At 33.2% G+C, this 288,358-nt stretch overlaps 17 protein-coding genes and 2 pseudogenes across 20 annotated transcripts; 7 read left to right on the top strand and 12 right to left on the bottom strand.

Moving 5' to 3' along the window:
• The first annotated feature begins 3,650 nt into the window (after positions 1–3,650).
• LOC123721008 lies at positions 3,651–6,713 on the top strand. Its single transcript, XM_045677996.1, has one exon. It carries the CDS (start codon positions 3,651–3,653, stop codon positions 6,711–6,713), a length of 3,063 nt encoding a protein of 1,020 aa, XP_045533952.1.
• A 45,375-nt stretch (positions 6,714–52,088) lies between these two features.
• On the bottom strand, positions 52,089–53,026 carry LOC106720292 (bombyxin A-3-like). Its single transcript, XM_014514886.2, has 3 exons — positions 53,004–53,026; positions 52,453–52,645; positions 52,089–52,346 (listed from the first exon to the last, which is right to left on the bottom strand). The coding sequence occupies exons 2-3, from the start codon at positions 52,643–52,645 to the stop codon at positions 52,177–52,179; spliced, it is 363 nt and encodes a 120-aa protein (XP_014370372.2). The 5' UTR covers positions 53,004–53,026; the 3' UTR covers positions 52,089–52,176.
• Positions 53,027–56,375: 3,349 nt separating this feature from the next.
• On the top strand, positions 56,376–58,201 carry LOC123721009. The gene is made up of 2 exons (XM_045677997.1): positions 56,376–57,716; positions 58,112–58,201. The coding sequence occupies exons 1-2, from the start codon at positions 56,376–56,378 to the stop codon at positions 58,199–58,201; spliced, it is 1,431 nt and encodes a 476-aa protein (XP_045533953.1).
• A 195-nt stretch (positions 58,202–58,396) lies between these two features.
• Positions 58,397–71,001, top strand: LOC106720118 (polyprenol reductase). Its single transcript, XM_045677949.1, has 4 exons — positions 58,397–58,465; positions 69,556–69,744; positions 70,108–70,409; positions 70,877–71,001. Exons 2-4 carry the CDS (start codon positions 69,564–69,566, stop codon positions 70,967–70,969), a joined length of 576 nt encoding a protein of 191 aa, XP_045533905.1. The 5' UTR covers positions 58,397–58,465; positions 69,556–69,563; the 3' UTR covers positions 70,970–71,001.
• Positions 58,405–61,443, top strand: LOC106720211 (polyprenol reductase). The gene is made up of 4 exons (XM_014514802.2): positions 58,405–58,967; positions 59,199–59,387; positions 60,425–60,732; positions 61,309–61,443. The coding sequence occupies exons 1-4, from the start codon at positions 58,640–58,642 to the stop codon at positions 61,399–61,401; spliced, it is 918 nt and encodes a 305-aa protein (XP_014370288.2). The 5' UTR covers positions 58,405–58,639; the 3' UTR covers positions 61,402–61,443.
• A 413-nt stretch (positions 71,002–71,414) lies between the features above and the next one.
• LOC106720220 (tumor suppressor candidate 3) lies at positions 71,415–74,279 on the bottom strand. The gene is made up of 6 exons (XM_014514812.2): positions 74,116–74,279; positions 73,762–74,043; positions 73,484–73,624; positions 72,962–73,250; positions 72,249–72,441; positions 71,415–71,443 (listed from the first exon to the last, which is right to left on the bottom strand). Exons 1-6 carry the CDS (start codon positions 74,191–74,193, stop codon positions 71,428–71,430), a joined length of 999 nt encoding a protein of 332 aa, XP_014370298.2. The 5' UTR covers positions 74,194–74,279; the 3' UTR covers positions 71,415–71,427.
• Positions 74,280–75,750: 1,471 nt separating this feature from the next.
• On the bottom strand, positions 75,751–79,825 carry LOC106720396 (V-type proton ATPase 16 kDa proteolipid subunit). The gene is made up of 3 exons (XM_014515083.2): positions 79,569–79,825; positions 77,402–77,591; positions 75,751–76,750 (listed from the first exon to the last, which is right to left on the bottom strand). The coding sequence occupies exons 1-3, from the start codon at positions 79,651–79,653 to the stop codon at positions 76,543–76,545; spliced, it is 483 nt and encodes a 160-aa protein (XP_014370569.1). The 5' UTR covers positions 79,654–79,825; the 3' UTR covers positions 75,751–76,542.
• Positions 79,826–80,416: 591 nt separating this feature from the next.
• Positions 80,417–94,254, top strand: LOC106720119 (periodic tryptophan protein 2 homolog). Of its 2 annotated transcripts, none has more exons than XM_045678151.1 (17): positions 80,417–80,540; positions 80,718–80,830; positions 81,037–81,131; positions 81,675–81,803; positions 82,360–82,790; positions 83,411–83,585; positions 83,970–84,137; positions 84,595–84,847; positions 85,269–85,416; positions 85,870–86,061; positions 86,384–86,529; positions 87,017–87,164; positions 87,670–87,813; positions 87,921–88,030; positions 88,596–88,744; positions 89,527–89,728; positions 94,090–94,254. In XM_045678151.1, exons 1-17 carry the CDS (start codon positions 80,523–80,525, stop codon positions 94,220–94,222), a joined length of 2,754 nt encoding a protein of 917 aa, XP_045534107.1. In that variant the 5' UTR covers positions 80,417–80,522; the 3' UTR covers positions 94,223–94,254. The 2 variants fall into 2 exon arrangements, with proteins under 2 accessions (XP_045534107.1, XP_045534108.1); XM_045678152.1 differs by having other exon boundaries at positions 83,414–83,585.
• Positions 94,255–96,197: 1,943 nt separating this feature from the next.
• On the bottom strand, positions 96,198–111,484 carry LOC106720120 (sensory neuron membrane protein 2). The gene is made up of 10 exons (XM_045678113.1): positions 111,215–111,484; positions 106,625–106,782; positions 105,504–105,648; positions 103,824–103,992; positions 102,726–102,817; positions 100,959–101,176; positions 100,234–100,359; positions 98,420–98,606; positions 97,547–97,672; positions 96,198–96,511 (listed from the first exon to the last, which is right to left on the bottom strand). Exons 1-10 carry the CDS (start codon positions 111,326–111,328, stop codon positions 96,287–96,289), a joined length of 1,560 nt encoding a protein of 519 aa, XP_045534069.1. The 5' UTR covers positions 111,329–111,484; the 3' UTR covers positions 96,198–96,286.
• Positions 111,485–119,086: 7,602 nt separating this feature from the next.
• Positions 119,087–123,711, bottom strand: LOC106720121 (annotated as a pseudogene).
• A 2,672-nt stretch (positions 123,712–126,383) lies between these two features.
• Positions 126,384–128,651, bottom strand: LOC106720123 (trypsin 3A1-like). The gene is made up of 5 exons (XM_014514705.2): positions 128,600–128,651; positions 128,013–128,238; positions 127,103–127,352; positions 126,780–126,932; positions 126,384–126,536 (listed from the first exon to the last, which is right to left on the bottom strand). Exons 1-5 carry the CDS (start codon positions 128,649–128,651, stop codon positions 126,384–126,386), a joined length of 834 nt encoding a protein of 277 aa, XP_014370191.2.
• A 667-nt stretch (positions 128,652–129,318) lies between these two features.
• On the bottom strand, positions 129,319–134,204 carry LOC106720391 (transmembrane protease serine 9-like). The gene is made up of 10 exons (XM_045677998.1): positions 133,920–134,204; positions 133,498–133,711; positions 133,090–133,339; positions 132,666–132,818; positions 132,135–132,284; positions 131,718–131,790; positions 131,129–131,339; positions 130,546–130,795; positions 130,308–130,457; positions 129,319–129,483 (listed from the first exon to the last, which is right to left on the bottom strand). Exons 1-10 carry the CDS (start codon positions 133,981–133,983, stop codon positions 129,331–129,333), a joined length of 1,668 nt encoding a protein of 555 aa, XP_045533954.1. The 5' UTR covers positions 133,984–134,204; the 3' UTR covers positions 129,319–129,330.
• A 4,522-nt stretch (positions 134,205–138,726) lies between these two features.
• Positions 138,727–155,471, bottom strand: LOC106720390 (proton-coupled amino acid transporter-like protein pathetic). Of its 3 annotated transcripts, none has more exons than XM_014515072.2 (10): positions 155,390–155,471; positions 149,660–149,803; positions 146,778–146,861; positions 142,308–142,458; positions 141,157–141,278; positions 140,934–141,018; positions 140,622–140,863; positions 140,032–140,244; positions 139,611–139,780; positions 138,727–138,966 (listed from the first exon to the last, which is right to left on the bottom strand). In XM_014515072.2, the coding sequence occupies exons 2-10, from the start codon at positions 149,716–149,718 to the stop codon at positions 138,728–138,730; spliced, it is 1,365 nt and encodes a 454-aa protein (XP_014370558.2). In that variant the 5' UTR covers positions 149,719–149,803; positions 155,390–155,471; the 3' UTR covers position 138,727. The 3 variants fall into 3 exon arrangements, with proteins under 3 accessions (XP_014370558.2, XP_045533920.1, XP_014370559.2); XM_045677964.1 differs by lacking the exon at positions 155,390–155,471 and adding an exon at positions 151,004–151,140; XM_014515073.2 differs by lacking the exons at positions 149,660–149,803; positions 155,390–155,471 and adding an exon at positions 147,442–147,491.
• A 5,823-nt stretch (positions 155,472–161,294) lies between these two features.
• On the bottom strand, positions 161,295–185,342 carry LOC106720208 (proton-coupled amino acid transporter-like protein pathetic). Its single transcript, XM_045677956.1, has 11 exons — positions 185,201–185,342; positions 175,646–175,649; positions 168,185–168,250; positions 167,981–168,097; positions 165,114–165,264; positions 164,460–164,581; positions 163,735–163,819; positions 163,216–163,460; positions 162,331–162,543; positions 162,023–162,192; positions 161,295–161,642 (listed from the first exon to the last, which is right to left on the bottom strand). Exons 3-11 carry the CDS (start codon positions 168,235–168,237, stop codon positions 161,326–161,328), a joined length of 1,473 nt encoding a protein of 490 aa, XP_045533912.1. The 5' UTR covers positions 168,238–168,250; positions 175,646–175,649; positions 185,201–185,342; the 3' UTR covers positions 161,295–161,325.
• Positions 185,343–202,272: 16,930 nt separating this feature from the next.
• Positions 202,273–230,377, bottom strand: LOC106720235 (glycine receptor subunit alpha-1). Its single transcript, XM_045677923.1, has 11 exons — positions 230,219–230,377; positions 217,703–217,809; positions 211,258–211,334; positions 209,425–209,524; positions 208,563–208,717; positions 205,524–205,679; positions 205,079–205,219; positions 204,467–204,696; positions 203,848–203,988; positions 203,230–203,415; positions 202,273–202,583 (listed from the first exon to the last, which is right to left on the bottom strand). The coding sequence occupies exons 2-11, from the start codon at positions 217,744–217,746 to the stop codon at positions 202,434–202,436; spliced, it is 1,380 nt and encodes a 459-aa protein (XP_045533879.1). The 5' UTR covers positions 217,747–217,809; positions 230,219–230,377; the 3' UTR covers positions 202,273–202,433.
• On the top strand, positions 226,926–240,868 carry LOC106720251 (RNA-directed DNA polymerase from mobile element jockey). The gene is made up of 5 exons (XM_045677999.1): positions 226,926–228,422; positions 228,597–228,792; positions 238,567–238,774; positions 239,590–239,699; positions 240,339–240,868. The coding sequence occupies exons 1-5, from the start codon at positions 226,926–226,928 to the stop codon at positions 240,491–240,493; spliced, it is 2,166 nt and encodes a 721-aa protein (XP_045533955.1). The 3' UTR covers positions 240,494–240,868.
• Positions 240,869–242,446: 1,578 nt separating this feature from the next.
• Positions 242,447–255,640, bottom strand: LOC106720222 (elongation of very long chain fatty acids protein 4). Its single transcript, XM_045677950.1, has 7 exons — positions 255,504–255,640; positions 249,315–249,428; positions 248,352–248,620; positions 246,499–246,670; positions 245,583–245,710; positions 243,831–243,980; positions 242,447–242,539 (listed from the first exon to the last, which is right to left on the bottom strand). The coding sequence occupies exons 2-7, from the start codon at positions 249,394–249,396 to the stop codon at positions 242,462–242,464; spliced, it is 879 nt and encodes a 292-aa protein (XP_045533906.1). The 5' UTR covers positions 249,397–249,428; positions 255,504–255,640; the 3' UTR covers positions 242,447–242,461.
• A 12,440-nt stretch (positions 255,641–268,080) lies between these two features.
• LOC106720207 (proton-coupled amino acid transporter-like protein pathetic) lies at positions 268,081–286,745 on the bottom strand. Its single transcript, XM_014514795.2, has 10 exons — positions 286,654–286,745; positions 274,820–274,877; positions 272,795–272,911; positions 272,419–272,569; positions 271,775–271,896; positions 271,548–271,632; positions 270,475–270,719; positions 269,940–270,152; positions 269,113–269,282; positions 268,081–268,468 (listed from the first exon to the last, which is right to left on the bottom strand). Exons 2-10 carry the CDS (start codon positions 274,867–274,869, stop codon positions 268,194–268,196), a joined length of 1,428 nt encoding a protein of 475 aa, XP_014370281.2. The 5' UTR covers positions 274,870–274,877; positions 286,654–286,745; the 3' UTR covers positions 268,081–268,193.
• Positions 285,254–285,653, top strand: LOC123721000 (annotated as a pseudogene).
• Positions 286,746–288,358: the final 1,613 nt, after the last annotated feature.

The following is a 288,358-nucleotide window of genomic DNA, read 5'->3' on the forward strand; positions in this document are numbered from 1 at the left end:
CGCGGTAAATTAGTTTAAAAGGACAAGCGTACAACGCAAGATGTTACACCGTTCGTGACGCGGACGAGAACTCATTTAGTTCCATTCTTTTAAATATTTAATTGCTTTGCAGAACCAATTCGGATTTTAGGATTATTTTTACGTGAATTTTTGTCGTCTTTCCATCGCTTCATATGAATAAATACTGAATAGCGCAATACATGTCAGTTACAACGTTTTGTTTTGAATTCTGACATTTCGATTACAGTACAGCTTAAAAAAAAATACTTTATATTTGTTTTTTTATGTACTAAAGAGCGTACGCCTTAAAGGCCCACAACGCATTAGAAGTTCCCCTGAGATTGCGAATGTCCAAGGAAGCCACCTTAACATTACGCGACCCGCTGCTTGTTGTTCATATAAAATAGACAAATATATGTTGATTGTCTTTGGTTATAATGTAGAATAATATCGTATCTATTAGGAACCGTTTTATAGTAGCACTTGAGATATTTAGTTAAGGCCAACTCTTGTAAATTCACTTTAAGAGTGAGTCACGGCAAATAACCCGAGGGACATACGCGATGCGAACAAACGACAAACTCCTTGTTGAAACTTGTATAGTAGGAAATTTTTTTAAGGAGTTTGTAGGTGGAGTGCTTCCGCATTACAATACGGTACGGTAAGAACATTGGTTTCTGAGACCAACATCTCTTATCACCTATAAAACATACTGTCTTTCCTATCAACAATATTTTTAATAAAACACAGATATCAATATGTTTTAAACGGGGATTTGGTCTCATAAACCCTCGATTAGTTATTTATATTTATATAGCAAGATAAAGGTTTATTTATAAAATCTTTGTACATGACTGGCCAGAGCCAGTCAAAGAGGTTTTTTATTTTATATTCGTAAAATGTCATGATTTTCACTTCTTCTTCTTGCTAGGTCTAGTTTTTTATGTGTGTTACTGTTTTCTGAATTATACATGTTTGTCGTACAATCTTTTATTATTTAAAACCACGATTCAGTTCACTCGATAACATATTGGTCCTTTCGCCGCGCATTCGTTAAATAATAGAAGATGGTTTACGAAACTCGGTATAAATCCGTAAAAAGAAGTGACAACCAGTCGAGGACCGCTCAGGATCTCGTACAAGATACGAATATTGGTGCCCTGGAGTCGCGGGCTTTGCCGCTGCCGCCGTTCGGGGACAACCCGTCTGCGTCCGCCTCCAGCAACGATCCGCCAGCGCAGGCCGGGGAAGTGCCAGAAGTGGTGTTTGGTAAAGGTATCGTTCCGACCCCGCCTGCACCCAATGCGGTCGCATCCGATATAGAGTCTTACGAGAGACGCACGCTTAGGTCATCAGGTTCACGTACTTCAACAGTAAGAGCACAGCAGCTTGCCGCTGAGGCGGAGCACGCTCGACGTATTGCAGAATTAGCAAAAAAGGAGCTCAATTTACAGCGGAAAGCCGCAGATCTCGAACTACGAGCAAAACTCGCTGACATTGAGGCGCAAGGCAGCGCGCGAGCTAGCTCCCGTAGTAGTAAAGGATCGGATAGTGTTAGTAGTCAATGTAGAGTAGAGAAATGGTTACACAGTTTGCACAGTGACGATGGCCCATCTGCAGTAAAGCCCACACGTGGGTGTCCAGGCTCTTCAGCCCCGTTGGACACTGCGCCCCATAAATTGTCTTCAGCACATGACCGTTTTCCATATAAGACTTCTCACGACAAACACTTATTAAATTCTAATTTTCAGATGGAGAATAATGACGAAAGTCGTTTAGTAAGGGCCCTAGAAGCCATTGTAAACAAACCGCGAAGTTCAAACATTCAGCTGCCAATCTTCGATGGTAAATCGCCTACGGATTGGCTAGCGTTTAAACGATCTTTTTTAGATACCTTACAATCTTACTCAGCGGCCGAAAACATCGCTCGTCTAAATTCATCTCTCCGCGGTGCTGCGCGTGAGTCCGTCTATAGACTACTAGTAGCGGCCCACAACCCCATGGAGGTAATTAATGCACTAGAAATGAAATACGGACAAGCTGAAGTGATCGTGTTACAAGAGATCAACTCTGTACGCGCTTTACCTAGAGTAAATGCGGAAGGTAAGGATTAAGCTGACTTTGTTTGTAAAATAAGAAACTGTCTTGAGATTGTTCGTTTATTAGATCAAAGTGACTAGCTCTGTTCACCTGAACTGTTTGGTGCAATTATGTCTAAATTATCTCCACTTATTAGAACACGATGGTACGACTATGCAGATAATCGTGTGAACAACCGTAGTCGGTTGGAGGTTCTCGTAGAATTTTTAACTAGAGAGGTTCAATTACAAGCAAAGTACGGCGCACATATTTTATCTTCACAGGGTTTCTCTCAAAGCTATCGTAGTTCGCATGATAACAAAGGCAGAGTCCAAGTAAACGTTGTCGCTGAACATCCTGAGAAAAAAAATGTAAATAAATCGGTAAACATTTGCATATTTTGTAGTGAGTCGTACAATGTAAATAAATGTGACAAATTTTTATCATTGTCAATATCTGACAGATGGCAATGGGTAAAGAAAAATAAAGTGTGTCACAGATGTTTAGAAAATAGGTTGCATAGGTTTAAATTCTGTAAAGTAAAATCTCTTTGTAATATTGAAGGATGTACTTACAAACATCACCACTTATTACATAGTTCTAATACGGAACAGAACGTTATTGCTCATACTGACATGGACTCTGACCATTCCGACTCTGATGTAGATAAGGCCTCGCGAGCGGAAAAAACTGAAAATACGAGTCGCGAGTTTTGCAATATAGAGTCTGCTGCTCATACCGCTACTACACATTCACCGAATCGAACTCTAAAATCTTTATGTCACCCTGTACTGAAAGTAGTTGCAGTCACTGTGTCCGGTCCGCTCGGTTATGTAAATACATACGCGTTGTTAGATGATGGTTGCACTGCGACTTTCTTAGATTCTACAATTTCACGCTCAATCGGAGCCGTGGGTCCATCCAAACAAGTACGTATTGACTGCGTTGGTGGTTTGAAGCGTGAATGTAATGTAAATTATGTAAATATTAGAATTAAAGGAAAATATTGTGAGAAGTCATATAATTTACGCGGCGTACGCTCGGTCGAAAATTTATGTGTGAGCCGTCGCCCGTACATTGATAGAGAAGAAATAAATAAATTTCCTTATCTCGCCGACATTTCCGAATTCCTTTGTTATGATGATGTGCAGCCAATGATAATTATAGGGGTTGATAATTGGGAGCTTATGATATCTACTTCTACTCGCTTTAGGAAGTCTTCCGAGCCCGTAGCCGTACAAACGGCGTTGGGATGGGTATTATATGGTTTTATGTCAAGTAGAACTAAGCGAGTTGATTTCGTTAACCATGTTAGCATGAATGAAAATCACGAAAGTAATTGTCTATTAGATACGGAAATTAAAGAATATTTTAAGTTAGACTCTATAGGTATTTCAAAAAAGGATTTTCGGGGTAATTCGGACACCCATGCGCTCAAAATTTTGGAAAATACTACACACCGCCTCCCTAATGGGCAGTTTGAGTCAGGTTTATTATGGCGGCCCGATATTACGCACGTTCCAAACAATTTTAAACTGGCACTTTCGCGTTTTTTATCGCTCGAAAAGAAAATGCAAGCAGACAAAAATTACGCGAAACTTTACAAACAGAATATTCATGCACTTTTCGAAAAGGGCTATGCAGAAATATGTCTGAGTCCTCCAGTAGGTATCACATGGTATTTACCACACTTTGGGGTAGTCAATGCAAATAAACCGGGAAAACTGCGTATAGTGCATGACGCAGCTGCAAAATTTCAAGGGATCAGTTTAAACTCTTTACTATTGCCGGGTCCTGATCTATTACAACCACTTCTCGCAATTCTTATGCGCTTTCGGGAAGATCCTATTGCCCTCACAGCAGACATAAGGGAGATGTTTCCACAGGTGTTAATTAGAGAACAAGATCGCGACTCTCAAAGATTCATTTGGCGTGACGACCCAAGTGAACCTTTGGGACTATACCGAATGTCTGCTATGATTTTTGGAGCTTGTTCAAGCCCGTGTACAGCTTTGTACGTAAAAAATTTGAACGCAAAAGAACATGAGCGTGAGTTTCCCGATGCATCTCATGCTACTGTTTACGACGTCTACATGGATGATTACATCGCTTCTGTAGATAATGTATATAAAGCAGCAAATTTAGCGTCTGACATTGTAAATTTAAATAAAAAGGCTAACTTTTTGATGAGGGATTGGATTTCAAATGATCCACAAGCACTTAGCCACTTGCCTTCTGAATTACGTTCGAAAAAGTTAGAGGCTGTCAATTTAGGTGAGAGCTCCGTAAACGTGTCTACTAGAGTTCTGGGCTTAAAATGGCAGCCTGACCGGGACATAATTAGTTTTAACTATTTGGAAGATTTTACAGTATCAAATGTACTTACAAAACGTAACGCTCTGTCTCATTTGATGCGCATATATGATCCTTTGGGTTTGTTAGGGCCACTAGTCTCAAGGGGGCGTATATTGTTTCAGACTATTTGGCGTAAGGGTATAGATTGGGATGATCAACTCTCTCAGACTGATCAGAAATTATGGCGGGAACTTTTTGAAGATTTACTAGCTACTTCACAGCTTCAACTTCCTAGATATTACAGTCTGAGCGGGTTGGTTCAAGAGCGCGAGCTTCATATTTTTTCTGACGCCAGTGAACTGGCATACGCGGCGGTATGCTATTGGCGCATTATCTTTTCCGATGGTCGTGTGAAGCTCTCTCTCATATGTAGCAAAAGTAGAGTAGCACCACTCAAACCCATCTCCATCCCTCGCTTGGAATTACAGGGTGCATTATTAGCAGCACGTTTAGCATCATTTGTTGAAAATTCCCACAAGTACAAGCCGGTCAAAAGAGTGTTTTGGTGTGACTCTCTAAACGTCCTTGCATGGTTGCGTAGTGACGCGCGTTCGTATAAGCCGTTTGTAGCACATAGAATTGGCGAAATTCTTGAACTCAGTCAGGTAAAAGAATGGCGATGGGTTCCATCATTACACAATCCTGCAGATGACGCAACTCGTTCAAAACGTCTTGCACTTTATCAAAATTCACGTTGGGTAGTTGGACCTAGGTTTTTGATTAAATCGATAGAAGAGTGGCCATCATTTCCATCCGTAGATATGGCCGAAAAGAGTAACTTAGAATTAAAATCATCCATTCCGTGCAATCTCATTTCGTTAGAACTCACTTCCATGCCACTTAGTATCGATCCTAACAGACTCAGTTCTTACCTAAGATTAATACGAGCAACGGCTAGAGCACATAAATTTGTAAAACTATTGAAGGATAAATCTGTTCAGAAAGACCTCACTGCCGAAGACCTACGTCTTGCGGAAATTCATGTGCTACGACATAGTCAGCTTGAGTCATTCCCCGAAGAAATAAATTGTTTGAAGAACCACCGTCCCTTACCACGCAAAAGTAGACTTTTCCATCTGTCACCTGCTTTCGACGAACACAACCTCCTGCGCATAAATGGTAGAATAAATAGAGCTCCAGATATTGGCGAAGATATAAAATGCCCTATAATTTTACATCATAAGCACCCAACTACGAAGCTCTTGCTCAATTTTTACCACAGGAAGGCGGCGCATGGAAACCATGAAATGGTGGTCAATGAAGTCCGCCAGCGGTACTGGGTGATAAATCTTCGTAGCGCTGTGCGTTCAGTAGCTTTTCATTGTCCATTGTGTCGAATAAAACGTGCCAAGCCCCTAAACCCGCCGATGGGAGATTTGCCAGCCGTACGTTTGAGTCATCATAGAAGACCCTTCACGTTTGTGGGTTTGGATTATTTCGGTCCTGTTACAGTGACTATAGGCAGAAGAACTGAGAAACGCTATGTTGCGCTATACACCTGCTTAGTCATTCGGGCTATTCACTTGGAAATCGTTCATAATTTATCCGCAGATTCCGCATTAATGAGTTTACGACGATTTTGTGCCCGTCGCGGCACACCGAGCGAAATATGGTCGGACAACGGAACAGCCTTCGTTGGAGCAAGTAGAATGTTAAGAGAACTATATGGGGCGGCGATTACCACTTTTGCCGCCAATGAAAACATCGTCTGGAAGTTTCTTCCTCCCTCCGCACCTTTTATGGGGGGCGTATGGGAAAGACTTGTCCGATCAGTCAAGACCGCATTAAGAGTAACCTTGCACAGTCGTTCACCATCAGAAGAGGTATTTTGCACACTTTTACTTGAAGCTGAAGGCTTGATAAATTCTCGACCACTTACACATGTACCACCTGATGCAGACAGTCAGGAAGCGTTGACGCCTTTTCATTTTATATTGGGAGCTTCTTCAGGTCGGCCTATCCCTGTCGCCGTTACTGACAGAGACTTAGTGAGCAGAGCCAGTTGGCGAAAAGCAGTAAGACTTCTGGATTTCTTTTGGTCTAGATGGGTCCGCGAATATTTACCGACTCTTAACCCAAGACGTGGTGGAGGAACGGATACAACTGTAAAAGAGGGTGACATAGTTTTGGTCGTAGATGACCAGCTACCACGTGGAACATGGCCAAGAGGAAGAGTGTGTAAAGTTTACTTTGGACGAGATGGAAAAATCAGAGTAGCCGACGTGATGACTGGAGCTGGAATGCTCAAGCGTCCATCTAAGAAGCTAGTGCTTCTTTGAAGAAGGGACTATGTACATGACTGGCCAGAGCCAGTCAAAGAGGTTTTTTATTTTATATTCGTAAAATGTCATGATTTTCACTTCTTCTTCTTGCTAGTTCTAGTTTTTTATGTGTGTTACTGTTTTCTGAATTATACATGTTTGTCGTACAATCTTTTATTATTTAAAACCACGATTCAGTTCACTCGATAACAATCTTCATGAGTAATTTTCTCATTATAAAATCACGTTAATTGACGAAAAATTTGTGAATGAAGAAATTAGGAATACGTACTCGTTTAAACTCGAGACAAATAAAACAAGTATTTTGTATAAGAAACTCTTCTGTGACAATATCAATATGCTGCTCAATAAATATATGTATAATAATACGACAATAATTTCTTCAAAATTTCCATTTCGTACTCAATTTTTAAGAAAACTTAGAAGCAGTTTTATTTCAAAGAAAACTAAAGTCCAGTCGTATGCAGTCACAAACAGCAGACGTCCCGCGAGGCGTACGTGCTGTGAACAAATACAAACTGATAGTTAACTTTTCTAATAGACAACTCTAAATCATAAGCTTATGGAGATATTCCTACTTGTTTTATTGTTGGTTTCTGAGATCAAAATACCTTTATAAAACATATCGTCATCCCTCTCATTGTCTTTGACAAAAGAGAGATAACAATATGTTAAATATAATAAACTAGCTTTTACCCGCGACTCCGTCCGCACGGAATAAAAAAAATGCACACAAGATAAAAAAGTTCCTATGTCCGTCTCCTAGTTCTAAGCAACCTCTCAGCTATCAATTTTCAGCTAAATCAGTTCGACCGATCTTGAGTTATAAATAGTGTAACTAACACGACTTTCTTTTATATATATATATAGATGTAACTTACTATTGACTGTAAAATTACTTAGCCTTCCCGTTATACCTTTAAAAAACAATCGTGAGAAATCTATGATTTAAACCTTCATTAGGAAAGGAATATGTTATAATGCGTGCGAAATTTACGTGTTTTTAACTTTAATATTTCATCATCATTTTCCTGACCTTGTCCCACTTACGTAGGTTCGGTGCGCCACGTTTCCGTCCTCCAAATCAATCTGCCTGCCGTCATTTCTATAGTCACCAACTTTAACTTTAACCATTAACTATTAAATTGATATTAAAAAAACATATTTTTTCAGTGAAAGAAAACAAACGCTCTGAGTCAACTTGCTGAGTTGCTTCTGATTATTTGCAACAATAATATAATTACCCATTAATAGAAAAGAGAGTAAAGTTTTATGAAACTTAAGATTAGATAAATAAAAAGGAAGGCAGAAGATATGAAAAGGGAAAAATGTAAATACTATTAGATTAATCATATATATCGAAGAAAGATCTATACGGTAACGTTTAAGATCATATTAAATAATTTTCTCTTTCGAGCTTTTCATGAAGTGGGAATACTCCAAACTCCTTTTCTAATTATCATAGTTCCTCCTGCTTTTCAAACGTCTAGCTATTCGTTTAAACAACCTATATCTAATTTAAACAAGAAACCTTTGCTTCCCAAGCACCATTTCATCAGTCATGAACATTTTAATGTAAAACAAAAATAAAATTCATTCAAATGTGGAATTTATTTGGGAGATTATGCGAGCAGATGAACAGTTTATTTTTTAAGGTCGAATAATACTTTTAAAGTAGTTGCTCAGTGAGCTCACATTTGCAATGCTTGTAGGAAACATAAGCACATAAACGGATGCTTTATAAGTTAACTTAAGTGCACTCGACTGATTGCGACGCGCATACAAAGTGGAATTGAGTTGAACCATAAAAATATTTTCATCCTTAAATTCGTATTTAAAAAAAAGTTTTATTATCATTGTTCTGATTTATTAAATCTGTTTAAAAAATAGTAAAGGTGATAAAGTAATATTTTTATTAGTCATAAATTTCCACTTTAATTAAATTTATGAAAAAAAATAGTTTACAACCTATAAATCAACAAACCGCCTGTTATTTGAAAGACATGAAATACTGCAAATTCTGATGGTTTAAATTGATGACGTCATTGACAGTCGGGAACATTTTTCATTAAAAAGCTGTCACGCGTCTTTCAAAATTGCATTCAATAGCTGTATTGGGAAGCTATCGGAGCTAAAACCAACACATTGATTGACAAATAGCTAAGCCACTTATGTTGCTGAAAGAATTATTGATTTGATTTATGAGGATCCCAAATATTATTATAAATGTTCAATCAATCACTTTTAATTTACCAGACAATACAGAGGGTCTAGCACGTATATTTGTGACAATCGCCATCGTATTGTAATCGATAGAATTTTATAATGTTCACCAAAAATGTCATACTAATTCTGACATAATTGGCGATGACGACACGAAGGCGATTGTAACTAAAAATAATTCTAGGCCTTTTGATATTAATAATAATAATTTTTATTGTTAAGTCACCATTATTTGATGGTAATATAGTAATTTAATTACGATTTTATTGCAATATATACGTAAGTTATTAAACAAATTCATAACGAAGAGTAAAATTTTAAATTTCCTAAGTTTAGTTAAGGTGTGCTCTAGTCTGCAAGGTGGGTTCTTTGTTATATCTCCAGATAAAGCACGGCCTCACTTCGTTCAAGAGGCGGCCGCCACTCCACGTCACCTGAGATCCCAGAATATTTAATTATTAACAACCTCCGGACATCTAGTACTTAGTCAGCGTTAAATTAAACAATACATGTATTAAATATTTTCTCAGACTAGAAATATGTTTTAATTTTAACATTATCCACAAGACAACACATTTCATATTATATCCCGAGTTCACAAATGAAATAATAATGTTTTCCAATACAAGATGGAATTCAATTGTAATCAATTTTGAAAAGTTAAAATAATTTCAAAGTACAATTTTACAAATAACCCAAAATGGCCGTTAAATACTTTAGAAACTTTGCAGGGTAAATTTTGACATCAGTTAACAAAGAATATTAACGAAAGCGCTATAGAAATACTTCAAACACTTTGTATACAATTTACCTTGAGGCAATTCCGAATAAGGTTGTTTGAATTCTTAGGGCCAACGACCTAATTCCTTTACCGTTCAACTCATTTTCTTGTTTTTATTTTATAACAACCTCCTTTGATGGTTTGTAACTAAACAATACTAAATGCGTGGATTACGAAGTTATAGAGTAGGGTTAATACAATTCTGGATTTCAAAATCTTACGTCATTTTAGTCATACTACGTATGTCAGCTTTTTTTTTATATTTCCTCTATAAATAACATTAATCATGGATGTTTGAATCTAGCTTAGAATAGTCGATTCAAAGCATTTTAGACGTAAGGAAATAGATGTTTGAAATGCTCATCTTAATACGTGCAAGAGATAAATCTAGAAGGAAAACCACAGTTGTGAGACCTAATTATAAGTTTAACGTAACTATATTTCTAATTACTTTATTCAGTGGTTTATTTTATTTAAATTAGTATGAAGAAGTCATAAATTTGTTACGAATTAAACAAATTCGTCCTTCACTGACTTAAAAATACAACCATGGCAACTAACTATTGACAAACCTAAAAAACTATTTAAAATTATAAAACCTCTTTCACAATATAAAAAGTAAAATGTCAAAGAACAATAATGATCAAAGAATAACACACAAACTCGTCACTAATTAATACCTAACGATACTTATTTTACGAATAATATTTATATTTATTTCATTGTAGTTTTCTCTCCGTGATATTAAGACCTGTATCTACGTTCCATTACGCAGATTATAATTACACTGGTTGTATTAAGCGCCGAAGTTGAATGTGTTCATTGAAGGCCAATCTATCCGATTACATCAGCGGCCGAGCATAGACGTGCGCAAGACGTGTGAGATGTAACACTAATCCATTGCAGTCTAATCACATGCTGACATTAATTTGAAATGCCTTAATTGTACCACAAAACAGTTTTATTCAATTTCAACAAGTAAATAATGGATCTAGTATTTAAAGACCGGCAATTCATCAGATCACTTAGGACCTACACGTTTGTCCCCTTTTCCTAAAAAATGTTAGCTTCTCATATATTTGGATCTTACGTGTAAAAACTAAACTTCAATTTTAATTTTCAGGAAGGAAGATTTGTTGACTGATTGAAAAATCATTAATGTTGTATATGTTAAGTTTTCATACTTAACTCACATTTAGGGACTTAGTGACCACTTTATAACTATGAGTACAGCAGTAAATCTCTACATAAAATCGCTATATTAGATTAATCAGTACTTAAATCACTAAACTTGTAACGTATTAAGAATAAATAATACAAAGTGACGTACTCGTAGTATAGTGAGTACATATTACTCAAGTAATTACATATGTACTAAATAATCAATGTAACTAATATCGAACTTCGAATTATAGATATTGACTTTGATATTGACCATACCGAGGTCAATTACTACTAATTAATGGTCCAATGTTATTATTTCCTCTTGTAATGATCCTTCAGGACACCGAAATTATTATCTCTATGTAATACGATAATGACGTCGTAATGATGTAGGTATGTATTACATAGCGTTATCTCCATGTTTATACGCATAATTATTATGAGTAAGGATTAGGTAAATAATAGATGTTTTGTATCAAAGTTACTGTAGTACATTAATTCACATAAAGTATTTGTAATTTAAGTTTTTTTTTCAATTGAAAAAAGATTGATTGATACAATTTTGAGTCACACCTTCCCTGAGAATGATATTGCTAATCCTATCAATAATAGTAACGCCTATCATACTTCTAAAACAAATTCTAATGCATTAATTTTATTCGCATCCTGCCAGAGCCTTCTTTGACTTCGATACGTAACGTGGTACTCGGCATTGTGTACAAGGCGCGCCTTCACGGACATGTTTCGTGTAGTATAAACCCACGCTTAAAATAAGCATAGTTAAAAATAAATATGTTTTGTAATGCTGTTTAAACAAATCGGTTTAGCAATGTTCTTCTGTTTTATTAATAAAATAACTAAATTTTGTACACCACACAGAATCTATCAAGATATGTAGGATCACGTTTAAATGTGTACCACCTCTGTATTTTAATGTAGCGAGTTTTCACCACGGCGCGGCGCCGCCTGGCAGTTGTTAGGATGCCAGTCACGGCACGCGCGCCGCCAAGCTTCAGGTTTAGCATAAAGTTTACTTGCTGCATTCGTACAAAACCTTCACGGCTTCGACTAAGCTACAATCATAAAATTTATTCAAATTATATTGCATGTATCTTATATTTGTGTAATAATAAAAATAAAAGAATGGTATATCTAAATATGGCACGTATGTAAATGAATCAATTTCTACTGGTGTAACAAAGATAAGTTGAGGGTAAAAGAGCGAGGGGACGATCGCCTATCCGTTGGTCTGACCAAGTCCAGACAATATTGGGGCTCAACATTCCGACCGCCATGAGACAAGCGGACAGAGCGGTGTGGAAGCAGCTTGTCGACATATCAGTGAAGGCACTTCAAGATGAGCACGACCTTCAGTAATAAAGAGCACGAAGAAGAAGAAGGAGAAGAATAAAGATATAAAATTCAAAAAGAATTTCAGAGTATGGTCGGAACAACATTATGTTTTTTGTAAATATGTTTTAGCAGTGGAAATAGAATTAATACTGGCTTTTAAATAGCTCAAAGCAAAACATTAAACGTTGGTAATCAAAATTACATGTGACCATATTTGAAATACTTACACTAACAATAATAGTAATTTGAACGTACTCACTAAAGTATGTTGAAACGTTAGTTGAAGTGATGAAAACAGTTGAAGACATTGATTATGTTGGATTGGTAATGCACCTGACTTCTACATTAATGTAGTAGTAGAATTTCTTACCCTTTTAGAACATAGAAGAATACCAACATAACGTAAAATAAAGCATGAAAACATTGTGCAACGTCCTATAAACACTCGATGGGTAAAGTTGTATTAATATAATACTTAATTAAATTAGATAATTAAGTATCTTAAAGGATGTTTGAACTGCACGCGCTTTGATGAAACGATTTGTGTTGCGGATCTTGACTTAATCGAAATTAAAATAACTTAGAGCATAGACATAACATTAAGTACATTTTTATAGTATGGCGATACTGTTTTTTTTTCCATAATAACGTTACTAAATGTTTTTTTTATTTCATTATTGATTTAAATTGCCGTCAACATCACACAAGTATGTGACATTCTGTTATCTCGCATTTTGGTTTCAATAATAAATATTTCCACGTAATAAATACACCAAAATATTTACCAGAATTTTAACTGCAATGATTAATATCGTATTTTAGTTGACAAATTTAAATAAAACAAGTCGATTATAAATATAGTATTCCCTTGTGTAAATTATTGCCGTTCTTATGTAAAATATACTTGATGTGAAATATACATTAACATATAAGTTAAATACTGCTGATATAAATAGACGTTTGTATTTTTAAGTAAACATTTTATTATGAAGCATGTATACAAACTTTAGATTATCATTGTGATATATCTTTTGCAGTAGAAAGTCAGAGAAATTGAATGTAAACGGTCACAGCGACGGCGGCAAACATCGCGCCAACGATACTGTGTGCATTGTTAAACGATTCCTCTGCACTGCAACCCTCAGGGATTTATATGATCAACAATGTAACGAGATAAACTATACATATTTATTTACGTTTTATCTTTAGTTATTTTTGGAATAAATAAAACTGATTAAAACTTAAAGGAAAAGGACACTGACTTATAATTTGTAACTTATAATAATACCAACAAGAGTTAGTAGTGAATTTCAATATTAACATTAAAAAAATTCTTTATTTCTACTTATTTTTACAGACTAGCTGTCGCCCGCAACTCCGACCGCGCGGAATTAAAATTAAAAATGTAACATTTTCTACATCTGCGCCAAATTTCATCAAGATCCGTTGAGCCGTTCTGGAGATACTTTGAAACAAATATCCATTCATCCATCTAAACTTTCGCATTTTTAATATTAGTAAGATTTATCATCTTAACATTACTTTACGGATCACAGTTCTTATCCTAAATTAATGTTAACATATTAGCGCATGAAGTATCATAAAAAATAAAATTAAAATAAATGCTTATCGTAACAAACTGAAACGTGTAAACTTATTTCTACAATTTCAAAGCTTTCATTTCAATGAGATTAACCCTAGTCTAATTAACAAAAGGTATTTTCTAGTTGGTCGTAACAATTGAAGCTTACAAAGCCGATCGAGTTAATTACTCCTGTTTGTCATTCAAAGCATTCCCTTCATACAGCCTTTGCTTTCAGATCGGATCTGTTACTTGAATCTATTTGTAAGCAAAGTTTGCAACGCTCGTTTTCAATTAATTTATCTAATACCGAATAAGGTGTCAATATAATAATATTAAATAATCTAGTTATTTAGTCAAAATCGATCCAGTCATTTCGAATATTATAGGGAACAACCTCAGACTTGGGGACATACAGACAGACAAAAATTTTAAAAAGAGATTTTAGTTTTAAGCAATCCAAATATACATCATGTTCTCGAAATTTATTTTTTTATATTTCAAACTCTCTAGTTTTATTAAATGTATGCATTTTTAATAACGCTGCAGTGTGACAACCCTGTGACCTAACTCGCGCCTAAATATCGCCGAATCACGAGATATCTTAGATCACCGAAGCCGCTAGTTTTCAATTAAGTTGGCAATAAGTTGTAATATCAAGTGCTGTTTAGGCAAACCTCGACGTTGAAGTTAATTTTGCTTATCAAACTTAAAGTTCAACTTATACTGACTTAATATCTAAGAAGGTTTCTTATATTAATTTTTTAATTCTGACAAATCAAACTATATTGGTTTTGTTATAAACTCATCAAAATGTAGAACTTTTAATTCCGTTCCTAACTATTTTTTTTTATCTGATAAGTGTGCTTTACAGGAGCCTTATTTTAGTCCTCTTTCCCTTCCCATTCTCGCCTTATGAGAAAAGGGTGGAAAGGAGGAGGGGATTTAATGGAGGGAACGCATAGTAAGGGAAATATTCTTTTTTTGTCCTTCATCGATTAAAAGTAGGCAAGGCATCTGCAATTGCGGATGTCTATGGGCAGCGGTCACTTCAGGTAGCAGCTTATTCATTTGCCACCTTATAATATATTTAAAAAAACGATTGCAGTTTTATCGTTAAAAAATTTGAAATAAAAAATATAATGTATACATCTTTTTACTTCCGAATTTCTTATTCAAAAGTTGTATAATTCAGTAGCAATTCGACGAACAGGATTAAGCTGGTCCGTCTTCATTTGAAGCGGAATCGATTCCGCATCTTGAAGTAGTCCATTTGCATTAAAGATTTAAGATCTAACAATCTGCGAGCTCAAAGCACTAAAACTTCCGCATAGATTTGCTCCTTCCTGATTTAACACGTACCCATAGTAAATTGCAGATCTGCACGTTGCAATATGCTTAGGGTTAAGAGACATTTTGCATCCAAAATTCAGGTTTTAATCTGAATAACTTATCCATATAAACGTAACTATATCCATTGACAGATGTTAAATATTTTTATCTGTGGTGAACAATTTTTTTAGATGCATTGTTTTACCTTTTTGTTAGTGTTACGTCCCCATGTGTTATCACAGAGAGAGATCATTCAACAATGCGCGCAGTATCACGAGGCCGCTTTGCCATCCCTCTGTTTGTTTTCAATTACATATGCGGCTTTGTTGTACACCTGTACACTGCCTGTTTGTTCTCTATTAACATTAATTTATAATTCTCTCTGTCTGGTTGTTTATATACCAAATTAAATACTTCAACGGTCTTTTGTTAACGAATAGATTAATTAACTTTGTCAAAAGAACTAACTGTTGGTTATGTAACTGTAAATTGAATCTTGTATGAGGTGAATATAACAATATGACAATATTGTCCAATCATCCAACACTAGTCCGTAGGGTGGCCCATAAAAATAAAATTTTTGTTTTTTTCGATTCTCGTGTGAAAATATGTGAGTTTACTATGTTTTAAGAACCTCCACCAAAGGACAGGTTAAAAAAAAATCTTAAAAGGTCGCTCAGAATTTTTAAAAATTCCAAAATTGCCGAAAATCAGATTTTTTTTTGTTTTAATTTTTTTTCTCGTCATGTCATCTTTTTAAGTGTAAAATAATATAAGGATTATGAAAATTTTACGTCAAAATTTTATTTTCTAAAGGTCGCTCCGAATTTTTATAAATTTCCAAGGTAAATACTTTATATCTATTTAAAAGAGAAATTTATAAAAATTCGGAGCGACCTTTAGAAAATAAAATTTTGACGTCAAATTTTCAGAATCCTTATATTATTTTACACTTAAAAAGATGACATGACGAGAAAAAAAAATTAAAACAAAAAAAAATCTGATTTTCGGCAATTTTGGAATTTTTCAAAAATTCTGAGCGACCTTTTAAGATTTTTTTTTTAACCTGTCCTTTGGTGGAGGTTCTTAAAACATAGTAAACTCACATATTTTCACACGAGAATCGAAAAAAACAAAAAAAATATTTTTTTGGGCCACCCTACTAGTCCGATAACCTAGTACGGACGGCAATAAGTAGCTGGATTAGATAGGCGAAGGACCGCATACTGTGAAAGGTGTTAAGGAAAGCCTATGACCAGCGATATAATAACACAGACTGAATATATTTACGACATATATTTATAACCTACGCTTTCACATGAAGGAGAAGGTTGTTTTATAATAATTTCGCCTCTTAAGTGAGGTGACAGCATTCTTCCTAACTTCTTTATTCTTAACACGGCTTACAAACAAGTGAAGTTCAATTAAAGACAAAAGCATACTGCGAGGTGCGAGGGCGACAGACACGTCTGCACAAAGACCTACGTGATTGAACACAAACAGTCGACAACCCGACTAGCGGTGTGCGGCGCGGGGACAAAGCCGAGCTGCGTGCATTGTTTAACGCAACGCATTGTTACATTGTCTTATAGCGGAGCCTAGAATTTGTCACTTTACTGTTTCTAACTTTCATTTGTTTTAAACAAATGAAGAAACCGAATTGTGAGTTAATAAACAAGTAATGTAAAACAAGGTGGTTGTTCAATGTCAGTTCTATTCTTTTTGTGTTTTCTAACTCATTAATATAAAATACATACTCCCAAAATGTGTTTAAAAGATATTCCGTACAATTTAACTATAAAGTGGATATTTTACAAAAATGTGTTAATAAAAAATTAATAATATTCGATTAAACACATCAAAATAGTTTACGCGTAATTCCCTGCATCAAATCAGAGTATATTTTTAACTTTTTTTATATTTTTATATTTTTATATTTTTTTAACTTTTTTTTTTGTTATAGTAACGAGTAACGAAATGTTTGGAAAAAAATTCAGCTTACATCAAATACTCCACAATCCAAAAGACTCTTAGTAGTGGAGCATCTGATAACGTTACACCGTATGCATTATTTAATAAGGAACAATTTTCATTTTCAGATAAAACAACGCTGAGCTTGTGAAGTGTGGACACAATAAAAATATGACAAGGACTTAATTAATAGCGTTCGTTACGTTACTCTGTTGTAAAAAGCTCGTAAAAAGCACGTAGTTTAAGTTTATGATCGGATTAAACGTGGACTTTATTATTTGGACTCGCTACTGACGTCACCAGGTTGCCAAGTTACGAGATTTTTTTTTATAATTGAGTTAATACAACTCGTTTTTAAAACTTTCATTTTCATTTACTCTTTAACTGTCATGAGTCCTGTTTTAACAGAATAATAAAAATGCTAAGATGTTGCTCTTGAAATAGAATATTTGGCCTCAGCTCTTATGTTTCATTTAATGAAATTATTTGTATCTGGCATAGTTGAATTTAAAAGCAGGCTAACTTTTTCGACTCTCAAATGTAATCTGTGAATGTACTATACTCATAATATGTGTGAAAATTCTAGTCCTGTTTATAATGTCAACTTATATAAAAAATCTTTTGGGTATTTGCATTTTGCATGCGTTAAACATTATTGAGTGCGTTTATAACTGTACCAAATTACGTTTAGATTCATTCACACGTACGTGTATAATCAAGTTCAAATTATACGTCTAACAAAAAATTTCACAAGATTAATTGCAGTAAAACAAGCTTGATATCAAAAAATATACAAGCATACATATAAGTGACCTCCAGTACTAAAACAGCATCGTTAATTTTCAATGATACAAAACGCAGACAAAAGAGAGACCAATTTGTTCCACTTCATAGTTAGGGGTTGTGATACAAATACACCCCTGATGGCTTGCATACGTTATGAATAGCGGTGCTTATTTTACTCTCTGATATTACCACATGTTAATTAATAACCGTCGCACGTAAAAAACTGTACTATTAAGGAACATATAATGCCATGTAGATAATGTATGGATAATGTAGATAAGGTCAATTTAATATTAAAACTTTGAAGAATTTTCTTACGGTGCAGGAAAACATCTTAATGTATCCTATACCTATACATGTCTACGAAGAAATGTGTCAAGATATGTGTAAAGTCAACCAACTCGCATTGGGAAATTGGTTCACTATAACCTAATCAGTTCCGAACCTAATAGGTTCCGAGCTCCTCAGTGTGGACGTACAGTAAGATGATGATGATGAAATTTTTCTCGTGTTCTATATCTAAATTATTGTTAAAGGATGATTTAAGCATGCGTTGATTATATTTTAATTACCATAATGCAAAGTAAATTAGAAGAGAGAGATAGGTAGCGATGGTCGAGCGACAGCGCGAAAGTGACGGCAACAAACTAATTTGATTTCGTCGCTTACGCGTGTATATAATATTGAATTCAATTATAATCTACGTAGTGGAAATTGATAAGAAAGAATTTATATTTGAAATAATAACATCTCCGAAGCTAATAAATTCCAGATTTATTATTTTCTCCCAAATATGTTCAAATGTTTTAATACTCATTATCGTATAATAAAATTTCTTAATCTGTGTTGTAACCACATAACATAAAACGTGTTATGATAGACTGGGACTAACAGTCGCTCGTTTTGTGCCTAATAACACTGCTGCTTCAACGTCCCGCTCCACCGTCACGTCCCACCGCCGTGCAAGAAGTGTTAAAGTATCTAAAGGTCTTATGTAACAATGTTTCATTAAAACCAATCAACTAATGTATCAACTAGATTAAGTTTGGAGCATTTCTATCGAGATATCTCATATTTCATGGCGGCTTTCGAATAGTTTAGATTACTTACTTTATTAATATCGCGTCTGGAAATCAGGAATTTTCCATTAAATAAAGTAAAAGGAAAGGTTGCTTTTCTAGACGTAAGTAATAACTGAGAAATAGTATCGGATTAAAATCGTATTTTCCTACATATTTTCGTCATCCGAAGAAGTGAAATGGTTATATTCACTTAAGAACCATTTAAAGGTATTACTCCTTAATGTTATCCTCTTTGTGGTAAAATGAGATGAACCTGTATATAATAGATATGAAGCACAAATTTAGTTATATAAGCGTTCTGGAAAATATCGTACAATTCAGTTACTAAATCTAACGCTATAGACCGCTATATGTAGCTCTAATTTTTTTGTTGTTTTTTTGCGAATAAAAATAATTAAACAATCTTATTCTTACGCATATAAAAACATCTAATATTTATACAAAACATTCACAATATAAGGCGCACGATGAAAGCAATTCTAAACTTAAATTGCTTGCTTCCTTCAGTGGACTACAAGATTAAAATAGTACATCTTGAGGGAAAAAGAACAGGTATAAACTACGCTCTTAGTTTTCATTTGAGATCAAAATAAGATTTTATTCTTAAAGTTAATTTCTGAAAATGCACAATAAAATACATTTAATAAATTGAATTATGTAATGTTTTGAGTGTCAATATACATTTTAACTAGCAACGTAAATGTCAAATTAAATACAAGATTGTTCCTTAAAAATATGCGTTACATTTTAATAAAAACTAATTCAATAAAAATAATAATAACAACTTTATTCAAGGCGATTTGTATTAACAACAAAAGATTGTAGACAGGCTGGTCGTCATGTCTAAAGGTCTTATAGTAGAGTATATATCAAAGATCCAAAGAATTGATTCAGAATAACTATGGAAGGCTCGTGTTCCTGTCGATATTCACTAATCCAACACGCCGAGTTGTAGGGAACAGTGATGTATGACATCATAGCGTCCGCCGATCGCCTCATTTGTCAGCATACATGTGCACCGCTGTGGAACTGCGCGATCAATTTGCGGAATATCGACGAGAGATGGCGTTATTCATCTCATCTGCCGCACCGAGCCGTCAAATTGAGACACTTCATTCGTACTAGCCAGTATATTGGTTTGATATATGAAGATTTTACCACGCCCAGTTCCACATGATTCTGTTAGTTCATTTTCACATGTTTAGGCGTAGTTTTGTTGAACGATTTAAGTGCGTATTAGGTAAATTATTCATTGTGCAGAAAAGATACTTTGTTTCGCTGTTATATTTAACACTTCAACAGATCAGAATTACTTTGCCTAGATAAGAATTAAAAGTAAAGAAGTAAGTCAAATGTTTATTTAATATTATAGATTGATAGACTTTAAAAAAAACTGTGTTCAAGTAAAAGCTATTTATCACGTAAAGGTATTCCAATCTTCACTCCTTTAACTATGGTAGCCTTTTAACACAATTGAGATTAAAGGTGCGACAGGCAGTAAACACGACCTCTGCCGGACGAAACTTTATGCATTCCAACTGGACCTCAACTTTATTTGACCTCGTAAATTAGGTATGTGTCGTCGTAAATTATTTAGCTAACGTTTTCTTGCTAAATACAATTATTCTGCTTCAGAACATAAATTTTCCGGAAGTAAGAGTATTTGAAGATGAAAATATAAGAAATTTTTGATTTACAATGTAGAGATTAGTTTGTGCGGATTATAAATTGGCGGCTTTACTCAATTAAATGTTTATTACAGAACTTAATTTGGTAACTTATTTACCAAACAGTGTTTGGAGAAATTTAATATAAAGTGTTTTATATTAAATTTGTGCTTAATTTTTCCACACAAACATTTACGGAGTTCTTCTTACGTTGATATTTGGTCGAAATCATCTGAATAAAAGTTGCATTTCACAACCACTATTGAAGCCACTGTTTTATGTAGATTATCATAATAATATAATTCACATTAAGTATGGAGTCTAGACACGATAAAATTATTGTAAGTGATATCGTATTTTATTGCGTTTTCATTGCGCTTATCTTGTGATAAAATACTGTAAACATAACAAACTTTTGAAAGGTAAAGAAATATGCTTTTTTATACTTTTGGTGTCCTAAATGTTTATGATGTACATAAAAAATTTAATGATCTTCAAAACAGGGTTTGGTATGTCCCTTTTTGTAAATTTTGTACCATTTTTCACAAACATACACTCATTTTTTATTGCTTTTCCCAACTTGGAATAAAGGACAAAAACATGCAAATATCGCCACTTCCACTCCAGTTGCTTCCAGTGTCGGTGTTTGCTTGCATTTGACTGCACTGCAATGTTACTCTGCACGCTATTTGAAACAATATATTTGTCAAAAAAAAAACAGGTCGGAAATCTAGAAACAACTTATAAATGAAAAATGTATTTAAAATTTCGTAAAGTAAAATTATTTCGTTTGCAACCTTCTATAGAAAGTCAACTAGGCAATTCAAAATTAAGTCATCCTCTAACACGATTCGGACCTTAAATAGGTCCGCTACACTACAGCAAATACGTAATAAATACTATAATATGAAAAATATAATTAACTTAAAAAGAAAACGTCTTAAACAAATAGAAAACCATCTTAACCACTTCAAAAAGTATACAAGGTGTCAGTGTTCACGGCATATCCGACGCGCGTTTAACAATTCAAACGGCGTGCACCGGAGCCGCTTTGTTTCCAACGTCGAATGTTTGTTTCTTGTTAGCGCTACTGTATGCCTACGCGACGCAACACCGTAGTGCTACGCTGTAGTGCTACGCCGTAGGCTTAACACCTTTAGTACTGACAGATATATTAAATTTTAAATTGTTGCTTTTATCCTGTCTCATTTTCGACAATCCGAATATATTAAAATGTTTATAACCTCTGTCTTTTATATAATCTTACTAATATTATAAATGCGACTGTTAGGATGTAAAGATGAATAGAAGTTTGTTAGAAGGTATCTCCAGAACGGTTCCACAAATCTTTATTATTGGCACAGATGTAGAACATAGTCTGGAAGAACACAAACTTAAAGTTGTTTTAATTTTAGTCAGATGGAGTCGCGGGCGACAGTTAGTGTTAGTACAAAATAAAGCGAGGAGAATGTTGTTGTTTAAACGTTTAAATACTTAAAATAAACCAGAAAACAACATAGTTTATATTTCTATAAATAAAACACTGTTCCCGAAAACCAATAGTTCTAACTTTGTTTTCAGCTGGTGTATTGTTTTATCAGCTTTAGAATTGTGTCCACTTGTCAATCAATGGACTGATCATCTATTTTCGTTTGCAACCGAACTCTCACACTTACAGATAAAATCGCTATTTACATTCAAACACAATCCAATAGAACTAACGTAAATTGAAATAATAATAAAATTATTGGAACGAAGTTCCTTATCGCGCGTTGTGAAAGGGGGCTAGACGGAAAAAATTCTTACGAAAAGTTGTCACGACACTTTTTGCTATAGAGGAATGAGCGCTACTTCACCATGGCAACGACGTGACAATATATAACGAAAATTCATAGAAATAATATGTACTTCTTGTGAAGACTTAAGTTTTTTATTCATAAAATAAACTTTGGTTCCTTTACTAATTAATAGAAAGGAACTTCGTTCCATCCGGGTGTCCCTTGACACCTCTCAAGTTTTTTTTAGTTACCTATCAAGAATACTGTTACTATAAACTTAATATTCAACTTGAATACTCAACAATCTGAACCTAATTTCATACTACTTTACAGAGCGAAATAGGATAACAAGCTTACCACAAAATGTACCCAATAAGTAATACATCCCATGGCTAAGAGGATGACGTTTGTTGGCTTCGATCGTGGCAAAGAATCTACGTTTGATTTATCTTCGTCATATGACCTATTTTCCTCGTCGATAATTTAGCATTCAAACAGTTTTTGAGTTTAGTCGTTACATACAAAAGTATGGATCTTTCCTCTATTAGAGTAATGAGTAGAGTAAAACGTGAAATTGTGTAGATAAATCTACATAATTTTTTTACTAACTGTCGCTCGCGACTCCGTCCGCACGGAATTAAAAAAAAACTTAATTTGTAGCCTATGTATTCTGTGCATTTGAAGTAATAATTTATATTCAGATGAAATTCGAAATGGAGTAACATCGTCAGTCGATTTGCAACAAGTCCGCCCCAAGCGATATCGGTCTCGCTGCTCGAAACTCGGCTCCGCTCATTGTCTACGCATATGTCACTCCTAATGGGTCATTATTTTTGAAACACAGTAAATATTATAATCTAACGCCGCTGGTACTAGTGCAATACTTTGACTTTAAAGTATACTGTACTCACTATACTGGACTATAATTATTTATTAACGCAACATAACCATCTGCAAGAGAGGTATGGTCACTATATTTGTCAGGAATCCAAGTGTGTGACATCCATCGTAACATCTGTTTATATGAACAAAGTCAATAAAGCAACCGTATCCCTTGGTTATTCTGGAATACCCAATTATTTTGTATACACCGGAAATGAGGACGACAACAATATTGATGAAATGGACATTCAAATAACATGTTCAAATTCTTATCTTGATGTTATTTCAAGTTTATATTCTTTCTGTTCTTAAAACTTATTAATATTTATCAAGTGACAACGAAATTTGAAACATAATTTGAGAATTTTAAAATATTTTACCCAAAGAATTTCTGTCAAGAAATATTATCGAACAATAACTAGAGTGTAACGAAGCAATTTGCAAAGGCTCGTCACCGATAAATATTCAAACAACATTGTTCAAAACTGCCCCGAGGTAAATCAATTAAAAACCATTTGAATTTCTATAGAGCTTCGTTAATATTCATTGTTAATTGCTGGGACAGAATTAAGACTTAAAAGCTTTACTGTAATTGTGAATATATTAATAGTCTTACCCGAAATTATATTCGATCCTTGAGATCGATTGAAAAAAATATTTTAATAACTTTGTAAGGCATGAAATAAGAAAATAACCTAGTGGATTTAAAAAGTTACTTAATACTTTGAACTAATAATTCTGGTTGGTTTTTTTTTTCAAATACGTTTGGTATTTTATTAAATGTAACGAAGTTAACTTGCTTGTAAGTGTAATGGCCACATCGTATAATGTGAGTCGGTGAGTCGGCTGACATGTTATCTCGACTTGCCTCACTCTCGTTACCGCGGAAGCGATGCAGCCAACTTCTAAGCTGAGATAAGTTAAATTGGAAAAGGGATCATTTTTACTTCATGTTCGCCGACTTTAATAGTGTTGTGGTAAGCACACTAAAGTATTCTACGTCGAAAAAAACTACAGCGACCATTACTTTATTTTTAACTAGAAATATTTTATAAAGTTAATCAATTTTTATATAAAATGTATAAAGAACTATCTTTTTTGTGACTATGTTATTTAATGAGTGGAATAAAACAATGACCATTATCAAAATATTACTGCAGCTTTTAAAATTCTGAAAAGAAAAAAATAGTGTCAAATAAAACAAGAAAACTTCCGACCCTTAGTACACTGGAGTACGAGAGCCTATTTCATTTTGTATTGACAGAAGCAACCAATAAGGATAAGTTTGTAATTACATTAATCACGATTTGTATTCAGCAAGTGTGTTCGAAGCCTTAAGGGATCTTCGTAAGCCTGTTTTAATGCTAAGGTGACGAAATCACTATTCTTTATTCAGAGCATCGCCTGTTCCGTATTATTTGTCTCTTGATACGAAATCAACTAGTTCCTTTACTGTTTCAAACATGCTAGCTACGTTCATGACAGGCATGGCATATTAATAAAGTAAATTACAATATGGTTGTGTTATTATATCTGTAAAAGAGTCAGCCTCTTCTCGTTAATGATAAAGAAAAAAAAACAAAAATGTTTACTAGTGGAAGGTTTATAAATTACATAGAAATAAATCTTTCTTCTCTTTAACTTAAGACTTGAAAAAAAATCTTATCCCGTACTTTCCTAGTAATTTTAACCTGATTTACATACAGCGTACATTTTACGCACATGTTTCATTTTGTAAACGTTTCACTAACAATATAAGTTTAAAAAGTGAGCTCTGTTGATGTACTGTTATACTAAGAAGGACAAATTCTCCTTTAATCAATTCTTCTTCTTCTTTTTCCTCTCCACTAATGGAGGTTGGTCGTCAGCTTAGAGAATTTCTTCCTATCTTGCGCCAAGCGAAACAGGTCTTTAACGCTAGCAGTGTTGGTCAACTCCCTGATATTCCTCAGTCAAGACTTCTTCCTACGTAAATAAAAAATATAATTATTTAATCAATTAAGCTTACTAATATGATTATTTTTTATATAAATGATTTTTTGAAGGTATCTCCGGAACGGCTCATCAAATCTTAATGAAATTTGGCACAGATGTAGAACATAGTCTGGAAGAACACATAGGTTACCTATTTAATTTTTTTTTGCGGGCGACAGCTATTAATGAGTGTAACATGCGTTCTGATTTAATATTATAATACTAATCCAGACATAATATTTATTACGTTCACCGTCAACATGCGTCGATATACCGCGGTTACGGTGACCAGAGCGCTGTATTCGTTTAATTAAATTTGGTTATTTAATGCATGCGCCAATAAATTGCATAACACATCAAATGTAATGAATTATAGAGACATCAATATTGCAGTAAATTAATAATATATAACTTATTGACGAAATAGCTGACATTTACCCATTACTTTGAACATTATTGTGTTAACAAAGGTGTGAATTAACTCTGTGCCTTTGTTAAATTCCTAGTGAGTACCTTAGACTCTAAGAGATCCACTAGAAATATAACGTTAGATGTTAGTAGATCGATTGGGATCTTAGTACAATATATTTATAGAAGGCTATGATCATTTAACGATAGTTGAATAACTTGTTTAACAAGAATAAAAGAAGAAATCAACATCGTTCGGCGTTGTCTTGAGGGCTATTGATACCCATTTTATTTTGAATGAAATTTAAGGCATAAAATCTCCTTGGTAAACCTCAGGTAATTAGAGAGGGATCTTTTAAAGTACACCCTCGCAGCGCACTCCAGTTAAATCTTGAGATAAGCACGACCCCTTTTGGGTCGAGGGTCTGGCAACAGCTTTTGTAGGTGCTTCACCAACGATTTGGCACCTTTTCAGTTAGCCAACAGATACGCCAAATAAACCGTTATTTCGTAAAGAACTTATTAATTGAATAGCAGAATCCTCCTTATAAGTGTTTGCTTCGGCGATTAACATTTCAATAGTTCTTAGTCTCATTAGATCTCCAAGCATTTAAATGACATAATAGGCAGTCTTATGTATAATTATTTATATATCCAAATACATTTATTTTTGTTTTATACTTGTATTTTGTTTAGGTCAGAATTTATAAAAGTATGTTTAACGCACAATTTCTTTGACGATGAATGTTACTCGTATTATAAAAGTTACAGGTAAAAATTACGTTCTAAAGTTCGATGTTCTCAACTCCGTTTCGCGGTTTAGTATGCAGCGTTGAAATCACATCGCGCAATACTGGATGCACCGAAAACCGCAACTTCCGAAGCTTAGCATAAAGTTGACTACCAACATCACTCGATACGGCGAGCTTTTGGCACGCTTGCAAAAATTATATATACAGAACTCGTTAAACATTTCGTTGGTCCCTTTTTGTATAAAGCAAATAAAAATCACGTTTTTTTTATATGTTAGATGTAACAAATTAAAAAGTATATTAATTGGGTAGATCGAAAACCTAAAAAATTATCACTTATTAGTTTTTTTTTTAGGTAATTTCTTTAGATCTTTAATTTCGTTTTTTTTTAAAACACCAAAAATGACAGTAATTTATTGAGATTTTCTGAATTCTGTTAAGTTAAATATCAACATTTTGGAATACGAAATAAGTTTAATTTTTGAAACAGTGGGCGTAGCACGACTATTTATGACAATCGTATCGTCATCGTCAATTATTTCAAAATTAGTAAGTGATTTTTGGTATACTTTACTCACGATACACATCGTATCGATGTCGATACGATGGCGATTGTCACAAATATTCATGCTAGGCCCACAGATGACCAACCGACATGCAATCAATAAGAGTATAAGTTTTAACAGGTTTGATAAAACTGCGTGCTCTTTGAAGTCGTAGGAAAAAGTTTTAGAGCACAAAAATAAAACAAAAAAGGTCTAATTAAAAAAACACATGATAAAGTGTTACAGAAAGATATGTTACATATTACAGAACTTTTACTAAAAAAAAAAAGAAATGGGAAGCATTTTCCTTCCACCTTCCTTCTGTCTTACCTTCAGCAACATGAATGAGGCGTTTCCAGACGTCAGCTTTGTCGCCTGAGACAACTAACAGCGAAAGTGTTGTAAACACTAATAAATTCATTTTAACTTTGGTCGTTTAAAATCGTGTTAGTTAGTAGCTATTATTTATTTTTATTGATTTATTAAAAAAAAAATTGTGCTTTGTAATGAAAAAACCTCTAATCTGTGTCTAATTCAAATTAATATTCTTGTTCTTTTTTTCAATAATTGTATAATGAGAATCAGAAATCTTAATCCATCAACAGACGTACTTAATCTCTCCCATCTCCTCAATATTACCAACATAAAAACAGTCGTTCTGTACAGTTCGGTAAAAGCGGCGCTGTTCAAAGTCACACGTGTAATCGAAAACAAATTCTCGTAGCGTCTGCAAACAGCGCTCGCTGTGCCTTGTGTACATTGTTAAACGATTCCGCACTACTGCAGGAAATTCTGCTGAGTATTACATATTTACCTTCATTTTAATTATGCTCATTAATACGGAATGTAGGGAGATTTTAATGCTCTGTAATTAGTTGAATATGTATATAAAAAGTGTGCAGATATGATTTAGTATCAAACTATTGTCTTTCTCATTTTCACAACTGTTAAGATTTATTAAATATTTTCTAACGGGATTCAAAATAACACATAATAATGGATTGATCGTTATCACGTCCTTAAATTTATAATATGTGTGTTGTGGTAATTATTAATTTACTCTCGTTTAACAAAACTCCTGGTTAGTTGGCACAAGATGTATGCCATTGTATCTTTGTATAGTTGTTATGTGGTGAAAGACATCCAACATTTTGTTATTGTGTGTATTCGAAACAAACGTTTTAGGCATAATAAATGTTTTTGGGTGTAATGTTAGTATCTAACCAACACTATCCTGGCTTATCCGTCGATGGACGAGGCCACGATGGTGTTTTAGGCCAACATTTCAGCCCAGCCAGCGCCACTATGTCAACGTCAAAAACATCACGAGGACCTCTTTGTACTGTAGCTGTCATGTCATTTTTTTTCTCTTTTGTTATTTTTTATATCTAAGCAGGTTTGACTATAATAACTTAAAAGTTGTAAATTTATTTAAAGTTATATCTCCAGTTAGACACAGCAAGATTGCTGCATAAAATATCACTAGCAACAGTGTCTAAAAGAAGCTTACTTTTTATAAGAGAAGGGGGCAAGTGAGCGGGAAGAACACCGACGTGATCAACGACCCCCATGGACAGCAGCAGAGTAATTACAGATACGTTGCTAGTCTTTAAGGAGATGGCATGCTCGCTTCATGAAGGACCCTAAGTCGTATTGGTTTGTAAATACTCCTTAGGATAGACAATTCCACAACACGCCTGTACGAGATACAAAGTTACGAAAACCGCACTGTCCTGGAAATTAGATAGATTAGTCATTGGTCTGTCATTAATGGGCAATGACAAATTGCTCATGTCAAACTCTCAAACAGATTGAATCGACAGAAGATGATGCTATTGATTGATTTAAATTTTATTAATGACAATTTTGTGCTCCAAGTTTACTAAATATTAATATTTAATACTAAATAGCAATTAAGTCTCAAATTTGAGGCTTTCTTCGTCGCGAGCAACAGATAAATATATAAATCCTAATAATATAATATGATTGAATAGTTACGCGGCTGAAAAGAAAAAAATAACAATTTTATTGAAATAATGTTTTAATTATAACAAAAACATATTTTTTACTTCTGTTTTTTTTACCTAAATGTATCATAACTTGTTTTGTTCTAGTGTTTCGGCGGTGGAATCTCAATTTATAATGATTATAAGACGTATCATTTTCCTAATTATTAACCAAAGTAACTCGCTAGAGACTCATTATTTAATTTTATTGATACTAACTATAGGAGTATTCATTGAAAAACAATAGCTTAAAATCGTATTCATTTTCAAATAATATGTGATATACTATAATAAATACAGATAGTAATTTTGAAAATTGTATTTGTTTAAAGCAACAGAAAACAAAATTAACATTAAAAAAACGAGTATTACAAACTCTAGGGAAAGTTCAGTTGTCGCTATAGAAATCTTTCATTAGTTAAACCTTTGAGAATATTGTTTCAAATAATTTCGACCACAGAACCAAGTTTAATTGTTATCAGATAATTGTTTAGGTGTAATCGAGGGGATTTGAATATAGTAATTAACGCTATAAACTCTAATTTATTTATTTAATTCATACTTTCGTTAATAGAGGGCGTATTTGTTTGTTATTTCTATTTACTGATTTAATAAGTTGCAAATTTAAAAGACTGAATAAACAAAAAAAAAATTAAATTTATTTTAGTAAAATTTAAAATGTGTTGTAGATAAAAAATAACAATATATTAACGATTATTAAATTATTTTACACTAACAACACATCCATGGGAATTAACTTAGAATTATATGAATTACTGCGAAATATTGGCTAAAAAATAAATATTAATTTCACTTTTATATTAATAAATAAAAAAATTACTATGCATCATAATTTTTAAACCGAGCGATCGACGCCCAGTTGGCCATCCCAGGTATCGCTGGATGGATGAGGTAGATAAAAATCTTCGGGAGCTACAAGTCAAGGACTGGGTCGGTACGGCGCGGGATCGGAGAAAGTAGAGACTTTTGTTGTCGGAGGCCAAGGCACTGTCTGTCATTGTCAAGGCACTTCTTGTCATTGCATCACCCTAGTTAGTTAGTTATAATTTTTAAATTACAAAAGTACATAATATTCATAATAATATAAATACGAAATCGTTTAAATAATAATATTCACATCCATTTTAAATAATAATCCAACACTAAAACCACGGTTGTTAGAAATGAAACAGAAAATTAATTATTTCATTGTAACTAGAATATGATTAAATAGGTAATTACAAAGTTGGAAATAAATGTGTGCGCTTTGTTGCTTATACCGGTCACACACGTTAGGTTTTAGTTAGGTGCCTCACATGCATAAACCTACAGGTAAAACTATACTGCAATGATTGCCATAGCAGTTAAAGCCTAGACTCGGCGGAGATGTACTATAATGGGAAATAAGATCATTTATAAATTAATTAAAAGCTGTAGCAGCTGAATGGAACTGGAAAGCTTTGGAATTCTCTACTGTACGATTATATGTACTATGAAGCTCAGTAATGTTTGCAAGATTAAAACCTTCATGCAAAGTGTAACGTGTGTGGCCAGCATTATGTCAGAACCTGTGGGAATCGTGTTACAAACGTTACCCGCAGCTAACTAAAGACGTCTCATATCTGCGGCTTTCTCCGTCGCGTGCAACAGATAAATATCTTATATAAATCGTTTGAGCTTGTAAGCTTGGAATACGGCAACATATAGTTCTTAGGGTATTAATCATATCGGAGTTAAGTAAAAGTAAGCTAATCACGTGACACTTTTGATTGTTACTATTGCTTTAATAATGTAAAAGAAAGAAACAAACCGATTTCAACAAAAGCGTTAGTATAAAAATAAAATTGTCAGTTATCTAATTTTCCGGATAACTGGTTACATAAAATATAAGCTAAAGATTTTTTTTACATCTCAACTAGTTACTGCTTCTAATGGGCCGGCTCGACCGGTGAAATGCCACGACCATGCAGAAGATAGGCGTAAAGTGAATAAGGTAGGAATAGGAAGGGAAGTGGATTAAGTAGAAGAGGGAATGCACAGGAAAAGGAAATACAGGTAGGCAACGCATCTGCAAATGCTTATGGGCAACAGTTACTTTGCTATTTTTATCATCTAATTCACGTGGCCACTTATTCATCTGCCACCTTTTGCTATAAAAATATCTGTTTTATTTAATTAATAAACAATTTCAGATAAAGCGTAACATCGAGCTCGTTGGAAGAGGAACAGAGAAAATATGAGAAGAACTAAATTAATTACTTTTTATGCGACGCTCGTAAAAAGCGCGCCAAACAAGTTTATGAACAAATTAAAAACAGAACACTGTTAATATTTGCGTCTACGCTTTATAACACTATTATTATTTGCATTATTTATCATCATTAGATTTCTCTGCATTATTAAGTGTTCATTATTATTATGCAAATTACTATTAATTCATACTGCGTGTAGAATGGTAAAGATACAAACAAAAAGAAAAATACAAACAAGATAATTTTCACACTAAATTATTGTCATGAAGCGATATTTTTTCCATACATTTCTATAAATTTATTAACTTAAAAAAAGATTATCAAGTAGGATTTTGAGTGTAAAATTAAATTTATAACCCTAAAATGAAGTGTACTTACCCTTTAACTCTTTCATAGTAAGCCATAAGCATTAAATTCCATAAGGCGTTGTTAACCATGACAATAAGCATAAAAAGCAAGTCACGTACAAAATCTTCGTTCATTCCTTTAAATAATTTTCAACTATCAAAGTTGGAGCTGCCGTTTGCGCTCGGTCGCGGCACGTACGACCCTACAGTTTGTTGTTTGGACTTTACTTACAAGTAAATTACCGGAGTTTTCGTTTAGATAAGGTTGCAACGTGAGCTAAAGCAATGGACGAAATGTTGACCTTTTAATAAATAAATAAGAACCAATAATAAATTATAGAAAAAAGCAAAACTAGTCGCCTAAAAACTATTTCTTTTTATGTCTTTTCCTTAACACTTTGTCAATAAATCTTTGTATAATTTTATTTTATCTTAGGTAATTTAATTAACTTAATCGCATGTTTAGTTACCAATTACAAATGTTAGATATTATAACCTGATAATATTTTTGTCAGTTCATTAATGTTTTATGAAGTTAAATGATGTTTTAACAACAAAAGCCGAGCTCATCAATTACAAACTCGGGGGAGGTTTCAGTGTCAACCTTGTCATAACTACAGGACCTTTGATTAATTCATTGCCATAGGGAAATAAAACTGTCTCAAACACTTTTGACCACAAATCCAACTTAACGAGGAACACTAAATAACAAACACAAAAAGAATATTAAATTATTCAAACTTCGTGAGACATTATCATTAACTAATATAGTTGGTGCCGACACAAGACAAATGTACGTGAGTGTTCAGCCGTTTTCTATATTAGTTAACAAAAAGAAAACTTTCAGAATCTATTTAAAGTATAAAAATATGTCAAAAATTAATGAGACTGAGAGACAATTAATCAAAACAAAACATCAGTTTTTTATCAATTTCCGTACTTAGATATCGTAATTTATTCTACACAAAATCTTACAAAATACAACAGTTTAAGTAACAAATTACAGGTCAGTCAATAAAACAAAAAACAGCATCAAAAAATGATGTTAGCTGTCCCACAAATGTAATAAAAAGCGTCGCAAACCGCATGCAAATGGCGCACAAACAGGCTGCGAGCCGACACGTGTGCCTGACACTAACTGCTGCCATGTACCCGTGGGAGTATGCAACCTGTCACTCATGTTATTTTCTAGTTGTAGCAAGATTCTATTACCAAGATATTTGAAACGAACTATAGTCTATTTTGTTAAAACGAATAAAAGTTGTGATACGTTAATACAAGTATAGGAACAGTGGAATTCTACTCTGCTTCCAGGCTGAAGTGGAAAGATTTCCATATAAACAAAATCTTATTAGTTCGGTCAAGTCGCGTAATGATATCCTTCATCTACATTTTTACAATTTACCTATTTATTATTACCACAATTATGTTTGACGCTCTAAATTTTATGACTACTTCACATAGACAAATCACTATTCAGAAATAATTATTTATCAAATATTGAGATTTAATTCACACTGAGCTATGAATAATCTTACTAATATTATAAATGCGAATATTTTGATGGATGGATGTATGTTTGTTTGGAGGTATCTCCAGAACGGTTTAACGGATCTCGATGAAATTTGATATAGATGTAAATCATAGTCTGGAAGAACACATAAATTAATTATAATGTGTTTTTTTACTTCTACGCGGACGGAGTCGCGGGCGACAGCTAGTCCGATATAATTCGATCGTTAATAGTTAGTTGCTGAATCGACAAATGAGTACGAGAATTAAAAGCTTTAGAGAGTGCAATTGTTTCAAGCGATGGCTGCAATATACTCATTGTCGAAATAGTTGGGTATTAACCGTCACTTGAAACACTATTCGAAGTATTATGTGCTTTAACGAGTTGATTTATGTAAAATAAAATCGTTCTATAAACTTTACAAAATTAGATAAATCTAGCCATTTTTATTGGGTTACATTACATTATCAATTTTCAAAATATATTAGTCATAAAAAGGGGGTTAAAATTCATATCAAATAACTCAATACGTAAAGAAAAAAAATTGAAATCTGAGCAAACAGCTTTATTGCGATCTACATTTTTCTAATAAATATTATCTTTCAACTTAGGCAATATTGTTAACAATAAAGTATTCGTAAAATCTCATAAGTAAAAAGTTTCAGGCTTCGCTAATCTCATATCTATAATATGAATAAAAAATTCTTCAGTAATACTTAAGTTATCATATTTCAGATAGTTTTATCTTGGTTAAGTAACGATATGAGATATATATTCAGTGTTAGAAGTGGAGTCTAGACATCGTAAAGATTATTTTATATCATCTTTATTTTATTTTAATATAATTTTATAAAATTCTACAATTTAATATCACCTACGATCAATTTTTAATTAAATATTATTATGAGAAACTTTTTTTAAACGTTATTTTATAACAAGTATTTTAATTTAGTTACAAACGTTTCGTCAAGGCTTGTCACGAAAAGTCTTCTTACATTATAACTAGGAAAGACAAGGTAAAGCCTTAACAATTCAGAAGACATTCACAAAACACCTTTGTGTCTCAACGACGAATGTTTATTTGTAATTAGACACTGACTCCTACACGTTACACAACAAAGTAGACACTTGGAAGCACAACGTATTCTTATTTCAAACACGACATTCAAAATATTCGTATTTTTGAAGCACAATATTTTAGTTTCTCCTTGTTACTAGTCTCGTTCTACGTACGTAGTACTTAAGCTTTTCGTAGCACTCCTCGTAGTGTACCGTAGCACGGTATAGCAGTATTATCAAGCGCCACGAATCGCATGATCAAATCCGCTATTGGAATATTGTCGTGAACCATATCTTAATATAAATTTTCAGCTTACTAACTTAGTTTACTTAGCAACTATTACATGGCTAAAGAAATAATAGTAATTTGCTAATATTTTTAGCATAAACATCTTTATAACAAATTATTAATGTTAAGCAACAGTTACATGGTTTTATTTAAGCTACAAAGTTAGCGGGAGTTTCATCAAGGAAATGGATCTAACTAACGGCGCCTGTTTCCGTAGTTAAAAGGCGATTATTGCGAGTAATCGATGGTTATAGGAAATACAAGTTCCCAGTATTGGCAATTAGATGTACATTAGTACAATTGCCTATTTGATATTAAGTGGGAATGCAATTAAGTTTTCATGTTTAATTTAAAATTTAATGAAATCAACAGCAGTAACATTTTTTTTTTGGATGAGAATATAAAAGATTAAAAAAATATATACTAAAAGGTAGCGAACGACGATTAGCGGCCTACTGATTTCGCTAAAATAACTAGAAGTTAATTGGTTACAGATTTATACTGTACATAAAGAGATATATACATAAGGATATCTCCTTTGTCAAATACATTTCCCTTCCATAGTTTCTGTATAAGAAAAGGATGTGATGGGGAAGAGGAGTAAAATTTGACCTTCGGCACAAGTTATATGATACAAAATTTTCGAATAAGTAAACTAAAAATATTTTTTACAACATAACAATACCTAAGCGTTGTTGTGGTACAATCAGATTATTCAAACTGTTGAGTGTTCTTAACAAACTCGAAAACAATGTTAAAATCAACATTTGCTTTACCAAAGTTCGCTCGCTTGGTCCGTAAACTTTTTTATGTCGAGAATTTCACTAGTTTTACAAACACCAACTTAAGTGGGATAAAAAATATTTCTTCTTTTAAATTTTTGCCATTTCTTTATTATATTAAAATAATTAACAATTTACACTAATTATATAATTCTTTCATAAAGTTAAATGTACAAAAAAAGCAATGTTTTATATTTAAACAATCATGAATAGCACTTGATATTTATTCTTATGTTAAAAATTGTCGCTTTTCATTTTCAAAACAAACAAACACTATGAAAATGCCTAAATTAAATTCCATAAATTTATATGAGACAAAACAATTGAAGTGTATTACATACACAAAAGGTAGTGTATTGACAAAATTAAATAAATATAATATTTGAAAAGGCGAGAACAAGGAGAGAGATATTTTACGCTTGCACTCAACGGCGCTTTGTGTTCTTGTCGCAATCAGTTGAGTGCACTTAAGTTAACTTATAAAGCGTGCTTATGTTACGGTCCAGCCTCCGCGCGCGACCACTGAACACTTAAAAGGTATTATTACAACTGAAACCACCTTACCATTTCTATTATTTTAGTATCTTTTTAAAATACATAGTAAGTCAAAACATTCTAATTACAGTTATTGTTAAGTGGTGGTAACTTAGTACAGATTTAGTTAAAGAAATCTACAATAAAGGGGTCCTTTGGTGGTCAATTAACTCTGAGTATGGAACTAAGAAATTTCATTACAATAACAGGTAACTATATTTTTCATTTAATATTCTCTATTGTGAATAGTTGTCTAGTATAATATATGAGAGCGTCGGTGGCTCAGGGGTTAAGCACTTGACTTGCAATCTGCAGGTCCTGGGTTCGAATCCCGCCATGTACCAATGTGTTTTTCGATTTTCGATTTACATATGTACATTTATCCGACGTTCTTACGGTGAAGGAAAACATCCTGATGCAACCTGCACATATCTGAGAAGAAATTCAAAGATATGTGTGAAGTCAACCAACCCGCACTGGGCCAGCGTGGTTGACTATGGCCTAGTCACCCCTAACTTGGGGTAGGCTCCGTGCCCCTCGGTGGGGACGTATAGTGAGCTGATGATGATGATGATAATATATCAATGTACTCGAATTGATGACGAAAACAAGCTTTATTCTGTTACTGTAAAGTAGGAGCGCAGCCGCTACACCTGTTCTGAAATATTGTAATGGTTTGTAACATATTAGGGCATAAACACATGTGGCCATTATGAATTTATCTTTCATTTTAAATTATTTTTTGTTGAAGTAAGCAATCAAATGAGCTTAAATGACAGATTTTTTTCTTACGCATCGCTCTTTTTCAGATAATATTTATTAACAGAAATTAACTCCTAAAATATTCTTTCGTATCACAAATATTTCACTTAATGAACTCGAAAGGCTTAACTAGCGCGACCTATCAGATTTTTTTTTGTTATGAAAAATGTAATGTAAAGAAATTTAGTGAGATGTGTGTATACAGCCTTAGGTATATCTTGAGCCTTTCGCCGGTCTGCAATACAAATGGTACATTCGTCGGCCGCTAGCGGACAGTGATACATTCTTGAATAAGCTGCATTGTTTTGTTTACTATTATTATATGAATTGTATATTATCGTGAAGTTATAATAATACTACTTGGAAAATATATTTGGCTAAAATGTACTAATCGCTGTAATGTATAATTTTAGCGAGTATTTTTTGTACACATTTTCACAACATGATGATCACTTCGGTGTTCGCGCCGCTCATTTGCCCCTTCTCATATAAAAAAAAAACACAGAGTTTTTACTAATTTAATTGGTCAGGAGTATATAGCATAATGTTATATATAGAGTATATAGCAAAAAGTTATACAAACGATTTACTATCAAAGTATATTCTTGTTCGTGGAACGTAGCATTGAGATCACGTGTAGCGTTCATTATTTTTCATTACTTTTTTCTTTGAACTTTGCTTATTGCAGTAAGTGTTGAAATAGAGAGAATATTGGAACAGTACATACCCTTATAAATGATCTTACCTCCCACAAATATAACATATTAAATAACATATTACTGTCTCTGTTTTCTGTAAAGAATATGAGAGGGAAGACTATAAGTTTTTGTTTTTCACTAGCTACTAGCGTTAATAAGTATTGCATCATACATCAATGACGTTTTTCAAACGATAATTTTATATTCACCGTCCGTTCCTATAAGAAGAAAAGCTTTCCTTTCCTTTCCTACAAAGTCGTTTAAAACAATTTCCTACTATGCAAGTAGAACAAAGAGTTTGTCGTATGTTCGCATCACGTATGTCCCTCGGGTTATTTACCGTGACTCACTCTTAAAGTGAATTTACAAGAGTTTGCCTTAACTAAATATCGCGTGTCGAACTGTTTAACAAAATGGCGGAACGAATAGATCGGTCTATTTCAAGTAGATAAAGGGTTACCATTTTATTTTTGTTCTGTGTATCTTGTGATTTCAAAGTGACTTTAAATATTCTCACAGTATTTATAAAGAGGCAAGATTAGATTGTTTCTTTGCATAGAAAGGGCACCGAAAAAACTTTGATTTGAAAAAAAATTCACCGTTAAGATGCTACACTATCCCTGACATAGGCTACATATAGAAGTTGCGGACAACTGCAAGTTAAATATAAAATTCATTAAAAAATTATGCACCTCAAAAAAACGAACCAGGGAGAAAAAGACCATAGTAGTATGAAATATAACTCTAGTAAAGTAGATAACATAGAAAGAGTTCTGAAGTTTTTTTTTAAATCCCTATAAAGAAAGTTCTAGATAAAAGTACTTAAAGAGTTCTGAATTATTGCTACAGTGTCAGTGATAAAATTTCTAAAGAAATGAATTTGAAAAGTTTATACTATTAATTATTACTATCGAAGTTTTAATTATTCAAAAGAACAAACGTTAATAAGGAATTTGTGAGTTAAATAAAATTAAGAAAACTTATGACCAGAGCTATCTTATTCGAATAGTTTTTAATGTAATATTGCAACGGTTCAGGTATTTCGAATGGAAATGATAAAAAAAGTTGATGATAATAACTATATTGCAGATTTATTTAAATTTTAAAACCCTTAAGTTTTATAGTTGACATAAAACCATTACAATATGCGTATATAATATATTAATATAAGGCGTCCGCCTTTATACTCGTAACAATTTTTTTAGAAGTCGTCGACCGAAACTATCACTTTTTTTTTTAGGTTTTTAATTCGTTACCTCTGACGTATTTAACTAAAAAAGTCAAGCTAGAAAGGTTTGTAAATAGCTGTTGGTTAAGTGGACTGCGCGATCGTGAAAAAGCCTTAACAAAGCTTAAATAAACGTCAAGTAGTACTGATAAAGCACGTATTTCAGGTTGATCGTTTGCATACTTTTGCTTTCATTGGGGGAATTTAGCGAAGGGTTAATACCGACCATCGCAGAGTTAACGTTCTGTTTTGTTTGTTTAACAAACTAAACCAAGGGTTTTCATTGTATAGACACTTGTATTAAAACATATTGTGATTCTCCCACTATCTTTCAAAAAGCAAAGACAACAAAAAGCAAAGACAACAAAAAGTTTTTATTAAGTGTTAAGGAAGTGAAATTTAATCATTTAAATACCATTAAAACGGTATTAAATGTTAGAATCCTGTATTCTGTTACTTTAAAAATGTAATATTTAATAAGTAGATATAATATAAGAATTTTTTAGGAGGGTAAATAACAAATAAGCGATAGGCACACCGAAGTGATCGTTGTTACTGCAACATTTTTTCTGTTTAAGGTAACACTTTCTAAAATTTCAACGTGTGTTAATAATATAGTTAATACACGTAGTATCTTAAGTAATTAAGTTACTTGATACCTCACTTAACAAGTTAATTACGTACGTGGTATAATATAATATGGGTTCAAAGGCATCATTTCACATTTTCTAATTAGAGCGCGCTTTGTTTTTGCCTCCGGCAAACCTACAAAGCTAAATTGCTACGCAGAGTGACATAGTGGTATAATTCCGTCTTATGTATTTCATTTTAATTTAGAAATATTGTATTAAGGATACTTGGAAAAACACTCTTACTAATATTATAAATGCGAATGTTTAGATAGATGGATGGATGGATGTTTGCTTGAAGGTAACTCCAGAACGGCTGCATGGATCTGGATGAAATTTGGTATAGAGGTTGAGCATAGTCTGGAAGAACACATTGGCTACTTATAAAGTTTTTTTTTATTCTGCACAGACGGAATCGCGGGCGACAGCTAGTAAAATATGAAAAAGTTTCATTTAATCTTCAATTACAGAAGCTAACCGCGCTTTAAGATTATAACGAAATTGGAATTTGGATTTAGACAAAGAATAAGCCTCTTCGTAAACAAGGTAACGTAAATCTTCGAAAGTAATCGTATCTCGTAGCTCAACGTACAACGTACAACGTTGAATTGTCAATGCGAGTCGGTCAGTACAGGCATAGCAACTATACGGCTAACACGAATTTACAAAACGTCAACCGCATAGATTTGCACGGCCATCTTGAAAATCGCAGCGACTTTTCGCACCACTTAACAAACACAAAACGAGCGACTCCTTCAGTGACAAGAAAATAAAATGTCGGCAACGTATGTCTCGTATCTCAATGACACTGTATTGCTTAAGACGCTTAGCGACGAAATTTGTTGGGTTTCCATAAGCTTGGGTACGAAGGGCCTAAAAGAGGGAACATTTTACGTTTTGTTACTCTATCAATTGTCCAGAAACTATTATTTATATGCTCTCTGAACTGCGACTTACATTCCAATAGGCTTCCATTGCTGAAATAAATGCAGTAGCAATATCCACAATGGCAACACAGGGTTACAAAACTCATACTACGTATAAAATAACTACCGTATTTAAATAAAAGGGTAATGTTTTATTTTATTAAGCTTTTAATGTTAATTGTTACGACTATTATTTAAGAATAAAATGATCTTCGCAATTAGCATCGTGATAATTGTTACCGGGAACTATTCTCGGTGTAAATTGGCTCTTAGCAAATCGATTAGAGTAACAAGAATACCTACTTTAAATCGATTGTGAAGTTAAACAAAAGCTGTGATTAGTTCCTTCATCTATTTCTATACTAAATACTAAAATAATAAAGTACTATTTTGTTACCTCGGCAATATTTTCATATAATACTTTTTATTTCAGGAAGATTAATTTGATATTACCTGGAGTATTTTAAAGAAAATAAATACAACTGAACTATCTTATATATCTTAAATCTTCTGTCTATTGTATTAAATAATAAAATATATAATAAAATATGTAAAATATAAAATATTGGCAATAGAAATTGTATTTACTTCAATTCATGGTGAGGTCGTTTATAAAAGTCTTGACCAAGCTTACGTTAATTTTCATTCAGTATTTATTTTGGTTTCTAACAACCATTGGTTATCAAAACCATGTTTATATCTTCAGTACTAAATATAACTTGTAGTAAAATATTCATTCCATCTGCGAATCAGAAATCTAGACAGAAACAATATAATACAGGCAACACAAGGCATAACCGCGATACCAACGCCACCTGTGATGAATGAAGTCATCTCGCGCGCCGATCACCTCATTTGTCAACCCGCGCCGCTGCAGAACTGCGATCAATTTGTACACAATGTGCCAAGGTAGACACTAGTATAGGCACGATATAGTTCACATTTTCGACACATACAAGAGCTGTTCATATTCCTAGGCAAACATTTTCACTGTATTCTTCACCGTAGAAATATTGGAAGGGAAATAAATATGTTCAGTGAAACGCAAAATTTCTATTGTCCAAATTTCGAATTTCGAAAAAGTAGGATTGATTAGATTTTCCTTAAAAAAAACACAAAATTATTCCTGGCCACAAATACTAGACTGAATTATGGTTTAATAATGTAATATTGTGTCCCAGATACTTGCAACGGTGGTACTAAAATTACTCAACTAACGAGGCGATTATACCTCAGGGTGCATAGGATTCTGTATCACAATATCATACCGTAATATTTTAAGGTACGGTATATTTTATCTACCTACGACCCATTATCTTGTCTTTTGTTTAAAATATCAAAGACATTTGACATGTAAAATACACGAGTACCGACATTTTTTATGTCAAAAGCAAATTTAACAAAACACGATGTTTGAGCGATGCACCTTTGTTTGCTGTAAACGTCGAATGTTTGTTTCTTGTTAACGCGTTTCTCACGTCACCAGGGACAATAAGTTTCCGCTTGTATACAAAAGCTTATTAACTGTTTGGTACGATATTTCTATTACTACATGTCTTTATTTAATATTTTGTTCATCTACATATATAAAAATGAATTGCTGTTCGTTAGTCTCACTAAAACTCGAGAACGGCTGAACGGATTTATCTCATCTTAGTCTTGAAATGTTCGTGGAGGTCTAGGGAAGGTTTAAAAGGCGAGAAAAAATTCATACCGCTATAAAAAAAATTTTAACTGCGCGCGGACGGAGTCGCGGGCGACAGCTAGTTCGAAATAAATATTTGACTTAAAATTACGTGAACTTTTTCTTATTCCGATAAAAAAACGCTTCATAAAACAGAACCAATCAAGATCAAATCGGTTTTCTATTGCCCTTATCCAGTGCACTTCTACATTCTTAATCAGGTCATGGATCCATGGGTATACTGTACCTAATTCATATTATTATTTCACAGTTATTACGCGTTACACTTCTGAATCCATAAATCTCTTCGTTTTACTGTATTTGTCTTGTACGGTAATAAATCTTTACAGTCATTAATTAAACGATTTTGTTGTCTAAAAAGAAAGCGTACTTCTAAAGAAACAACTTAAACCATCTGGGTCCCGTAGACTGTTATTAATTACCGGTCGCATGACAAAAAATAATAATAATGTCCTCGTAGCTAAGTTTGCCAGTATTGAAAACTTCTTGCCGGCGCAGATAAGGTGGATTTAGAAGAGCTTCCTCGATTAAATTATGATTAACTAGCTGTCGCCCGAGACTCCGTCCGCGCGCAATTAAACAAAACTTAATAAGTATCCTATGTGTTCTTCCAGGCTATGTTCTACATCTGCACCAGATTTCATCAAGATCCGTTCAACCGTAGATACCTTCAAACAAACATTCATCTAAACATTCGCATTTATAATATTAGTTAGATTTTAATGAACTATTTTTTGTACAACTAAAATAGGAACATATTTTAACTTGAAATATAAGAATTAACTTTAATCTATAAATTATTGTGGGATTAAATAAAAAAATAGAATATCGTAATACCTTATAAAATTATACCACCGCCATAACATAAATATCTATATACCTAACATTCTGTCAATGATTTCTACTTAGAAACAAATGCGAAATATGTTTACCCTAAATATTACATTTGAGACTGGTCACATCTTGAATATCGCTTCTGATGCTATTTCATTTTCGTCTACAAAACTATACAGTAAATATATTTAACGTTGCTTTTAGTATCTCCCGGCTCCGTATGGGATACTAGTTTCTAACTTGGTGTAATCAATTTACTGTTCCGCGAATCGTGACGTAGTTTATCTCACAGAGTTATATTTAAAAGAAGGCACTTTAACTCAAAATAACGTACTATATATGTAATACAAGAAAATAAAGTTAAAAATATCAGAAATCTATGTAAAAAGTTTTTTCTTTATATTGCAAACGAGTAAGTGGCCAACTAAATTTTTCTGTATGGACGTGGTATCACATCGCCTAATTTTTGTCCTCTTGTGTGGAAGTGGATTTGGCGGAAGAGGGGACGCATAGGAAGGAGAAATATAATCTTTCTGTGCGTTAATTAAAGGTAGGCAACGCATCTGCATATGCGGATGTCTATGGGCAACGGTCGCCTCGCTATTGCGGCGAATCCAGGTGGCCGTTTGCTCGTTTGCCACCTTATAATATAAAAAAAAACATCGATCGTGCACCCAACAAATATTGTTGTTACGGGCTCTGGCATCGTCAAATAAAAAGTTAGATTAATTAAATTTTTAATGATGTATGAATAATTTTAAATTAAACATAAAACATAAACAGATGACAATCGAAAAGCTACGACCAAAACAAATAAAGTTATTACTTACATTAAACAATTTTTTTTAGAAAAAAGCATGCGTAATTATTTTTTATTAATACTGTTACTGTTTAATAAAGTTTATCCAACTTCTTTAACTAAGCTGCGTAGTCTAAAATAGTTACAAAATCTATTTAGCCTACTATAAATTCTATAAAAAAAAGTAGAAATCAGTTGCAGTAATGGAAATAATTGTGTATGTACCGCATTAGTATTTTAAAACAATCCGCTAGATAAAGCTGTAACTATGTTAAAGCTAACATTTGTTTTAACAAAGTTTGTGAACTTCCGCGCCAACTTACGGTCGGAGCAGCGTTTGTGTAGGACGAACTTAACTCGCCGCAAACTTATATTTGCTCTCGTTAATTCTTTTATAGGCAACAATTTACTTTGTAGATCTTATTTTTACAAGACATTAAAAATAGCATAAGATGCTGAAAGAAAAAAAAGAGAGCCTTTAGAATAAATAATAATTTTATTATTTAATTTTTTTTATTTTTACTCATGTACAATAGGGTGATTCAAAAAAAAATTTTAATTTTTTTTTTTAACCGATACCCTCTCAAATGTTTCTATTTGATATAAAAAAAATTTCACCAAACCCGAGCCCTATAGCTCAACTCTAAGGGGTCGCTACTGTTTTTTTATTTTCCCATTTAATTAACATGGGAAAAATCGTTTTTTGTTTTAAATTGAATTTACACATAATTAACGCAATTTTTTATAAAAAACGATTTTATATTCTTAAAGTAGAGTCTTCGAGCTTTCCAAAACTCTATTACAAAGTACAATTATCTTTACATAAAGACTAATTACAGCTATTTAAAAATCACTAAAACACGAAATTTGAAAAATGCTTGGAATTATTTTTTTTTTGCACAATCCTCAAAATTTTTACTTAAACTATTAGTAAGCATTGAATTTTTATATATTACAAATTTCGAAAATGGTTTTTAGTACGTAGTGTAGGTGGCAGCACTCATGATATCTAGATCATACGGTATAGTTGTCAAATCGTCATTGTCAGTGACACATATCTTCAAAAACTCGTTGTATATTCTTTATATCTTCCAGTACTTTCAATTGTTATCAGTAAAATGGCTACAAAAAATTTATTTGCTTGGTTTTTCATGTAAAAAATTAAGTCAACGAAAATTACCGAGTATAAGAAAAGTGTTGCAATCATTTTTCTACAAACACACAGATCCTAACCTTACAATTCGACAGTGTTTTAATCAAGTGATTCGTGATGTTTTAAAAGTTTGGAAACCTACTGGTATCCCAGTGTGTCAAACATCTAACGCTGTTTCTAAAATCATGAAAATTTATGGAGAGTGGGAACTTTTGAAGAAAAATAGAAAACAGAAAACACAGAATCAAAAAATAAAAGAGCATACATTTACAAATCGGCTTAAAAATTTGTTTGATATATCCAATCGTAAAGATAATTGTACTTTGTAATAGAGTTTTGGAAAGCTCGAAGACTCTACTTTAAGAATATAAAATCGTTTTTATAAAAAATTGCGTTAATTATGTGTAAATTCAATTTAAAACAAAAAACGATTTTTCCCATGTTAATTAAATGGGAAAATAAAAAAACAGTAGCGACCCCTTAGAGTTGAGCTATAGGGCTCGGGTTTGGTGAGAATTTTTTTTATATCAAATAGAAACATTTGAGAGGGTATCGGTTAAAAAAAAAATTAAAATTTTTTTTTGAATCACCCTAATGTACAATAATTATCTGCGGTAGATTAAAGATTTAGTAGTGTGTGTTCTTGACAACTAGTGGTGTAGTGAGTGATTTAACGCTGTCTTTAAGCCAGTATGGGCAGAAGCCCATACTGCCTTAAAGACCGTTGAATGACCGACCGCTGTCAGAAGACAGTCGTCGGGTTCAATACAGAAACGACAAATATATCCCTTTAAATTAAAAAATAGCCAGTACAAATTAAGAAGCATTTATTGTGCTGTGAACTTAAAAATAAAATAAATAATAAATAAATAAGTTAGTCACAATTGTAATCTTCATATTACGATTTGATTCATTTTTTTCATGGTACAGGGCGATGGTGATTCTGACGTTCCTCGCTTCGTTTAAAGTGGTTTACCAAGTGAACTTGATTTCATAAAACTTTAACGCAGCAAGCCTTTGCCAACTTGTACCAGTAAAATAAACAATGTGCGAACCAACAGCATCTTAATTAATGTTTTTAACAAATCTTAACTCGTCAGAAGACTTTAAAGAATACAAAAGTGGGTGCATATCCTTACTGAACCGTAACTACTATTTTCTGGTAAAATTCAATTTTAATTTTACATTTTACATTTACATTTTACACATTGTTTGTATTCAAAACACAAACAAACAGAAAGTTACAAAAAAATCTTTTCTTAACAGTATTTTAATGGGCCTAGTCACCCCTAAATTGGTGTAGGCTCCGAGCCCCTCGGTGGGGACGTATATTGAGCTGATGATGATGATGATGATGATGATTTTAATGGTTGTTTTTGGCCATTTTTTAGTTTGAGTCGTAGAAGACCGTTTTAAAGTTTTACATATACTCGTAAGTCATTTGAAACAAGGCGAGAATTTATTTTCTAAACATTACTGCTTCCATCTACGTTTAGAATTCTATTGAATACACAGAATTTAAAAATCATGTGAGTGAAAAATTATTTCACAATATTCGAGGTTGAAAATCTCAGATTTAACTTTTGTAATAAATTCATATGGTGTCTAAACTTTCTTTTGTCTTAAATCTAAAAAATACCCATATCACATTATAGCAATTACAATTAAAAATATTGTAATTTAATACTTAAAACTGTTAAAAATAAATTTCCAAATGCATATTTTACATCGTCGTTTAAGAGCGTCGGTGGCTCAGGGGTTTCAGCACTTGACTTGCAATCTGCAGGTCCTGGGTTCGAATCCCGCCATGTACCAATGTGTTTTTCGATTTTCGATTAACATATGTACATTTATCCGACGTTCTTACGGTGAAGGAAAACATCGTGATGCAACCTGCACATATCTGAGAAGAAATTCAATGATATGTGTGAAGTCAACCAACCCGCACTTGGCCAGCGTGGTTGACTATGGCCTAGTCACCCCTAACTTGGGGTAGGCTCCGAGCCCCTCGGTGGGGACATATAGTGAGCTGATGATGATGATGATATTTTACATTATTAATACCTTATCAATACTGAAATTAAGTAAATCCCTAAGGAAAGTGTACTCGTTCTACATGAAACCAGATAACGTTAACAATGAAAATCCTGAGGGTAAATTACTCGTATTTTGACAATTGAATAACAACATTTCAGCATTTCATGAATAATATGAAAATATACTGACCACGTTTAATGATGAAGTTTGTAAAGTTAGAGTTAATTATTAAAATTTAAATTATGGAACAAATCGCATGTGTAAACTAGATTACAAACAAATCAGATCATTTCTCTGGCATTTTCCCACTTACTTGGGGTCGGCGCACAAGGTTTTATAAACCTTAACGTTTGGTTTATATTTTTTTACGACCGACCACCAGCCTATCACTAAACCAACTAGCGAGGAATTTAAATTAAACATCTGTTTTACAAATAAATTAAATCAAACAAATCACAACTATATTAACACATTTTCAAATAGTCTCATGTAAAAATAATATCTTAGTATAATATACAATGTCTTCAATTCATATATTATGTAAATTTTAGTATTCTTACATTACCATATTATATTATGTAAATATTATATAGCGCGTTGTAAACATCAAGATTCGATTAAGGAAACAGAACTATTTAATATTAAACTTCAAAATCTTGTATGTAATTTAATTACTACATGATTCTGATAATTCATTACTCTCAAACAATGTTCAACATGTTTAACATAAAGATATTAATTCCATATAATTGAAATAATTATTGAAAATGAAGTAGTCTTACCCCATTAAAAGCCCAGTAAAAGATCAGTTTAATAAAACTTAGTTGGTTTCGTTATTGATCATCATAAATATGAACAAAAGCGACATACAATAATCAATAATCTATATCTATATATATAAAAGAAAGTTGTGTTAGTTACACCATTTATAACTCAAGAACGGCTAAATCGATTTGACTGAAAATTGGTGGGCAGGTAGCTTAGAACCAGGAAACGGACATAGGATAATTTTTACCCCGTTTTCTATTTTTTTACTCCGCGCGGACGGAGTCGCGGGGAAAAGCTAGTCTATATATATAAAAGAAAGTTGTGTTAGTTACACCATTTATAACTCAAGAACGGCTAAATCGATTTGACTGAAAATTGGTGGGCAGGTAGCTTAGAACCAGGAAACGGACATAGGATAATTTTTACCCCGTTTTCTATTTTTTTACTCCGCGCGGACGGAGTCGCGGGGAAAAGCTAGTTATTAATAAAAGGAAATTCAATTATTTACTGGACGCTACAAACAACAAAACAAACAGAAAAGTTGATGTTGAGAGAACTAAAATTATTGTTTAGTTTTTCAAACTTTCATCATTTATTCTTTTTCTCCCGTTATTTTTTCTATTAGTAATTTTTATTTTTTATTAAGTTATTCAATGTCAAAGCGGTTACTACCTACAAAATCTCGATTTAAATTCTATCTATACTCTAATATAGGTGACTAGGTCATAGTCAGACACACTGCCCCAGTGCGGGTTAGTTTTCACACATATCTTTGAATTGCAGATATGTCGCAGGCTGCATTATGTTTTCTTTCAACATCGGATAAATGTACTTATGTAAATCGATTGCCACATGGCGGGATTCGAACCCATCACCTGCAAATTACAAGTCAAGTGTTTAAACCCCTGAGCCACCTTCGCAGGTCTTTAGCGTAACATTAATCCTGATAACTCTAAGAGCTTACCAAAAATGTTTGAGAGAACATCAAAGCAGTTCCCTCAACTGTCAGCTGTGTCTTGTTACAGGACGTCACCTGGGAACGCCCCTTTCGTGTTTGCTCCTAAATGTTTCCAAAGCAATGAAAGACCGTTTCTATTATACTCACAGTTAAGTGAATGTCGTTTTCAAACTAATGGAATTTTCGGACGGCGTACAATTAAATTTAAAAGGTACAGTAAACAAACACCCAATAGTTTTAATTCAATAAGTTTGGAATGTTGTTTTATTTAGTTTGAATATTAAAGTATTTCGTAAATAATACAGTATTTAATTGATTAATTTTTTATTTCTAAATATTACATAATGCAAAACATAACTCTATTAGCGTTCTATAATATAGTTAGGTTAACATTTGCATAGACAAAAGTAGACTTTACATGAGAATTTTCTTAAGAAATTTATACGAGAAATAAACTTTACATAACATTACATTATCCAATAATTTTTAATCTGTTTTTTAATTAATATAAATGGCATTTTAGTTATATTTGTACGGATCGGAAGTATTTTAATTAGTTATTGGCTGTCAAAAACTCTTATTTACTTTTTCAATGGACTTATAAATATTGCGGCAAAGGCCAGGTAATTGTACATACCTTCACAGTATGAGTCTTTCGACTCACGGTTGAATCGCCGACCCCACTCGACTCGAGAGTTGACCGACGACATTTCCTTATATCTGTACCGAAAACATCTTCTAAAAATTTATTTTCATATTAACGTTTATCGCTGTATTTCTTTACAAATTAGGAGTAGTTAAATTTAAGAAAAACAAAATATTAATATTAATACAAAAATATCGTCTAGAAAATGTTATTACTAAAACTAGAAAGGAACGATAACATTGTACTAGTATCATTTTGATTGAATAGTGCCGAAATTGTGGAAATTTTAAATTCTTGCCCCTCTGCGTTACGAGAGAGATAACCTAAAAGTAGCACGTCTGTTGACTCAGGAGCCGTAGTCCTGACAACTGAGAATTGACACCTTGGTTGCACCGTGTTAAGACGGCCCTGAACGCGTGCTTACCAAATACCAAACATGATTTTGGGACAAGTAAAACAGCCTGTTATTAATAGGCATTCAAAGCAAGACTACAGGGTTGCCCGTACAAAGCCGAACACACATTAAAAGTGTCCGCACGAGTAGCGTTACCACAGCCGCGACGACCCTATTAAAACTTTCTCGTAACGACCCTGTCATAATATAATGACATGTTATTCCGATTTCAGTATTGAATATGTCTTTGTCGCGTTATACGAGTTCCTATGCCTAAATTCCTAATATTAAATTTTACGCTTGTCCGTAAAAATTATATACGTATATAATGTTATTTATTTCAATCGAGATAAGAAGAAATAGCCATCTAATTAACTAGCTGTCGCCCGCGACTCCGTCCGCGCGTCCAGACTATGTTCTAGAAGTACATCTGTGCAAAATTTTGTCAAGATCCGTTGAGCCGTTTCGGAGATACCTTCATACAAACATCCATCCATCCATCCATCTAAACATTCACATTTATAATATTAGTATGATTATTATTTTACTGAACAATACTAAAGAATAACATAAGTACAGATATCGTGTTAAGGCTTAATTTCATCATCACTATCTAATGTGACAAGGGGTGACAGCTATCATTATGTACCTAGTAACAATGTATATATGTATTCATCTTTGTTACTCAGAAAAACTTAGTTTTATTGTTGGCATTGCGTAAAATTTTCAATTGCAAATGTCATAATTCAAATGATCAAATGACAACGAAGTCATACGCCATTGGCTGAAAATTAGCGTTACCATGGCAACCATTCATCTTTGCTACTATTGGCTTGCAATTTTTGTCTGTTTCTCGCATAACATTTTTTTTTCCATTTACTGAGGCCTTAAGGGGCTTTTGATGACAATAATAATTATTCAAAAGTATGCCGTGATCGCTAACGAAGTGTGTGTTTGCGCTTTATTACACTAGTTAAAAAATCTCTTCAAAAAGATTTTAAGTACACTTGATAAGTTAAAAGAGTTAATAAAATGTCTAAATATACGACTTCAAGTTACATGTAAGCGAATAAGTTGAAACGAATGTTGGAAAGAGCAATGAGTGAAACTTTACAAGCAGCTCAGTACGTCGTGACGCGAATGCAAGCATTCAATGCTAGACCGCACTCAAAACTTGAATGCACTAATAACTAAAAACCTTCTTGAAATACTATTTGAAAAGATTTAAATAGTAACGAGTAAGCTGAAATAAACTTAGTAAAGATTTTACAATTTAGTTGAGGGTTAAATATTTATGTTCAAAAGTTTACGTAATTTTTTTTAAACTAAATATTAATTTGATAAATAAACCTTATATAAATCAATTTCAAATTTAATCTTTATTTATATAAATATATGTTTAAATACAAATAATGCATAATAATACTAAATCAAAGTTTACAAAGAAATTCCTAAATTAAACAAAAGGCTTACAATCACATTGCTTTTTATGTAATCAAGTAAAATAAGCGATACAAATACCTATGGATTTTTCGAATTCAATTTATTAAGCGACTCTAAGCCAAGTTTCGACCTCTTTGAATTATTTATTAAAAAAAAAAACCCGTGAGCGCAGCGCTCCAAAAGCTCGTTTGTAGTAACGCGACGCTGAGCGCTAACTTTATGCAAAATCCGTGCCCCCTGGTTACGACGAGCGTCTACAGTGCATCGTAACTTGAATGCCAACAACTGACACCGCCTACCTAACTCAACTATCGCACCTATTTGAATTTAAATTTACCAATTTATTTATTAGGATAAGTTCCATTGCTCGATCGGTATCGAAGTGATTACTTAAACTGATGCATGAAGAGCAATGGATGTAAAAATTTTATTTCGTGGAAAAAACCGTTAGCTATTGTGGTAGAGGATCGCTACTTATTACGAATTCCTTCAGCGTAATTGACGTAAACAAGGAGAATATTCTTACGTGTTGATGCTTTAATTAACGTCAAAGCACTGATGTTAACAAAGACTTTGCGGGATTTAGAGTAAATTGTTGTAGCCTGGCTTTCCGTGAACTGAACTCTCGGGAGCTTCATATTTTATTCTAGTTACTTGGCAACGTTGAGAGAATATTTCTAATTTATGTGAAGTCTCTGTTGATGCAAGTCTCTCTTATTTTTTTTTTCTTTTTTAATGTTAGATAAATACCAAATAAACAAGTTAATAAACAAAGGTAAAAATTAACAACCCTTACAGCCTAAAATACAGGAGTGATCAAATAATGATAAGTGGAAATTTTTGCCTATGCCTCCTTGTGCACTTTACTAAAAAAGGTGGTGATCCCATTTATTATTACAATTTAGGTTCGGTTTTTTTTTATTAGAAATCGGTTTTATGTTTTTATAAATAATTTGTTATTCTACTGTTAGATAATTCTTCTAATTTCAAGTAAAACTGAAAAGAATCGATCAGTGGTTGCTTCCTAATTATTTCAAAATATACGGATATGATTACAATGCGTCGTTATATAATTTAGCGGCGAATTTAAGTCATGTATGTTCTATAATCTTATTTTCAACCAAATGGGTTATCAACAACATAACATTGTTTGTTTTGTATATGGTTAATATTAAAAATAAACAGAAGAATTGTTTTAAAATTATGTATTTAATGAAGAATGTAATGAAAACTATAACTAGTATATCTTAGAAGGATCTTTTCCATTGATTTAATAGTGTTAGAATGTACAATTAATATTAACTTATTACAATAATATGAATAGCTGGTTACATTGTTTAAGCAAATGATGTTATATTATATGAAAAATTTATATGAACAATGATGCGCAAGAGTCATAAAATGATTAGTGTACAGATTTAGCAGTAGCTGAGTAGTTCGTTGATACTGCAGGGTTTGTCGCAGCACTCGGTGACAATGCCCGAGGTGCGCTTGCCGCGTCCCGCAAGTGACAGACTCCGTGCCCGGCCGACCCACGGCAGACCCATCTGGACTTCTTGATCTTTGTAATACGGAGGCAGAATTTGTCCTGGAATACATCATAGATTAGTGTCTACTAGGAACTTTTTGGCACTCTATGTATACTGACGTCAATTTTCATCAAACCATAAAAGCGTTGTTCCCTCCCAACTCACCATACATAGTTCCGACATCAGATCGTTTCTCGAAACCGTCTTCATCAAAGCAAAGGAATGCCATAGCTCTGGCCAAGGATCTGCCGCAGTAGACTTGTGGGCTGATGTTCTGCAGCGACGAACCGCCGCCGATGTGCGCGTAGCACACAGCGACGATCAGGCAAGTGATGAATGTAAAAATTATGAATTTCATCTGGAATTTAGAATACAGTAAAACATCTTAGTTTAGAACCTATAGGACGCGTCGAATCGACCTTAATCTGATGGTGATTTAGAGAAAGCGTTGTGATAAAATTTGTACAAAATGGTTTGAGTCCTGGGATCCTACTCTTACATGGGACTGATGCCATTTAAAGTTCAGGATTGCTGCCAACTGCTGTATAATGCAGCTTATAGTAAATTAAACAAGCTTCCAGGAATGGTCTGGAAAAGCTAAGGTCCTGAACCCAATGATGATTTACAATTTACTTAGAAAGTAATTCGTAAATGATTACAGAATTTATGTAACAGTATTAGCAATGTAATAAAATAATTTATAATTCATAACTCACCTTTGTGTTGGTAGCTGCTCGTCGACTCACCTGATGTGAATGTGATGAAAGGGGTTGAAATTCTTCATTATATACTGTTCCACACGAGCACTTATAAATATTAAAATCCGTCTCAAGTGAGGGTGTTGGTAATTGTTAAATGAGGCATGCGACGTGCCCCCGTATTTTCTTAAGAAGTGAGTTCATTATTTTAATCTATGACTCTTCGTTAGAATTATTTATTTAATATGAAGAAGATAATCTCTTTGTTGAAATTTCAACCACGAAATCAAACTTATACATTAACGAAGGGAAAAGATGTGCTGGATTCCAATGAAAAAGTTGTTACTGCGAAACATAGACGCAATTCAAGTCAGTCAAAAATTGTTTCGCTTCACAACGAACTGTCACGTATTACCAAGACAAACAGACAAACCAACCTTCAGCGTTACAGAAACTATAAGTTGAAGATAAATAAGAAATACGGCATATAGTAAAGTACTTAAAAAATTTAAACACTCGTTGCACCAGCTATAGAAACTTTTCCACTAATCAAATAAATGTTGGCATAAATATGACCAGAATATTGTTATGAAGTAAAAGAAATTTTTGAAGAAGAATAGTACCAGTGGTGAAGCAGTTATTTTATATCTTCTTTTTATTCCTGTCCCATTTCATCCGCTATGCCGCTATACAATCAGTCGTTTCAAAAGTTCAAAAAATTAATTTACTTATTGCATTTGCCTAAAGGTAACAATAGTAACATAACATCATGTAAAAAGTTTACTTTCTAGCTATTAGCACTCACAATCGTTTTATTGTCATAGAGAAAATTTAGAGAAAGCACTAAGGGAGCAAGGTGATAGGTAAATTTACTTTAACGAGATGGGAATCAGATATGATATTTTTTGCTCGCTTAAGGGTACCAAAGACATTTGTTTTATGCTAAACAGTCTTTCATATTTATTCTCAAAAGCATCAACGTCGCAAACTTAATCTGGGCCACACTTAAGCCGTCAAATAAGATGAAGCGAGGCGTTACATTCGACTTGACACTTCATTTGTGACCTCATTCCGCCCCAACGAACGCTTAGGGGAGATTAAACCATGGAAACATTAATCAATAGAAATTTATTCAAAACGTCTTCATCCTGCAACATTTTTATTAGATTTTTTTATACTTATGGTAAAGCTGTTTGTTTTATATTATAATCCCAAATTGCCTAGTTAAGTAAGCATAAAAAACGATGCCTACAGAAACAAAAGTAAATAACAAAATGCTTGATATATTTTTTTTCGGTAACAGTTTTTGTGCTAAAACATAGAAGGTAACTAGTGTGAAAAAACTGGCAACAATGCTACGCATTATGTAAAGTACCACTACTGCCTGTTTTCTCCGTTCTAAATATCAATAATATTCACAATAGCCTCATTTCTATGATTTCTATGATAAACATAAACAGGGAAAAAATATCTGTATAGCAAAGGATTATTACAATTGCCGGTTTCAAAACAATGAAAAAGTTATTGAAAAATCCTCAACCTTACTTTGGGTAGGTTGAGTTTAACACCTTTTTACACCAAAAGTAAACATATTTGATAATTTTTGAGTTAATTTTTAATTAATAATTATCTTGAAATAGACAATCGATAACAATCATACAATTTATTGTTGGTATCGTAAAAATAAAAAAGTTTTAAACGCTTTTCGATTAAATTTACAGCGACATCTAGAGGAACATTAAATAATTACTTCCAGAATGTTCAAGTTGCCACAGCATGTCCAGCTTTGTATATTTTTTTTGATGAATATAAAAAAAATCTTTGCTATAACTATATTTTATAAATAATCAAAATATTTTTTCTTCTTGGCTTTCACACGCAAGTTTATTTAGCCACTGACTAGATCAAAATATTTGGATATGGTAAAATTTTCATTACAGTGTGACGTTTTCGGAAAATGTTGTTAGCAAAAATGACTTTGCCGAAATACATGGTAAAATTGCTGGTTTAATTAAAAGACATAACTCGTAAGTAAAGCATTTAACTTTTAAATCTAAACAGATGTAATAAAAGCGTAAACACACACTTTGCAAAGCAGAATCTTAACAATTGTGGCATATTTTTAAATAATTCTTTTGGTAGTTAAAACCTCGTTACTTAAGATACCCTTTTAGCTATATATTTATCGGCATTAAATTTAGGAGATGAGTACATTGAAAAAAAAATGTTATGCGAGAAGACACAAAAATTGCAAGCCAATAGCATAAATGATGGATAGTTCCCATGGTAACGGTAATTCTCAGCCAATGACCTTCGTTGTCCTTTGAGCATTTGAATTTTGACATTTGCAATTTAACATTTTACGGAAAATAATAAAAAAAAAGTTTTTCTGTTTCACAAAAATTTAATTTTAAATAAAATAAATTAATATTTTTTACTTGTCTTTTAAGGTAAAATTTCACAAAATATCGACACATAGCTAGACTGAGACGACTGAGAATAAAATTCCGTGTTGGTTCCGTAGTACATTGTGAGGCAACATGATGCAACTCAAGTTCAATGTCATGTTTTAGTGTTTTAGTCTATTAATTTCACGAATTATCGTTGTTTACCAGTGTTGCCAATTTAGCATATTTTATACAAAATTTTGCAGATTTTTGGTCAGTTTAGCATATTTTTCGTCGTTTAGCATATAGTATATTTTTTAGCATATCAACTTAGATAACTCGAAATGAAAAAGAGTGAACTTATAGAACCGCGCTTTTAGGGTAGCCGGTCACAATACGATGTAAAAGAAGTCTGTTGTTATAAATACTGAAGCGTCAGATTAAGGCAGGGTGAGTTTATTTCATTCAGTAATGACTGCATTTCAACGCTTATCCCGCTCGAAAAAATGATTGTTATCCTAAAAGCGTGGCTCTATTTGGAGCGTTACATTTGTGGCAAGTATATCCGAATGGGTGCAAGGTCCTCCCCTTATGTTTAACTGAATCAATCCAAAAGTCCCCGATAATACAATTCGTTTACTTTTTTCAAATTTCGATTTCATATCTATAATAATAATGTCAATCGGACTACAAGAAGGCTTATGATTCGGTGCCCCATGGATGGTTAAGTAAAGTGCTGGAAGTATATAAAATACATCCTACACTTCGCACTTTCCTTAACTCATGCATGGGACAGTGGACCACAAGCTTTTCCAATCCAGGGCAGGGAAACCTTTCTACTTCCTCTAGCCGGATTGGAATCCGGCGTGGCATCTTTCAAGGTGATAGTCTGAGTCCATTGTGGTTTTGCTTGGCTCTGAACCCTTTAAGCACACTGCTAAAGAGTTCAGAGCTAGGTTACCGTCTACGTAGAGGGGGCGAGATCATATCACACCTTTTGTACATGGATGACCTCAAGTTGTACGCATCGAAGAAGTCTGACTTAATGACTTTGCTTAAAATTACCGACGATTTTAGCAGAGCCATTGGTATGACGTTTGGAGTGGACAAATGTGCGGTCATAAATGTACAAAAGGGGAAGGTTGTAGCTTCTGAGAATCTACAGCTTACTCAGGATGTGTCTCTCGTTTCCCTCTCGGAGAATGAAAGCTACAAATATCTCGGTATGTCGGAAGCATTAGGTATTCATGACAAAGGTATGAAACAACTGGTGAAAGAACGGTTCTTTTGCCGCCTGAAAAAAGTTCTAAAAAGTCTTTTATCGGGTGGGAACAAGTGCCGTGCTTTTAACAGCTGGGTCATGCCAGTCTTAGCCTACTCTTTTGGCATACTGAGATGGTCGCAGACAGAACTGGATGCCTTGGATAGAAAAGTTCGTCGATTGCTTACAGCATACCGGATGCATCATCCACGTTCGTCTGTAATGAGGTTATACATCCCGCGGAAACATGGGGGTCGTGGCTATTTAAATGCCAAGACCCTGCATAACCGCGAGGTGCACAATCTTAGGGAATATTTCCTTAAGGTGAACGTGGGAATGTATCAGGATGTTGTAGCAATGGACAAAGGAGTCACGCCGCTTTCCTTGGCTACCACGAATTGGCGAAGGTTACCGGTACTAAGTGTCTCGGACCGCATTAGTGTATGGAAGAGCAAGGAGTTACACGGTAGGTTCCATCGCGCCTTAACAGGGCCTGATGTGGACCAATTATCCTCCGTGGCTTGGCTGCGCTTCAGCAACCTCTTTGGGGAAACTGAAGGTTTTGTCTTTGCAATCATGGACGAAGTCATCGTAACGAACAACTACCGAAAACATATTCTAAAGGATGGTACGATTGACATTTGTCGGGCATGTCGTCGTCCCGGTGAGTCTATTAGACATATCGTTTCCGGTTGTTCTCGACTTGCGGACGGTGCATACTTGCATAGACACAACCAAGTGGCCAAGATTATCCATCAGCAACTTGCCCTTAAATATGCTCTTGTGGATACTGAGGTACCTTATTACCAATACCAACCTTCTCCTGTTCTGGAAAATAGCTATATCACGCTCTACTGGGATCGATCTATTATTACAGATAGGACTATTACTGCCAATAGACCCGATATAGTAATAATAGACCGGTCTGAGGGTTGTGTAATGTTAGTCGATGTCACTATTCCACATGACGAGAATCTCGTGAAAGCTGAAAAAGAAAAATTACTAAAATACTTAGACTTGTCTCACGAGATTACCGCCATGTGGCGTATGAAATCGACTACCATTGTTCCGATAGTCGTATCGGTGAATGGACTGATAGCGAAGAGCTTCGACCAACATCTTAAGAAGCTCTCGCTAAACAGTTGGATTAAGGGCCTGATACAAAAGGCAGTTATTTTAGAAACCGCACGCATAGTTAGGAGGTTCCTGTCTCTGTAGCCCTCACCACTGGTTGTTTGAGTAATGGGATTCCGCAGCCGGTGGTATACTATTTTTTATATAATATATTTTGTTAATTTTTTTTTATTATAAAATGTATTATATAAATAATAAGATAATAAATGAATAAGAATTATAAAAATGTCAATCGAATGTCGTAAAAAATAAGCATGTAAAATGATTAACTTAAGTACGAAAACTCACGGCTCTGCGTGTATATGTAGTAATTCACCTTAATAATTGTTGTCTCGATTGTACAGAACTTCAAAGATTGTTTGAATTTTCACAGGGGGAATATTTGGACATCTATTACCCCTGGGGGTTTTACTTGGACTACTCGGACGGACTAACCCGGGTAGTCCTACGTATAATCAGTCTGTATCTATATATTTTGTAAAAATTATGATATAAAATTGACATTTGCCTATTTAGCATTTTATTTTAGCACTTTAAAAAAACTAACATATTTTAACAGCTCATTTAGCAAATTTTGAAGTACCGGAGGTGGCAACAGTGTTGTTTACTTTGTCGTTGTCATTGTCAGTTGTCAAAGTACTTGATCTGATGTTTTATACGAGAAAATGGACCTTATATACACGCGTGAATGGACTAAAGTAGGTTTGATTATATTAGAAACTAGTGCTTTTTGAAGAAAAGTGGGACAAACGTTCTTGTCCTAGTATTCACTATGAATTATATGCCGTTATGTCCCTTACTTACTTTCAAACAACATTTGCCGTTGGAATATTGTCGCGAACTAACCCAGTGCTGATAGCTTATGTTCCGCAATGTTAAACATATTAGATTTAATTTTCCTAGGATTGGCCCTTATGGTAACTTTTACAGGATTTCTAATTAATAATTTTGAAAAACATGTACCAGTTTTTATTATTAAAGGGTACAGATACGGCAGTTTTGCGTATCGAGGCTCTGGGGCGAATTATCTACAAATGATAGAGATACCGAAAGCATATTACCGGCACTTTTATTCATTTTCCTCAATTTTCTGTGTCACTACACTGATTTATACAATTTTAGTGTATTTTTTTAATTTAAATGTTAGTTCCTCAATTGTTTTTATGCTGAGGATACTTCTGGAGCAAGATGAACCTGGTGGTAAGTTAGTTTCTATATGATTTTTTATTCAAAAATTATTATTTTTAAGTAATCTTGACTTGGGAGGTTTTTCAAGGCAAACATATAAAATTAAAAACTGGGCTTAGATATTTTCTTTCTTAACAATAGCTAACTGTGCAATCATGTCAGTGTTCAGAGTCAGTGATGTCAATGATTAGTTGTGATTAGAACATACTGCTGTTTATTTAAATGTGAGTAAATATATTTCAGTGTGTGCTACCGCAGCAGTGATAGCTCTGAGCTTACTATCAGTGCAGTGTGCCAGACGTTGCTATGAGACATACTGCCTGCAGGTGTTTGCCAAGTCTAGTAAGATGAACCTCAGCCACTATTTAGTTGGCATTGGTCATTACTTTGCATGTATTGTTGCTGCTGTGGGCCAGGCGCCACTATTTTGTGGTAAGTATTACTATCACACAGACTGTTGTACTCAGAGAGTATAAGTGGTCTCCCTTATTATAGATTTAATATAAAAAATCTACTTTAAGAGTCCTATGACTTTCCAATTAATAATTCTAACTGTGCTAGTTAGTCATTTATTGGTTACTTATATACTGGCATAGTGTAAGTTTCTCATACTAAACTTACACTTAGGAACTCCAGAGAAACTTGGGTTCGGGATTGCGAGAAACTTTTAAAGCGAGAAAAAATCATGGTTTCTTGGACTCTCACTTATTCAGGTTCGACTGTATTCTTTAGCCATATAACAGTAATACCAATGTTTGCTATCGCCCGCGATTGCGTCTGCACGGAATTAAAAAAAAAACTTAGTAAGTAGTCTATATGTTCTTCCAATCTATATTATACATCTGTGCCAAATTTTATCAAGATCTGTTGAACTGTTCCAGAGATACCTTCAAACAAACATCCATTCATCCATCTAAACCAATAACGCCCCCTTGGGGGCGTTTGAAACCTAGAACGGGGCATTAAGGGACCCAAAAAAAATGGGGGTGTTGAAATTAATTAAAGAAATGAAATTGTGGTTTTTAAGTTTTAGGGGTGAATAAAAAATGTAGGGCGCTGAAAAATAATTGATTTTCAAAGGGGGCGGTGAAAGAAATAAGTTTGATAATCACTGATCTAAACATTCACATTTATAATACTAGTAAGATTACAGTACATTTATAGAATTTAAATGAATCTTATTGTCAACAAATGCAATGTCTGCATACAAATGATATGTTAACTTGTACATTTAACATTTCAACCTTGAGGCTTACAATGACTTTACAAGTAGCGATTAATTTTTTTTTTTTTAATCAGTTAGATAAAGATAAATTAGAAAGTTTTTTCCATAAGGCAAATAAGGGAAAAGACCAGTTATTATAAATGAAAAGTATCCTATAAAATGTTCTAGCATATTTTGCAAAACTTAATTACAATTATTATTAACAATATTTTGATTATTCAAAAACCAATATTTTCAATTTCAGGTCATCAAAACAGAGAAAAGATAATTTGGACGGATAGTCGAACAACTCTTCTCTCAGTCCCCTGTATTCTTACCTTCCTCTGGGCTTGTTATGAACAGTACCAGACTAATATAATCTTTGCGAATCTACGTAGAGACAAGAAGACGGGCAAAGTTGTAACGGAAGATCACAAGATACCAAATGGAAGATTGTTTGAGCGAGTCTCCAGTCCGCACAGAATGTGTGAAATTATTTTGTACACTGTACTATTCATTTTAATACCTACAAAGACATTCTTCTGCATTTATTTATGGGTATTAAGTAATCAGGTAAGTTAAATTTATATATTTTTAAGTAATAAGTAAATTAGAAAATAATATTTTACATTTCATTCAATGAACGATCTTTACAAATTAAAGTTGTCAACTTACTCGCAGCTTACTGTTTATGGGTTACTATATTTTTTTACTCTACATTGTTAGAGATAAAATCAACACTGTGCCGGTGTATCGGCGCAGCACTAGACATGTCAAATATCAACACTTACGTCCCCTCACTACAGCTATCTGACACTTGGTTTGGTAACTTTTTGGCGCGCAATTCGCTCGAAATGATCTTATCTATCTTAAATATAAAAGAAAGTCGTGTTAGTTACACTATTTATAACTCAAGAACGGCTGAATTGATTTGACTGAAAATTGATGGGGAGGTAGCTTAGAACCAGGAAACGGACATAGGATAATTTTTAACCCGTTTTCTTTTTTTTTTTATTCTGCGCGGACGGAGTCGCGGGAAAAAGCTAGTCTAATAATGTTTAAAAACATATAGTATTAGAAATGTATACAAAAGGAGTGTTTTTTTTCTTTCTTACCATGATTAAAATATGTTTTTTTAAATGTTTTCAGATTCAGACAGCAATTCAGGCACATGAATGGTACAAAAAGTCATTCAAAGACTATCCAGCGAACAGAGCTGCAATATTTCCAGCTTTATTATAATTTAAGGAATTTTTATTTTTTAATTTAAAATTACTAATTTTGTAATTTCCATATTTTACAAAGAGGCTATTTATACAAATATTTATTAAGATTAGTAATGTAGAACATATTTATCCAATTAAAATTTTTTTTTTAAATAAAAACGATTAAAACCTTTTTCATTTCTTTGATAAAGATCTCTGTTTTTGGAGATTTTAAAACTATAACTAACAATATCCAAAACACAATTGATTATTTATAACTGAGTATAAAAAATTATATTATCTACCACAGATAAGCGAATGCAACATCCAGAAAACTTTTGCTCTCCCGGATTTCTCTTAACTATCACGGGAAAGTGTTCTGTTACGAAAAATAACTATGAACGTCCTTAATTCAAACTAGCTTTTTAGTGACAATATTTTGATATAATGTTTAGAAAAGTAATGAATGTAGATGGCTACATAAGCGGATGAAGACTGAAATAAGTGGAAAAGACGATATGCGACGGTAGAAAGGGGGGTAAATTAAGATATGACTGATAGAGATGTATGGAGGAGTAGTACATATAGGGACAAGGACCTTTCCAATACAAATGAATTTAGGCTAAGCGCCATCACCTCAAGCCCGGTGGAACTGTAAATAACTCTTTAAGGCAAACAGGGACTCGGTCACAATGAAAAAAAAAAACCATAGAGGACGAGTTCTTCGATACACGCATCTTCATAACGTTCCCCTATTCTCCACAACACTCGCCGACTGCGATTCTTACCAGGTATTGATATCTGAGTCTCAAAAAAAAAAATTGTAAGAAGGGCAGGTTGGTGATGCCGGTGAGTTTGGTGGTATGTTTATATAAAAAACACAAAATAAATAGTGACTGTACCTATCTTATCCGCGTTATCGATACACTGTAAATTGTTTTAGACTCGAAATATGTAATTTGGAAATGTTTTTTATATTAACATCTTACTAATATTATAAATGCGAATGTTTATATGGATGGATGTTTGTTGAAGGTATCTCCGGAACGGATCTAAATGTAGAGCATAGTCTAGTCTAGAAGAACACGTAGGCTACTAATATTTTTTTCCAATACCTTGAGGACAGAGTCGCGTGTGAGAGCTCGGTAATACTAAAATATGAAGCGCCTGCAAAAACTAAATCACAAAATATAAACGTAAGTCACTCGCTGGGTTATTCAATACGTAAATAGAAAAAATCTGTTGGATCGAGATCTCAGAGCCGGAGGACCCTACTTACATTAGTTAGTATACATATGTATTCTTCTTTTCAAATAATAGGTCTTTACCCATGAAATTGCCGTTCTGCAGTACTGGCCATTTCAAATCAAAATAATTTTTGTTTGGCTAAAAATTCTAATTTCAGATTAACTTTATTTAAAAAAAATGGAAATTCTTTTTCGAAAAGTAGTCATTTGTTTATTGATCGCTTTCATCATGGATACGTTAAAAATCGAGTAATTATAGAATATGAGTACCATCGTGGCAACAACGCGCCACAAGAGGCAAGCAACATCAATGAGGTTTACGGAGCTAACACTACACAAAACAACGCACCAACTGTTAATGGTTTGTTCGCTTCCGTTCTGGAATTTTGGACCTGAAAAATGAACCTCGCGGTCGTCCGAAGACTGGTCGACAATGACGAGTTATAGGCGATTGTGGAAGCTGATGATACACAATCTACGGCTGAATTAGCAGCAGCTTTCGACGATAGTATCAAAACAATATTGGTCCATTTGCGTTAAATTGGCAAGGTAAAAAAGCTTGACTAATCGGTGCCCCGCGAACTCAATGATCGCCAGCGCTAAATGCCTGACGAGACGTGCCTTGCATTGCTCAACAGATACGCAAATGAAGGAATTTGAAACCGCATTATTACCTGCGATGAAAAATGGATTCTATTTGATAACCGCAAGTGCTCAGCAAGTTGGTTGGATCCTGGTTCAGCACCTAAACAATTCCCTAAACGATAACTTACCCCTAGAAAAGTGATAATCACTGCTTGATGATCTAGCGCCGGTGTGATTCATCACAGCTTCTTACCAAACGGGGTGAGCATTACTGCAGATGTGTACTGTGAAGAACTGAACACATTAATGGAGAAGCTAGCCCATCTCCAACCAGCGTTGGTCCATAGCTCGTCTCCGCTGCTCCTGCACGACAACGCGCGACCTCATACTTCACAGCAGACGGTCCTTTAAGAAGGACATCAATAAACTGCCAATGCGTTGGCAAAGATGCGTTGATTGCGTGGGTGATTACTTCGATTAATACAAATAAAAAAATGCATGAAAAAAACACTTTAAATTTTTTCATAAAAAACGGCAATTTCATATGTAAAAGACCTAGTATTTTTGCATAATTCCCCCTTCCCAGACACAAGCATCAAATGAAAGGGCTTTACGAGCAGATTAGTGTACACTATAAAAATCAAAAATGGCGATGACATATTTTTGTATGTATAACCACCCCATTATGTGTACCAATTGAATGTATTTGAGTAGTAGACAACGTGGTAAAAACCGAATTCAAAACATTAACTAAAAACTTAGAAATATATTGCTAAAATCATTGATTTGATTGTCTTAAAAATATTTTTTAATATTACTAGTTTAAAATTAATTGTCATAACTTATGAAATAAAATTGTTAATTTATTATTCTCAAACAGCGACTAGACGTAATTTAACATTAATCATAATTAAGTTTGCCAAAAAAACCCCACCTGGCTTAAGCTTCAGCCATCCACGAGGTCGATGATCTCAGTGGGGTCAACGTACTCATTTTAATAACACCTTCGTACCGTCTGAACTTTCGGCAGAATGGTTCAGTAACGGTTCTTTGTTGATTTCGAACGCGATGTTATCTCACGATTATATCCTGGCGATGTCTGTGAGTCTATGAGCGTCGGTGGCTCAGGGGTTAAGCACTTGACTTGCAACCTGCAGGTCTTTCGTTCAAATCCCGCCATTTACCAATGTATTTTTCCATTTTTCATATGTACATTATAATTTCCTTAGTTAAATAATATTTTAGATAAAAATTTCAATATTAGAAACCTGAAAGCATATCATTTAAGAAAAATTACTAAGGAATGGTTGGAGGAGATGTTCAATGTAATGTCATTACACCAACATGCACTTATAGATATATAGATACCTACAGACATACACACCCGCACACACACACACACAATACTCGTCGTACTCCTAGAGAAACTCGGTAAACAAATCGAAGACCTGTGATCAACAGATGGCAGCAGGAGTGGGATCACTCAACAAAGGGCCGCTGGACTTACAAACTAATTGGACAATTCGAAAAATGGATAAACCGCAAGCATGGGGAAACGAACTTCTGCCTCACCCAAATGCTGACGGGCCATGCTACCGTGCGTACCTACACCGATTCGGGCACGATATTCTCCCGGAATGCCCACACGGGTGCGGCGTACAAGAGAATGCAGAGCAGTTCTCTGTCTGCCCTGAACTCCTGAACAATATCGGACCTACTACGGTCGCAAATTTGGTGGATAGCATGCTTGAAACTGAAGAAGCATGGAATAAATTTATCGAATACGCCGCTTCAATACTAAAGAAAGTTCGTCGGGCCGAGCAAATACGGCGAAGAACCAATGCAGTGGACTCAAGGAGCTAAAAAGCGCAGAGAGCTAGAAGGGAAAGCATGACTGCTGAGACCACCCCTCCGAAGTAATACCGGAAGGTAGTCCCGGAGGGGTACCAAAAAGTTCATAGAGAGGGTTGTTTTAGTGGGGAACGGGACTCAGGTTAGGTGAACACCAATAAGCCTGAGTCCGACACACCAGGCATGTAGCTCCCATGTCTGACGGTGCCCTAAGGCATTTTTTCCCTCCATAAAAATAAAAAACACCAGCCACACTCAGTAAAACACTTATGCGTACACACACACTTACCCACCCACGCAGCTAAAACATCATAAATACGAGAAAGGAAAATAGAACTTTTTGCTTTTATATTCTAAATTATTGTTTTTAATTTTATTTATTTAATTATATATTATTAATCCATTGTTTTCACTAAGAACGATGTAATTTCACATAAGGAAGACCTTTGCCCCTTAAATACAGTTTCCGCTAGTTAAGGAGCCAAGGCAACATTGAATATTGTAAACTTAGTGTGCAATAATAAAGATTTTCATTTTCAGTTCATTTATCTGCCGTTCTTACGGTGAAGGAAAACATCGTGATGCAACTTGCACATATCTGAGAAGAAATTCAAAGATATGTGTGAAATCAACCAACCCGCAGTAGGCCAGCGTGGTTGACCCACAGCCTAGTCACCCCTAACTTGGGGAGGCTCCGAGCCCCTCGGTGGGGACGTATAGTGAGCTGATTATATACACGTCGGCCTAGGCTTGCCTAGTGGAGGCCTACGCGATTGTAGGCAAATTAATACAAGTCTTGTACTACTTACTGTCTATACGTTTAGCAAATCAATGCAAGTTGTCGAAGACAAATGATTAATTTCTACCGGCGCTCGGACAAACGTGTAGGCACCACTGACTAAGCGCTCACGAGTCACGAGCGCTTTTGATTTGTGCAGAAAACCGACACCGCCGCTCCGAAATGAGACAAGTGGTCGCGAGCGCCTGCAAATCTTGACAAGCTACGCCAAAAATGATCTCTATATACGTGTGCTTGAGCGCGCAAACTTTGGCGCGAACAACGCCGACGACGAGTTATGCAAATGTACTGTCTAGACGACTCTACTAGGAATAGGAATCGAATGGCGGGATTCAAACCTTCGGCCGCTAGATCAGTAGTACTTTTTTTATAAGCGAAGGGGGCAAACGAGCAGCGGGAACACCAAGGTGTTCATCGACGCCCATGGACATCTGCAATACCAGAGGAACCTATCACATTATTTGTACCAACATAAAGGACTATTTACATGATGAAAATTTCTTGCCTGTTGCATAAAATTAAATTGAACTATTAATTGTCTTGTATGGTTTGACCCATACGTAACATTTTTAATATGTTAAGGCCCATTTAGACCAGGGATCCCCAAACTATTGTGGACAAGTGACCCCTTTTCCAAAATGAACTGTTAACTCAGACCCCCATGGCCAAATTACCTACTTTTAAGATCAACCCACTTATTCATAATGGTCCGCTAACTTAAAACAGCTGCTACAGACAGAGTGTTATTTTTCATTCTGACTTAGGTGAATAGAAGAAGACAGAATGAGAATTAGCAATGCTTTAACTTAGCAGACTATTATTAATAGGGGTCGATTTTTAGACCTCATCGACCCCCAAAATCAGTTTTCGTTTATGTCGACCCCTAGGAAACCGATATCGACCACATTGAGAATCCCTGATTTAGACGATACCTTTTTTATATATAACAAAACATTAATTGAATGCCTTCAAGATATGTAAGATTTATACACGGGGATATATGTCTTGCCTTCAAGGTATGTAAATTGAAAATGGAATGAATTTGATGAATACAAGTTTTGATTAGAAATATTTGTAAATGTCTTTTGTTTACATCAATTCAAGTAGCAATTATTGCTCATAAGTTTTGACTTTTCTAAACACAGACTTGTATGTAGGGTATAATCTCTTCACGGGTTGCGTTGACGAATATTCCATTCGTGTGTTGAACGTTTTAGAAACTATTGTCTATGGTATTTATTTAAAAACAATAACTGTGAAATGAAGTGTTGCTGATTGATTGATTACATTATTAATCTTACATTTTGAAATTGCGCAAAGATAAAAGTCATGAGTCTATCTTATACATATAAAAATTTCGTGTAACGATGTATGTTCGCGATAAACTCAGAAATTACTGAACCAATTCTTATCAAATTTTGTAAGCATTTGTAGTTTGGTCCAACTTGGGAGAAAATGTAGTTTTAATCTAAATTATTAATCTCAATATTTGTTATTGCAAATTAAATATTTATTATACGACTTTAGAATGTACTTATCGGTTAGTTCTATAAAATCCTAATAGACGGGGGTTTGGCATCGAAGTTGAACAGATATCCGGTAGATAGATCAGTAGGTCTGTGAATCGACTACTATATATCTTTTAAACCCGCGCAGACGGAGTCGTGGGCGACAGCTAGTGAAATTAGAAGAATTGTGATGCACATACTACTGCACTAGCAACGTGTTGTTTAGACCATACAAGACAATCATTACATCAATTTAATTGTATGCAACAAACTTGAATCGTGTAAATGGGCCTTAAAATGCAATAAAACCGTACAGTTTTTTGCGATCCTGCACATTCGTCCGCGCAGTTTTTACAAAACAACATCTTTGTATCGCCCGAATTAAAAAAATGTTTAATATTTTAGACATATTACTATTAAATTTAACGATAAGTCTGGTTATTGTAGGCAGTCTTATCACTAACTACGAGGAACATGTGCCAGTATTTTTAATAAAATTATTTCGATACGGTAGTTTCGCCTATAAGGGGAAAGATGAAAAATTATTTAAAACGATCGAAATACCCAAGTCGTATTTCAGACATTTTTACGTGTTCTCGGCTGTTTTTAGTGCTGTGACATTGATTTATATGGTTTCAATATATTTTCTAAGTTTTCCAGCAAATTCATTTGTACAAATCTTTATGACGCGAATTTTTAAAGAAGAGGAACCTAAAGGTACGTAAATTATAAACAATACAAATAATTTCATGTTTATTATATAGGAATTATTAACTTACTTACGTGACAAAAAGGCGGTTCTTCGTGGGATCCAATCTCGGAGTGTTTCTTACTACCAACCTACGGCGCGCTGAACTTGTACGGTCACCACATTACGTAGAGAAATGAGAAGTGTAATTCTACACATCAATTCATTGCACTGAACTTAATGTAAACAAATATATCTCTCTAAACTCTAAAAAAATAGTTCCCATTGGTAATTTACACTTCGTCATCCCGTCTCACTAGTATTGGATTTTAAAACATTTATCGTTTGCCAAAATTCCTAACGGAAGAACTATTAGTTTGATGACGTTCTAATCTAGACAGTACGCACATTCGATTAACACTTGTTACATTATTCACAATTGTTGTACGTTGAAAAATTTATTCCTAAATTATTTAAAACCTGTGTAGAATGTCGATTACTAAAAAAAAAAATGTAATCTTTAGTAGCCGATTTTACATCAATCAATTTTGGTATTGAATTAATTCAAGTGATTTACAAATTACATTCACTTTAATCGTAACAACGAGCTTCCATTGACCGGTTTGAACGACCGGTGTTTTCTTTCCTCCATGCAAGGATCACGTTTGCAACCGGGGATGTGTTATATACATAATTTCGCTTATGTATGTATCTGCTTATGTTTAATGCAATATATGTAGTTGGGTGAATGCTAAAAGGTTGCGGCATTTTATAATAACGTAAACTTAACGTTGAATACGTATGTACATATAACTTAACATTATCGTACATGTAGAGACCTTTATTTTTTTACCAAATTACCATATAAGGCAGTAAATTTTGCTTTCTCTTTTTGCTCAAAAGGTTTCAATTTTAAATCTGAGTATGATTGTTGGTTCATTCAAGCAACCACGTTATTTTGGCGCTTTTTAAACCCTTAGCAATAATCTGTTCCATTCCATACGGAGATTGTGCTAGAAAATGGTTTTAATTTGAACCCACGACCGCTATATTTTTTTTATATTACAAGGTGGCAAACGAGCAAGCGGCCACATGATTTAGCCGAAATGGCGAAGCGACCGCTGCCCATAGACATTCGCAATTGCAGATGCGTTGCCCACCCCCAATCGACGAAAGAGGAGACGCGCAATAAGAGAATATTTAACCTTCCTATGCATCTCCTCCTCCATCAAATCCACCTCCCATTCCCATCCTTTCCTTATAAGAAAAGGGTGGGAAGGGAAAGAGGACTAAAATTAGGCCTCCGGCACCACACCCGTCAGACGAAACGCGGAATTACTTCCACTTCACGCCTGTTTTCTGATTGATAATCCATATTTAACCTAATGGCTATTGCCGCTTATTAAATAAAAGAAGCACATTTAAACATGTTTTTTAATTTATATTTTAAAGTCGTGCCAGGATCTTGTAATACGGTCTTTAAAGCTTATCTTTTTACTGATTTAATTTCCAGTATCAGCAATGGCGGCATTGTTAACACTTAGCCTGCTGACGTTACATTGCTGGAGACGTTTCTACGAGTCTCACAAGCTGCAAGTGTTTGCGCGCACCAGCAAGATCAACCTCTTTTACTACGGTACCGCCTACGTTCATTACGCTGCCCTTATACTGATCACAGTTGGACAAGCGCCATTGTTCTGTGGTAAGTGCACAGACGCTGTTAGAAATTGAGCGAGTACTAGTATTAAAAATTTATAGAAATGTAACTTTTGCCCGCGACTCCGTCCGCGCGGAATAAAAAAATAAATTAAAAAGTACTTAATCCTTACTGACTATGTTCTATATCTGTGCCATATTTCATCAAGATCCATTTAGCCGTTCCGGAGATACCTTCTAACAAACATTAATCCATCCATTCAAACTTTCACATTTATAATACAATTAGTAAGATAACAGCGTGTTTTCTGGACTAAACCTTGATCTATGTTCCTAAAGCCAGGTTTATAGTTTACCAACCCACTAAAAAATTTACAGGCAAAAATGTTATGTTGGTACTGCATTTCAGGAAAACAAAAGGGGGAGATCCAATGGACGGACAACTGGACGAAATTAGTTTACATTCCTTGCATATTTCTATTCTTACTGGCTTCGTATGGACAGTACAGTAGTAACGTGGTGCTGGCCAACTTGCGCAGAGACAAAACTGGCGCGGTAGTGACTGAGGCGCACAAGATACCTCGCAGCAGAATGTTCGACAGCGTCTCCAGTCCGCACAGATTATGCGAGATTGTCCTGTACATTGTATTTGCAACATTGACACCAACAAGGACGATGCTCATCATGTGTTTATGGGTTTTTTGTAATCAGGTCAGTGCAAAACATGTCTTTATTACAGGCTTTTGTTAAGCTATATTTGTAATCTTGCAAATATACATGTGTAAATCGCGTGATTATGCCACATTATGATGGCATAGTGCTGATCTGATGATGGAGCTGCAAAGTGCCCATAGGAACTTCGCCATGAAACGACACAACCACATCGAGTTTGTGTTCGTTTGAATGGTCTTGACGAATAATTATTTTAAGTTCTTTTAATTAGCGAGAACATAACGAAAACGTATTTTTATAAGTTTTTTCCTTTTAATTATCTCTTGTGATTATTCTCAGAACGCACATTTATGGATACGAAGTATATGTATAACCATGAATTTTAAATGTCGTAACACTGGCATACGAACAGAATCTCTTTATCTCCAAAGAGAATAAGAGGGTAAACAATATTGTCGTAATACAGGTTATCAGAGTGATGTTTTAAGATACGACTCTTGTTTCAGATTCAGTCCGCGGTGCACGCCCATGAATGGTACAAGAGAACATTTAAAGATTATCCAAAAAACAGAACAGCAATATTCCCTTATATATTGTAAAATTACTTTGCGGTATTCGTTTAATTTTTTTACTCCTTTTGTTTTGCATAAATGTTTAATTTATTTTTATCTTTTTAATTTTTGCTTTTTATCGAAATATTTTTTGTTAATCTGTGGGTATGTTACTGAGGAATTTTTTGTCTGCAAATATTGTAGATTTTTAATATATGTACTTATACAATAATGTAAGACGAAGGTTCAGTTTGATAATTTAAATATAATTATTTTTTAACAAAGAGCGCTTACTTGTTTTTTTTTTCTCTACTTATCTGGTGATTTTTATTTATGATAAGACATGTATAAATTTTACAAAAGACACATTGACATATTGAATTAAAAAATTGAAAAACATATCAGAAAACAATAAAAAATATCAATATATTTATTTAAACTTATATTTATGTCAAAACACGTTAGTGAAATTGCACACTTTATAAATAAAATATTTCATTCTTCATTCATTTAAATAAGAAACTGAAACAAAAGAAATGTAACAAATATTAGTAAAAATGTTAATTAAAAAAAAACTGCTTTAGCAACTCACCGTGGATTTCTGAGACCCAAATCTCTATATGAAACATATCCATGTCATAATCTTTGACTAAACAGTCATCTATATATATAAAAGAAAGTCGTGTTAGTTACACTATTTATAACTCAAGAACGGCTGAATCGATTTGACTGAAAATTTTTGGGCAGGTAGCATAGAACCAGGAAACGGACATAGGATAATTTTTACCCCGTTTTCTATTTTTTTTTATTCCGCGCGGACGGAGTCGCGGGTAAAAGCTAGTAACAATCAGAAAGCCACGGTCAATCACTTAATAAAGTTGAAGTTTAAAACGCAAATTTTGCAATATCAAAAACATCAATATGACGCATCAGACAAGAGGCAGACAAAATCTACATCCTATGGGCCTATCATGAATTTTTGTGACAATCGTCTTCGTATCGTCATTGTCGATAATGTCAAAATTAGTATGATATTTTTGGTTTAGGACACTGCATACATTTTAATACAAAATTTTGTCGATAACTATATGATGCCGATTGTCAAAAATATTCGTACTAGGCCCACTGTTCTTCTTTCTAATGATACTTTGAAATTTACACAGAAATTAATATTTAAAAATAAAACAGGGGTTAAATCGGAAAATATCGGCTTACGATAGTCTACGTAGTCATGAATTGCCAATTATAAGTTAAAAAAAATTTATATTCATTGAAGAAATAAAAATAACTATTTAAAGTTAAATAAAAATCACTAAGAAATTCTTACCTATAAGGATAGCCTTGCGTCTTTGCTCTGAACACTGACAAAAGCAAAGAGAAGAACACACAAACCAATATAAGTCCCACAACTGATTGGAATCGTCGCTTCTTCCCGTCAACTTGGGATCGAACTAAATCAGGGTTCTTCACACCTCCAGCAGCTTCTATCATGGCAATCATCCCCACAACTACTGCGCAATCTGTGTTTGTTGAATTAAGGTCACAATAATCATATCACTGTGGTGGCTCTAAAGTGACTTGTAAACTGCAGATCCTGGGTTCGAATCCTGCCATGTACCATTTTTTTTTCGATTTACATATGTACATTCATCTAACATTCTTACTATAAAGGAAAACATTATGCAACATGCACATGTCTGCAAAGAAATTCAAAAATATATGTGATGTCACTCCTGACTTAGGGTAGACTCTGAGCCACTCAATGGGAACGTATAGTGAGCTGTAATAATGAGTCACTGAACGGAGATCAGCTAGTAAGCTCTGTTGTAACCATGGCAACGGTTATTGGTTATAGTCAGACCACTAAGGGCCGGCTAAAACCAGTTTTTATTCAGTTAACAAGGTTAAATTTGTCTTGTAATTCAGTAAATGAGTTTTTAATATGTTGCTTTGCTTCGGAAATAGATTCTAATATAATAACAACAATAATACTTCTTATACTTTAGTTGTTACTAATAAATAAAACATTAAAAAGGATACTCAAAGCAGCAACAATGTAACTCTCCAAAACAAATTGTCCATGGGAGCCACCATTAATATAAACCGGACCATTCTTTGAGCGATGGTAGAATGGTGGTCCTCTGATCTGGTTCCACATCTGGCCGGAGACCATTGTGAAGCAGAACATCAAAGCAGCTCCAGCCCACATCTGCTTGTTGTAGAGGAACTCCAGATTGTTCCTGCGGAGGTACAGGAATCCCGCTACGAGAGTAAATAGCATTGCTAATGCCACTGCACCTGAGTAATTTGGTGGTCTGAACACCCTGATCTGTAACAGGAAAATATTTTATTAAAGATTAAAAAATATTTTTTTGCATACTCCTGTTTTTTGTAACCCCACTTTTCATGGTAGAGAAGAATTGGTACTTTAATGTTAAAACATACTTATTCAACGGTTTTAATTAAGTTATTATTTAAAAATTCTTTTGTTTGTCGTTATTATAAAGAGTTTAGTTTATTTTTTAATTTGAGCCTGTTAATATTGTTGGAAAAAATACCTACTTGTACATCAGTCCTATCTTGTATCCATTTAGCAATAGCCTCAGCATGTATTCCAGCTCTCTCAAAGTCCATAGAGTCAGCGGGTTTTGGTTTGCCCTTTGCTGGGAAATGCATGATTACAGGTGCTGTATTCAAACGTAGCTGGAAACAAAGATCGTTAATTTGTATTTGTAATGGGCCGTAATAAACTTTGTCAAATTACTTCTGCAATTACTGTTCTAAAATAGAAATTGGTTAGAAGACCTTTGTTACCTTTACAATGTTTCAGTCATGCTTACCATTTGAAAGATATCTGATCCCTCGTCGAAGTCAACCATACCAAAGAATAGTTTGTTATTATACATTTGTGAGAATCGGAATGAGTTAGCCACGACTAAAAATTCATCATAAACATGTTGACAAATAGCACAACGTCTTGATGGAGCCATAGCAGTGAACATCACAATAAAAGAATAATCCCTGGGTGGAGCCTTCACATAATCCTTGAATCGGTTGTAATTTAAAGATATTATCGACTTCTTTGCTGTTAAATCAGTCAACTGTTGTACTTTCTCTTCAAGCTGAAAAAAAACAATAATCAGGAAATGTGAAGGAACAATCGCCGGGCGGTTACAATTTCACTCTTTACTTACTCCTTTTGGACGGGTTTGTGCATCAGTTTTATAAAATGTTAAGACTATTGTAAAAATCAAGTAATATTTAAATCTCATTTTAAGTTTTATTCGAGAATTTTATAAAACTACAAACGAAAAAGCAAAACCAATGACCAAGTGCCAACACTGTATTGAAATTTATAAAAAAACTGTCAATGTCAATCAATTAAATGTCAACGTTAACACGTTTTTTAATAGACACACTTTACAGACCAACCAAACCCGACCAACCAATGTCTCCGTACATTGAGTTCTCCACAGATAAATGCATAAAACGTACTTTTATTTTCATTTCAGAAGTGCTCTCAAACGAGATGAAAAAACAGACAAAAAAAATTATGTAGTACGGCCGCAATTTGAAAAAACTGAGAGCAACTCGGCTAGTATTCTTAAATATTTTTCATCAATACTTGTGTTATTGTTATAGTATAAGTGTAATAATTTTGTTAAAACTTTTCAATGCTATTCAAACCCAATTTCCCCCTCTTATACAAATTGTTTTTTTGATGTAACTAACGTAAAAAAGTCGATCCTTGCACACTGTCTACCCGTTTCCACTGCCAAAAATAAGATACTTGTTATTTCGTCGTTAAGCTGCATATTCATCCAATTTTATTAGGCGGATGGCGGGGCACACCCGTGTATGTGCTGTTTCTCAAAAAGGGGTGGTCCCACCTATACTTAATCAACCACGTGCTGCCGTAACAGTGGGCTTCCACGGCAGAAGCACAATGATAATGTTTGAAGTTGTTGAATGCTTTAGAATGAAATGTAAACCAGTTTGTGGTAATGAAATTTGAGTTAAGACTTCTCTATGTAACGAGTGTGCTTCATTTACCAATAACTGATTGTACTTAGTTACCTGCTGTTCCATTGAAGTAACTTGCATTATTACAAACTAGCTTTTACCCGCGACTTCTTCCGCGCGGAATAAAAAAAAAAATAGAAAACGGGGTAAAAATTATCCTATGTCCGTTTCCTGATTCTAAGCTACCTGCCCACCAATTTTCAGTCAAATCGATTCAGCCGTTCTCGAGTTATAGTGTAACTAACACGACTTTCTTTTATATATATAGATTAAAGTGTAGTTTTGTTAAGGGAAATTAAAGAGAGATGGTTGTTTTCTTACAAGTGTACTCAATACTATTTATTTATTGCAATGGTTTTTTACGACTGGTCAAGTATTACGTTTTATTCAATTAATTTTATAGACGTTGAATTTATTCAATGAATGTTTTGTTCAGTTTATCAAGGTCAGCCCAGGCATCTTGTTCAATTAAAAAAATAATTCAATAAAAGTGTGAGAAGAAAGACTTGATAACTTAGAATAATTTTTAAAATATTTTATTAACACAATTCATTCAATAACACCAAAGATTATAACATTCTCTAACATGAAACCTAAATTACAATTTCACCTATTTACTTACCAATTTATAATCATTCAAACATTTCGACTATGAGGTATACATAATAAAAATACTTTGAATATTTCATATAGTAAGTCATCAGAAAGTCTACTATTATAGTATATAAATAGTTTTTAATACATAACGACAGCAGTATGTCATGAAGCTTATATAAAATGTTGAGGAAAATAAAACACAAAACAAGTAGAAACAAAATAATCTGGAATGTACAAATCATGTTTATTAACTGATTCCTGGCAATACATCATTTGTGACCGGCTTTAATACTTAGGTCGCAGTAGTCACTTAGCAACAGCAATATGGATAGTAAGAGTACAATAACAGTATACAATACACCCACTATAACACTGAAAGCCGCAGCGCGATACTTAAGCCAGGTCCAACCTAACATTCTCAGTTGCAGATAGCGGTACATGGTACCCCGGGGCTTCAACGGTTCATAAATTATTTAAGATAACTTGTTTGGACTTAATTTTCTACTCTAACTGTACATTAGTTTCGCCTTATCGCTAAAATAATCTAAAATTGATATATATCGTCAGACGTAATTTGATTCGTTTGGGGATGGGGGGGACAAAACGCGCAAAACATACAAGTCGGAGCGAGGGTGGTTCCGTGAAATTATTTCACAACAAATTAAACTTGACAGATAAATAACTTAATAATAAATTACTCCGTCATCGCACGGTAGCGTTTAAAACTCATGATTGGAACTTGAAGCGATATAGTAAAAATTTTATATAGAAAAATTATTTATACAGATCGCGGTCTCGAGGCGAGACTTCGCCGCAGCATCATGGCGATGCCTCGCCGGAGAAGTGCGAGGAGGAGGCGAAGTTAATCAGGTTATACTATACAGGATGGGGTTGCCGTGGAGCTCTACACCCCGCTACCGGCGACGACGTCCCTGTGCGCGCGTCGAGAACATTCTCCATGCGTAGAACTCCACGGCACGAGGGAAGTGGTGCGTACAGATTTACTGCTTCGTGTACAAGTAGATGGCGACGATGAGACCGTATAGACCCAACACTTCAGCGAAAATGAGGATAAGGATCATTCCGACGAATAGCCTAGGCTGTTGCGCTGTACCGCGGACGCCGGCATCACCCACGATGCCTATGGCGAACCCGGCGGCCAGACCGGAGAAGCCGACAGCGAGACCGGCTCCAAGGTGGATGAAACCTCTGCAATTACAACATTCACATTTTATTTATATTAAACAAATAAAAATATATTAGAAAAGATAGGATAGGATTAAAATCAAATTTCATTTTAAAACTATAAATCAAATGGTAGCAAATATTTTACATAAGTAGGCACGGAATTACTAACTATTGTAATCTGTAGTTCATAAGTTAAAGATCATTTCACAACATATATTAATTTAGAATTTTTTTAAAATAACTATAGTGACTAATAAGATAATCGCCATTGTTTTCTTATTCAAGATTTTGTGAAATAAATTAGAAATGGCATTAGAGTGCTATCCTGTAGTGGAAGTTTTTCAGAAAAATGTTTGTAAAAAAAATATATTCTGTAATATGGTCTGGCAACTTATTTTTAACAATACAATAAAACAAAAACTTATACAGAAGAAAAAATTACATTGCGGCACTGATTGTTCAAAAAGTTAAAATGCGATAATTTCCTCTAACCTTGGTTTATGTCATTATAACAATTGTTTGACCAAGGCCTCTATCAGGAAATATGATCAACCATGAAATATTATAGCTTCTGAAGGTTTACTTAAAATCAAAATGAAAGTAATAAATCTGTAAGGCAGAAAACTGGCTAAGAAGCTACGTTACCTAAACTTGCAATGTTCGCATAGTTACCTGAAGAGGCTGTAGGTAGGTGGGGCTTCCAGGGAGCCGGCAATCAGCACAGCTACGACCAGACCGTAGATGGCTATAATACCCGCCATGACAACGGGGATGATGGACTTCATGATCAGCTCGGGCCGCATCACCGACATGGCGGCGATACCGGTACCCGACTTTGCGGTACCATATGCAGCTCCCAGCGCTGGAAATTAAATCAAAATAGTGTTAGAATTACTTAACAAGAGGATGTTGTTTTAAGAATTCTAAATTGTAATCTTATAGATGGTTCTGGCATAAAGATAGTAGATGAAGAACTTTGCAAGATATTTTAAATAGTTTTTCTTCTACTATTAATACTAATATGTACTTCTTTTAATTCTTAACGTTGTGTAATATTATGAATAAAACTTATCACACTTTGATAATCAAAGGACAGTTTTGAACATATCTAAACAAATCTGAACAAATAAATGGATTATTGATATATCTGTGTTGTTTGTAGACATGTTCAGTTATATAATAATTAAGTGTATGAAATAATGTACTAACAAGTTAACTTCTTTTTCATACATATCCACCCATCTAATAAGATCTCTTAAGAGTTGTGAGTCTTTTCATCAGATGAGCCAATATTTGGTTTTTATTTAGTGGTGGTAAAAATAGTACATACATTATTAATGTTATCTGAACTATTCTAATACAAGTTGATGTTTGACTATTCACATACATGAAATTTGTTATATAAACATGGATATTGTTCTATTAAATATTAACAGAGCCATTAGACATTTCCTAAACTATTCAATTGTGTGAGAACATTAACATACAAAACAATAAGTGTAAGAATGGGATTTAAATTATGTAATTCCAGTGTAAATTTTGTAAAGTACTTTTTAAAACCACAGACAACTCCCACTTGTCATATGTTTTAAGGTTTTATTGGAACATATGTGAATAAGTTTTTATTAGAATGTATTTTATTATCATAATGCTGTTACATTGAATACCATCATGTGATTTATAAAATAAGGTTTCAACATTTGTGAAATTTATTAGCTTATTGATCTTAAGTTATGGAGTAGTAGTTGCCACTGTTATACAAGTTAATAAATTAATTGAAGAAATGTATCTGCTTCCATCCAGAAATATGCAGTCAGTGATAAAGCTACCCAGTATAAACTGATCTGTGTGAATATTTCTTATTGGACCCTAATTATGTTAAATTGTGAGTAATATTCTTTTATAATTAATAAAATTATGTAATAAAGCCCACTAAGACATTTTCGTAAAATAATCAATGTGTAATCAAAAGATTATTTAGTAAAATTTAAAGAAATCACATGATTTTTCAACTGCTCATTGAGTGACAATTATAATTAACTTTTAACTTAACCATAGACATTTAGGTTAAGTTACAAGAGCAGCTGACTGGTCACATGATGAAGTTATCATGTGATTTAAGTTATTGATTTTCTCCACAAGTAGCGCGCCGCTAGTGCTCAAAACGTAGACAGAAAATAGGTCACAATTTTTATATAGGTCAAATCCACAGTACAATGTAGATAGCTAGAATAAACCTAACATTTCATAAACTATTACCACGCCCATGTCAACATTGCTCTAATTTTCTTGGTTGTCTAACGATTTTAACTTTACTTTCATTGAATACGCGCTCGATCGGTCACGGGTAGACATTCAATGCTAAAACGTATATCTAATGATTTTCAACCAATTAGTTAACGTTATAAGGGCGAAAATACTCCAGCCGGCAGCTAACCGTACTTAAATTGTTTTCCGAGTGGTGTGAAATTCCACTTCAACAAAGGTTTTTTTCCCTTATAACCAATGCTACCAACATATTTATCAGTCACATGATCAATGATTCACATTTTATGATAAAAGTAACGCCCTCAAATACTACATTTTAAACCTGGAATGCCATGAAACATCAATACTTTACGCAAACTAATTAACTACGTATAGTCTAGACAGACACAAGGTGAAGCTGTTACTATAATTAGTACTCTTAAAATAACCAGTTTCCCATTTATTAATAATGGTTACTTGAATAAACAATGAAATAAGCAATCAATAGATGAAGCATGTCTATAGTGCCAAAATTTTATGATCAATAACGATCCTAGACAGCCATTACAAGTAAGATATATTTCGTGCTTACCGCTAAAGATAATAGCGGACGCCGCCCCCATAACTCCAAAGAAGGGTCCATAGATGGGACTTTCAGCGGTAGGTCCAGAAGACATCTTGAATGTGTTGTGTGGGAGTATTTACAGGTCCCAAAATCTGTGATGACTATCTGCACACACTCACTCCACGGAACTATTTCAGCACAGACAAATATGGCCTAAGCTTTGCAGACTCGATAGAATGGGTCATATGACGATTGATGTTCAAGGCAGTGCTCGATATGCCCCAAGATCTGATTGGCTTTGTTACGTGACTTCCGAAATACGCAACCAATCACGAGCTAGAGATTTCGCAGCGACGTGACGTCCAACATTGATGTGGATCGCTGGCCAGCAAATTTATTTTGCGCATGTGCAGATTGATCGTTTAAAGACTTTTTAAACAAATTTAATGCTGGAGAAAAAGAAAAATTTGAGAATGACTTTTAAAAAAAATATAATTCATTTAATTAGTTGATAAAATATGGCTCTTATAAATTAAAAATCTTTAACCTTGTATAAAAAATTATAAAGATATTTTTTTGAGAAATCAATAAAGTTGCCACAGTTCTTTAAACTTGATGCAAAAACGTACAATTTGAGTTTACGCTTGAAATTTATCTTTTGATAGTTTTTAATATTCACCGTTGATTAAAAGTTATCAAAAAATAAAAATCGTTCAATAATACTGAAGTTTTGTTCAAACTCAAAATACTTTGAACCACAAATAATAATTAAATGTTACCATTTTCAGTCGATCATAATGTGAATCTATAAGGCAAAATGTCAACATCGACCAGCTATTGTCAACTACTGTCAAACTGTCGACTGACACTGTCAATGTCAAGTATCATGTGGATTTCACGTTGTTTTTGTTTCCCAGACATATTAAATTTCGTCGCTGTTTAAATTATAAATGATAAGTTAATATTCTATTGACTGCAAGTATGAAGTATAATTACAAGGCAAGTTACTTGTAATTTACTAGCATTTCCATTTCTCCAATTATTCTAATGAAATTTTATATTAGGTTAAAAGTTGGTGTTTTGCTTTTGAATCAATTTGTTGTATTTTCGCTTCATTGTGTGTATAGTTATGAACAACTATAATTATTGTATTGTAATAAAATAACTATTTTTCAGTTTCAAAATTTACTAGGTACAGTATATAGAAAAGGCGATGTTGTATTTAGTCATGACGGGAATAGTGTAATTAGTCCTGTGGGGAACAGGATTACAGTTTACAATTTAAAACAGTAAGTAAAATAGATGTTGATAGTTGGGATCTGTGTTTTTGGTCTTCATCATTAGTATGTTGTTATAATATGTTCCAATGTATGATGTTAAACGCAACTATTTTTTTATATGTACGTAAAAATCACAACACCCTACGTGAGTTTGCTTTTACCTTACACTTAAAAAAAAAGAATCTTATCTATAAACAACTTGGAATATATTTCAGGAACAAAAATATCACATTGCCTGTGGAAAGCCATTATAATTATACAGCTATAGATGTCTCACCAAATGGATCTGTTCTCTTGGCTATTAATGAAAGTAAGTATATTTATTATTATTATTATTCAATAGTAATAAGACTGCTAAGTCACAGACAAAGATGTTGAGCATAGAGGGAAATGTGAAACCACCACATGGGATTCTTGCTAGCTAGACGGAAGCAATACCAAACATTGGCAGGGGGAGATTTAGGTGGTTTAAGGTTCTTAGGTCCCAAGTCAAAAATCCTCTGTGACAATTTTACAATATAAGTCAAACATTATGAGCTTTACTATAAAAAAACTTAGACGGTGTTTCAAATTCATTTTAACTTTAGCATATGTCAACACTTCTATACCATTATTCTAGCATCCAGTGCGGAATCTTGAAAAATCATGGTTATTGAAACATTATTATGCGTAATGCGATTGTTACCAATAAATAAAGAAGTAATTATAACAAAAGTATTGTGGTTATACATATTTAAGGTGAAACATTAATATATTGACATTAATAATACCAATCAGTGGTTAAAACACGTGTTCAACTAAATAATGTCTAACAATAATTTTAGATGAATACATTATGTTTTATACATTTCAGAGGGTGAAGCACATATGATAAGTCTGGTAACATGCTCAGTAATACATAAATATAAATTCAAACAGCAAGTAAATGCTGTTAAATTTAGTCCAGATGGAAAATATTTTGCAGCTTGCTGTGGTGATACAGGTAACATTACTATTTTTGTTTTCGTAATTGTTTAGGCTGAACGCACTTGATTGGTTTTAATTGTTTATTAGGGAAGGTACAAAGTTGCAAACACAAATTATTCGCATATGCATCGGCAGTCGGTCGAGATTTTGAATGTGATTTTTTTGCTCCCACACGCCGCTCCGCACCGCTTGTAGGGTTGCCCGCATCTCGGACGCGAATAGTAATATAACAAATAGTTATCTTAATTAAATAATAACTAAATTTGGTATTTTTTTGAATAGTTCCCGTCATATCATCTTTACATGTCCCTTCAAGAATACTTTTTATAAAAATTCTATAATTATTATAAACTATGTTTTACTAGCTGTCGCCTTCGACTTCGTCTGCGCGGAATTAAAATGAAACTTAATTTGTAGCCTATGTGTTCTTCAGGACTGTTCTACTTCAATTACAAATTTCAACGAGATATAAGTCATTCTGGAGATACCTTGTAACAAACATCCATCTAAACATTCGTATTTATAATTATTAGTAATATGATCTCAATTGAAATCAATGAATTAAATTTCAGTATTCATAATGACAGCCCCGACCAGTTACTCAGGTGAATTCCGTTCGTTTATCATGAAGAGGGTCTATCAAAAAGCATATGATGATGTAACGTGCTTAGACTGGTCAACCTGTTCCAAACTATTAGCAGTTGGCTCCAAAGATACAACAACTAAAATCTACACCGTTGACTACTTGGATAATATTAACATGTTTTCGATGGGTGGACATACAGATAAAATTGTTGGTGTATTTTTTGAGAGAAAGAGCTTGGATCTGATAACTGTGAGTAGGAACGGACAGGTTTGTCTATGGGAGGCTAGTATAGACCCGGATGACTTGATTGTTTCTGAAGTACAAATATCGCATAGAAAACGAAGGAAATTGCAAAAAGCGGAGGACAGTGAAGATGATATTGATGAAAAGAATGTCATTGAAAAGGACAAAGATTATGTAAGTTTAATTTATATTAAGGAATTTAAAAAGCATTTTATATACTTTTTCTATATTTTAATATAAGTTGGCAAGCGAGCAAGTCATCTGAATTTACCGAAATAGCAAAGCGACCGCTGCCCATATGCATCTTTAACTGCAGATGCATTGCCTACCTTTAATCGACAGAGGGGACACAGAAAGATAATATTTCTCTGTCAAATTCACTTCCCCTATAATTTCCTTATAAAAAAAGGGTTAGAAGGGAAAGAGGACTAAATTGGGCCTCCGGTACACACACTCATAAGGCGAAACGCAAAATTACTTGCACTTGACACCTGTATTCTGTGTGGTTGTGGTATTGCACTGGTTGAGCCGGCCAATGTGTGCAACAGATATTGTTGTTGCTGGCTTCTACCACTGTTAATTATAAGATAAGAAGATGTCACCTGTGAATTAAAAAAATATGTTATACACTTATATGTGCTTCCAGACTATGTTTTACAGCTGTTCCAAATTTCATTAAGATCCATTGAGCCATTCTGGAGGTACCTTCAAACATCCATCCATCCATCTAAATATTCGCATTCGTAATATAGCCGAAGATAAATAGATAAAAAAGTAGTATTTATATCTTGTAGCAGAGTGACGATGATAAGACCAATATAAAAGAAGAAATCAAAGTGAAGGAAGAAAAGAGGTTGTTTTTTACGAAACTAGGACGGCATTATATTGGAGATGCTATACGAAGTGCCAATTATAAAGTGAAGCTGACGGCTGCGCAGTATCACAAAGCTACTAAAATGTTAATCACAGGTGAAAATTTCTTTTTATTCAACTACCCTATCTCATGAAATGAAATCTTGTATATAAGTCATTGCAAATAATAGAATAATTTTATATCAATTTACATCACTAGTTCAATCCGTACTCAATCAGTGCAAGTTGGTTGACTTCACATAGAATTTCTTCGCAGATAATATTTGTAGGTTACAATACGATGTTTTCCTTCACTGTTAGGACGTTGGATAATTAAACATGTTAATCGAAAAACTCAGTATGTGACGGGATTTGAACCCAGGAACTGCAGATTACAAGTCAAGTGCTTAACCCCTGAGCCACTGACCTCCGATAACCATGAATGAAGTGTTAATAGGATGTGGGGTATAAACTAGGCTTATAGGTTACATGTGGTGTTAGGTTTCTCAAATGGTGTGTTCTTCCTGCACGAGTTGCCGGATGTGAACTTGGTGCACACACTAAGTGTGTCGGAGCACCGCATCAGCAGTGTGGCGGTGTCGCCGCAGGGGGATTGGGTCGCCTTCGGTTGCCCACATATTGGACAGCTGCTCGTCTGGGAGTGGCAGAGTTAGTACCACAACACATTTTTTATTTTTAACCGACTTCAAAAAGGTGGAGTTTCTAAATTCTTCTATATGTCTCTTTTTGTTACTTGAATGTCTTAGTAAATTACGAAGATCTATTGAATAAAAGACTTGTCTTAGCCTCTTAGTCTTAGCTCTTGAAGAAATCTTTTGAAGTTATTTATAAATTGTTTAGCCAACATTGCAGTATACCTTTTAAAAATAAAATCTTGATATTTACTTCTATGTAAGTGGAGGGCCTCCTCTAAATTGGTGGTTAATTTCCCCCCCCCCCCCATCACAGCGTTAGATTAACGTTAAATAAATAAAGTTGTCGTGGTCTTAAATTTGTAACAATTAATTTCAAGTTTCACCTTTATTTTAAAGGAACGAAAGAGGAAATAAACGTTATTTTAGCTCAGAATAAATTAATGTTTTTTTATTACTATGATATATTTCAGGTGAGCAATATGTGATGAAGCAACAAGGTCACTCTCAGGATATGACTTGTGTGGCATACTCACCGGACGGTCAGTACATAGTGACAGGGGGGTACGACGGCAAGGTGAAGCTGTGGAACACCTCCTCCGGCTTCTGCTTCGTCACCTTCAGCGAGCACTCCTCCACCGTCACCAGTATTGTCTTCAGTGCCAATAAGAAGTTCTTCGTGTCCTCATCACTTGATGGTACTGTTAGGTGTTATGATTTGACGAGGTTAGTTTTTACATGACCTTAGATAGGAATACCAAACTTTAATCTTTTTTTTCAAGATTTTGATTAGAAAAAAGACGAAAATTTTCTTTTGGTTCCTCTTTATTTAAATACGGATAATTACAGTTTTTATTTAATGTTCTTGGTGCATGTATCTAAAATGTATTGAGAATGATAAGTTAATTAGCTTTGCCCCGCGACCCCATTCGCGTGAAATTAAAAAAAAATTATAAACAGTCTATATTTTCTTTTCGATGTTCTATGTCTGTAGAAAATTTTATCAAGATTCGTTGTGCCGTTCCGGAGATACCTTCAAACATCCATCCATCCATCCATCCATCTAAAAATTCCCGTTTATAATATTAGAGTAAGAGTAAGAGAGTATTTAGCAGTGATTTGATGATTTTGTGTGAACATTGTCCAGATATCGCAACTTCCGTACTCTGACATCGCCGAGCTTGGTACAGTTTGGGTGTGCTGCGCTGGATGCCAGCGGTGAGCTGTGTGCTGCAGGAGGACAGGATGTCTTCGAGATATTCCTCTGGTCCGTCAAGTTCGGCAAACTGCTCGATGTGAGTGGCATACCTCTGTCTCTGATTACTTATCATTGTGTCAAGTCAATTTCTGAATATTTAAAAACTATTAAACTTAAAAACTCCATGTAATAATTTTATAAAAAGGTAGTTTTATTTACTGAAATGGCATCACTACTCGACCCCGCCACTCTTTTGTGACAACTTCCGGCGAATGGATTGAGAGTGGTGGGGTTGAAACAGTGTTTTGAATATCGAGTCAGGAGCTCGGCCAATCGTTGGACAACCGTCGAAGTGATAAGTTGTCTGGTGGCAACTGTGTTAGTTGACCGATAAAAGTGTTAAAATTGGAATAAAAGTATTTAAGTGCAGTGGATTGGAGTTTTTCTTTACATCCAATTGCGTCACACTGCTTTTCTTCAATCTCTTAATCCTAAATCCAATGTATAAGTTTTTTTAGTCTACCCTCACCACATGAGTATTGTGTTGCAGGTGTTAGGTGGTCACGAGGCGCCGGTGGTGAGCCTGGCCTTCAGCCCCACATTATCCAGTTCCCGTCTGGCCTCAGCCAGCTGGGACAAGACAGTGCGTCTCTGGAACTGTATAGAAACCAGTAGTGATTGTGAAGTTATACAGTTTACGTCTGATGCACTACAAGTTGCATATAGACCGGATGGTGAAGAGGTATAGTTATGAAGTTTATTTCGCATTATATCATGTCACTCACTTTATGTCCCTCACTGAGGGGATCTAACTCAGCCTACCCTAATTTAGGAGTGACTAGGTCATAGTCAACCACGCAGACCATGTATGGGTTGGTAACTTTTTAGTACATGTTGAGATTTGAACCCAAGAATTACAGATTACAAGTCAAGTGCTTAACACCTGAGCTATTGACGCACTTTAAATGATGACTAATTTAGATTTTGGTTTAAGGGATTCGGTCTATGGATGATTTTTTTTCCCAATGTAATTTGTATCTTATTACGTTAATGTTACGGTTCAGATTGCAGTGTCGACGTTGGATGGTAACATAACGTTTTTTAACGCGACTAGCTGTGAGCAGAGCGGTTACATCGAGGGTCGTAATGATCTCGGCTCAGGCCGAGCTGATACTGACCTCGTCACCGCCAAACAACAACTTAAATCTAAGTAAGTTTCCTTCTGAAATTTTTCTAGTGCTGAAAATATTTACAATAGATTTTCATAAACCTTGTTAAATATGAAATGAAAAAAAAATTAATGAGATTTTATGATTATTCAAAACTGTCTATCCGACTCTGTCCGCTCGGGATGAAAAAAAACATAATAATTAGCCTATGTGTTCTTCCACAGACTATGTTCTACATTTGTGCCAAATTTCATCAAGATCTGTTGTGCCGTTGCGTAAATACCTTAAAAAATACATCCATACATCCATCTATCCATACATCCATACATCCATCCATACATCCATACATCCATCTTAATATTCGCATTTATAATATTAGTAAGATTACATACATATTAAATTATTTCTACGGCAAAACTCTAAAACCATTGGTTTTAAAGTTATTTGATAAAAAAGTACAATCTAAGTACAATGTAATGTGTGATTTGGGGGTGGATAAAAACTAAGTCCTTTTGTAACTTTGTCCAGGGCATTTACAACAATCTGTTACTCAGCGGATGGCAACAGTGTGCTCGGTGGTGGCAACTCCAAGCATGTCTGTCTCTACAGCATCAAAGAGGCTGTGCTCATCAAGAAGTTTGTCATCACACAGAACAGATCTCTCGACGCCATAAGTGTAAAATACAATATTATTAATATTATTTTTACAATAATGAAATTAGACAATAATTGTCTTAAAACCGTTTCAAGATGATGAATATTGAATTTTGAAAACCTACAATACTGACAAATATACTTATATTATTAATAAATCCAAAATGGCCGCCGCTATAAAATGGCGGATAATTTGTACCCTTCCAACTTGATTTTTTTTATTATTATAAGGTGGCAAACGAACAAGCGGCTACATGAATTCGCCGAAATGGCGAAGCGACCTCCCATAGACATTCACAATTGCAGATGCGTTGCTTACCCTTACTCGACAGAGGAGGAGACGCACAAAAAGAGAATATTTAACCTTCCTATGCATCTCCTCCATCAAATCCACCTCCCCTTTCCATCCTTTCCTTATAAGAAAAGGGTGGGAAGGAAAAGACGTCTAAAATTAGGTATCAAATGGGTTAATGTCTAAAAGTACATAATTAATTGAAGTTTTTTTTATATAATTATTTTGTTACTAGGACGTTGTGAATCGTCGATTGCTGTCAGAGTTCGGCAACATGGCGCTGGTGGAGCAGCGTGGTGAGCTGGAGGGAGGGGATGTCAGCTTGCGTCTTCCTGGTGTACAGGCTGGTGACATGGCCGAGAGGAACATCAAGCCTGAGGTAATGTATCTGTCTCCACTGCTCAAAACATGTATAACAACATTAAGTCTAATACAAACTGATTACTACTCGTTTATTTATTATAGAGTATTAACTTTGTTACGTAGGTGCGTGTACAATGTGTACGGTTCTCACCTACGGGGGAGAGTTTCGCTGTGGCGGCGACAGAGGGCCTGCTCATCTACAGTCAGAATGCAGGATTGGATGGCACATTCAGGTCATACATCTATCATACATACATATATGTCAGAATTCAATTGAAATTACAAATTTTATTTTTATAATATAGTTATTCTATGTGTTTTTTCTAAACTATGTTTTACATCTGTGATAAGTTTCAGCGAGATCTATTTAGCTGGAGATACTTAATAACAAACATTCATCCATCCATCCATCCAAATCCAAATATTCATCCATCTATTCATCAAAATATTCATCCATCTATTCATATAACCAAACATTCGAATTTATAATATTAGTAAGAATTCACTGGATCGTAATGTCATTTATTATATTTATGGTCTATAGACCTAGATATTTATTTTGGAAAAGTTTAGTGTTTAAATTCATGTCACAAACATGTCTGTTTTCAATCTGTCTTTGATTAAATCCTTGTAATGGAAAATTTATTACATAGGTTTATTATAATTTCTCATTTATATTGAATTCAATTTAGAAGAAGAAGAAAAGCAACCAAACTTTCTTCTAATCTATTCTTCTTTATTGCTCACATCTTACCAAGCAATTGACCAATTAATTCTAAGATAGTATACCTGTAATAGACCGTTTCGTCTGGAGACTGGCTCTACTCCTGCAGCGGTGAAGAATCTTCTAGAAGAAGGTAGTTGGGGCCGCGCGCTGCTCGGAGCTCTGCAGCTCAACGAGCACCATCTTATCCAGCAGTGTGTAGAAGCTATACCACCAGCTGACAGTGAGTTGATCAAATTACAAAAAACCTCATCTATTTAACCCATCTTTTATTCCAGACTAGTTGTCGCCCGCGACTCCGTCTGCGCGGAATTAAAAAAAAAACGTAATATGTAGTCTATATGTTCTTCCAGACTATTTTTTATGTCTGTACCAAACTTCATTAAGATCCATTAAGCCTTTCTGGAGATACTTTCAAACAAACATCATTATCCATCCATTTATCCATCCATCTATCTATATTTTTAAATTTTTTTGTACCATAAGAACCTTCTCCTGACAATAACAAACACAACAAAAAAAAGTGAAATCGGTCCAGCCGTTCACGCGTGATTCATTTTTAAATATATAAATTAGCTGTCGCCCGCGACTCCGTCCGCGCGCAGTTAAAACAAAAAAATAGATGTTGGCCGGTTCTCAGACCTACTGAATATGCTCACATAATTCCATGAGAATCGGTCAAGCCGTTTTGGAGGAGTACGGGAACGAAAACTGTGACACGACAATTTTATATATTAGATAATTTTTTACAATTGTGCCAAATTTCATGAGGTCCGTTAAGGCGTTTTGGAGATACGTAATAACAAACATCCATCCATCCTCCATCCAAACATTCTCATTTATAATATTAATACTGAAATAAAATAAAATTAGAAGTAATGAAATGCCTAAGTTCATTTTCTTTGAAAATATTACGCTTTAATTATATTATTTTCTAACTTAATTGTACTTTTTTGGATGTTCTTAATTAATTCCTAGTATTTTACCTGATTGTATCTTCCCCAGTTGAGTTGACAGTGCGAGATTTAGAAAAGGAATACTGTGACCGGCTGACCAGCTCGGTGGCTCGTCTGCTGGAAGACAGCAGACACTTGGAGCACCTGCTGGTGTGGGCGCGAGCTCTCCTCAGCAAGGGTCGTCTGCCGCAGAACGTACTGCTGGCGTTAGAGAAGGTCCTCACTGTTAAATACTCACAGTTGAGTAAGATGTAAGTTATTTATAGGAACTTTTTTACTGACCATTTATTTATTTATTTTATTTTATTTATTTAGGATTGTCAATAAAATAAATTAGAAACAGTTATACATAATGTAAAATATAAATTACATCATTAACATTTAAAGAAAGCAGAATCAAGGTAGTGACAATCATGTCTAATTTTAGGCCTAAGTAGTCCTCTTTTCCTTCCCATCCTTTTCGTGGATTCGTTGGAGGAGGAGATGCATAGGAAGGATAAATATTCTCTTTTTGTGCGTCTCCTTCGTAGATTGAAGGTAGGCAATGTATCTGCAATTGCGAATGTCTATGGGCAACAGTCGCTTCGCCATTTCGACGAATTCATATGGTCGCTTGCTAGTTTGACACTTTGTTATATAAAAAAAATCAAAGAATTCATTCAATAACATATAATACGGTTTTAATGAAATAGTTGCATTAAGTTTTTAAAAAAAAAGATGATACTGAATCAGAAAAAAATGTTTATTTCCGATAACTTCTTAATGGTTTCATTTAATTCTCATGAAATGTTTGAAGATGGTAGAATTATATTTTTTTTAGAAGGCACTTGTGATAAGACTGGATTTTTCATGGTACATTGATAAATGGAAAATTCCAATTCAAAACATTAACTAAAAACTTTAAAATAAATCCCTAAAAATAGTTATTGACTTAAAAAATAATTTTTCAAAATTACTTGTTTATTTATTTATCAACAAAATCTTACTTATATTTTAAATGCGAATGTTTAGATGGATGGATGTATGTTTGAAGGTATCTCCAGAACTGCTCAACGGATCTCGATGAAATTTGGCATAGTTGTAGAAAATAGTCTGGAAGAACATATAGGCTACTTAAGTTTTTTAAATTCCGCGCGGACGGAGTCGCGGGCGAAAGATAGTACATAATAATCGACGTCTTTAAATATTCTTAGTATTTAAATTGTTCTCCGGTTATTTATGCTCAGCGGTTTTATTTCATTTCATAATAAACCGTATTATTATTAATTTTGAATAAATCAACATAAAGAAATTACTTGACATTAATAAAACTTTGTGAATAATATTAGGTCCTTACATATGAAATTGGCGTTTTTCGTACTGGCCACTTTAATCACGAATTCTCCTCTTTGGTAAGGAATTCCAAATTCAAATTTGTACAGCTATAGACTCATGTATTTGTGGTTCGATGACCGTCATTCATTCGTTTTTTTTCTTCTGTTTTTTTCTGTTTGCGTCACTCATTTTACAAAATGGAAAACTTAAAATATCGCATTATTTACGAGTACGAGTTCCGCCGTGGCACTAGTGCTGCGGAAACGACTCGAAGGGTGAATGATGTGTATGGCGGTCGTGTTGCAAAAGAAAACACAGTTCGTTTTTGGTTCCAACGTTTTCGTTCTGGAAATTTCGATCTGCAGAACAAGCCCCGTGGACGGCCTGAGACTCAAGTTGATAATGAAGAGTTGAAGGCTATTGTGGAAGCGGATCCATCGCAAACCACGTCCGAGTTAGCTGCAGGCTGCGATGTTAGTGATAAAACTGTTCTAATTCACTTGAAGCAAATTGGGAAGATTAAAAAGCTTGAAATGTGGGTACCTCACGAATTGACTGAAGCAAACCGGCAAACGCGCGTCGACTGTTGCGTTACATTACTAAACCGGCACAATAATGAAGGTATTTTAAACCGAATCATTACCTGTGATGAAAAATGGGTTCTTTACGATAATCGGAAGCGCTCAGCGCAATGGTTGGATCCTGTCCAGCCAGCCAAATCCTGCCCCAAGCGAAAATTAACCCCCAAAAATTTACTTGTAAGCGTTTGGTGGACTAGTGCCGGTATTGTTCATTACAGTTTTCTCAAATCTGGCCAGACTATTAAGGCTGATGTCTATTGTCAGCAATTGCAAACCATGATGGAAAAGCTAGCGGCTAAACAACCTAGGCTGGTCAATCGCTCCACGCCACTGCTGCTTCACGACAACGCTAGACCACACACTGCGCAAAAGACGGCTACTAAATTAGAAGAGCTTCAATTGGAAAGTCTAAGACATCCTCCTTACTCCCCGGACCTTGCTCCAACAGTTTACCATTTTTTTCGAAATTTGGATAACTTCTTGCAAGGGAAAAAATTCAACTCCGATGGGGCAGTCCAAATTGCCTTCAAAGATTTTATTGATTCCCGTCCGACTGGTTTTTTTAGTCAAGGGATCAATGAACTACCTATGAGATGGCAAAAGTGCATAGAAAATAATGGTTCATACTTTGATTAATTAAATATATTATATTAAAAAATATTCGACTTTTTGGTCCTCCCATACAAAACGCCAATTTCATATGTAAGGACCTAATATAACAAGATATAAAACAATTTAAAAGTTTTCCCCCAAATGAAGTCAATCGTTTGACAAAGTTACGTAACACATCAGCTGCTTTGTGAAGGCCGCGTCACGTCATGTTGACACTTGTCACGACAATCTCTGACTGTGTTTCCCGTTGGGTCGATCGGCCCAATAGGATTTTTTACAGTCCAAAGGGTCCATCTTGAACAGTATCTAGTCGGCAAACCATGCCGGTGTTTTATATAAACACATTCCCAAAAGATTCATGACATACTCGGAGTTATTTAATGTAGTACTTTATTGTACTAAATGACTGCTTGAGGAATTATTTAAGAAAGATTAGTTAAGATCTTGTGTCACTGTCTATATGTACGAGATAAACTTAAATACCAACGCTACATACCAGATTGATACGTTGCGATTGAGCAATTATTTTCACGTAAACAATCCAATTTATATATGCTTTGTAACTCGTGACGAGGAAGCCTTATTATTTGAATTTCAAAATTACGGAAGTCAAAGTTACGAGTTTACTAATTATATTTTGAGTAGTCGAAATTTCATTTAACAATTCACGCAGAATACTGTTTCAAATTGATGTTTTAAAAGATAAATATATTTTAGTTAACCCCCCCTCCCCCTATTTTAATAACACTCAGAGTTCTATAATGGTTCTTGGACTTATATTAATTTCACTAACTCTTTCGGTAGTGACCGATTTAAGACTGTAGTGATTGAAAATGACACTATATCCAAGTAAGGTTTATTCATACACTAGCTGTCGCACGTGACTCTGTTCGCGCGGCATTAAAATAATCGTAAAAAGTAGCCTATGTGTTCTTCCCGACTATGTTCTACATCTGTGCCAAATATCATCAAGATCCGTTCAGTCGTTCCGGAGATACCTTCAAACAAACATACATCTAAACATTCGCATCTTCTTTATCTATATATATAAAAGAAAGTCGTGTTAGTTACACTATTTATAACTCAAGAACGGCTGAATCGATTTGACTGAAAATTGGTGGACAGGTAGCTTAGAACCAGGAAACGGACATAGGATAATTTTTACCCCGTTTCCTTTTTTTTTTTTAATTCCGCGGGAACGAAGTCGCGGGCAAAAGCTAGTTTATAATGTTAGTAAGTTATATCCTTCATTTCAATTGAAACTCTAAATTATGTTAACGTATATACGTCAAATTTCGTATTTTTTTTTAATTTGTATATAAATAAAGTAACAGTTAGTTTTTATATATACGTGTTTTAGCATATCGTTTGTCTACGGCTAAGGGTTTCGATTACAATCCGGTATAAGATAATTTTGTTTGGTTTAAACCATTGGAAATCTCCTAAACACGTTCAGATACATTACATAAAGCAGACATCCATCACCCGCCGACGTGTGATAAGGTCAAGTGTGTGATAATATGATAAACACGATAACATTGTCAAATGGTACGAATAACTGAACGTGTAACATATACTATATTCAGTACTAAACGCCTCAATTTTATATTATGTCCAAATTATTATTATTGGTTTATATTATATCAGTACGGTCAGGCTCAGGGGTTAAGCACTTGACTTGCAATCTGCAGGTCCTGGGTTCGAATTCCGCCATGTACAAATGTGTTTTTCGATTTACATATGTACATTTATCCGAGGTTCTTACGATGAAGGAAAACATCGTAATGCTGCACATATATGTGTGAAGTCAACCAACCCGCATTGGGCCAGAGTGGTTGACTATGTCCTAGTCACACCTAACTTAGGGTAGGCTCCGAGCCCCTCAGTGGGGACGTATAATGAGCTGATGATGATGATGATACCGCCAGTTAGTGTTTACATTATGCCAGTTGTATTCCAGCGCTGATTTTGAGCGTTACTGTCCTACTGTACTGGCATAGTCATTACTCACAGTGCCAATGTATACAAAACTCAAAATCAAAGCATGATCTTCAGAAGTATAGATACATTGTATATCACTAATTAAGTATATTTCTAATATTCAGATGTGATTTCAACAAATACACAATACGCTGTATAAAGTCGGTAGCAGAGATCGCGCCCAAACAAGAAGATGTCGAGATGATGGACACCGACAATGAATCCAGTGGTCGTGGAACTTTCTCTGACACAGACTAAATACATTTGATAATAAAATGTTTTCATACTTATAATATTAGTTTTTATTTCAATACCATTCCTTTGTCTGTGATTTAAGTGCGTGTGGAATAAAAAAAAATAGTAGGTATAGGCGTTATTCTAGAAAGTAATCTGCCAAATATCATCAAGATTCGTTTAGCCGTTTTGGAGATACTAAAACAAACATCCATACATCTAAATGTAATATTTTGAAGTATGATGAAATGTAATTTTTTATCACTTTACGTCTTTAACTTTTAGTTTTTTAAAAGTCAGAGTGAGGGTTTGAATGACTTACCGTTGGTTTCTGAGACCAAAATCTTTGTATAAAACATATCGTTATCGCTGTCATTACCTTTAACAAAAAAAAAATGGGACCCATCTGCAAGCACTTCCTTTCGATTAAAATATTTTTATCAAAATCGGACCACCAGGGGCGGAGATTCGCGGTAACACACATTAAAAAAAAATACAGTCGAATTGATAACCTACTTCTTCTTGAAGTCGGCTAAAAAGAAAAGTAAGGTCTCAGAAACCCACGGTTATAATATGTTCAGTACCACTACGACTTTCATGTTCGATTGTATGGCATTGAACGTGTTAAAAAAACTTGTGAGCCGTCATGGGACGCCTGGCAGATGTGAAACATCGTGTGTGTACAAGTAATGTGCATAAAATATTAAATATTATAATTAAATAAATAATAATAATAATGATAATGACAATGGCAATGGCAATGGCAATGACAATGGCAATGGCAATGATAATGATAGTAATGATAGTAATTATAATAATTATAATAATAATATTAAGAAAAATGTTTAAATCAGAAAATTAATAAATATGTGGAATAATAATAATAATAGTAATATTAAATATTCAATATTATTAAATTAAACACATAAAATATATATATGTATACCTCAGTATAGCTTGGCGACCCGTCGCCACGGCAAGCGTCGCCAACCCAACGATTCGGTTTACAAGTGATCCTATAGATGTTTCACATCAAAAGTATTTATCATTACTCCAAAGTCGTAAAAATATAAGTATTTGAATTCTTTTTTCACAATTTCGATCTTTTGTATATTTAGATCAGTCATTATACAATTGAAATTGTTTTGTTTAATAATCTAAAACGAATGGATCAAAGTAAACATAATCTGTGGAAAACAAAGAGCCTTTGTGCACTTAACATGAGAGAATGCGGGTCAAAGATAATCATAGTAGTTGTACAGTATTTGACATGTAAAGGTTTACATGTCAAAAAACCAAGGAAATCAAACGAATTTCTAATTGTTTACTAAATAACATTTATTCAGACAGTATTTAATTCAATACAAAGAACCTTAAATCATCGTGCAGAAATAAAACAAGCATTTATAAAAAACAGATTTTATTAACAAAAATAACTAAATCACAAAAATAATGCAAAGACAAAAACAGTACGTTGATCTCTACCCTGATCCATTCTAACTATATATAAAATAAATAAATTGTGTCGGTCGTGTTATCCGAGTTTGATAGTGATATCAACCATCATAAGAGTTGGCTTCCACTACCAAGTTTCATATTAATTTTATATCGAAATAATATTTTTATTTCATTTCCTCACAGAGATAACACAATGAAAACAATTCCGAAGTGATACTCCACAGTAATAAATATTGGTACTTGATATTGTTCTAGAAGTTTTGTTTTGCAGTTTCTACTTAGTTTTATAACATTTTGTTCAATTTAACAAATACTTAAATATTTATAGTTACGTAAACTTCACTTGAACTTGAACATTGTACCACAAAAACAAGAATTTCAAAGAGTTTCTTCCAGACTAACATTTCTTCCTAAACTAACAATTATAATAATTGTACTTTGAGATTTTGAAACGAGAGTTTTTATTTTAATTGCATTTTTACTTAAAGGGAAATAGTGATTCAGTCAATTGGAATTAAAGTTTTCTAATAATTTTAACAAACAAATTAATTAACACAGCTTTCCACTTACTCTTCAAAGTATAAATGTCAATTAAAACAATGTTTTGTGTCTTCTAGGCTTTATTAAATATCAGTGTTTGTTGATTGCTGTAGGCTTTGAGGGTCGTGTGATGAAGTTAATACTATTGTTCCTGCGACAGGCTGGGATAGCGCCGGAGCGAGCTACCGCGATGCCGGAGATGACAGCTGCTGCAAAAGCTATCACCAGTAATGCCCATCTCATCGTCTCCACGTACCCCAGTAACGTATGCGAGTGTCTCAGCTCCTCTTGAATGGATTCAGTTATTTCCGCGCCCTACAAATGAAAGGATAAATTAAAACAATCAGTTTGTAGATATTTACTAGCTGTCGCCCGCGACTCCGTCCACGCGCTTTAAAAAAAATATGGGGTATGAAAAATAGATAGTAGCCGATCCTCAGACCTATTGAATATGAATATAAAATTTCATAACAATCGGTCAAGCTGTTTCGGAGGAGTACGGTAACTAACATAACATTGTGACACGAGAATTTTATATATTATATAAGACTAGCTGTCGCCCGCGACTCCGTCCGCGCGAAGTTAAAAAAAACTAAATGGGGGGGGGGGGTTATGAATACGAGAATCTTATATATAATCTCGTGTCATGGGGTTCGAACTTGAACTCTTCCGAAACGGCTTGACCGATTCTCATGAAATTATGTGAGCATATTTTTCATAACCCCCTCCCCCATTTCGGAGTCGCGGGTGACAGCTAGTTTTATATATAAGATAAACTGATCAGACGTTTTGAAGAAAAGATTGAGTTATATTTGTGTTTTAAAGATGTACAGAAAATATCAGTGTTAAAAGCTAATATCATGAATCTCTGGACGTTGATTTTATTTAGTAAAGTTAAATTGAGTTTAATTAATTATTATTGGCAAGTTACTCTATGTCGTGTCTATTCGATTTAAATTGCAATACGAGTTTGGATGTTCACAAACGTATCTATTTCTATTCAGAGGCGCAAAATGAGATGAATGTGGCGTGATTACACGTTTGATTTAATGGTTTCCATTGAATTTAAATGAAATCCATACACTGGGTACAGCTGTCGGCTAATATGAATTGATTCGCCCATTTTACATAATAATTAAAACGGAGTTTACTTTTTGTGTGCAAAATGTAATGAATAATTGCTATTATTAAAATGCAAGCTGCGGCAATATTGACCTTTTGAAACAAAAATTCTCTGGCTAACGCAAAATAGGAGAATAACTTCAATAATTTTATCAATATAGAATTAATATAGAGTTGAGTTTTCCGAATTCCGAAATCATTAAATCGAATTGTTTGAAGTATATTCACCTCATCGAACCAGAGCAGTGGGAATATTCCGGTGCGCACTTTGGCCAGCTGTGGGAGATTGGGCATGTTGCGTAACTCTATGTTGAACTGGATCCGCTGCGCTCCTTTCATCACCACACCTGTCACCTGTCATCACCATCATCATCATCATCATTAATCCTCGATAAATACATAATATAAAGAATATTCCTGCAAACTAGCCATTATTATATTCCGCTTTTAATATCAATTTAAAATGTAGTCTTCAATATCTAATCTAATCTAATCTAGAATAGTTAAATCTACTTCTTACTGGTTTCCCAGAAAAGTAATGACTCTATTAATAAACTGTATAAAAATCTGTAATGAACGAAGCACGTATTTCGTGAAACTGTTTTTCGTTCAAGTTACGTCAGAACATATGTTGTATGTTTAAATATAAAGTTTATTTATTTCACGTTATCTAATTTATCACATTTTAGCAAACTAATATAAAGGACATAGAAATGTCGTATAAAGATTTTGTTACCATGCAAAGTTACTTAGTCAATTATTTGTATCACAAAGGAAAATGATATGAAATCATTATTTGTAACAAAAGAGGGTAAAATTGTCGCTCGGGTTATCCTTTGTGAAGATTCAAGAATTGTTTCTGGGACAAAGTTACAATACTTTGATAAAGTGTTCAAACAGCATTTCAGTCTGTAATTCAATATTTTTCTATCATTTAAATGATTAAAAGACTAGACATTTAAATGATTAAAAGACTAACTAATCACAATCGTATTTAACACAAACGAATAAAAATCACAATCAAATATTTGCAATCAAAACAAAAGAAAAATATTATTTTGTAAGAACATAGTCCTGGTAAATTATGACGTAATTACTAACCGGGTCTAAGTATATAAAGCTCTTGTGCTTCTCCTTGTCCGGGAACAGGCCGTAGTAGATATACTCCCGGACTTCTTCCGAGGCCAGGTAGAAGTGCGGTAGCGAGAGCAGGGCCGGCGCGCCCTGGCACGGCATCAGGTTCAGCACGCCCATCAGCAGGCAACCGTCGTGGCTGGCACTCCAGTTCCTTTGGATAAACATGGCATAGGTCCTTAAAGGGAGTGTTCTCTTTCTTCAAAGTCTGTATTCAGTAACGGCCTTATATCTACTAATACTTCGGTTGAGATTTCAACGCCGCACTTATTTTTTACCGTACCTTTAGAGTGGTGGTCCTACCAATATTATCTAAAAATATAGTAAAACCTATTGGATAGGTAACCTATTGGATTTTTTACGTTACAATATACTTGTAATTATATATATTTCGTATATAAAATTTTATACTTTTTGTTTTACGTACATTTTATGACCAGTTAAAAGTTTCTCTTTTATGATTGTAACGCAATTTGGAAACGAAAGCTTAAATTGCTTTTTCGTCCTTCTTTAAATTGTTTTAAGTAAGTCGTCATTTACAATGTAAAATTTTTTAAGTTACTGAATTCTAATTACGGAGTCTATGAGATACATTAATAATTTTTAAAGTTTTTTTTTGTTGGACATAGATTTAATATTTTTAGCATTTTCTAGATAAACATTTGTCATAGGCTTAAATGAAGAATAGTTAAATGCTAAACCTACACGAACATCAGTTTTATTCTGTATAATAATATAAAACTAGAAAACATAAAGTTTAACGCACCATTTATTTAAATATTGCCAATTTCTATTCTATCTATCTGGTGCGCGCCGACACGACCTTATTCATTTTACTTAATGGCGAAGCAGAGTACGCGGAATAAGTTTATGTCACAATTTTTAATATACTTTTGTTATATTTGTCGGGATCTGAATGAATTGCTCGTGAATTTAAATTTTTGCTACCCGCGCATTATGTAATTTATCAACTGGCTCGAGTTCCGACTAAATGCAGCGAATCTGTAATTATCGTAGTTCTCAATGTTCAGAATAGGCACTTCTATTGTTTGCATTGTTCGTCAAATACGTTGTTAAAAAACCTCTTTTAAGTAATGAAATTAGTAATTTATTTTATTATAACCTCAATTTTATTAAGCTGTTAGCAAAAAAATAAAAATTAAGTCTCCGTGCAACACAGTGGATCAATTTTAAAAAGTTACATTATATCTCAATTTATCTAGAACAGGAATATCTCTAAACTAAACAAGGAAAGACGTCTCTCCGTCTTTTTGACTGATAAACGAGTTAATTAATTTTACAAATTATTGTCATTCGGTGCCATTTTGATGGAGCTTCAAGTCTAAGGATATTATAAAACAATACATTTATCACTGTCTTTGAGTGGATTTTGTCTTTGAATCTTAGATGTCATCATATTAATTACTTTAGTAGGTAAGGTGTTGCCATTTAATCACTAACTGTTATTCAACAAAGTTGTATTTTCTTAAATACTTTATAATTATTAAGCAATAAAATACAATACAATTGTATATTTAAATATTTGTATTTTTATCATTGTATATTTTTCCTGGAAGTTATTAATTTAAACATTTCAGATTCAAATCGAAACATTGTAAATTCATCTGTTACATGCCACAGGTCAAATTATATTTCTTCCCACCATTTTCTAAAAAGGAAAGTATTGGATCCTTCCAAGTAAATTTGTCGGGAGATGGATTGTAGGGAAAATATCTTTTTTTAATCATACTCTCTAATTGTACTAAAAATATAAAACTTACTTTCTACAGAAGCATTTGTTAGAAGGATTAACACTCTTTGAGGCGAGTGCTTTTTCAGTTAACTCGTAATAGTACGCGCTCATGTTGAATATCGACCGTTTGTCGATCAGGTCCACGGCCAAAGATCTGCGGAATGGTATAAATTACACTAGTATTTAGATCATTCATTTAACAGTAGTTGCTAGCAATGAATTACTTAATATTATTTGGAGACATCTTTTTGAACATTTATTTGAGTTGCTTTCTTTCAAGGTAAGGTAAGGTAAAAAAGGTAAAAAAAAGGTTTTTAAACATATTGATATCATGGGAAATATAATGCATAATTTACACCACAAATATTAAGAGAATTAACATAGTTAAAGTTATGGGCTATAAATTCGATATGTGATAGTTTTGGCGCGCTGTTACACTATTTTATGTATCGTTTGATGACGTCACTTGGCAGAAAATACTTTGGCAACAACCATCCACCCCTATGTTCCATAATCTGTTCGCCAATAACAGTAACAATAATAATGCAGGCATAAAATAGCGCAATAACTTTTTTAATCCCTTTTCTGCTCATTGACTACAACTTCTTCGAGTACCATTTCCATTATCAAACATAAATAACGCTTAAAGGAATTGTGGTTTTAACATAGGACATGTTAAAGCAAAAATATTTATATGAGTGTTGCGCCTGTTGAATTTTTAACAAATTTTCTTAAATAGTAAATTTTGCATACCTACAAATATCAGGATCGTAAGTGTATAGTTTTTGAGGTACGTTGTCTTCGTCGATGGGTGGAAAGATCGATGAGTCGGATCCATTGATCATGCCGCAGTAGGGGTCGCCCCATTCTTTCATCGTGCGCCTGTCCTTGTACGAAACAATGTGACCCAACTCGTAAACGTTCTCAGTACCACGGACCATATCGAATGGCCCCAGTTGGGTATTGTTCCACTGAAAGTGACAAGAAGTATAAGATTTATAAATGTTTATTTTAATGAAAAATCACAGGAGATTATTTGACACTAACTAATGTTTTTTGTAACCATTTCAATTATGCTCGAAACTTGAACTACGACAAAATTTGAGAAATTCCATTCAGACTCTTCTGGCAAAATTAAATTCAGGCGTTTGCCTATAAACTTGACATAGAATAAAAAAAAAATTGATTTAAGAAAGTCTCTGAATTTAATAAAAAGAATTTAAGAAAAGGGTATTGTTGCAGTTTTCTAGTTTTACGATAGCTTGAAGATGTTTCAATTACTTATTGCATTGAAGTGAAAATGGAAAATGAAGCGAATAGTTCAAAGATGGTAGTTGCGCAGAACGTAATTTCTTGCAACTGAATCGAGCAAAGAATATTTCAACACTGTTTCTTCTCGATACATTTATTTTATTATTTAAGATAAAAGTTTAGAAAAGACTGGAAAATACTAGCTACAGCATACAGAATTTTAAAATATTATAGAAATGAATTTTTGGAATCAAATCGCACGAATTTCCTTTCCAAAAACACAAGAAAAGAAAAAATTTGTAGGAAAAATAATTAAAATTCAGTAAGTATTTATTTAATAGCGTCGGTGGCTCAGGAGTTAAGCACTTGACTTGCAATCCGCAGATCCACGGTTCGAATCCCACCATGTACCAATCTGTTTTTCGATTTACATATGTATGCAACGTTCTTACGATGAAGGAAAACATAGTGATGTAACCTGCACATATCTGAGAAGAAATTCAAAGATATGTGTGAAGTCAACCCGCACTGAGCTGTGGTTGACTATGACCTAGTCACCCCTAACTTAGGGTAGGCTCTGAGCCCCTCAGTGGGGACATATAGTGAGCTGATTATGAAGTATTTATTAACAAGATAGAAGGCTATAAAAAGAATCGCGAGCCAATTAATAACCTTTATAGTCTTATTTTTGCGTATATTTATCGAATTGAGAATAATTTACGATTTTAAATATAACTGGTTAAGAGTAAAGTGTTTCGTTCATTGACCCTATGGAATCTGCATCGCGAGAATAACAGGTTCGTGTTGACAATAACCCACTTTTTGTCAAGGCTCCACGACTACTCGAGTACTACGTACCTAACAGAATATCCATTCGTAGTAAAATATCTATCCGTTTTGAAAAAAAGCAACGGTTTTTCTATGAATTGTTTTTTTTATGATTCGAGTCGTTTTCTAAAGATAACCGTTACTTTTTACTTCGACTGACTGAGATTGGTAATGGTTTTTGGAACGTATGCGAATATGTTTTATGTCAATTGCGTTGTAACCTCTTGTAACTTAAAGGCTGGAATTGATGCTGACGGGTGAAGTGTAATTCAATTTGTATATTTCCTTTGAGTGTCTGGGGCACAGTCAATCGGTTTTTTTTATTGTTAGTAAATCTTAAAAAAATAAAATTAGCTGTTATTTTCCATGTGCATATTAAGATGTGTGGTTCTGAAAATAATGCACATATGTGTTTCAAGTCTTAGTAATATATTGTCTTACATGTTCGAACATCGAGAAATAATATCCCTTGCCGTCGTCCGCGAGTTTCATTGTAGATGGCCTCTTGGCGCGTAATGTTCCACAGACCAGACCTGGAAGAATTTATATACTTGATTCATAATATATCATAGTAACCTACATTTATTTGGCACGTTGTGAAAAAGAAAATTCTTATGCCCGACGTGCCAACTCAAGCATCGGGTACTATAACGTATGTCTTCACCAAAATTTATTATGATAATCGGTCACTATACGAGCCCTATTTATACGACTTCGCGAAACGCGGCTGAATCAGTTAAGTTATTAAATAATTTAACGCAGGTTTATTTAACTAGTACAGTCGCTGTATATACATATATGTGTGTGTGTCGTTTCCCCATTCCTAAGGGTCGCGATCTCTCTTATTGACCATATCTTATAGTTGGTTTCTACACTCTGTGTGGTTCTCAGCGATATGAATTGCATTATGCATAATTGTATACTTCAGTCGCTAGAGGGTGTTTTTTTTATAGTTTTGTGAAATATTTTCTATGCAAAAATAAATTTAAGTAATCTGTATTGTCTTTGTCAAAACAAGTATCATGAATAAAGTAAAAGATTTTAATCTGACGATCTACAAATATTTATAATAATATCAACCTGGCTGATGCGTGAGACTCCAAAGCAGAACTCGTCTCAAGGTTAGTGAGATATTTTTTGTGTGGAATATTATAAGTGCATGTATAAAGTAGCATCATGCATATAATAATAATTTTTATCGATACAGCTTCTAGATTGAAAACTTTTAATTCTAGGTTAAAGCACTTTATACTCTGGATTAATGTAAGAGAAAGATTGAAGTTGGTAGTTTTTTATTTAAAGTATGCAACACCATCTAATTCAAACCATATATGATCATTATTTTATGCAATGGACTTGATTGCCCGAATTCTTTGCCTTCTCCAGTCGTCAACAATTTTAACGATATACGAATTCTTAAAGAGTGTTACCAGTTATGAATATGTTTTGTAACACGTTCAATGCCTTTACAATTTACACGTACTAAAATAAACTCGCACGTGCTTTTACAACGAATTATTTCTATGTATCTATACTCACTTAAAGCGGAATTATCTGCGTCGCAGTTGAGGTAGATACCATCGAACAATAAGTCCTTTACTTTTACTCGCATGAACGGGTCCGTTAGATTACCGAAGAATATTTCTAAAGCTTTGTTGACAGAGCCCAATATAGCTGGCATCATACCATTCACTGTCAATATTACACCCTGAAAAAAAAAAAAATTGACTGATAATTTTTTTTTAACAAACAATCAATGACCATTATCCAATACTTCAACACTTAAAGACGACTACTGCTGTAACAAATAGTTCATCTTCATATCATGCTGTAAAGACTGTTAATATTTTAAGAATTGTCGTTTCTCTGCTAACATGTTTCTTGTAATTTTATACTTTAAAGTCTCAACTTCATAAGAAGGCAAAAGTATTATATTCTAGGCAAATAAAAAGTAGGCTGACCTAATAAATCTACAAAGGTGACCAAGAGTCTTTTGCACTATCACTGTTAAATATAATAAAAAACGTATTTAAAAAAGCAGAATATATAGTATGTATATTAATAAACAAAGCATTTATTCTTAGTTCCCACTTAGGTCACCTTTAGGTCAGGAATGAAGGTTAGATCTAAGATCAGTAAAATTACGGATAATAAATTTCCACGTATACAGAAAAATTGAATTCTTTGGATAAAATAAATTAATATTAAACATAGATTCAGTATGTGATAGGTCGTAAATCGAATATAGGTTGTAAAAAGAATACCTTGGAGACAAGTAATAAAATATAAAAATTCAACGTAATAACCACACGAAACATAAACTACACGTTTTTATATAATACTAGCTTTTACCCGCGACTCCGTCCGCGCGGAATAAAAAAATAGAAAACGGGGTAATAATTATCCTATGTCCGTTTCCTGGTTCTAAGCTACCTGCCCACCAATTTTCAGTCAAATCGATTCAGCCATTCTTGAGTTATAAATAGTGTAACTAACACGACTTTCTTTTATATATATAGACTAGCTGTTGACCGCGACTTCGTAAGAACTAGTAACAAATAAAAGTGAAAGAATTTTTCAAGTCGGTTCAGTAGTTTCGGAGCCTATTCAATTTTTTTTATGAGAGATAAAAACAAACAAATAATACAATCTTTTTTCTTTATAATATTTGTCTACGCAATTACCTAAAGTATTCTAAATTTCCATCTGCACACAATACAATTTATTAACTAAACACAATTTGACAATGTCGTACTTTTTGCAAGACTAACTTTAAAAAAAGTCTTTACAATTCAATATACATTTGTTTTTGTTTGTCGTGAAAACGAAATCAACAGTTAATCTATCGTAAATAGATACTAGCTTATACTGACTAGCATTATTTTTAATTAAATAAAAGTCAAAATTCTTTCAAAACAAGCACTTCTAATCTGGTATGAATAACAAAATGAGAGAACTAAAAATTTTGAATCTTGCGTGTTGAAATGTACTATGTACTGTAGAAATCTGACGAAAAAGTCTTAATCAGATAGATATAACAATATTCAAACATTACAGCGGCTCAAAGTTTGTTGCGATCGCATTTCTATTTAGTTGGGATATGGGTGGACGAAAGAGTAAATACGGTTGTGTCCTTCCGTCGCACGTCTCGTGTGTTTAGCGCAGCGTCTCGGAGCGAAATTGCGAGCCGTCATAATATTTGTAGTGCACTATACTTACCATATAAGTAAGGTTGATAACAGTGAGCTCGTCATGTTCGCTCAGCGTGCCAGAAGCCTGCGCGTCGAATACGAAGGATTTCTTTAGCGTGTACTTGATTGTATCGTTCTCGCCGTAGCCCAGTACTGTCTTCTCTCGGTATTCCCTAAAATATTATTAGAATTTTTATTATCATGTCGTGATCACAACATAACATACACAATAACAAAAAAAAAACATCATATCCCTGTCCTTCACTCTATGTGACGTCAGAATAAAAGATTTTTGGGTTCCGAATTGATCTATGGTTCGTCATTTCAGTATTCCCTCTCTTTTAAGCATGTCACCTTGTACACAATCATTTCTTTTTTTTTCTTCAAAAAAGTAAGAATCTCTCCACATTCGTATTCAATATTAAGATCTGAAAATATTGCTTTTTTGTCTAGTTATGCGAAATTCGAACTTTGACACTTTCAGCATGCTTCAAACGTTTTCTACGCTTACTATCCTAATAAAATAACACCATTATGACCGTTTTCATATCCGTATATCAAAATTAATTTAAAAACAAACTTTATTAAAGTAACTTTTTATATAACTAAGCGACAATAACATTCGTGTAATTTAATATTATGTACTCGTTAAGTAATTGACCATATTTATAATTGATTTTAGATTTTAGAACGCGATATGGAAAATTACGAGTGCTTCGTAATTGGTACCAATTGTTTGATACGCATCGGTTTAAAAAAAACAGCAGCTATTTTAGAATCTATTATGAATTGACGTTAATGCCATTATTGAATTTTCCTGGCTTTGTATTGTTAGGAACGATAACGCTTATTTTCCGTTTTTTTATAATTATTACAGTATAAGGTAAAAGGTTAACTAGATATCTGATATTTAACGTCAATGTCAACAGACATGTACATATAAACATTAATATTTTTGGAGCTTTCTCTATGGAAAGATAAATAACATATTAAGTTACTTAATTTAGTACTTGTAACGCCATCTATCGAATCTACAGATATACTAATTGTTTTTACTAAGCCTCAGCAGATGGTATTGTAAGGGATTTACGTATTATTATTAACTTATTAAAATTTTCATGAGAAATTATATTATTTGTATAAACTTACTTATATACATAAGGTCCGATTTCTTGTAAGCGAGGTTTTTCTCCTTCGATAACCTCTTCTGGATTGCTAATGTTAAAAACATACACCTTAAATGTGAGAGGCATCGGCAGCTTTCGCCATTTCTCGAACATCTTCGAGGAATTTTCGATTTGGACATTCTGAAAAATCACAATATTGTATATTTTTAAAAATGTAATCTCGAAAGACAATAGAAACGAAAGGACGAAACTGTTAGTTCCTTATATTATGCATTCAGGGTATTACTTAAGGTTATTAGTTTAAGGTCAAGTTGTAAAGCGGCGATATTTATCAAGTTACGGTAACTTGATTAACCGTAGGATCAGAATCACCGTTTCAAACATAGAGTTGTTTTTGTTATGTTAAAGTGAATGACAGAAAGGATGATATGTTTTATAGAGAGATTTAGTTCTCATAAACCCACAGTATTACATATATTTTTCATTAATTTAATAAACTAGAAATAACAAGGAATTAAAAAAATACATTATTCCTTGATTTCTTCCTAAAGAGCTAAAAAAGAATAACAAAGAAAAGAAGGAAATCAAAATTAAAAGTTAGAATTAATTAATATAATATTCTAGAAGTGTATAAATTGAAAACACTAGTACGGCAGCAAAAAATGCTTTTTATTCCGTTGTTACATCCTTATTCTGACACTATATACTTGTACATATTTACACTACAATTCCATAAAACTGTAATAATTACTACATTCCGTTTTTATCACACTTTCCGCGCCATTCTTCTACTGTTACACCTATATTTTACTGATACAAAAGGCAAAGCTCATGGTGGCCAGTATGCCACCTCTTTGGCAGAATTCTTAATTCTGCATTAAACATGAAGATTGTCACCTAGGTTGTATGAAAAGTCCATTCGCTGGTGTTTTTGTTCTCAAATAAAAGTATTTAAACATTTATCTTTGTGGGACTAAATCAAGGTAAGTATGTTTCGACTTGTACATAAATGTCGGGTTCCAAAGTATTAATTTTTTTACGTATATCTAAGTCGTCTGGGCACCTTAACAAATACAGGTTAGAGATTCAATATAATGCTAAAAAAATAGTTGTAAGAACTATTCAACATGTTTTTGTAACACAAATGATCTCATAAGTCTTTACTAATATTATTAAGATGAAAGATTTTAATGTTTGTTTGTATGCATTGAATAGGCTCCGAAACGACAGAACAGATTTGAAAAATTCTTTGACTGTTGGGAAGCCAAACTGTCCCCGTGTGACAAAGACTATTTTTGTTACTATTTTTTTTAATTTCACATGGACGATGTCGCGGGTAACTGTCAATCTTACTAATATTAGAAACGCGAATGTTTAGATGGATGGATGGATGGATGTTTGTTTGAAGGTATCTCCAGAACGGCCCAACGGATCTTCATGAAATTTGGCTACATCGATGCCAATATAGTCTGGAAGAACACATAGACTACTTATTAGTTTTTTTGTTCTGCGCGGACGGAGTCGCGTGCGATAGCGTGTATTATACATATCAGTAAGGTGTAAAAAAACTGGTTAATTAATGAATTAATACAAGTCACTATTAAACTAGCTTTTGACGAGTTATTATTATCTTAATCCATATAAAAAAAATCAATGTTTGTATATTTGTCCATGCGTTACCAACATAAGCTGGGTTCAGTCCACATTTGAAACTATCAAACATAATATTTTCATTGTATTTCTGTTAATTCAAACATTATGAGAGGAATAATAATATGTTTTTGTACTAGTTTTTGAGCAGTGAAAACACACTATAAGTAAACAAAAGTGTTCTAATCTTATCTTACGCAAGAAGTAATTCTTATTGCATTGCGGATTTAATATTAATATTTACTTATTTACAAACGAATAACTTTACCGTATTCATTTATAATAATACATTTTATTATCACTTTACATCTATTATTAAGATAAATGGTATCTGTTGAAAGAAAACTAGCTGTTTGTGCTGGTGTCACACACGCTGATAGAGAATATTTTCCTTTCCTATGAGCCCTCCCCTCCAACAAACCTTTAATTTCCTTATAAGAAAAGGATGGGAAGGGAAAGAGGACTAAAGTTAGATCTCGGGAACGCGCACTCATTAGACGAAATGCGGAATTACTTCCACTTCACGTTTGTCTTCTGTGTGGTCGTGGTATTTCACCGGACGAGCCGAACCATTCGTGAAACGGATGTTGTTGGTGCTGGTGTCTACCATTGTTAAATACTAGTATTAGATATTACAATCAGAATACAAAATTTTAATAACTAAAGTTACCCTTTGCTTATCTAACATATTTCCAATTAATATTTTTAATTCGTTTGCTGATCTAACTTGAAAAACCTGATCATTTAAAAACATTTGGCACAACTTAGAATATAAAACCGCCAAATAATAATCCATCTTGTAGATTGATTTTTGGGTTCGGTTGATAGCGATGTGTTTATTTATGACTTGATCTTATATAAAAAAAGACAAACGCACGGAAAAGATTCAATGCACCTATATTCTATTGAGATTTATATTACCCAAATGACTTGCTGGTTTTAAATAGCTTAATTAAATTTTCCTTTCGATTCCTTATAGGTTTTTTAGCGCATGTGAACGATGCTTAAGGTCTATCTAGCGTTGTGGAGTAACACAACCTCGACCTGAATCTTATGTTGCTGGACTAACCTAGACTGGATTTAATATTATATTATAATAATACAATGATTGTACCTACTTCATGTCATAAGGTAGTGATTATAAATTAAAATAAACATTGTAACTTACTCAAAAACATATGTATGTTACAAAAGACTCTTGTACCTATGATCGAATAAATTTTCAAATAACTTGTAATAAAAACTAATTTTACTAACTACTAAATGTTTGTGGTGCAGGAGGCCTAATTTTAGATCCTTTAATCTTCGTTTAACTATTTCGTATAACAGATTTATACCAAAAATATTAGGCTCTTCGTATACAAGGCAACATAAATTTTCCAAACCCAGCGATTTTAATCGCTCGACACGTCGCTCACATTTTGTTCTTTCGTCGCCGAAGTCGTTCGCTGGCAACCAGTGGGTCTAGCATGAATATTTGTGTCAAACGCCTTTATATCATCATCATCAGTTCAGTAAAAATTAGTATATGATTTTTGGTGTACATTACGCCCGATACACAAACGATGTGATGGCGATTGTCAAAATATTCGTGCTACGCCTACTGTTTGTCAAAATCCTCGCGAAAAAGTCGCCGTAGTTTTCAAAATGGCGACACAAATCTATACAGTTGACATGTAGTCGCTATGCCTCTACTGACCAAATAGACAACTCTCGTCAACGATTCAACGTGATACTCGCGATGCAAGAATACGATGCTAGTTTCGAAGATTTACTTGTGTAAGAGAGGCCTTACTATGCTTTATTTGGATATTGGATAAACCATCTTTCCATTAGTAAAACATTGTTACACTCGTTCCGTTATTTTTAAAAACAATAAAATAAAATTATACTGATTTTATTTTATATGCGTGGGAAATTATAATTATTCTTTATATTTTAAATGAATTACATAAGATTTGAATCTTCACATAATTTAAAAATGTACACAAAGTCGCATAAAAAAGATACTTTATTACGAACTTGCAGGATAACGATGAAAGATAACATTACGAAGTGACGTGAGATGTTTAAAAATTGCACTTACTACATTGTTTAAAGGAATAAAAAAACTGTAACATTGGGTACAGATAAATCTATGAGCTCACGGTGAGACGATTTATACTTGCTTTGTGCCACTGTCAACCTATAAAACATGAATACTGATTATTCAAATTAATTAGTTGTCCGATAAGTTTCAGAACATTCGATTATATAAAAGAGACTTAAATTAGACTTAATCTTTTATTATAAATGCGAAAGTTCAGATGGATGGATGTTTTCTAGAAGGTATCTACAGAACGGCTCAACGGATCTGGATAAAATTTGGTACAGATGTAGAACATAGTCTAGAAGAACATATAGTCTACTGATTAAGTTTTTTTTTTAATGTCGCGCGGACGGTGTCGCGAGCGACAGCTATTAAATATATATAGATACATTGTAATATTATAGTAACATAAATTAGTTAAATAAATATCATATACATAAATTGTGAATACAAAAATATGTACTTTTTTATGATGTTAACTAAGTTGTTTATGTCTATGTATGTCTATTAATTTGATATTTGATTCAGAGATAATGATAACTAAAGAAAATAGTGAAGTTTTTTCCGGCCAGTGCCAAATCACGCGATTTTTTTTTATATCAATAGGTGGCAAACCAACAAACGGCCACCCGGATTCTCCGAAATAGGGAGGCAAACATTGCCCATAAACATCCGCAATTGCAGATGCGTTGCCTACCTTCAAGGTTTGGAGAAGGAGACGCACAGAAAGAGGATATTTCACCTTCCTATGCGTCCCCATTCCGCCAAATTACTATCATTATCCAATTTACTTTAATTAGCCTTAAATTAATTTACATTTTTGAACTAGTAAGCAATTAAAAAAAATTATAGTTAGATAAATGAATAAAATACCTTTTGAACTTGCCGCTTAACAATTTTCGGGAAACCCCAAGAAGCTAACACGATCGCAACAATTAGAGCACAGATAGAAATAAAAAAAAATAACTTTGAATGTTTTCCCAACATTATCACTTATTTAGAACACCTAAAAACTTACTAAACTTCACACATATAGTTTCTAGTTTAAGTGCAAGTTGAAGAAATTCAAAATTAATTTAATTTAATAAAACATTTTTAAATTTCGAATTATCGGAACGCGTACCGCTTCAGAGGACCGTCTTCTTCGACACTTCAACGTTATAAACAATAACGGACCGGAATATACGCTTGCTGTTTTCATTGTCATTTTTTTTTCGATAAAAGCAAGTACTTAGCTGACGTAACGCTTGGAAGCTTACTTAGCTTAATAATCAAAGCTTAACTTGAAACTATCTTTTATTTGGAAAAGCATTAAAATAATTTTGGTAATTACACGTAAGCGAGTAAAATTATTTTTAATGGAAAAAATAAAATCTTTTTAAAGCTATATTTTACATTTTTTTTTAAATTAAGCTCAATATTTTTATTAACTACTATAAAATACTAGCTGTCGCTCTCGACTCTGTCCGCACGGTATTAAGATAACACACATAAAAAAAAAACAGTCGAATTGATAACCTCCTTCTTTTTGAAGTCGGCTAATAAGTAGCCTCTATCTTCGTCCACACTATGTTCTACATATGTGCTAAATTTCAGAGATCCGTTGAACCATTCTGCGGATACCTTCTAACAATTATCCATCAATATAGGTACATCTAAATTTTCGCATTTATAATAATAGTAGGATCCTTAGTAGGACCTTTTACATTAAATTGCCCTTCTATTTGAACGTTTCGTTTTTTGCAGTTTTTAATTATTTTTTTCTTAAAATACATGTTAAATTTACTAACACTGCAACAATTTTAAACATTTCAAAATTAACCCCAAATGTCAATGATAATTTCAATTATCATTCAACTGAGTAAAAGCAAATCTTCTACAATGAAATAGTCGAATGACGTAGCATTTTGTCACTGAAGTTACGCATATAATTAGAACTTAATTAAGTGTTTCCGTGACTGACTTAGCCTTGCTACAATGAGGATATCTGTTAACTAGTATTCTCATACTGACGCAGATCTTAATGATTAGAGCTGCGATATGAAATACGAAAAAAAATATTTTACATTTCTTTCATGAAAGGTTAAATTTATCTTTTACACTTCAGAATACGTATTTATGTATGCACTAGTTTACGCCCGCGATTCCGTCTGCGCGGAACTAGAAATAATGGTAATAAGTAGCTTATATGTTCTTCCAGACTATGATCTACAAAATGGTGCCAAATTTCATCGAGATCCGTTGAGTCGATTCATCTATCAATCCATACATCCATCCATCCATAATAGTATTTTATCCAAGGGTGTCACAGTATTTTCTTTCGAATTGAGTGCTTGATTAATTAACTAAAGTTTCGAGTTACTTACTCATTCGATAAAAAAAACATTTTGCGTCAACATTCTATCTTCCTAATATTATAAATGCGAAAGTTAAGGTGGAAGGATGTTTGTTTGAAGGTATCTCCGGAACGGCTTAATGGATTTTGATTAAATTTGGCACAGATGTTGAGAATAGTCTGGAAGAACACATAAGCTAATTCTGTTTTTTTTAATCACGCGAGAACAGAGTCGCGGGCGCTAGCTATTTTATATTATACTAGCTGTCGCCCGCGACTCCGCCCGCGCGCATTTAAAAAATGGGGGGGGGGGGGTTATGAAAAATAGATGTTGGCCGATTCTCAGACCTACTGAATATGCTCACAAAATTTCATGAGAATCGGTCAAGCCGTTTCGGAGGAGTACGGGAACGAAAACTGTGACACGAGAATTTTATAATATATTAGATAGTACTTCTTCCATATATATTTGTATATTATAAGTGGGTCATTCATAACTAACGTAAAATAAATATTGTACAAATATGATGTGATTACTTGATAACATGTAATTGCAGCGGATAAGGTAATGTGACTGCAATTATTGCAGATAAATCTCGCATGATATGAACCAGTAAACAAGTTTGATGGATTTTAGAATGCAAGTTTAATGTTACGGAAAACTATTAATTTTTTTTAACATCATAGTGTTAATATTTTATACCTTTTAAAAAACACGCTAAACGGACTGATAGTCAATAAGTGTGAAATACAAGTCATTTCTGCCAAAGTAATGTGAACTAAGTATCGAATAAGTATAAACCCGATGTGTTGTGTTCATGACTCGGTGAAAAAATTAAGATAGCTACTAAAGGTGGGTATAGACTAGAGCATGTACTTGTAACAAAACAACGAGCCGCTCTATGATATGTTGTTGTGTATCACCCTTTCACGAACCAGACGTGCTTTGGAAACTATGCTTTTACCTGTATCATATCATTCGTTAAATCGTTACATTACATAGAAATGCTTGAGAAAATGCTCTAGTGTATATTCACCTTAAGACAATCTCGATTGTATCTTGTAGAATTCTAGATAACCAGGTACTATCGCAACGCGGAGTTCCACCAAAGAACTTGGCGCACGCCAGTGGCACTAGAGGATGGCCACCTAAGAGGTTTTAGTGGGTAAAACCCCACATAACCTTGCTACCTCCCAGGAGCAGGGTATCTTTTTTAAGATCCATTTACTAAGTATTTCTTAATTAAATAATTTATTTATCATAATTTAATTTAAAAATAAGTCATAGTTAGATCTACATTTTTTGTCGCAAACATACTTCATATAATTAGAACATGTATTTAACATTTTTAAATGGTTCTAATTAAAATAAAACGCACGCAAATGTAAACGGTCGTACTCAACTGTGACATAGACCGAAAGGCGGTCGCGCGTCCAAAATTGTACAGTTATATACCAGTTCTTTGTTGCTTTAAAACGCAAAAAAAAACTCTCGAATATCTCCGACAAGAGCATCTTTCGCTACATATTTCAACAATAATTGGTAATGTTAAATAGTATTATATGAAACGACTAATATGAAAAAAGAAAAGGTTTGTTCACAAAAAGGATTGTACAGTTTAGATTTGGTGATATAGTTTAACAAAGGATACTTATTTCTAATACTAGTTGTCGCCCGCTAATCCGTCCGTGTGGATTTAATAAAAAATTTAATAAATAGCCTATGTGTTTTTGCAGATTATGTTCTACATCTATCCCAAATTTTATCAAGGTCCGTTTAGTCGTTCCGGAAATACTTTCTAACAAACATGCATCAATCCATCCATCTAAACTTTCGCATTTCAAATATTAGTAAGATTACAATTGCCTATAACCCTCACACTAGGCTGAGTTTTTTATTTATTTAATGACAGTGACATTATAGTAATTGTTTGGTAAAATATTCAAACTATAACCTCTAAATACATGGATAGTAATACCAAGGTTAGTTGATATCTAATAATATTATTGTGTACAGGAATTATGAATATATTTAGATTTAGCAATCATTTGTTATTTTTTAGCATGGAACCAAAAACAATATGGTTAAAAGATAGTAATTATATTATAGGAGTTTTTATAATTCGGTATTTCAGGTTTTTTTTCAATAAGAGAAGGTGCAAACGAGCGGCTGAAACACCGAGTTAATCATTGACGCTGATGGGAATCCGCAACACCAGAGGAACCATCATCACCTCACTATACGTCTCCACCGAGGGACTCGGAGCCTACCCTAAGTTAGGGATGACCTGAATGCGTTATCGGCGTTCTTTCAGGTGTTTTGGCAATGGAAAAAATATTATCTGAGCATGCATATAATATGTACTGAATTTTTAAATAAATAAATATATATATATAAAAATTATATATTATTATTAAATAATCAATTATATAAATTATATGAATACAAAATTATCACTTCATAAATACAAATGCGGTTATTTAATTTAATTACAACAGAAACGTGAGACTTCGCAAATGATTGCTTACAAAGTACAATTTTGTAAATAAAAAATAAGAAAATCTATATATATAAAAGAAAGTCGTGTTAGTTACACTATTTATAACTCGAGATCGGTCGAACTGATGGGCTTGGTGGGCAGGTAGCTTAGAACCAGGAAACGGACATAGGATAATTTTTACCCCGTTTTCTATTTTTTATTCCGCGCGGACGGAGTCGCGGGTAAAAGCTAGTTAATAATAAATATGCAAAATGTATGTATTTATGTATTTACATTTCTTATTATAATTCTTCTTATAACGATATATATGACTTAGTTTGAATATAATTCTGTTTCGCACAGCAGCGTTGTGGAATGATCTGTTCTAGGCGGTATTTCCAAACCGCTACAGGGTCCTTCAAAAAGCGAGCGTATCATTTTCTCAAAGGCCGGCAACGCATCTGCGGTTCCTCTCGTATTTCAGATGTCCATGGGCGTCGTTGAACACCTCGGCGTTGCCGCTGCTCGATTGCCTCTTTATCTTATAAAAAAAATATCAATGACAATATAATTAATGAGATTCATTTGAGAGAATACCAAATTATTTGAACAAGTATTTAATTTGAACGAGTGATTAGCGCTTAAGTAAAGTAAGCGGTTTAGTGCTGACCTTATTTTTTAAAATATTATTATAACAAATTATAAAAAAAAATATATATAGAACAATTTTATGTAAAGCAGTTTTATGTGGAAGTAAGGTCCTTAGAGAAGATTTAGTATCGAGAAATATACAGGTCGTAAACAAGAGGTCACACCGAGTGGTTTGCGGTCGATAGCTTGAAAGCTATTAAGGAACATATATTTTCTGCAAACGAGACATTTGTTTTCTATTTCTGTATTATGTTTATTCCATTTAATTACTAAGGGAATAATAGTTTCATTCTAATTACATAGAATCGCATAACATCGCATATTAAGTTTATACAAGGTTTATAGAAAGTTTACAAAGTAAAGTAACTACTTTAGTAATAATATCAATAGAAACATTGCTTCTATTCAGAAGCGTGATAAAAATCAACATTTCCGTTACAACCTATTGTATATGAATATATATAAACATTGTGATATGAATTTTATAATGACAGTTATTTTCAAAAGTGACACTGCACAATAACTTGTTTACTAACAGTACCAACATAAATATCTCTACCGATACAGTGAAATATTAATCAATAACGTTCTTCAAAGATATTAATTTTACAATATTTCCTGCCATAATAATTCCACTTTAATATAAAAACCTTCAGCACAATAATTAATATTCAAATTACAAGATGCTCTAGCTACGAGAATAACTACCTAACAACGCATATATAAGACGTGGAAATTCCTACTTTTATCTGTGTACTTTTTTAAAAACATGACTGCCTTTTTTGCATCGTAACTGTCTTGTGAAAAATTGAATTCACGTTCGTAGTTTTCACGAAGATTATTTTTCATACGTACGTGAACAAGGTCGATCGGTGACAAGACACATTACATAAAGCAAGTGCTCAGTACATTATGTTAATATCACTTCCTGCACTCGCAGTGGGCCGTGACAAATGATCATGCAAAATAAAAATACATACAATAATACATAAGAAATTACAATAAAGAAAATTAAGGAAATGAATACCTATTTAATACTTTATTACTTTGCGAATATGATTTGTCGAATTTTATTTACAAGTCATTTTGAATAATAATTGAGGTACCTAATATATACCTACTTGTTTTCAATAGTAAATAATAGGTACCGTTGATTAATAGTTACGTTTATTACTTACTAGCTATCGCCCGCGACTCCGTCCGAGCGGAATAGAAAAAAACATAATAAGTAGCCTATGTGTTCTCCCAGACTTTGTGATCTTCGCCAAATTTCATTGAAATCCTTTGAGCCGTTCTGGAGATACCTTCAAACAAACATCCATCCATCCATCAAAACATTAATATAATAATAATATAATATAATATTAGTAAGATGAAAAATTCTATTTGATGTCTTAAATGATCTTGTAATCTTAAGGTTAAAGTTGGTTACAATATTTTTTCTTTACCTTTTGTTCATTCTTAAGTATCTTGCTTTCGCTTTTATTGAAAAAAAAAACCAATGAAATCATTTGGATACGTGAAATAAATAAAGAAATCGATTTTAAAACTCATAATTTAACCGAACCAAACTATTGTAATATAGAGCGTTAAGTTTTAAAAAAAAACATATTTAAATTGCGTTAGTAAATGGTACTTTAAATTGGATAATTAATTAATATTTCATTTCTTTTTATCTACCAATATCAATCCAATATCTACAAATACTCGTGTAAACTGAGTAGTTTTGAAAAGCTTAACAAAGTTTAATTTTAATTTATTATGTTGTACAAAAACTTGTTTATATTATTATTTTCTCTGTATTTAGTACTTTAATTACTTAATTGGCGTCTAATTAATTTTAATGATTTATTTTAAAACAAAAAATTCAAATTAGATTTTCCACAAAAGGCACTAATTTTCTGATAGATTAGTACTTTTAAATAATCACAACTGGTTAATTAAATTGTTTTGTATTAATAATAATAATTTATATACATTAACATGATTTACTGGGAGTTCAATCATCAACCTGCCCTTATCCCTATGGAGGGGCGGCACAGTATGTACTACTCCTCCATACATCTCTATCAGCCGTCATATCTGAATTTACCCCCTTCTTACGCATATCCTCTTTCACACAATCCATCCATACTTTCTTTGGTCTTCCTCTACCTTTATAGCCATCCACATTCAATCTCATTACTTTTTTGTTTATATGATTATCATCCCTCCGCATAACATGTCCAAATCACGCTATTACTGGGAGTTCAATAATATGCAGATTTTTCAATATACTACCGTTAGTGTTGTCTGCTGTCAAGTCAGTATGTACATAGAATTCAATTTCCTTTTATTGAGGATCAAGTACATAAAATAACAAATAAATGCAGTAACAGTCGACGCTAGTACTAAGGACTCTCGTACGGTCTAACCATTAAATAGTTTTGCTAAGAGCGCACTTCACGTTCGGCCAACTTCAGACCTCTTGAAATGATTTAACTGGAGATGCCGCTGCTGGAAGAGAATTTCTGCGAATAATTGTACAAACGCTTTACATTGAACAAGTTTGTGAAATCCATTATTTTTAGTTATTACATTTAGAAGATTATTTTCTAAAGTAACGAATAATTTTTCTATTTTGTTTTCTGGATAGAGAAGTAATAATTACATTTGTTTGCAAGTTATTCCGTGCTTTAGATAATTTAGTTTAGGTAAGGCTGCTTCTTGATGATTTTACTATATTTAATTTGTGGTCAGTAAAGGTTCTGCGTTGGCGTTGCCTATTTACTACCGCATTCATGGTATTTAAGGGGTCACTGAGGGAGTTGCTTAGCTTGAATATGAGAAATCTATATGAGCAACTGTATCGACTCTGACTGGGAATTAGTTTGTGTTAATTAATTAAGGTTTATGTAAAAATAAAAATTAAAAAAGGTGAAGTTTTGAGCTCATTATCATCAGCTCACTATAAGTTCGCGTGGAGGGGCTCGGAGCCTATCCTAAGTTAGGGGTGACTAGGCCATAGTTTACAATGCTGGTCCAATGCAGGTTTATTGACTTCACATGTATCTTTGAATTTCTTCTCAGATATGTGCAGGTTGCATCACGTTTTCCTTCATTGCAAGAACGTCGCATAAATGTACCGATGTAAATCGAAAATCAAAAACTCATTGGTATTGGCGGGATTCGAACCTAGGATTTGTATATTACAAGTCAAGTGCTTAACCCCTGAGCTATCGAAATAATAAAGTTATAAAAAAAACAATTATTTATTTTATTAGTAGTTAACATCGTTATTTATAATCCCGTGTGCGTCTTGATAAAGTCCTTTATGTTCGGTGCAGCGAGGTTCGCAAACACGCTGGGAGAGAGCCGTTGCCCGCAGCCCCGCCCGAACGATACCACGCCGCGCGCCACCCCGTCGATAACTCCCACCCCTCCTGAATCACCCTGATCAAGGAAATATATTTTATGCGAATAAAGATGAATAATAAGAAATATTGAGCGTGAGCATTAAATATATTTTCTAAATCTTTTATTATTTATTCCTTTATTGTAGTAATATCTTAACAACTACATTTTTACCTTGACATTTTTGTATCAAATATCAACGTTCTACGAGTATTTCTTAACAAAATAGTTATCTATGAACAATGACAAAAGAGCTTTTGAATTTATTTACGTTACAATTTTCACATGGAAGTCCGCCAGATAACTTGGGACGACAAGCTAACGCTTGAAAGTTTCGTGTTTGCTAGATTTGCTCTTACTTTTTTCCACCTTTTATTTTATAATTATATTCAAAAACATGGCTAAGTATAAAATATTTATTTTTTATAACCAGAATAAAATATTATATTATATTTAAAATTGTTTACCTGACATGTGCTCTTCCCACCAAAGAAGAAGTTTCCCGCGCAGAGCATATTCTCTGTAATCCTTAACGAATTGTATGCTGACTGACATCGAGATCTACTAACTAGATTTAAATCTACTGCCATCAATCTGTCAGGTAATGTTGAAGCGCCTTGCTGAAATTTATAGCAAAGTAACATAAGTAAAACGCTTACATACGATCGAAATCAGTGGATCAAGATTTATTTTTCCTAAAATTTGGGTCTGAATTTAACCCATCTAATAGCAATCGCTTGTATATATACATACCCTAGTACGACCCCAACCACTAACAGTCATAGGTGTTCCAGCCCTTAACATTGATCCTTTTGCAGGCAAAGCTATTGGTTGTGTGCAGGAATTGAACTTGATGTCTTCTGAAGTCCTCATCACCGCAATGTCCTTGTCAAATGGAGGTCTATTGTAGCCGGGGTACGGGATAACTTCAGCTATTGGAATGACTACCGTTCTTTCGAAATGTACTTCCAGAACGAAGTAAAACAGTTGATGGGACAACGCTGAAATAATACATGTAGTAATTTTGTAATTTAATTAAAGAGCAATAAGAGATCCAACAAATAAAAAAATAGGTAACTCTCTCTTTTTTTTAAATATTGTATTTTATGAAAATGAAGTTTCATCGATTCGCTTCCGGGTTTTCAAGACAACACATGAAGAATAGGATATTGGCGAAGGATGGGTTATTTTACTAGCGTAAAGATAATTTCTTTAACTTCGTTTATCATCTGTATGTTTATTTTCCCTTCCACCAAGAGTTTATCTAATTCACAGGAACTGAAACTGTCTGTTCAACTATTTCATACGTACTTTTGAGCGCAGTGCGCAGCTGTCAGTATAAATCGATTACTAATGATGAATCCACCGCAGAAGTAAGAGTTGTTGACGACGTAGCTGACCTGATGGGGAAATTCCTCACATGCGGCTAAGTGACCTCCCACGATCCTCTCTAATGTTTTGTTACTCTGTGGAACGGCTTCGTAGCGTAGTGTTACTCTTTCCGATTGAATGATCTCTGATTAAAAGGTAAATGGTGTTACCCTGTGAAGCATTACGGCGGCGAATTCTCATATGAATAAATTATCCGAGGCTTTATGGATTAAATTATAAAGACCGATATTGGAGCTGAATATGAATAAAGACAATACACAAACACAATAGTTACCCTCCTACGTGCAGTAATGTGATGATTACATTAGATTTCAAATGAGAGATGATTTCAAATTTTGTGATAAAATTGGCCCTATTTTATATTGCAACTTTTGTGTAAAAATCTCAAAACTAAGCAGATATAAAAAAATACTTACTACTTCCCAATAAAGACTTACAGCAAGTTACAAAAATGATAACAGTAAGTAACATTATCACAGCGAGACAGACTAACTTAACCTCATTGAATACAAAAATGAGATCAAGTATAAACGGAGAGATGTATTTAGTGCGAACCGATCATTTAAATAACCCACATGTTTAAAATAACACTCTAACTTACCTATGTAGCTATTTTCTATTGTCATGCAAAACAGGTTTACTGAAGATTTAATTTTAATTGATTACGACACGGAATTATGGGGAAGAAAATTAAAAACTATTCTCATGTAAACGTCAATCTGTTTTATTAGCCGACTTCAAAAAGAAGGAGGTTATCAATTCGACTGAATTTTTTTTTCTATATATGATTTTTAAATTTTTTGATACTTTGACTTCCAGCTTGATTAACTTATCGAGAAAATGGTATTAATGTGCTATAGTTATCTTCATTATGTCCTCTTTTAAAAGTCTTAAAACAACTTTTATATAATTTTTCTCCCAGCTGTCATTGAAGTAAAGGTTAGAATTATTTTATAAAATAAAAACTAGTTCAAATACTGTTTATTTAATAACACATTAAGTGTATTTGCCGTATCTTAATCTATAGACCAGTATATTGCGTGATGAAGTCCCTCATCGTGGGAGCGGAGATGTCTGTGAACACGGCTGGCGACAGAGGCTGGCCGCAGCCGCGGCCGAACGACACGATAGCCCGGGCCACACCGTCGATCGCTCCCACACCTCCAGAATCGCCCTGAAGTACAATATTTTATAGGCATTGATATATTGTTTGTGTTTGTCCTATCTTCTTTTATTTTTTCTTCAAGATAGTAGAACAAGGGTTATACTTCGGTTTCGCAACTTAGCTTGAGGGTCACTCCATTCAACCAAAACCCCCATTATGTGTCTGACGAATTTGGAAGCGATCTCAGCAAGCCGAGCTGATAACACGTTCAAAAATCTCTAACTAAAAAGAAAAGGATACAAGCTAGAGCAAACAAAGTTTAAGAGATATATAATTCACCTGACAAGTACTCTCCCCTCCCAGGAAAAAGTTACCAGCACATAACATGTTCCTTGTTATATCCACTTCCAGGAAGTACGTAGCTTGACAGAGTCTGCGGTCTACAACTGTTAAGTTGACTGCCATCAGTCGCAAAGGGATCGTAGTAGCGTCTTGCTGGAACAGGTGAAAGATCTTATCATCTATTGGTACTTGCCAATGACACCATTTGTGAAAACCACCGCGACACTTTGAACTTAGACATTATAACCCCTATCAAGGATAGGCTTAAGTTTTTCAGTGGGTAAGTGTACGAGCTGAAGAGGACAATTTGAATCTCATCATTTATTTCTCGCATCTATTTAAACTTTACCTCGGTGCGTCCCCATCCGCTCACAAGTAATGTATTTCCGGCTCTCGCAATCAATCCTTTGGGTGGTAGCGCAATCGGTTGTATACAGGAATCGAACTGAATAGCTTCTGCTGTCTTCATTACAGCTATATCTTTATCCAATGGTGGGTTATCATATTCAGGGTTTGGAATCACTTCTATAATAGGTATGATAGTACCATTGGTACGAAAAGTGCTTCCAGCCCGTAATACTACGGTTGATGGGTCGACGCTAAAAGATTAGAAGAAAGTTATTTATACAACTAAGAAGTCATTATAAAACGATCCAAAAAGTTAAAAATTCAGGTGGATACTGACTAAACATAAGGAGTGAGCAAAATATGAGAATGTGAGATCCAATGCTAATAAATGTTCTAAATACTTTTGATACCAAGAAAAAAATTGTGCAATTAACAGTGAATTAATTTAAATTCATTAATCGATAAGAATATTTTGTGAGTTATCAATAAAAATTAATGCCGAACAACGAACGATATTGACTTCGTTTAAACTTTTAAGGATTTTATCCAATTGGTCTACGTAGGTTTTTTAATATAATGCCTTAGGATAATATTAGATCTCTTGTATGTATAGCTGTGTGAATTCAGAATTTATACCGTAGTTAATCCTACCTTAGAATTCTTAAATGGTTAAAAGAATTGTAAAACACAATATTATTTAGCCACGATTTTAGTAGAATGATGCAGTTACACTTGACTGTTGTCAAAGACTAAAAATTGCGAAAAACAATGATTTGATTTTTTTATATATATTCGGGTATCTAAGTACATAAAATAGTACTACTGTGTTTTCTTTTAATCACTGACGATATGTGTATCAATTTAATTATGTTCGGTTGACCGTACGAAGGTTTGGGACCTTTTAGGCCAACGTTAACAATAAACTATATCAAGGTAATAATTGGCTTACTTTTGCGCACAATGTGCGGCTGTTAGGATGAATCGTTCACTGACGATGAATCCACCACAGAAATACGAATTGTTCACAATATAGCTAACTTGGTGGGGGAACTCTGTGCACGTGGAATTGAAACCCCCCACTATTCTAGCCTGGGGTCTATTAAGTTCGCTGTCGACTGGATCGCTGGCTGCAGGCGCGTTATTGACTGGCACTGTCTCTGATACGATGATTTCTAAATAATAAGATTGGGTCAAAAAATTACATCACTACAAATTATGTTTTGGAGGTTATTCTAAAACAATAAAATTGGGGCAAAAGGTAGCCCGCTCAGTGTATGAAGAAATGGATTAAACCATCCCTGCGATGGTTTTCAGCTGGCTTCATTTCACTCTGAAGTGAATATAGGTAGGGGTAGTTACCCCTACCTATATTGCTTAGTTGCTGCTTAGTTACTGCTTTACTATGCTTAGTTAAGCATGCTATATACACAGTCTTACCAATTGTTGCCATTTAAAAAATACCAGTGAATAAAAAAATTGTGAGTATTTAAAATATATAAAATATGAAAAACATAATAATCTGCTAACACGCTGTATTTACGATGCTCATAACGAAAAACCATATTTTTATTTTTGTCCGTCTATCTCTGTTTGTCCGGAAGTCCGCGTTTGTTCCGGGTAATCTCCGAAGGCTCAGGACCAATTTTGACGGAACTTTAATTAGAAGGTAATTGAAATGTACGGCAGTAACTTAGTCTTTTTTTTATTTTGCGCTGACAAATTCGCGAGCCAAAGTTAATATTAAAAAAAGAGGACAACAAACTTTCAATAAGTTAATGCTTAATGTTGGGGTTAATTTGTGGACAATATTAAGTAAGGTTATCGTTATCAATGTTAATGTTTGTTATTTATATCCAATTAGAGGTATTTTGGTGCTAATTAAAAGCGAAGATAATGTTACCCTGTTTACATTAATTAAAAAACTGGTTCAAACATCTTTACTTTTTCTCTTTTCTTCCTCTTTTTTAATAGATTTCCCTATTCGAGACTAATTTTGTTCTTATTTTTTAATTCATACAATTGACTTGCACATCGACTATGTTTATAATCAATATTATAAGTAAGAAGTAAGATTAATTAATTTAAACTTTCGTGAGCCATAATAACTAATTAATTAATAACGGCTTAACTCACGTGTGATCGTCCAGTGACGGCATCTTCAGGGCGAGTGATTATTTTGAAGTGAATAAACACGCCCTGAAGATAGACCCCCGACGGGTCCGAAACTAGTCGGTGCCGTCATCGGACATTAATCGGTTAACAATTAATTTTAATTTTAATTAATTGATTAATTAATTTTACTACATGTTATAATTGAATCTTTTTGTTTATATCTTGTACAAATCTTGTAACTTAAGTTAGACCCCCTTCTCGTTGACATTATTTTTTAAATTTGGTACACGCCTTTAGTCATAATAACAGTGCTATTTTTTAGATTCTGTGTCTATAATTTACCAAGATAACTGTGACTTCAAAATGATAGGATTTAAAGAATAGAAAAACGTAGTAAAATCTAATTCCAATTGTTAAAAATAAAAATTAACTTAAAATTTATTTTAATATTACTGTTTTTAAATTAATGTTCTTGTGAACTCACTTGCTTGGAGAGATGACAAACATTTAAGAGCCCAAATAAAAATCCAACACCACATGTTGAATAAAAAATCAATCGACAAACTGAATCGATGTAAAGTTAAAGGAACAACCGCATTATTAAACTTGCTATTTATATCTGTGAAATGAAACAAAACTTAATTGCTGGCATCTTATCATTAAAATTTTAATACTTTTGACAAAGATTAAAATACAGACATACAGGGTGTCCGGGAATATCATCATTAACAGTGGTAGATCCTGCAACACAATATTTGTTGGGTGCACGAATAGGCCGGGTCGATAGAGATAGACGTGAAGTGGAAGCAATTCCGTGTTACCTCTGATAAGTGTGCGTACCGGAGGCCTAACTATAGTCCACGTTCCCTTCCCACTATTTTCTTATAAGGGAAGGAAGGGAAGGGGAAGTGGATTTGACGGGAGGAGATGAACGAACAGAAAGAGCATATATCCTCTTCCAATGCGTTCCCTCCTCTATCGATTAAAGGTCACTGCAAATGCGGATGTCTATGGGCAGCGGTCACTTCGTTATTTTGGCGTATTCAGGTGACCGTTTGCTCGTTTGCCACCTTATGATAAAAAAAAATGCCAGACATACGAACTTAACCTGATTGTCAGCAAAAATGCGATCAAGTACATAAACAGATGGATGTATGTAGCGCGAACTGATCATTTAAATAACCCACATGTTTAAAATAGCCCTTTAAAATAAACCAATGTCGGTATTTGTCATTGTCGTACAAACAATTTGCCTCCAAGTGAACTTCAATTACGATAAACTAGTTTTTGCCCTCGTCTTCGTCTGCGCAGAATTAAAAAAAAGGGGTAAAGAAATTATAATTTGTTACTGCTAACTATGTTCTATATCTGTGTTATATTTAAAAACATGTATTGAACCGTTGCGGAGTTATCAAGTCAATATGTGAATCATACCTATTCCATGGGAACCGTACACATTTCTGTACTCTTTAGTAACCTATGTGTTCTTCTAGACTGTGTTCTATATATATACCAAATGTTATCTAGATCCAAGCAATCCTTCTGGAGATATCTTTTTATAATATCAGTAAGATGTCTCACGCACATTTCTCACATTGAATAACTATTATACACGTACTAAATAGAATAAGTACGATTTTATTTCAATTCTTCAAGAATGTATTTGGTATTTTGGTGCTTAGAATTCAAGTCCGATTAACTTATATAAATTATTGAATAATTCTTTTTAAACCCTACATAACACCTAACATAAAATTCTATTCTTGTTTCTCTGTCCCGTTAAAGTAAAGGTATGGATTCCTTAGGTTTAAAATAAGAAAGATATTCGTTTACTTTTTATTAACTTTAGTACATCATTACATTGTATTTTATACAGCATTGCATCTAAAGTCCTGTATGTTTTGTGATGAAGTCCCTCATTTTGGGAGCGGAGATGTCTGTAAAGACGCTGGGCGAGAAAGGCTGGCCGCAGCCGCGGCCGAAAGACACGATAGCCCGGGCCACACCATCGATTGCACCCACACCTCCAGAATCACCCTGAAATAAAAGATTTTATAATCGTTCCCTTTAACTGACTTCCAAAAGGATGAATTTATTACTTTTCATCGAGCTTAGTGGCAAAAAGACGACATATTATAGTAGTTTTTTAATGGCCTTTCCATTCATTGCCACAAAGATTCCTTTTCAATTCAGCAGTAAACGAAAGTTATCTTCATTATATCTAATGAAGTCAAAGTAAAGAAAATATGTGCAATGATCTTAAAAAGTAATTTAAACTACCTGACAAGTACTCTCCCCTCCCAGGAAAAAGTTACCGGCGCACAACATGTTCTCGGTTATTTCCATTTGGAAGTACGCAGCTTGGCAGAGTCTGTGATCCACTACTCTTAAGTTGACTGCCATCAGTCGCTCGGGAATCGTGGAAGCGCCTTGCTAGAAGAGTACAAAATTATCTTATTGTCCATTGGGTTTTGCTAATGTATCAATCTACCATTAGTGATAACCACTATCTACCAGTATTCGACGTTCTTACGGTGACGGAAAACATCGTGATGCACATATCTGCGAAGAAATTGAAACATGAAATTGAAGAAAAACTCTACCTTTGTGCGTCCCCATCCGCTCACGACTAATGTAGTCCCGGCTTCTGCAGTCAATCCCTTGGGCGGTAGCTTTATCGGTTGAGTGCAGGAATCAAATTTTATAGTTTCTGCTGTCTTCATAACAGCTATATCTTTATCAAATGCTGGGTTATTGTATTCGGGGTAAGGGATTACTTCAATAATAGATAAGATGGTCCCGTTTGTACGAAAAGTGCTTCCTGATCGTAATACTACGGTTGATGGGTCCACGCTAAAATATTTAAGAGTAGATAAGGGATACCATAATATAGTTATGCATTTATTTTCTAGTAATAATTTTTTCGGATGGATTTCTGCACAAATTATATGGAAACGAAATGTTATGAGAGAGGGCAAATAATTATTTTACAAGTAAATAGGTTTTCATGATATGGAAGAAATTATGGTTGTAGGTAAATTTCAAACTACAATGAAAACAGTGAATCAGTTAAATTTACTACTCGAACAGCATTTTGTGTGAGTTATATAAATCTAAAGCCAAATAACGATCGAATCCAAATTGATTTTGCTCTAACACCAGGGGATTTGATCCAATTTGTCTACGAATATTAAAACAATAAAGAAGATTCGACCCTTTCTATTGGGATGGTATTAGATCTTGTGAATAGCTCTGTAAACTGAGAATAACAATATCCTTAACTTAATTAGAATACTTAAATAATAAACTCGCATATAATGTCCTTAAACAAGTGCCAAAGATTATGAAAATAAAATTATGATTTGGTTATTATTTGCTTTAGTGACTATTGGAATGTTAAATATTACTAATCTACTCCTTTAATCTATGACGATAATATGTGCGTAAAATTTTTATAATGTTTTATTCAAACGTCAAGACTGGTAGATTCGCATTTATTGGTTGTCAACTTACTTTTGAGCACAGTGTGCAGCTGTAAGGATGAATCTTTCACTGACTATAAACCCCCCACAGAAATAGGAGTTGTTCACAATGAAGCTCACTTGGTGAGGGAATTCCTCGCAAGTGGCGTTGCGACCCCCCACTATCCTGCCTTGCGATTTGTTAGGCTCGTTGTCCTGGACTGGGTAACTGGATATTGGCGCGCTACTCACTGGCACTCTCTCTGATACGATGATCTCTGAATGAAGTAGACTTGAAGTGAGTCTTTTGCTTGAAAATTACGACCAGGCTGAATGTTTTTATGTAGCTGTGAGTTCCCACTGCAGAAACATTTGTACAAAAACATATTTGACGAGAATAAAAGGGAATATCACAGTAAGATGATGATATTGAAGCGATCTAACTAGAAACATTTTAGTAGGTACTTCTAACATGGCACTTAAATTAAAAAAATATAGGAAATGTCACTCTTTTTTCATGGAATAAAATACTGGTCCAAACTCTCTCACTTCTGTTCGCTTACTATTTTTGAATAGAACGCTCTATTCGTGACAGATTTTGCAAAAATGAAAAACAATATGCTCTTGCGAATCACTCACTTGATTCCACTGATGACAAACATGTTAGAGCACAAATGAAAATCCAAAACATGTTGATTAACAAATCAGACTGGATCGATGCAAAGTTTGACAAACAATTGCGATATTTATGGTAAATGCAGCTTTTTATATACCAGTAAAATAAAAGCAAATATAATTGCTGCCCCCATCATTAAAATTTTAATACTTTTGTCAAAGATTAAAACACAGACATATACTTAGGAACTAACGATTACGTAGATGACATTTATTTCTTTTTATTTTATTAATCCAAGAATGATTTTTGTTTACACATTTACCACTTATACCTGAAAATCCTATGTTGTTTATTTTTTAATATATAAGAACATTTCTTAAACATGCGGTTTTATCTGTGATACATTGTAAAAGTTGATAGTTTTAATATCACTAAGTAAATAATTAAAAAAAAAACTATTATTAAAAATTACAGACCACTTATCTTTATAACACTCAACAAAAGTTGGCATCAGAGAGACTTCTCTATTTTTAATGAGACGTACAGACATTATGTATCTTTTCTGTCTACCTGGATTCCACAGGTGACGAACTTTTTTTATTATGTTTCCACTATCCATAAGAAACCGTTTTGTCAACCTTTCATTTTTCTTGAAAAAAACTAAAATCACAAATCTTTTTAGGTTGTTTCAGAAATACAATCGCACGGTAGGCATGAATAAAACATTGTAACAGATGCTTGTTCCAGTTTATTATTATAATCCCGTTACAGTAGTGATGAAATCCCGGAGCTTCGGTGCGGCTAGGTCAGCGAAGACTGTCGGCGCTAGAGGTTGGCCGCAAAGGCGCCCGTACGACACGACGCCCCGGGCCACACCGTCTACCGCACCAACCCCTCCTGAGTCACCCTGGTCCCAATTAAGTTAATTATTATGTAATAGGAGTACATATTTCATCTCTTATTTAACCGGAGTAATTTTGCGCTTAATGTTGATTCTAGCGTGAATCAAATTAGTAAATAAAGCAGATTTTAAGCGGCTCTAGAAGAAGAAATAAAAGTACAAGATAAAGCACATCAATTAGTGTACAGTAACGTTTACAATTCGCCTATTTTGCTCCATATCTCAAATCTGACATTGGAACACTGCTACATTATCTACAGTAAAGCGATATAAAATAAAAAAAGTAGTATAAGTAAAGCCAATATATATCTCCGTACTTTAGGAGCCACGGCACTTTATTCGTTTATATTTGATGTAAGAATTTATTCATGTAGGTACATTTAAAATATGCAACTTTATTCGGGAATGCGGGAGCAGGAATGCGGTAACATGATATCGCCCACACACATTTTATTTCGCGTACATCATTTTACAGTAAAAATGTGTTTTATAAAATTTACGCTAAATAAACTATACGGACCTATCCATAAAAACTTAGACAGTGTTTCAATTGCATTTTAGCTTAAACAATATGTCAATCTTTTTATCGCACGCTGATATTAGAAATGACCAGGAATGAATTCTTTCAAGATTATTAGTATCTCTGGGAAGATTATGAAACAAATTACATCTTGCAATATATAAAAACTCATCCTTCAACTACAAAAATATGATCTTATTAGTTGGAAAAAATGTAAAAGTGACGTACGAGAATCATGAAGAGTTGTTATCTTACATATTGCCCAATCATAATCCTTTCAACGAATTAGAATTAGTGTTTAATATGATACCTGACAAGCGCTTTTCCCGCCTAATATAAAATTTCCCGCACAGAACATGTTGTTTGTGAACGTGGTCCCATAAGCGATGGTACATAGCATGCGGTCAATAATCGTTAAATTGACTGCCATCAGACTATCCGGTAGCGTGGATGCCCCTTGCTGAAATACACGAAACATAATTTATTAACTAAAATTTGTATTGCCAAAGACCAATTTTGATAAAAATAATATTTATAAACCGCATTACCCTGGTGCGTCCCCAACCACTGACAGTCATTTCAGACCCGGCCAAGGGTGAGAAACCTCTGGTTGGTAACTTTATAGGCTGAGTGCACGAATTGAACTCTATAGGTTTAGCCGTCTTGAATACGGCTATATCTTTGTCGAGTGGTGGATTATTATATTTTGGATATGGTATCACTTCTTCTATCGGGACTATTGAACCGTTCTTTCGGTTAGAGCTCCCTGTCCTTAGTACGACAGTGGATGGATCGACACTGAAAAAAAATACTTTAGAAAACCAATGAGGCTAGACTTATACCCTACTCTACCCTATCGACTTGAGTTATTTTTTTTATATACTAAGGAAGTAAGGGAGTAAAAACTTCTCTTTCTTTCTTTCAAACTGCACAAAACACTAAAAGCATTGGAACTGTTAGTGTTAAGAGATCGTCATCGTCCATAGACATCCGCAACACAAGAAGAACCACAGATGCGTTGCCGGGCTTTGAGAAAGAAAATTATCGACATTGTGGAAGTGAACTGTGAAATTAAAACTTTAAATACTTTAAAGTTTGAGAAACATGGTGGTAGCAATAATCTATACATACTTCTGTGCGCAATGTGCTGCTGTTAGAATAAATCGTTCGTGTACAATGAAGCCCCCGCAGAAGAAAGAGTTGTTAACAATAAAGTTAACTTGGTGCGGGAATTCTTCGCAGGTCGCGCGCCGACCGCCGACTATCCGAGCTTCTTGTCCGATACTCTCACTTTCTCCTTCACTTATGTTATCGATAGAATTTTTTTCAGTTATTTCATTTTCTGGATGATATTACAAAGATATTGAGTTCACATAAATTGTTGCATTAGTCTGAGAGTTTGAATTGCGGCTAGCTTTCCTAAAGCAGTACTTTTAAAAATCGTCGTAATTTGAATAATATAATTCTTTGTTAGAAATGTTGTATAATGTAATAAAATTATGAAAAAGAAAATATTGTAAATTAATCGAAACCAAAATCAACTTCTAAAAGTGTACAACTGATTTACTATTAGCTTTCCGACGCATTCGTTTAACAGATTATTGTTATTGCTGGCGTATACCACGTTTACTAGGAAACATGTAAAATAGAAACATAAAATCTATGCCAACAGTTCATATCGCTAGAAAACTAGAACATTATAGAAGACAAAAGTACTTACGATATGCAAACAAGAATCCACACATTATCAAATATACAAAGACTGAAGACCACATTTTCTCGGTAAATGTAAACTGAATAAATGTCTACTAACATGTGCTTAACTTGCAACTAAATACAATAGCTAGCAACGGAACTTATCTATTCAAATTTATCTGATTTTATATTTGTTTAGAATTACCCACATACCTTCAATGCTATTTTTTTCCTGACCTTACTCCATTTATCAACATATGTGTTAGTCAATGACAAGGGTACGATTTCTTTTTTTTTATAGTGGTTTTATTAGCGTCCTTTTAACTCGCAATCTCGCAAGTTTGATTTTTTAAACATGGTAAATAAGAATAAAAAACTGTAATTTTAACATAAACGTATATTATAAATTAGATCCTTAATCTAGAACATTAAATATAGTCTATAATCCCGTGTGCTTCGTAATAAAGTCCCTCATATCAGGCGCGGAGATGTCGGTGAAGACGCTGGGAGCGAGCGGCTGGCCGCAGCCCCGGCCAAATGACACTATGCCTCGGGCTACATTGTTGATTGTACCAATGCCACCGGAATCACCCTGTAATAAGAGATATTTTACTGTTAGCATACATGTGTATGTGTACAGAAAAGACTAATCTATAGCTCGATCATAGCTCGTTTTGTCACGACATTATGAAGGTAGAATAAAAAAAAAGATGCTTGCCAGAATCGAACTGATATAACCTAAATCTGCACTTCGGTGCCACTTACAGAGCTACCGGTGCCCTGGGCGGTATTTCTATAGCGTGCTCTTTATTACCATGCCTTGGAGTGAAGGGGGAACGTTTAAGTGAGATGGTGTAATTCGCAGATGTATTTTTCGGTACACGCCAAAAACGTCACTTGTCTGAGATGTAAAATTTCACCGATTGTTACAATGAAATAAATTGTAGTTTACTCTTAAATTATAGGGTGTTACCTGGCAAGTGCTCTGTCCCCCTAAAAAGAAATTTCCTGCGCACAGCATGTTCTCAGTGATTGAGAGCGGGAGGTAAGACGCGCGGCAGAGCGTGTGGTTTACTACAGTCAGGTTAACTGCCATCAATCTATCAGGTATCATGGTAACACCTTGCTGGAAGAGAAGTATATTACACAAAAATGTAAGTGAGCGGTTTAATATCAATTACTTACGAGAGGAACAAAAGGAATTACGTTTCACCGTCACATAACTGGAATAGTTGTTAAAGTTTTATTTAAAACAAACAAAACTAGAAATCAAAATTTCAGCAGAAAAGGATAGGAATAGAATCCTTGGTAATATTGTAATTATTATACCTAATATTATGTACGTTTTCTTGGATTCTTGCATATAACTATCGACTTCTGAGTAGAATAATGCATACCTTAGTACGTCCCCATCCACTAACTGTTATAACTTCACCGTAGCTAGCTGTTAGTCCCTTGGGAGGCAGAGCTATGGGTTGAGTGCAGGCATCAAACTGTAAAGGCTCGGCGATCTTCATAACAGCTATGTCCTTGTCGTAAGGTGGATTGTTGTACTCCGGGTAGGGTATAACTTCTGTTACTGTCACTTTTGTACCGTTCTTTCTCCATGTACTGCCGATTCTCATGACAACTGTTGAAGGATCGACCCTGTTGAAGAAATTATTTATAAAAATAATTCTACAATATGATTTATTTAAGTACAACAACACAAGCAACTTTATGTTAACTTATAAGTTAAAATAAGATATTTCATCTGAACTTGAAGTCAGAATATACTTAGGAATTTATGAAACTAGAATACATACTCTTGTGCGCAATGTGCCGCAGTCAGGATGTACTGATCGCTAATTATAAATCCTCCACAGAAATAAGAGTTGTTAACAACAAAGCTGACTTGGTGTGGGAATTCCTCGCAGGTCGCATTCCTACCTCCTACTATACGTTCCTCATTTGTATCGCTCTCCTTTGCTACTTCTGTGAATTTAACGTTCACAGGGACTCTTTCTGATAATATTACCTCTGTAATTAAATTTCAAATACTATAGATAAATATAACAGTTCACTGTACGTATGTAAATAAGAGGTTATGCAGAGACTATGGATTTGGCACGATTATGACAACTCTTGGAAATGAATAAACAGTCTGACGAACACCATTTTCTTACTCAAAAGATCAGGTTTTGTTTCACTTCTAGTATTTAATGTTAATTCAAGAAGCAGTACCTACCTATCGCAATACTGAGTCCTAAACAAGCTAAGAAAATCAAAAAACGCGACATTGAAGACGTCATATTCTAACACTACCTAATCTAAATTGTCGGTGAAATGCGATAAGGTTGAGCAAAGTGCTGCTATATATCGCGTTTACTATTGAATATTAAGTTTGTGTAGCGCATGACGGTCACGAAAGTGTTACTTTTCTCTCCGCAGGACGCCGTGACTCTTGATAGATACCCAGTAAACCGGTTTGTTTAGATCGGTAGCATATCTCTTGACCTTGTTTTGTGATCCACATAATACTGACCTATTAAATAAATCTTCTGGTAAATTTATGTAAATATGAAAATATTAATGTTAAAGTTATACTAGATTGCTAATGTTTGATCACAATGGTAGACGCCAGCAACAACAACATCTGTTGCACGAATTGGCCGGCTCGCCCAGTGAAATATTTACCAAGACCACACATAAGACAGGCGTGAAGTGGAAGTAATTCCGCGTTTCGTCTGAGGAGTATGCCGAGGCCTAATTTTAGTCCTCTTTTCCACCGTTTTCTTATATGGAAAGGATGGGAAGGGTAAGTGGATTTGTCGGAGTAGACGATGCATTGGAATGGGAAATATTCTCTTTTTGTGCGTCCCTTCCTCCATCAATAAGATGTAGGCAACGAATCCGCGATTGCGGATGTCTATGGTTGGCGGTCGTCTCGCTATTTCGGCGAATTCAGGTGGCCGCTTCTCGTTTTCCATCTTATCATATAAAAAATAGATTTAATATTATGTACTTACTAATAACATTTTTAGTACCTATGTCTATGATGGGATACTTAGGTATTTAATTATTGTTTCAAATATTATATAATTAACAAGAAAGTAGAAAAATAATTCATAGAATCTAAATTTTAATCAACTACCTCTAAATCTTTAGTAAACGCTTCTATGAGAAGTTCTTGAATTAATGGCAATTTAATTAAAAAAGAATCCTTTGTAAAATTATATGGCATTCGTTAGGGTTCCGTCTCCGCATCAGTCTTTTAATTAAAAAACTTGTTATATTAAGAGTTTTTAGTATTTGCGAGTTATTTAAAAAGTAATAAATTAATTAACTGCAAGTATTGAAATAACCAAAACTTGCAGTCTAAATGAACTACCAGGAAATGCTCTTGCTTTTAGTGAAATAATGTTAAGATATTAAAATCTGTTGAATGAGCGACCTGGACGAGGAAGTACCAGGACCTCATACCATTATGAGATTAGTACGAGTATTTTTTCATTAAGTTGACTAATTAGCAATTTCGCAAATATCAGTTTTTTGCTTTCTTTCGTGTATATTATTTTGGTAATGTCAAAAATTTATCAATTGTTCATAATACCAAAAGAGATTTATATAAGACTAGATTTCGTCCGCGACTCCGTCCACGTGGAATAAAAAACTTTGTAAGAAGCCTATAAACATATCTTCCAGACTATGACATACTACATCTTACCATCAAAATCCGTTATGCCGTTCTAGGGATACCTTTAAGCAAACATCCATCCATCTAAGCTTTCGCATTTATAATATTAGTAAAGTAAGATTATTGATTAATAGCTGCTAAATGGGATTAAAAACGTAGATCACGTATTACATGTCACAATCGTAAATTAAAACATAATTTAAAGTGTGACAAGAAAGTAACGAAAGTAAATATTGAAGAAAGTAAATTGACGCAGGACTTTCTACATCTCACATTCATTATTTATAAGGCGCGTTCATGTATGCCAAATCGTGCCATGTTTTCAAAATCAACTTTACTTTACTTACCGTTGGTTTTTGAGACCAAAATCTTCGTTTAAGCATATTGTTATCTCTGTTTTGTTAAAGATAAACATAGGTGGCGATATGTTTTATAAGGAGATTTCGGTCTTAGAAAATCACGATTAGTAAGGTAAAAGGCGTAAATACGGACGGAGTTCACAGGCGACAACTAGTAGCTTTAATTTATATAGGAACGACTAAAACACTCACGTACATATATCCGGTGTTGGCACCGACTAGTTTCTAGCTCATCGGGGGCCCTTCATCAGGGTGAGTGGGACTGGTATTATTTCGCGGACGCGGCCCTTCGCTCACTGATGGGCTCGAAACTCGTCGGTGCCGACACCGGATATATGTACGTTAGCGTTTTAGCCGTTCCTATATAAGTTAATAATAATGTCTCACGAAAGTTTGAATAATTTAACTAGTAGCTTTTAAAAAATTTCGTTCGTATAACTCTGGGTTATCACTACACAACATTTCCAGAGAGGCGATAAAAGGTTGTTGTATAAAAATTGGACTACGTTAATTTAAATACGGCAAGCGTAACCAATGGGTTTCCAGGCGTTTCTGCTTATAAATAATTCATAAAACTGATTCTTGTTAACAAAATGTATACCGGTGTGCTATTTATCGTCTATTGTCATGATAAAAGGTTGAAATAAACCTTTGAAAGCTTCCTCCTTTTCCTATTGCAAAATTAAATCTATTGTAATATTACTCATTCCTTTTGATTCCTTATGCTTTGAACACATTTGTTAGGTTACAGAACAGAAGCGTTTGTAAACAAATTCATTGTCCATATGAGTTCCACATCTTTTTTTTAATAAGACGTTATATTTTGTAAAATTTCGGCTGTAGTAATTCTAGGTCATATTTACTTAGGTTAGTATTTCTACAAATTTAATAATAATAATAACAAGATTTACCTTAAGCTATTAAGTAAATGTGTTTGTTGACGAAGCTGACTAAATACGTTAACAACTTGAATGAAATTCAGTGTTAGGTGAGACTGAACAAATTAAGTTACGTAGATTTAGTTACAATACATGTAGCAAAGTTGTGTATCATATAAACTGTTTATTTGTTTTTACAAATATCTTTATCTATCTGTCTACCTACGGTTAATAAAATTAATTAGTCTTAGTTAAAAAGTCTGTGATATAAAAAATGACGAAATATTTGTGTTGCGTATAACGAAAAACTAATTATAATTTTGGTGTCTATTGTTTTGAATATACCTTCTAAGATACATCCATCCATTCATCCATGTATTCATACATCCAAACATTCCCATTTATAATAATAGTAAGATAATAATCAGCAATTACCGGGGGATGTACTGACCATCGCGTGTGGGGACAACAATAATTATTGAGACACGGTTATATCATCATGTGTATGTTATTATCCAAGCCATATTTTTTCAATAATAGCGAGAATTGCCAATGTCATTGAAGCAGTTATTCAATCACGATATTGTAAAATTATCAAGGTGATTCCATAATTGGATAGAGATTTATATTGAAGTTGCGTCACGGTATTGCATTTCGTTACAAGAAAGAGACGGAAGATACACCGCATTTAGTGTGTAAACGAGAGCATTGTAAGAAAGTTTTCTGTTGTTCATGGTCACAGTGACATTTTTATGTACATCTATCTATATATATAAAAGAAAGTTGTGTTAGTTACACCATTTATAACTCAAGAATGGCTGAATCGATTTGTCTGAAAATTGGTAGGCAGGTAGCTTAGAACCAGGAAAAGGACATAGGATAAGTTTTACCCCGTTTTCTATTTTTTTTTTTATTCCGCGCGGACGGAGTCGCGGGTAAAAGCTAGTATGTTATAATTTTCTCATTTTACACAGTTTATAAAAAAAAACTTGAATTTTGTTATTTACGTGTCTACTGGATCGCTACACGAGTCTCTCCCTGACACAAGGGTCAACAGACAAACATAAAATTCAAATAAATGTGCAATAAAAGAACCTTTATTTCTGTTACACTCTGTTTATTTTGTGTCTGGCTTAAATACAACTTTACGATCATGTTAGCACCCGGCTAAATTGTTGATAAAAAGGCTTCATTTATTTAAGGTTACATTAAATGTTTATTTATATTCTAAATTGATTATTTATTTATTTACATTAGTTAACTTAAAATTTATTACTACATATAATTTAGTACTTATTATGCACAATTTATAGTCACGATATTTAAGCTTAAATCTTTTAGTTAAAACATTCAAGGACATATTAACTGCTAAAGTACTAAGTAATAGATCCTACATTAGCGGAATACAATGTTTGTACTAAGCAAATGTATAAATCTTACATATAAGTATTTAGAGTTCGGGAATGGGTAGCGTCTTAATGACACGAGCTCAAGCTTTCAATATTGTTAATGATCATGTCCTCCGTGACATAATCCGTCAATAGCGAACTTTACTAACTTAACCCTTCAATATTAATGAGGTGGTGATTGATTAAAGCCGATATCTAATCTATATCAAGTATTAAGTAAAATAATTTTACGTTTTGTAATGAATATTCGGTTGTTGATGGAAGAAATTAAAAGTATTTGTAAATTTTAAAAGTGACAAATTTGCGATTAAATTGTAACAGGCGCTTTAGTATACATAAAAAAAAATTGAAATTTATGCTTGAAATCCTGCGCCACGCAACTGATACTATGAATAAGTGTTTTATTTTTCATATATCCAACTTATTACTACGAATTGTAGGGGAAATATAAATATACGTTAAGTAAAAAAAAGCAATATATTCTCTCTATATTAACTTTGTATCAAAATGTGAATAAGCAAGATTCTACGAAACATATTTGCTTATAGACAGATATTACTCTTTTATATTATTAAACTTATAGGATTTTTTTGTTGTTGAATGCGATAATTAAGTACCTACTTAAAAATATAGTCTTGTTTTAGTTATTAATATCCTTTCTTAGTATTTAAGATATTAACAATTAAATTTATTTAAATAAATTAATTAATATATCACAGATGTTCCAACATGGATATAATGGAGTAGGCGACCCCAGATACCATGGCGATAATAGAGAAGATTCCTATGAGGCAGTTCTTCCAGAGGATCCAGTTGCAGGGTCCCAGATCCCGGCCCCAGAGCCACACTGTCTCCACGATAGCGGGTAGCAGCAAACCCATCACTGACAAGCAGACCGCACCCACTAACTCCATAAAGAGTTCCAATTTGGGTATCGCACTGGCAACCCCAACTGAAAAAGAAGAAATAGTTATAAATTATGTACGAAGACATTTAAGACTATAAAGACCGGATATTATAAAATATTTTTTTCTGTTCAAACGCATAAACCACTGGTTCTATCTCACTTGTCGAGTTTCACATGCCGACTCATGTCACTGTATTGACATATCGTAGAACATTTTGCCAAAATTGTAATAAGCTGTTGTTAAATAGTGTTTTAAAGTAAAAGCATTAATATAAAACATATATTTATCATATATAAATATATCGGCTACATATAACAATGATTATCTATGTAATCGATGTATGTATAAAATATATTCTATCCAATCATGTCTATTCAGATGTTATATAGTTTTCTATTATTTAAACACATCTAACGATTCTCGGAAGGAAAGTGTTGCTAATCTTTTCTATAACTACATTTTATATTTGAATGTCTTTGATTTCGTAGCAAAAAAGGAGACAAAATAAACGAATGATAGATTTATATTGAGGACATAAACACGGAGTGCCGACTCACATCAAATAGAATAATGACAGCGGCATGATGATCTGAGCAAGAAACCAGCTCGTATTCAGTTACTTTTGGTCTCTCGCTGTAGATATCATATCAGATACTATTTTTTCTGGTTAAAATAAGTGTCAACTCACCAATGAGTACAGTCCCAATGAACCTGAGAGCAGCCATGCCCCATCTATATCCTCGAGCCGGTATTCTGTCTTGTATCCGTCGCCACACCACGTCTACTGGTACGTAGTAGACCAGCGCGAACGATAACAACATTACACACGCCACCAAGATTTTAGCAGTTTGAGCTAATCTAGAAACAGAAAAATATAGTCATGTATCTCAACGTTTCTTCAAGCTAACAAGTGGTCGGAGGGAATAGACAAAATTGAACTCACATTTTTAAGTATAACAATAGATAGAAACACTAGCAGTAGATCAACGTTTTTCAAGTAACGTCTATCGGAAATATTTAACTGATAACTTTTAGGACTGAAATATTTATAAATACTTATTTAATTTCCACGTATTTAATTGTACTTATTAGAAAATAATTTTGCTTACATTTCGTCTTGAGGCAGATTCAATGTGAGACTGCCTCGTACTTGCTCTCCGAAGTTGAGGTATCCTGCGAATCCAACGAAACCGTAGAGCACGGCCACTGCTGACATGGCGATGTTAAGCACGCCCGGGCAGCCAAGGAAGTGGTGCGGCTTCGACATCTCGTTCTCAACGGGCATTACCACTCCGATGCCCTCCATTGCGAACAGACTCGTACTGCGAAAAATAAAATGAAGCGTTTTTTACTAGTGCGACAATTATTAGTGCAAGTGTAATAAATATATTCAAAGAAGATTGCATAGAAGAACAGCACCACAATAATGTAAAATGTAAGTTATGTAATAGAAGTTTCTTGTAAAGATTTCTCTAACCTAACTCCTTTTGTTTTTAAATGGCAAGCATATTACATTAAGACTTTGCTATTTTTAATTCACAGAATTTGTTAGATGGAGATACATAAACCTGTACTAGCTTAATTACGTTACTACAACATTATTAAAGTACTACTAAACTTAAAGTATTAATTAGTTTGGGGAAAGCAAGTTAAAATAACATTATTATTTAATCAAATACCGATAGTTAACGGAACTTACCTAATAAAGTTCGGTATTCCGGTAATTGAAGTAGCTAAATTTCTCTCGCTGATCTTCGGCGGGTCCCTCAGGCAGTAATAAATTGATATGCAAATAGAGCCTAACCAAACGAAGTTCGCAAAGGCAGAGAATGGTACTAAGTACTTAAGCGTACTAATTTGTGTTAAAGGTATAAGCACGACCAGAGTCAACCCGCAGTATACGGTCACCGACCAGTTAGGGCCTCCATACACGTCTGACACCTGGGAACATAATAAACAACATTTGAACTTACTTTAAACCAAGTAAAATTATGTTTGTAGCAATTACTACCTGTTTGAAGGATTCAGCAATGACTACGGTGTAAACACAGCACGCCCCTAGATGTGTGACTGCTAGCGCCCAATCTGCGAGCTCCCTGTGACAATTTACTAATATAAAACTCGAATAAAGCTTCACCAAATTAGTTTTAACTGCACATTAAGTTGAGCTTTCATAACTTTTTATTACTTGTCTTTAAATAAACAAAATTTATACAACTAAAATCGTAACTTACCTCGCAAAAGGTGCGAACTTTCTGACAGGTTTAGGTCCATTTTGGAACACCAGGTCACAAGTGTCGGCATATCCGAGCGATGGTTTCTTTACTTCAACACACAGCTGTTGCGACGTTTTCACCTTTAACAAAAGACATTGAAAATGTCTCAGAAATTATTAGTAGAAATTATTAGTGTCTTAGTTACAGAAATATAATTTTTTTACTACGAATAAACAAGCAAGACAATCTTATTCAATTTATATGTAAAACCAAAGATGAAAGAGAAACTATTATATATGTAATACGTGGAATACGAAAAGAATCATAACCTTAGTATAAAATTAAATCCAACTTATGATCTGAACTTATTACATTAAAATATTACATTTTTCATCGGAATGTATGCGATACAGCGAAGGGAAGCGTATATATACGTAGGTGATTTTATAAGGTTACGATAGTAAACATTTGTGTTTCGAATATCTAGAAATAACATAGATAGCTAGATAGCTAGATAGCTAGATAGCTAGATAGCTAAATAGGAAAATCTTATATCATTTCACGCTTTTATCGCTATTAGGTATTATAATATGTAAAGTATAAAAAATAACATTTCACCATTACCACCTCGATGCGGGGGCCGCAACAGTAAGTACTCTATCATGCATTTCTATCAACCGTCAAACTTGGACTCACACTTTACGCTTAAAAAAATGTAAGATTATATTTGTGTAATAACCAAGCCAGTTGAATAGTATGCATCGGTAGCTTTCAACAAACATCAAGAGACACTCCTCAATGGTTAACATTAGGGTAATGAGTTGTGGCGTACTGGTTTGTTTTTCATAAGCCGACGAGTAGAAAGTTACTTAAATTGTGGGTATTCTTACGCAATGGCACTTTTGAAAGGTTCTAAATGGAATGATAATTAATTTTCTTTTAAATTTGAAATCATTTTAATTGTGAGATAAAAATACGAATAAAAACTACTCAACTACTAGGAAAAAGAGAATGTAACAAACATGTAGTATATAGAGCAGTATCACACAGTAGTATGTTACAGTAATATGCAGTAGATGTATGGAGTATGCAGGGAAGTGTGATCCGGTCTTTACAATTATACCATTTCCACTTTAAGCGGTAGTGTACTAAATCGTTTGATAACTTACGAGCACGTGTATGACATGTCCGCATATGAAGCCAATGATAAGTGTACCAATGACTCCAACGAGCAGGCCCGCGTTCTTAAAGGCAAGCGGCATGGCCAGCACACCGGAGCCGAGGGACGCCTTCAGTAGATGAGCCAGCGCACCGAAGCTCCTGTAATAAGATATCATTGACTTTAAGTTAATTTAAAATCTAATTTCCATCCAATACCTTGCAGGGCTTTTGCCGTTTTTGTGTCAGTAGCGCTTATTTCCCCTGGCGCGGTGACTACTTTATAAAATAACAACCGCGCGGTGCGGGGAAAGGCACTTAGTGAAAATAGATATTAAAAATTAATATGTCAATAGTATTATATATTCAGGGGATGTTACGAATCGAAAGATACCTTCTAATGGAACACACGAGGACTACTTATGTTTGCAAATTACTGTTATACTGAGAACCAATTTGTAGATACACGTGTACTCAAAGCGTTTCGTGTTACCGAGAAATTCCACTCAACACCGAAGGATATGAAAAAGCGTCTGAAATCAGTCCACTCCTTTATAGTTTATTCATGACAATAAAAACAAATATAATGATTCAAATATTAAAATAATTTCGGTAATCAAATCGTGATACGATATTGAAAGCAAAGTTACATAGACTAGCAAGCATTTACACCCTTTAACTTAAATAATAGTATTTGCTTATATAATCTTGTTTTTGATTTTTTTTATGTATTAGCTGTTAAGTATATAATGACACTAAACGTTACCATGAACTCTTCCTAAGTACCTGAGCGAAAATATATTAATACTGGCTGTCGCCCATGACTCCGTTCGCGTGGAATTAAAAAAACATAATAAGTAGCCTATGTGTTCTTCCAGACTATCATCTACATGTCTAATTTCATTGAGATCCGTTGAGCCGTTTTGGAGATACCTTCAAACAAAAATCCATCCATCCAAACAATCGCATTTATAATATTAGTAAGATAAAGTAAGATCTTTATGTTTTTAAAGCAAATGTAAGGGATGAATATATGTTTTTGTACGAGTATTGTTGCAATAAAAATCTGTGGTAATACTCGTATTAAATATGAGTAGGCATTAAGTTAAGGGCGCGACGTACCTTCAAAGCTTACATTATAGCGGGAAGTTATTCATACAAGATGAATGATTGACGATTATTTTATGATCGGAAATTTATCGAATTTACATAATTTGAAATTTATTTATCGACTTTTAGTGAAATTTATCGCTTTGCAGCCGTTTAAAGTGATTTATACTTACCACTGATCAAAAAGTTTTCAAAATTCATAATTATATTATTCGACTAGCAACAAGAAGTGCTGTGCGGTCAAGAAGCTTTCTATTTGTTATAATTTGTATATATGGTTTTAAAAAATGTTTATACATATATATTTATTGACTTGGGATATTATGCATATTTAACATTTTTTAAAAGATTAAATACTATAAAATTCCAATAAAATAAAATATTCTATTTTTTTATATAAAATAAAAAAAATCGATAGAAAATCCACCTAAATAAATAAAATTTACTGTACTAAAGCTCAAGTCTGAAAGACTAATAGTTTTTTAGTAAAGTGTACACCACAAAACTACATTGTGTCATAGTAGGACTGTCTTTGCTCGCCCTGATAAACATCGATCTTATGATCTTAGCCAAAGAGAAGATAATGTTTAGCCATAAAAATTGACTTCCGTAATACTTCTATTAATGTATAGTCAAACATGCATATATGGTCCGGTGGATAGGCGCTGCTATCGCTGTTAATTTTACCATGAAATATATGAAACCAACTTACCATGGGTTTCCGAGACCAGGTTTCTTTGACAAAACAGAGATAATAATTTGTTTCAAACGAAGATTCTGGTATCAGAAATCCACGGTTAGATATATTTATCATTGACTGGGTGGCGCTAGTGAACTGTCATAACTAGTTTGACTTATGCCCACCGGGTCAGATTTCCTTGTAGATTTATAATCTATACATACTGAAAACAAGTATCACTGCAGTGAAGTTCTACGGTAAAATACGTCAGTATTTAAAACGACAAGGATAGGACCCAGTGGGCATAAGACTAAACTACTCGACTAGTTCGACTTATGCCCGGTGGACAGATATCCTTGTCGGTCCATAACAATTTTTACATCTTGATTTAGTAAACAGTCTATAAGCATTGCCTAGAGTATAAAATCTAATGACACTAGCTTTAACTCGGATTATAAACACGACGCGGACGTTATCATTATAAGTAAGGCATTAACTTACGTTGATCCCGTACTTTCTGTTTGCACAGATTTTTATGGCAATTCATAATGCGTAGCCTTGAGTTGGTAAAAATATATTAAGTATAGATTATGTTTTACGACTTTCAAAAACTATGTAAATAAGAGTAAAAAATTTTAGCGTTTTACATAGATAGCGAGTTATTGTTATACAAGCTAGACACGTGCGCAGGTAACAAGTTTATAAAAATTGCGTACAATAAAATTCTTTCCTATTTTTATTTTTATCTATTATTGAAATTGTTTTATTAAAATATCACTGTTAAAAGCGAATATGGTGTGGAATAATTGTGTATTCCATTTTTAAATGAAGAATAAAATACACACAAATAAAATGAATTCATCAAAGAAAATGTTTCGTTATTAAAATGTGGCATACATTTTAATTAAAATAATTCCACAGAATCGATGAAATAAGGGAATAAAATGAAATGTTTTCAATATTAGCATAAGAATAAGAATATATTTACTTCGGTAATTTCACATAGTTATTATATATTCACATAACTATATGTATCAGAGTTTATTTACAAATCAAGATAATAGTCAAAATATTTTGACCTCAATAGCCGACTAATGAGCCATTGACCGGTTTTGTGTAAGAGTGTTGTGTTCCTGCAACTGTAATGACTTCATTGTCTTTCACAAGATGTCTAATGTTTTTATGTTATATAACCATAGATACATATGTAAATACATCTAAATGGAGTGTCTCGTACCAGTTTGACGTATAATTGTAAGACGATTTTCGAAATGACATTATTATGCGTGACACAAATGTTTACCAGTATAATTAATTTTTTCCCAAATTCGGGTAAATTTAGTGTAAAAAAAAATTTGTTATAAATGATATATATTGTTATTTATCTAATATACGTTAAAACATTTTTTATAACAAACACCACGCTGTTTTATGGGTTGTTAAAAACTTAATAAGTAGTCTATGTATTCTTCCAGACTATGTTATATTTCTGTGCCAAATTTACAATCCTTAACTTAGGGGTATAAAAATAGATAGTAGCCGATCCTCAGACCTACTGAATATGCATATAAAATTTCAATAAAATCAGTCAAGCCGTATCGAAGGAATATGATAACTAATATTGTGACACGAGAATTTTATATATAACTAGCTGTCGCCCGCGACTCCGTCCGCGCGCAGTTAAAAAAAACTAAATGGGGGGGGGGTTATGAAAAATAGACGTTGGCCGATTCTCAGACCTACTGAATATGCTCACAAAATTTCATGAGAATCGGTCAAGCCGTTTCGGACGAGTTCAAGTTCGAACCCCGTGACACGAGAATTTTATATATAAGACAAGAGGTGGAATTCGATTTACTTTTTATGTAAATATTGTGATGTAAATCACAACACTAAGAAATGTACCATAAAAAGGCCTCCCGAGGCTTTATAACACGCCATAATTTTATACTCCGAATACTCCATCTAGTCTAGAGGTATTATCAATGAACATTACGTTATTTACATAATTGTAATTTCAACATCACGATCTAGTATCTAACTATTGTTGCAGATAACGTGGAACCCAGTGCAGAGGCATAAACATAACGATTATGAATGATGCAAAATGTAAATCATATCTAAAACGCCAGCATCAACAACAATTGTTGCACTCCCAGTTGTTGGCTCCCCCAGAGAAATACCACAACCACATTGAAGACGGAAGCAATTCCTCGTTTGGTTAGATATGTGTGCATGCCGGAGGCCTAGCTTTAGTTCTCTTTTCCTTTCTACTCTTTTCTTATTAGGAAAAGATGGGAAAGGGAAGTGGATTTGGCGCATGAGAAGCCACATAGGAAGGGGAAAAACTCCCAACGTAGGCAACGCCATCTGTAATTGCGGATTTCTTTAAGCAGCGGTTGCTTTGCTATTTCGGCGAATTTAAGTGACCTCCTCTTCGTTTACCACTTTATAGTTAATATAAAAAAGAACACTAAGATGATTATTTCGATCTTCACAATAATTTTTCTCTAACTTGCCCACATATAACTAACTATAAAAAAATGAAACATGTATTGTAATTTGTAACACACATAGAATAAGAATTTAATTATTTTATTGTATAATTACCCAACTTTAATTAAGTTTAGTGAGGTATTTTTCGATAGAATTTTATATAGATATATTATTAAGATAGAATTTTATAACTTACGATGTATTAGATTCCGTAGGTCTGTGCTCAGCTGGAACATATGGATCCAGGTCTTCTCGCGATCCATTGTATGCCAGTTCGATCCTGAAAAAATATAGTTATTATTTATTATGTTGCTCAGTATGAAAAGCGGTATTTCTAAAGACCAATGAGGAAAAAGTTTTTCTCTTTTGGAACGGTTCATTAATAAGAAAGCGCAAGCTGTTAGAGATTGTCATTAGTAGATTGGTATTAATTAGAAATTGTAAGAGATATACTTATTAATATCTGTTTTAATTAAGGAGAAAACTCGGTAGAAATTCATTCAATGATAAATTATACAATTTAATATAGTATCAGTCAGTTTGTACTTAGGAAAGTGTACGATGTGCTTCAGTAATAATTCGGAATATTCTAACAGAAGTCTTGTTTAGAATAAGTTTAAGTATGTTATGCATACAGATCTAAACACATTAATTCCTTTATAGTTCTTTTCAAATATAAGGGTGGACCAAGCTCAGCGACGTGCTGCGCAGTGTCATCTCCACGTATTCCGCTATGCCCCGCTATATCAAAAATTGTTCTGCGCAGCGATTCGCGCGAAGCTAAGAGATATCTGTAACCTACTATACTTTGAAAAAGTAATGAAAATGTTTTGCAAGATAGGTATGATTTTAAATGATACCTCCGTTGTGTAGCGGACATTCCGAAGTTCTACGGACACAACCTCTCTTTGTGAAGGCGTAATAAATCAATGCTGTTCCAGGATCGGAAATGATTGAATATTTAATTACACGTGCGGGTGATGCAATGAAAAATATCTCTTTCGTCAGATAATGAAGCGAGCTCAAAGATTGGGGTTAACTTGACACCATCGCCTTGAATTGCTCCTCATTATTGATTGTCAATCAATACCATGTACTGTTTATATGAAACTAGACTTGTTTTTTTTAATACTTTGTATTTATAAAAGACAAATATTAAATTTGTTTCGAAACAGTGGAAGTAATATATTTAAGTAATAGAGCTAGAAAAATAATTGTGGAGTTGTAATTTAATAGAGCTGGAATGATGAAGTTATTCTTTGTCGTGGAATTTTGTAAGTAAAAATAAAAGAAGACAGTTGTAAAACTGAGGAAGGTTAAATTTCCTTTTAGTGGATACGTATTAACCGAGAGAAGATAATGTGAAAGACATTGAAGAAATACTAATAGTCTATAATCTACTTTATACTAATGTTATAGAGATAAGATTTGATTGTTTGCTTGCATTGAATAGGCTCTGGAACTATAAAGCCGAAGTGAAAAATTACTGTAGTGAAATTTGACAAATTCTTTTACTGTTGAGAAAGTACACGATCCCGGGTGCCACAGGCTATATTTATTACTAGATTTTTTAAGATAAAGTCGCGGTCAACTGCTAGCGTGTAATATAATAATACATAAGACTACATACTATGTACAGTAGAAGCAAAATATACGACAGGATTGTACAATAAAATAATTTATTTGAATCACATTTAGTTTAAGAGAAGACTTCGTGACGTGCTTTTTAGTTACGTAAAAAAAAACTACGTCCACGACCGCACGTGTTATTGTCTTGTTTAAAATGTACAGAACAAACAATATAATGTTTACGAGGGCATTAAACAGTCAGAATGTAATCTTTTGTCGCCTCGAGATATTAACAGCCAGAGATTTATATCATTGTACATTAAAACCACTATTTTTTATTTGCAAATAATCTTTGTGTATTATGTTTCTGAAGTTGACTGAGTTACTGCTATTCTTTAACATACACATTTTAGTCTTTGAAGTGCTTTTAGTTCTTAAATGTTAGGCGTTAAAACAGAGGGGAAGCAATCAGACATATGAACCGATAGGAACCAAACTACATGTATGTTTCATATTTGATATCGACCTAGCTATACAACATTTCAAAGCATAGGGATTGTTGAAAACGCGAGTGAATGGAGAACCAAGTAGTTGGCTGACGCATTGTCAGACTCAAGCGTTATATTGTTTCAGTCGACGTGAATTCTACATGCAGTTTTTTCACAATAGCTGAATGAAATATAGCAAGCTCTCGCTATAAATAGAATGAGGAAGTACCACTTCTATCTGCCATAAAAAATATTATGTAAATATCAGTAATTTCGAAAAGAAAAAAAGATTATTTATATTGTACTTATTTCTTCAGTGGGGAAAAAGAGAAATAAGCGAACAGGTCATCATAAGTTTAAATTTTTGAAAATCAGGCAATGGAACGTAAGACATTCTTAACATCAAGTGGGATCATGGTTGAATCCAGTGGATTATTCAACACAAAAAAAAGATATTTTGACAATTATTTGACATATTTCGATGTTTATACTTGTGAATTCCATACAAGTTTCTAAGATAAGCTAATTCTGAATATAATATCTTATCGTTGTTTTAATATATGTCTACACTTTGTTATACTGGAATTAAATTGAGTTATCCTTGAAAATGCGTTGAGTTGTCGATATGTACACAGTCATTTATAAAAGGAATTATGTTTTGTACTTTATTGTTAATGTTTCTTTGAAATCAATGCAAAGACACGTCTGTGATCTGACAAGAAAAACAAAAGGCACGGGTATAGCAATTGTATAAAACTACTAGTATATACTAATACCAAAGTCTATTGATTGTTTGCTCTTGTTAATTTTCGACCTATTGCGTTTAAATGTCTTTTGTCAAAAACATGTCAAATCAATAACTCACATGAATCAAATTATATATTTGTAATAACTTTGCAATGCGATATTCGATGTTAAGTGGGTCGCCAAACTTCTGTGACTGTACATTTTTGCCAGTTAAACTGGTTTGGAACATATTTAAAAATAATTTGGAAATTCCCTTGGTGTTAATGCAACTTACTTTGAGCTGTATGCATCCTGCACGGTTCGTATCGGAGGGATCTTCGGATCCTTCATCATATTGTTTTGTTTTATTTAGCCCAGTTTTTAATTGATACTAAGTGAGTAACTGCACCGTCGTGATCAGCATTGCCACCTTTGTTACCTGTAACAAATGCAAAAAAACATCAAATTATGAAAAAACTGACTTTTGACTACTTGATTATGTGTTCAAAACCCTCAAGTCAACTAAATTTTATTAAACATGCATCTTAGCCCAAGCTAAGAGCTGAGCAAGAATGGTTACAAAAAATATTAGAAAACTAGCTTTTGCCCACGTCTCCCTCCGTGTGGAATTTAAAAAAAATCTTTATAAGTTGCCAATATATTCTTTCAGAATATGTTCTACATCTGTACCAAATTTCATCAAGATCCGTTCAGGCGTTCCGAATATACCTTCAAACATCCATCCATCTAAACATTGGAATTTATAATAACTAGTAAGAAGTAAGATACTACCTACCTACTAAGATATTAAAATTACAAAAATAAATAAATTATTGACGTAATATTGTTTTACATTAAATGATTTGCTCTATAAATAATATATGTAATAATAGTTATTATTCCACAATATTCTTCAACTTACTTCGAACAGTTTATTCAAAATTACCGAAATTGTGGATGCATTGCCAAGTTTATGCAGATACGGGCAATTTTTTAAAGCTTAAAAAGCTACTAGCTAAATAAAGTTTTATTATTTTTTGTGCATTAGGGAGTAATTTTAAGCGAACGCTGGACTTGTCTGATAAGGAAGTCATATAAATCTGTTTTTGTTAATGCATTATTTCATTTAATCTTACGAATTTTACATTGTATTTAAATTACTATAAAAATAGTAATAATATATTAAGTGAAGTTGAAGTGGTTAAAAACTGCGATTAAAAATGTAATTTTTCGCATAGTTATTTAAATAATAAGACATCATTTTTTAGTTGCACGTATACGAATGGTAGATGATGCAAATGTTTTATAATTACCGATTTTTTATATCAAAACATGGCAAACGAGCAAACGGCCACCTGAATTCACCGAAACAGCAATGTGACCGTTGCCCATAGACATCCGCAATCGCAGATGCGTTGCCTACCTTTCTACTCAGGGAAGATCTGAAAAAACTTTGGCCGTTTTCGACTTGGAAAAGAGATGGAGCCATCGCTTGGGAATTAGTGTATATTGAAGTAGTTTTAGACACATACAAACATACAACAAAACTGCCACCGGGCAGCTTCTAAGTTTTGAAACTCTTATATCACCTGGGCAGAACTAACAATGAATTAAAACTTGTCATACCACGATCACTCACCGAATGATGTAATTAATTGCGAGGGCGTTTCGCTGTATGTTATCAGTGGAAGGCATCTGTTATCAGCCGTGTTCTCTGCGCCGCTGTCACGCCACAAGTAACCATTGACTAGCAATCATCAAGACACACACGGATACAGGACGTTGCAAAACTCCGCTATTACTACGTAACAATTCTTACAGTCCGTTATTCTTACATTACAGTGTTGCACACCACAATAATTTTTTTAATATTTATAGTGATGATAAAAGGACACGCTGTAAGTTTACAGCAACGGTAACTATTCAAGATTCGTTATAATTTGAATACAGAAAAATATAAAAGGTATAAAATGGATTGTTCATATCGCTAGATTAACCTTAAGGAATTGATGTTCATTATATCGTCACATTAAATGATTTTATAAACATTTTGAGACATATTTAAAAATCTATTTATTTGGGATTATTTCTCCTATATTATGCGAAATGTACTAAAATTTTGAAAAGAGAAGACCAATGTTCTGTTGGAAAATTTTAATTCGAATGATACTTCACTCTTTAAAATTGATCAAGGCGTTAAGGTTACTGGAGACCACAATTCAAGGGATTTTATAATGCAAAAAATATAAACCTACATCTGATAGCAGTATTTGATTTAAATAAAATTAATTATTACAGTAAATGCGCTGCTTCAGATATACTCGTACATGATATGATTCAAGTGTTTCATGGATTCACAGATGCTTTTGAAACTTTGTATTAAAATATTGTTATCTTTGTTTTTTCAAAGGGAATGATAGGGACAGTATGTTTCTAAAGTTATAAAGATAAAGTAAACATACAGTACTCGTGTTGATATTAACACTTCACTTTGTATTGTTTTGCGTTTTAATCGATACAGTAATCAAGGTGAATAGTACTTGGGAATATCGTGATGCGAACTGTGTAAAAGCTATTTTGCACGTATGCTATACTAAGTTTGCTTTGTCTAATTTTTCACATACTAATACATTTTATAAGCCTTTTACCAAAGAAACAACTGAAGTTGAGACAAAATAAATGAGGATACTTTAGTTATTTTTTCATAGAGATGAAGATATGACGCTGTCTTATTATGCATTGAATGTGCTCATTGTTTTGTTTTTAGTTAATCACTTCAATGGATGACAGAATTATTGTTAATGCTTACTAGCTTCACTGGGGATAAATAAATCAATATTTCTATATTGTTTACTGATCTGTTTATTTAAAATTCAATGTTTGTTTTTGTTCTATGTGTACTACTCTGTTGATCAGATTATAAAGAAATTTTCTTACGGTGTTCTGAGAACTGCCGTGAAGGTAAACAGAAAGGAAGGAAAGGAAGAAAGGATACAAGATTTTTTTATAGTAAATATTTTTTTCATGAAAACTAGAAAAAAAAACACTGTTAACGAAGGTTATAGGAAGCAACAGAAATACAATACAATATAGTATGTGTTGATTCACACGCTTTGTTACGCAAACCTGACAAGAGGTTAGATAATTTGCATGGAGGACTTAAAATATTAACCATGTATGGAGAAATAAAATGTCAATGTTGCTATTAAATAAATTAAATTATTTTCTTGATTGTTTTGCATTTATTTTTCTTCGCAATCTGTCGCGCTTGGCTTCAAACCTTGTACCACTTTGTCGAGGTCGTATGTTAACTCTGGCCGTGCTGTGTGCCAATTGTAACAGCCGTGCTGGTTTGAAGTGTATGTAGTTTTACACTTCATAGTGGTAGATTCCGCAACAGCATTAGCTGATGCATAAATGAGTCCCTCGCCCGGTTCAATATCCCGATTACACAGAAGTCTGGAGTGAATTGGAAGTATTTCTGCGTTACGTTTGAGGCGTGCGCCGAAGGCCAAATTCCTCTTTCTACTTTTATTCATTTAAAGAATGGGACGGAGAGGTTTTTAAGGTTCTAAAATTGTAAATAAATAAGAGTCGCTATATTAAAAAAAAAAACATAGTCTTAAAGCGGTAGAATTATATATTTTAAATCATTAAGCTTATATATATATTTTTTTTATATGACAAGGTGGCAAACGAGCAAGCGGCCACAGGAATTCGCCGAAATGGCGAAGCGACCGCTACCCATAGACATTTGCAATTGCAGATGCGTTGCCAACCCTCAATCGACGAAGGAGAAGACATTCCAATGCATCTCCTCCTCCATCAAATCCACCTCCCCTTCCTATCCTTTCCTTATAAGAAAAGGGTGGGAAGGGAAAGAGGACTAAAATTAGGCCTCCGGCACCACACTCATCAGACGAAACGCGGAATTACTTCCACTTCACGCCTGTCTTCTGTGTGGTCGTGGTATTTCACCGGGCGAGCCGGCCTATTCGTGCAACTGATGTTGTTGTTGCTGGCGTCTACCACTGTTAAGTTATATATTTCCCCCGTAGAATTGAACGATGTAAATGCGGCGTGATGGTAAAATCGTCCAATTTTATACCTTGTAAAAACAATGGCGTATAATTGCAAATTACGAAAAATCTGTTTATACAAAGTACAGATTCAAATCCGTTCACACATAAATATATTAAAAACTGTAAAAAAAAATATATCGTATAATGAACGCCACCGCGACACGCGAATGCACTAGTTTGCCTTGTAAATATAAATATCATTTTAAGTTTAATTTTGTAGAAGCACGGAAGTACCTTTAGGTTAATTACGTTTTCGGTTAAAATGTCAAAAGATTATTGAAAAAAGTATTTAAGAAGAAAACAAACATTTACAGCAACATGACTTTAAAACAAACCGGTCACTACTAAAGTTTTTCGAGGATAACGACTTGGTCTTGAAGAAATTTATTCCGTTTATGTAGAAGGTTAGGCGGAAAGAAAGATAGCAAATGTGTCGTTTTTCCCATATTTAGCTAAACTTTAACAACGACGGGGGTGGGGGGGGGGGGCAGTTACTTACTATTGACCCATATTTGTAGAAATCGGAAATCTATTTCGTTATTTTAGTTGTCAGGGCTAAGATATTATACCGCAGCTATTGCCGAAGCGTTGTTTGTTATGAATTTTGTTAGATTTTAAATCGGTTTACTTTCACTATTTATTGAAAACAAGCAATAATTGAAAAAAAAAAATTATAACAAAGTAGTAAACTGTCGCAATCTGAGTACGTTTAAACATATGTAGTATTAACAAGTTAAATAACGTCACATCAACACGAGGAAAGGTTGTACATTTTCCCCGCATCAAGGTTGGTTACTGCAATTGACCGTGACAATTGACAATCGGGTTGTCCATACATTGTTGTGATAACATGACGAATATTTTATAGTCATTAATAGAAATGGCAATACTGTAAAGTGCTTTACTTTAGTCGGGTTGCGGATATAAAAATGTTGAGAGTCAGAACTCGTTGGATCGTGTTCTTCACCATCATCAACCTGCCCTTGTCCCTACGAAGGATCTGCACAGTATGTATTACTCTTCCATGCGTCTCTCGTTGGATTTTGTTGATTCAAAGTTCTATTCAATAAACAAACATTAAAAAAATTGTCCAATAAAAATGTGTAGTAAATTATGTAGTAATAAAAAAAATCAAATCAAAGTTAATTTTATAAAAACTTCCTGACTTTTTTAATAAAGAGTGTCATAACGTTTGTAACATACTTAAACTTTACTACACTTTTTTATTAAGGGCTTGGGAAAGCGAGGAACATTTTCCATGAAAAATTTCCCTCGACGTATTTTATTTGATTGCAACGAATGTACTTTTAGAGAATAACATAACTAAATGGACTTTATTGTAATTAGCATATGCCTTAAATAAACCATTTTTGTACAATTTTTACAATAAAAATAAAATATTAAATCAGAATTAAAAAATATTTCTAGTCAATTCTGGTAGAAAGATATGTTTACGTTAGGTACATACTTAAAAATATTGGTGAAATGAATCCGTATTTTTTTACCGCGTAAAGGCTAAAAATCTATATATTATTTAGACTATAGTTTAAGCTAGAGTTGGGACAAAGTTCAATTGGAAAACTTTTAAAAGTTTCAGATGAATAGGTTTCTTGGTAGTTTGAGTAAAACAATGAAAAAGAATATAATGAATTCGATCCAGTTTTAAATGTTAATAGAAACGTTGTAAAATGTTGCTTTTGTAATAAAATAAAATACGTAAATGTTGAATAGGTGTTGCAATACATGAAGGTAATTTTTTAAATTTATAACTTTTATTAGTAATAATACCTAAAAAAATGACATTACAAAAAAAAATTACAAATAATATATCGTAAAGCACAGAACAACTCAAAGATTATAAATTAAAAAAATTAGTAAATCCAAAACTTATTTAAACTAATTATTTTAACTTCATTTATAGGATGTTTTAAATTAATACTTACTCTATAAATTCACTGTCTTGTTGTCAAAACATTCACTTAAAAATGTTACAGTTTTACCAGAGTTATTTAATTTCACTGATCACAGAAAAGCAATTAATTTTTTATTTTTAAAAATTGGCGCGAATTTTATTACTCGAACGCGCACCGCTCTATCTTGCGCCGAACGTTGAACTGCGAAACACAACAAACAATATTGTTTAGAGACAATCGCCAAATTGACTTGTAGTCGGCCAGTTCATCAGGCCTCGGATCAGCAAGATGCAATCGATAGTTGCCATTCGATTCGATAATATCGATTTTGAATCGATAGTCAACTGCAGAACTGCAATCGTGAGTCGGTAATCTTACTAATATAATAAATGCGAATGTATGATAGTATGGATGGATGGATGGATGTTCTGCAGAACGGCTCAACGGATCCCCATGAAATTTGGCATAGTCTGAAAGAACACATAGGCTACTAGTTAGGTTTTTTTTAATTCCGCGCGGACGTAGTCGCAGGTGACAGCTATTTAATAAAGCCTTGTGTGCTCATTGGCTTTGGACACAGCTGCAACAAGGTTTGTTCATTCGATTTCACAATTCGATTTATTTATATCGATTTAGTATCAAAGTCAAGACTTTGACGAGACAAACAAGTTTGTTTCGTTACCAGTAAAACTGTAGAAGCTAATTGATATACGTTTAACTACGACTCTAAACATCTTGCGTACATCTTTTAAGGTAAGTACTTGGGGTCATCAGTTCGTGATTTCGATTCCGGAATTGGTTTTTAACCACCAAATAGCTTAGTTGAGTTGGTCAGTAAGAATATTGTTAAATTGTTTTCCAAACTTTTTCCTGTGAAAACTAGATGAATTAAGCAATTTTTTTATTAAATTAAAAAGTATAAATCATATTAAATTTCTCTAACAACTTAGCTGTAATTAAATATTATTTGTGCTATTATTTTACTTATGTTTCAAGCGCAATAAATGTGCGATGTAGATAGAAAACCACATTCAATGATACTTATGAAACCTTGATCGTTACTCTCGCAGCGGCACAATTTGCACATTTGCAATAAAATTTAAATTTGAAACGTGAAATGTTTTCAATGATAGCTCTTAATTTCAGACTGATAAGTTTAAAAATCAAATACTATATTTTTTGGTTCAAAAAGCTTTCAAGCAAAATTTTGAGTGTAATTATTAATTTTTTTTATAGACCGATGGTCTGGTTAAGGTTGTGGAAGTATTCTGGATAAGGGCTATTTTTGGGGTAGGTCTACACGCTCAGTAAAGGGCGACATGATGATGATGAAGAACTTAAACATAGCCTTTAATTCATTATATACTATAATACTAAAATTATCAAAACAACAGTGGTACAATAACAGTGGTAGACGTCAGCAACAACAACATCTGTTGCACAAATTGGTCGGCTTGCCCGGTGCAATACCACGACCACACATAAGACCGTGAAGTGAAAGCAATTCCACGTTTCGTCTGATAATTGTGGTGCCGGAGGACTAATTCTTGTCTTATTTTCCTTCCCCCCTTTTCTTTTAAGGTAATGATGGGAAGTGGAAGGGGATGAGCAAGAGAAGGGAATTCATAGGAAGAGGAAATATTCTCTTTCTGTGTATCCACTCCTCTGTCGATCAGAGATAGGCGACGCATCTGAAATTGCGGATGTCTGAGCAACGGTCGCTTCGCTATTTCAGCCGCTCGCTCGTTGCCGCCTTTATGATATGTAAAAAAAACACTTTAAAAATTGATAATAAAACCACTTTTAGAGAAATACTATTTATTATACATATTAAACACGTGTAACACGTGAGTTTGGCAGTGATTTTTAATTAGAAATGCGATATTTAAATTTACATACATATATGAAGGTTGTATATATTATGTGAACCGATTTTTTTATCTCGTTTTAAAGAAAAATCGCGTAAAATCATGTCGCACCTGCGTGATAGTGAGGTTAAAACATCCTGCTAGACTTTAATTGGCTCAATTGCCAGTCTTAGTAACGAGTTTATCACATGTATTGAGGTTTTCTTTGCTGTTTACATTCGAATTAGTATGTTAATGATCAAGAAGCATACTTTAAAAGTAGGATTAAAAAACTATTTCAAAACCTTAGCTGCTTAGCTGAAAAGGCTGTGAAACACATGAGCCACGATTATACATAATGTTCATTTGATAAATCAGTTTAGATTGTAAAAGTTTGGGAATGCAGAGATTCCCAAACTTATTTTCAACCGTCAACTTACACGATCACAGGATTTGTTGACCCAAAGTGAGATGCAGAGGAGCGGCGTAGTACAGCAAGTCAGATATGTAACAAATACATTTAATGATTTTTATTACATTTTCAGGGAGCTTTATTGTAACACTAAATAAAAACGAGAACTTGGATCGAAAAGATTTTTACCGAGTAGTCTCTAATACCAAAAAAAAAATACATATAGAGTTAACAACAAAGATAAGTTGATAAAATTACTCTTTCACAATGTTATTATCTTAGTAAAGTAAAATGGTGACCTCATTGCAAGCAAAGTCGCAATTACTTCCGTCGATGGAACTGTACACTTTGGTTAGATAATCAACAAAATGTTCACACTTTCACGCTGTCTTATTCCACTGAGTTACTTTCTGTTTGGGTCAAATATAATTTTCAATGAATCATGTTATAACAGAATTATATAAGATAGACGCAATATTTTCTTTATGTAACTATAAATTATAGATCATGGTGTAGTTATAGTGGACGCATTAATGTGCATATTGAAATCGAGATCGGTTCAAGTTCTCACGTTTGATAATGTGCATGTTCAATGTTAATTAGTTAGAACCGGTTATCCTTTTAGTATGAATGTCACTGTAGACTATTAGGTCATATAAAAGTTTATCTTCATTAAATTAATGCCTTAATTTGGTTTTCTATTATATTTTCTAAACACGAAAACTTGGATAAGGAATTTATTTTCATATCCAAATTACATTGTGCCTTTTTTGTGTGTTTTTGTTATGTAAAAAGAAACCTGATATTTATTTTCTTAATAAATAGTAGATTACCTATGATCATTCTCACGATCTATATGCATAAGTTTTATTACATTATGTTTACTTTAGATTCATGAATAATTCAATTCTTTGTGCAACGTGTAGTGCTGGCATTTTTAACATTGCACGTTTGTTTGTGGCACGGTATATAGTCTGTAAGTATGCACCATTCCCTTTCATTGGCCTTCATGCAACGACTGTGACCAACCTTGCGCTGCAATACCACACCAATTGCCACATATTCCCAATTCTAAAGATTCCAGAGTTGTCTGAAAAGAGAGTAAGTTTACTAAGTTATAGAAAATAAAAAGAAATTGATTAGAGAAGCGGTTTGATCTAAATATTTAGTTTGAATATTGCCGGGAAAAGAATGGTTCAACAAAGGGGATGTGTGCAAAGAAAGTTGGGAGAAAATCGCACATTTGTTGAATGTCAACCAGCAAAAATATAATGGCTTAATTAGTGGGATAAAAGTGGCTACTCAAAGTGTATTTGTAAAGCAATTTCATGTTTTATTAAGAGTTTTGATCCCTAAACTGGTATTTCAAGTTTGTAGGAATATTTTTTACTCAAAAATCAACAACACTAAATACAACAACAAAACTGCAAGATACATTTTTTAATTTACCTTTTATTGCCGGTCGTGGTACCGTTCTTTAACGGAACTTTTAAGAATCGAATTCGAAAGCTTTGAATCATTACGAATGTGCGAAATTTCAGAGCCTGCAACTTTCGAGTTTTTATTTTTTTCTAAAGCGGTAAATGTTTATTTGTTTCAGAATTTTTAAGTTCTGCATAGAGATACGTATTATGTCCATAATAAGCAAAAGAAACGAAAAATAATCTTTTTTTCTAGAACCAAGGCAAAAAATACTAAAGTGATAGGTTTATAAATTTCTTAAACCATAATCTGGGCTTTGAAGAAGGTATTTTTATTAACTACATTCATGTATATATACTAACTTACTTATACTAACTAACTTATGTATGATAAGTATACTAGCGGTTGGTAGCATAAGCAACGACCTCTCATTTAAGTTTACTTTACACCATCTGAATTTTAAATCAACTGTTTTAAAAGCTGTCACTTTAAGTCTTATAGTAGCAATGGGAAATTAGAAAAGCGAATCGAAATTAAGACGTTTGATTGCAAATTTTTGCCTGTTTACATATCTTAATTAGGGTTCAAGTGTTTACAAGTAACTAACTTCTGAGGTAAACAAAGCGCCTATAGAATTTATATAGCAATTGTTCGATATTGTGAAATTGAAACGAACTCAAACCACTTAAATGTTTTGGAGAGATCATTAATTATCTAGCTCGATCCACTCCGGGTGCAAAATTTTATTTAAGGGCTTAGAAATATAATAATTATTATAAAGCGCCTGACGATGAAAGAGAGCCAAATGGTGAAAAAAAAAACGGTTTTATACTTAAGTTAATATTCAGTAATATCGATTTTTCAATCGATAAATTATTTTTAAATATTTAAAAAACAATACGAAAAAAACAAAAGAAAACGAATAATTTAAACAAATTTATTATGCATATCAATTACATTAAGTCATTAAAAATAAATATCACATTTCCTTTTCGACACATTAATTTAAAAAGTATAATTTTTGTACTAGATTTATATTTAATTTTCGGACAGTGCTATCTAATTATACACTGTTTTCTGAGAGAATAATAATAATGTTTATTGGCATACGGTGATACTGAAAAAAACGTTATTTAAACATTTTCCTGTCTCTCTCATTCTGTCCGAAAAATCTGAGACAAGAATATGAACTGTAAACAAGTTTCATCAGTAGAACTTCATATTAAGATGTAATTAATGAAAAAGTTACAATATATGCCTGTAATTATTATTAAGATCTTAAGTTAATATAACTTAATATTTAACTGCGAGTTGCCGTCGAGATAATACTAAAAATAATACTAAAGTTCTTGTTAATGGCAGTTTACATTTTATGTTAGAATTCGCCTGAAAAGCGAACAAAAATAATGTTATCTTAATTAAATAAAGTATTTCCATTGTCAACACACTTGTATTAAAACAAGCTATAAAATAAGAGATTTATTTTTTATTTTTTTATAAGTCAGTTGATTTTTATAGTCAGTAATTTAATAAAGGTTAAGGAAAGGAAACAATAGAAGAAGGAACAAGGCTTATGCTATCGTTATTATTCTATAACACATAATTAACTCTATCTTCTATTACTGAATTCGAATCCAGCCAGCAACACTTCATTTTTAACTGTGCAGTTTTAATTAAGAACAGTTAAACTGAGTTAAACAGTTATCTGCAATTAAAACTGAAGGATAGTCGGCTTTAGAAACATTTTATGTCTTAATACGCAGTGATGAAGTAACGCGCCCCTATATTCTAATATTATTTAAGAAAGTAAGTCCTTATCAAGTTATTAAAAATGCTAACTGCAACCATGTAGTCTGTATTTTAGAGATTTATTTGTCAATATGATGTAAGTTATCAATAATGGTTTTAGATTAGTTAGAGAGTAAATTTAAAAATACATTTCATTAATATAAGGTCAACTTTATATCAAATATTACGAACTAGTGTGTGCGACGAAAATAATATTTAATTATATTAAAATTAAAATAATAATTTAATTAGTTTCAAACGATATTAGTAATATTTTTGTCATCTTAATTAAGTTACCATTTAAAATATCTGAATTTTTTTTACGTTTGTACTTGTTTAAGTAAAATTTAACCGTGCGTTTCCACTACAAAAAAAATCATAGAAAACATAATGTCATCTACCTTATTTTATTTGAAAAATATAAGATAGCAAAATATTTTTTATAAAGGTATTTCTAGCGTAGTAGTTCATAGTTATTACTATTAATAATTTCTGTATTAATTTTCTAAAGTTGACACTAAAGTCTCATTTACTCTATTCAAAGTACCGTTTAATAGTTTTTCGAGAACTGGTTCGTTAAATTTTTCTACGATACCAGTTATAGAGACGTAAGACCCGGCGAAGAGAGCAACGAGAGACATGATCGCGATGAAGCTGTTCTTCCAGAGGATCCAGTTGAATTGACCGAGACCGCGGTCCCATTTATGGACGGTCTCGACCACGGCTGGGATGAGGAGACCGAGACTGGACAGAAAGATGGCACCGCAAAGACTGATGAATAACTCGAGGTCAGGAAAAGCCGCGGCCAGCGCAACTGCAACAGAAAATTATGACATTATTTACAGCGGTATAGATGAAGATTTAAAAACATTTTTCCTCACTACAGATGTTATTATGACAAAAGACTAGAAAATAATACTTGGTTATCACGTATATAAAATGTAATCATTATGGTAATTTTTAATCTTACAGAAATGGCAAAACATGATTTAAAACGACTCCTACTTCACTTAACATGTAAAATAATTGCAATTTAAAAATAAATATTATTAAAAACATGTTATCCAATCACTTCTAAAAATAGCTTTACGATGTGTTAAGTAAATTTATTTATAGAATACAATTAAAGTACAATAATGCACTTTTATAACTTAATGTTTTTATTCGTTAACTTTACTTGTACATGAAACTTACCTGAACCAACAACTGCAGCCGTGCGAATGGATATCTGGGTGATGTTATGATATTTGACTGATATTTTGTGGTGAATCTGCCGCCAGATCATCTCCATGGGCACGTAGAATTGCAGGCTGTATGTGAAGAGGATCGCCAAAGCCATCAGAATCTTTGCACTTTGCGCCAACCTAAAGATTAAAATAAAAAATGATGAATTAAGTTATATTCCATGGTCTAGTGTAAAATGTTGGTCTTGTACAACGTGATTGTAAAACGTGTTGGCCAAATATTGAAAATTGAAAAGCTAAAAATGCTATTTTTCTTACAATTCATCTTGTGGTAGATTTAGTGTGACACTTCCACGGACATCATCACCGAATCTGATGTAACCGAAGAAGCCGACAACGCCGTAGAGACTGATGACAATGGTCATAGCGACGTTGAGTACACCCGGACAACCGAGGAATTGCTCCGGCTTGGCCATCTCGTTCTCCACCGGCATCACCACACCGATGCCCTCCATCGCAAATATCACAGTACTGAAAATGTTTTAGATTTTGTTGATTTGGACTGGATTATTTTTTTATAACCATAACCACCTTCCGAAACTTTTATACTAAACCATATAATGAAATGAGTTTTTGTTTTTAAGCTTATAACAATAGAAATGTTTCTAGGTTAAAAAGCTTAATTTAATATACAATTGGAAATTTCTAGAGTATTTTAACGAAAAAACCTGTTGAACTGTATATAGGTATGACGATGAAGATGAATCTACGCAGTTCTTTACTGAAATTCGTGTTAGTTCAGACAAAAGCATTTTAAATATTAAAAAAAACATAAAAGAATTTGCTAACCAATGTTTAAGACATTTCATAGTGTCAATCAGAATTATGAATAACTGTGAAAGTATCAATATAAAAGAAAGAAGAATAAAAGAAAGTATAAAAGAAAATACTTATATTACAAGTATTTTCAAAGGAAAGAAATATAATTCTGGTTTAATAAAAATATTCTCTATATTTTTAATAATACACATACACTAGACGTACATTTTGTCCCCCTTCCACTTTCAAATCACCTTGATATCGAACACCCTACAAGGTTATTAGACCGTCTGCCTTCCTTACATCCAATTATTCAGTATCATTCTATGAGTTCACGACTGAAAATATCTAGAGTATCTTACATAAAATTAACTCTCAACTTACCTCATGAACAGTGGCCATTGAGTAAAACTCGCTGCCATCTCTCTTTCAGCCGGATTAGGTAGATCTTCGAAGATATAATACATAGTGATCGCGAAGCAAATGACGAGCAGTACATTGGCTATCGCAGAGAATGGTACCAGCCATTTCAAGTTTCGTATCTGACAGATCAGTACTAGAGGCACTAATGTCAGGGCGCAGTATGTCTCCACGGATAATTTGTATTCCGGTGCGTATACATCTAAGACCTGTGGACGAGTTTAAGATGATTATTGTAAGAAAAAAAAACATGATTGTTGTTACTTTTCAGAGAAGTACAGAGTATGTGCTTCAGGTAATTAAAACAGCAGATTTATTTCAATGTTTGAGTTTTTTACTGTGTTTCGGAGTGGTTTTGATTCATGTTGATTCAAGATGTTAATCTTTTTGGAGAATTAAGTACAACGCTTAACATATAACTAAGTGCAGATGAAACAAGGTTTGTATAAGTTATGTGTAAATGTAAATAAAATTTGACCTTACCTCTTTGAAGTTCTCAGCAATGAATACAATGTAAACGCAAAGTGCGGCCAAGTAAGTACACGTTAATGCGTAATCCACAAAGGTCCTGCAGACAAAAGCCTACATATGTATAAACGAATTTACATAAAAGTTTTATTAAATAAATTATAATAAAAAAGAAAATTTTGCTTGTCTTTTATTTTCTGAAACCGTGAGTCTGCTGATAAAAAAATTAGAGAAATCTCTTAAATAAATTATACTTATTTATTCAAAAGGTATGAATGAGGGTAATGTTTCACAGGTCGTTAAGTCAAAAAAATCAAGCATCAATCGATTTGTCAAATGTGAGAAAGAATTTCATTGCCATTAATAAGGGATTATTTAAATCAAGGTATGTTAAATTTCAATACAAAATATTTCGTGCATTTTATTTTATTATACAGGTATCCTAGGTATAACTATCTTATGTTCAAACTTGTTTTTAAATCTTTACTCGGTCATGATTATCCTTAGAGAAAAATGTATGCTTGCATTCAGATTCACAAAGATAAGAACGACGGGCGTTTTTGTTTCCTTCTTAGGATAAAAACTTTAACTTTTCGTTTCAGATTGTAATTAAGAAAAAAAAAAAACTTGTTTTAGCGTAATAATGTAAAAACTAAATTTAGCATAATGTGTCTTAATACTATTGAAGCAGATTTTTTTAAAGAAATAAAAATATTTAATTGAAAGAAATATTTACAAACCTAGCAAAATTAGCCCAAGGTCGTAATGGTTTAGGTCCAAATTCAAAAGCCGCACCGCAAGTCTCCGCAAAGCCCATTGAAGGTTTCTTAGCGTCCACACATACTTCTTGCGACGTTTTCACCTGCAAATAAACTTATATAAAGATTGTATTTTTCATGTTCTCACGTGATATGATTTAAACGAACAGTTTTAAATCATACTAGCTGTCGCCCGCGACTTCGTCCGTGTGGTATAAAATAAAAAAAAAACGTGATAAAACGTGTTTTTCCATACTGTATTCTATATCTGTGCCAAATTTCATCAATATCGGTTGAGTCGTTCCGGAGATACCTTCAAACAAACATCCATCTATCCATCTAAACATTCACAAAAAATAAAAAAATAATATCTTCATGCATGATTTAGTGGTTTAGATAAAAAAAATATATTTGCGTAATATAAATTGTAAACAATATGTAAAATAGTCTTTGTGGCAAAGGTTGACATAACTAACCAAGAATGACCGATTAAATTATTCAACAAATAAGAGGCTGTTTCTCTAAAATACACGATTATCTTTTGTATAAACAGTCGACTGTATAAGACATATGGAGGGATTTCTACAAAATTTTAATTAAAAATTATTACGTGATAGATAAATATTATAAACTTACCAAAATATAAACGCAATGCGTACAAATGAATCCGACTACGAATGTCCCAATGCCTCCAATGATAAGACCTGCATTCTTGAAGGCCGCCGGCATTGCCAGAATGCCTGAGCCCAAAGAAGACTTCAGTAAGTGCACCAACGACCCGATCGTTCTACAAGTGATTTAAAAAATTAGAAATTCAAATTTCTATTACAATTTATAATCATTGAAAAAGTTAGACACATAATATATAAAACCAGAATGCCAGAACCCAAAGAAGACTTTAGTAAGTGCACCAACGACCCGATCGTTCTGCAAGTGATTTAAAAAAAATAGAAATTCAATTTTCTAATAAATCTATAATCATTGATAACACATATATAAAAATATATAATTACACAATTTATATACATATATATTTAGGAAAAAATGGTTGCTAAATTCAACAAGAGATTCTAACAGAATACCAAGTAATATTAATAAAATACTTCAGATGTTTGAAGGCAGCTGTTACGCGAATTTATATTCCTTTTACTCTTATAATGTATCTTATTTTGTAGAAACTAGCAGTTACGATTTTAAAAAAAACTTATGTTCTGCATATGTGCCAAATTTAATCAAGAACCGTTACGTAGATACCTTGTAACAAACATCCATCTATCCATCCATCCATCCATTCTTCGATCTAAACTTACGCATATACACTCGTAATATACGATATAATTTTGTTATTAATTAGTAATTTAAAAAAAGAATAGTGAAACTAATAAGATTATGTGGATGTCTATGGGGAACGGTCGTCTCGCTTTTTCGGCGAATTCAGGTCGCCGTTTGCTCGTTTGCCACCTTTTGATATAAAAAAAATTATTATGGGAAACAGATAACGAACAAAATTAGTCACAATCGGGGAAGCGGAATTGACATAGAGCAAGGTTCGCGAAGACGAGACATTTATCATTGTGAAAATAATAGATTAAATATCTGTGGTTCTTATAAGCGTTGTGAGCCATTAACCATGAGGTAAGATAGACTGCCGTGAAAAAAGTCGTCGAGATACCATTAATGTAAAAAAAATTGAATAGTATTTTATTATTATAAGGGACTTTTTTTAGTTCTGAAGATCTTTTATTTTTTAAACCATTCACTCGACAAAAATATCTAAAGAAACATTACTGATTGTATTATAGCCGTTTTTATTTAACTTTTTTATAGAAGTAGAAAAATAAACTTTACATTTATTGCAACATTAAAGAAATTATTCATCACAAAAGAAACATTCAGATTCAAAAGAGACAACAGAAATATTTAATATGTATTTTTAATATCTTTTTTTTGTGATTTTCGTCCTTTCAGGACATGTCAATGTAATATGTATCTATATATTAAGCAATTTATAAACGCACCTGCGGAATAAGTTTCACTATGATACTTTTAACAACGTTTCTGCGATATATTATTACAAATAGAAAAATCAAATACAAAAGTATATATTATTTCTACACTAATATGTTTTCTAATAAAAAATACGATGTAAAATCTAAAAAAAACTTAAGTGCCATTTTAAAATTTTTGTTAAGAGACTAGAATATTACAAAGTCTTTTAACATCTTTCAATACGAATTCAATGAGCTGGATTAATGCACAAACATCGACTGTACTAATTTAACAGCACGCGAAAAAATTCAATCGATCACCGAAGACTACACTTTAATCTCACTAATTGAAGGCTGTTTACTTATAGAGCGATTTGTATTATACGACAAAGTACCGTAAAAAAAATTCTAACCGCCCTAATAGGTATGATAGACTTCAGCACACGTGTCAAAGAATTACATGTCTAATCCTTCTTTTGAATTATTCGGTTTTAGCCCAATTAATATCATGGACGAGATTTCTATCATTCATCTTTTTTTCTATGAAATTGGGGGGTGGGTTATAAGTGTTATAAGATAAATATTTTGGAATTTACGAGTTTCAGCGTAAATTGTAGTTTATCTATTGTTCTGATGATTCGAATTCGGTATAAATAGAGGTGTTTCAAGTGCGTTTTATTCTCCGTTGTGTTAAATGGTAAAGTCAATCGGATTTGTTAGTTTTTTACTAATTACAAGTTAATTTTATTTGTCGTCTGAATGTCGAAGAATGTTGTTCAATAATAAAAGATAAATAAATTACGGAACTACTCAAGACTATATTACATTACATTAATTATAAAAATAAACAAACTCTTAGTCTGTTGTACAATTAATTGTACTTCAAGGTTTATTTCAACGAATTGAAGTGAAAAATTTTAAAAACAGATAAATTATTATTTACATACAAGTATTGAGATAACCTGTGCTAGTAACGGTGTATGCATTTTTGTTTTTGACATATTAATATGTAAAGGGATATATCAAGGTGAAAGTTTGTTTATATATGTAACTAGGTGTCGCCCGCGACTCCGTCCGCGCGGATTAAAGTAAACTTAATAAGTATCCTATGTGTTCTCCCAGACTATGTTTTATATCTTTGCCAAATTTCATTAAATCCGTACAGCCGTTACGGAGATACCTTCTTACAAACATGTAGTAATCCATACATCTAAACTTTTGCAGTTATAATATCTATATATATAAAAGAAAGTCGTGTTAGTTACACTATTTATAACTCAAGATCGGTCGAACTGATTTAGCTGAAAATTGATGGGGATGTAGCTTAGAACTAGGAGACGGACATAGGAACTTTTTTTTATTTTTTGTGCATTTTTTTTATTCCGCGCGGACGAAGTCGCGGGTAAAAGCTAGTTAGTAATAATAAGTCAAATTACGGTGATCAAATAGCTTATATAAAAGTTCCATAAGCTTTGAACAGATGGCGCTAGTTATAAAATACAGTTAAGTACTCACGAGTTAGGATGCTCTACTTTTCTGTGCTCGAACGGATTGTACGCCTTTTCATTGATAACTTCCTTTGAGCCGAGGCTCAGCGTCGATTGAAAACCTGGATTCGACGCTAAATTAGCCCTAAAATATCAGAAGAAATATTAGAATTCATTTTCATTGGCTGAATATCAGCTGATTAAATTATAATTTTAACATTAAAAAACTTACGTCGAATTAAAGTTGTCCAAGACGATGGAACCTTTTTTTTCATCGAGTCTCATTGTTACTGGTTATCTGAAAATAAAACAAAATACTTACAATAAAAAACAAAGTGAATAATAATCATCAAATAACAAAGAAAAATTAATGAAATATATTTTGTATAAGCGAGTTCAGGTACAAATATATGTAGATCCTACATTTCGACTAAACGCAGCATCTTAAAACAATATCTTTGTTGGTAAAATTATTTTACTCAAGAAGCATAAACAATAATACTTTGCAATTGCAGAAAATTTAAGAAGTTATCTGTTTTTAAAATATATTGTGGTTACGTTTTAACACAATAACAATTACCAAAGATGCACGTGTAAATTACACAAGATAAAAAAGAAAACTAAACAATAATACTGATGTATAACCAGGCAATTATAATAATCGTTTACATTTCTGTGAATATAAGGGCTTTGTTGGTTCCACATGACTGTTATTAACGCATTTTACCATAGTTAAGAGAGATTTGGAAATTGTTAGTATTTTATTATACAAGTAATTTTTCTCTTTAGTTTACCACACATTCATTTTTATAAACAAGTCACGTTTGCTTTATGCTTGAAAAAAATGCAACGAAATAAAGACACTGCTGTATAAATAATAAGACGCTAGGTGAGTCTTTAAATATATTTTAGCATATCTATATATATAAAAGAAAGTCGTGTTAGTTACACTATTTATAACTCAAGAACGGCTGAATCGATGTGACTGAAAATTGGTGGGCAAGTAGCTTAGAACCAGGAAATGGACATAGGATAATTTTTACCCCGTTTTCTATTTTTTATCCCGCGCGGACGGAGTCGCGGGTAAAAGCTAGTTTACAATAAACATAGCATTTAAAAATATTTAAGCACACAATTTGTCGCATAAAGATTAAACATTATTTATTACTATAAATCTTAAAAATTGTGTAAAGACATATTAAGTAGATAAGTGATTTTTTTTGTGAGTGGTAAAAAACGTATCGTGAATAGTTGAACAAGCATTCAAAATAAATAATATTTACTTAATACTTCATTCATAAAGCAATCGTTTTAATTCGACCGAGGTCGATATAATTTACTTGTAATTAATTAATTACGATAATAAGACAAGAAAGACATTAATTAGTTAATTATACAAGCATCAAAAGAATCGATTGATTTCTTATTGGATAATTAAAAATTAATTTGATTTAAAATACATTTTTAAAACTTGTATTAAGAAACTGGTTAAACAGCTGTCATTTTTGTTTCTTTTTTTTTTTTTTTAAGTATAAGGAACAAATGTTTTATTTTTAGACAAGGCATTTTCAGTCTCTTTATTGCCCTGGCGCCTCTTGCAATTCTTATGGAATGCATCGACATGATAAAGAATGTATGCGGCCCTTTTTTGGACATGGACCGTTTCGAGTTTGGTCGATCATTATAGTTTTTGGCAGGAAACCGGTCGACAAAGTCTACCAGCAGATTTCGAAGTTTCAACGCATTCGGGTCGATGCACTTTGAGCTTTGTTGAGAAATCCGTCCCTTTTCAAGGCCTAATTACAATCTTCCGACGGACGTTCAAATAAGATACTCATACATTTAGCAAGACGAGTCGAAATGTAGGTGAATGGTTATTTATCGAAGTAAACAAGGAATATTACTACATGTTTATTCTATAGCCCAATGTAATTTACAACAGGGATTTTTGTAATATATTTATAAAAGACTGACTGTTATCCGCGACTTCGTTTGCGCGGAATTAAAAAATCTAATAATAAATCTCGCCTACATCGTATCATATTGAAAAAAATATTAAAATTAGTTCAGAAGTTTCGGAGCCTATTCAACGCAAAAAGTAAGCAAACAATAAATTTTTTCCTCTTTATAATATTAGTTTAGATAAAATAAAATAAATATCTGTACATAAAATAATCCGCCTTCATATTAATTGTATCTTGATATAAATTGTGCCATTTGTTAATTATTTGTGAAATTCATCGGAAGCAAAAATTATTTCTCTGAAGTAATTTGTGACCAACCACGTTTATATTGACGATTTCACTTTATAACACATTTGAGTATATAATCAGATTTATTATTGATTAAACAAATTGTAATAAATATTAAAGGTAAACGCGCATTACTTCACACCTCGCCCTCCCAGTATAGCGTCATCTGATCGCCGTGACATCCACTTGCCGCGCGACGTCTCGACTTCGCCGATTGATCCGGAATAAAGCGAAATAACGACATAATATAAAGTTTTGCTGATAAATTTATATCTTTTTCCCGCTCAATTGGCGACGTTAAGATTGAAAACTTGTCAAAGTATTGCGGTTTCAAAAATTAAAATAACTAATTGAGTATTAGATTTTTAAAGGAAGTGTGATTGCATATTTAGAACTAGCGGAAGCCATTGTTCGAAGTTCGACAGTAAATTATAAACAAAGACAATTTTTTTAAGAGTTTAACTCCTAAACTTACTACTAAACCGCCTTTTTGTAATTTATATTTTAAATTTTAAAAGCTTCAATGTTATTCAATGTAGCTGCAAAATGCTACAAAGTATCATGCTTCTATTGTTTTCATTTTAATAATACTTTATCAAAGGATCAGTTCTTAAAACTTTGTCAGGCAAAATGAGGACCAAACACGAAAGAATTAAATTGAACATTGTATTAAAGTGGACATAATAATTGTACTATAACCTTTATTGTAAGGATTCTGCGGTAAGATTACCAATAATCTTAAAGTTACACGATTCTTATCTTGCATAGTAAGAATGAAGTAAGATCGAGTATTAATTTCTGCTTACGAGCATCAATCTTTGTTCCTATAATAATAGCAAGTATGTGTTGCAATAGATCAGCACATAACGCACATATTATTGCTATAGTTTCACAACTTGTAGTTTGCGGAAGCCGATATTAATCCGCGGCATGCGATACAACTGTTTAAATTCTTCACATTTCTTATTCCAATTAAACTGGTGAACTGCTTTTGATTACAAATAACTCAAAACTCAATGATTGTGGAAAAAATAGCAACAATCATGGGAACTTTTGTTTTGGTATTACGTAGATATAATTGCGCCATGGGCTCATAGTTAGAAATAAAGGATAAGCTGAATATTTTATTATTTTAAAATAAAAAAGTTCAGATAAAATACATTTAAAGTATTCAAAATAAATGATGACAGCATTTATTAAAAGGTCTTTTGGTATATAAATTATATTGTAAACTATTTAATTCTGTTAGAACAAGTGTAAATTGATCTTTTCTTCATTTATTTATTCAAGTGTAATACAATTCATTACACACTTTATTAACATATAAAATATTTAATTTAGTGTAAAGCAAAATATCTATTTAGTTAGATTTTAAATCTTACTAATATTACAAATGCGAATGTTTGGATAAAATATATCGCCCCAACGGATTACGATGAAATTTGGAATTGATGTAGAACATAGTCTGGAAGAATACATAGGCTACTTGTTTAGTTTTTTTTTTTTATTAATTCCGCGCGTACGGAGTCTTGGGTGACAGATAGTAACTAATATTTCTTATTAAACTAGCGACAAAGAAGAGTACTCCTCGTACGTGAGACAGATTTATAAAGCTACAGACGGAATATATATATTCGACGTTTAATATTGAAGCCTATTTTCCAAGCGTGCGTGGGTTTTAATGTAGAATCTTCGCGTGAATTTTACACGATTTTAAATTATACCACTTTTATTAAATGAAAAATTTTGAAAAATCACAACGCGGGTTAAACGTTGAGCCATTCAATCATATTTGGTGAAAAGAGCCGAGACGAACTATTTGCTAGGGTTAATTCGGAACGTAAGAACTACGTCGTCTGCTTTTAATCTCCGTCGAAATTCTTGGTTCCAGATTGTTTCCCGTAAGGAAATACCGAGATAAGTTCTCTCTATCGCTGTGCGGAGGAGATATGTGAAATAAAAGTTTTATATGCTCGAAAATTTTACATTATTTACATGAAAAAATGTAAATATCACCTGTGTGTTTTCATCTCATAATTAATTAATTATTTAATTTTAGCATTTAAATTTAATAAATTAAAAATAATATGTTTTTAATGCATATTCAATTACTAAGTAGTCAGTAAATAATGAGGTGTCTTGAATAAACGCGATAGTTGTAAAGTCGGGTTGGTTTAGTCAAGGTTTGCATTTACTTAAGGACCGAAGTTAGAAATATTGCGTCACGGATCACTTAAGTATTTCAAGTATACTGGTGTACATAATGATCTCAATAAATGTCGAGGGGAAACATTATTACATATTTACTTGAAAATTGTTTGTTTTATGGTAACTCTATTTTATGTTTTGAGATGTATTATTGATTATAAGTGTCTAATTAAATTGAATTAGAATGTTTTCATATATTTAGGTCAAGACAAAATTAATACTTAACAAATTTTAATTGTAGTGATTTATTTGTTAATAAGACATTATGTTGATTTCTTTGGATAAGCTTTATTAGTTTCAGCAGCAGCATCATCTTCCTGACCTTATCCCACTCACGTGAGGTCGGCGCACAAGGTTTTAAAACCATAAAGTTTTGGCTTAATTTTTTACAGCCAGTCGCCTGCCTGTCGCCAACCATACTTAGGAGACATTGTTAAAATTAATTAATAATAAACTAAAGACTTATAGGCAAATCATTAAAAATCACTTCTAAAAATCATTAATAATGAACATGAGTAATTAAACATTATAAATAGAACATTTTAGGCTCTTGTCGCTAGATAGTGTTCAACATATCCTATTGCGGTACTGTCATTCTTTACCACCTCTATATTCTTGATAATAAATCGTCTTGTATTGATCTTTCAAAAGTTTATTTATTCCAATAGTTGAGGTAGTTCTAGACATTTGACGTGGCACATTTGCATTATTATTAGATATCTATTTTTCCATACGAAATTTGAAAAACTTTGCTGTGTAAGATATCAAAGTGACGACACGACGAACAAGCAGCAAGTCACTTAAATTTTATTTATATGTATTTTTGAATCCTTATTTACTTATAGGTAGCATGAAACAGTTCGTAAGATATTATCGTTCTAATCGTAGTTTGCTGCATTCTCATCAATTCTGCATAACAACTTTGAGCCCAGATCAGGCTTCTAAGTTGAAGTCCATGACTTTTTGCTGGTAACTGGAAACTAATAACTAACGTATTAGGGTGTGTTCACACAGATAGGAATAGCAAGATAATTGAGTAACCAAGATCACAAACGATCGGTGAGTGGTAAATGTGTTAATTTATTATAATCATGTTATTTGATACGAGTATTCACCCAATAATGTTCTAGTAAGCTGATTTTTAAACTCAGGTTATTGCATTCTATAATTATACCCAAGTATTTTTCAAATTTTATAAATATATACTGTGAACTCAACTTTAGTTTGTGGCCAACGTACTTAACATATTTACGTAATACCCCGTATATGGCATGGATATAAAAAGTCCTTCTTGTCTTCTCAATGTAAAGAATTATCATAAAATACAATACCTTGACATTTTGCATCAATCGATCTATCAGAAAGATACGTAGAAGTTTACAGACAATCAAATGACTAATATATATAATTGTTTTTTTTATAGTAAGGAAACAAATCTTCCTAATTTGAAGATAAGAAACATTTCACGAATTCCACGTATCAATGTGTAAGAACAATGTAAATTATACAACGACAGATAGTGTACAGATCCCTTTCTCTTTGTTATTTGTGACAATGAGTTTTAAACGCTTCACTTATTTTATTCGAATTCGTGTAACTTAACAGTGTGCCAGCATCGATACACTAATACAAAACATATTTTTTTAGATCATATAGAGGCAAACGAGCTAGTGGCCACTTGAATACGCCCAAAAGCGAAGCGACCGCTGCCCAGACATCCGCAATTGCAGATGCGTTACCTACCCTTAATCGACAGACGAGGAGACGCACAGAAAGAGGATATATCCTATTGCTATGCGTCCCCTCCTCCATCCACGGCAATGTTCCCACAAGGAAACGTGAACTAAAATGCCGGAGCCGGAGGCCTAACTCTGGCACGCACTCTCATAAGACGAAACACGGAATTGCTTCCACTTCATGCCTATCTTCTGTGTGGTATCCTTTTTATTTTTTTTTAGAAAAAAAGTGATAACACGTTTTACTAATTTTGTCACCAATAAAGATAAAATAAACACATTTAATTTGAGGTTATCTATTTCAAACATGGTTTATTGGCGTGAATATATAGGTTGCTGATACATAAAATTACTAAAACATAGTTAAATATAACATTATAAGAGAAATAAATTAAGTTATGGATGATAGCTACGACCCTCAGACATTAATTTAAATATAAATAATTCAACAAATTACAATTACAAAAGAGTGAAATATAGTTAAATTCATGGTTGTATGAATAAAAATGAGAAAATGCAATTGTCCAACGATTGTATTCAAATGTTGCAGGAACCAGAAATTCCATTACGCTGTTATCTTGAATCATTATGAAATAGTTTTTTATAATTGACTATCAGTCTCTCTGTCAATATTACTTACTAATGCTAATATCTAGTTATAATTCAATAGTATATTTAAGGACGGTACTTGGATAATATTTGGATCTAGATTTATTAACTGACTAAAGTGAGTCAGCGACCCAAAGTTGGCCTTGACATCCAACAATAAGTCTCAACTTTTCTCGATTTCGCGTCGTTTCGATCCAGTCCTGAACTTGAAGTTTTCTTAGGTATTTTTCACTTCATTAATCCATCAATGAGACGGCGAACTGGCCGTCGACCACTTAACCTTTATTTGAACTGACAAAGGTGAGCTTTGTTTTTGATAAAACTAATTACTTAAACTAGATAGGTAACACCTATTGTTGTTTAGTAAGTAATACGATAATTTATAATACCTAACTATGCCATTATGCACATATAATTAGAAATGTCGTTGTTTAAGTGGACACTTTAGTCATCAAATTAACATCTCTAGTTATGCCCTTATTAATGATTGCACAAATAGCCTCATTACATTAATTCCAAATAGAGTTGAATACATTGCCATTTATATCTTAACAGCGATGAAGTCCACAGTAGCAATAGCTACAGAAATAGCCCTCCCCACAATTCAAGGACCGCGCAGAAGATAGGCCTGAAGTGGAAGTATTTTCGCTATTGGCCTATGAGTGTCGTACCAGAGGCCCAATTTTAGTCTTCGGCCCCCTCTTATAATTATATGTGAAGACCAGTTCTCTCTAACTACCGTTTTGTTAGCCATCAGAAAATAAAATAACATTTTGTTTAATCGATTAGAATTTAGAATGCTTATATAAATATTAACAAAGTTAATCTATTTGATATCTCGAATGGAATTCGACTAAGTTCTCAAGTTATCTTTTGATCGATGCAAACATATCTTCTCGTACACAATTGTCTATCTCAATGTAAATAGAGATTATCTTATATAAATGCTAACATCGATACTGTTTCGCAAGTGTTTGTGTTAATTTATAAAATTTCGTTTGCACATCGACGATTATGTTGATAAGATGTAGTACTTGTGATAAGTAAATCGAGGTTAAAACATCAACAAAGCGTGATGAGTCTACCGTTATAGCGAACCTTTAGATAAAACACAAAACAGGATTTCTTTAACACTAGTACAGCGTATGCATTGCAAAGTAAGAATGACGCCATGAATTTCATTAAAAAAAAATTAAGACAGTCTAGGCGTCGACAAAACATCTAAACAAAGTTTTAATATCTGACTAGTTACATTGCTTCATATCAACATAGAAGCCGTCTAATAAATATGTTTATTGTAACTGCACGTGTTAAGAACATGAATTGATTGGTATCGATGGAAAACTCATTTGTTTTTAACAGGATATGTGTTCGATTTAAACAAAGAGAAGAGAAAACGTGTCGTCACTAAATATTAGTAAATAATAATTATGTATTCGTAATACATTACTCGGAATCGTAGTACATGTATTAACACGTGTTGGGAAATAAATTAAATTTAAATAAATTAAGTAGACTACTAATAAGATAATCGATTATTGAAAACTAAAAATTGCAATGACATGAATCGAGAGAGCGAGGGAGAGAGAGATAGATGACGTCACAACAGAGCGTAAAGATAAAAAAATTTATGAAAATGTATGTTTTTACAAAGAAATGCTTTGTATAATACAAAATAATACGATAATAATGTTAACATTTCGATCACGTTTCGAAATGAAACACAACCACATGAATACTAGAACGTGTTAAGTATCTTCACGGTATTAAGATACAAAAAGCTAGTATACATTTTATCTAAATCCCACATATTGTTTATTGGTAAAAAGAATATGTAAATATTTTAAAATTGGAGTGAACAAGATAATGAAAAGGGAAAATAAGCATTTTCCTAATTAGATTTTATTTCCAATATATGAAATACTAAATCGTTAAATGGTTTGTCTAAGCTGGGTCTATGTAATCATCATATACTTGTTCTTATTCCACTCTGTGTGGGAATTTCGTAATAGGTTCATGTCCTCCAGATTGATCTCTCATTCGTTATTTCATTAGCTCATTCACTCTTTTCTTAATCATGTAACCTTTCAAGTAATCCACTCATCTTAAGGATCTATATGACATCATTACTTTTATTTTGATCCTTCAGGGATAATAAGATAATTTATATCAGAGGGATTTTCCTCTAGATGAATTCAAATTAATGAATCAGATCGTTATAATGAAGCGGTACTCTTTACGGAACTAAAGATTGAAGTCTTTGACCTTCGTATTTTTTGCAAACGTACATCGTGACTCACTTGTATGCATTATAAATTACTTGAATAACTCGCTATTTAATTTTACATCGTTTTCTGAATGTTTATATTGAATAACATTCGTGAGTAATAGTGTTTTTTCTATTATTGTCTCTACTTCTTGAGACGTTTAGAATTAATAGTGCGAACTGTCTTTAAGGGAAATTAAATAAAACATGTTTTGTTTTTGTAATATTAAAATGGAATGGAATATTTATTAGTTAGTCTAATCTAGAGGCGGATATTCACAGTGATCAGAGTAATTTGCATGTCGTTGGAACGAAACGTATTCTTCTAAAAAAGGTCTAACGATGTCATTTAATGTGTTATTGCTTATTGTTTGATCAGTGGAATAGCGTTATTGGAATTATACTGAACTAGATGTCGCCCGCGATTCCGTCCGCGCGGAATTAATCAATAATTTAATAAGTAGCCTATGTGTTCTTCCTGACTATAATCTACACCTATGTCAAGTTTTATCAAGATCCGATCAGCTGTTCTGGAGATACCTTCTAACAAATGTCTATCCATCAATTAGTCGAAACGTTCGCATTTATAATATTACTTTTTATTGATTGTTTTTTTTTTATATTAAAAGGTAGCAAACGAGTAAGCGGCCACATGAATTCGCCGAAGTGGCGAAGCGACCGCTGCCCATAGACATTCGCAATTGCAGATGCGTTGCCTACCCTCAATCTACGAAGGAGGAGACGCACAAAAAAAGAATATTCAACCTTCCTATGCATCTCCATCAATCCATCTCCCCTGCCCATCCTTTTCTTATAAGAAAAGGGTGGGAAGGGAAAGAGGACTAAAATTCTCGAGGGTATGCACTAGCGAAATATTTGTACGAAAATAAATAGTCACATTATCTGTGAAAAAAAAATACAGTATGGTTTGTTATAATTAAATTCAGGTTATTCAAATTGCTTTACTCCATTTGTATTGGGTTAATAGGTAATAGATATGTTAATAATGAAATTGTTAACATGGCGGAACACGATAATAACCCTAACTAGTGCTATGGATGCTAACATAATATTTGGTTGTTTGTTTATTTTAAGAGACAAAATAGATGCAATTGTTTTAAAATATGTAATAATTTTGATACGTTACTCCTTTTTCACTATATACTAGAGGTCGCCCATGACTTCGCGAGAAAAGAGTTTAAAGAAGAAGAAAAAAAAAGGAAGTAGTACAATATTCCTGCACTCATCTACCTTCCAGTGAAAATCTTGTTAAAGTCGACCCAGCCGTTCCTGAGATTCCCCGGAACAAACACGACTTGTGGGCGGACAGACAGAGAAATATTTTAAAAACAGGTTTTTCGTAATGTGTAAAGCATCATGTATACAAAATATGATTTTTTTTTCGATATTACGAACAGAAACACCAATTTTATTGTATGTATTCAGAATGTATGTAGAAGATGTCATACACTTTAGCAAAAATCAAAAATGCCACACCAGATATATAAGGTATTTAATAGCGTTAGGCTAGTTTTATAAAAAAAATTAAACAATTTCTTATGAAGACTATTACTAGAATGCATTGACAAATTCCTTTGCTTTATCTAAAACAATACAAATTGCTGTATTTCGACCAAAGACGTAGTTTCGTTTGATACGCGAGTCTTGTTTAGCGGAAACCGGTCCATTTCACCTACAAACCTCCACTATTAATGTCTGACGTAAACTTGTCTGACTCACTCACGTTTATTCGCACACTATAGCGTACATAGAATGACAATATCGGATCTTTGACTATAGAGAAATGGACAAGGCAAATGGCCGCCGTTGAAATATAAATTCTACCACTTTCGCGGGCTTTTTTGTATATACAGATTCAAGAACATATACAAAACGAGCAAGTAAATAATCATGTGTAGACTCTCTTCTTAATCGTGTAACCATTCACGCAAGTACTACAATTATTTAATTGAAAAAATCTAGCCCTTGTCGCCCGGGAATAGTGTAGCTACCCAATAGTAAAATATTTTTTTTTTAAATCAGTTCAGCAGTTTCGGGGCCTGTACAAAAAAAAACAAATCTTTCCTTACTTATTTTTTTATAATATACTTACCTTCTTTTATTGGTTATATCACCCAAATGTTATATACCACATTGTACCAACAATGATTTTATGCCTTTCTTACGTACGTAATAAACGAACGTGGTTTGTTTATAAAAAGCCATGAGCGGTATTAATGGGAAATCCCTGAGTCCATGTTTCCTCAAATAGAGTGAACCACTGACAAGGACATGACATTAATTCAATGATGTGAGATTCAATTGTTTGCTTGCAGTTTACTTCATTACATTTTGGAAATACTCAAATATAGGTGTTATTGCTAGCTTCAAAGAATTAAATTAATATAATTTTTAAGATCAATTATTTGATAATGAAGAGTATTTAAAAATAGATTTTAAGTCATTAAGTAGGAGTTTTTTAATAGTTTTGTCTATACTCGGAATACCATAGACACTCTAAACAAAATCAGAATTGTTATTTTATTGAAATAAAAATATAACTTATAATTCTTAACACACTTTTATAATAGACTAGTTGTTGCCCGCCACTCCGTCCGCGCGGAATTAAGATACTTTCCAACAAACATCCATCCATCTAAACATTCGCATTTATAATACAAGATAAACAATAGTGTAATTGAATTTCTTATTTAGTTTATAACCGTTCACGTGCATGTCGACAAAGAAATATTTTTTTAATTTAAATACTATTTTTATATATCTAGAAATAAAGAAAAACACAACTTCTTTCCTGTTTTTTTTTATTTTAATTTAAAACAAACACGTTTTTTTAGATTGGTATGCTTGATATTACTAAACAAGGATACATTATAGTTAAATAGTAAAGTCACTGTTGCCTGGTGAGTAAACATTTTGGTCTTATTGTTCTTGAGTCATATAAAACGTAGTCAAAAGGTGAGCGTAACCTTAACATCAAGGTTCAATGCCTACTTTAGACTCCGAGTCTCAAATTTAGCCATGCACAATTCAGTTAAGGAAAAATTATATTAAGTTCTAAATGTTGTTCTAGCTGTCGCCCTGAACTCCGCTTGTGCGGAATTTAAAAAAAAAAACTAGTAAGTTGCCTATGTGTTCGTCCAGATTATGCTATGTATTTCTGTCAAATTCCATCGAAATCCGTTAAGCCGTTCTGGAGATTCCTTCAAACAAACATTTAATCGTCCACCATAAAAATTAAACTATATATATAAAAGAAAGTTGTGTTAGTTACACCATTTATAACTCAAGAACGGCTGAATCGATTTGACTGAAAATTGGTGGGCAGGTAGCTTAGAACCAGGAAAAGGACATAGGATAATTTTTACCCCATTTTCTATTTTTTATTCCACGCGGACGGAGTCGCGGGTAAAAGCTAGTTAATAATAAATCAAAATTTTTTAAAACATTTTTATTGTTTTAACTAAATATAATGTTAGTTTTGCTCAACCACAACTCTATGTACTTCCAGTAAACCATATAAGCCTAAGAAACTTTTCATTTCTGCTATATGGAGCTAAACATCGCATCTTATTAATATTACTGTGACAAAGTACTATCTCGTTCAAAGTTATTACTGCGCTTGTGGCTTGTATTATAAACTATACAACAAACTTTCTAAAATTGTACAGTAAAGTGACAGAAGTACTGGTGATTTAGAAGGTTTTAGAAGTTTTATTAATTAAGTGAAACAAACAAAAGAGTACTTCCACATAAGCCTACTTAATGTTAAGTGGAGTCTACGAAGGAAACAAAATACTTAATAATTTCCTAGTGTTCGCTACGGGTTCTTGACCTATTCCTTTTCGACTGACTCGGGTGGATTATGTTTATCGGTCGAATGTAAGTATCTTTTATATATATATCGTTATGTATATATAATGTAAGTAAATTCGATTATAATTTCGATTAGTATCACATATAGTTTATGTATATATTAAAATACTCTAATAGTCTAAAAGGGGTGCGAATCTATCCCTCCATATTTTTTAGTCAGTCGGGTCTTTTTTGTTTTTATGTATTACATAGATTTAATAGCTCATGTATCATTATATAAATATGTATAACGTTATTGCATACGACATAGTATATAATAGTGTATATAATTTCTTTACATATAGTATCTGTCGGCGCACCGCGAAACCGAACGCGGTGTTCTATTACGTATCTGAATAGCAAGATAAGTATAAAATATTTATTTAATAACAATAATTGAAACGTTTTGTTGTTGACAGATTTAGATCTCTTATTTGATTTAACTTAGGACCATAGTTAGCTTATAGATAAAAATGCATACATGCATTCTAGTCAACCATGACATATTTACTATATAATATTATGTTTAAGTTTTAATTATTAATCAAATCTAGTGTCCGTTTAATAAATGTTAATTTTAAACAATATTTTATTCTTTTTAAAACTTAATATAAACTTGAAACAATATTTACCAGATAAAGACATAGATAAATAAGTGCAAATAAAATGTCAATCAGTATCTGATTCTGTTGAAACGATACGTAATATGTTCTCAGTACACACGTGATAATATGAACATAGTGAACAATGGTTCCTATTATAAATGGCAAAACAATTAATATTACCTTTCTATGTATAAGATGGCAAGCGAGTCAAAAAAAATATAAATAAAAAAAACAAATGGTTTTCGTATGCCCTACAACCATTCGCACAAATCTCTCTCTTTTTTTCTATATTTTTTCCAATGAAGGAATGTTTCACTTAGCTCAAATGCTTAAAAAATTTTTATAACTTCTCAATACATGTATTCGAGTACTTATTTCGGGTGCTATCTAATCTACGCTCTACACCAACAAAGTCGTGGGCGTCAACCAGTGTTAATCACCTTGTAACATAAAGTTTCATCTCATCGTATTATAAGATTTATATCAAAACTTCCATATTGTCAACAAATTAAGCACGACAAGGTCGTTAAGTTATGTAACTTCCACAACTTAAGGTTATTTTTAGTCTACGGTGACGCATAAATATTGACATATGTAAATTTTGTTTATTCACACTTATTTTTTATTTACTAGCTTTCTCGAGTATTTATTTTATTGTACAACATAACCCTTTATGGACAGTGACAGTTACTTAACAAATACCTTGGGGTAGCATCAAACATGGGGCTTAGGGGTTGCGAGGTAATCTGAATACCATTTCTGGAATCTACTATTTAATGAATAGTAATATATTTTTTGTTTATAAACATGTCTATCAGTGTTTACATTGAGAAAATTGTCAACAAATAATCAAGACAATTCGATCAATGTTCTATATATACAATCTATAGACATCTTTGTTTGTTATAGTTACAAACCAAACATGTATTGTGACTTAGTACTAAGAATATGTGATTTCCTATTTAAATATCTAAGTAATCCAAAGGAGATAATAAAATTTACTTTTGTTTTCACTTAGTTGTTTTCTGTTTTTTTTTTGTATGTTAAATGTGATAACACAAAACATAAATATTTAATTGCGACAATCGTTACTTACGAGGAAATGTTGTAATGCAACGATCGCTCCAAATTCATTACCACACGAATATATTCAATTAGAAATGCTGGATACCTATGGGCTTCCGCCAAATTTCGGAGAATTCAAGTGGCAGTCCCAAAAAATAATTGTGTAATAACTTAAAGAGTCACGTTTTATTCGAAAGACCCATCAGTGATGGAGTTATCCTTTAGTGTTTTAAGTGGGAGGTTATAAGTTATATACCAGTTATATGAATTGTTGTTACATCATAAATAACAATTACATGGATAACCACGTCATAATGTGAGGCATGCACCGGAACCAATTTGTGATAAGTCAGCTGGCTGTAGCGAACAAGAAAACGACGCAAGTACTGTAATGTAAGAACCTCGGTGGCACAGTGATTAAGCACTTAAGCACACGACTATTTTTCTACGGGTCCGAGTTTGAAGGTCGTGTATCAATATGTTTTTAGATTTTCAAATTTCACATGTACATTTATCCGATGTAAGGCGAAGGAAATTATCGTGATGCAACCTGCATCAGACGAAAAATTAAGTAGGCTCAAGCTACTCAGGCGATGAACTGTAATAATATTCAGAAAAGTAAAAACAAGTATGTCTAGCAGGTCAACAAGTTGCTTTAAGTGAGGTCCAGAGTCCGAATACCGTTGAAAAAGGTTTTCATGGTCCAGAAAAAACATATTGGGCATTCGAACGTGTTAAAACAGGGCTATTTCACAATGTTTGTCGACTAATTTATCTTTCTGTGGATTTCATTGTTGAATTTGTAAAAAACATATTGACCTCTAATTCATTTTGAAAAATTAGATTTCAATGTGTTAATACAAGGGTATTGGAATTTCACATTTTTTTCGTCTTGTCGCCAAACCATTGATTGTTCAAATATTATTTTTTTTCAGTGATAAACAGTGATTAATTTACAAACAGATTCAATAGTGTTTAACCTCAATTAAACATCAACCGCTTCGTCGACCAATGCATTTGTGATTTAATTATTTATTTCACATTGGAAAGTATTTATTGTTCTGAATTTGGTTAATGTCATTTGCAATTATTTAGCATAATGTTCGCAAATTATTTACATACATAATCTGTATTTAGTCTATAACAAGCTGAATGCATGGTCAACGAAATGAACTAACGTAAAAAAAATTTTCTCTTCTTTTAAGGGTTTTTACTTTTGACAACTAAACTGTTAAAAATATAAAAGGCATCATGCTGTGACCTTTTTAGAACTAACACCAAACTGGTTTATGAAACCAAAAGTACAGCTTCTTTATAAAACGTTTAGCCAAAATACATAAGGTAAAAAAGAGCCTACCGAACTGGGTTCGTATCTACTTCAGATCAATTACGCCGAAACGAAGCGTAAAAGAACAATGAGGTAGGACGATATTGATGTGTTTCCTATCGACTGGAAAAAAACCCCGTTAAATTATGAACTCGATAAAGGAGGCTTTCGTTTTGCAGTGTAATAGAGCATTGAGGGACATGATGATTATTGCCGATACAAACGGACCCCTTTTTATATACCTTTTTATTCATTATTCGTAATTTTAAATTTAGAACATTTTATATTTTTCTTTTTTTTTTATGATTCTAAAATGTGTTTGTGGTAAATATATATTCCTGCTAGTGAGTGCTGTTTCTTTTTGCACTTTTATATAATGACTAGCTGTCGCCCGCGACTCCGTCCGCGCGCCGTTGAAAAAAAAATTTCATGAGAATCGGTCAAGCCGTTTCGGAGGAGTACGGTGACGAAAACTGTGACACGAGAATTTTCATTTAATTTTTATTCTTTTCTAAATTATTCTAAATAGTACGAGTATATAAGTACGAGTATATAAGTACGAGTACGTAGTACGAGTATATAAGTATAGATTGTTATATTAATTCTGTTCATTACAAATCGTAGTTTGCTACTTGATTTAATTAACTTTAATAAAGTAAATTATAAGTCACAAATACTTAATAATACAGTCAGATCAAGAGCTAGTTTGTATTAAAAGATATTTCAAAACATAAACAGTAAAGTAAAAGTTTTAATTTGTCCTATTTAAATTTGTAAACTACGAGACAACAATATCAAACCGCGCGATTTCCTCCAGCAAAGAACGTATGCAATGTCGTACTTTCCGACTTACAATACTGTTCACCCTATTAAGTATTCTATTACAAGGTGTTAAAGTGTATTTTATCTATTCAAAGCACACGGACGTAAACTCGAATCTATTACACGAGATCAAATAAATAGGTACTAAGCACAACCTTTCCCAACGTAACCGGTTTAGGTCGCGGTCTTTTTGATGTCGGTAGTTAGTAATTTAATTATCTCTGAAAAACTTTTCTAATATATATCAATTTGTTTTTAATTTATTCCGATACTCTTTTATGATACGATCGATATACAAGTATTTAATCAATTAATTTAAAATTACTATAAACAGTTTATAGTTACTTTGCACTAACAAAATTAAAATTTAACGAGTAATTTTAAATTAACAAATTAATTAGTCATTTAAATAGATAATTCAAAAATACATTAATATATTTTAAACAGTACAGTCTAAATGAATTAAACAAATCCTTAATACTCACATATAACTTTTAAATATAAAAATCTTCTCACGAAACTAATCGTTCATCACTAGCGTTAACAATTGCATTAGAGACGTCGTTGGTGACACTATACCGCGTACGTCCAATCCGGACGTCTATAGCGTACTGCACTGGTGATTTGCAATACTGCGCTTACGCAGAATCAAGCGAACAAGACCTCAGATGTTGGCCAATCGTGCCGCAACACAGAACACCAAGGTGGCCCGCATTCGCCGCCAAAAGTCGCTACAATATGCTATAATATTCCTTTTATATCAGTTAACTTTTGAATTGTATTCGTTTGGGGAATTCTGCACGCACATAAGAACAAATTACGGTTTTTAGAAAAAAAAAAAATATCTGTGCTATAAGACGTTGCTTCGTATCAAATTTCAAACGATAGAAGTTTGATTTTTTCACATATTCAAGGGATATAGACCTGATTATTTGATTTATATCCAGCTTGATACCTCCATCCGTTAGGACGACGTCGTTCGTTCGACGGACGGACAACAAAGTGATCGTATAAGGGTTCTGTTTTTTCCTTTCGCGGTACCGGCTCAGATGGCATCACCAATAGGGTGGCGAAACTATTTCCAGTTGCCATTATACAACTTCTCGTAGCCATTTATAATGCGGCAATGACCAAAGGCGTCTTTCCCAGCGAGTGGAAGGACGCTGAAGTCATAGGGTTCCTCAAACCCTCAAAGCCGCCTTCCAATCCCACGTCTTATCGCCCCATAAGCCTTCTCAAAACCTTTGGGAAGATTTACGAACGATTAATATTAGCACGCCTTCGCACCTTTATGGGCACAAAAGGCATGCCTATTGCAGAACAGTTTGGCTTTCGCGCCAAACATTCATGCACCAATCAAGTGCACCGCATCACGGAGCACATACTTGTCAAACGCCAACGTGGCCTTAGCACCGGAGCTATCTTCCTCGACGTAGCGAAAGCGTTCGATAAAGTATGGCACAACGGGCTTATATACAAGCTATATGAGTACGGAGTACCCGACCGTCTCGTATGCATAATACGAGACTTCCTAAGTAATCGCACGTTTCGCTACCGCGTCGAGGGAGTGTGCTCACAATTGCACCCCGTTCGAGCCGGGGTGCCCCAAGGTTCGGTGTTAGGGCCAGTTCTCTTTACCCTATACACCAATGACATTCCCCGCGTACACGGTGTAGAGCTAGCTCTATTCGCCGATGACACCTGCGTATACACATCTGGACGTTCCCCCGATGCTATATGTCGACGTCTCCAAACCGCTGCCAACACGTTAGGTGCCTGGTTTCGGAAATGGAGGATCGAAATTAATCCTAGCAAAAGCGCGGCGCTATACTTTTCACGCCAGAAAGGTACTGCTCTTCCGTCCATTAAACTCATGGACAGCCCAATACCTTGGGAAGACCAGGTTAAATACTTAGGTGTCATACTTGACTCTAAACTTAACTTCTCCGCTCACGTGACCCGGGTCAGGAACCGCGCGGCTTTCATCCTAGGTCGTCTTTCCGCGTTGATTAATAGAAAGAGTAAAATGTCCCTTCGGAACAAGGTGACACTCTATAAATCAGTAGTTCGTCCCGTCATGACGTATGCTAGTCCGGTATTCGCGCACATCGCCCCGAAACAAATACATCGACTTCAGGTGATTCAGAATAGATTCATGCGTAGAGCCACGGGAGCCCCGTGGTACATGCGCAACAGCGATCTCCATATAGACTTGGACTTGCCCACCATTGCCCAACACCTGAAGTTGGCGTCGCGTCGTTATTTTGACTCTGCCGTCGGTCATCCTAATCCGCTAGTTGTAGGTGCCGCCACCTACAATCCAATCGCGCTCGGTAAGTTTCGTCGGGATTATCGTAGACCTAGGCACGTTCTTGACTTTCAAGACGATGCAATTACTATCGCCCAGGCTAAGCTCAAACATCACAAACAGATCACACGCCGCAGTCGATGTCGGCTGCGACAATCATTCTCGCGATACGGCCTCATAGCAGGCAGGTTTTCTCCTATTAATAGTAGAAGCGTTGCTGGAGTTTCTTCCGCCACTTCTTCTCCCAGCGCTAACGCTTTCCGAAGTGGTAGTAATGTTAGCTGTATTAATAATAGCAATCAGATAATAGCAACCGATCAAGCCGAGGTTCGGCCCTCTCGGGCACCCTTGAATCGGAATGCTAAACGCGTAATGAGTGACAGCCCAAGCCGAGGTCCCCTCTCGGGGGCCCTTGCGCCCAGTCACTCCATGGAGCGTCCACCGAAGCGACCTAAGAGCTCGGTGACCTCCCAATCCGGTAATAATAACGAAGTAACAGCCCGAGCCGAGGCTCCTGAGGGAGCCCTCGAGCCTAGTTACTCTTAAACGAGGTTTAGGCTAAGCGCCATCTGCGCCCGGCCACCTCAAGCCCGGTGAAACTGTAAATGCCTCCTCAAGGCAAACAGTGACTACTCAGTCACAAAAAAAAAAAAAAAAAAAAAAAAAAATTTCGCGGTACGAAACACTATGAAAACAATTAAATACGTAATGATCAAAAATGTAATACAATTAAATACTGATTTATTAACTATATTAATTACAAAACGACCGAGTTTTGTCTGAAAAAGCAAACAGCAATTTGACCATAAAATTTAATTTTCGTCTTGTTTTAAGTAAGATTATGAGAGATTGTAATTACAGGTGTTAAAAACTGTGTCAGATTTATTTACTAGCAACCTTAAGATACGAAAGACAATCTTAATTATTATCTTATGAATTAACAATAACAACGTGTTTTGGAAAAAGAAATTTTTAAGAGAAATAAAAAGGAAAGTAATAATTTTAGCTTAAATAAATGTTGTGGCTTTACATAAATAAAAAAAAAACAATTTAACTTCTGTTATTGCAGAGACCTAAATAATAAAAACTTTCAATTACTATCTTTGTTTTTTGATATTGTGTTTTAAATACTATTCGTTATCTGTTTGCTCTTGTTTTTTTCTGTTTTGTTACAACTTTGATTTACAAAGAATTTGATAGCTTACTCTATTACCAGAGCTTTACTTTTATCTTATAAATGAAATAACAAAAAAAAAACGTGTATCCTTTTTCTTTATCTCTTGGGAATTATCCAGTTTCTCAGTAATTTCCTGATTTTTAATGAACGTAAAATAGAAAGAAACGTATTAGAAAATTCGGAGTATCCGGTAGAGGAAAATATGAATAAATTAAATTACATCGTACGTCAGTTTTTCACAGTACAGATTGGTTCCCAAGGGTTCTTTTTAGTGGAACAGAAGTAGTAGAAATATTATTCAGTACTTATTGGACTTTACTTACTAAAACTGATTATTTTTAAGGGCATTTATTTCAAAATACATTGCAATTAATTAATATACATATTTCATTCATCTAATAATGGAGTCATTGTTTTTTTATTACGAAAACTTTTAAAATATCAAAATAGATAATACACAAAAGTCTGTGTCAACCTTACAATCTTCTCGTGCATCGATCTAAATAGAAAATATTGTTTCCATAACTTTTTTAAGTTAATTACCGTCTAACAACGTCTAAAAGATACTGTTTGTATTGTTGTTAATGCTTTTAGATGTCCGCTTGCCTGTTTGTCATCCCGTTCTATATCAAATGTAGATGTAAATTCAAATAATAGTTATAGAGTTTCACTTTAGATGATTACCACTATTTTTAAGTACTTAGCTAATATAGACTCCATGAAATATGAAGATATTATTAATAATCATAACATCGCAGCTCATAACACTTCAATCGTTCAGGTCTTAAGGTCACACTGTATTATATATATGAATAAAGAACAATAAATGATAAATGATTACAAAATATTATCATAACATGAAAAATCAATTATTTCAAATCTCAGTATTAAAAGAAAATATAAAACACGCAGCAATAAGACAAGGTTAATTTTTATCAATTAAGAATCAAATAATAATTGTATAACGATAATAATTCGAGTGTTAAAATTATTACTTAATAATAAAAAAAATCAAAATCTTCATAATTGTATCAGTGATTTTTACTACGGATCTATACATATACGGTAACATCGGTTAAGATCCCAAATCTCATAAAAGTTATTTAAAATTTTGTCGAAAATGTTACAAATACAGTCATAGTCCTAAGATCTCTCGAGTCGTCAATTTTTTTTTTCTAAGATCTCTCGAGTCGTCAATTTGTGAGAGTGTCAATTTTGAGAATGTTCAACTTCTGATTTGTGCCATCTTAAAATGTTACAGTTACATTACAGTGCTAAGTGTAATAAATTTGAATACCAAATAAGTAATTATAAGTTATGATATCGAGGGTTAGAATAACTTAATCATAAATTTTCTTATTAAGGCGTCAAAACAAGTTTGTAAAGTCGCATTAATTTAACATTGAATCAGATTAATAGGAAAGTTCCGATTGATGTTATTGTTTTTTAATTATTATTAATTGAATTTCTGATAAAAGTAATCGATTAATTAATCGATTTGAAAATTATTGATTTTAACACGTTATGGAAAAAGCATAATATATGACCCAAAAAAAAAAATTATTTGTTTGACACACATTGTTAGTTTTCTAGAATTAGGTACATTGTTTAACTTTCAGATGTCTACTCACTTTTATTAAAGGTAGTTAATGTACTAAGGAAAAAATAATACGCTAAGATGTTTTGATTATGTTGTCAAATTTTACATAGAAAAAGAATGCATTCAGTAAAACGAGTGGTCGCCGTGAATTTTAATTAACAGGAGCAAAAATTATTTGGCACATCTTAAAGTCAGGTCCGAAGATAGTTTACAGTGAGAAATTTTGAAATCTCGGAATCGTCATAAAAGTTTAAAAAGGGCCTGTCCTCGGACGAAACTGTGCCTTAATTAAGTAGTGATTACCAAAAAATTTTTTATCGATATCGACAAAAAAATTTAAATAAACACAATAACAGTCTTTACAAATTTTCCCCTCAATTCAAAATATCGCTTTTATACAAAATAAAACCCGATACCAAGTAAGCGAGGTTAGGCTATAACCGATATACTTACTTTACTTACTTACTTTTACAATTATTTCATTTTAGCAATTATTTCATAAATAATAAATTTATTTTTGGAAGACCTTCTAAATACAAAATTGTACTAGATAAGTAAATTGGCCTTTTTGTCCTCACCTTTACCAACAATTGTCTCAAGTGGTCAAATCAACATTTATGAAGTGACAGCCCGAGCCGAAGCTCTCGAGGGATCTCTCTGGCTTAGTTACTTATAAACGAGGCTTAGGCTAAGCGCCATTTGCGCGCGCCACCTCAAGCCGGGTGAAACTGTTAATGCCTCTTCTCGGCAAACTGTGGTATGTCAGTCACAAAAAAAGAAAAAAAAACTTTTGTACCCCGTTAATATCGTATAATGTTTGCAGTTTTGTGGTACATTTTATTAAGAAACTATAACTCTTTTATTTTGGCTTTTCAAGTACAAGTAAACCATGATGTCCCATGTATAATATAATGATATGGTACATCACTAGTTACGTACGAAAGAGGTACAAGTTTGTCAGAGTCGGCTCCTGCAATTACATAGCCTTGTTCCAGTTCATTGACATTTACACGAGTTGTTCACATCGTCAGCTGAAGGAGAAAATGCGATATGTTTCAAGTATCAATTCTTATCTTTCTTAAGTAAATCATCTCATGGAAGTAGTCCGAGGATTACAAACATAATTAACCAAATTGTATTATGTATTTAAAATAATTGTTCAACAGCCCAGTAAAGATTTTTCATGCAGTATGGTATAACACTAAGGCACACAATTAGTGTTTAGAACACTATGAGTGTGAAAGTTGAATCCAAAATTGTATTCACACGCTAACGTGTTGAAAACGAATGATATATTTTTCTGACATAAGTAAATGAACTCATAAGGATAACCAAAATTCTAAAATTACACTTTGGAGTATTTTAAAAGTAAACAATCAAAAATGAAGTCAAACAGTTAAGGAAAATATTGAGAAAGTATGTGTCAGAGTTGGGGACGTCCTAAGTAAATGAGTATTGGTTTGAGTTTATACTTAAAGGGTTTTCCCCGTGTAGTCATGAATGTTTCTGTCCTCCATCATATCCAATTTCCTTCCCCATGCTTTCTTCGTAAGAAAAGGGGGGGAAGGGGAAGAGACACACATCAGACGAAAGGCGGAATTGCTTCCACTTCACGCCTGTCTTCTGTGGGGTCGTGATATTTCACCGGGTGAGCCGACCAATTGGTGCAACAGATATAGTTGTTGCTGGTATCTACCACTTTTAAAAATCCATGTATAATTTTAAACTACGAAAGAAGCTCTTGAATTAAGAACATTAAGAACTTGTAATTTTAAAATGTTCTCTTTCAAAAATAAAATATATGTTATTGTTTTTTAAGGGATTCGAATCGAAAAAAAAATAGATTCTTTTATAAATATCATAGACAGTTTTTTTAACTGATAAACCCCTTTTATGATACATTAAATGTTACTGTTAATTTAGCACACCGCGAGGGGGCGCGGCGTGGATGTTTCACAAATGGTGGTTATCGTAATATTACTATGCGTAAGTTACGATTCTGACCGATATGTCTCATGAAAAATTAAATTATTTAATAGTATCTAACTATATTTTTGGAGCTATATGTTTATTTATTATGTTAACAGTGTCAGTTGGATAATTAGACAACGAATTTTAAAATTAAACCTCTGATTTTATGTAATTGAAGTGTATTTCAAAACAGTTGTCATACAAAAGCTAAACAATCCGGACTTGTAGTATCGAGGGTAAGGTCGAAAATTTATTCTATTCGACGCCAGCAAGAACCGATACCGACGGATTGGCATTTCACTGATCGTGTTTTGTATGAAGATGGACTTCAAAGGAAAAATGCCGTCACAAAGCAACGCGCACACTTCTAATTGTCATTGTAAACAAATTAATGGAAATCAATTTGAATTCTTAGTGAAAGTTGTTATAGTTATTTTTGCAAAATTATTTTAGAGCGCAATAATGTTAGTAGAAAATAAAGAATGAATAAATCGGCCGAACTGTAGACAGAAGGAGCAATGTTTCTTTTTTTTTCATATTGTAAATTTTAAAAGCAGCCTATATTCATAATTGAAAACTCGTACCAAAACATTTTGTTTCCTCTAGTTTATTTTTTTATGGAAAGAGCATATGAGGATTAATTACAGAATAAAAATAATGTAATGATATGAGTTTTTCATGTGTTTCGGCTCTCAAAGCCCATGGTTTGATGAATACGAACTATTGTGTGTATTATTTCTTTTTAACTGACTTCTTTACTATCAAATTGCTCCTTCAAAGTAAAATATCCTTCAAATATCGTCTGATAAACGATAACAAATCAATCATTCTGGTATATGTCTGCTAACAGAACTGAGATTCCTTTGATGTTTTATTGCCTAGTCATTTATATATTTTTTTTACTTGTATATCAAACGATAATTTCACGTTGTTCTTTTATCAAAATTTATAACAGATCTACTCTGTGTTAAATAAGATGAGCTTTATTTAATCTTTATCTATCACTATCTTTACACTATTTATAACTCAAGAACGGCTGAATCGATTTGACTGAAAATTGGTGGGCAGGTAGCTTAGAACCAGGAAACGGACATAGGATAATTTTTACCCCGTTTTCTATTTTTTATTCCGCGCGGACGGAGTCGCGGGTAAAAGTTAGTTATTAATAAAAATCAAATTGATAAGTACATATAATTTAATATCACGAGCACAGATTTAATACGAATCGAAGAAAAAATAAGACACTACAAAAATAATACAATTCCGTTATTTCTGATGCCACAGAACAAACGACATGGTGTCAATGACACTATTGTATATTATATTCGTACATTGTTCAGAAACAAAAACATGAATGACAGAACAAAATGCTGTTATTGTTTCAGTAATAACGCAAAAACAATCATTGTAGTAGGGAAAGCAAAACGGAGACTTTTGGATTCACTCGAACGTTACAGTCAAACATAAGGTTCCCCACCTTGTAAACAACCAAGCAATCCATAAAGACCCGCGCTTTTAGAATATCCGGTCAAAGTACTAAGTAAAAAAATATCAGTTGTTATAAATACTGAACCGCGTCAGTTTGAGACAATGTCAAGGTGGCGTTTTTCCCTTTACAACTTTTTGACTGCTATTTCCCAATGTACCATACAAATTGACAGACTTTTTTTTCATTTAATTAACTCAACCTGCCTCAAACTGACACGCTAGACCGTTTTTAACAATATATTTTTTAGCCGACTTCAAAAAGAAGAAGGTTATTTTTATTTAGTATCTCGATCGGCTGCCGTAAAATTTAATTTGTGGAAAGTATACATGATACATATTTAAAGGTAAACATACTCTTTTTTGACCACGTTGATGTCCATAATATTAATTACCGGCGGTCAAAGGGTTAAAACGTGTGTTTAAGCAAACAGTATTCTTTGGAATTATACAGCGTTATTTTAAAAATGGTAACTACATAAACATCTTTAGCAATAAGTAAAGTATAATTGCCGTACTCGGGTTGTTAAATGCTTAACCATCCCCTTATTATTAAATCTATACTAAGTGTCTCCCTTAGTGACAAAGTAACGATTCTGTGAGTATTCCAATGTGGAGACAGTGGTGATTTGGTCGAGTGGAAACAAATAAATTCGCATTCATTCCCAGATTAAGAGTCAGTGACAGTTAGTGTTAATGAATCACTAAAAAATAATATTTTTAACTAAATTTACCGTCTCTAAGTCTTGCTCGTCTTGTTTTATTTTTACAAAGAGAATCTTTGACTCTAATAGAAATCGGACGTAAAGGTCTGCACACAATAGTAATAATATGAAGAAACGCAGAATCAATCGTACTATCATACTAATATTATAAATGCGAATGTTTAGATGGATGGATGGATGTTTGTATGAAGGTATCTCGATGATATTTGGCATCTATGTAAAATATAGTCTGGAAGAACACATAGGCAGGCTACTAATTAAGTTTCTTTTTAATTGCGCGCTGACGGAGTCGCGAGCGACAGCTAGTTTAAAATGGATGTGAAATATAATGGCAGACGTAGTTGTCACATATACAAAAATTCAATGTCAATTTAATAAATTGCAATTGTTTCTGATTGTGGCCGAAATTGACGAGACAGACGAATCTTATTACTTCTTACTAATATTATAAATGCAAATGTTTGGATTGATGAATGTTTGTTTGAAGGTATCTCCGGAACTGCTCAACGGATCTTGATTAAATTTGGCACAAATGTAGAATATAGTCTGGAAGTACACACAGGTTATTTATTAAGTTTTTTTGTTAATTCCGCCCGGATGGAGTCGCGGGCAACGACTAGTGATACATTGCCTTTTTTGAAGATAACATTGAATTAGAATGAATTTTATTATTAATTTATCGCCCTTATTATGCTAATATATTCAGCAGGACTACTCGTTTCCAATTATGAAGCATTTGAATAAAAAATGTTAATTTCTGTTATAGTAAATAATTTCAAGGCCTCTTTTCCATAAGCTTTGCTTAAGTTTTTTAACAAGCAAGATGAAATGTCACGTTTTGCTTACCTATAATGGAAGATAGAAATAAGTTGAGATCAAATGATTCCACAACATGTTTTGTTTTCAATATCTAAAGGACTTATAAATTGTTTGTTAGAAGCGTATCTGCAATTATTTATTTTGATGTTCATTTGATATGTTTCTTTCCAGTCAACAAACAACAAGTAATATTTTTGCAAGACCTTCAATAAAACGGAGCTTTAATACATTTGTAGCATATAGTTTACATATGTGATACTTGAAACTATATTCTAAATAGTCTTAGTCTAGTGAAAAAACTTGGCACAGATGTAGAACATAGTTGGTAAGAACACATAGGCTACTTATTAAGTTTTTTTCTTAATTCCGCAAGGACGGAGTCGCAAGCGACAGCTATTGTAATAATGACTCTGTACAAAGAAGCACAATCCAATCCGGTAATAATAACGAAGTAACAGCCCGAGCCGAGGCTCCTGAGGGAGCCCTCGAGCCTAGTTACTCTTAAACGAGGTTTAGGCTAAGCGCCATCTGCGCCCGGCCACCTCAAGCCCGGTGAAATTGTAAATGCCTCTTCAAGGCAAACAGTGACTACTCAACCACAAAAAAAAAGAAGTCCGATGTCACTACAATTTTTGGTATGTAACACTTCGGTCGTGTCGGCGTTGCTGAGTATTAAAACACATAATTGGTATCTTATATATTTTTTTATTAAAACGTATCAAAATTCAATGACGTGACAATTAACAATGACAACCGTGAACGATTACGATTGATATAAGCATGCATTGCTCGCCCTTTCATCAGATTAAAGTGTCACAACGTAAATAAATATAGTTTAATATTTAATTTATGTCCATAAATAGATGTGTTATTCGTTAAATGATATTTGCAATATCAGAAAAAAATAAGCTCATTTTTTTTATAATTATTTAAATTTTTTTAAATTATTTTAGTTTTGTTTATAATTACAGAGTCCATCAGCTACCGTGTCCGTTAATTTGCTTTGAACTTTGTTAAAGATTATAATCTCTAATTAATTACTTTGCATAAACGTTATCAAATTGTAATTTGATTATAATGGAACGGATTAAATTTCAATTTTCGAGAACTTAACTTCTCAATGGTCACAGTTTATGTTCGTCTTATAATTCATACTGGCATTTAGTCATTATGCTCCAAGTTTTATTCAATAAACTAACTCTTTCTAAATCTATTTAAATATAATAAATGTCTGAGAAATATTGACGGAAAAAAGTTAAGTAACTTTTTAATAAGGCTCCAGAAGATTCAGCTGAAATTTTCTTGAGATAACTGAATTAACTTTCTTTAAATATTCATCACAAATTTCCTCGAATCTTTCCATCCAGAAGTCGTGGGTTAGGACGTATTTAAAATTTTTAAATTCACTAGATTTACCATATTCTAGTAACGAATATAATTTAAAAAATAATAATTAATTAATTAAGTCAAATTCAACCATCCATCCACTAATAAAAACATTCACATTTATAATATTAGTAAGATAGCCCAGTATTGTGAGTACAGTATAGTTTAAAGTCAAAGTATTGTATTTGAACCAACTAAAGATATTATTAGGTTTGTTCCTCTTATACTCCTTGAATATCCTGAGATAGTAACATGCTTTTAGACGTTTACAGCAGTGGAAACTCACATCAATAATGGATAGATCTATTCAATAATTTCAAAAACTTCAAACAAATATTCCACTTTGAAAATGTTTAAACGAAAGTGAACAAACACTGTTTTAAATTGTTGATGCTAAATATTATCGCCAAAGATTTCACTTGTTGGTTTCGCTTTACGCAATTTGTCATGTAATTTTGTGATTCAGTTGTATTCACGGTACTTAACCAATGGTGTTTGAAAGAAAACTTTGATAATTTTAATGCATCATATTCATTTCATCTAAAATAAGTATTTGAATAGAGGGAGATAGGTAGGTATAGAGCCAGTAAGACTTAACCATAGCTTATTGACATTATATTATTAATGCGAAAGTTAAAATGTACTTTAACTATATGTATGGATGGATGTTTGAGGTATCGCCAGGGTGGCTAAACTGATCTTGATGAAATTTGGCATGGATTTAGTACATAGTCTAGAAGCAAACATAGGCTAGGTACTAATACAGTTTTTTAAATAAAGCGGACGGAGCCTACTCTATAACTCACAATTTCTTCATGATTACTCACTATTTCCTTGCTAAACATGTTAAATCACAATAATGTTGTGTTTATTATCTATCTATATATATAAAAGAAAGTCGTGTTAGTTACACTATTTATAACTCAAGAACGGCTGAATCGATTTGACTGAAAATTGGTGGGCAGGTAGCTTAGAACCAGGAAACGGACAAAGGATAATTTTTACCCCGTTTTCTATTTTTATTCCGCGCGGACGGAGTCGCGGGTAAAAGCTAGTTAATAATGATTGTTTTATTATTAACAATATATCGCACGTGTAACATCTTAGCCCATATTCGCACGAGCTTTTTTTAACACCGCGTTATAATTCTGCGTTGGCGAATATCGAGCAACGAACGCTTTAAAATCATTATTCTTAGGTTCGCCCAGCGCTCAAAATGCCACACTGCTTGATAAAAAAGTGAAGCGTTTTCAAAAGTGCTTATACTAATTTTTAGCGCGCGTTAAAAAGCGCCCGTCCGAATGATAACACGCGCGTAATATCAAAATTTGTTTATATTTTGTGAATGAGCTACTATATAATATTGAAATTTATTTACCCAAAATGAATCTAGTTTTATCATCTAAGTACAGTGAACTCTAATTTTAACATGTAAAATGTACCTCAGATTAGACTGCACGAACCTTGGTCAAGGTATATGGCATTTGAATTCAAATTTCGCTTGTTTGTCACTAAATCCCTTTGTTTTGATTTAAGGGACTATCGTTTCTACTGTATTTGATATAGGGATTATTATTGCGTTGCATGTAACGGTTCATCATAACGTGTCAACGTGCTCAGGTCGCGTGAAGTGTGAAGGTTCTCTTACGATCAACCGCCATGACATAGTTTTCGGTCTTTAAACCCGTATTAACCAAATGATACATACATTACACACAAAAATAACAACGTATTATTTATAGAAAATAATGGCTTCATCCTAAACTTTAGTTTATTATTTAATCGTATAAATAAATCTCTAATATGTCAGAGTTCTTAGGTCTTGCAACTATTTTATCGTAAGACATGTTAAATTGTCTGAAAATATACACCAAATTCAGTCAATAACTCATTTCTTATTGTAATCTTACTAATGAAATAAATGCGAAAATTTAGGTGGGTGGACGGATGTTTGTTAGAAGGTGTCTCCGGAATGGCTCAACGGATCTTGATGAAATTTAACACAAATGTAGAAAATTGTCTGAAAGGACACATAGGTTACTCAATAAGATTTTTTTCAGAGAGTTCTCAGTAATTAAGCTATTAAATTAGATAAAAGGACGGATAAAAACATAAAAGTTTCTTTCGTAATAAATCTAATAGCTTACAGTTTCTAATATAACTAAGTCATACTAATTTCGCAATATGTTAGTCTTACGTACTTTTGATTGATCACTATAACTTTAAAATATTTTCCGTACACTATATTATCAATATTATAACAAATTTTCTACAAGATAAACAAGTGGAAGATTGCCTTAAAGCGACCTGTAAATAACTGTAATTCTTTTTAACCCGACTGCCAAAGAGAGTAATTTTTTTCCACCTATGCATTTTTATGTATGTGCGTTTGTCAATCTATGTAAATTCAATTGTAACGGCCTAGACCTTTTACCACTGAACCTATTTTGTCGAGTGAAGTGTCAATAGATTCATTTTCTTTCCCGGAGTATTTTTTTAATTATGGTTAGGTTATTACAATAATTAATTGCGAATAGTGTATAGACTTATGTTATCGAATTTATATACACAAATATTAGTCAATCACATTTTATTATCATGACAACATATGACACTTAGGCGGGTTATTTATGTTGGCGCCTAGTAAATAGTATTAGCAAATATTAAAATGCAAAGTTTTGTCTCACATAATTTCAGGATTTATCGGTTCATTAGTGTTGTTAGAAGTCTAGAGGATTCTAAAATTCGCTGATCATTTAATATTTTCTTCCATATATGTCTGAAATGTGGAATATCAAACATCTTGTAAGTTATTCATGAAAGTACGACTAACCGTGGGTTCCTGAAAGCGAAATCTTTGTTTAAAACATAATTGCTATCTCTGTTTTGTCAAAGACAAGAATGACGTTTTGAACAGTAATTTTGGTCTCAGACCCCCAAAGTAAGCTATCTTGATTGTTGAATATAAAATGAATAACGTTTGAACAAATGTAAACAAGTACTTACGTAAAAAGAAATAATATTAAATAATAAAAACAAGTATTATAATTCCGCTCTTTGATGCTATTTTAAGAAAAAATGTCAATGTCATGTCATATAAAACCAAAATTTTAAAATACTTAAAAATTACAAAAAAATAGTTTTAAAATGTATTTGAAAGTGTAAATTATTGGAAACAGGCACAACTAATATGGATTAACATCTCTTTGTATTGACTTGCCATTTGGTGCTACAATAACCTCCTTCTTTTTGAAGTCGGCTAAATACTACTGCCTACACAACCCAGCCAACGATTGGTCACTTATCATTGGAGAGACTTAAACTTATATTCGGCGGTCAACAGGATAAGTGTGAGAAATTGTTATTTGTCGTAGTCACACGGAAAAGATCTACACTATGGGCCGATTTCTTTTCATGTTCGTCCTATCAGGTGGCGTCAGAAGTTTGATATCTCTCATTGTAAGACCAATGCAAGACCGATATCAAGAATATAGAGATGGTAAAGAATAACAGTACCACTGAAGTATACGGGGGTCATTAACTGCAGCGACAAGAACTTAAAGTTTTTCTATTTATAATGTTTTCTTACTTATTTTTATTTTTGCTTTATTTTGAATTCATTTTATATTATATTTAATTTTAACAAATTCCTCCCAAGTAGGGTTGGCGACAGGCAGGCGGCCGGCCGTAAAAACTAAAGCCAAAACTTTAAGGTTTTATAACCTTGTGTGCCGACCCCACGTGAGTGGGAAAAGGCCAGGGAGATGATGATGATGATGATGATGATGCTATTTTATTCATCGTAATTCGTGTGATTATTAATAAAACTTTTTTGAATGAATACATATTTATACGTTTCTAATACATTTTTATAAATATTTATTTGAGATCAAAGTTACAAGCTTTTATAACACAATTTCATATTCAAACACTGAAAGTAAAGAAACACATTTATTCCATTAACAGGCAAAATGTAACATACAAAATTGTTTCATGCCAACAAAGTTTTGTCATCGTGAACTCATCAACATCAACTCGTCTTTCTACGTGACAGTTTATGATTTATGTTTGACTAGAAATGTTTTATGACAAAGAAATTTAAATGAATTCGTTACAATATGCATTATGCATTGATTATGTTGAATGTCTTTGTTTCATACATTTTAATTCATAGTTTAGAATTTCATTAACTTATCCAACTTCATTCATCAAGGATCGTCGGTGGGTCAAGGATTTAGCTGTTGACTTGTAATCTGTAGATCCTGGGTTCGAATCCCACCATGTACCAATATGTGATTTATATATTTACATTTATCCAACGTTCTTACGGTGGAAAAAAACATCGTGATGCAACCTGCACATATCTGAGAAGAAATTCAATGATATGTGTGAAGTCAACTAACCCGCATTGTGCCAGCGTGGTTGACTATGGCCTATTCACCCCTCACCTAGGGTAGGCTCCCAACCCCTCAGTGGGGACGTATGTAGCTGATAATGATGATGATTCTACAATTAGTCGCATTGTACGTTATAATTATTGATAGCGGTAACCTATCGCTTTTACTTTTGGTCTTTGTAGTTAAGTGAACTGTTTTTTACAATTTAAATTTATAATTATATTTCCTATACTAAGATATTCAATATTAATATTCAAATGACGTCAAGCGACTGCGTATGCATCAGCCGTCTCAGCGAAATATCAATTTTCCCGTTATTAAGTTTTTCAGAATTTTTAAATGTTAATGAATTATTAATGTAGAATGAGTACCACTCGCTGAGATTACGAGCTTTATGAATCAGCTCAGCTATATATAGACTTTAATATAAATATACTAGCTGTCACCCGCGAATCCGTCCGCGCGAAATTTAAAAATGTAGTAATTCGCCTATGCGTTCTTCCAGACTATGTTCTACGTCTGTGCCAAATTTCATCAAAATCCGTTAAGCCGTTCAGAAGATACTTTCAAACAAACATCCATCCATCCATATAAATATAAGCATTTATAATATTAGTACGATATAGTTCGATATAGATCATCGACGTCATGGACATCCACAACACAAGAAGAACTGCAATTGCGTTGTCGGCCTTTGAGAAAGAGTATGCTCGCTTCTGATGAAATGAAACATAATGCCATCTTAAACTATACTTTTAATTTAAAATGTACACATACTTTATAGCAAAACTATCCGAGCATGATATGTAATTATTTAGGTATGTAACAATTAAAATAACGTTCGTATAATAAATATTTTCATCATTCAAAACAGCACCAAAATGCGTTACACACGATCACAATTCATCTGTTAATAAAATACAATACATAATTATATAACAACAATCATTTAAAGCTTTATGAAATTGCAACAATATTAATTATTATTATTATACAATATTTTATGTTATAATTAAATATTTAAAATAAAAAAAAATATATTTAGAAAAATTCATCTAATCGTAATTTAAGTAATAATACTAAATAAAGTGTAAATTTCTTGTCCTCCTTTTTCCGTAAAAAAAAAATTATACAACTTATTACGCAAAAACCTTATTCTAATTCCCTTATTAAACCTTTTTAAAAAAACATTGTTTTTAAAAGCACTTGTTTTCAGAGTAATAACGTAATTTTATGGAAAATACTTTGCTGAGCTTTATTTTACCTTTTATGAAGAAATACAATTTCTGTATAGTAAATTAAATTTTATTTCAAAGCTCGTAGAGCTCACGACCATTATTACTCATGTTAAAGTATTTAATATAGTTTAAAACAAACTTGCGCTTTACTCCTAGATAATTAGGTAGTTGTTACAGAATTAGGTAACATTTTAATTTCAACATAAGTAGACTAATTTTTATTTTTTTTATAAAAAATAACATTAATTTTAAAAACATAACAACTTAAATAAAATTTATTACTCCTATTATACATATTGTGCTACCTATGTATGTATGTGAAAATATGTTTGTACAAATCTTTATGTGCAAATATGTACAATATCGTTAACAAAATATTAACGTTTTCATAAAAGAACATTTTAATATATCTGTTATATGTTATACTTAATAATAATTATGTAATCTGTCATCGAATCGAAATTAAATCGAATATAAAATAAATTTTATTTTGTGCGTAATTATTAAGCCATTGTGCGATTACGTTAAGTTTCTCTCGCCTATAATGGTGACACATTTGTCCTTTTGAGCGCATCGCTTCAGCGTATTGACAAAATGGCTCAAGGATGATTGTTATGATGACGACTTAGTCTTGAGTAGAAGGACGGGCCAGTACATTGTGACGAACAATAGAAAGAGCGCTGGGAACACGACCCGCGATAGCTTGTCTATTTCTCGCCAGAGTACCCGCTCCTGACCCGTGTCCGCATCTAACCAGGCCACCTGTGGACATAACATTAAACTCTAGTAGATATTGGAACTCTGAATTGTAATTTTAGCCAAGGAATCTGTGGTCTTTTGTGTATTTATTTTCCGGACAACCTATATATGTGAAATGTCTTTGAATGTAATATATATTTTTCTTACAAGTTTAAAATAAAGGATAGGATAAAGGAACATTTTTAGAAACAAAACCGTACTCCAAGGCTAATCTCACAGTGCTGTAGTCAGTCGTTTGTTAATGTTTTCGACTACGAAATTCTTTCTTCGATTTTTCTTTTACTAATTCCAATCCATAATTAGATACCGTAATTGACCTTAAAATGACTGTTAGCTTGCCAGTTTGACTGAATGTCAAATTTACGATTTATTGACGCTGTTTCGTTTGTCAACTTAACCAAGATGAGAAAACATTGTCAATTCGAGTTTTCAGCCGACAATCTATATATATAAAAGAAAGTCGTGTTAGTTACACCATTTATAACTCAAGAACGGCTGAATCGATTTGACTGAAAATTGGTGGGCAGGTAGCTTAGAACCAGGAAAGGGACATAGGATAATTTTTACCCCGTTTTATTATTATTTTTTTTTTATTCCGCGCGGACTGAGTCGCGGGAAAAAGCTAGTTTACTAATAATTCAAAACGTACTTGTAATATGCTCTGTCGTCGTTCAACACCAACAAGTTGTGGGGTTGGAGCGGTGGGCGTAGTGTGCACCCCAGGGGTGGTCGCCGGGGGAGAGGTGGGAGAAGTCAGGTCGATCTTACGGCATCGAACTCCGCTACCCTCCCACGCAGCCACTGTACCGCAAGAACCTTTCTCACCATTTAATCGCTGAAAAGATAGAAATAAATTAATTGCTTTGATCCAACCATCATGGATCAAACAGGCTTTTCAATCTTTCCTCAATGTTGTAAATTACTCTTCAATTAATGGTAAAGGTACAACATTAACTTGAAAAAACTACAGTAAAGACATACTTAAATACTGAATTTTTATCAATGTTTATAATATCTTAAGTTTCTGTGACTTAAGATTTCTTGATAATTTAAGTTTACTAATTAAAGCTTGTTGTTTTTAGGTTAAAGAGTCGATCAATCAATTTCAAATTGTTTTGAAGTTAAATAATTGAGTCGGAAGTAACTAATCGATTTACTTAGTTGAGTTAATTTAACGAATAAGGGGAAATATTTATTGAAAAGTTATCTCTCGTAATTTTACTGTGGATAAAATTTTTGGATCAAAGGTTAAAAAAATATTTATTACAACTGGTATAATTCTTGGCATCGATTCTTGTGCTTTTGACTTGTTCATCTGATACTGCTTGTCCAACACTTTGACCACTACGAACTCTCCTAGCGCTGCGAACACGAACATCATGCAGCCAGCCATCCATAAGTCCAGTGCCTGAAGAAGTGTAGTTACTCAGAATTAATTTTCTAATTTTCCAAACCATGTATATAGCTCCCTATACGTCCCCACTAAGGGGCTCGGAGCCTGCCCCAAGTTAGGGGTGACTATGCCATAGTCAACCACGCTGGCCCAGTGCGAGTTGGTTGACTTCACACATATCTTTGAATTTCTTCTCAGATATGTGCAGGGTGCATCACGATGTTTTCCTTCACCGTAAGAACGGCGGATAAATGTACATATGTAAATCAAAACTCGAAAAACACCTTGGTACAAGGCGGGATTCGAACCCAGGACCTGCAGATTACATGTCAAATGCTTAACTCCTGAGCCACCGACGCCACGTGTATATAAATGAAGTATCGTTTTTCACTATGCCAGGGAAAAATATCTGATTTTGTTATTTAAACTTAAAGCTAACATTTATGTATACAGTAGCATTAATATTCAGATTACCACAAAAATGTAAAATTACCTTAACATAAGCAACCGGTGGAATATCAGCTCTCAGTCCAGTAAACATCGTGACCAAAGTCAACATACATGTAACGAGTAATGTCACTCGTCCAGGTATAGCATCCAGGTCCAACCAGAAACTAAACCAGGACAGCATAACAACGAGAGACGACGGCGCAAAAGTTTGTATCAAATGATGACCGATTTGTCGCTCGAACCTGAAGTACACGACCAATCTCGAATAGTTTCCTGGAATAAGAAAATCTTACATTATCATTCAATTCGTACACACGTAGATCTAGGAATGAAGAAATGGATTACGTGAAAGGTGACATGATTAAGAAGGGTAACGACTAAAATTACAGAAGATAGATCGATCTTAGGTGCGCCGACTCCACAGTAGTGGGATAAGAACACGAAAATAATACATTATTTCAAACAAAACTTGAAGAATAAAAAAAAGCTGACTTCAAGTAATAATTAAAATTCACAAAGATGCATAATAAGTGTCAATTTTTTGTTTTTAAACTTGTTCTGCTTTGGGACATGCTTATTATAATGATTCTCTAGTAATGTCTCAACAGAGATATCGAGTCTCTTTTGTTTGAGGTATGTCCACACTAATTCGTACCATCTTTATCGATCATGTATCCATTGGTTTCTTCCAATCGCAGCGGCTCGCCGATGTGATATTGCAACAATTTGAGCTCTGGATTGATTGTCACTCCCGCCTCACTCCAACGGAAACGAACCTTTTGATTACTGTACGAAACTGAAACATGTTTGTAAAACATTGATCTTTCAATATTTTTTTTCCAGATTGCCTTTAAAGTATGTATGTATGTGTGTCATTTATGTATGAACCTGCCTTGTCATGTACATATGTACTATGTATATTAGAGGTATCATCACATTAGATATGACACTTCAAATTAAGAGATAAAGCAATCTAATAATACCTTTGAAAATGGGGCATATTTATTAGGTTATAAGAAGTAGAAGAAAAATATCTTATAAGTAAAACGCAAGTTACAATGCGTCTTGATTACTAAGAATTAATACGTGTTTATACTTACAGCTTTCTATGTAAATGGGGCAGGATTGTATATCCATAGGGTAAAGCTGAAACTCCATTTGACAGGCGATGATTGCGTGCATCCTTGCTGCATAACGCACTGTCTGGTTCCTGTATAGAGTTACCGACGAGAACTTGTGCGTTAACTCTGCTATCTCTGTAATAATCAATAAGAGATAATAAGTATATTGCAATCTATTTTTTATTTTTGCTAAATATTGCAAGTGAGTTTTGTATTCAAAAATATAGATTTGAAATTTGTACGTTGCTTTTATTTAGTGAGATGAAAATTTTAATGACACAAATTATGGATTGTGTACTTGCCGCTATGTATATTGTAATAAGTTCTTGTTTTTAGTTTAGAATTGTGACATGATTTATGTAAAATCTGTGATGTATCATTATTAATGATCGTGTATTTGAGTATAATATAAATTATATTAATTATTATGCCTATGCCCAGCAGTGGGCGAAACGAGGCTGAATGGATGGATGGATGATAAGTTATTATGTGCTATGAAGACATATTTGTGGTTGAGTAGTCACTGTTTGCCTTGAAGAGGCATTTACAGTTTCAGCGGGCTTGAGGTGGCCGGGCGTAGATGGCGCTTAGCCTAAATCTAGTTTAGGAGTAACTAGGCTCGAGGGCTCCCTCAGGAGCCTCGGCTCGGGCTGATAAGATGTAATATCTTACTAATATTATAAATATGAATGTATAGATGGATGGGTGAATGTTTGTTAGAAGGTATCTTCAAAACGGTTCAACGAATCTTGATGAAATTTGGCATAGATGTAGAGCAAAATACAAAACATAGGCTACCAATTAAGTTTTTTTATAATTCCACGCGGACTTTTTCCACTAGTTTTATAAGCATTTTATGCATTTATAACATTTATTAAAATACAAACAAAATAGATTTTTATTTAATTTTATCACTAAAATTATATTATACATGTAATTTCTCAATTTTCCCCCATTAATGTTACTTCCTTAAAAGCACACGGGAAATTATAATTATAATTAAGGAAGGCAAAATAAGGAAGGGTTCATAATATTCATCCTGGAAAAACCCTGTTATGGTTCATGATAAATAGACAAATTGAGATGAAAATTTGAGGGTACAATTATGTAAATTTGTTGAAGGATCTCTTCCGAATGTTACGAAAACGAATAAAACTCAAGTTTTACGGAATATAGTGGAGCCAATTTAATTGACCACATTTGACATCTATCAGTTTTAATTTCATAGTCCATTTAAGTAAATGAATCGATACAGACTAAACCTTATGTGAATTAAATTCACTTCTGATGAAAAATCGATGTTTTCAATTCCATAACATCCTCAGTGTTTTAAAAATAAAAAGGGTTCACAGACGCAATATTGTGACGATGTTTGATGTTTATTAAAAAAGTTAAGCTATTGTGCAGTCCTTATTACAAAAAATAAATAATATTTTATGGCCACCCTTAAAAGGTTACGTTGTTGAATTTTAATATAGAGTCAAATGTGGCCTATTCAATTGGTCCTACAATAGTACACGATTAATTGCTTTATTATAAGTTGTACATTTTATGATGATTAGTTTGACGATTCGGGTTGAGTATAATCGGTTATGAATTTATTCAAGTTTTGATGGTTGTTCTCGTAGAAATTGGAATCGATAATTTCGTGATTATTGTTTTTGAATTACCACACAAATTATATTTTTCTTTCCATTCCTATTTCATTCTTCTCAACCAAATAAAGAAATAAAACTTTAAATCAAAATCAAGATGCCTACAAATTAAAAAAATAATAAAGTATTTAATGGTTTTATACATCATTGTGTGATTCATAGGTAAGTAATTTTAATAAGTATAAAAGTAATAAAAATACCTAAATAATTGTATTTATTTTTTCGATTAATTTTTTACAAGATATTTTTTAGCTGTTCGTTATGCGTTACCGGTGTAACACTCACACCCGTCCATTAATTACGACGTTAACCTGCATACAAAATTATTTGGATACTTCATAGGTGTAAGTTGTAAAACTATTTATCATAAAATATATGTGTAGAATAGAAAAAGTGAAGAGAAGTAAATGAAAGTGCGTTTCACTGTGAATAATGAAATGCATAAGGAGCACTCAGTTATCCTACCGGCCGAATGAAGACAAAAGTGGCACGCTCCTCCTAAAATTAAAAAGAAAATTAAGAAATATAAAAAGCAAACCTATTAACAAGTAAGTGAAAATATATTTAAACTAGTCTATTATAGAATCAAAGAACGAAGAAACAGATTCATAAGAACTTTCACTTCTTCTTTTTACACGGCCGTATAGAAAACAGAAAGTTATGAAATTATAAAATATATCGATAAATGTATTCGTTCTGAATTCAAACTGCTATTCAAGTCAAGGTTATAATGAATTTTGGTTCTTTAGTAAATATAGAAATGGCGGAAATGGAATCATTTAAAGTTTTAATGGGCGCGCTTCCAAATGAAAGTGATTGGTGCATAGCGGAGGTGTGACCTTCAGATTTTCGTTGCAGGTGAAATTTGAAGGTTAATGTCGAAACAATGATTCCACTTCAAAGGCAAATATTGTTAAGATATAAAGAAGAAACTGTAAACAAATGAACATCAAAACGTAGATAATCTACATTAAAATGGATAAGTAAACTCCGTCTTTTAATGATCTTGTAATGTATAGATAGTAATTTTATACAAATACATTAAAAACAGTCAACAAATTTCCGAAGGCGTACAAATATAATATAGCTTGGGTTTTCATCGAATTGGAGCTATCCATGAATTTGATATTATAAGTATACATTTAATCAAGTACGAAATGTCTATTGAACTGGCAGAATACGAGGTCGCTTATCGACTAATGAGTCTCTTCCTAATAAGTCTACAAGAAATTTAAATTACATATATTTCATTGTAAGTACTTCTAAGGTTGCCTCTTAAAATATGAAAATTATTTCATGTCTTGCGTAAATCAATTTTGTTTGAAAATCATCTTGAAATAATATCTAAGTTAGAGGCGTGTACCTGTGACTTTGGAGTTTAAGAAGTAAGGATCAGGATGCCAGAGGTTGTCGAAGAACTCAGGCGGCAGGGTGACGTGATCGTCGCCTTCCTCGAATATATCGTCAGGAAGTTGCAACCGGCTCTCGCTCCAAGTCTGTCTGATGAACATGTCCACTCTGGAACAGATGTTGTAGAAACTGTCATTAGTTTAGCCGTGTTTGCACTTACATGCCTTTGAAACAAATTACTAATATTTCAAATTTGTTTTTGATTCAAATTTTCACCTACATATGTGATATAAAAAATGTATCCGACTTTACGTAAAACAACACTTCTCGCTGTTGATGAAGACGTGAAAGAGCCGTGGAAATTACTTGGTAGCCGCGAGAATACGGTATTGTCTGCGGCCACTCTTTCATATAAGTTTCAATATCAGAGATCAAGTTCAAACCGATACTTGAAAAGGAAAAATTATCATTGTTTTGAAGATGTTCAAGTGATCGATTTTTTCACAATGCTAGCCAATTTTCGGTATCTTTATATGGTATGATTTACAAATGAATCTCTTTTGTTTATTTAGATAGTTTCTTTTATCTTTTTAATACAAGAAGTATTAAAAATGCAGGTTTATTTATTTATTGGTCTGATTAAACTTATGGATAGGTACTTATTCTTCTTCTACATCTTCTTCTTAAGTAGTAATCAGAAGCACCCGAAAAATCGAAAAATAATTTTAAATTACATTCAATACGAAGGTTAAATTGCACCATATAATATTGTAAAATTTATATCCTGTACGTATTGTGTAACAGATGTTGATCCTGGCGTCTACCACTGTTTCGATACAAATGTTTGAACAGTGAAATCTTACTGTAAGAATTACCTGAAATCCATGTCTTCGACATTAATAGAGTTAACGTCCACAACGTAGATACTAAACTCCACTATTACGGGCTGCCCCTTGCGCGAAGGTGGTCTCATCTCTGTAACATAATTTGTAGTACTGTAAATCTTGTAATATTAGTATTATTAGGTCCTTACATATGAAATTGGCGTTTTGTATGGGAGGAACAAAAAGTCGAATATTTTTTAATATAATATATATAATTAATCAAAGTATGAACCATTATTTTCTATGTACTTTTGCCATCTCATAGGTAGTTCATTGATCCCTTTACTAAAAAAACCAGTCGGACGGGAATCAATAAAATCTTTGAAGGCGATTTGGACTGCCCCATCGGAGTAGGATTTTTTCCCTTGCAAGAAGTTATCCAAATTTCGAAAAAAATGGTAATCTGTTAGAGCAAGGTCCGGGGAGTATGGAGGATGTCTTAGACTTTCCAATTGAAGCTCTTCTAATTTAGTAGCCGTCTGTTGCGCAGTGTGTGGTCTAGCGTTGTCGTGAAGCAGCAGTGGCGTGGAGCGATTGACCAGCCTAGGTTGTTTAGCCGCTAGCTTTTCCATCATGGTTTGCAATTGCTGACAATAGACATCAGCCGTAATAGTTTGGCCAGATTTGAGAAAACTGTAATGAACAATACCGGCACTAGTCCACCAAACGCTTACAAGTAAATTTTTTGAGGTTAATTTTCGCTTGGGGCAGGATTTGACTGGCTGGCCAGGATCCAACCATTGCGCTGAGCGCTTCCGATTATCGTAAAGAACCCATTTTTCATCACAGGTAATGATTCGGTTTAAAATACCTTCATTATAGTGCCGGTTTAGTAATGTAAAGCAACAGTCGACGCGCGTTTGCCGGTTTGCTTCAGTCAATTCGTGAGGTACCCACCTTTCAAGCTTTTTAATCTTCCCAATTTGCTTCATGTGAATTAAAACAGTTTTATCACTAACATCGCAGCCTGCAGCTAACTCGGACGTGGTTTGCGATGGATCCGCTTCCACAATAGCCTTCAACTCTTCATTATCAACTTGAGTCTCAGGCCGTCCACGGGGCTTGTTCTGCAGATCGAAATTTCCAGAACGAAAACGTTGGAACCAAAAACGAACTGTGTTTTCTTTTGCAACACGACCGCCATACACATCATTCACCCTTCGAGTCGTTTCCGCAGCACTAGTGCCACGGCGGAACTCGTACTCGTAAATAATGCGATATTTTAAGTTTTCCATTTTGTAAAATGAGTGACGCAAACAGAAAAAAAACAAATGAATGACGGTCATCGAACCACAAATGCATGAGTCTATAGCTGTACAAATTTGAATTTGGAATTCCTTACCAAAGAGGAGAAATTCGTGATTAAAGTGGCCAGTACGAAAAACGCCAATTTCATATGTAAGGACCTAATATAAATAAATTCATAGGACTTGAAACTACTGTTTATCTTTTTAGTGTATTGTTTTTGAAGGATTTGCATATTAAAAAGTTTCTCACGAATTTATACGACGTTACATTTTGTTTAATTTTATCTAAATTATTAATGTTTGTAAGACTGAGGGTCCATCACGATATCTATATATATAAAAGAAAGTCGTGTTAGTAACACTATTTATAACTCAAGAACGGCTGAATCGATTTGACTGAAAATTGGAGGGCAGGTAGCTTAGAACCAGGAAACGGACATAGGATAATTATTACCCCGTTTTCTATTTTTTATTCCGCGCGGACAGAGTCGCGGGTAAAAGCTAGTTATTAATAATAGAACTGTTATTAGTAGATAATGTTTCAAAGTTGATATGTTTGTTTATAATTTATAAGTACCTTTAACATAATTCTCCGGTAACACAACTCTCGGCTTTAAAGTATGATTCCTTTTTGAGACGACGTCATTGCAGAGCCTGAAACAGAAGCACATTTGTTCAGAGCTGGGCATTAACTCGTTAATCCGTTAATCGTTAATTAACGAAGTTAACATTTTGCTTAACGGATTAACTTTTAAGTTAACTTCAAAAAGTGTTAACGCTTTTGTTAACTTCCGTTAAACTCAACTTCCGTTAATAAAAGTCCGTTAATCGTTAAATAAGAAACTTGGAGACGTGCTGTCATTTTGTTTAAATTACGCGCTACGCCACGCTCGTAAGTTCAGCTTTGTTGGGCGACTATTGGCGACTTGAATGATGAATGAACGAGTTGATAATTGATACATGTGAAGTTCGCGTGCAAGTGTGATGCATCAGAGCGTCCGGGAAAGACTTGACCAAAAGTACAAAATTAAAAGAAGGTTTCAAATAGTATATTTCATTACGAGTATATAAAAGGAAGAGTATGTAATAGCCCACATTCCGAACGCTCTTCGTCCCTGCAATACGCCACTCTTTGAGCAACAGTATTAAAACACTTTTTTACTCGTGCTTTTTCTTTAGCTTTTCCAAACTCGTCCGTTCTCTTTCCCAAATGTCAAAATAATGTCTATTAAAAAGAAAAAACTAACCACGAAGTTTTTACAAAAAAAATCATTGAAGTTTCTATGATTCATGCAAATATTTTTAAAAAGAAGCTCCTAACTTGTTGCAATATCAGATTTAATGATTTGGTTCAATGAATTAGGTTAGGTTTCATTTTATTTCATCTCATTAAATTTCATTTTCATTTCATATCAATAAAAATAATCTACTGAAGACTTGGCCGTTTAGTCATAGTTCCCTTTGCCTGCCCAGAATGGGTGAAGAAAACAAAAAAAATCTCTGTTTGTATTCTTTTACAGTTGGCGCCATTTTTCAAACATTTTAGTTAGTTGAGTTTAGTGTGTTTCATTATTCTATTAAATTGCTTCATTTTTTCGCAACTGTATTAAAAATAGTTGTTTAGTACACGTGCGACACTGTCATTACAACTTGTTCCAACTGTCAACCCTCACCTTCGGCTGCGCCTCGGCCCGGGTAGACATTTGTCGGAACTCTTTGCAATGACAGGCTTTCCGCACTCGTAATAATACTATAATGCATTCATACTTGTCTCTAATACTAATGTGTTATAAAATGTATAGTCAAATTACTATTTTAAACAAGTGTCGCCACAGTAAGTGTGAAACTGTATGTATAATTTGGTATGGTTAACTGTTAACGATTAACTTTAACTTGCGTTAAATATTCGAGAATTTAACGCTTTAACGATTAACGAAGTTAATTTTTTAATTAACGAATTAATGATTAACGAAGTTAACTTTTTGATTAACTGTGCCCACCTGTGCATTTGTTGAATAATTTGGTTACTTATTATTTTGGATTTTGACTGTAGTGACCCATGTATTGAAATGTTGTTGTCTCTGTTTCTCCAAAGAGAATATGACAACGTGTGTCCGTTACAATCTAAATGAAATTATGTAGTTAGCTTGTCCTCTGTACATCCTTAGCCTTCTCTCTTAGTGTTTATTTAACTTATAAAAGCTGTTAAATCAACAAGTTTTAGGAAAATATATTCCTAAATCCAAAAGCTCGTCCGAAGTCTTTATTTGTTTTGTTTTAGAATACGGTGTAATTCATTTACACTTAATAAACTCTCAGTTCAACAAAGAAAATTGACATAGCTTGTTTATGGTTTCTATTTGTAAGAATGAAAAACTCTTGAGAAATAAACAATACTTTTACTAAAAGGCATTCGTTACCAAAAACTAATTAGTTAATAATAATCAAAAGAAGAAAAAACTTTTAAACATAAGCTTTTTTATATGTTCTTGGTAATGAAAAGAACTGAAAATTAAAAAAAAAAAGATTGTCACAACGATCGTTCATCATCATCAGATTATCATCAAGTATTACATTGTCACGCGACTGACACATGTATGCAAAATTTCAGCAAAATTGGGAAGTGGTTTAAATTTAATTTGCAACATTTGATGACAAAAATCGCGACAAGAGAAACAAAATAAAAGCTTCTAAAAAGAGTAAAGACGCCTATTTCAACGTATTCAAAAGTAATAATAAACTTAAGAGTTCTAATGTATAAATAGAATTTTTAACAATGCTACGAGAAATGGGGCAATCGCAAAATTTTAAAGTCTGTACTATGACGTCAATGGAAATGGTTATTTGCTAACATAGCGTGCGCTCAACATTCAAATAATACTAGCGTTCTTATGACCTGAAGCCCTCGGTCATTGTTATCTGTAATGCAGTTTATATTATGAAACACTGACGTCTATAACACAAAGGGATAAGCAGAGAATATATAAATTTAGTGCGATCCTGGAACACCTCTTTTTTAATCGTTCTATTTCTATATACTTGGTTAAATCTCACAGACTTATCTGGCCTGGTAATTCTGGCTGTTCTCACAGTTAGTTGTATCAGAAAATATGGAAATTATTCTTAGTCATAGAATATAAACTACCAGACAATACAACAGACAAAGAAGAAAATATAAAAGGATCTTGCGACACTTCGCTTACGGCGCGGCGCCTATGAGCCATTGTGCTTTAGTTTCGATTTTGAATCAATCTAAAAATAAAGTTTATCTCTCTCTAAATCTTTGCACACCGTTGATCCCAGTGAATATAAAAACTTATTTCTCCTTCAATAGAGGGCAGAAGAAATTTTAGTTTTTACAAGGCTTAGCTTTTGTATTTAAGCAAAAGCACGCACACATACAGGGTGAATTTTAATCATATTTACTAATGACGTAAGAACTGACCAGGCCAAGGCAACGTCATCGATTGTTATATTCCTCGCACGCCATTCTATATTTAGATTTTACAATATTTCTATTTTATACCGAATGAGTCTCTACATTGTACTAAAGCTATTGTTCGACTTAGTAAACTATGAGCTATTCGAATGATAATATCTTTGAAAAAGGGGATATATTTCGTAAAAAGATTTCATTACTCGCCTAGGTAGTAATAGAAAACATAGTGAAACGTCCTCAAAGAAAATAAAAACAAACACCCTTTTTATAATCTCATTATACTCGCAGTCGATAGAAACTTAATTTTGGATCACAAAGTTTAACAACAGAGCCTTTGTGACACGTGACTCCGCATTATATAGAGATGTATGCAAATAAGCTCGTCTGTTCCGAATACTAGTTCTATATTCAGTTGTTAGTATATACGAGTATGTATTAAGAGCTGTCGCCTGCAACTCCGTCCGTGTGGAATTAAAAAATAGCTCAACAAATAGCCTATGTGTTCTTCCAGACTATGTTCTGCATCCGTGCCAAATTTGATCATCAAGATCCGTTGAGCTGTTCCGGAGATACCTTCAAACAAACATCCATCCATCCATCCATCTAAATATTCGCATTTATAATTTTAGTAAGATGTTCACATACTCCTTTCCCATTTGATACAACTAATCTATCAAAATTTACGAAATGGACGTCTCGAAGGAAATATTATTAATAATTATAATCTCGTAAAAGATTTGAATATGTTATTAAAAATCAGTTTATAAAATACGTATTGTTCAAGTTCAGAAAATTCGTAAAATAAGGTAAAAGGTTACATAATACTACAAAAGATTTTGTACAAAATTACTTTCAATATGTGACTTTAAGTCCTGTATCTTGCATAATATTATGTTCAAATTTTGCTTAAAGATTGAGAAGGGAAAGCCTTTTGTCATGCAAAGGAACCTATTCCTAAGTATACAAGAATGGCCGGAGCACGTTTTTATTAATACAAGGGGACACGCAAGCTGACATTAGATTGAAAGAACTTTCTGCACATGATGTTTTAATCTTTGACGATGAAGATTAATGCGTATTTGGTCTATTGTGTGCTAAATTCGTTTGTGCTCGGATCAAAATGTTTGAAAATCTTTAGAAGTAAACTGCAGGGAACTATAATTTGATTTAACTAAATTTAGAAATAAAATACGTAAAGAATTTAAATATATTAGCCTTACATAAATGCATATTACAAATGCCCTTTTAACTTGGCTTTGAGTCTCGTAAAATCTGTTAAAATTTGAACTTTAAGATATACACAGAATCTAATCAGTAAATCGAATAAATTAAGTATCAAATAAACTTTTACCTTCATTATACAAATGCTAAACATTACGGTAAAAATATAGACTACGTGACAATGCCCAAGTTCAACTAATAAATATTGCCAGTAAGTTCAGTGCGCTAGGTCTTATCTTAACAACTAAGCTGACCTTAACTGATAGCCCCAACAGCCTGACGTTATCCCCAAGGCCACCGCTACTTCACTGCTAATGGAAATTAACCACGCTTAGGAAATATATAGGTAAGCTCATAGTATAACAATTTGACTGACAATGACCTTGGAAAAAAATATTTAAGACGATAACACGTTTGTTAATCACAAGTATAAGAATTATAATAAATAATAAGAATTATGTTGGAAATAAAAGTTAGTTAACGGCCGAAGTCATGTGGAAGTCCGGAATAGACGTCTTGTTGCGAATTACGAGTAGGTCGGAGCGATTGGGAGTAGTTTCCGGTGGCGCTGTTCGCCGCTTTATTTTAAATAAAGAACTTCCGAGATGCTGAAGCTGAAAGCTGGCTGTCTTTGTCTGTCCTTCTCCCAACTAAGAAAAGTATAGTAAACCCCTTTGGCACAGTCACATATCTTGCTTATAAAAATTTTGTATAGCAAAATCATCATGACTGGTTATATCTGATGTGATTCTTTTCTTTGCATGTACAATTTAATGTAGGAGAGAGAAATACAGTCTTTATGAAAAAAAAAAAAAACTGAAATGTAAATAATTGTAACTTTAATTGAAAAAAAAAAAATTACTTTTTATGAAAAATATTCATTTGAAAAAGAGGTGTATTTTATTATGTCATCATTCTACAAAGCAAGATTTAAATTTCAATCCTAAGTAGTGATTTTTAAGGATCACTAACGCAAAGTGAAGGGGACGGAGTCGTGGGTAAAAGCTACTCATACATATCATACAGGACTTAACTGTTGACAAAGTCAACAACACTCAACTTTGCCTACGTTTGTAGTTTTGCCCATGTTGAATAAAGCGTATAAAATATAATGAGATATTATATTCTATTCAACTCTATACAGAGACGAAAATAGAAATTTAAATTGATAACAAATTAGATTCATTCAAAAGCGTTCAGTCTGATATTTCTATGCAATCAAGCTTCTTTTTAAAAGAAATAAGAATAATTTATGTAATTTTAGCTGATGAAATATAAAACTAACTATTTATAAAAATATTTTAATTATTAAATTTTAATTCTAAATTAGATTCAATCTAAGTAAGAACAGTTAAAGGTCAATTCGAAGCGAAAGGTTTCAGTGGTCATGTACTGAGCACCTGATGCCATTAATTTTCTGCTTATCATGACAATTCATTTGTCTTCAGCCTCGACCATGACCTTACATAACACCATGATAATCTTAGTTAATCACGTTTTATCTTTGTAAAAATATTTGAGGCGCCTTAATCTGAATAATTTAAGGGCTCACAATGCTTAGTGTAGGTTACTAATTTTAAATCACTCTTAGTGGCTGTCGTACCCTCGAAGTACAACTCAGAGAGTGATTTAGTATCACCTAATGTCTTATAATAAGTTATCTAAGTAAGTGATAATTTACTTAAACTACACTTATATTTCTTGAACAGTTTATATAAAAATCTTTCAAGATAATCGAAACTTATAACAAAACATTTGTTACAATATGTGGAAGAAATTTCTCTCGATTTTATATAGTGTAGCGTCAAATTGCTTTTAGGAATCTGTATACATATTTCTCTTCTTGAACATTAATTTTGTGAGTTTAATAGATAAAGAACTATGTAATAAAGCTTATACAAAATTTAACTAAAGTCAATTCGTACTGTTTATAAAATTTAATTTCACAACAATCGCTTTAACGTGTGCTGCGTATCACGAAAGTAGAAAATCCGGATATTTATTCACTAAAATATAAAAAAAAAACTAGAAATTTCCTGCAAGGTTAGTTAGGTTAGACATGCGTATATACTAAAGATGTTTAAAATATAACAATAGAATTTTGTGTTCAAAATTATTTACCATTGGTAGCAACTCAATTGTCAACGTCGAGATGTGAAATGGAAAACATAGGCATTGAATAAGAGGAAGAATTTCGTATGTGTTATATATGTAAGCCCATAATCTATGCGCATTAACGTACGGCTGCTGCGTCTGCCGTCAGTTTGACAATGACATCAATAAACCAGTCTGCTAGTGCAGCTAGCGGTCGTATCATTACTTCCTATATCTAACAGTATGTTTATGATTATTGGTAACTTACCATATTAAGAAGAACAAGGTTGTTGGCCAAGTGCATGGAATCATCTTCAAGCGTGGGGACCGGGAGGAAAACTCGACGTGGATTCATTCCAACACTGAAGAATTCATCTGAAAAGGATAGATGTCATAACCAGATTATAGCTTATTATAAAGTTAAAAAATAAATTGTATTAACTCAAAAACTCTCTGTATAAATCAAGTAAAATTTGGGGTTTAGATGTTCGCAAATTTTAAGTGAATTAAATGAAATGATCCTTAAACTTTGCTTTTATGATGAAATACGTCCGTTATTATATAGATTTACGAAAGTTTGAACGTTTGTAATTACGACGTCAAAACTTTGAGAATTCTATCAGAGAAAACTTTAATATATTTAAACCAATATATTAAAAGGAACCAAATGAATATTTAACAAAAATTCATATTTATTAAGGTAATCTTCATTCGTAGGTATTACAAAAGAATATGATTTTCTACGACTTTATGACCATAGATTCTAGAGCCTAGAACTCCATTGCACTTTTATTAATACGTGTTGTCATCTCTTTATTTCTATTTGAAAAAATAGAGACCGCAATGTGTATTAATACATTGTCATTGCTGCCGAAATCCACAGTCATCAAAATCTTAACAAATGTTAGGTATATATGATAGCGGCCGCAATACCTGGCCAGCTAATTTAATATTAACCGACACGATCGACTCCAATGAAATCGATATCGAAGAATACTGACCTACTGACCAATTGAATATTATCGATTGAAGTAAATAATTAAATTTATAAATTGAATGTAACGAGCGTCGGTGGCGCAGTTGATAATGGCTTGGGACCGTCAATAAAACGTTCAGTTTCGATCGCCGCTATTTAGCAATGTGTTGTTCTATTTTTGAATTACATATGTACATTTATCCGACGTTCTTAGGATGAAGGTAAACATCGTGATGCAATCTGACGTATCTGCAAAGAAATTCAGATATGTGTGAAGTCAATCAACTCGCAGTGGGCCAGCTTGGTTAATTATGGCTTAGTTACCCTAAATCGGGTAGGCCGCAATCCATCCATTTCTTCCTAGGCTTATCTCTACAGGTGTACCCCTCCACTCTCATACTTAACGTTCATTTTGCCACATGCGTCTGTCCTCACCATTAAAAAAACACGATCTCCTCAATTAAATTTTTATTCTATGAAGTAAGGTCCACACATAGCAAATCAAAAGTTTTGAAAATAGCTTCATCATTAGTCGAAAATATATATTACTAGCTGTCGCCCGCGACTACGTCCGCGCGGAATAAAAATAAACGTAATAAGTAACCTATGTGTTCTTCCAGGCTATGTTCTATATCTGAACCAAATTTCAGCAATATTTGTTGAGCGGTTTCGGAGATACCTTCAAACAAACATCCATCCATCCATCTAAACTTTCACATTTATACTCGTAATATTAGTAAGATTTTTGGTGTATGAATTAAATTGCAAGAATTTTTAAGAACAGAAAAGATTGATACATTATTTTTTATAGCGTTCATTTGAACTAAGTGAATATGTACCAAAAGCAGCAAACGAGTCTCTTGTTTTATTGTGATTATTTTTGGTAATTGCTTTCCCCGTGAATGTTTCATAAGCCAACAACACTTCTTTTTCATTAGCTTGCGGTTATTTCGTTTATACAATGCGCCATTTTGTAATTTTCGCAGTGTTTTGTTTTATAAAAATTCGTTAGTATAAAATCGTGTTTATATTTACTACCTTAATCACAATACCGTAATTAAATAAAGTAGTTAATAAAAAATGTTGGGCTGTTAAAGGGACGGATGAATAGAGAGTACATGTAAATGCGAATGTTAAGATGGATGTGCGGAGTAACAAGGTTCGATAGGATGCGAAATGAGTATATTAGTGGATGTCTGAAAGTAGCACCGGTACAAAAATTGAGAAGTAAAAGATTAGCGTGGTATGGGCATGTTATGAGGAGGGAAGAATCGCATGTGGCAAAGAGAGCGTTAAGTATGAGTGTGAAGGGGTACATCGGTAGAGGTAGGCCTAGGAAGAGATGGATGGATTGCGTGAAAGGTGAAATGATCAAGAGGGGGTGAAAATGAAGATGACGGCAGACAAATTGATTTGGAGGACGGAAACGTGGTGCCTCCAACCCTACGTAAGTGGGACAAGATCAAAGAGATGATGATGATGAATCATCTTTTATATTTTCAATAATAATTAAATAGACAAACTGGAATTTTTATAACTGACTAATAATTCACTAAAATTACTAAAATAGTTAGTTAAATTTTCTCCCAACTCGCAAACTAAATAATATTAAATGTATCAAAAGAGTCACGCGGTGCAAACACGAGATGTAATCGTGCTTCGCAGTTGTAGAACAAACGTTGTTATTAATGACTCGCTAAACAGAGTACTGCAGTATACGTACTTTAACAAAGTTCAACATAAATTCTAAAAAGACCGACAAATGTATAAAAAAAAATGGACCCATCTGCAAGCACTTCCTTTCGATTAAAATAATTTTTATCAAAATCGGACCACCAGGGGCGGAGATTCGCAGTAACACACATAGAAAAAATAAAAAAATTCAGTCGAATTGATAACCTCCTTCTTTTTGAAGTTGGCTAAAAATACATTACTCTCTTGTCATTCGGGTAAATAAACATTTAATAATTGTTGAAAATCTACGTTGAGTTATAAATAGTATTATCGGTGTCTTTAAACATGAATCGGTATATAAGTAAAATAGGAAATAAAGACTGTTTCAAATGAATGAATTCAAACCTACGTTTTCATATGAAATCTTATTTCCAGTCAGATATTAATACAATATTTTATCATAGTTTAATCATTATTTTAAATAATTTAACTCTGTAGCAAAAAATATGACTGGTTTTATCACATGTCATATCTGGTCAAGGTTCTAATCTTTGTTCTACATCAAGTAATTATTTTCTTTTTCATTAATATGAAATCATTATTTAACAAACTTACTATTGTTAATCATTATCTCCCTGGCCTTTTCCCACTCACGTGTGGTCGGCGCACGAGGTTTTACGAACCTTAAAGTTTTGGCTTATTTTTTACAGCCGGCCGCCTGCCTGTCGTCAACCCTACTTGGGAAGAATATCTTAAAATAAAATATAATATAAACTAAATAATTATAGCTAATTTCAAAAATAATTCAAAATTGCTTCTATAAATACACTAACAATAAAACTGAGTAATAAAATATAAATAGAACAAAACTTACTATTGTTTAGTGTCATATAAATAAATAATTCATTCAACTGTTTGCATATTGTTATTTAAACAAATATTTTTCTTCTTCAATTCTTTTCTAATTGAAAATTAAAGCAGTTTTTTTTTAAATTCAAATCATATTTAAAGTTTTTTTATTGTATTGGATACAAAGCGATAAATTAGAAATCAAATGGATGTTATCTTCACTTCGACATACATACAAGGCTGTGTTTATATGAGATTGTAATTTTTACTTGTTACAAGACACGCAATAGTCATCAATGCTACACGATGCAAAATGTCTTGCTCTAATAAATCTGTATTTATCATTATATCAGTGAAACCGAAGAGAGTAAAGATATAAATAAAATATTTAAGATTAAGACGTCTTTTTAATTTAATAAATAGTTGTTGGAAAATAACTGAAAGAATTCTCCACACAAAATACCGAGTATATATCAACCTCGGACCATTCAAAGGATATGTCGAGACCTAGATAAAGTTAGGCATGATTTATGTTGGTTCACTTAAATTACCAAGAGTGATAAGCCAAGATCTAAATAATTTATCACTGAAGACCACATATATGAAGATTTTGTGTACAAAAATTTAATAATAGCGAAAATCAAACAATGTAACTAGTTGAGAAAGTTTTCCTTTTTTTTAATAATTTCATATAACCTCAGACGTCTTTGCGGCATGCATGAAGGGCGTGTCATGCGATGTTACATGCAACTAAACATATAACTATACATATAATATAACAATAAATTTATTTATGCAAATTATCACATTATTATCTAGAGCTATTAGAACACCTTATTCTTAATACAAAATGATAAAATAAAAATAAGGGAAAATTAATAAAAATATTTTAATGTAAAGTTAGGCAATTATGGCCTAACCAAGTTATAAAATAACATTCAAATGACGGTGCCATCTAAAAGTTCTACATTATAAATTTAATAAGATAGCCAACGCTCAGCAGTTTTGATAGAAGGCGAAACTTGACCTTGGGAACAACACATATTAATAGAAGTTTAAATATTCAAAAGGTAACGATTTAATATAAAATAAGACCGTCCGAGGCTCAGTGTTTACTCATTTGACTTGTAAACAACAGCTCAAGGTGTGATCCCGCCGTGTACCAAAATGTTTTCCATTATCGAATTTCATATGTACATTTATCCGTTGTTACAGCGAAGGAAGACATTGTCATGCAAACTGCACATATCTGCGAAGAAATTAAAATATGTAAGCAAAGTCAACCAAAGCACTGGGCCGTCGTGGTTGATTGTGGCCTAGTGACCCCTAACTTGGGTAAGCTCCGAGCCCTTCCGTGGGTCCCAAATGAGCTGAAATATAAGTTAATTAAAAATATTCTTCTAAAGATACTTGAAATTATTTTGAAGATGATAACGGTTGATGAAACGAAGACATAAACCACAAAGCAACTTCAGTAAGATATAATTACAAAGAACGGCTTAGGAGCTTTCCTTGAGTTTCTTAGAGGAAGCTTATCGAAAACCATAATTTAATGAGCTCTCCGAATGCTTCCTTTGAAATACAAATATTTTATTGTGTAACAGAATTAAATAGGGTTTTCGGTTAACTAATTATGTTTTATGTGTTATTTGACTACTTGAGAAAATGCTGAAGGAATGAATAAATTTTTAAATTGACGAGTCGCTACCATTATGTATTATATTTCTATGAAAACTTATTTTTCAATCATATCCATGAGAACGAGTACATGGTCATAATTTTTGTATTATTGTTTTTAATACCTTAGTAATCTAATCGAATTTATGGTCTTGTTTATTTTGTTTTGCATTTTTTTCAATAAATTACAATTTGTAATTTTAAAATGCAGCCAGTATAGATGACGCTATCACATTAGCTATTGCCTCAGTATCGTCAGGTTTTTGGATTCTTTACGGTTAGGGTTAGATTATTTACTAGCTGCCGCCCGCGACTCCGCCCGCGCGGAATTAAAAAACCTAATAAGTAGCCTATTCAGATTGTGTTCTACATCTGTTCTACATCCCTTGGGCTGTTCCGGTGATACCTTCAAACAAACATCCATCCATCCATCTAGACATTCGCATTTATAATATTAGTATGATTAGCTAATCATTTTGGTAATTAATTAAAACACACAACATAATTAAAATAATCTTTGAATCTATTATTGGGTTCAAGCGTGAGTATCACAAAGTACACAAAATTTATTTGTGATGAGTGGTCACGCATTACAACACGTGGAATGGGATAAGCTCCGAGTGAATACTACTCGTAGTTTAGTGCCAATTAGACGACCTCTGTACTCCCCGCGGCTTGCGGGCTTTTGATCCGATTTCATCGACTTTTTCCCTAAGGGATTACCATCTCGAATATATCTGCTCGAATAATCAGAGGAAGGAGATTTGTACTGTTCAAGATATTTTTTTTTTCAATCTTTGAGATCTCTACCGTATTCATTTATACGAAAATTTCCACTGAAGTCCTAATAAGGTTGTTGACATTAGTTAAGGATTCCTGTTTTGCCAATATCGGAATACCGAATAAGTATCGACACTATCTGTACTTCAAAGTAGCCGTTTTTAATCTTACTAATATTATAAATGCAAATGTTTGGATTTATGTTACAAAGTATTTTCAGAACGGCTCAAAGGATCTCGATGAAATTTGGCATAGATGTTGAACATAGTTTGAAAGCATACAGAAACTACTAATTAATTTTTAATTAATCGCGCGCGGACAAAGTCTCGGGCGACAGTTAGTCAGTTTATAATAATTTGTCAACAATATAATAACGTTTTCAGGATGTTGATGAAACTCCCCCGATTCTGTAGTGCCTCCGTCATGTTTGCCCAGGCTCAAACCGACGGATTCCATGCAATTATCAGAAAAAAGGTAGCGTCACTGGTGAGGAGGCTCCGGGAGAGTGACAACAGCATCCTGAAAGCAATAGCTAGCGACCCTAAGGCGCCTGTGCTGAGACATCTCGTGCGGACTATGATCCCGCAAGGGATGTCTCCTAAATATATGACGAATTAGAGTTTCATACATGTAAATTATACATATTTTCCACTAGTACTATTTCTACTATCCCTAGTCATCTAAGTTTTAAGTTTTTTGTAATTTACTAACCAAATATGGATCTATGTTGTCCGAAAATAAAGAATTTGAATTGAATTGAAAAATCACGAAATTTATACAAATTGAAATAAAATTAGGTTACCATAAAATAATAAGTGAGGAAGTGGATTTTTCCGCAAACCATCTGATTCTATTTTGTACAATTTTATAAGTCAGTCTCCACTTGAAGCCACTTTATGTTTAACGACCCGATTATCATTACGGACGTACAATTGTCCATTCCATCTGGTTCTAGCGTAAACCATGTATAAACATTGGTAATTGTGAGAGGAAATTTGAGCTAGTCATAGGAAACGAAAATTTTTATCTTATTTACAGACAGTTTTGAGGAATATTTCGACGCTGTTATTTACATTTCAATATGGAACTAGTAACCGGTAATAACTTTGCTTAGGAATATATTACTAATATTATAAATGCGGCTGTTTATATCGATGTTTGTTTTAAGGTATCTCTTGATCGGTTGCATGGATTTCGATGAAATTTGGTACAGATGTAGAACATAGTCCGGAAGAACACATAGGCTACTAATTAAGTTTTTTTCAATTCCGCTTGGACGGTTTCGTCGGCGACAGCTAGTAATAGATAAAATAATTGATAAGTAGTCAGAGATTTAGTAGGATCTAGTTATTTGTGGTATTAAAATTAAGAGATTCTTTGTTGCAACTACTACTCCTGTTAAGGATGTTAAGAATTTGTAGAGGTAATGGTGTAACTTTAGCTTCAGAAAGTCAATAATAATCGAAACTTTAATATCTTAATACAATTATGTATATTAAGTCATTTAGAGAATACTCCATGGGAATAAGGCAAACATTACATTTATTAATAACAGCCATACACGAACCTGGTGTTATTCGAACATCACGTGATCGCTGTCGACGACAGTATATAAATCCGTCATAAAATAATATAGCATTAGTTCAGTAAATACCTTTGCAGGCAACATTAATACTCCAAATAAACTAGAAAATGTTGCCTCATTCTATCTAATCCAAGTTAAATAGGATAAGAAAAAACTACGTAGAACTTTTCATTTGAGTAAACAACTATTTAAAAACTACTCAAGATAACAGATAATTTATCATTTTAATTAAAGCAATGTTATTTAGCGTTGTTAATTGTTAATGACTGGATTTTCAGATAAACGTGATACTGCGCCTCCTTATTTTAAGTTTAAAACGTTATTACAGATTCATTTCAAATAAGATATCTGTAATAACGTAAGAAATTGAACAAGGTAAGGGCTTTTCATAAAGACGTATTAAACCTTTTTTTTAGATTTAACGATATTGTTAATACAATGACTTGTATCCTTATTCCTTATAGATCTCTATTTAAAAGAAATAAATTTATTCTAACTGTTTTAATTACTCGCCCTTAAATCACAATTATAACCTCTTTAAATGAGATATGCTAATTACAACTTGACCTTGACCTATATAGGTCTACGAGTTTTACAAAACGCAACTTACTCGCATTTTTGAACGACATACTCGTGCTTATTGTACTGACGACGTGGTAATGTTTTTAAGTTAAGAGTAATTTGTATTTGTTTATTTAATAGCTGTCGTCCACGACTCTGTACGCGCGGCATTAAAAAAAAATCTTTATTAGTAGCCTATGTGTTCTTCCAGACTATGTTCTACAACCGATAAGATCCGTTGAGTCCTTCTGGAGATACCTTCAAACATCCATCCATCTAAATATTCACATTTACCTATATAATATTGTTAAGATTTATTTATTTATTAAATCAACAATTGAATGTTCAAAAAGCACGAACAGATACAAATATCACACAGATAATAAAACAGAGGAACATACAGATAACAGGCGTACACAGCATTCACAAGAAAAGGTTTAGATATAAATATTATATACAAAACTTCAAAATCTTATAAATATCAATTTTATGAAGACGTTATTTAGCAGAGTTCTTAAATTACAAACAGTATTTGTGTACATCAAGCAGACTAAGTTCTTACCTTATACGTGAAGTTCTTACGTTATACGTGGAAGCTATCATGATATATTTTGTAATAAATTCTCTTTATATATGTCTTTATTTCTCTTTTTATACAAAAAAATAATTTGATAGCAGAACGCTTAAAAAGTGAAACTTATGGAAACGTACACGACAAAAATATTGATCGTATAGCAGTGTTTGCAAGTTCATTGTTTCATTTCCAACTATTTTTTTCTATGAATTCGCCTACGTGCTGTATATAACATTTCATTAATCTAGAGAGATCCAAATATTAAAAGAGATTATTCTAATTTTCACCAACTTTAATTCTTTGTTTCACTCATGTTTAAGAAGTATATTGCAGTCATATTTAAAGAAAGAAAGAAAGAAAGAAAGAAGGAAAGAAAGAAAGAAAGAAAGAAAAAACATTCATTCCCACACAAAGAATATAAAACCAGAAAAATAAAAAAACACATACAACACATTCGATGGAACTCCACCAGAATCAGTAAGCGCGGCCGTGAGCTCGACTCACTGTCGGATTTACTTGATTTTGAAATCATAGCGCCATTAGAGCCCACCCACTATCCCCATACATTGGGACACACCCCGGATGTGCTTGACATTGCAATCATCAAGAATATTAACCTAACATTAAGTAACATTGAGGTAATACATGAGCTTCACTCAGATCACCGACCAGTTTTGCTACAGCTAGGGCCCTCGGCACCGGCTGACCCCCCAATTAAAACAGTCATTGACTGGCACAAACTTAGTGCTAGGCTCAAAGACATTAACTCCCCACATCTAAACGATATCCCCGACCTAATTAATACTGATAACGATATGGGCGTCGCGATCGGCTCTCTAACAAGTCATATCCAAACCGCCATCAAGGACTGCTCAAGGCAAATGCCAGAGTCAGACAACCAACGCTGGGCACTACCACCAGATGCCAGAGACTTGTTAAGACGCAAGAACGCGGCTACCCGAGCTCACGATTTGTATCCCACCGAATCGAACCGAAAACAGCTACGTAAATTACAGCGTGAAGTAAAAACACGCATAGCTGCCATCCGGAACGAACGGTGGGATTCAACGCTTAGAAACATAAAGCCATCACATTTAGCATTCTGGAAGCTTCCCAAGTCACTTAAAGGCGACACGTACTCAACGATGCCGCCATTGTCGCGCCCAAATACAACACCAGCTATGCTGGACGAAGAGAAAGCCGAATGTCTTGCAGACAGCCTCGAGGCCCAGTGCTCCCCCAGTAGCCTACCGGTCGACCCTGACCACCTACGGAGGGTAAACAGCGAGGTCGACCGGAGGAAAAACGAACCCCTTCTCGACTCAATTCCTCCGGTTACTAGCGACGAAGTCGAGGAACTAATTAAAAATCTACGTCCACGCAAAGCTCCCGGCTCAGATGGCATCACCAATAGGGTGGCGAAACTATTTCCAGTTGCCATTATACAACTTCTTGTAGCCATTTATAATGCGGCAATGACCAAAGGCGTCTTTCCCAGCGAGTGGAAGGACGCTGAAGTCATAGGGTTCCTCAAACCCTCAAAGCCACCTTCCAATCCCACGTCTTATCGCCCCATAAGCCTTCTCAAAACCCTTGGGAAGATTTATGAAAGATTAATATTAGCTCGCCTTCGCACCTTTATGGACACAAAAGGCATGCCTATTGCGGAACAGTTTGGCTTTCGCGCCAAACATTCATGCACCAATCAAGTGCACCGCATCACGGAGCACATACTTGTCAAACGCCAACGTGGCCTTAGCACCGGAGCTATCTTCCTCGACGTAGCGAAAGCGTTCGATAAAGTATGGCACAACGGGCTTATATACAAGCTATATGAGCACGGAGTACCCGACCGTCTCGTATGCATAATACGAGACTTCCTAAGTAATCGCACGTTTCGCTACCGCGTCGAGGGAGTGTGCTCACAATTGCACCCCGTTCGAGCCGGGGTGCCCCAAGGTTCGGTATTAGGGCCAGTTCTCTTTACCCTATACACCAATGACATTCCCCGCGTACACGGTGTAGAGCTAGCTCTATTCGCCGATGACACCTGCGTATACACATCTGGACGTTCCCCCGATGCTATATGTCGACGTCTCCAAACCGCTGCCAACACGTTAGGTGCCTGGTTTCGGAAATGGAGGATCGAAATTAATCCTAGCAAAAGCGCGGCGCTATACTTTTCACGCCAGAAAGGTACTGCTCTTCCGTCCATTAAACTCTTGGACAGCCCAATACCTTGGGAAGACCAAGTTAAATACTTAGGTGTCATACTTGACTCTAAACTTAACTTCTCCGCTCACGTGACCCGGGTCAGGAACCGCGCGGCTTTCATCCTAGGTCGTCTTTCCGCGTTGATTAATAGAAAGAGTAAAATGTCCCTTCGGAACAAGGTGACACTTTATAAATCAGTAGTTCGTCCCGTCATGACGTATGCTAGTCCGGTATTCGCGCACATCGCCCCGAAACAAATACATCGACTTCAGGTGATTCAAAATAGATTCTTGCGTAGAGCCACGGGAGCCCCGTGGTACATGCGCAACAGCAATCTTCATATAGATTTGGACTTGCCCACCATTGCCCAACACCTGAAGTTGGCGTCGCGTCGTTATTTCGACTCTGCCGTCGGTCATCCTAATCCGCTTGTTGTAGTTGCCGCCACCTACAATCCAATCGCGCTCGGTAAGTTTCGTCGGGATTATCGTAGACCTAGGCACGTTCTTGACTTTCAAGACGATGCAATTACTATCGCCCAGGCTAAGCTCAAACATCACAAACAGATCTCACGCCGCAGTCGCTGTCGGCTGCGACAATCATTCTCGCGATACGGCCTCATAGCAGGCAGGTTTTCACCTATTAATAGTAGAAGCGTTGCTGGAGTTTCTTCCGCCACTTCTTCTCCCAGCGCTAACGCTTTCCGAAGTGGTAGTAATGTTAGCTGTATGAATAATAGCAATCAGATAATAGCAACCGATCAAGCCGAGGTTCGGCCCTCTCGGGCACCCTTGAATCGGAATGCTAAACGCGTAATGAGTGACAGCCCAAGCCGAGGTCCCCTCTCGGGGGCCCTTGCGCCCAGTCACTCCATGGAGCGTCCACCGAAGCGACCTAAGAGCTCGGTGACCTCCCAATCCGGTAACAATAACGAAGTAACAGCCCGAGCCGAGGCTCCTGAGGGAGCCCTCGAGCCCAGTTACTCATAAACGAGGTTTAGGCTAAGCGCCATCTGCGCCCGGCCACCTCAAGCCCGGTGAAGCTATAAATGCCTCTTCAAGGCAAACAGTGACGACTCAGTCACAAAAAAAAAAAAAAAAAAAAAAAAAAAAAAACACATACAAGGAACAAACTTGGTACACTATTGTAATATATTTACGCTTTCCTTCAGTTAATACACATACTTATTAATTTTAATTTATTTCTTGGCGTTTTAAAACAAATACTTAATACTTGAAAAACCACGAAATTAACCCCGATAAAAACTTATTATTTGGTAAAAAACTAAATGCAAAAAAAAAATGTTTTAATTTCGTTTTTCCAAAAATATTGTTGCACAAAATTATTATTTAGAAAAAAAACATCCATTTAGTATTCGGTCCGAAAATCAGACTAAACAGATTATTAAGCCTAATTGGTAAAACCGCAAACTTATTGGCAAAATGAAAAATAATTTACTGGGAAAATTCGACGATTCAAGATAATTGTTCATAGATTTGAGTGTTATATTTCAATAATATTAATTGGATTTAAAGGAACACCGTTATTATAATATATTAACGAATACTTAATTATATAAGAAAATTATACGAATACTAAATAATAATATTGTAATAACTCAGTTATTTTATATCTTTGAAATTGCGTTCAAAGACCTCTATTGTTGGCGTTTTCTTTGTACCAATTTATTGAATATCTTAACGCTAAGCTACGCGTGTAATATAGAAATTAATTAGTAATGTTATTTAAAGAAAATATGTTAACTTAAACTTATTTACAATTGCGTTAAATTTTCTAGAAATTACAGAAAATATGAAACCCTCATAAAAATATAATATTATTTTATCTTATTGAAAATATACTAAATTATTAAAAATATAATCGAACTCTGTACCTTTCAAACATGTTTCAATCCACTAAATCACAATGTATCCGTAGTACTTTTGTTTTAATTAGTAACGAAACCACGCACAACAAAAGCTTAGCGTATTTACGTAGCACTTTTTTTTTGTTACTTTATTAGTGGTAGGCGCGAATAGGTCGGGCCCCGCGGTAGTTTTAACTGAAAAGTCGCCGTGGAGCGCGGCTTGCGTGTTCGGTTGGTGCAGACACCCACCGACCGCCGAGTGAGTGGTACTAAACATTTTTTCATATTTGATAATCAACTATCGTCGACATCAGCGTGTTGGCCTTTTAAATTGATTTCCCTCTTGGGCGCTAAATAAAATTAGAATTAAATGAATGTTTCTAGGAAACTTCTCATCGGCATTTAAATCAAGTTTGCTATCTTATACTATTTAATACTAAAATAAACATTTCTTGTAGATTTAATTTTTATTGAATGGCATAAATTATAAGTGATAATAATATAATGAAAGAGGGCCCCGTTGAAGAAGTCCCTTTTTCATTTTTTTTAGCATTTTGTAACTACACTGAGTAACACTTGTATAATTACAGTAATAGTAATATATTGTACAATTACTAAGTAAACATATTTAAATTACACATATTACCAAACTGACTCAGAAGGCTAATGTTTTTTTGTACAAATGTGGGTTGACATATCCATATGTCATTTCTATTGTAACCCCTGTAACCCAAACGAAAGAGTTGTCCTTCGATTCTTATTCTTTCTCCGAGTGACATAGAAGTAGAGTCAGTCGGGTTTTTGATCCTTTGATTAACATACAGCGTTTTTTAAGGGATAATGTGAGTCAATGACCAGACGCCGTTTGAACGAGACCAATTACATTTCTTCCGTAATTCTAAAAAAACTCATTGGCAGAAGTCCTATCTCAGATTCATCTTATAATTGTGCCTTTGACTTAAGTAAATTCTTAACATATTAATCACAACCTTAATTAAAATTTAAACTCTGAATAATTTCCTATACTAACTTCGCTGATTTTAAGTTATTTATTTTCTTAAGAGAACGTTTATTTTCTCAACAAATTATCCTTGAGTTATCCCGAAATTCGACTAAGGAACAACTTTCGGTTTAAGGGTTTCGGGCAAAGTATAACAAAGTTTATAATTTATGAAGTTGGAAGGAAAGTTTTTAAACGTCGATTAAAGTATGATTTAACTAGTTGTGGTAAGTTATGGTTCATTATTTTACAAATTCTTCAAATTAAAGACGTCAACAAAATTGTCCAAAATTTTTGGGTGTATTTTTAAGAACTCGACTCAAATATAACGAATCTTCCTTGTACAATACAATTGCTGAATCTGAAATGGGCTTGTCAAATGTTTGCTAATAGGTAACGATTTAGCTAATAAAATTATTGACAACAGTAAAAAAGATATGTTCCAAGTTAATGTAAGCATTATTTGTAAAAATGTTTACAATCTCTATCTAATCAATTACTCGTTCACCGATGTAGCAGACAAATATTAATGGAAATGTTGTAGATATATTCTATAGTCAGTAAAAATGTTTACAACCCCATTTCTAACCAAGCGACGACTGTTACTAATATGACATTTGAGTGCGGCGCTCACTACGTAAGCGGTACGTTTACGTGGCGACTTCAGCGACGTGACGACGTAGCGACATTGACCACAGACCTTGTCTGATTGGTATCGGTCTACCCGGGTAAGCATTTAGAGATTTATTCCATAGCCCTGCGATGTGTTTAGTAGAAATCTAAGGTTATGATCGCAATGTTAATGCTTCACGAATCATTTTAGTATTCATACTAATTATTTCATTTTTATTTGGAAATGACCTTGTACATATACTAACAATTTTAACTTAAATACTGGCTTTGTTTTTCAACTGTTAATATGATAGAAAATTATGCAGTTCTACATCACAACACAAAAACGGACACATTATTATAGAAAACTTAAGTTAAAATGTTAGCAGAAATACCATAGTTAAGATATATAGCTGTCACACGTAGATTTTGTAATAGCGTACTATTTATTATAAAAGTAGCAACTATTTAATTTTTAATTTATCACGACTTAACGTAGCGTGCGGGACCAGGAAAAGTCAGGCGGCGTTACTAGAGCGGCACGCGTGTCCCCAATGATAATAAACTTTATTTATCGTTACCTACTTATGAACAAAACGGATAAATTTAACGGAAGCAACTTCAACCTACTTATGCCACTAAAGGTAGGCTTCCATAAGAATTAATGATATTCTTTAACTTAAATTCTCAAATCGCGTGATTTTGTGTTCTGTGAAACTTATTTTATGAGTAAATACTACAATATATTACCGACATTTTAACTAAATAGAAATGTTTGTCTTTATATCTGTCCGATATCACGTATCCTTTAGAAATAAATTTGTATCTATAATTGTTAGTCACAACCAAAATTATCTTACCGTGGATTTCTGATCTTAAAATCTCAGTTTAGAACATACGATATGATTTATATAAAAATTATGATGTCAGAAATTCTCGGTTATAGTATAAATGTATTTTCACGTTGGAGTATCATTTAAAATTTTATAACAGAACATTCTTGTGTAATCATTATACTGTTCGTTGAAGATTATAAAAGATAAGACTTTCTTGATGTATATGTCGAATACACAATTTGTAAATGCTAACAGTTTGTCATAAAACAGGGAATGGAAAACACGACAACGACCAGGCATTTAGTTGTTCTTAGAATTACGAGCAATTCACGACATTATTACTTAGTATTGTATTAGTTACTGAAGTTTACCATTATTTATTTGTAAACATGATCTGTTATAAAGATATGCCATATAATTATTTTTTGAACAACTATTTACGTATTGATTTTATATTAATTTTGTAAAGTTTGAAAGCGCTATTATCAAACCTATATAGTCGAATTGCGTTGTAATGCGAAATTATAACAAACCTATCTAAGCAATTTTACCTTTATAAGGCTGTAGTTTGTATCATCAATTTAGACACTCAAAGTAATCCAAATTAAATCTATAGACAAAAAATAATATATTCAGCCAGTAACATGAGTAAATATAATTTCTCATTACCTTTGAATCCTTGAATTTATTTTTGCAGTTGATATGTCAATTACTATGGAAGTTAGTGCTTAATATCAGAGATGTGCATCACTTAATACTTTTCATTAATTGCATAAAGTTCACATAATTTGATACCACGGAATATTGGACGCAATAGGTTTTAATATATTGTCATTTAAAATTATATTAATAAAAAATATGTGCCAAGGACATGGTAAAGACAAACAGCTCTTACATGATTACTTTGTTAAATACAAGGATGTTGCGTAAATCGGAACAGAGGGCCTTACTACGAATGTTTGCGACAATCACTTTCGTATCGTAATCGACATTTTATATTAAAATTTGTGCAGTGCCCCCTATCAGGTGTAAAGTACACCAAAATCTCATACTAATTTTGACGTAAATGACAATGACAATATAAACGCGATTGTCACTAAATTTCGTGATTGGTCCACAGATATAAGTCAAATTACGTTATACCGACATAAGAATTCTCGTGGAAATATTTACAAGTTGATTCATTGCGAAGATTAAATGTTTACTTATTTTGTTATCGAGATGATCTTATACCTAGTTCTTAGAATGTAATTTGATTTTCCGTATTCTGTTTTCTTACGTAATTGCTAGGAAACTATTCTATAACTTAAGTAGCGTCACTACAATTCGGACCATGGACATTGATAGAGGAAACCTCTGATGGTTTTTAAGGAAACAAATAAACATATTATATTATAGGAGTTAAATAAAAAAGACGACTCTGTATATCGTTTAATAATTTATTGCTAAAAGCAATTAATCTTCATAAATCGACATTCAAAGGTACAGTTAAAAGCCTAACTCAAACCAAATAAAACAAAAGCAATTCGATAAGCTATTACAGTTCTAAAATGTTATAACCCTTGTTTTATAACGTTAATAAAAATGATCTCGAAGTTTATATGGTTTATATGTTCCAGGTATTTTCGATTCAGTAAAAAAATAAACAAACAAAATCCCGCTGATTTATGTAAAAAAGCAGGTAATTGTATAGTCAATTTTTTTACTTTTATATGTTTTATTTCGTACATTTGTAATTTTCAAACAAATAATAAGATATTACGGGAACTTTTACTTTTTTTTTATCATTTACAATGAAGGTCAATGCCATTAGGTTATAGTACATTGAAAATAATAGACAGGCCAAAATAATGATGTCTTCGAATTGAATTGGGTAGTGACTTCTTTAAGATTAATTTAAACATTCAGAACAGCCTTGAAGTCGTGTGTGTACGTTAAAAACTTTAATAAATTACTTCTAAATGTAACTGAATAAATAGTAATATCTCGCGATGAATAAAAATATATTAAGGATAATGTTTAAAACTCAACCGATTGCTTTGCAAAATATTTTTTAATTCATTACTAAAGGTCGTGCTCGTCTTGATATCCCTTTACAGATGAGTCGACCAGCTGCCTCCACGCCGTTCTGTCTTCGGCTTGTCTCAAGGTAGTCGTGATATTGTCTCCCAATATAGCCTATACTTGATCGGACAAGCGGGTAAGTGATCGACCCCGTCACCTTTTACCGTCAATCTTTCCAACCACGACCAATTCGTCCAAGTTGTCGAAGTTTCTCCTAGCAATATGTCCAAAGTATCCAAGAACTCGTCGGTAGCATGTAGTGGATAATCTGGTGGATATTTTCAGTTGAAATGAACTCTAGAATGGACTTGTTTGTTCGTTTTGCAGTCCCCAATATACGCAACATTCACCTCCAACATCACATTTGAAGAACCACAAAAAAAAATTGTGATATTCAATTGAATGTGCATTTGCAATAGTTTTCTATTATCAAATTTTCTAACCTAATTAATCATTGTCCTATGCTTTTCCTTATGTAGAGTCGGCACAGTATGTACCAGTCTTTCCTTAACCTCTATAAACAAACAATTATCGTTTATACCTTGTGAAAATAAAACATCGTTTTACCTATCTAAGAACTGCGTAAAACTCTTTAATTGTTCCATTCTATTTGTTCTAAAGTCTGTGTCATAATGACTTTGCGACGGCCAACCTTGGTGCATATCGATCGCAAACAGCACATCTTCACCTCATGTTAACCTTGCTTATGTAATGTTGGACATCGATTCATATCCGTTGCCGTTTCCACTGCCTTACACCTGTACACATACATATTCCTGTCTCTGTTTTTTTAAACGAGAATAAGAGAGATAACATTATCATGTTGTAAATGTGTTTCGGTTCTGAAAAGTCACGATTATCAATACATCTAACCTTATAGCAATGCAGTTGTTGTGTGAAAAAATAATTGGAAAAACACGGAATGCACAAAATGTGTACTTTTTGAATTACCTGACGTAGTAGTACTTTACATTTTAAGCTGATTCGTTTCTGTGTTCTTTCTATAGCTAAATTCATGATATTAAAAATTAAATATATATATCCTTAGATATATAAATAATCACATCTATCTATCTATATATATAAAAGAAAGTCGTGTTAGTTACACTATTTATAACTCAAGAACGGCTGAATCGATTTGACTGAAAATTGGTGGACAGGTAGCTTAGAACCAGGAAACGGACATAGGATAATGTTTACTCCGTTTTCTATTTTTAATTCCGCGTGAACGGAGTCGCGGGTAAAAGCTAGTATAATATAAAAGAAAGTCGTGTTAGTTACACTATTTATAACTCAAGAACGGCTGAATCGATTTGACTGAAAATTGGTGGGCAGGTAGCTTAGAACCAGGAAACGGACATAGGATAATTTTTACCCCGTTTTCTATTTTTTATTCCGTGCGGACGGAGTCGCGGGTAAAAGCTAGTTTAGAATAAACGCTCGACGATCTCTTTACGCACTCTCTCATTCATGTTTTTATATAAACATTATTTATTTCCTTAGCCGTAGTTCTGTTATTAAATACGTGTCTATACAACGTGTCCACTCAAGCGCCCTGTCCCTGAACTTGTGTTAGTTTTGTTCGCTGCATTTCGTTATTAGGAATCGTCAAGTCGACGGGAAGCGCTAGATTGCCCGCCGCCGTTATTCAAAAGGTGATTCTTACGTCAAGGTACATCGTTAATCATAGAATGTACATAGATACATAAGATTGTGCACCGACTATTCACTTATATCTCTTTTCATTGCATGCTCTACTAATAACACACAACACAGCCAAATAACGGAAAATTTATGACGAGACTACTGCCGTCCCCACTTATCCTATTAAAAAATGAAATAACAATAATTACAGTCGCATATAGGCATCAAGGCGAAAGAAATTGCGCAGTTCTGTCTCAGATTTAAAATTTTCTATTTATTTTTTTAATTAATCTATCGTAAAAGTCGTCGTGTGTTGAACTTTTGAAATATTATTCGCTTGGGGAAATAACTAAGTTGGCTTTCAGTTCAGACGTTCTTCTCGTAATTAAAAAGCTAATAACAGTCTAAATAAACAAAAAAGGGAAGTTGTTCACTCATGCTTAAGTTTCAAATTAAGCTTTAAAGCAACAAAGTAATAAAAATAAGTATTAAAAACTCTATGTATCAAAGATTTGAGTACGTTAGGTAAAAGCAAAGTTTTCATGCATATTTTTCTATCGAAAATATTTTCAGTTCTTGTAAAAGGCTTTATTGGCGGGAAATAGCTTATTTCGGGTCTACTACGTACGTTGATTTCTATTCCCTTTACTTAATTAAACAATAATATAGATTTTATAAAATAAAATAAATTACATTATTTTTTTATTATGTAACGACAAGTCTGCGCGGTTAATCTTTGACCCTCGGAGAGTTGACAACACACTAGCGCCGCTCTAATAAGGATATGTCGTCGCAGCTCTGGCGATGTTATTAACTGGCAATTACAGGAACGGTTAATTGGTTCGTCTACGTAATACACGGAACAGTGGGGGATGGTAATAGCTCTTTTGTTGTTCGATTTCTTTGTAAGTTAAAAGCGTTTGATAGCTTACTATTTGCAAGAACGGTCGACCAAATGGAACACTCAACATATGTTTCGTAAAGAACACAATGTTTTACAGGATGAAATTGCTCGTGTTTGTAAAAAAACATGAAACATGATTCCATTAACGTCCTCTGCGTCCTTTTAATCATTTAACTTTTTGTGTTTATAAATGTTAGACAAAAGAAGTACTATAACATCCTAATATTTCACAACTTTTTCATAGTTGATTGATATTGCACAATGTTTAAAAATTTTGGTAGTCATCCATGAATGGGTAAAATGCCAAAATCTTTCAATGGTATTTTAGTTTTTGTTTCTGTGATATCCTTATGCTATATCAACGGTTAAAATATCAGCTAACAATTAATTCAAGCAATTTCTTAATTTTTTTTTTCGTGAACGTTAATATACATGTGTGTGTCGATCGATCGATCAGTCGATCGATCAGTCGTTATTATTACTGAGGTGTTCGGAGCCTACCCAAAGTTAGGGGTGAATAGGCCATAGTCGACCACACTGATCCAGTGCGAGTTGTTTGACTTCACACATATAATTGAATTTCTTATCAGAAATGTGCAGGTTGCATCACGATTTTTTCCTTCATCGTTAGTACTTCTGATAAATGTACATATGTAAATCGAAAATCGAAAAACACATTGGTACAAAGCGGGGTTCGAACCCAGGATCTGCAGATTGCAAGTCAAGTGCTTTACCCCTGAGCCACCGACGCTATTATTGTTGTATAGTTGATATAAAATTGAACCTTCCCTTAAAGCTACATAATCTTATTATAGTGTAAAATAGTCAGTAATTTAATTAACATGAAGTACTAGCGTACGAGCTCGGGAAACCTTTCAGTATATTCTAACTAGCCAGTCTGTGTACAACACTACAATGGTGGAAGGTGAGAAATAAGTAGAACAATGTATTTTCTGCGTATTTTATTCAGGGATCTAGTGGATAATTTATTATGTAACTAAAATGAAATTATTACGTACAAGTAGTACTGTATATATAGTTTATTTTAAACTAGCTTTTGCCCGCGACTTAAAAAAATACTTAATAGGTAGCCTATATATTCTTCCAGACTATGTTCTACATTTATGTCAAATGCCAAGATCCGTTGAGCAGTTGCGGTGATACCTTCTAACAAACATTTATCCATCCCTTCATTCATTTAAAATTTCGCAGGTATAATATTAGTAAGATTTCATCGGAGATAGCATAATATTTGAAATGAAGGAATAATAAGAATTATTCTGGTTAGCTCTCTTAAAAGTTCTATAATAAATTCCTTTTTCCTCAGTTGCAGATTCTGGTGTATCGAAATCGGGGGCTTACAAGTATGAAGATGGGACCCGATACGTAGGCGACTGGAACTCGAAGGGTCAGAAGCATGGCATGGGTCATTTGTTACTGCCAGACGGGACGAGGTATGACGGTTGCCTGGCTAGTGGCATGTGCTCCGGACTGGGCGTTATGGCATTCCCAGATGGCGCCAAGTGAGTATAAATTTTATGTGACTAATAAATAAAGTACTTTATTTTTGATAAAAAACCAAAAATCCGACTTACTGTACTGTACAATAATATTCGTCAAAATTGTTTCAGTCCTTTAGGCTTCGGGATTTGAGATAAATACAAACCTATCAAACCATCTTACTAATATTATAAATGCGAATGTTTAGATGGATGAATGGATGGATAGGTGTATGTTTGTTTGAAGGTATCTCCGGAATGGCTTAACGAATCTTGACGAAATTGGCACAGATGTAGAACATAGTCTAGAAGACCACATAGGCTATTTTATTATTAAGTTTTTTTTTTAATTCGCCGCGGACGACAGCTAGTATGAAAAACACTACCATCTTCTCAAACGGTTTAAAGTCACAGCCAACATCCGATAGGAAATGGCTCTTTAAATAGAAGAATTTTTCCTTATCCGCCATTATTTAGATCAGTACCTGATTGAAGTAAATTGTAAAAATTAAAGCTTGGAGGTTAAATTCCCTCCGCAATAACGTGTATTATTAAATCAGTTAAATACTTAACATTCATTTCTTCTTTGAAGAAATACTTTGAAACTCAAATTTTACGCTCCAATTAACATTAAATATGATGAAAATTTCAGCTACGGCAACAAAAAAATATTTCATGTTACATTCGACAAATTTTGCAGTATTAATAACACAGTGAAATTTGTACATTAAATTAATTAAATAATATTTTCCATCTGAACTGTATCTTTGATCACTCAGTTGTAAATAAACTGCAAACATTTGATGAATTCAAAGTGATTGAGACAGTAACAATTTCAGATACGAAGGCGAGTTTATGCAGGGCTGGTTCCACGGTCACGGTGTATTCTGGCGAGCGGATGGTATGAAGTTCGAAGGAGAGTTCCGAGGTGGTCGTGTTTGGGGCTTAGGTGTGTACTCGTACATTATATGAATGTAGAAACAACTAGACCTAAGAATCAATGAATATTATAACATGTAAAGGACCGTCTTAACGATATTGGGCGTTAGAGTGCGAAAATCATTCAGGCGCCCCTAAAAATAGTAGTACCACTGGCTGGCAATCCCCAAAACAATGCGCCACGGCGCCATTCTAGGCTCAATGCATCAGAACTTAATATTAAAAAAAGAAAATTAATAATAGGATTCTATTTTCAAGTTAAATTAATTATGTGAGGTGAAAAAGTAACAAAAGTTTGTTTAAAATATTACTTCTTGGGGGTTTCGTTTAATTAGCACATTTTAATTTCTCACTCCAATGGAAAAACCAAAACACTTGAGATTAAAATTAAAATAAAGGTCGTCCTTTAGATTGGTACAGAACAAAAACATTTATGTTTCTAACGACGACTCACATTTTCACATTTTTGCAGAAGAAAAAACATTTCTCTCGCGATACTTAATTTAATAACTCAAAAGCAATTTGAGTTATCAAATTAAAATAAAAGTTGTTTAGTTAAACCGAACAAGCTAATTCAATTTACTTTTATGTATAAAGATAAAGATTTGATAATGATATTTTTTTAATTTAAGTATTTATCAATTTCTAGGCCTGGTGACCTTCAGTGATGGAAGCAATGGATTCCCTAGAAACGAAGGTTTCTTCCAGGACTGTAAGATGGTGCGGCGCAAACGTTGCCCCGAAGTTGTGCAGAGGGCACAAAAAGTTGCTTACATGGCGAGGGCGCAATGCCAACAAGTGTAACAAGACAAATCCTTGTAAGAAATCTTTTCCTCCTGTATGTTGTCGGTGCCATATTTTAAACGGACGCCAGCACTTCTGTTGACTAATGTCGGTCATTCGAACCGATCGTACCTAGTCTTGTTTTATGAAAATATCATACAATAACACAGCATTGTGATGTATTTTTGGATGTAAACGACATGCGACTCGTGACACTGAGGTGAGACAAAGGCCAATGGGTCTTATTGTATGTTTAGCCACTAAAGCCTCTGATATACAGGGGCGACATCCGACAAATACGAACTTAGTACGAGAAAGAATAATTTCTGGATTCTAAAAAACTTATTGTCAATACTCTTTATGACATGCGTGTAACAGTTCCACTTGCTAATTTTCTTCTACTACTTGTTTGCTTATTTGGTTAAATCTTTATAAAAAAGGTATTTAAAATGTACCTAATATTACGAAAATATTATAATAAGAAATTAACTTAAGTCTCACTGCCCATGCTTTCTACATTAATTTTATTTTCAAATGTCCTTTGGCATATTTACAACTATCATTAATTAAAAAAAAAAAATATTCCATATTCAACCTTTGTATGAAAATGGTTCCGTAAGCAATAGATGTTTATATATATTTGTATTCTTTATGATTTATCATTCAATATTATTTTGATATACTAAAATCAAATTACATGTTACCTAATGAGCTTATTCAACGAAGATGAGTTCTAATAAAATTGATTTCGATATATTGAATGGTTTGAATGATTTGTGATGATTATTTGCTTTATTGAAACTTCGTTAAAATTATTTCATATTTTTCTCTTATTGATACGAATCTATCAAAGAATGACAATGGTCTTTTTTTATTCTAAAGTACAATGTTTTTCAGATTTTATTTTGGAATTTTGAAGAATGTTTTTTATTTTTATTTTTCTGTTTTTTATTCAATCGATGTTTATTAATATATATTTAAAAATATGCTGTCTTTACTAAGATTACATTAAAGTAAATATAACTAGTAATTAAAACAATTAATTATTATTATTTTATATAGTTTTGTGGGACTTTGTACTAATCCCGAGACTAACAACGTGTATTAATAAAAAAATAAAATAATATTTGGATTTTTATTCGTAAAGCCTCTAAAATAAGTAGAGTTTTTTAATTTACTTAAATAAGTTTGTATCTCAAAATATACTGAGTTTGTGTCCTCCACGACCACGACCTAAAACTACATGAAAAAAGAACACTAAAGAAGTCTGAAACTAGTCAGTGCCGACTCCGAATTATCCATAGCCATACGTGAGAGAAGTCATTTTTAATTATTTTATCTAAATTTGTTTTCGGAATTTCATGTTAAAAACAATGCAAACATCGAATTAGTTCTACGTGAGTGAAGCAGTTTTTGATTAGTTAAACAAACTAATTTAAACGAATTAAAAACTTTCTTTTCTGAATTTCAATATCAAAGGATTAGAAAATGACTTGTTTTTAATTTGTTATTTTAGTTTAAGTCTTAATTTTAATTAAAAAGTTAAACTTAAGAAGGCATTTTGCTTAATTAATTTAATTATTAATTTTCAATTCAACAATTTAATTTTCTTACATTACAAATTACGATAGTCTTTTGAATATCAAATTTGCTAGTAGTACAGTACATGCTCTTATGGTGTGGCCGTGCGGTTATTTTACGAACATTCTCTGCGGTTCCGGTTGCAGCTCGACTTTACGAATATCTGCATCTGCGGTAAGCGGGTGACCGCATCTTACTTTCAAGCCTTTGATCTCTGACGGTTGTGCTTTTATCAAAGAGATCCCACAAATAATAATTATGCATGAATAAATAAATGTAACACTTATAATCTTAAAATGAATTTCTTTATTATTAATTACATAAAACATTAATTAACATCCGAATCTATCTTATATTCTATTTATTTTAATAAATTAGTTAAAAAGTAAAATAACAAACAACTTAACATCAATTCGACTTCTTGTTAAGCGTAATTTCTTCATCATCTAAGCATTGACCGTACCTCACTTCCATGCATTTACTTCCCTGGAAAAAAAAATTTAAACAATATTTTAAAGAAAAATTATTTGTCTTAATTATTATAAAACATCACCAAGGGTTAAGAGGGTCGGTGGCTCAGGGGTTAAGCATTTTCCTTGCAATCTGCAGGTCCTTGTTTTGAAACCCGCCATGTACCAATGCATTTTTCGATTTTCGACTTACACATGTACATTTATCCAACTTTCTTACGGTGAAGGAAAACGTCAACCAAATCGCACTGAGCTGGCGTAGTTGACTAGGGACTAGTTACACTTGACTTAAAGTAGGCTTCGAGCCCCACATCGGGGACGTATAGTGATCTGATGATGATCAGATATGAACAAAAAGTAAAAAGCTTTGAGCTTATACTTATGTTGATGGATACCATATAAGTACGAGCATTGTGGACGAAAGTAGAACTATCGAGTGACGTAAGACTCGTTACAGAGTTACATCGTCCGCTTTCACTCGGAACTTGCGCTTGCATAAGATCGCTCGTAACCGATACTTATGTTCACTAGAACGCTTTTCTCATTACCGGTACTCTCTTTATATCTTGCGTAACTTAATTGCTATCTATAAAAGATAATTTTGATGTGCTTATGCAAATTTATCGTGTAACAACGGCATCAAGGTACGTTTTATTCGATTCGAAATTGCTATTTTAATTTTCAAGGATAATAATTACTGGGCGGACTGTGTTTAACTGATTTTGCTTTATAGCTAATTCTATTGTTTTAAAACATAAAGACCATCGTTTCTATATAACGTCTATCAAATTTTTTAACATTCAAAACAGATTTCGCCAAAATAAATATTTGCTAATCATATCATACACAAATTATCCATAATTCTAGCATATTTCAATAGTGATATTTTAATAATGTATCATTTGGAACAGCGATTGATTACAATTCGGAATAGCGCATAGGCTGCAAAGATTTCCTTTTTTTTTTTATTCTATTTTGTTCTGTTTTATTCCATTTTATTTTATTATATTTTATTCCATTTATATATCGGCTTACCGTGTAGGCTTTTTATAATTCCATGTGAATAATAATGCGGATACCTAGTATATATTACAGTCCATTACCCGTTGTGGTGAATACCGATTTCAAAAGTGATATTTACCGGAATATAAATATTTATAATTTAAAGATGGATCGATGACCTGGTCAAGGTTGCAGCAGTGCAATGGATGCGGGTAGCACAGGACCGGGTATTTTGCAACCGATAGCCGGGGCTACGTTTAGCAGTAGACGAACTCAGGATGATAATTATGATGAAGATCATTTACCTTAGCGATGTATGCCTTCATGTAGAAGTTGCCGAAAAGAACGATAAAGGAGATCATGTAGATGATGAGGACGTAATGCATCCATAGAGGGAATTCGCAGCCGGTCCGGATACCGTTGACGCCGAGGATAAGGGCGCAGGTGAACTGAATCTGAAACCGATATAAGAATTTATTATATAGAGTATTAGAAAGCAGAAGAAGAATATCCTGGCTCAAGATCCTATGGTTTGGAAAAGCATTCGATCATTTTTTAGAACCCTGGTTCCGACACTGCCAATTTCCCTAATCGATTTAAAAAGGAGATTGCATTTTAAGAACGTTAAAAGATCAAAACTCGATTTACTACACGGAATATTACAAATCGAATCATATATTACTTGAGAAATTGCATCGAATGTTAAAAGAGGTCACCTTTAACAGACGTACAAACATAATTACACCCGATAAAAGAAGGCACACACAGGTGCAAGAAAAATATAAAAAAAAGAAGGCAAAAAGCAATTTATGAAATGAATAACACTTGATTAAAAAAACTCAATTTGTAATTTTTCGTTGCATTATTAAGAAAAGCTTTTAAATCAAGACAAGCTATTGCAAAATAGGTATATAATAATGATGTAGAAAGTTGGAGTCGAAAACTTGTGAAGAGAATACTTAATTTCCAAAAGTCAATTTATCAATAATATCACGAGCAAAAGCTTTTACGTCTATTAAGATTTTAGAAAGCAATTATAAGTACTGCACTTTGAAGCTGCTGTGATATAGGTCTGGTTTCAGGGTAATCACTTTTCTGTTGAACTCTCCTTTCTATAAATTAACTAACGCGCTATTTCTTAAAATTGAAATAACTTTAAATATGAAATGTTTTTTTTTTTTTCATTTAAAAACTTTTTTTACAAGCTTTCAAAATACTAAATATGTACATATATTTTGGCTTATCAAGTAAACCGAATATGAGCCCCCGAGATAGGTTTTACTGAAATAAAGATTTTCATTTTGGGTACATTAACAAAATGACGAAGCAGTTTGAATCTATAAGGATTCTAAGTAAATGTATTTTTTTCCTAACACTTCATAAGTCTGATTGCCTATTATAAAACTATCCCGCCTTCTAGAAACGATTTTACTAGAAATAGAAAACATTAAACAGAATCGTAAATGTCTCGCAGATTTATGTAGCAGATTTTTATTTTCAATTTTGCAAATGCGGTTTTAATCCATTTAAATTATTGTTAGAAGTATATAAAATATATCTTAACTTTATGACTAAAAAAGGCTTTCTTCTAATTGGTTTATATGTTCAGAGTTACGCTATCGACATAAATCATATACCTATACAAATGCTAAAAAAGCGTATACCATACTGAAAGTATTTAGCAAACGTTGAAAATGTATTAAATAAAATAAATAAAAACTTTATTGTGACACTCATTATATGTATTACATTATATATTATATGTATACATTTTAGTTAGAGCCTTGACTCCTGAACTATTAGTATTAAAATCTTTTATGACATGTCTACAAACGTTCAATCTAATTTTTAACCGAAATACTAAGCAAATATCCGAATGAATGACTACGTTGCAGACAGAGTTGATCCTTGGGTTACATTGACTTACTTTTATTTTTAATGCTCACCAGTTTAAGACCTTAAAAATCTTTGACTTTGAACTCGAAATAACAATCTCTAATATTATCATACATGTTTTCTATACAAAAAATAAACACATATACAAAAATTTTACATACCAGTTGTAAAATGGTGAGGTATTTCTTCCACCATAGGTATTTGCTAACGGAAGGTCCAAAGACTGAAAGGCCGTAGTATGTATACATGAGTACGTGAATACCGCTGTTTACCATCGCAGGGAGGAATGCTGTAAGAAATGGAAAAAAAAGTTTAGTTAACATAACACTATCTCGCTAATAGAGAGCCGTAAACAAGAAATTAATTTAACGACATGCTAAAGGCGCATCTTCGTTAGTCCAATATATAATATATAAAATTCTCGTGTCACGGGGTTCGAACTTGAACTCCTCCGAAACGGCTTGACCGATTCACAATTTGTGAATGTCAATTTTGTGAGCATATTCAGTAGGTCTGAGAATCGGCCAACATCTATTTTTCATAACCCCCCTCCCCATTTAGTTTTTTTTAATTGCGCGCGGACGGAGTCGCGGGCGACAGCTAGTATATGTATAAGAATGTCTCTAATCTGATCAATATTGCAATATTCTGTAGCCTACAATAATTATATTTTCCTTTTTTTATTGTAAGTATTTATTATCATTTCACACTTAACTTACTATAAGAAAATTATAAGACCTACATATTATAATACATTGTGAATGTTAGAGAAGATTTAAATAAAGCCTAGTGTTGGTGTAAGCCAATGAAGCCTTAAATGTATTACGGTAGATATATCCGGCTTTGTTCCCGTCAGCATCCTTCAAAAATTTTTGTAAGCTTTTCCCACATTCCTATATTAAACAAAATATTATTTGTATTACGAGATTGTAGAATAATTATATTTCGTAGACAAGAGCTCAATACCACTCACAACAGTTTCGCATACTTTGCCTTGTTTAAGTGTAGGAAAATATTTACTTAATTTTCTGATGAACATAGAGACGTAAACATAATAAAATATAATCAATAACTCACTGGATCCACTTGGCACCCATTTAATACCGATCCACCAAAAACTGAACATTGTAGAGTGGTGATAAACATGCAGGAATGTCAGCTGTTCATCTTTTTTTCTTAAAATAAAGAAGAATGTGTCACAGAATTCTAGAAGTTTCGAGAAGTAGTACCACCAAACTGCATCTGCTATCTAAAAGAGACACAAAAACAATATTCATTCATCATTCATACATTATCAGCTCACTATACGTCCCCACCGAGGGGCTCGAAGCCTACGCCAAGTTAGGGGTGACTAGGCCATAGTTAACCACGCTGGCCAAGTGCGGTTTGGTTGACTTCACACATATCATTGGATTTCTTCTCAGATATGTGCAGGTTGCATCACGATTTTTTCCTTCACCGTAAGAACGTGGCATAAATGTAAATATGTAAATCGACAATCGAAAAATACATTGGTACATTGCGGGATTCGAACCCAGGACCTGCAGATTGCAAGTCAAGTGCTTAACCTCTGAGCCACCGACGCTCTTATAACTTCTAAAAACAATATACATATGATTTATCTAATATAAAACAGTTGGCATCATCGGCAACAATTGGTTAAAGTGAATTTGAAAAAATCAATACTACAAAAAAAATATATATGAATTTCAAATATTAATCTTAGTGAGTCTTAGAATATAATTTTCCTTTGCAATATTATTTACTTATAAAGACTAGGTCAGTAAACACAGATAGAATCTCCTTTGATTGTGGCATTGAAAGCCAAAGTAAAACGGTTAACTATTCAACCGATAATCATTTCAAAGTTTCTATGAAAATTTCAAAAACACTAAAAGCTCTAAGACGTATTTACATGAATAATATCGCAATAATACGTAGATTTAATTACAAAAGACACTTTGTTAAATATAAATTTACTCTCGTGACGAGGGTTAAAATGATTCACGTCTTTACTATTAGAGTTAATAATGTTCGCTCTATTGTTAGAGTTTAGCTGCTTTTATTAATAGGGGTTTTTTACTAAAATACATAAGCTTCGGATTTTAGTTCAAAGCTTGTCTTTTCTGTTGGAGTTAAGCTGTTTTAAAAAGTTAAGCATATTTTTATTGTTATTATATAAAATCTATATAAATTAGTGAAGGCTTTACGCGCGAACGGCCCGACTGATATCGCCAATTCGTTTCTTGTTGTGTTTGTTATTTTCAGTAGAAGGTTCTTATGAAAGAGAATATTGGATCTCGATTAAATTTGGCATAGATATAGAACATCGTTTGGAAAGCTACTTACTAAGTTTCTTTTTTTAATTCTGCGCGGACGAAGTCGCGGGCAAAAGCTTTTATTAAATATGTTATCGAGGTTTATAGATAAGTAAAAATGAAACATAAAACGTTTTGTCCCTAAAAATCGGATGTATTTTTTAGTAATATGACTGCAAATAAAACGACTAGACTGATAATGTCTTTTAATTATCATAGATGGCGCTGGTAGTTTCGAAATGATGCAATGACTTTTATGTTTTTAATTATTGGTAATAGAAATAAATTGTACATAAAGTGTTATTCAAAAGCTAATATCAGTTAAAAAAAATTACTTGAGCTAATAGACAAAAAGCTTAGAAAGCAATGTCACACTTTAAGACCCAATTGTCATCAACTTGTACATCTCCGTACCGAGGTTTGAGGCTACCCTGCATTTGAGGTAACAAGGCCTTTTAACAACCAAGCTTGCCCAATAAGGATTGGTTGAATTCACACAATTTATAGAATTTAATAGCAGATAGTAAGTTACATCATAATGGTTTCCTTTACCGTTAGAACGTCGGATAAATTTATTTCAAATTCGAAATTGAACGAAATGCAATTACTCACTTGTAGTTCATCGGGATCATATTTTTGTCGACACGGCTCGCATATGTAGCTGTATCTCAGTCTAAAGGAAGCCGTCAGTAACCTGACTGCTATGTACGCGTTGAGAGCCGCCATCGCCAAGTTATAGGGTACAAGTAGCCACGTTAGCTGGAACGGCTGGCGGTTCTTCATTAACTTAGGGCCAATCCACACTATGAATAGGTACAAAAGTGTGTAGAATACTGTAGGTACTGGAGAGTCGACGAGTGGCCATCCTTTTGTCCTGTTATCTGCAAATATAATTGTACTATTTTAATAGCTAAATCTTTTTTGTTAATTAATATTTATAATCTTAAGAAACCATAACATTTTTTACATATAGAAAAATACAACAATAAATACGTGCCCAATATTACAAACTAGCTTTTACCCGCGACTCCGTCCGCGCAGAATAAAAAATAGAAAACGGGGTAAAAATTATCCTATGTCCGTTTCCTGGTTCTAAGCTACCTGCCCACCAATTTTCAGTCGAATCGATTCAGCCGTTCTTGAGTTATAAATAGTGTAACTAACACGACTTTCTTTTATATACGATATATAGACATAGACTCTCCTAAAAAATAGATATATTTTTACGTCTTTTTCTTTATGTCTCTATACAACTATAGCCGCTTTGTAATTTCAATAAATTAATCAAATACTTGTTTTTGTTTATATAAATTTATTTTTATTTAAAATTAGATCCTAGTTATTTCTGCAGACGTTATTATAAACAACCGATGCATTCTATCGATTGAATATAATTGTTATGTTTATAAACGACTCTAACGCTATTTGAAATATTATAATTTATATAATAATCCTAATAACTAGAGTTAGCACGAAGTAGAATGATATTTTTCTTTATTTTTTTTAATTAGTTTGGAGATTTTCAAAAATTAGATGACTCTTAGTGTAATATTGATTTTTACATCTTAATTTTACCTGAAAGTGATAACGTCCAAAGATAGTAATCATAAGTGTCTTTTAATACACTTTGTGTTGAATTTACTAATAGAGTTGCCATTCTTAGGTTTTGTTTTATGGTGATGATATTATCTGAAACAAAAAAGAAAACATGATTAAACTTTTTACAAGCATTTTACAAGTAGCAAAAATTTATAATGTTTTGATATTATTAGCGTTCGGTTAACTAAAATTATCAAGTTACTTTAAATCTTATTTAAATTTTGTGTGTCATCGACTATAATATTTTAATGATATGACATTTATTAGACTTATCAATAAAATATTCGCTTGGATAATTTAAAATTTGACATTGAATAACCTAAGTTATTAATTTAAGTAGTAATTCTTCATATTTTGGATTTAAAAAAGGGTTTATTGGCAGGCCGTTTTTCCTTTGATTTCTGCTCCACGTTGAGTCGTTTACAATTCTATCAAAGACTGTATTAATTTTATTATTCAATTTTTTTTTTTTTACTATACAAAATAGTAAAATAACAATTATTGAAATAAAATATGTTCCATTTTTAACAATTTAAATAATAAAAATTGTTATTGGTATTCATTTGTTTTTGTACATTTCAAAAGAAAATTAATAAGCTTTCCTTAATGTCCGGTCACGTTGTTTGCTTTATTTAATATATTCTTTAGACAATACATTAATAAAGATTTTATAAATTGTATGTTGCATATTTAAACACGAACGTTGACGAGGAATATTCATGAAGAAATCAACATGTATTTAAAATTGCTTGAATAGGATGTACACATACGAAGATAGACTAGCTGTGACCAGCGTCATTGTACGCGTTTTTTTTCTATGAGTTGTAAACCTTTTTATATGATATTGGAATATATATTGTAAAAAGGATTTTATTTACTGCTATGTAATTATTGTTATATATTTATGTCAGAAACTGTGTAATTATGTAATTTTAAGGTAATAATATAGTAAATAAATATTATTGCTATAGTTGCAAATTATATTTATCAGCTGTGACAACTCAATGACATACATACAAGTACATACATGTCTATGTATTTATAAGTATATAATATGTATCTATGTAAAACTGAACATATTGAATAGATCGAGGCAAGAAACCAAATATGTTTAACCAGTACACCACCACCACACCCACCACCCTATACAGTTTCGGTTTACAAATTTGACATTTAATTTTATTGCAACAATTGAAGAAAATTATTTAACATGTCATAGGGCAAAATGTTGACCTTCTACAGTCCTTTTACGCTATCTTGTGGTGCAGAAGGCGAATGTGCCCCTAAAATTCTGAATACGCGTTAGTACCAGGTCTAAAATTCCAAGGCGTGCCAACATTTAGCTAGAAAGTGTTAAATAGTTAAAGAATGAATAGTACAGTAAATATTAACACTACAGTTGTTTATTTTCTTTACATTAAAATGTGCTGAATCATAAGTGAAAGTTAGAACGCTGTAACTCTATATATAGCGCTGCTGTTGTTATTTCTTCACCAGCTATTGTCCGCGACTTCATTCGCGCAGAATTAAACCGGATGTATAGTATACTATATGTTATTTAAGGCTATGTTCTACACCTGTGCCAAATGTCAATACCAACAAGAACCGTTGAAGATTTATCGAAGTATCCCAACTAAATTTCATCCAGATCCTAGATGTCGTTCTGGAGACACGTCCTAACAAACATCCATCCATCCATTCAAAAATTCGCATTTTTAATATTAATAAGAAGTAAGATGTTATATTTAGATAATGTTCAATATTCATTCTTCGACAAACACTGAATTGTGTGGTAACAAAAGTAATAATTTAAACAAATTATTTTAATGCCATAAAAATGTTATCTGCATTTCTCTGTGTCAAATACTGAGATAGTAATTCTCTATATTTTAAAAATCGAGAATTTTCTAAGGCTTTATTGTACATTAGATTTTGCAGTATTAATTAATTTTAAGTACTCCCTTCTTTATATTCAGACTAATTGTACGTTTATTGCTTTTGTAATTTTTGTAGTGCTAAATATGTCTGTTTTATAGTTTATGGTTGTGAATAACGTTGACATAATGGTGTTATTTCAAATGTTCATCTATTGAATGTCCTATTTACGTTTGTGCCAATGTTAAAGTTACAATGCATATTTAAGTTTAAGTACCACATATAAGTCTGGATACTAAATAACTTTGTATAACTTTGTTATATGTTTATTGAAATGAATAAAATGTACATGTACAGCATACAATTCTGTTATACATACGCTAGGGTTTTTTTGGATGTATGAAAGGATATAAGAACAAAACCGTCATACATAACGGTACATACATATAGTTGTTGGTACATACATATAGATACATATAGTTGATGGTTTCGCCGCGATTCGGCGCAAGCACATTGCCTCCCTGATGGAGCGGGTGCGCGGCAGCCGTAACACTATCCTGGAGGTGTTTGCGAGTCGCGTGGATAGCCCATTGTGGAAGCACTGGGTTAATGCCCATGTGCTGATATAAAATATATTGTATGCATAAGTTATTGTTTTAGATATAAGTTATTACTAACATAGTTTTTAAGTAAAACACTGTACTAACAATTAATGGATGTTTATCTGAAATAAATAAATTATTATTATTATTATTATTATTATTATTATAACCTAACTCGTATTGTCTGTTAACTCCATTGGATATATCTTTCTAATGTTATAAATGTGAAAGTTTAGATGGATGGATGGATGTTTGTTTGAAGGTCTGTCCAGAACGGCTTAACGTATCTTGATGAAGTTTGGCACATATGTATATAATAATTCCTTTGGACAGGTCGTCACGCGTTAACGGCTGGACCTATTCCGTTAATTCTTTTTTCGTTGTATTTGCTATAGTTAGTTAAAATGTATGGATAGATTGTGTGAAAGAAGATATGCATAAGAAGGGGGTAAATTCAGATATGACGGCTGATAGAGATGTAAGGAGGAGTAGTACATACTGTGCCGACTCTCCATAGGGATAAGGGCAGGTTGATGATGAAGCTATAGTTAGAAGTTTCTTATGAAATTATAAAATTAGGATATCGACTAAATTTAGCATAGATATGGAAAGTCTGGTACAAAGTCTAATTATTAAGTTTATTTTTTTAATTCCGCTCTGACGACTGACACTGCAATTCAGGGACAAAAGACTCTAGAACGTCACAAAGGGACATTAATAAAACGTATGTACGATAAAAATATTACTTTCTTGTCATTCGGGTAATAAAGTATCAGGAATTCTCAATATATTGCTTGACTACGAATACATTAAGAATTTTCTTTACCATTAGTGTATTTGAAATACAGAGTTGCCCGAGGGAATTATATTACTTTACAGTATACAGATGTAAAGCTTAATGTGTATGTATTTTCGCTTTTAAGTTAATATTCATAGTATTAATGAACACTAGTTTTAAATATTTATTCCTTTAGCATCTGATCTTTTTAATTTACTAGCTGTCACTCGCGACTGGTACTATACGACACGGTATTATAAAAAAACGTAATAATGCCTATGTGTTCTTCCAGAGATACCTTCATACAAACATCCATCCATCCATCTATCGATCCATCAACTCATCTAAACTATTGCATTTATAATATTAGTAAGATTATTCGGCTTATCTTTTTTTTTTACTAAAAAACCTTTAATGTTATTACTGTTTAAAAAAATCTGATATAAAGGGACTGTATATCTGAAATTTAAATATAATTTAACTTACTGAACGTCTAAAATTATTTGATTCTCTTGAGGAGTAATGGTTTGGAAAAATAAAGAAAAGATAGAATCAAAAATTATGTATCTTAAGGGAAATTTAATTGACAAATATAAATGTAGAGAAATTGTATTTAAAGATTTCTCTCGTCGATTGCATTTTAAAATATATTCATTGTCGTCCGTCAAATGTATTGAGTTCAAGCTTTTCTAACAAAGAGATAGAAGTCTTTTGTAGTTAGCACATCTCAATGGTCATTCAATAAAGAGAAAGTGATGGTGTAAGGAGGTTTGCGCGGGTACGCGGGACACGGTGACCTGTAACACGTACCGCAATTCTGTGGCGACGGATCGAGTCCGAGAACACATTTAGATATCGTTTGTACAGTATTGTAATGTATTGTTATCATATATATTCTAATATTACTTCGATATCAACTAAATTTCCAAATAACTGACTGATAGTGTTTTTCACGGATATATTCCATCGTGTCTTGTATCCTCATTGACTTGATCTATTTTAAGGAATGAAATTCGACGTTCGACTGTTTTAAAAATTTGACTTTAACGTACCGTTTTTTTTATCCCGATACGATTATGAACGTGACTTTTACGTGAAAATCCTTAACCCGTTATTTATCGAGAATGATGAAAGATCAAACACTCGATTTTCACGTTAATGAAACTCTGTCAATACTTTAATTAAACCGTCTTAATCCTTTCATCAGTAGTGTTGCTTCAAGATACGATTATTCGTTGTCTTTTTATTTTATAAAGTAGATATAATTGCGCAACTTCAGAGACTTCAACTGAAACGATGTGCTCATTTTCTTCGAAAGCAACAACATCTGTTGTATTAATTATGCATCACATAATTTCCTTCCCTCGAATGTAATTTTTTACCCTTATCTTCTTTTACGTTACTTCAATATAAACAAGCAGATATTATTTCCTATTACTTTTTTTATTATAGTCATAACACAAACTTATCGTAACAAACTTAAAAGAGTGTTGCTTAGAAAAAGTAACTTATAAGCTAAGTACAAAATCCAGATCGATACATCTAGAACAATGACATTAAAGGGCTTTTAGTTACTTATATAACTTAGCCGCCCTCGAAGTAAAATTAGAAACGAAATGAGAATTAGAATTGGTCCTTTGGTTAAGAACCATTCAAGTGTTTGAATGTATAAAGTGGAATTGAGAGGTACTCCAGAATTGAAGTACGTTTTCCCACTTGTGAAAATTGAAATAAGAAAAAACTCTTTTAAAATGTATTATAAATGTTAATCATAAATGTCACATTCTAGGCAGAAATTTAGACAGTTCTGAATCCCCTTATGGGTTTTTGATAAGAGAGTGAAAAGTGTATTTGCGAAAAATTTCTTTTTTTTGCAAGATTTTCCTCGTTGTTCTGGTATTATTTTATATTCTAGATAGCAATAAGTAATTGTATTATTTACTTAAGTGTTTAATATTTTAATCTGTATATTCTCTTATCTATATATATAAAAGAAAGTCGTGTTAGTTACACTATTTATAACTCAAGAACGGCTGAATCGATTTGACTGAAAATTGGAGGGCAGGTAGCTTAGAACCAGGAAACGGACATAGGATAATTTTTACCCCGTTTTCTATTTTTATTCCGCGCGGACGGAGTCGCGGGTAAAAGCTAGTGTCTTATAAATGCAAAAGTTTGGATGGATAGGTGAATGTTTCTTATTACGTGTCTCCAAAACTGCTTACGGATCTATACATAATCTGGAAGAACGCATATTTACTTTTAAATTTTTTAAACCACATTCAAGAATCGCGTGCAAACGTCAGATATTTATACATTTTAATAATTAATTTTAATTATTAATAATTAAAATTATAAGATTCAATTAGACAAATGCAAAAGATACATCGTTATTCTTTCGGAATATAATTCAGCAGTCCATTTGTCAATCCTTTGACGAAGTAAGAGATACTAAATTATTCGTATGCATTGCATTCTCGTGATGGATTATTGTATGTACATAAATTCTATGCACCGGATAAAAGCCATCCAAAGCGCTTCTTACCATTCTAAGCTGTACTTGACTCTTTTACATATGAATCGTTTAAGAATGCAGAAAGATAAGCTTTTTTTTGTATTTCAATTTAAAAATTGTTAAGAATGATGCAGTGTTGTTTAATTAGGAAAAAACTTTTTATATCCACAAAGATAAGTAGTTGGATGTTAGAATAATATAATAAGGACCAAAGTTTGAATACATGTATGTAAAAAAAAAATATAAAAAAAACTATCTAAGGGAAGAGACAGAAATATATAATATGCCAAAGAATATAACAAAAAATATTGGACTTATAAATCTTCAAAATTAATAAATATATAGATTTTCAGCATTTATAAATAAATAATACATATTAAAAAATTAAATCTCACCATTTACTTATAATAATAAGTTGTCACTTATCCACTCACTAATTACAACGTACAGTTTGACCGTAAGTGGTTTTAAAGGTAGAGGCGGCACACGCGCTGCGCCCGCGACTCTCCGCTCTCAACTGCAGTAACTTAATTCGCGGACTCGTCCAAGTTGTACAGCACAGATTGAGTAAATAATAACCAACAGCTTTTGTATATCGATAAATTATATGCCACACCTTTGAACAATAGTAAAAAAAATTACTTTATTTAAAGAAAAAAACTTGGCTTTGATTTTATAGTCAATTTTTCTGAAAAAAAAATCCTGAATTTTTTTCCTTAAACCTTTCAATACAGATAACTTAAAAATAAAATTATTTGGCTTTGTAATATTTGTGTAGATTAAAAAATATCAACAATCAGTAACATGTATTATTTAACTTTATACTTTTGACCTGCATTAGAAATTTAATTTTGTTAAGTTACAGCGCCATAATTGAAATATAATAAAAACGAAAAGCTCAAACAATCTTGATAAATTCTCAGTCTTTTACTTTCACAAAGTACAAACTAATTTGCATTCCTCGTAGCGGATAGTACTTTGTTCCGGCTTTTTGAGATTAAGTCTTATTTCAACAACAAATAAGCAAGTTTATATTAAGCCATACATTTTTCACTTAAACCTTTAAAGACAAATGAAGCCTAGAAATATATAAAGGAATTCTTATTATAGATGAAGTAAGGAGAGACTGGATAACTTTAGACAAGAACATAACTGATTGGAAAAAGATGGATGAGGCCTACACCCGAAGTGGGGTCCGTATCTAAATGTATGAATCTAACATTATTACATAAAATATAAGCGAAACACTAACATTACTAACTCACTGCTTCTGCTCTTAGAAAAAGTTTATTTTAGATATACAAATAAAAAAATGCTTTATTATTATTATTTTGAAGGAATTCGTAATGAAATTATAATTTATCTACTAGTATACTCAGTAGTAACGTATGTTAAAACATATTAAAACATAAGTATGGTGAGAGATAGATACAAGTTAATAAAGAGGCAGTAAATAAGAAATTGTTTATAATATTTGTTTTGCCAAATATATAATATTAGGCAAAACCGAGCAGCATCCTAAGAATGTTTGCGGTGAGGAAGGATAAACCGTTTTCTTAAGTTAGCAAGATTTTGTACGCGTTATTAGATTTCCTTGTAGAATCTGCTTCACATTAATTTTGTAAAAAGCCAGACTTACAAAATATTTTACATAAAATTATTTAACGTACATTTAGATTTAATGTCAAAGACATGTAAAATAAATGAGTATGAACATAATTATTTGGATAATATAATATAATTATTTGGATGCGGACTACGCAATAATTAATGAAACTATTAATAGTTATGATTGGTTGGACATTTTACAGAGTTACCCTGTAAATTCAGCGTGCAATGTCTTTTATCTAAAATTAAATGAAATCATAAAAGCCCATGTACCTGTACGGCCTGCGAAATCGACCAATTATCCAATCTGGTTCTCTCGGCCTCTAATACATATTTTTAAAGACAAAGAAAAGGCATGGATAAAATGGAAGAAATATAATTCAATAGCACATTACGAAGAATTCTCAATTCTGCGCAAAAGATTTAAAACACTAAGTAAACAATGTTTCAACAATTATATTACCTCTATAGAAGACAGTTTAAAACAAGATGTTAAAAAGTTCTGGTCTTTTATAAAAACGACTAATAAAAAATCAGGTATCCCTTCTTGTATGAGTTATAATGGCTTAGTAGCTGATGAGCCAGAACAAATTTGTAACTTGTTTGCAAAATTTTTTGGATCTGTATATGAACAGAGCGATGAGATTCTCGATGTGGAGTCCTCGCCATTTAACGACATATGCAACACCGTACTGTCTGACTATCACATCTCTAAAGACTGCATTATTGCAGCACTAAAGTCATTAGACATTACTAAAGGAGCCGGCCCCGATGGCATACCTCCATTTTTCTTCAAGCATACTGCTGAGTCCATAGCCACACCATTACATATTTTGTACAATAAAAGCTTGCAAGAAGGTACAGTGCCAAATAGATGGAAATTAGCAAATGTAACTCCCGTATACAAAAGCGGCAACAAAAACGTTGTCTCCAACTACCGACCAATATCGTTGCTGTCCACCTTGGCGAAAGTATTTGAGCGCTTAATCCATAATTATATTTATCCCTTTTTTCATAACATTATCATTGAACAGCAACACGGTTTCGTTAAAAAACGCTCCACAACAAGTAACTTGGTACTTTTCACTAATTTTCTTTTTGAATCGATGGATCAGCGTATACAAGTAGATGCTGTGTACACAGATTTTTGCAAGGCTTTCGACAAAGTGGACCAAGAAATATTACTGCAAAAGCTTGCATTTAATGGCATTCGAGGCAACTTGCTTAGATGGTTGTCATCATATGTTAAGAATAGGTCGCAACAAGTTTTCATTAATGGCTTTACTTCTGAAGTATTTAAAGTAAGTTCAGGCGTAAGTCAAGGTTCAATTTTAGGTCCTTTGCTTTTTGTTATTTTTATTAATGATATTGACCAATGTTTTAAACACACGCATTGTTTATTATATGCTGACGATCTTAAAGTCTATAGTGCTATCACATCTGTCGTTGACTGTTTGAAAATGCAAGAGGACCTAAATCGTTTAACAGCATATTGTAAAAAAAACAAGCTATATTTAAATTTAAATAAATGTAAATTCATATCTTATACAAAAAAATGCAAAAACATTAATTACACTTATTCGTTATGTAATACACTCTTAGAAAAAGTATCAGTAATAAGAGATCTCGGTATCTATATGGACTCCAAGCTCAACTACCATGTACATGTGGATCATATAGTTGGAAAGGCATTTAAGTTATATGGTTTTGTTATGCGCACCTCTATTCCTTTTAAGCGACCTTCGTCCTACCTTCTTCTCTATAAATCCCTTATACGCTCTCAGTTGGAGTATGCCACGCCTATCTGGAACCCTTTTTACTTAAACAGTAAAAATAAACTTGAAGCGGTGCAGCGCAGGTTTCTTCGGTCTATGCATTATCGTTGTTTTCGTTCGAAGTCCTCATACAGTTCATTATTGCTAAAATACGATCTGCCCACGCTTGACAGGAGACGTAATCTTTTGGATGTTATGTTATTGCATAATATCGTGCATCAAAAATTCAACTGCATGGAGCTTACTAGACAAATACAATTACATGTGCCTGCTCGATCATGTCATATTCGTGGCACTCGTAAAAGTGCTCTGTTCGCACTAAAACGATGTAAGACGCACGCAGGTGAGCGTGCCCCCTTATGGAGGGTGATGAGGTTGTACAATGATCTTTTCATTGATATTGATCTGTTTGCCGCGTCATCTGCATCGTTCAGAAGAAGTGTTGTGCGTGCTATGCAGATGTAAGCTAATATACGTTTATTGACTTATATCTGCATGATATGTATTTGGCCTTTTATCTGCCCGGTGCGGGTGGCAACGTGTCTATGGGGTCTGTGAAATGATCATTGCCTTCGTAAACTTTATTAATTTTTATTGTTTTAAACTGTTAGATTGTATTTAATTATTATGTCTCAACTTAATTGTAGTCTATTATTATTATTATTGTTGTTTTCTTTCCTTTCTTTTTATTTACTGTAGTTGTGAACAACGATGTTGGGTACATAATTACATTGTATGTGTTATATTTATACTATAGATATATACCTATTATGTAGTCGTTAGTTGTTCCAAATAAATTAAAAAAAAAAAAAAAAAAACATTATTTAACTTAGAAATATAACTCACTAGCCTTTATCCGCGACTCCGTCCGCGCGGAATAAAAAATAGAAAACGGGGTAAAAATTATCCTATGTCCGTTTCCTGGTTCTAAGCTATCTGCCCACCAATTTTCAGTCAAATCGATTCAGCCGTTCTTGAGTTATAAATAGTGTAACTAACACGACTTTCTTTTATATATATAGATTTTAGTATTTTAGTATAAATTTAATTATTTCTTGCTGGGCATAAATCTTGTATTATAAATGCGAAGGTTTAGGTGCATGGGTTTTTGTTTTGAAGGTATCTCCGGAATGAATCAATGGATGTTGATAAAATTTGGAACAGATTCTAAAAGAAGACAGAGGCTACTTGTTATGTTTATTTTTAATTCCGCGGATGAATATACGAGCGACAGCTATGTCACAAGTTGCAAAAATATATGATGTACTTCCGAGAACACTTGATACACGGCGCATCGGCTGGAAAGGTTATGCAATGTTTTGCGATGAAAGTGCTTAACTTACGTAAACGATATTTGACGACCGGAGCATCATAAAGGTCATCGGCAGCATCTCTCTGACTCATGAATTCTTGATTCCACTCTCGTTAAAAAATTCTCGCCTGCTGAAATACTTGTCTGGAACATTTATTTTTAGTGTTCTGTCTTTTTTTAATTTCTTAACAAACTCCTAAGACATCCGTAACATAGGACAAAGGAAATATATTTTTTTCAATATCTATTCGCATTATATGTATGTGCGTAAATAAGTGCATTACTTACGTTGTTTTTACTTTGAAGATTATGTTTGAGAGATACGTCAAAGTTTGTTTAAAACAAACAGATATTTCCGACGGCCTCTAGAGTTATATCTTTGTCTTTCAATGTTTAACTTCCTCAGTTCCATACACATCTCAGCTTCTCTAGAAACTTCACAAAACGTTTCGTTACTGAGAACTTTGTCGATTTCACAATATATCATTCGAGATTAATACGATAACTTTTACAATCTGCAATAAATCATTTATTTTGTTGAATTCTATGGTTTAGTTACTCTGACTAGACCCATTCGAAATTCGACCGTAATTCATAACCACAGTTTTTTATACTTTTGATTCAAATATTTTAATGCACTTCTTTATTTGAAAGTGCTTAATCAAACCCAAGTTATGTAACATGACATTAGAAAATATATGTGATAATTTTTAACTCTTCATAAACTAATATATTTTAACACAATATATAACCTACTTATTTCAAAACGTTAAATACAATGTTTTTCACATCGAAATTTATTATAATATAATCGCAATTATATGATTTTGTTTGCATTATTGCTATGAATTATTTTGTAAGATTTTTATTAATCGGGAAATTGTATTAATAATTTAGTCTCAGCTAAAATTTTGAACAGTAACAACACCAATCTTGGGCGAATAACACCGAAGCGCCTGTTAAAATACGATAGGCAATTAAAATGAACAAACTAATTAACAGTAGCAAAGTTTATTCATGATTGCTTCAATGTATTTTAATAATTTTATAACTTTTATGTCCGTATTCATTGCCTTTGTTCATTTTCATTGCAAATAATTTTTTTTCGGTCATTGACTTCTGGAAAACGACATTTTCCACGTTATCGTCATTTTTAATTAAGTTAAAAAACATATTGAATTTTTATAATTAACTGTGCACAATAAAAAATGTGATAAATCAGTGTTCGAAGAAACAAACTTATTACCAGACCACTATTCAACTTCTGTATTATTACAATCGTCAAAACAATGTAATTTCATCTCGAAATAAAACCATATTTTTTTAATCAAAATATCATAACTCAAAAACAATCAGTGCTTGGTAATCGATCTCCGAATAGGTGCACCTACTGGACATCAATTACACAGCCAATGTAACTGTGACTCGATAAATATGGGTTTGTCGATTTTGTAATCTTCCAAGTATCGAAAGCAAGTGACGTTTGACTTTCACTACACGCTAACAATTGACCGAATGTGTCTGTTCATTTCCTCTTAAACGTTCATATAATTTTAACCATTATAAACAACTGCAATAGAACACAGAATTCCTTGCTTGTTATAGTATTCCTTTACCCAATTCATAATCATCATTTTGCCAAGCCCTAGCCATTGACACACTATGTTCTACTCTTATTTTTTTAAAAACATAAGGTCCCAAACGAAAGAGAGACCAGACCACCTGCATAAATTGCCGAAATAGAAAATCGATCGCTGCCTATATGCATCTGCAAAACTCTTGCCTACCTTTAATCAACGCAGACTCAAGCAAGACGACATTTCCCCTTCCTATGCGTTGCTTCCACCGCCAAATCCGCTTAACATTCCCATCAATTCCTTATAAGGAAAAAGGTAGGAAGGAAACGTGAACTTTTATTAGACTCCCGGCACCCCAATCTATATATCTCTAACGTTACTAAATTTATCTCTCATTTATTTTAACGTCGTATTGGTGGTACTTCAATTAGAGCAACCTCTATTAACTATAATGGTGTTTATATAATATGAAGTTGGTTCCGGGTGTAAAATACCTTTCTAATTCTGTCGCCGTTACGACTGTACGAGTAAAGAGGGGATTTTTTTTAAATTATGGCATGCAACTATTATAAGTAACAGAGTTATGCAATGTGTTATTGAATCGCCATTGTATATGTAAATAACGTACCGTTGGTTTCTGAGACCGAAATCTCTGTATAAAACATATCGTCATCCCTCTCATTATCTTTGACAAAACAGAGATAACAACATTTTTAAACGGGTATTTTGATCTCAGAAACCTACGATTAGAGTGGCAATATAACTTGTGATGTTTTGAAACAAACAAAAGTAAGAGTTAATTAAGAAACGAATAAAGTTGCATCTCTATACATGCGACTCTTTATATTTTACGTAATCGCTTTTCTGAATAATTTAATAACATCCACATTTTTAAAACAAAAGTTTTCTGTAATCACTGATTTAATGTCATGGTATTTTCGCATTTCGTAATTAACCCGTTGTTTAACATTGCTCATATCAGTATTATATAACTAGCTGTCACCCGCGACTCCCTCCGCGCGTTATTAAAAATAAACTCAGTAAGGATCCTATGTGTCCTTCCAGACTATATCCTTCACATCGAGATCCGTTGAACTATTCTGCAGATACTTTCTAATATCCATCCATTCATCCATACATCCAAACTTTCGCATTTATAATATTAGTAAGATTAACAGTCTCAGTTGATCTTGTAGTTGAATTGTTACAAGAAAAAATATCCTTAGTCGCACTTAGCCTCTTCGTAGATAAAGCAACGTAAATCTGCGAAAATAATTCTTGCGTTGAGAGTATACACAACGCTGAATCGTTGACGCAAGTCGTCTATACCGTCAATAGAGGCATAGCGACTACATGTCAAATATTTAAATTTGCTCCGCCATCTTGAAAATCGCAGCCACTTTTCTCAAGATGATCTTGACGAACAGGTTGCGAGCGAATGCTTTTGGCGACGAAAGAACAAAATTTCAGCGACGAGTGCCTTTGTACGAAACTCAACGACTTTGCTTAGTGATTAAAATGTTAGAAGTTTTGAAACTTTACATTATAATGTGTACATTATAAATATTTAATTTTGAAATTACTATTAAAGTATATAAGTTAATTTAGCTTATTTTCTTACACATAGGTACATATGTATTAACAATACATACTTCAAATATACGATTTCGTGTTGTGGTATCAAACTTAGCTGTATATAATGAAATATAAAGTTACATAGTTAATATGAGTTACGTAGTTATAAAAAAGAATTATATTTCGCTTATATAACGTACAATTATTAAATAACACAATGTTGTTTACAATAATAAAATACAATACATTAAATTCATATACTAAAGTTCACAAGGGACAAAATTATCTCATTATTAGTAAAGTATCAATATTTAATTCTAACCATACTACGTAGGTGGCTCAAAGCAAACGCGATTGCAAAGCAACTTTGACATTCAAATTAATTAAATAATGCCATTATTTTATATTAATCTAACAGCAACAACCGCCAACGAACTTCCAATCTATATTTATTTATAAACTTCATACCAAATTATTGGTGGAGTCATTAAATAATTAACAAAAATATCATTCACACATGCCGAACGATACATCACGAACAGCTCATGTTAGTGCTTCAAAGTTTTTAGAAAATATACCTATAATTCTCAGTAATCGTCAATAGCCCAATGGTTAAGGATACGGACATCCGATCACTTGATAGTGGGTTCGAAATACACGATTCAACGAATATCGTGGGCCGTAAGCTTAGAACTTATTAAAATGTATACAATAAGATTACCAGTCATATCCAACTCTTCTATTTTTAAAAAGAAAAAGAAAACAGTAGGAAAAGTTATTACAACTGGCTTAGTGATCCAATTAATAATTACAAATACTATTTCTATTTTTAAATACGTAATCTTTAATTATATAATTCGTCAAATTCGTCTGAGTCTTGGCAATGTTTCGGTTCATGCTAGATTAAACAAAACCAATGATCTTTTTATTGAGGGTTTCCACTATTGAATCAACTGTATAAAAACTTACTGTCTTTATTGTGATTTTCTTCGAAAAAAAAATTAGACGACAATATGTTTTAATGCAAATGTAACGGCAGTGAATTAATGCGGTTATAAACAAAGATATGTGTTCGTCGTCTAATTGTTCCTAAACCGTTGATTTATTTGTGATTAAATTTTATTAATGTTCTGAATTTGCGAGAGGTGTAAACTCAGCTTAAAAAGTTATTATTGTTAATGCTCATTACTAAACTTCTTGTTATCCAAAGCAGAGCGGTGCCGGGTAGGCGCGGAGTGGAGCAATGTGCGTTAACCTTTATTCATTCTTACCCACGAGTGACATGGTAACGGAAGCCAAGTTAATATGCAATTTTTATTCGTAGAAAGTGTACGTTTTATATTTTACCAGCGAAAAACATAATACCTCTGTCAGTTGGAAAAAAATACACGACGTAGCCTAAAACAGATTTTTTTATACTTTACTTGTATTATAGGTACTTTATATGCCTTTTAAGTTATTTCATAACACCTACCTAATATAATTAGTGATTCTAATTAAAAGAAAATAGCATTTAAACCCAACAGGGTCAAACAGATCTTATCTCCATTGTTTGCTCTCTTAAAATTATAAAACTAATGTCGCTTAGAAAATCTTTGTAAAAATTACTTCAATTTAAAAGATTATTATAAAAAAATAGTATCTGTATAAACTGTATAAAATATCAATCATATATTGAATTGAATTTAATATGTAATACTAAATTGGTTTTAAAAACTAATTTTTGGTATCAATGTATCCGTCTTTAACTCGTCACTCCGATCAAAATAATTTAGAAGAGTAAAAATGCGTCCCACAAGATAATCATTTCGTGTCCGATATCCTTACTGAAGTTTTCATTTAAATTATAACTTTAATTTTTAATTATAACCGTTTATTTTCACATTAGAAAAATCAATTAAAAGAGCAGTGAAGAAGTAAATAAAATTCAGCACAATAGAGCAGAATTATTTTAACTATAACTTTACCAGAATAGAACCAAATAACAGAATCAAATTGTGAAAAAGGTTATTAAGTTATTATACTCGTACTTTGCCTATCATATTAACTAGATAGTCTAAAATATATTACATAGTAATTTGCAAGGAGCCCCAAAGTTAAAAAAACGCCATCTATGACTACGAGAATGTTTCAACATTCCTTCATTCATAAATATAGAATACTAGCTGTGCCCGCGACTTCGACCGCGTGAAATTCTGTCTTCGGATATAATTTTTTTAGACTAATTGTTTTACTTAACCGACGTGCTATGATTTGATGTATGGATGTAGAAGAACATAGAGAGAGGTGTGCCAGGACCGCGCCAAATGTCTGGTCCTGGGTCTCCTACTGCGGTCCTGCCTACCCTTCTGGGTTACGGGCATGAATTTTGTTGTTGTTGTTGTGGTATTTTACTTAAACTTAAAAAAAAATTACAACAAAACATATTAAACTTACAAAATATTCACATAAACATCATATTATATTCCCATAGAAACTTTCATCCCCCTATGCCCTTTTGTTATATTTCAGCCTTGAGATCAAAACTTTTATAAACTTCAAATGTAAATTTATTTACATCAAATTAGCAGCCTTAAAAATAATTTTCAAGCTTCTAACTATAAAAATGACGATAATTCCATACAAACTTTCACCCCCACTTTCAACCCCTTACAACCCCTTTTTCGCGTTAAAATATAGCCTATGGCCTTCCTCAAGCTCTAGACTATCTGTGTACCAAATTTCATTTAAATCGGTTCAGTAGTTTTTGCGTGAAAGCGAGACAGACAGACAGAGTTACTTTCGCATTTATAATATTAGTAAGGATAGTAAGGATTAAAAGACAATATTTTTTTACTTTATTATTATTATAGCCAACAGCATCATTTATTTTTCGGAATGGCTCGACGGATATTGATAAAATTTAGCAATGATGTAGAAAGTAGTCTGGAAGAACACATTGGCTACTTATTACGTTTTTTTTAATTCCGCGTTTTTAATCAGTAGCGACAGCTAGTGTCATTATATCTAAGATTACACAATATTCCACTAATTAAGATATCTTTAGTTACTTTAAAAACTATTAATTTTAAAATATCTTCAACTAATTACTCGTACTAAAATAAATCAATTAGCTTTTAATGTTAATCACCTAATAATAGGTCCTTACATATGAAATTGGCGTTTTTCGTACTGGCCACTTTAATCACGAATTTCTCCTCTTTGGTAAGGAATTCCAAATTCAAATTTGTACAGCTATAGACTCATGTATTTGTGGTTCGATGACCGTCATTCATTTGTTTTTTTCTTCTGTTTTTTTCTGTTTGCGTCACTCATTTTACAAAATGGAAAACTTAAAATATCGCATTATTTACGAGTACGAGTTCCGCCGTGGCACTAGTGCTGCGGAAACGACTCGAAGGGTGAATGATGTGTATGGCGGTCGTATTGCAAAAGAAAACACAGTTCGTTTTTGGTTCCAACGTTTTCGTTCTGGAAATTTCGATCTGCAGAACAAGCCCCGTGGACGGCCTGAGACTCAAGTTGATAATGAAGAGTTGAAGGCTATTGTGGAAGCGGATCCATCGCAAACCACGTCCGAGTTAGCTGCAGGCTGCGATGTTAGTGATAAAACTGTTTTAATTCACTTGAAGCAAATTGGGAAGATTAAAAAGCTTGAAAGGTGGGTACCTCACGAATTGACTGAAGCAAACCGGCAAACGCGCGTCGACTGTTGCGTTACATTACTAAACCGGCACAATAATGAAGGTATTTTAAACCGAATCATTACCTGTGATGAAAAATGGGTTCTTTACGATAATCGAAAGCGCTCAGCGCAATGGTTGGATCCTGGCCAGCCAGCCAAATCCTGCCCCAAGCGAAAATTAACCCCAAAGAAGTTACTTGTAAGCGTTTGGTGGACTAGTGCCGGTATTGTTCATTACAGTTTTCTCAAATCTGACCAGACTATTACGGCTGATGTCTATTGTCAGCAATTGCAAACCATGATGGAAAAGCTAGCGGCTAAACAACCTAGGCTGGTCAATAGCTCCACGCCACTGCTGCTTCACGACAACGCTAGACCACACACTGCGCAACAGACGGCTACTAAATTAGAAGAGCTTCAATTGAAAAGTCTAAGACATCCTCCGTACTCCCCGGACCTTGCTCCAACAGATTACCATTTTTTTCGAAATTTGGATAACTTCTTGCAAGGGAAAAAATTCAACTCCGATGGGGCAGTCCAAATCGCCTTCAAAGATTTTATTGATTCCCGTCCGACTGGTTTTTTTAGTAAAGGGATCAATGAACTACCTATGAGATGGCAAAAGTGCATAGAAAATAATGGTTCATACTTTGATTAATTAAATATATTATATTAAAAAATATTCGACTTTTTGTTCCTCCCATACAAAACGCCAATTTCATATGTAAGGACCTAATATTAACAAATTTGCATTTTCTGTATTTATTATCGAAAAAAATCATGTTTCGCGAACAAGATCTATTTGCATTGCTTTTACCGAAAATCCAAATTAAAAACAATATGTTCTAAAGTAGAAGTTCTTTCGGGTAGTCTCTCGAAACAGCTGGACTGGTTTCGAAGGTATAGAATATACTGGAATATTCTAAGAAAGACAGCTAGTAATTGAATGAAACAACATTATTTTGCTTTTTTATTTTAATATAAAAGTTGTTAATAATTTAGCTACCTTATTTAAAGCTTACCGCTAGCGTTGGGTTGTACTGTATAAGTAAAATTCTTAGATAAAGCTATATTAATTCTACGTTTTTAACACAAAACAGAGCAAAAACTGAGTCTGTACTTTTTTCACAATCTTGTTTAATCATTAATAGCCGTACTCGATAGGCATTAAATGCATAGATATTGAACAAAAACCGCCAAATTAAATTTAATAGTACAAGATGACAAAGTAGCAAACGGTTACCTGAATACGCCAAAATAGCGAAATTACCGATGACCATAGACATCCACATTTGCAGATGTGTTGCCTACTAAAAGTATACCTATACCTATTAATAGAATAGGGAACGCACAGAAAGAAAATATCCCCTTTCCATACGTCTCCAACTCAGAAAAATCCACTTTCACAGTCCATTCTTCCCTTTAAGAAAAGTGAAGGAAAAGGGATTAAAATTTGCCATCCTTAGCTAGTCTAAATTTTCATCCTAAATCTTCATTAAGATACTCTCTTACTGAACATAAAGTCCCCTAGTACTGCAGTAAGTTAATTAATACTATCGAGTTACGTTATAATGAACCTCGTGACCTCCAGATAAGTCTTCTATCATTCCAATAATAGAAACGTAAGAGCCTGACACTAAAGCTATGATAGATATAATCCCGATGATAGTATTCTTGATAACGATGTAGTTGAACTTCCCAAGGTTCCTGTCCCACAAGAACACGGTGTCCACGACGGCAGGTATCAGTAGACCGAGGGTAGAGAAGAAGATTGCTCCCGCAAAACTAATGACCAGCTCTAAATTCGGAAAGGCGGCAGCGATTGCAACTGTAGACAAAAAATAATAATCATCAACCTGCCCTTATATCTATGGAGGGTCGGCACAGTATGTACTACCCCTCCATATTAATCTATCAGATATGACGGCTGATCTCTATCAGCCGTCATATCTGAATTTACCCCCTTCTTACGCATATCCTCTCACACACAATCCGTCTATACCTTGTCTTTTCTTCCTCTAACTTTATAACCATCGACATTTAATCTCATTACAAAAAATAACAATATTGTTGACAAAATAAAATAGCAGGTAAATTAGTTCGTACCTTCCCAAGGTAACAATAATTTTTTAAGAGTCTAATTGCCATATTTAAATTTTACTGGTCACTAAACAAGTCCCTAATTTTAGATTTTTAATATAAAAAATTACACCACAGACTTAAAGTATTTTTCAAATTATTTTTCAATCTCTTTGATATGGAAATTGCACATCGTATACTGCAATTGACAGCGATAGCTGTTCGCTTAACGGTTATTAATTGAACTGTAACAACTATTTTCTCTTTCAACCTAACTATTTTCATAATTTTTTTTATTGGTTCTGTATTATATTTAGCTAAACTTTATTTAAATTAATTGTAACCGACGTTACAGTTAATATAAGAAAATATTGAAAAGCATCAAAGACTCACCGCTGACAGTGACTATGATTGTTCGGATACTAATTTGGATGACGTTTTCGAACTTATTTGAACTCCTGTTTTGCAACATCCTGTTAACCATCTCCATTGGTACATAGAATTGTAAGGCGTAAGAAAAGTATATAACTATGGCCATTATTAACTTTGCACTTTGCGCCACTCTGAAATAAATAGCAATATTACAAGTTTTGAAAAGGTTAAATGTACCATTCATTACATACACGCAGTATATTTTCATATTCCAGTGATAAAGATGAATCGTTTTGGCAGAACGTGTTAAGAATTAGATAAAACGTTCAGGTAAAGAAATGGATGGATTGCGTGAAATGCAGAAGGGAGTGACGACTGAAATGACCGAAGATACATGAATCTGGAGGACGTAAATAGAGTACGCCGAACAAGGACAAGCGTCGGTGGCTCAGGGGTTTAAGCACTTGACTTGCAATCTGCAGGTCCTGGGTTCGAATCCCGCCATGTACCAATGTGTTTTTCGATTTTCGATTTACATATGTACATTTATCCGACGTTCTTACGGTGAAGGAAAACATCGTGATGCAACCTGCACATATCTGAGAAGAAATTCAATGATATGTGTGAAGTCAACCAACCCGCACTTGGCCAGCGTGGTTGACTATGGCCTAGTCACCCCTAACTTGGGGTAGGCTCCGAGCCCCTCGGTGGGGACGTATAGTGAGCTGATGATGATGATGATGATGAACAAGGACAAGGCTGGCAGGACAAGGAGATAATGATGATTAAACGTTAAAATGTAGCAAATTCCACATTTATTTCACGTTCTTTTATAGAAGTGAACTTACATTTCATCCTGAGGTAGATTGAGAGTGATGCTACCTTTGACGTCATCACCGTACTGGACGTAGCCGAAGAATCCGACAATTCCGTACAGCGTGATGACAATGATCATAGCTGTATTCCACACGCCGGGACAGCCGAGGAACTTCTGAGGCTTAGCCATTTCATTCTCTACAGGCATCACAACGCCAATACCTTCCATAGCAAATATTACGGTACTGAAAACAAAAGTTTAATTTAGAACATGACTATTTGTGCTACATTTTATTGGTCAGAATAGTAAATTTCTTTTGTTTATTTTATCGCACTCAGAAAAAAGTAAAATGAAATTTTTCATCTATTACGTACGTACGTACGAGCTTCAATTTTAACCGAAGCTCCTTATTCTCTGGTAAGATTTCATGTTACACGGAGCTTTTAATAAAATATAAAAGCTATATTTAATTAATTACACCACCTACATTAGAAGAAAAAGCAATTGAAAAGAAATTCGAAGCGGTTTGCGGCGCGAAAGATTGTACAGTTAATTTTCTGAATTACCTCAAAAATAATGGCCACTGTGAAACTTTTGAGACCATTTCTCTTTCAGTGATCGGCGGCAAGTCAACAAATACGTAGTACAGCGTGATAGCAAACACGACCACAATGAGGACGTTAGCGAAAGCTGAGAACGGCACCAAGTACTTTAAATTCCTAATCTGACAGATCAGTACTAGTGGTACTAACGTCAAGGCACAATACGTTTGTATCGACAGTTGTAAGCTTGGAACGTATACATCCAAAACCTAAAAAAAAGAGTTTTTTATTCACGTCAAGCTTTTCATAATGATAAGTTATATTCTAAGACAAAATAAATTTTAAAGAAAGTGTTTATAATATATATTTATGACATACTCATATGAAACTCCGGAGGAAAACAGAAATCGAACTGAGATAAAATAAAAGAAAACCAGCTAATTAATTCAAGTAACTTAGAGCCTATACATTGACATGTGATGCATGCCTCTTATTTTGAGTGAATATCGTACGAATTTGTAATCTCTACCCACCTTCTCATATCGCAGGCGTCCTTACTTTTATCAATATGTAATCTTAATAAACAAGCAGACAGAACACCGGCTTTAAAAAATTACCATGTCATACGCAAATCATGGATTTGCTTAAACGATAGCAATATTTACTTTCGGAAAAGTAAACATCTAGGCATATTTTTTAATGTAAAGAATTATATTGTTTGTTACACTTTTCAAGGCATGAATTACATGCAGGTATAATTAGGGATTTAAATTAATCCAAATGCAAATAACAAACAATGGATTTAGTGAAAGCATTTATATATTAGTTTGACGCGATGAACATTTAAAAAGGCTTGATAACTAACTTTGTTTTGAATTTTATTTAGCAGCACAACATTCTATTTAGTTCCATTCAATATAGAAGTGGAAATCTTGTATTAAATTTTTTATCCAAATATAACATAAGGTTTTTTAATAAATTTAATAAAGCGTTATACGAAATGGAAATTTCCAGACGTGGAAACAAGAAAGCACGTAGCTATTCAGTTTACTTTAACATCTGCTTAATAAATAAAATGAAAAATCTCAAATACAAACCTCCTTAAACGACGATCCAATGAACACGACATAAACGCAGAGAACACTGAAGTACGTTAAGAATAACGAATAATCTACCAACTTCCTAAAACAAAACAAAAGTAGACATTTAATATATGAATGATAATAAAACTGACATCAGACCTGAATAAGTGAGTACAACAACATTCAGAATTGTGAACAATATCATACTGTCATAAAAAACCGTAATAGACAGTAAAATTTACTTTATTGCTCCTCCCCACGATCGGATTGATTTCGGTCCGTAGGTAAACGCGGCTCCGCACGTCTCCGCAAAACTCATCGATGGTTTCTTTGCAATCACACACAGTTCTTGCGATGCTCTGACCTTAAAAATAAAATAGTGTTCGGGCACCACAGCTTTTCGTCAGTTACTATTAACTAGCTTCCGCCCGCGACTCCGTCCGCGCGGTATTTAAAAAAAAATAAGTAGATTATGTGTTCTTCCAGACTATGTTCTACTTTTACGTTGAGCCGTTCCGGAAATACCTTCAAACATACATCCATCCATCCATTATAATATCGGCGAATCTCGCTACATCTGATGGTGTGATCAAAGATTTTGCAGTGTAATTTGTACCTAATTTGTTCGCTGTTGTTAGTTTTTTTTTAATTGTCTATGTCTATTTAGACTTAATAATTTTACTTTAACAATCCTACAACGTAATAGATGGATGGATGGATGTTTGTTACAAGGTATCTTTAGAACAGCTCAACGGATCTGGATGAAATTTGACATGGATATATGTAGTCTAAATGAACACATAGGCTACTTATTAACTTTTTCTTTAATTTCGCAAGGGCAGAGTCGCAGGCAACAGCTAGTAAGATTTAAAATTTGATCACTCACCAAAACATGGACAGTATGTGTGCATATGAAGCCTGCTAAAATAGTTCCTATCAAGCCTGCGACAAGTCCAGAATTTTTGAAGGCAGCGGGCATAGCCAGAATTCCGGTTCCCAGGCATGCTTTGAGGAGATGTAGAATTGATCCAAATGTACTGAAAAAATGAGTTTACATTATTAAATGTTAAGCAACTACTCTTTGGAACTATTAAGATATAATGAAAGTATTAACCAGTACTTAATACTCGTAAATCAAATTAGAAAGTAATTGAGAAATATGCTTTTGTACTTTTTCTATAATTTAATTTCCGGAAATTCAAATTACAATTAACATATCTTTACATTTTTTTCTTCACATCCTTACCCATTATAATACTTACGAATTTGGATGTTCAACTTCTCGGTGTTCAAAAGGGTTGTAAGGCTTATCATCATTTATATCTTTTGAAGATATACTGAGAGACGATGGGAATCCTGCATTTGTTGTTAAATTAGCCCTGAAATAAATAAAATAAGCATGGTGTATTAACAGGTAAAATAATTTAATAAAAACATATCAAGATCGTTCAGCTATTGTAAATTTGAAAGCCATTATTTTTATAAACGGATTCTTCAAGGAGAAAAAAAAACTGACACAAATAAAAAGATAAGACCGAAATTAATTGCCCTATCTTAATCTTACTAATATAGTAAGTAAGTAAACAGCTAAGTAACTCAGTAAGATAATATTATAAATGCGAATGTTTAGATGGATGGATGGATGAATGGTAAGTAAGTAAACAGCTAAGTAGCTCAGTAAGATAATATTATAAATTCGAATGTTTAGATGGATGGATGGATGAATGGACGGATATTTTTTTGATGGTATCTCTGGAACGGCTCAACAGATCTTGATGAAATTTGGCACAGATGTAGAACATAGTCTGGAAGAACACATAGGCTACATATAGTAATCCTTACTAATATTATAAATGCGAAAGTAACTCTGTCTGTCTGTCTGTCTAAATTTCACGCCAAAACTACTGAACCGATTTAAATGAAATTTGGTACACAGATAGTCTAGAGCCTGAGGAAGGACATAGGCTACATTTTAACGCGAAAAAGGGGTTGTAAGGGGTTGAAAGTGGGGGTGAAAGTCTGTATGGAATTATCGTCATTTTTACAGTTAGAAGCTTGAAACTTATAAATTCTATTCGAAGACAGAATTTCATGCGGACGAATCGCGGGCACAGCTAGTATTGTGTATAGTCTTAATAGGTTTAAAAACCAGAAGTAACAAGTACTAGCGTTCATCTGTGGAAACAAGGTAGATATAATATATTTCGCTATTTAAAAATCGTTATTGAGGTCACATAAATTATTTTCACTTATGCTCACCGGGTCAGATAACTTTGTCGGTCTATACACTTGAAAATATTGTACACTTGTCATTACAATGTTCCAGTTGACCGACTATCACGTAATGGCATAGAAAATCTCAAGGTAAATGATTGATAGAAATGTTAATTCATTTCCATTTTACTAACCAACACAATGCTAATCGTAAATATAAAAAATAAGAAGTATTAAATATTACTTAAACAGTCAAGTACTTAAAGTGACACCCGTATTTGATCATTTGAAGAGTTCAAGTATGGTTGAAAGAGACGGGAATAAAAGAAATTTAATTTATAAAGGTTTAGAAACTTTGTAAAGTCGATTCAAGTCACTAAATTGCCACTCAAAGAGTCGTTGAAAACGGAGATAACAATATTTCGCAAGAACAAGAATAATTATATAAATCTTAAATATTTTGGCAAATTGTTTCTTTTACCTTTTCGATTTGATGAAATCCGATGCAATTAACTTCTAATATAATCTAACAATCGGTCTTTTATTAACCGGAGACATTTGTGTCGAACACAATTCTACCGATAGGTTTTTCTTATTTCTGTTTTAATATATTAAAAACATTGTTACAATGATTTGACTCAAAAGGTTAAAAGAAGAATTGAAAATCTTTATTTATTTGTATTTTCCGAGTTAGGTTTATTTATGTAATGCCCGGCTTTGTATATGCGAAGACAGATAAAGGACTTTCAAATACAGTACGAAACATTTAATGGAATGAGGATTTTTTTCCGTCCCATGAGTTTTAACACATTCATTTATTTTCGGAAAACATACATCTGTATGTAATGTGTATAGAACATTTGAATTTTTTATATGTAACATTTGACTCTACAGTTTCCTTTTAATCTTTCTTCGAAGTTTACATGGAATAGAGTTTAGAAATGGAACTAAAAATCATTTATATGTTTGGTACAATTGCACAGAACTGTATTTAGTAATTATTATTTTTAAAATTTACTGTGTTACTTATATTTTCAATAGTTTAATGATATACATAGTAAATAAAGACTTACGTCGAATTAAAATTCTCTGGCAACGAATCTTTGCTTTTCTCCTGAGTCATTTTTCTCTCTGCAACAAAAATAAATATTTTATAAAGAGTATAGGTAGTATATTACATTATTTTTGTAAACAAGCTAATGATTTAATTTAAAAAAAAAAACTAGCAATAATTGTAGTCGGCATTGAGAATATGTAAATGTATGATTCTTTTTAGCCGACTTCAAAAAGAAGGATGTTATCAATACGACTGTATTTTTTTTATGTGTGTTACTGCAAATCTCGGCCCCTGGTGGTCCGATTTTGATAAAAAAAATTTAATCGAAAGGAAGTGCTTGCAGATGGGTCCCATTTGTTTGTTTTTTTTTTTACTTTTATAATATTTTATGATTAATTAACTGTTGCCCGCGACTGCGTCCACGCGGAATTATAAAAAAAACTTAATTAGTGGCCTATGTGATCTTCCAGACTATGTTCTACATCTGTGCCAAATTTCATCAAGATCTGTTTAGCCCTTCCGGAAATATCTTCAAACAAATGTCAATCCATCTAAACATTCGTATTTATTATATTAGTAAGATTAGTTCGTTTAACCATTCTATTGCACTGTTAAAAACTAAAAGAAGTATTTTTATAGCATAAAGTTGTAATATACTGCATTTCACGTACAATAACAGAATATTTTGAAAGTGTCGCAAACAATACTTCCTTTAACACTTTACGATTGGTCTGCAAATATCATTTGAAGATGTCAATACAGCTATGAAATTCTTCAGCCGAAACACTATAGTTGAAACATATTTTATCTATATTTATTCAAATAGACAATACTGTTACTGTAACGTTTGTGAATTAAATAAAAAAAGCCACAGATATATTGACATTTAATAAGATAGCCTGTGATATTTTACAAGTAGTGAATGACGAAATTGTCAACGTCAATAGCAACAAACTTATCAGATGAATCTGAAGTTTATCGTATTATCCGAAAAGATTATTTGTTACCAATTGCACAATAAAATCTGATTTAAATCAAAATTTTCCTATTTTTCTATTAAATATATAGTATACTAAATGTCGCTCGCGACTCCGTCCGCCCGGAATTTAAAAAAACTTAATTATTGGCCTATGTGTTCTTCCGGACTATGTTCTACATCTGTGCGAAATTTCATCAAGATCCATGCAGCCATTCTGGTGATACCTTGTAACAAACATCCATCCATCCATCCAAACATTCGCATTTATAATATTAGGAAGATAAAAATAAAAAAATAAATAAAAAATCATTCTTCACAAAATTGGTGTGGCTCTGTCTCTTTAACTAGTAAAAACTATTTCTGGAGACAGCCCAAGATATATAGGATCAACATTTCAAAGAAGCGAAGCAACCTTTTTATTCTATGAGAAGATCTTTCTCGACGTGGGTTCTTATGTAGACTGCCTAAATCGTTTACGCTTTGACCGTAGCAATAAACATTTTAGGTTACATTTTCTCGTGTTTTCATTCAATCTTTTCTTTTGTTGCTCTGTCTACATCTGTCGTTTACTAGTAAATAACTTTTTTAAACACTCAATGTATCTTTCCTCATCTATTTATCTATTGTTCTTCGTCTAGTAGTATCTTTGTTCTTAAATGAGCTATCTTTATTCACTCAGAATCGGTAACCGTAGACATCTGTACGATAATATTTTGTTTTTTATGAGTTACATTCTTGAATAAAAAAAAAACTAATTAAGCGCAGAGACCCCAAGCGTGTTTTGTCCTCCAACAATACGAGTATCGACCTTTCGCGGATCATCGCCTCTTCGAATCGGTCCATCTGATCCCTCCACATTATTTTTCTGCAAAAAGCCTGCAATCTTTTGTATAAATAATTTACGAATTATTGACTTGCTTCTGCTAAATACGTCACATTACCTAAATGCGTCTAAACTAAATAGTTTAAGTACACACAATGTTTAAACTAATTATTATCGAATTTATTTTTCGAAGTAAAATCACGTAACGGCTAAAAAATGTTACGTTAGGTGTAAGTTCAAAGAATAAATATTATTCACTTCTTGTCTAAACCAAATTTTTACCATTAATTTCGGTATATATTGAGTTTAACAGGAAAAATCTTACTTCTTACTTATAATATAAATGCGAAAGTTTACATGGATGGATGGATGAATGAATGGATGTTAGAAGGTATCTCCGTAACGGCTCAACAGATCTTGATGAAATTTGGTACAGCTTTAGAACAAAGTCTGGAAGAACACATAGGTTACTTATTAAGTTGTTAATTTATTCCGCGCGGACGGAGTCCCGGGCAACAGCTAGTATGGAATAAAAGGATAATTAAATATTGTGATAATTCAAATAATCAAGTATTGAAAATTCTGCTTAGTAATTGTTACATTGTTAAGGGCTTTTTTCACAATGTATGATAATTGCCGGATAACTAGCTGGCAAATAAATTAGCCGGACGGAGTCAGGGCGAAAGCTAGTATTACATGAGTAAGATTAATAGTGCAGCCTTTCTATAAATGGCAGTGTTATGCATATTTACATTGTTGCGGTGATCTATACAAATAGATTATTATTTATAATAAACCTTTATTTACGTATCATGTTACAAATTAAGCAAAATGTTTTGTCAGCAAATTGTTAAGGCTTTTGTTTTTATTATGTACTTGCGAAATACATAGAAAAATATATGACACTTGTTTTGTTTATTCAACCTATATAAATTGCTTAGAATTCTTTAATAGTTAACACTTATAAAAACCTACAAATAGATTTAATTTGTAACTTTTAGTTTAATTTAACTTTTGCCCGCGGCTCCGTCCTCGTGGAATTAAAAAAAATTAAGTAGACTAAGTGTAGTCTTCCAGACTATGTTCTATGCATGAGCGTCAAGAAGTTTCATCTTCTTTCGGCTCAGATATCCTTGTTTGACTATAAATTGATTTAGTATATTTTGTTTTCATTGAAAGTATGACAGCGTTGTTGTATAAATATATATTTATTTGTACATTTTATCTCGTTTTCTTAATACAAGGTTAAACGAAAAGAAGTAAACAACAATGCAAGGTTATTGATCAAAGAAATCAATTTCACGATTAAGTTTATTGACAACAAGTTTTTGAAAAACAATCCTTAAAAGTAATTAAATGGAATCCTGATAAAATAGAGATCATAGTTATGTTAAAAAATATATAACATATTAATTTATTTTATAGCCATCGCTGTCAATTACTGTAGAAACTAAGGGGGAGATGTACCTAATTAATTAATTTGCAAAAATTTAAATGAGGGATTGGCTTGAATGACGTCACATTAGTATTCTTGTACAATGTATAAAAAAGTTAACATCATGAATATTATACGAATAAAGGTTGTACAACTTTGCTGCACACTGTACTAACAGTCAGAAGGTTTGTCCGCATTTTACTTGTATATTATGCTTTATTGAACACATTATCATTTCATTACTGGTTTACAATCAGACTTTAATTAGAGTAACAGATAGATATCTCTGGTTTAAACTACGAAGTAAATTACTAATAAAATAAGTTTTTAAATGACATGTTCCTTTAAAAAAACTAGTAATCTCCCCGGCTTCGCTCGAGTACACGTATAATTAGAGACGAGATTACATACTGATAGAAGAGTTTACTATTTTTGAAAGAATTTTTAAAAAACTAATTTAATGTTATTTAATTTATCTTGAAAAAATAATCGAATTATATTTATAATACTCGTAGTAAAGTCAAATAATGTATTGAAACATAAATGACGTACACAGTAAAAATAAATATAAAAATTTAATTTTATCTTACTGTAATAATGTTTGTTAATTTTTTGTATTTTTATCTTAGCCATCAGTTATTTCGTAATCAAAGGTTTTTTCCTGTATTTAAATTGCTCGCCATTCTTTGTAGAACACATAATTGCAACGTTTTATCTGGACACGTTTAATTATGATAACCAGTGGCATAACAACTCAACGTATACGTTTACTGTGGAACAATATTTATTAGTTACATTCCAAACTTCAAAGTCCATTTTACACAAAGTTATTCTACTAAAATGATTTATTGTTCTGTTTTCAATTGACAAAATCTATACCCAATCTGTGCAAGTTTCAACAAAGAATTTCTTAAGGTACATACTTATAGAAATGATCTAGAAATGGTGAGATCTACAATGTATTACAAATGGAGAATTATAAGTTATAACTGTTAATGAGGTCTTGTTTTGAAATATAAGTCATATGGATGTGTTTGATTTAAACATATAATATTTCACCTGATGTCTTTGTTGCCACCGAATTTAATCTCTTTTAATTCCTTCCTCGTCTAGTTAAATTTTCTTTCAAGCAAAACAAATTCATTAAAATCTTTTCTCGTTGTTGATTCTTGTATTGTAATTTGGCCGCTCAACGTCTTCCCTATATCAAAGATATTAAATAAAACAAGGAAAATCGCAAGTTTGACTTTTATCTTCATTCCTTGAATATGATCGGAATTGTCTTTTGTTTTTTTAATCAAGTTTTTGAACGACCTTTAAAATAAGTATGAAATTGTATAAGTTTCTTAGTAAACGTTAGATAAAGTTGATGTCAACTTTAAAAAATATCAAGGAAATTACATACTAATGTAAACTTTAAAATAAACATACTAGTAGTTTACACAATTTTTAAATATTTCTTCTACCATGTTGAGGCTAAACAATTTAATACCCAAGATCACTTAGACATTTAAAAGAAAGTAATATTTATTTATACTTACTTATGTAAAGACTAATGTTTATAATATAGTTATAACTGTAACAAAATTTGCAAATTATAGCAAAAAAATCAAACAAATTTAATCGAAAATATCGTACATCATTTTAAACTGTATTTTTCAAAAACTTGTAAAATTAATTTGTAATTAAAATTATGGAATTTATTGTAAGAAAAATAAACAGTATGCGGACAACTTTCAAAAACAATATAAACGAGTGAATGGTAGACAAGCTATTTAAAGGGTAAAGCTGTTTAGCTGTATCTACATTACTTAACGATAAGAAAATTAATAGCATATTATTCTTAGTAAAGTAAAAAAAAATATAAAGTTTATAATCGGTCAGTGTCATTCTGTATCCATCATTCTTGGTTTTATGCATCATTGAGAACCTCACGTATTTATAACAACACAAAAATGTCTATCCCCTGTAGACAAAGTGCATACACTCGGAAGCGTTTCCTTAACGAACTTCATATATATAACTTCTAGAACTGCAAGAACTTTCTACAAGTCACGTCACGTGATTGTCATGTGTTATAGTTGAATGTATTTTTGAAACTCGTTATGGAATCACTTCGAAGTGCTGGTTATTTTGAAATTTCCATAATAAATACAATATATTTATGACATTTCATGTTGAACAAATTAACAATATTTTGAACAATTTGAAGTAATATCATACAATTTAACATGATTTACGCTTTACAACAAATTAAAATAATCTTGATTACTTAACTATTTTTTAACTGCGCTACGTGTTAACTGAACCGTGGCATGTGAATAACGACTATTTTAATTTCATGCAATTTTAGAGCATGAGTAATAAAAGAAGATAAAAAATTGTGTCTGATAGTTCCATACTCTACACTACACAATTTACACATTACAAATACAAGAAATACTTTTTTATATAAATAGTATTCTTATAAAGGTAACCTATTCTAACTCGCATCTCTTTTAGGTTATATCTTTCTCCCGTGTAACAAAATGTACCTAAACGTGACGCTTCTTTAATGAATGGACCGACAAGGCTATCTGAACTAGTGGGCATAAGTCAAACTAAATGAGCTCAGTAGCGCCCCCATGTCATTTTTTTCTTTTACGTAATTTTCTATGCCCAAGTTGGTTTTATATATACAGTCAAAACCGTTTATAGCGACATCGTTTTGAACAACATACCGGTTAAATTGACCAACATCAAAGGTCCTGGCTGAATGTTATTACATATCTTTCCTATTAATACCTGTCACCGGTTGTTACAACTATCGGTTTTTACGACTCAATATGAGTAGTCCCTTCGATGTCGTTATAACAGATTTTGACTGTATTCTGATAGAAACAACCGCGATACCAGCACGTCTCTCACCGTTTCAGATATCCTTGTTTACTATAATATTGAAATTTAACTTTTATCCTAACCTTGACAGATGTAAATGGCAAAAACTTAAGGTCTTCCTGCTAGTGTTATTATTTTCACAATTTTACAAATATACATTTATTGCATAAAAAAAACTGACTTTAAAAATATAATATTTCATAACTGTTCAAGCAAAACGCAACCTTTAAATCTGTTTGTATAGTAAGTCGAACCGTTCATTAGTTCTACAAACTATAATCCAGATTCTAAGTCCTAGCAAAGATTTAACTATATTATGCCTAACTTTATTAACTACTCTGTGATACTTAGAATTATAAAATTAAATCCACTACAAATGTTAATGTTTTCAATTTTTTACATTAATATCTGTTGACTACAGAAAAAAACGTCAATACGCCTTAAAAATATGTTCAAAATTGGTTTCACCTACAACATAGCTGAAATAATAAATATCTATTCCCGGTACAGAAAAACATATCATGTCTTAATGGTTATTTTTTTTTCATTCCATAATTTTAGAGTTTTACTTTCCGTACGATTTGTTCAAAATAAATTCTAACTTAAATGATAACTTCCCTTTTTATCATGTCAAACATATTAAGCATAATTGAAATATTTATTTTACGTGAAAATAAAACAAAGAGAATAGATATTTTGCAACAATTTCTGATACAATTGTTTAAGTTCGACATGAGGAAATAAAGAAACGACTATCGGGTTGAAGGTTTCACGGCCGTTTGCCGCGACGTTCGACAGACGACGCAACAGCTAAGATCGGAACACCGTCTACTTTTATTTAGTTCACAAACATTTCCTATTAATCTCATTTCCATCTTTTTTGAGTTATCATAAAATTCAATAAAGTGTCCGTTCATTTTAACATCCTTTATGCTGCTGAATAACATTCAAGCACATTTATTTGAACAATCAAAGGCAAAACCTCAAATTGAATAGCAAAGAATTTAAGTAAATTATTTTTTGAATGGGATTTGGTTTTGTCATGTATTCAGTATTTTAATATGCAATTACACCATTTACTTTGTTGTGCAAACATGTGTGAAATCGACATTGGGACGTAAAGCAATACTCCATAGCGTCGAATGAAAAACTGTTTCTGAAAATATGACTGACAAAAAAATTACAATCATTTATTTAAGCAAATCGCAGTAACGGAGTTTATAGTGAACATATTTAATCATAGTTTTTCTTTATAAGTATTTTTATTTCCAACGTATACCACTAGTAGCATTATTTACATAGTTGATTTCAAAAAATATGAAATCCGATATCTTAATAAATGATACGTTTTGATCAATATCGCCTTCGTCGAGATACAATTCTGTTCGAGTAGTAGCTTCCTGTCAGTCGGACAAAGGGTCGCAGGCAGGCAGGCGTGCTGAATGCCTTCTTTGTGCCTGAGTAGACACCGTTTACCTTGAAGAGGCATTTACAGCTTCACCGGGCTTGAGGTAACCGTGTGCAAATGACGCTTAACCTAAACCTATTTATTTACCGGATTGGATAAAAAGCCTACATCACGCGATGTTCCCAGGCGATCACCCATCAGGGGTCGCGAACGAAAGGGCAAGCGTGCCGTGGCCTCGCCACCATATGTAGGAGGAACACATGGGTTTAAGGGGTATATATGCCATCCAGAAGAGAATCCCACATCACTACGTTCCTTCGGGGCGCGGAGTATGCAAAGAGCATTCCCCTCTGAAAAAAAAGGCGGTCACCTATCCAAGTAGTGCTTCACTTCGGTGATCGCACGAAATTCAACGTGGTATGGATATTGGCACCGGAGGCCCTTCCTACCTTTTCTTATAAAAAAGGATGAAAAGGGGAAGTGAAATTTTCAGAGAACAGGGAATAGGAAAGGGATCCTCTTTCTGAGCATCCCCCACTTCGTTAAATGAAGGTCGGCAACGCATCTTATTGCCACCTTATAATATAAAAAAAGCAATTTTTTTAATAAATAACTGAAAAGTACTTTAGAAATATGTAGAGATATTTACCTATCTCTAGATAAACAGGAAAAACATTTTACCTGTCATCAGAATAAAGATCCAATGCCGTGCTTAGGCAATGTAAAGTACGTCCTCTAACTTCCTATGTTAACTTCCTGTTAGTCCTCAAACAAGTCTGAATAACAATCAGATCATCCAGTGTATATCTATTGTTAACAAACATAATGCTCAGTATACCACACCTTTAGTATACTAAACTATTCAATTTCAATGTGTCAGTTGTTATGGATTTTATTGTGCAAACTAAGGTCAAAGTCAATGTAAAAAAAATGTCAATCAATGTATACTAAGATATTATCAGATTACAATGTTGTAAACATAGAAACTTTGACATATGATCTTATTAGTATAGGTACTATTATTATAAAGAGTTTAAATTTTATTTTTTGTTTGCATTGAATAGGCTCTTTAACTAATAAACCGATTTGAAAAATTCTTTCTGTGTTTGGAAGCTACCCTATCTACTGGTGATATAAGCTATATTTAATACTAGATTTTTTTAATTCCTCGCGATTATATTCGCGTGCAACTGCAAGTAATTAATAAAAACAAGACATTTGTATCAACGTTATTTTGTATTCATTATTGCCAAATTTAAAATAAAGACAACATTCGAAAGTAATTAATTTATTCGACGATAAAATAATTTAGATTATTTGAAATAGAAAACACAGAACGTTTTGTTCTACTGCCCTTAATATTATATTTAAACAGAAGAAGTAATAAGTCGTAGTCAACTCATAGCAAAATCTCTACCGTAGAACTGAAGCCTACACTATATTAGGGATGTCTAAGCTTGAGGCAACCACGTTGTCGCAGTGCGGATTTGTTGACTTGTAGTTGAAGTAATTGACATAATAGAAATATCAATAAGGAAAAACAACTTCTATGCCCACACAAAAATGTACGCTGTCATGTCATCTTTACGTCGGCTCGAAATTTTGCAAGAGACAGAGGTCCAAGTTTTATTAATTGCTGAACTTTGCAAATATTTGGAAGCATCTCAAAAATTTTCTAATATTGTACAGCCAAATTAGGTGACTACTTCAGTAAGAATATTGTACGGTGAATATAAAACGATGTCTTTTTCCTGTGGCATCATTTTTTTTCAACGTTTCTGTCAGATAACGAAATAGGAACAAGGAAAATAAAGAAAGGACATCGCTATAATAAATTATTCATATATCTTATTCATTACTTCTATTCTTTGAATGTATTACGACTAATTGATAACACGATTTTGAAAGGTTGTTTCGTTGAAAAATTAGTTAACTATTTTTACATTGTTATTTGTAGCTATCAATTGTTTTCGCTTTCTATTTCTTATTATCTCTCCAAAAAGTACGATCACAGCGAAAATATAATCCCGGCTATAATTAAAGGTTAAATCGAGGTTAGATTGAGGTAGAAAATGCTACCTTTGATATTCTTTTCAAGAATGAATGCCTAAAATTCAATGCTATTTTAAAATTTATACGACACTAACAGGGCACATAGTGTTACTAATCGTGGGTTTCAAGTCTAAAATCTGTGTATAAAACATATCCTCGTCTCTGTCATTAACAAAACAGATATTAAAAATATGTTTTAAAGGGAGATTAAAGGGAGAATATCTCAGAAATCCACGGTAAGTTCCTCTTTGTATTCGGAGCTTCATCTTTCTGCAATTTTAAAGTCGCAGTCTGAAATATTAAATGATTTCAATAGGTTAAGAGTCGCTACACTGCTAACTTCAACTTTATCCTGAAGCTGAGTTGTGCTTTATATCTTCTATTATATAAAATTCTCGTGTCACGGTGTTCGAACTTGAACTCCTCCGGAACGGCTTGACCGATTCTCATGAAATTTTGTGAGCATATTCAATAGGTCTGAGAATCGGCCAACATCTATTTTCATTCCCATATTCAGATTTTTTAAATGCGCGCGGACGGAGTCGTGGGCGACAGCTAGTTATTATATAGAAACGAAAGATAAAACGTGAAGGAACATTTTTAGTTCAATAAAGGTTTCTATTTTATAACCTCCAATAACCCAAATTCAAACGACAACAGACCGATTCCCATCGACGGTCAACTAGTTACCATGTGCGATCAATATAAATATCTGGGAGGCATGATGCACATTTCTGGGAACTTGGAATGCAACATTCAACACCGTATAGCTGCAGCGTGGAAAAAATGGCGAGAATTGACTGGTGTTACTTGCGACAAAAGAATGCCAGTGAAACTTAAGGGTTTGGTTTATAAGTCCATGATGAGACCATCCTCATGTACGGCAGTGAAACCTGGGCCATAACTCAAAAGAACGTGCATACCATTCAAGTTGCTGAAATGAAGATGTTGAGATGGGTGTGCGGCGTAACCAGGCTCGATAAGATCCGCAACGAGTTCGTGCGAGGTAGCCTCGGTGTGCGCGATATCGCTGATAAGATGCAAGAGAGTAGGCTGCGATGGTATGGTCACATAAGGAGGAGGCCGCCGGACTACGTCGGTAATTTAGCACTACATCTTTCCCTTCCTGGATGCAGATCCAGAGGCAGACCCAAAACTAGATGAGTTAAAAGACATGAGTGAGTGCCAAGTCTCAGATGAAGATGTCGAGGACAGGGCGAGGTGGAGGAAACTGATTGGAAAAGCCGACCCCACCACCATGTGGGATTCGAGCTAGGCAGAGAGAGAGAGAACCTCCATTTTGATTTTTTCTTTTTTATTAATATTGTCCGATAAACAACGAAATGAAATTTCTCGTATTCAACACATAGCCAGGGGGGCTCAGAGATTTGATTGTTTGCACAGAAACTTCTGTAATTACATAGACAATCAACTGCAGATTATTAAACTCCTATTGATATAAAAAAACTTTGTATGGAGAAACTTTTTTCATTCAGTACAATTGACAACCTCTATCAACTTTTATGTAAATTCATCTTTCAAGAGGACGATATCGCGAGCATGTAACAATGTAATTGATGCGTAATTTGACTTAAATGAATACAGATAAGAAAATACCTTTGTTAATTTAATTTATTATTAACCTATTGATTAATTAATCCATGGGTTTTTGGGTTATTGGAACATCTTCTTTTTGTTAAATAAATTTAATCCAATTCAGAGGTGACTCATTGAGTATTACGTAATACTTGTTATAGAGATAAATAAGTATAGCAATTTGAAACTAACTAGGCCAAGAAATACAGATAGAATATCGAATTAAGTTAGTAAATTTGCCTAACATATGTCCTGATCAGGTATTCCCTTAAGTGTGCTGATTAACTATTCCCCTTTCTTACTAGCTTGTGTGTGTATCAGTAAGCTCTTAAAGTCAATTCAGACTACAGGATGTTCGAGGCTTGACAAAACAAACTTGAAGTCAGTCATCAGTCGAGCAAAAACTTATGTCATATGTTTTCAGAAATGAATCCAGGTCATCTAAATATGCTGAATATATTAGTACCGAATATAGATTTAATATTTACGAAACTTAAATTAATCTTAAGTAAGATAATTGTTTTTATTCCGTACTTATTTTAATTACATCCTTTGTAATATTTAACAGTTGAAGAATTTATTCAAGCATGTCATCTTTTTTAAAAAATTAATTCCAATCAGAAAACGTCAATTAATTAATACTGTCAAAAATAAATCTAAATGAAAAGTAGAATATTTACCTGAATCCAAGGCACAGTTAATAAAATAATATAAAATAAAATGGCGCGTTCATTATCCGACTAAACCAGCAATGAGTCGACTGTGTGAGTACCGCGACATTTACAATTCAACTGACCTCACCAAATAAACACAACCATGCGCACGAGTAGACCGCTCTTTTGTCAGTGATAAATTACATTTCAAAAAACTGATACTGAGCCTTATAGTTACGACAATAAAGTTTATTTTTCATTACATGTGACAATTTTCTTTCCAAGGTCCTTAACTTGTGATCAAGATGCAATAAATGCTCGATTTACAGATTAATATTTTTATGCACTTATTTTACTGGCGACATTATAGAAGTAACATTATATAGGTATCTTAGTGATTGTACAAAATCATGATTAATTTTCAAATTAACAGTAATCTGATTTGATTAAGGCATTTGTTTCTTATTATTTGGGTGTTATTATGTACTTTTAACCATTTTTTTTATTATAGATAAATTAAATGGAAGGTTCATTTTCCGGGCAAGCTATCTGTGTTCTCGCATTGTTTTCGTAATTTCCGGACATCCTTCATTCTATATTAGATATATCTCGAGAAATATTTACTGTATTTCGGCGTTACCGTAGACGAAATTAAAACTCAATATATAAGTCGGGTTACAAAATGAAAAAGTACTTAGCAAATTTGGTTGATAATAATAATAAAGCGTTTATATGTATGTATATAGAGATCTTTTAGTGCTATTGCTCTGGTATAATTTATTACAGACTAACGTCCGAACCCTATAATCGATCCATAAAATCGATTTGGTGATTATTGTATTATTTTTATGTGAAATTGAATTGATCGCGTTTTTCTTATACTATTAAGACCGCCAGATCAGTTAAAATTCGCCTGAATTCATTATAAAAAAAAAAAAACCTTAGATAAGCAAAACTGGTTCGTGATCAATTATTGGCTGTTAATCCACTTCAATTCTTCTGTAGAGCTGCATTTTAAAATGGTGAATTCACATTTAAAATTGCAGATTTCTGTAAGCGCTTTTGCGTAGTCAGACTTAGATTTCTATCGTCAAAAATGCACTAAAAAGTCACAAAATAATGTCATAAGTACCCTCGAAAGTAACAAAGTTCTCTTCTTTATTGTTATTTGTCTATATTGTACAATTATCGTTTGTTCGGAGTCGTTGTCGGTCGAGGTAAATTAGTGACATTTAATATGTCTAGACCTAGTTACGTTTAAGTTTCTACCTATATATATGATATATGATAAAATAACATCAAAACAATCATTATCCTATTAAATCTATTCCTACTAACTTAATGCTATTCATAAAAACTTGTAAAATTATCGAGATAAAAAGTATATCAGTTTTAAAAATTCAATAAAAACTCGTAAGAATTTAATTTCAGTTTCCTAAAATAAAATTCTTATCAAAGCAAAAAATTACGAAATCCACTTTGAATTACAAAACATGAACCAGATGTCTGAGTAGCATTGAGATCATTAAGGTACTCTGTTGTCAAGTAATTTGATATTCGAGTATTTTGTTTGTGTTAATTTCTCGCAGATCTTTGACTATAGAGTACCGGACTAGGTAAAGAGTCGCCGTTGTACTTAATAAATTAAGTCACTTTCACCGTTTAGGTAAAATTGAAATGTTCGCATACTGACTCAAAAATGTAAATGGAAATCGAAAAACACATTGGTACA

Source organism: Papilio machaon, chromosome 5 (genome assembly GCF_912999745.1).
Source record: "Papilio machaon chromosome 5, ilPapMach1.1, whole genome shotgun sequence".
Taxonomy (NCBI): Eukaryota; Metazoa; Arthropoda; class Insecta; order Lepidoptera; family Papilionidae; genus Papilio; species Papilio machaon.

Coding starts and splice junctions, on each gene's coding strand:
- LOC123721008 (XM_045677996.1), top strand. CDS start 3,651: ATGCAAGCAGACAAAAATTACGCGAAACTTTACAAACAGAATATTCAT.
- LOC106720292 (XM_014514886.2), bottom strand. CDS start 52,645: ATGAAATTCATAATTTTTACATTCATCACTTGCCTGATCGTCGCTGTG. Junction 52,347..52,452: donor TGATGTCGGAACTATGTATG/GTGAGTTGGGAG, acceptor GATGTATTCCAG/GACAAATTCTGCCTCCGTAT.
- LOC123721009 (XM_045677997.1), top strand. CDS start 56,376: ATGGATGACCTCAAGTTGTACGCATCGAAGAAGTCTGACTTAATGACT. Junction 57,717..58,111: donor TTGTTCCGATAGTCGTATCG/GTGAATGGACTG, acceptor TCGATTGTACAG/AACTTCAAAGATTGTTTGAA.
- LOC106720211 (XM_014514802.2), top strand. CDS start 58,640: ATGTTAAACATATTAGATTTAATTTTCCTAGGATTGGCCCTTATGGTA. Junction 59,388..60,424: donor CCAGGCGCCACTATTTTGTG/GTAAGTATTACT, acceptor TTTCAATTTCAG/GTCATCAAAACAGAGAAAAG. Junction 60,733..61,308: donor TATGGGTATTAAGTAATCAG/GTAAGTTAAATT, acceptor AAATGTTTTCAG/ATTCAGACAGCAATTCAGGC.
- LOC106720118 (XM_045677949.1), top strand. CDS start 69,564: ATGGCGGCATTGTTAACACTTAGCCTGCTGACGTTACATTGCTGGAGA. Junction 69,745..70,107: donor ACAAGCGCCATTGTTCTGTG/GTAAGTGCACAG, acceptor ACTGCATTTCAG/GAAAACAAAAGGGGGAGATC. Junction 70,410..70,876: donor TATGGGTTTTTTGTAATCAG/GTCAGTGCAAAA, acceptor CTCTTGTTTCAG/ATTCAGTCCGCGGTGCACGC.
- LOC106720220 (XM_014514812.2), bottom strand. CDS start 74,193: ATGAGATTTAAATATTACTTGATTTTTACAATAGTCTTAACATTTTAT. Junction 74,044..74,115: donor CACAAACCCGTCCAAAAGGA/GTAAGTAAAGAG, acceptor GTTTTTTTTCAG/CTTGAAGAGAAAGTACAACA. Junction 73,625..73,761: donor GATCAGATATCTTTCAAATG/GTAAGCATGACT, acceptor CTTTGTTTCCAG/CTACGTTTGAATACAGCACC.
- LOC106720396 (XM_014515083.2), bottom strand. CDS start 79,653: ATGTCTTCTGGACCTACCGCTGAAAGTCCCATCTATGGACCCTTCTTT. Junction 77,592..79,568: donor GTCCGCTATTATCTTTAGCG/GTAAGCACGAAA, acceptor TTTAATTTCCAG/CGCTGGGAGCTGCATATGGT. Junction 76,751..77,401: donor CCTACCTACAGCCTCTTCAG/GTAACTATGCGA, acceptor TTGTAATTGCAG/AGGTTTCATCCACCTTGGAG.
- LOC106720119 (XM_045678151.1), top strand. Junction 81,804..82,359: donor AGCTTGCTGTGGTGATACAG/GTAACATTACTA, acceptor ATTAAATTTCAG/TATTCATAATGACAGCCCCG. Junction 88,745..89,526: donor AGCTATACCACCAGCTGACA/GTGAGTTGATCA, acceptor TATCTTCCCCAG/TTGAGTTGACAGTGCGAGAT.
- LOC106720120 (XM_045678113.1), bottom strand. CDS start 111,328: ATGTTGGGAAAACATTCAAAGTTATTTTTTTTTATTTCTATCTGTGCT. Junction 105,649..106,624: donor ATCGGACCTTATGTATATAA/GTAAGTTTATAC, acceptor ATAATATTTTAG/GGAATACCGAGAGAAGACAG. Junction 97,673..98,419: donor GCTTTATATACTTAGACCCG/GTTAGTAATTAC, acceptor TGGTGATGACAG/GTGACAGGTGTGGTGATGAA.
- LOC106720123 (XM_014514705.2), bottom strand. CDS start 128,651: ATGTTTTGGATTTTCATTTGTGCTCTAACATGTTTGTCATCAGTGGAA. Junction 126,933..127,102: donor GCGGATGGGGACGCACAAAG/GTAGAGTTTTTC, acceptor GTACTCTTCTAG/CAAGGCGCTTCCACGATTCC. Junction 126,537..126,779: donor GAGGGGAGAGTACTTGTCAG/GTAGTTTAAATT, acceptor CTTTTATTTCAG/GGTGATTCTGGAGGTGTGGG.
- LOC106720391 (XM_045677998.1), bottom strand. CDS start 133,983: ATGACGTCTTCAATGTCGCGTTTTTTGATTTTCTTAGCTTGTTTAGGA. Junction 133,340..133,497: donor GCGGCACATTGCGCACAAGA/GTATGTATTCTA, acceptor TTTCTTCAACAG/GGTCGATCCTTCAACAGTTG. Junction 129,484..130,307: donor GCGGGAAAAGCGCTTGTCAG/GTATCATATTAA, acceptor AATTGGGACCAG/GGTGACTCAGGAGGGGTTGG.
- LOC106720390 (XM_014515072.2), bottom strand. CDS start 149,718: ATGATGAAGGATCCGAAGATCCCTCCGATACGAACCGTGCAGGATGCA. Junction 141,019..141,156: donor AAGTTCGCACCTTTTGCGAG/GTAAGTTACGAT, acceptor AAATTGTCACAG/GGAGCTCGCAGATTGGGCGC. Junction 140,245..140,621: donor GGAATACCGAACTTTATTAG/GTAAGTTCCGTT, acceptor TATTTTTCGCAG/TACGAGTCTGTTCGCAATGG.
- LOC106720208 (XM_045677956.1), bottom strand. CDS start 168,237: ATGAGACTCGATGAAAAAAAAGGTTCCATCGTCTTGGACAACTTTAAT. Junction 164,582..165,113: donor CGCATTGCGTTTATATTTTG/GTAAGTTTATAA, acceptor GTTTATTTGCAG/GTGAAAACGTCGCAAGAAGT. Junction 161,643..162,022: donor GGCTGCAGTTGTTGGTTCAG/GTAAGTTTCATG, acceptor TTTCTGTTGCAG/TTGCGCTGGCCGCGGCTTTT.
- LOC106720235 (XM_045677923.1), bottom strand. CDS start 217,746: ATGATTCCATGCACTTGGCCAACAACCTTGTTCTTCTTAATATG. Junction 208,718..209,424: donor GTCGAAGACATGGATTTCAG/GTAATTCTTACA, acceptor CATCTGTTCCAG/AGTGGACATGTTCATCAGAC. Junction 202,584..203,229: donor GACGACAGAGCATATTACAA/GTACGTTTTGAA, acceptor TTATGTCCACAG/GTGGCCTGGTTAGATGCGGA.
- LOC106720251 (XM_045677999.1), top strand. CDS start 226,926: ATGGGCGTCGCGATCGGCTCTCTAACAAGTCATATCCAAACCGCCATC. Junction 228,793..238,566: donor CTACAATCCAATCGCGCTCG/GTAAGTTTCGTC, acceptor TATAATAAATTC/CTTTTTCCTCAGTTGCAGAT. Junction 239,700..240,338: donor TGGTCGTGTTTGGGGCTTAG/GTGTGTACTCGT, acceptor ATCAATTTCTAG/GCCTGGTGACCTTCAGTGAT.
- LOC106720222 (XM_045677950.1), bottom strand. CDS start 249,396: ATGGCAACTCTATTAGTAAATTCAACACAAAGTGTATTAAAAGACACT. Junction 248,621..249,314: donor TTGGACGTTATCACTTTCAG/GTAAAATTAAGA, acceptor TTATATTTGCAG/ATAACAGGACAAAAGGATGG. Junction 246,671..248,351: donor ATGATCCCGATGAACTACAA/GTGAGTAATTGC, acceptor TGTCTCTTTTAG/ATAGCAGATGCAGTTTGGTG.
- LOC106720207 (XM_014514795.2), bottom strand. CDS start 274,869: ATGACTCAGGAGAAAAGCAAAGATTCGTTGCCAGAGAATTTTAATTCG. Junction 272,912..274,819: donor CCAGAGAATTTTAATTCGAC/GTAAGTCTTTAT, acceptor TATTTATTTCAG/GGCTAATTTAACAACAAATG. Junction 271,633..271,774: donor TCGTGGGGAGGAGCAATAAA/GTAAATTTTACT, acceptor GTTTTGTTTTAG/GAAGTTGGTAGATTATTCGT.